The sequence below is a fragment of the Schistocerca americana genome, chromosome 6 (genome assembly GCF_021461395.2).
Source record: "Schistocerca americana isolate TAMUIC-IGC-003095 chromosome 6, iqSchAmer2.1, whole genome shotgun sequence".
Taxonomy (NCBI): domain Eukaryota; kingdom Metazoa; phylum Arthropoda; class Insecta; order Orthoptera; family Acrididae; genus Schistocerca; species Schistocerca americana.
Window position 1 is genome coordinate 539,050,029 of NC_060124.1, and position 288,358 is coordinate 539,338,386.

The 288,358-nt window shown below is 41.6% G+C and overlaps 1 protein-coding gene and 1 pseudogene across 1 annotated transcript; both read left to right on the top strand.

Annotated features, from left to right (window-relative positions):
* Positions 1–9,817: 9,817 nt before the first annotated feature.
* Positions 9,818–237,753, top strand: LOC124619433 (medium-chain acyl-CoA ligase ACSF2, mitochondrial-like). The gene is made up of 14 exons (XM_047145809.1): positions 9,818–9,899; positions 86,865–87,039; positions 153,180–153,362; positions 158,138–158,289; positions 166,821–166,938; positions 190,207–190,302; positions 190,443–190,591; positions 199,036–199,207; positions 201,342–201,449; positions 209,239–209,387; positions 221,875–222,016; positions 222,095–222,205; positions 222,308–222,443; positions 237,141–237,753. Exons 1-13 carry the CDS (start codon positions 9,844–9,846, stop codon positions 222,428–222,430), a joined length of 1,734 nt encoding a protein of 577 aa, XP_047001765.1. The 5' UTR covers positions 9,818–9,843; the 3' UTR covers positions 222,431–222,443; positions 237,141–237,753.
* On the top strand, positions 78,413–78,530 carry LOC124621198 (annotated as a pseudogene).
* Positions 237,754–288,358: the final 50,605 nt, after the last annotated feature.

Below are 288,358 nucleotides of genomic sequence, written 5' to 3' on the forward strand. Positions count from 1 at the left end.
GCCAGTCTCTCAGCGACCGCCGACACGCACCCACTGGTGCGGACCGCGGAGAAAACATCTCACGAGGGGAGAGGATTTAAGATGGCCGCCCACCCTCAGGAGCTCAGTTCGTCAGCGCACCTGACGATGGCGACATGTCTGATTGCTGAAATATTGCGCCCGTTGGACACTATGGACCGGCAGTACACCCGTGGACTGTTAAAGCAATAAATACGCCGGGAGAAGCTGAAGAATCACAACACCACAGAATACTATTAACTTGCAGAGAAATATGACAATGCTAACTTTCACTGACGTGCCAAAGAAACTTGTATAGGCATGTGTATTCAAATACAGAGATATTTAAACAAGCAGAATATGGCACTGTGGTTGGCAATGCTTATATAAGACAACAAATGTCGGGTGCAGTTGTTAGATTGATTACTGTGGCTACAATGGCAGGTTATCAAGATTTAAGTGAGTTTGAACGTAGTGTTATAGTCAGCACGTGCATGATGGGACACAGCATCTCCAAGGTAGTGATCAAGTGAGGACTTTCTCATACGACCATTTCACGAGTGTACTATGTATATCAGGAATCTAGTAAAACACCAAACCTCAGACATCTATGTGGATGGAAAAAGATCCTGAAGAATGGGAGCAATGACAACTGAAGAGAATTGTTCATCATGACAGAAGTGCAATCCTTCCACAAACTGCTGCATATTTCAGTGCCGGGTCATCAAACATGTCAGTGTGTGAACCATTCAATGAAACAACATTGATATGGGTTTTCAGGGCCGAAGGCCCACTTATGTACCCTTGATGACCACACAACATAAAGCTTTATGCCTCACTTCGGCCAGTCAACACTGACATTGGACTGTTGATGACTGGAAACATGTTGCCTGGTCAGACAAGTCCTCATTTCAAATTGTATCAAGTGGATGGATGTATATGGGTATGGAGACAACCTCATGAATCCACGAACCCTGCACGTCAGCAGGGGACTGTTAAAGCTGGCCGATGCTCTGTAATGGTGTGGGGTGTGTGCAGTTGGAGTGATATGGATCCCCTGATACATCTAGATATGATGCTGACAGGTGACACGTACGTAAGCATCCTGTTTGATCACCTGCATCCATTCATGTCCCTTTTGTACATTTCGATGTACTTGAGCAATTCCAGTAGGACAGTGAAACACCCTACACATCCAGAATTGCTACAGAGTGGCTGCAGCAACACTCTTCTGAGTTTAAACACTTCTGCTGGCCATGAAATTCACCAGATGTGAACATTATTGAGCACATCTGGGGTGCCTTGCAACGTGCTGTTCAGAAGATATATCCACCCCCTCATACTCTCACAGATTTATGGTCAGTCCTGCAGGATTCATGATGTCAATTCCATCTGAAGTAGTTCAGACATTAGTTGAGTCCATCGCACATCATGTTGCAGCACTTCTGCATGCTCGCAGGAGCCCTACACAATATTAGGCAGGTGTACCAGTTTCTTCGGTTCTGCAGTGTAATTCGGAAATTGTGTAAAATTTATACCTCTCTGTCTTAATGTAAATGACAGTAATTCTTACTCTAATCCACAAACAGAAGAGATACTTATACGCCTGAAAAGCTAATGAGTAGAGATTTACATCCATGTGCAACATTGTGGGTTTTTAAGAACTTTTTCATAAGGTTTTTGAATTTGACTTTCAACTTTGAATATCTCAAAATGCCCCACCTAAAGTTTTTTGAAAAAAAAATGTTGTATTACTCCAGCTGTTTGTAAACTCATGGTAACTATCAAGATGGCACACCTAAGGCATCATGCCCAAAATTTATTTTGTCTTCATCAGTGTTCTATAAAAATGCAGTATACCAGAAGTATCTGCCAAGAAAGAATGCTTGGTCATAACCACAATTGTAACCAACAACATAACACTTAAAGTAAGTCTTGCAAAAGGTGCTACAGTAACTTCAAGAGTAAACATACTCAAAAATATGAATAATGACTTCATACGGAGGATCACACATCAGTATTGGAATATAAATGATAGCAGTATGGCATTACGAAACTTGACTAACATCACTTGCCATCAGGTGGTACGAATGTATAGGGACAATGGTGCTGTACCATGCCCAAAGAAATAGTTGGATATCCTGACATTAAAAATATAAATAATAACTGAAAAAATATACATATAAACCTAGAAATATTATATACAACACTGCATACAGAATACAAGATTCAATAAACAGCTTTAAAACCTGGGAAACTTGGGGTTTATAAAATTTGATATTGCTCTTACACTGACTTTTATGTAGCACAGAAGCATGGGGATTTTGCCACTAGGTATGGAGAGCAAACATACGGAAATAATGGCATGCTTTGATACCATTTGAGAGACAAAAGCCATGGCATGCTTCCCATGGATAATGATTTGAGCGTCTTGCATGTTGAGCCTAAGCAATGTGATCTTGATGTTCTTGAGTAGTTGGAAATTCATGGGCAATGCTCAACCAGTCCCTCCACTGTTATTAATGAACAAATAGGTTCTAGCTGGCAATTATTCTTTACCATCTTCAATGATTTGTTGACAGCATAATTTTGCCATCTCCTGATTTCTTTGCTTACACATTGTACATCTTACATGTTCCTACTAGTTCTCATAACAAAGGCACTGCATAGCCCCACTGATTGAGGTGCCCAACTTTTCACATTCTGTATGTTTCATTATGCCTTACATGAGTTCAATTCCAAGCATGTGTTTAATAATGATCCTCTTATGCCATATGTGACAGTTACATGATCTTTCAACCAATACAATGAATATTCTGACTCTTTAGCATTTATGCCTTTATTAGTATGTCATGTTCTTCAGCTTGCTTTTGATTTAAGCACTTTCTATTTCATATATGGTTTGCTCAACTAATGTTTACAGAAGAAAAATTCAGGTTGCGTCCTTTCCATTATAGTCTTTTTCTTCTCAGAAAGATGTGTCTATTTCTCGAAGAAGGTAGTAACTTTAAAAAATTATCTTCATAAAAAATTCTTCATTTTTTTGTTCAATTATGCTAGCCTTACTTTTGCCACTGTGCTATTATTTGATTGTTAACTAAGCCTGCAGATTCTAATATCCCTAAGTGGGACAAGAAACTAATTTCATGCACTTTTTCCTATTCTTTGGTTAATTTTTATTCACAATAAAGGATGGCAGCCAAAAACAGTTGCAGGATAGAATTTTTTTTAATTAAAATTCTTGACCAAGGTTTCGGTACATATAAATGTACCTTCATCAGAAGTAAAACTTCCTGAATAGAAAGACACATTCATTAGAAAAGCCATATCAACGAAAGTGAGAAACAGAAGCTTAAATAACGGTGAAATTGCTAAAGTAATACAGGCACACAATCTTTAGTACTTACTAAAATTACATCATGCACTGGAGAATAATAAAACAATTTTGCCAAAAGGCGTCGTCAGTAATTAAAATATCATCTCCATTTGTACAACATGTGTAATGGGCACGGGATCAAAGCGAACAGTTTAACAATGTTACTTCGCCTATGAACTGTTGAGACACGAGTGTGAAGGCACTAAGGTAGATTGTTTCGCCGAGAGAGGGCACTTGCATGTGCCAGACTCGCGCATATTACAATCCATAAATACATACATACATAATCAGAATAGTGGGTAATTCACAGTTTAATCAGGTGAGGAAAATGAGTATTCCCCTCCCCCAAGAAAATTTCAGGTTCTTAAACTGGAAAAATGAAGAAGGAATATCTGAAACACCTGCATTTCACTTACAATGATGTAGTATGTGCATCTGGCACAAATAAACAACAGTTAATGCATGAACTTAATACAGCCAGTTTGAAAGTAATTCTATAAATTATTATAATAACACATAATCAACACTGTGAAAAGAAATTTCTGTAAGTTAACATTGAAGCTGTATGACATAGAGTATCTGCAATGGACTGGACAGACAGCAAAATAGATATGTGGAAGAGTAAAAGTGGCCTGTAATACTTACAGTAAATAAAAGAGTTTTTGAAATGAAGCTTTCAGTGTTTCTGAAACGGAAAACTCAGTCATTGTATATTAGTCATCTTTTGAATTAATGGCAGTGATACTTGAATTATAAGTGCAGCAACCATTCAAAAGCAAGAGTTGTCCTGTGAACAGTGCAGAAAGACATGCTGGGGATTGATGCAGGAAGAAAAGAACAGCATTATATAAAAGAAACAGAAAAGAGGCAGGAGGAAGATGGAAGCACATTGCAGGTGCCCCCCCCCCCTCCAAAGTGGATTTTCCTCTCCTTGCATACATGTATAAAGTAATATAAAATTAATTCCCATAATACCAGTGTCAGCAGATTAGCACCACCCAATTTTTTTCTCCAAGATAATCACTAAGAATGCTTAAAGCATATAAATGTGTGCTTGCTGTTACTGTTTGCTTGCATGATTTTTTTCTTATCTGGAGGTACAACAGGAGTTCACATGGAAATTTAAGAAGCCAGAACCAACAAGAGCTAACATCTTGTTGCTTCTCTGTAAGTTCCAAAGAACTGGAAACATTGCCAATGAATCATGTGCACAAATTTTTGTCATACTCAGATGTGTTCCCTGTTTGTTTACACTGAAGAACAACTTGCAGCATCCTGTTTTGTAGACCTAAAAGTAATACTAATAGTAATAATAAGAAAAATCCATGGGAGAAATTTCACAGCCTTTCACAATGGAGACTTTGGTAAGACAAGGAGAACACTCTCAAACTGAGTGCTTGAGGAAGCAATAAAAGAGTAGTAGAAGAAGTAAGTTATCCATAAAGTTAACCATACAGTCACATTAGACAGAGGATCATTAGAGATAAATTGCCTTGATTTGCAGGTGATCTTGCAGCAGTGATGAGTACAACACTTCAAATACCTTAGTTAAGTTGTGCTGGCGTAAGCTGGCACCAGCACACCGTGACGCGTAGACATCATAAGAAGATTGATCGACACCAACAACAGACTTGCTGGAAATGTGCCACCAGTGGCTTCTCAGCTGCCAGTATATAGAATTGCTGCCACAGACCAAAGGGCCAGTTAGTGTAGTTAGTTTGAGTCTGTATGCCATGTAAGTTCCAGTGTGTCACTGAAATAGAGATGCTGTGACAGCCTCTAGCTTAGAATCAGACAGCACACAGCAAACATAGTAGTGTTCATAGTGGACTTTGTACTTCACCAGCAGTGAGGCTAAAGTGTACTATATAGGAGAGCTTGTGCCACAGCATGTGGAAGCTTAAGTAGCTCTTTGTTTATGTTAATAAAGAACCCAGTTAATAATTGCATGCAGTTTGTATTATAGAATGAGAATACCAGCCACCAACCAACATCCTCTCCTTGCTTCCCATGGTACAGTTTTACAGATGCAACGAAGATGTTTGGTTTGTTGGGTACTCAACTGTGCGATCATCAGCGCCTGTACAAAGTCCCAATTTTTACACAGTCTAATGTTTTTACCCAGTCCAATCTAGCCACTGTCACAAATGATGATAATGAGGAGGAGGAGGAGGAAATGATGAGGACAACACAAATACCTAGTCCCTGGGCAGAGAAACTCCTCAATCCAGCCAGGAATCGAACACAGGACCCTGCGATCCAGAGGCAGCAGCGCTCACCACTAGACCATGAGCTGCGCATCAGAGACAACGTGACGACATAAAAGCTGCTAACAAGGATTCAACAGAAATAATAGCAAAAAACTGAAGCTAATTATGCTAAATTCAAAAAAACAGAAGCGGCACATTGTAAACTGATGTCCAGGGGGACAGAACGCAGATAGCATGTGTTGTGAAGAGGCACTGACATCATGACTCATGTTGTATGGCATGCTCTACAACAGGAAATTGTATGTAGTCAATATAGACCTTCTGTCTATGCCTGTTCATAATAACTGATAACTTGGTGATACTCACACCAATTTGGAAGGCCAAATAGAATAGTGTTTAAACAACAGCTGATACATGACATGTGTCACTTCACAGGTGGCTCTCCTTTCAATAGCACACATTTTGCCAGTTACAGGGCTGGTACAAGTGGTGGTAGGAGGGTGCATAGTGCAAGTCTTACAGTGGGGATGGTCAAAGGGGTAGGAACCATAGGGTAGACAATCGATTGCAAAAGGAGCATAACATGTGACCAGAATATTGTGGAGATTGGGTACACAATGAAAAATTATTCTAGCTGTGGCGGGCAAAATGTCAGACAGAATAGACCTCATTTCAGGGAATGATTTTAGGAAATCATAGCCTTGTCGAAGAAGCTGATTAATACATCAGGAGGTGTACTCTTAAGTTGTTTTTTGGAGGGATCAGTAGTACCAGGATTGGATGTGATGATCCAGAAAATCTGCTTTTGAACTAGGCTTGTGGGGTAATTATGTCCAGTGAAGGCTCAGGTGAGAATGGTTGTGTGTTGGTGTAAAGAGCCTGCATCCAAACAAATATGTTTGCCTCAGTTGCCAAGGCTGTGTGGGAGGGAATGTTTGACATGGAAAAGATGACATCTGTCAAAATGTAAGTACTGTTGTTTGTTAGGAGGTTTAATGTGAAAAGAATTGTGTAGTTAACTCTCAGTGAGAATGAGGTAATTGTCAAGGAAAGGGGCATGAGATTTGGAATAGGAACTTGTGAAGGTTTCAAAAATGTTAACACATCATCCTCACCATGATTCCATATGGCAAAGATATCACCAATGTATTTAAGCCAAACCAGATGCTGAAGGCTTATGGATCTCAGGAAAGCCTCCTCGAAGTGACTCCCAAAAATGTTGGCACAAGGAGGACCTATCCTGGTTCCCATGACTGTGTCCCTCATCTTTGTGTATGTCTGTTTCTCAAAGGTAAAGTAGTTGTTTGTAAGAATAAAGTTGATTAAAGTCTGCAGGAAGGACCATATATTTGGAATAAGGTGGGTGTTGGTTGAGGTAAGGTTCACCAGTAGACAGACCATGTACGTGGGGAATATTGGTGTAGAGGAAGGTGGCATCAATGGTAAAAAGCAAGGCATGTGTTGGGAGTGGGGCCAGGCTCAGATTTCACACAGTCAAGAAAATCCTTGGTGTCTTTGACGTAGGAGGGTTCCTTGTGCTATAGGTTACAGGCACTGATCAACTAAAGCAGATTTATGTTAAGTGGGCACTTTGAAACCAGTGACTATGGGACAGCCTGGGTGATTGCATTTGTGGATATTAGGAAGAGGGTAAGATGGGGAGTGCATGATTTGAATGAGCTAAGAAGTTCTATGGATTGATGCCTTAGTCCTTGTGAGGGCCCTTAGGTTTTAAGGAGGGACTGTAGTTCAGTTTGTATCACAAGGATGGGATCTTGATGGCAGATGCTATATGTAGAAATGTCATACAAGGAAACAAAATGTGTAGAATATTTTGACAGTTTATGTTCAAGTTCAGAAGAGTATGGTCTAGTTAAAATGAAAGACAGAGGCTGTTTATTCGCCACTTCAAAGGAAGTTTTAACAGTATGCAAAGTAGCAAAGCATGTTTTCACAAGTAATTCAAGTTTGTTACATAAGAGAAACAAAAATATAATGTTTAGGTCGCAAATAGAAATGTTCTCAACCAGATACAGATGTCAATGCAGAATTGTGTTATGTGTCATTGGTATTTTCACCCGTAAGATTTTTTACTTCAGTAAAAAGAAATCTGCAGACAGAACAAACTTTTGCAAAGCTTGTTCTGTTTAGGAGGTAATAACTGTTTAAATATTAATCAGTGACAACTAGAATAAGGATAGAAGATTGGTGTATACCTTGATATATTTATGTACTTCTTTACTTCTATAATAAAGTTCATTCATTCAGATTTACCTTGCCACATGATATTCCCTGATTTTTGAGACCATGAAGAAACTTGACAAAAGCTAGCAGAAAAATGTAGAACATTTACAAAACTTCTGAAGCATTGTAAGTTTCTGTTGTGATTGAAAACTTCATTGCTGGATGGAAGGCATGGAGAATAACTTTTGGTGTATTTGCATTCTAAAGTAATTAATTAACTTTTAGACAGTTGCAGTACTGGTAGGTATCGTGTTTTCCGATTCCATTAAAATTACAGGATTACCTTTAATAATTTGATGTTTTAGAAAAACTGTTTGACACTGTATATCTAATGACGTAATTATTGCAGTAGCTATTATATAAAAAGATAATGAGAATGCACTTGTTAGTTTTGGGATTAGTGTTCGTATACTGCAGATAAATTATTCCACTTTTGAGGAGAGTTCTTATTTTGAAGTAGATGCTTGTCTTTAATTCCTGCATATAATCGAGGCATTAATATTTTAACAATAGTAGAGGTGTGGTTCCTCCAGCAATATTCCTCAGTGTCAGTTGTTAGTTCACGTTTCAGTTGTTTCTAATTTTCAAGAAATATTTCAGTTTGTCCATTTTTCACTCTCCCCTACAAGATTCACATTTACAGCAATTTGTCCTGGATTCCTATATCCTTCGTCATTGCCCCACTACCCTCTACCAAATAAACGCATATGAAATGTCAGTGGCTCATTTACGATTTGTGAATCTCTCATGAACTGTACACCAGTAATTGTTTTTACTGCATTATGCTAATTGTTTAATTGAAATACGTATTCACAGTGCGTTTGAAATTATAATTTCGGATCAGAAGTACCAACGCAGATTACCAGGCGAAAGTGTAAATTATCGTGCTCTGCGATACTGAATCCTAAAATCCACATGGTGGTGGAAACTCATTTTGCGTCCATGTAATGCGTAACAATAAAATGATTCACTGGAAAGCCGTTTTATCAAGATGCACAATGGAGAGCATCAGGTATCAATTTCACAACGTGCAATCAATCGAACGCTACTATGCATTGGCAGTGCTGTTTAGGTACTAATTAACTAATGTAACTGATTGTGAGTCAAAGACTCCGTTTTTTACCTATGTAACACAAAATTTTTTCTACTTGAGATGAATGTATACTGCACGGTATGAACAATTTAAATTAACGCAATTTTTTTTTTTTTTTTTTTTTTTGTATAAAGTTTTTCTCGGAATTCTGTGTCGTTCTCCGACAGTTATAGATTAATGTATTGGATATGCGGTATCTTTGGTGCAGAAAACTGTGTATTAAAACAAACTGAAAATGATCCTAAACTGAATTTTGCAGGCTGTGTATTCTACCGTCCATTTTTGAGCTGTCACACAAATGTCCCTTTGGGGTTAACAGTGTTTATATAAACGCCACTCAAACTATTGAGAAACGATTTATATTAAACTTTTGTGCCCTGTATTCAAAGGTAATTTCGTTTCTAGCTGTAACTGCAAAACACACATTGTCCATCACTGCCCCTTTGTGTTATTCGGTTTGATTCACTGCTCACGGTTTTGCCTCTCTATGGCATTCTTTGCCCACAAGTGCTAACAACCTCATTATGACGAACTTAGCGGTCCCGTGGCGTGGCTTTCGAAAAAAGTGACCTTGATGTGTAACACAGTTACTGTCATTTAAGATAAGATATTGCTCGCGCAAGTAAGGCCTTTAAAGCTAGATATCAAGAGCATTATTTCGCTTCAATACAATCTTGCGCCTCCCTGACAGTTTAGCGTTAAATACTGCAGATAAATATTTCAAGGACAGCCCGCACTCAGAATGCACATGTCATCCTTACACACACGCGCTCTCACTTAGCTTAGCTGCTCAGCTGCTGCGCTGCGCATATGTTTTGAAGACGTCATAGCGTTCGGCAATCTTCGGTGGATCTCGGCTGTGACGAAAGCGCCGATTCAGTTCAGTGTTTGGCCTAACGCCGAGACCACAGCTAGCAGACGCGATGCGAGTGATTCTGCGGCACAGTTTCGGCACTGCTGTGCTGCTCTGCATAAGGAGGTATGTGTCACTCTTTCAGACGTGCCGTGCGCTACGCGTAGCTACTCAGGTCCATTTCTTACTGTGGAAGAGCAGGCGGAGAGCGGGTAAAATAGCGTCAGAGACCAAGCGCGTGCGGCATGCTTCCAGAAAACAGAACATCACCAGAATTCAGCGAAGCAAAGAGAGCGCTTCGACCTGACATATAAGAATGCGATCTAGAGACATTATGGTTTGCAGCTAGAAACTGATTATAGTGGGCAATACTCAGGGACAGTGAAAGTAGCAATGTAACCCTTTCAGCAACTGTACCACTCCTCCAGTGATCTGATAACATGTTTCGTATACACAGTAAAGCTAGGGTCCTTCTACCACAAATAACTTGCTATTCTGTAAAACTTGATGTTATGCTGATGTTCACTCGCTGTGCCTCATAAATCTCAGAATAAAGCTGTTACGACCAATTGCCGGCCGCGGTGGTCTCGCGGTTCTAGGCGCGCAGTCCGGAACCGCGCGACTGCTACGGTCGCAGGTTCGAATCCTGCCTCGGGCATGGATGTGTGTGATGTCCTTAGGTTAGTTAGGTTTAACTAGTTCTAAGTTCTAGGGGACTGATGACCTAAGATGTTAAGTCCCATAGTGCTCAGAGCCATTTGTTACGACCGTTTGTTACAAAATTCGGCCACTATTGTCCCCCATTATTTATGTTTAGTTGGTTTGTATAGATGTACAGCCATAGTATCCATAGTTTATGAATGAATGTTTTGTGAGAACAGGGATTGTCTAATCGTGAAACGAATCATAAAGAGCACTGGAAATGAACAGGGGCGGATGAAATAAAACACAGTAGTGGTATCTGTATATCAATATTTGCAACACACACAAACCAATCAAAAATATATGGACACGTATTAGTCACATTACTGTGGGCTTAGTCCACTCTTCGTCTTTATGACGGCTTGAGCTCTGCTGGGAACACATTCAATGAGGTGTATGTATATCCGTGGAGGAATGCCAGCCCATTCTTCCTTAGGAGTCGAAACCAAAAAAAAAAAAAAAAATACTGACAGTGGATGCTGGGATGTTCTGACTCATCCAGAAGGTGCTCCATTGGATCCAGGTCGGAACTATGGCCAGTTGACTCCATTTCAGGAATGTTGTTGCCCTCAATCCATGGCCTTAGAAATGTTCCTTTATGATAGAGTGCAGTGACATGCTGATACAATCAGCCATCTTCTGACTGTTGCTCTACTGTCTGCAGAACGCAATGCTACAAAATGCGTTTATATTCTTCCGCATTAAGCGTTTTCTTAACCGCAAAAAGGGAACAACATCCTGACTAAGAAAAACAACCCATATCGTAACACCAGCTCCTGCATACTTCATTGTTGACTCAACGCATGATGGCTGGTAATGTTCTAGAGGTATGCGCCAGTTTCAGTCCCTCCCATCGGATTGCCACAGGGTGATTCATCACTCCAAATCACTTGTATCCAGTCACACACTGTCAACTGTCTTCGCTCTTTACACCACCTGAAGCATCATGCAGCTTTGCTACAGGAATGTCCGCCTGCTTAGCTGGGTGGTTACGTGCTTGCCTCTTCTGCGGCGGGCCTGGGTTCGATTCCCGACCGGGTTAGGGATTTTCTCCGTTCGTGGACTGGGTGTTGTGTTGCCCTCATCATTCATCGTCATCACCTGCATAGAAGTCACTCAATGTGGCATCAACTGAAATGAGACTTCCACTCGGCGGCCGAACTTCCCCAGCCTGGGGCCTCCCGACCAACAAAGCCATATGTTCATTTCCATTTTTGCTACAGGAATGTCTGGCTTATGAATAGGTGCTCGACCACTATACTCCACTCGTTTTAACCCTGTACGCACTTTGTGCTAGCTGGACTTCTGGTGGAACTTTGAAACTCACAAATGATTCCTTCTGCTGATTTCACGCGATTTTTTTTTTTTTAACCACCATCCGTGATGCTCGACCATCCTTGACCGTAAGTGCATTAGGTCGCCTGGCCTTTATTTAGCTGAGGCCTTTTTTTCTCTCTTCTACTTCACATTCACATCACCAACAGTCCACTTGGGCAGCTTTAGAGGATTGAAATGTCACCGATTGTTTTATTACTCAGGTGACATCCAATGACTAGTGCAGATTTTAAGTCACTGATCTTTCCTGACCGGCACACTCTGCTATTACTGCTTCTCTACTGATAACACAATACTCCCCGCCTCCCTTAGTACTGGCATGGCCACACTCGTGACATGTGGTGGTGAACACCACATTATCTAGGAGTGTCCAGATTAGGGCTGTTGATAAAATATCGGTATATTTTCCAAAAAATGTCGATATCCATAAGCATTGTTTTACCACTGATATATCGATATAAAAATGTCAATATCGAGTGCTGATATTTTTATTTTCTAATAATTTTTTTCACAGTTTTTGGTCAATATTCGAAGTTGTTCTTTTGAAGTTGTAGTAGAACATGAACCATGGACCTTGCCGTGCCTCAGCGGTATAGGCAGCCGTACCTTAGGTGCAACCGCAATGGAGGGGTATCTGTTGAGAGGCCAGACAAACGTGTGGTTCCTGAAGAGGGGCAGCAGCCTCTTCAGTAGTTGCAGGGGCAACAGTCTGGATGATTGACTGATCTGGCCTTGTAACATCAACCAAAACGGCCTTACTGTGCTGGTACTGCGAATGGCTGAAAGCAAGGGGAAACTACAGCCGTAATTTTTACCGTGTTGTTAAATGAGGATGGCATCCTCTTGGGTAAAATGTTCCAGAGGTAAAATAACCCCCCATTCGGATCTCTGGGCGGGGACTACTCAGGAGGCTGTCGTTGTCAGGAGAAAGAAAACTGGTGTTCTACAGATTGGAGCGTGGAATGTCAGATCCCGTAATCGGGCAGGTAGGTTAGAAAATTTAAAAAGGGAAATGGATAGGGTAAAGCTAGGGCTAGTGGGAATTAGTGAAGTTAGGTGGCAGGAGGAATACGACTTCTGGTTAGGTGAATACAGGGTTATAAATACAAAATCAAATCTGGGTAACGCAGGAGTAGGTTTAATGCTGAATAGAAAAAATATGGGTGTGGGTAAGCTTCGACGAACAACACAGTGAACGCATTATTGTAGTCAAGATAGACACGAAGCTCACACCTACCACTGTAGTACAAGTTTTTTTAAAAAAAAATTCAGATAGTGAAGGGAAATGAAAATTTAATAGTCATGGGGGCTGGAATTCGATAGTAGGAAAAGGAAGAGGAGAAAAAGTAGCAGATGAATGTGGAATGGCGGTAAGGAATGAAAGAGGAAGAAGCCTGGTAGAATTTTGCACAGAGCATAACTCAATCATAGCTAATTCTTAGTTTAATAATCATGAAAGAAATTGTATACATGGAAGAAGCCTGGAGACGCTGGAAGGTTTCAGATAGATTATATAATGGTAAGACAGAGATTTAGGAACCAGGTGGCAGATGTGGACTTTGACCACAATCTATTATGAACTGTAGATTAAACCTGAAGAAACTGCAAAAAGGTGGAAATTTAAGGAGATGGGACCTGGATATACTGAAAGAATCATAGATTGTAGAGAGTTTCAGAGAGAGCATTAGGAAACGTTTAACAACAATGAGGGAAAGAAATACAGTACAAGAAGTATGGGTAGCTTTGAGAGACGAACTAGTGAAGGCAGCAGAGGATCAAGTAGGTAAAAAGACGAGGGCTAGTAGAAATCCGAGTATAACAGAATAGATATCGAATTTAATTGATGAAAGGAGAAAATATAAAAATGCAGTAAATGAAGCAGGCAAAAAAGAATGCAAACGTCTCAAAAATGAGATTACTTAAAGTAGTAAATTAGTTTTGCTATTTGGGAAGCAAAATAACTGATGATAGTCGAAGTACGAAGGATATAAAATGTAGACTGGCTATGAAAAGGAAGGCGTTACTGAAGAAGAGAAATTGGCTAACATCGAGTATAGATTTAAGTGTCAGGAAGTCTTTTCTGAAAGCATTTGTATGGAGTATAGTATGTATGGAAGTGAAACATGGACGATAAATAGTTTAGACAAGAAGAGAATAGAAGCTTTCGAAATGCAGTGTCACAGAAGAATGCTGAAGATTAGGTGGGTCAGTCAGGAGGTACTGAATAGAATTGGGGAGAAGAGGAATTTCTGGCATAACTTGACCAGAAGAAGGGATCGATTGGTAGGACACATTTTGAGGCATCAAAGGATTACCAGTTTAGTATTTGAGGGAAAATTGACGGGTAAAAATCGCAGAGAAAGACCAAGAGATGAATACACTAAGGATATTCAGAAGAATGTAGGTTGCTGTTGTTCGGAGATGAAGAGGCTTGCACAGGATACAGTAGCATGGACAGGGGCATCAAACCAGTCTCTGGACTGAATACCACAACAATAACAATTGGTGACCTTCATAAAACAATACCTATAGATCGTTGGATCAGTTGTTTGAGGAAACAGAATGTTCATACACTGAACAGACTTTTATCTGTGGGGAAGATTAAAACAAGATGTGTACAGGGAAACATCGACGACTGCCGTAGGCATGAAATGTCGACTGTCACGGACCTAATGAAATTCAACATGCAGTGTTTCCTATCCGGAATCGATTTTTAGCGTGTACCAGTGTTCAGGGTCAACAAGTAGGGCACCTGATATGACAATCATAATAATAAGCATATAAATGTTACTTGAGTTACGTGTTTGCTTGCGTTGACACAGTACGGCAGTGTTTCCTGACGGCGGAACGGTGATTTGCTGGTCTATAAATTTGTTACTGTTTGATCGGGTTCCACACATGTTACGTCGTTGGAGTCCTCTTCGATAGCTCATTTCAGTACCACAAAAACTATACAGTTCCATAAAAAAAGACGGAGTCATAGTTTTGCAGACGTAAAATAAAAATTACCTCGCCTCACGGTCCGCTAAAGCTTCGAAAACCGCGTGTTGTATTTCTTCGTTCTGGGTATGGAAGGAGAACTTGAAATCCATCGAAAAACTTTCGGAGGTTGTTCAGGAATATTCTCTTAGTATTTTGTTACGAGGAACCTATGATCTGTGATGACTTGGTACACAGTAACAGCATTCCGATTTCCCATTTATATTCGTGGTTGTATTGTTCTGACCCAGCGAGGTGGCGCAATGGTTAGCACACTGGACTTGGATTCGTGAGGACGGTGGTCCAAACCAGCGTCCGGTCATCCCGATTTAGGTTTCCCGTGATTATCCTAAATCGCTTCAGGCAAATTTCGGGGTGGTTTCTTTGAAAGGGCCGGTTTCCTTCCCCATCCTTCCATAATCCGAGCTTGTACTCCGTCTCTAATGATCTTGTTGTCGACGGGACATTAATCTGCTGCTCCTCCTCTTCTACATCTACATCTATACTCCGCAAGCCACCCAACGGTGTGTGGCTGAGGGCACTTTACGTGCCACTGTCATTACTTCCCTTTCCTGTTCCACTCGCGTATGTTGTTCGCGCGAAGAACGACCGCCGGAAAGCCTCCGTGCGCGCTCGAATCTCTCTAATTTTACATTCGTGATCTCCTCGCGAGGTATAAGTAGGAGGAAGCAATATATTCAATGCCTCATCCAGAAACGCACCCTCTCGAAACCTGGACAGCAAGCTACACCGCGATGCAGAGCGCCTGCCTCTCTTGCAGAGTCTGCCACTTGAGTTTGCTAAACATCTCCGTAACGCTATCACGCTTACCAAATAACCCTGTGACGAAACGCGTCGCTCTTCTTTGGATCTTCCTCCTCCTCATCCTCTATTGCCCTGAAAATACCTCCATAACAGTGCAAATGTCAACGGTGTGCGCTGTGTGTCTTCTTTGCAAATAATATTGTTCCATTCACTGACGGTACCTTTTGTTGACGACAGTAATGCCCACTTCACTCTTCGCCCTCAAACTTGCAATGAGTAAGGCTCCATTCTGTCTCAAGTTTTGCTTTTCCCACTGTGCTAGTTGCACATTGAGGTGACAAAAGTCATGGGATAGCGATATGCCCATACACAAATGGCCGTAGTATCGCGTACACAGGCTATAAAAGAGCAGAGGATTGGAGGAGCTGTCATTTGAATCAGGTGATTCATGTGACAATGTTTCCGATGTGATTATGGCTCACCAAGTAAATTAACAAGCGTTGCACGCGGAATTGTAGTCGGAGCTACACGCATGGGACATTCAATTTCGAAAATCGTTAGAGAATTCAATATTCCGAGATCCACAGTGTCAAGAGTGCGCCGAGAATACCACATTTCAGGCATTAACTCTCACCGCGAACAACGTAGTGGCCGTCGCCCTTCACGTAGGGACCGGGAGCAGCGGCGTTGGCGTAGAGTTATCACTGCTAACACTGCGTGAAATGACCGCAGAAATTAATCTGGGACGTATCGCCGGCCGGGGTAGCCTAAGAGAGCCTGTATACAGAGAGAGTGGCCATAGGTGAAGTTGCCCGTGATTGGTTGATTAGCTTTGGCGCCATTTTTCTGCCAAACGTCTCTCGCGCTTCCTATGTACCCCGTGCTTTTGAGTTGAATCGAAGTTCAGAGGACTTTTGGAAACGATTAAAAGGTATTTGAATTCTTGAGAGACTTGTTATGCGTTGTGCATGCATGATCGATTAAGTTGTATATCGTTTTTAGCACGTAATTAGCGTTTGCGATCTTAAATTCGAGTTGACATAATAAAGCGTTTTGTGATGAAGTCGGTAGGCCTACATGTTTGAAGCAAACACGTTAGTAATTGTACAGTATTGTTTTTGACATCTGTAATTGATTCTGCAGACGTTCGTAAACGATGCCAGGTTGTGCTGCATTTGGTTGTTCCAATACAGGCGAAGGTGGATTTCGCATGTTAGCATTTCCACGCAATGAAGAAAATATATATGAAAGAAAGTTGTAACAGTTGTTTACTTGTGACACGCAAAAAGATTGAAGACGTGACAAGAAGTACTAATACGTCTCACACTTTTTGCATGTCACAAGTAAACAACTGCTTACGACTTTCATTCGTGTGACATAATACAGGTACGTTAAATCTTTAGCGTTATGCACTTTCGATACAAAACAAACGCTATACACTATATTTTTTTATTTACGTTACTTTCATTGCAATATGTCTAGTAAACGAACTTTAAAGGAGATATATGCAAGTAACGAATACTTTTTACAGCGACTGTATCAAATTTTCCTGTACTGTACGTAGTAGGCTACTATGAGTATATTATAGCTGTAAAGAAAGGCATTTAACGAATAATTTCGCCATATTGTCTTGTGCTTTTGATTCGGTGAGTGTGTACTCCACTACTGGCCATTCAAAAGTCCCGCCCGCAGTTTGGCAGAAAAATGGCCGCCGTATCGTCCGGTTGGCCACTCTCTCCCTATACAGGCTCTTTTGGGTAGCCGGGCGGTTGTAGGCGCTTCAGTCTGGAAACGCGCGACCGCTACGGTCGCAGGTTCGAATCCTGCCTCGGGCATGGATGTGTGTGATATCCTTAGGTTAGTTAGGGTTAAGTAGTTCTACGTTCTAGGGGACTGATGATCTCAGCAGTTAAGTCCCATAGTGCTCAGAGCCATTTGAACCGTTTTTGGGACGTGTCCGTTAGGATAGTGCGGCGAAATTTGGCGTTAATTGGCTGTGGCAGCAGACGACCGACGCGAGTGCCTTTGCTAAGAGCACCACATCGCCTGCAGCATTTCTCCTGGGTTCGTGAACGTTTCGCATGGATCCTAGACGGCTGGAAAACCGTGGCCTTCTCAGATGAGTCCAGATTTCAGTTGGTGGCGCCATAGTGGTGTGGACTATGTTTACGTGGATTGGGGTGGGTCTTCTGGACCAACTGAACCGGTCTTTGACTGAAAATGGTTATGTTCGGCTACCTGCAGACCATTCGTAGCCATTCGTGGACTTCAGGGCAGTGTGCCATGTCACCGCGCTACAATTGTTCGCGGTTAGCTTGAAGAACATTCTGGACGGCTACAGACGCAGCATGGCTCAATATTTTTGCAGCAAACTTCCTGTAACTTGTTGCGTCGATGTCACGTCAAGTTGCTGTACTACACTTGGCAAAAGGAGGTCCAACACGATACTGGGAGGCATCCCGTGTCTGTTTTCACGACGGTGTGTCAACTTTGAAATGCCTTGTTGTTGTTGTTGTTGTCGTCTTCAGTCCTGAGACTGGTTTGATGCAGCTCTCCATGCTACTCTATCCTGTGCAAGCTTCTTCATCTCCCAGTACTTACTGCAACCTACATCCTTCTGAATCTGCGTAGTGTATTCATCTCTTGGTCTCCCTCTACGATGTTTACCCTCCACGCAGCCCTCCAACACTAAAGTTGTGATCCCTTGATGCCTCAGAACATGTCCTACCAACCGGTCCCTTCTTCTTGTCAAGTTGTGACACAAATTCCTCTTCTCCCCAATTCTATTCAATACCTCCTCATTAGTTATGTGATCTACCCACCTAATCTTCAGCATTCTTCTATAGCACCACATTTCGAAAGCTTCTATTCTCTTCTTGTCCAAACTATTTATCGTCAATGTTTCACTTCCATACATGGCTACACTCCATACAAATACTTTCAGAAACGACTTCCTGACACTTAAATCTATACTCGATGTTAACAAATTTCTCTTCTTCAGAAACGCTTTCCTTGCCATTGCCAGTCTACATTTTATATCCTCTCTACTTCGACCATCATCAGTTATTTTGCTCCCCAAATAGCAAAAATCGTTTCCTACTTTGAGTGTCTCATTTCCTAATCTAATTCCCTCAGCATCACCCTACTTAATTCGACTACATTGCATTATCCTCGTTTTGCTTTTATTGATGTTCATCTTATATCCTCCTTTCAAGAAACTGTCCATTCCGTTCAATTGCTCTTCCAAGTCCTTTGCTGTCTCTGACAGAATTACAATGTCATCGGCGAACCTCAACGTTTTTATTTCTTCTCCATGGAATTTAATACCTACTCCGAATTTTTCTTTTGTTTCCTTTACTGCTTGCTCAATATACAGATTGAACAACACCGGGGAGAGGCTACAACCCTGTCTCACTCCCTTCCCAACCACTGCTCCCCTTTCATACCCCTCGACTCTTATAACTGCCATCTGGTTTCTGTACAAATTGTAAATAGCCTTTCGCTCCCTGTATTTTACCCCTGCCACCTTTAGAATTTGAAAGAGAGTATTCCAGTCAACATTGTCAAAAGCTTTCTCTAAGTCTACAAACGTAGGTTTGCCTTTCCTTAATCTAATTTCTAAGATAAGTCGTAGTGTCAGTATCGCCTCAAGTGTTCCAACATTTCTGCGGAATCCAAACTGATCTTCGCCGAGGTCGGTTTCTACCAGTTTTTCCATTCGTCTGTTAAAAATTCGCTTAGTATTTTGCAGCTGTGACTTATTAAACTGATAGTTTGGTAATTTTCACATCTGTCAGTACCTGCTTTCTTTGGTATTGGAATTATTATACTCTTCTTGAAGTCTGAGGGTATTTCACCTGTCTCATATATCTTGCTCACCAGATGGTAGAGTTTTGTCAGGTCTGGCTCTCCCAAGGCCGTCAGTAGTTCCAATGGAACGCTGTCTACTCCTGGGCCCTTGTTTCGACTTAGGTCTTTCAGTGCTCTGTCAAACTCTTCACGCAGTATCGTATCTTCCATTTCATCTTCATCTACATCCTCTTCCATTTTCTGAAAGGGCACGGCCGACTTCCTTCCCCATCCTTCCCTAATCTGATGAGACCGATGACCACGCTGTCTGGTCTCCTTCCCCAAACCAACCAACCAAGCTCTTCCATTTCCATAATATTGTCCTGAAGTACATCGCCCTTGTATAGAACCTCTGTATACTCCTTCCACCTTTCTGCTTTCCCTTCTTTGCTTCGAACTGGGTTTCCATCTGAGCTCTTGATATTCATACAAGTGGCTCTCTTTTTTCCAAAGGTCTCTTTAATTTTCCTGTAGGCAGGTGAGATAAGCCTCTACATCCTTACATTTGTCCTCTGCTTAGCCATTTTGCACTTCCTGTCGATATCATTTTTGAGACGTTTTTATTCCTTTTTGCCTGCTTCATTTACTGCGTTTTTATATTTTCTCCTTTCATCAATTAAATTCAATATTTCTTCTGTTACCCAAGGATTTGTACTAGCCCTCGTCTTTTTACCTACTTGATCCTCTGCTGCCTTCACTACTTCATCCCTCAGAGCTACCCATTCTTCTTCTACTGTATTTCTTTCCCCCATTCCTCCCAATTGTTCCCTTGTGCTCTCTCTGAAACTCTGTACAACCTCTGGTTTAGTCAGTTTATCCAGGTCCCATCTCCTTAAATTCCCACCTTTTTGCAGTTTCTCCAGTTTTAATCTACAGTTCATAACCAATAGATTGTGATCAGAGTCCACATCTGCCCCTGGAAATGTCTTACAATTTAAAACCTGGTTCCTAAATCTCTGTCTTGCCATTATATAATCTGTCTGACACCTTCTAGTATCTCCAGGATTCTTCCATGTATACAACATTCTTTTATGAATCTTGAACCAAGTGTTAGCTATAATTAAGTTATGCTCTGTGCAAAATTCTACCAGACGGCTTCCTCTTTCATTTCTCTCCCTTAATCCATATTCGTGCACTACGTTTCCTTCTCTCCCTTTTCCTACTCTTGAATTCCCGTCACCCATGACTATTAAATTTTCGTCTCCCTTCCCTACCTGTATAATTTCTTTTATCTCATGCCTTAGGGAGCTGTTTCTTTTATCTCTTCCATTTAGGCCATCTTGGGACCAGGTGGCAGATTCGATTTCCTCTCACTCGCTCTTTCTTTTTCCCCAATACTCTATGATCTTTTCATCGTGTCCCTTTTTCCGTTCAACTGTTCTTTGTTATCATTCTAACTGTAACAATTTACTTCGGAAAATATAACTTTCTACTGCTCCTTCTGCTCTCATATTGTGTGTTTCTGAATGTTTTTGCTGAAAGTGACAGTTTGTAAGAAGTGCCTAGTAAAGTCGACAGCTCGTCCATGGCGTACCTCCTTCCGGGCACCAGACGGGTTGACGTCCTTCTCACTCGTCTTCGCATGGGTCTCAGCCCTTTGACTCACTGCTCCTTCCTCCGGCCAGGTGACCCCCAGATTGTGGTGACTGTGCGGTGCAGATCACTGTGCGCCACATTGTAGCAGACGGTGTTTTATACTCGGACAAGGGGGCAGCAGCTACTTTACCGACCGATTTGCCCATCAGTTTAACCAACAATGACGCTAATACCGTACGACTTTCAACTTTCTGTGCATTGCCTGGCTTATTCCTTAAAATTTTAGGGAGAATCTTGTCATGGTGGCTGACTCGTCCATGTTTTTATCTAAGTGATCAGCCAGCCACATATTCCTGTGTAATTATTTTAGCGTTTCTTTTGTATTACGTGTGTTTTAACGGACAATTTTAGAGCAGCTGTCCGTATTTGCGCTATCTTAAAGGATGTGAGATAGTGGGGAGATAGTGTGATTGTGCTGCTGGCCCTGATTGAGGTTGGGGGAAGAGGGAGTGTAATTATGTAAGATTTACTCTTTTAACGAGATATATTTCTACCGCTTTTCGTAAGGGCGCTGAAAATATCGCCGTTGAGTGTCCATAATCCACAAGCTCGCTTTCGGGAGGACGACGGTTCAAATCCCGCGTCCGGCCATCCTGATTTAGGTTTCCCACGCAAATGCTGGGATGGTTCCTTTCAATGGGCACGGCCGACTTCCTTCCCCATCCTTCCCTAATCCGATGAGACCGATGACCTCGCTGTTTGGTCTCTTCCCCCAAAACAACCCAACCCAACCCAATCCACAAGCAGACATACAATAAATATTATTTAACTCATTTATTACAACGTGGTAGTTTTTTTGCAGAGATCCTTCAATATCTGTTTTGTCAGTCTATTGCCATCCATCCTGTATTTTTTTAATTTTATTTTTGATCTCGAAGGTCCCTCGAAGTACCTGACAGCTGTGTCTTGATTCCTATCTCATACCCGTCAACCTAATCAATTTTTTATTCACCTTTTGATGAAGCTATTATTTCGATGTGTCCAGTCCAAAAGATCTCAACAGCACTTCTGTCTGCTCATATATCAGAAACAGAGGCGAAATATTGAGGCGAAAGCCGGCCGAAGTGGCCGCGCGGTTCTGGCGCTGCAGTCTGGAACCGCGAGACCGCTACGGTCGCAGGTTCGAATCCTGCCTCGGGCATGGATGTGTGTGATGTCCTTAGGTTAGTTAGGTTTAACTAGTTCTAAGTTCTAGGGGACTAATGACCTCAGCAGTTGAGTCCCATAGTGCTCAGAGCCATTTGAACCATTTTTTTATTGAGGCGAAAGAATGCATTTTAAATTTTTTCCCATCGAAGTCGAACGAGTACGAGCGAGTTGGCTAAAGTAATGAAAAGGCACCCCATTCTTCGTCCGACGTTCAAACTTAGGTTTTCCTTAATTTCTCTAAGTTTAAGGCAAATATCGAGACGGTTCCTCCGAATGTGCTCCGTCTCTAATGATATCGTCGCCTATGGGAAATTAAACCTTTATCTTCCTCCTTTCTTTTGTCCATCCGAATAATAATAGCCATTTTAATACCATGTTACATAAACGTTTACAGTACGTCGCGTCTTGGAGCTCTCAAACTATGAAGAAAATACATTTTTAAACGTTTAACACCAAAGCTGCTAATTATTTACTGGCTGACTAGTTTCGAGCTTTGCCCGTTTTTACAAGTCACCAGTTATACAGAACAAAACTTATTACGAGTGGATGTGTAGAATGTAGATAATGAAGATATCAGTGACAAAATGCTTTGTTTAGTAATTACTTATATACCCGTATTTAGGATAAGTTTGGTGTGGACGGTTCTGTTTATGTCATCACACTTAAATGTATTTCTCATCTGCGCTAAAAGACGTCGCAGTTGACGTTACACCTTACTGTATTATGTTCACAATATATATTTCTCTGAGTTGTGCTACCTTCATTATCCAGCATGGTGTGATCCACACGACAACAATATTTTATATGTGAGTACAATGGATCTGTTCTTCTTGGATTACACCGTGTATCACACTGACTTAGATATCGTAGATGTTATCGTGAATTTTGACTGATGTTTATGCAAGTAATTTTATTAGAAGGTCTTATATATTCTCTGATATATTCAGTTTACTCCGCGTTTGTATTAATATCGCTAACTATGTTCAGTTTGAGACGCAGTGTTCCGTCACATCATTGTTGTACAATAAATTTTCATTTCCTTTTCAGCAATATTTAAGACTAAACATATTGTGGCATCCGTATTTCAATGGAATCCACATACGATAATATTGTTATGCTGTTACAGTTTTCAGTGTATAGGTTGTAGTCTCGAATTTGGTGGGCGATTAAGATAGGGTGGAGTGCAATTCATATCCTGATTAAGGTACTATTGGAGATTTCTGTGAATCGTTCGCGGTCGTCTATTTGGTGATTAATGAAGGGTGGAACACCTTTCATATGCTGATTACAGCGCTATGGTTATGCGATTTATTGCTAATGTGAAGTATGCCTTTTTGTGGTTCCACGGATAACAAGAGCTATTATGACTGACCATATACGTAGTCGTGAATTTACTTAAGATATTGAACGTACTTACTGTATTAGCAAATGTTGATCTGTGTAAGAGATGGCTTGTGAGAATGGGAAAAGCCCGAAACTAGTGAGCCAATAAATAAATAGCAGCTTTGGTATTAAACATTTAAAAGGTCTTTTCTCCAGCATTTCAGTATTATGAATAATTTTATTCGTTTTATATGAAAGAACTACCAGTGGAAATCGTGACATTCTTTTGTTTGCATTTGGTGCAGTAGATCCTTGTGTTTCTAGTGTTTTTAGAAGTGCCACCCGAACGCTTTCGGAAAACAGAACCTATAACCTAAATTAAGTTAATCTTAGAGAAGTAATGTAGCTTAGAGTTATTACGAATTCAGATTTATCATGATTTATAATGACGAAATGAAATCAATATTAATTGTTAATGAACTAAAATGCCAATTTTCTTAATCTATACGATTTCTTCCCCATCGAATGAATAAACTATCTATAATATTGAAACGATGGTTGTTTAGAGAAACAAGGACACTAGATAATACGAGGGCGGTTCAGAAAGTAACCTCCGATTGGTCACAGTGCGGGTTGTGGGGGAAGTAACGACGCCATCTGTGCGTTCACGCACTCAACAGGTCAGTCGGCATCAAGCCGTGGTCGAGTGAACGTCGTACCTGCGCTAGTTTAGTTTTTGTGGCAGTTTGAAATGTGTGCTGCAATAGAAAACCCCGCCAAATGTGAAGTGCGTGCTGTCATAAGGTTTTTTACAGCCAAAGGATATTCTGCAGCAGCTATTCATCGTGAGCTTTGTGCCGTGTACGGACCAAGAGTTATGAGTGAAGGAGTTGTCCGTGAATGGGTACGTTTATTTAAAAGTGGACGAGAAAACGTTCATGATGAAGAGAGGAGTGGTAGACCATCATTGATGACTGACGAACTCGTTCAGACAGTTGATGCAAAAGTTCGTGAAAATCGACGTTTCTCAATGTCGGAGTTGTCTACTGGTTTTCCACAGATTTCTAAGACTCTCTTGTACGAGATAGTGACAGCAAGATTGGGTTACCGTAAGTTCTGTGCACGATGGGTGCCCAAAATTCTTACCGACCACCACAAAGCTCAAAGAATGGCCTCTGCATTAGACTTTCTGTCACGTTATGAGGACGAAGGAGAACCATTGTTAAACAGAATCGTGACCGGTGACGAAACCTGGATTAAGTACGTGAACCCTGAGACAAAAGAACAATCAAAGATGTGGGCACATTCAAATTCTCCTACCAAACCAAGAAAAGCCTCGCAAGATTTTTCTGCCAGAAAACTGATGGCAACGGTGTTTTGGGATGCCAAAGGGGTGTTGTTGGTTGAATTCATGGAACGTGGTACGACCATTAATCAAGACGTGTACTGTGAAACAATAAAAAAGTTACGACGGGCTATACAGAACAAAGGCCGTGGTATGCTGACTTCCGGTATCGTTTTTTTGCACGATAACGCCCATCCTCACTCTGCTCGCAGAACAACGGCATTTCTTGAGTCCTTCAAGTGGGACGTTATCAACCATCCACCTTACAGCCCAGACCTGGCGCCAAGTGATTATCACCTCTTCATGCATTTGAAGAAATGGCTCGGGTCACAGCGGTTTGATGACGACGAAGAGCTCAAAGATGCGGTCACAGGCTGGCTCCAGGCACAAGCGGGTGATTTTTATGCAGAAGGAATTTCAAAGCTTGTGAAGAGATACGATAAGTGCCTCAATCGCTATGGAGACTATGTAGAAAAATAGTGCAAAGATGTAGTTGTAAGATGTATATATTAAAATATTTTTATTTAACTTGGTGTATTTTTTTAAATCAACCGGAGGTTACTTTCTGAACGACCCTCGTATAATCACCCCTAGAAGACATCGCGCTGAGACACGCTGACTGCATTTTGGCGAGGAAAAGAGTCAACAAGGGTTCCGTCAGGTACGACTTACGCAGCTGGAGCTGCTTGTTGATGATCGCATCCCGCAGAGCTACCAAACACCAGAGATGTTGCTACCGTTTCACCCGTTGGTGCAAATAGTCCAAGAGATATGCTATGATCATGGCTGACCCACCCGGATGGCTTAGGGCGTTAACGTGCCGCTTTCGTGACACAGGGAGACGAGACTAGCATGTTTCGAATCCACTGCACGGATCAACAACAAGGGCTGGTGTGCAAGTCGGCCTAGATGTGGTTTACAGGGGGTTTGCGATAACCAACTAAGTAAATAGCACGCTGGTACCCATGTCCGTTTCAGATGCATGCTACACAAACATTTAGAAAGCGTTCACACACTTTAACATGACGTTCACTTTAGACGGGGGGAGGGGGGGGGGGGAGGAGCTGTTGTTATTGTGGAAGATGGGACAGTCCTAAGCATAGACGTCATGAAGACGTAAAAGAAAACGCAACACTTCGTCACCGAGAATGTTGATGCAAGCATTCTGGTTTATGGTCAGAGTAACTGGAATGAGTGGGCACTCGTCGTGATACGAAAAAGAGCACCAAAACACCACAGAACCAACTACGGCCTAAAGTACCCCCTAAACACGCCTTATTGAGGTGTCAGTGCACTCGACGCCTTGCGTAATATTAAAAGGGGTGAAATCCCGTTTTCGTCGGACCACACTACTTGGATCCAGTTAGTTGCTGTCCAATTTCTTTGTTGTTTGGCCTACTGAACACGTGCAGTCTTGTGTGCCACTGTGAACAATGGTCTTATTCCGAATGTCCATTCCATGCAGTCCTCTTCGCAAACTTGCCTCGGAAATCGGTTGAGACTGACCTGCATTCACTAACAGCAGCCGTTCCAGTCGGGTTTGAAACCGACCGTCGTCGAATATGCGTGACAATCGTCTGCAGTGCTTGTCCGTTAGAATCCTTTTCCGACGACCGTTATTACGCCGTGCTACATCACTGCTACAGTTGGAGTCAGGAAAGATGGCGGTCGAGTTTAGGTAGGCTCTGTGCACCTACGCCACACTTACAGCCAATGATCGTTCAGTAGTGTTCTGAGCCCTCTGCTCTGAATGAAGTAGCTAAAGCGAGCACTAAACGTGATCGTAGCGAGTTCTTTAGTGAATTTGTATTTCATTTGTTGCAAGCTGTTATCGCTGATGGTGACGGTAAGTGAAAAAATTCTATACAATCAAGCGAGAGACGTAATTTGCAGGATATACGCTCCATTCAAACGGAAAGCACGTGCATGCGCATATCGCAACTGTTGCCTGGAATCGTTAACAATGCCATCCCCGTCCACGCTTCGACATGCGCGAACCGCCATCGTTCGTGGATCGGACTATAGTGGTACAATGTTCTTTGTGACCACGTTGGGCAGTTCAGCTTGGCACACAAACAAATCAGGTAACTTCTTTTGCGGTGTGGTCATGAGCACATCCATACTCCTTTCTGCCATTTTGTCCCATCTTCGTGTCGACCCATTTTATTGTGCTGATTCCACCAACCGCTTTTATTTTATTTTATTTTATTTTTTGTCATTGAGTAACATCTATTTGAAATTACACACAAATCCATATCAACAATGTCCACCCCCTCGCTTGTAATTCCGTGAATTAAAGACTATAGATCCGTGGTTTAGGAACGTCTTTTTCTTCCCTGACGTTAATCTAAACCTTTCGCACACGATACCCGACTTAAAAGTAACTTAAGTTTCGAAAAAATGAATGAAAGTAATTATCTCTTTATTAACTGTAGACATAGCACATTTCAATAAACTCTTAATGTTAGTACATTGTACTCTTAGAACGGAATCAGTGGGAAGGGACGGCTTGCTTTTTCATCATCAGTTCTTCAAATCTTGGCACAAGACTGGAAATTGCGACTAGCAATCTCATTCTCCACATTCACCAGCGATCTACGTCGGTCATTCGATAAGTAATGCCCCACATAAAAAAAGATTAATATACATAGACAAACGTCCTTGTTGCTACTTCACATTTGATGTTTGGTCTGTGCGCCAGTGAAGTTTCGAACGGTCCTGGTAGATGACAGAGCCATAGTACAGCGTCAAAATGGCGTCTACATACGACTCACGTTACAAGTAGCGTGCTGCTATTGAATTCTTGTGTGCAGAAAAAGAAACCGTGATGTATATCCAGCCGGCCTCGGTGGCCGTGCGGTTCTAGGCACTTCAGTCCGGAACCGCGTGACTGCTACGGTAGCAGGTTCGAATCCTGCCTTGGACATGGATGTGTGTGATGTCCTTAGGTTAGTTAGGTTTAAGTAGTTCTCAGTTCTAGGGGACTGATGACCTCAGATGTTGAGTCCCATTGTGCTCAGAGCCATTTGAACCATTTTTGATGTATATCCATAAAGGTTTGTGTACAGTGTATGGCGATGCTGCTGCTGACAGGAGTACAGATGGGCGATGGGTAAAGAAAGTTACAGGCTCAGGAAATGCAGAAACAGAGCTCAATGATCAGCCACGTTCGGGACGTCGTATCACAGCCACTGCTCCAGACATGCTGAATCGTGCGGATGCCATTATTCGTGCCGACTGGCGCATCAAAACTCGACAGTTGGCTCTAAAGTTGTCGGTCAGCACTGGAAGTGCGTCTGCAATGATCGAGACTCTCGGATATTCAATGAGGTGCTCACGGTGGTTTCCATGAATGCTCACAGCGGACCACAAGATTCAAAGAAAGGCCATTTCATCAGAATTGTTGGAGTGTTTTGAGACTGACGGAGAGGCCTTTCTGTCACGGATCGTTACGGGGGACGAGAGTCGGGTCACCACTTTGCACTGGAAACAAAAAGGCAGTCCATGGAGTGGAATCATCTCCATTCACCACAAAAGAAGAAACTGAAGACGACCCCTTCTGCCGGAAAAGTCATGGTGAACGTCTTCTGGGATTGTGATGGCGTCGTTATCGTGGTTGTGATGCTAAGAGGGTCAACCACCAATTCAGAGTCATACGTGAAGACTCTGAATAAACTCAAGATGTGTTCGATCGGACAACAATCCAGCAGAAATCTTGCTCCAACACGATAATGCACGCCCACACACAAGTCTGAGAAACTGGGAACACATCGCCAAATTGGGTTGGACACCGCTACCTCATCCACCCTACAGTCCAGACCTGGCACCCTCAGACTTCCATCTCTTTGGCCTGCTTAAAGATTCTCTACGGGTAACACACTTTGAAGATGACGAGAGTGTCAATCACGCTACGCCTAAAGGAAAAGAGCTTTTACCAGCAAGGAATACGTACTCTTCCACAACGGTGGCGTACGGCCATAGAACGTGATGGAGACTATGTAGAAAAATAGGACATGGACAAGACATGTTGATGTATATTGCCACCAAATTCTGACTCTTAACAATAAATATGTCCTGAGAAAAAAATGTGGGGCATTACTCATTGAACGGGCCTCGTATATTTCGTGTTGATGACTGCTACTGCTGAAAAACCCTACCTCACGTAAGGAGGACGTTGCAAAAGATATCAAAACTCGTGAGGCCTTGTTACCCCCTCGCAGATACTGCTGCTTCACCGAGCTTCAAAATCGAGGCAGCGATGAGGAAACGGAAATCGATGTCATTGTGGAGTCTGAAGAAAAATGAAAAAAGTGTTGCTGAAAGCTCTGTACCGAAGGATCTTTGGTCCACTTACGGTGATCAACTTCACCTGGAAAGTGCTTCAGAAAGTAATCACTGAGTTCAGTGAAGTGATCCACAAACACAGACTTCAATTCTCCATTCAGCTGAAGAACAAGAAACAATTAAAAACGATGTGCATTCTACAAAACTAACCTTCCAATTCACTGTTACTGAAAAAAATTGTGGCACGTAGTACGATTTGATCGCCATCTACCTCGCTGCCATAGTAACAACACTGAACACTAACTTCTGGACTTTCTGATATCACTCGCTGTTTCTTCCGCGACACCCCTAGCGTTAAGGTCGCGACGCTCATGGGAGCCGCAACCCACAGTTTGAAAACCGCAGCTACAGCAACACTATTGGGGACGGGGGTGTGGGGGTGGAGGTTAATCTTTGACAATACCAGCCGCTTATGCTGGCGAAACGTCAGGAAAATCTTTAAACAAACGTTAGCCGAAGATCCCGACACAAAAGCCAACAGCCAATACGTAACTTAGTGGACTGTTTGCAAGGCTTGGAATTAATCGATGCTACATGACCAGTAGCTGTTACAGTTTTTCTTCTTTAATTGATTACCCTGGAGCGATAGTTTATGATAGTTTTTCTGGGATTTGGAATCTACACAGGTGTCTATTTGATTGCGATAACAAATATTTGAAGAAGATAATGATACAGGTCTGCCTGCATCTGCTGATATCGACATTCGCGATAACACCGGCAACCGATGGTTCTATTGTGTTACATTAGGATTTGCGATAGAGGCAGAGGCAAACTAAAGGAAGTGTCTGTAAAAATGACGAAAAGACAACGAGAACCACTTGTTCGTTTCAAAGTTCTCGTGAGGCTCAGAGGCTGATCCAAGCCTCTTTTAAATGATGTTTATTGGACAACTTGTATGTCAGATATCGTTTGGTGTCCTGCCTTGTGCAGGTGTGTAATGTAGTGTCAAATGGTTCAAATAGCTCTGAGCACTATGAGACTTAACGTCTGAGGTCATCAGTCCCCTAGAACTTAGAATTACTTAAACCTAACTAACCTAAGAACATCACACACATCAATGCCCGATGCAGTATTCGAACCTGCGACCGTAGCGGGCGCGCGGTTCCAGACTGAAGCACCTAGAACCGCTCGGCCACAATGGCCGGCAATGTAGTGTCATGTTGGTTGTTGGTGTTGATGGCGGTGATGGGAGAAGGGACAGTTTGAAACCCTATGCCGACACACAGCGTACTCTTCCCGAAAAACATCAAGAGGAGAACTGAAATAACGGCTCCACTGGACAGACGAATGATCATCAACAGCGTCTCCCAAGAAACAATGCGGAGTGGTTTGGAAGTTAATCGATGTCACAGACGCGGCGAAGTGTGGTGATGGAAAACGTTACTCCCGTCACCTCTACTCACCTCTCGAGCCAAAAACTAAAGGCGAAGTTTTATCAGCCACGAAAAATCGAACCTATCATCTTCGGGTCAAGCACCGATGGTGCTGGCGTAATGGTTAGCTCACTGGACGCGCATTCGGGAGGACGGCGGTTCAAATCCTTGCCCCGCCATCCAGATTTGGATTTTCTGTTATTTCCCTAAATCGCTCCAGGAAAATGCCGGGATATTCTGATAAAAAGAACAGGACTGAGTTCCTTCCCCATCCTTTTGTAACCTGAACTTGTGCTCCGTTTCTAATGTCCGCGCTTTCGATAGGACGTTAAGCTCAGGTCTTCCTTCCTTTCTTTTCCGAGTCGAGGACTAACGTAAAGGTGTGCGTTGTCCACAGTAGGACCAACTTCTATTATTGTTAAAATGTTTAACATGCTTATTCCAATCTTTTCTATTGCGTTTGTGCACAGCCTTCCCCCTTGGTACTACAACAAAACTGGATGGGCGAAGACTGTATATATGAGACCGTATTTCAACTTAAACTGGGGTTGCATGTAACGTTCTTTTTTTATAAGTTTGTTAATTACAAAATGATTTAAATTGGTCTTTTAACATAACCAATGAAGAGAATTTACTGTTCGATTTGCATACTGATTACCTATTCTTTCCCAAAACATATCATTATATGTATGAAAATAGAAAGCTCAAAATTGAGAAAATTACATTAAATTTAGTCACCGATCATTTTTCAGCTTCATTTCTGACAGACAAAATAATTTCAGACACTCCAAATTTAAATGACATTTGACCCCCCATATATATATATATATATATATATATATATATATATATATATATATATATATATATATATCGACACAAATGTTCATTACATATTTTTCATTTATCTTACCTCGATTATGCACAATTTCAGTATAATAACAGATACAGTACAAATACACTGAAGCGCCGAAGCAACATGTATAGGCATGCGTGTTCAAATACAGAGATATGTAAACAGGCAGAATACGGCGCTGCGGTCGGCAACACCTATGTAAGACAAGTGTCTGGCACAGTTGTTAGATCCGTTACTGCTGTTATAATGGCAGGCTATCAAGATTTAAGTGAATCTGAACGTGGTGTTAAAAGTCGGCACACGAGCGATGGGAAACAGCATCTCCGAGGTAGCGATGAAGTGGGGATTTTCCCGTACGACCAGTTCACGATTCTACCGTGAATATCAGGAATCCCGTAAAACATCAAATCTCCGACATCGCTGCGGCCGGAGAAAGATCCTGCAAGAACGGGACCAACGACGACTGAAGAGAATCGTTCAACGTAACACAAGTGCAAACCTTCCGCAAACTGCTGCAGATTTCAGTGCTGGGCCATCAACAAGTGTCAGCGTGCAAACCATGCAACGAAACATCGTCACTATGAGCTTTCGGAGGCGAAGGCCCACTCGTGTACCCTTGATAACAAAGCTTTACGCCTCGCCTGGGCCCGTCTACATCGACATTGGACTGTTGATAACCGGAAACATGTTCCCTGGTCGGATGACTCTCGTTTCAAATTGTATCGAGCGGACGGACGTGTACGGGTAGGGATATTTCGGGCATTTAAATAAGATGTGATTTGTGTCTCCATGTGTCATACCATCATAGACGCAGGAAGGGGACTGAATTACATGTAATCGAAATAGATGTTCCGGAAATGCCTCATGGTTTCATCTCGTTCTGCATAATGCAGAGGTAGCTTGTCGCGGTCGTTATTGATCTCAAACCGAGGTCTGCTCGGAATTTGTGGTTGAGTTTGAGCACTATCACGTCCTTTGATCCGTGATCTCTGAGACTTTACGACTTTCCAGGTATCGAGCACTCTGTTGCGAATGGTATGTCGACATTCCGTAAAAGGAATGCCTAGTGAGATTCCATCGTGTACAGCTTGCTTAGACAAGTCGTTTGCTTTCTCATTTCCTTTAATTCCACAATGGGCTTTAATCTACACAAGTGAAATTTGCTTTTGTCTTCTTAGATATTCATAGTACATAGATCGAATTTGGAGAAGATGTTCTCTAGTGATTTTCGATAGGTCTGTCCTAAGCAGCCCTTGTAACACACTCTCGAAAACTGACAGAATTACAAAGGATGAGTACCTCAGTGTCATGCAACACTGTGTCACCCTCGAGACTGCGCTAGTCTCGACCAGGTAGAGAGAGGTGTTTGCTGGTGACTGAAATTTTAGTAACATGCGAAACTCAGGAGAGAAAATAGCGCATCCTGAGTTGTTTTCTTTTGCAGTCTTTAAGCCGTCTATGTATGGTGCCCATGTTCCTCCGCTTTCGTCTGCAATGCTTTGTTTATCTTGAAAAAGGCACCCTTTCCATGTATCACGTGTAACGAATCCCTGAGAATGAAGCAATCGTATGAAAATACAGACCACTGTGTGTTCGAGGCAAAACGCTGCACATATCTGTTCATTCATTGATCCCGAAATGAGATCATAGGAGTCTTGCTCCGGTTTTCTAGGGGCCTACGGCAAGACCGCAGCATTTGATGTACTGGACGGTATGGATAGGATAGTTACTGTACTAGGGATTCCTCCACGAGCATTTTCCTCCTTACACGAAGAGGCATCTCAACAGCTTCAACCAGTAGTGCCTTGAGTGCTGTAGATTTCATCGCTCCTAAGCATCTGCGTATCCAACGGCATTGGAATCTGTCTAGTTTCTCTAATAGTCGCTGCTTGAGTATTTGTAGAGTCTTCTTCCATATTCCAGTCTGGATCGAATGGGAGAATGGTACAGAACCAGCATCACGGAGGGATGGGGCCCCCCATGTAGTAACGAGACATCTAGTAATATTAATCTTCCGCTCGCTTGCTTCAGATACGGTGCCGATATGTGCCGTTTACTGTCCAGTATCATTACTGGGAACCAATACGCATCTTCAGCTGTAGAACTTTATCTCCTACATTTATTAGACAATGCTTTGATATGCCATCGTTCTTAGTAAATAGAGCTACTAAAGTTTTCTCAGGTGCCATTGTCGAGTTTATAGCAAACAGAACACAGCATTTCATCCTCAACGCAGAGAAATCTTCAGATGTAAAAGTAATTTCGGGTGTATCCCAAGGGAATGTTATTGGACATAAATTCAGGTTTTGCTTCTAATATTTCGACTCTCTATCGTTCTATCTAGTGCACGCAACAGTTATTGTAAATACTAACAGTTACAGTGCTCACATGAATAACGTAGTGTCAGGAAGGCAATTTCGAACGTTTTTATGTTCTCGAGTGCGTATTTGCTCTGGTAATACGACTCATTTGGTCTCGCTAGTGTAACTTGTTTTTTGTTGATATCTTTCGAATAACAAAGACGAGAAGGATGTGACGTGAAAAGAATACCTTAGTAATGCATTTAATTCCACTTTTACTGTATTTGTATTGATACTAAATGAAGATGGAACTTCGAAACCATTAAACCAAAAGCCAAAAAACTTAGGCCTACCTACCTGTTCTTCGTTAGCCTATAAATGTGTGTAAAGAGGAAAGAAGGAAGGAGTGCTGTCATATCTCGTGCATGTCAACAAAGTGACAAATTATTAAAATGTCAAACAAACATAAATGTATAGAGATATAACTCCATGCACAACAGAGTTCTTGTTTTACTAGATTGGCAGTGAATTAGTCTCACTGTACTTTATGCATCTTCTCACTTTGGAATCTTTCCTATGGTGCGTCATTCAGTGTGTGGGCAACAACAGCAGTTTACAGGGTGAAAAAACGATATAATTTTCTTAAACAACTTCCAATATTGTATAATGCTATAATTGTGATTAAGGGAATGGTCTCAAACGCTTAGACCCCGTAAAATTGATATTTTGCTTCAACATTATCTAAGTCCTTTTTTAAAGTAGTGATACCCTAACCTGAGTAACATGTAGGCCGACCTTTACAACAGTAGCTAATTTGCTTCTTTTCCCGGAATATTTCTCGCCAGTCATTCCTTCAGTTTCTGAGGAATAACGAAACGCATTACAGCTGGGATGTACGGGTACTTTGGTCATCTGCTTGATTTTACTTTTGAATTTCATTTCGAGGTTTTCAAAGTATATAATAGAGATGGGTCGTTCGTGAACTAACGGGTCCAAAGGAACGGTTCACCGAGATGAACAGAAGGAACGAGGAACGAATTGTAAGGAACGGTCTTTCATAGTTCACTTCGGTCGCGGCTTTCTACTTATAGTTGAAAGGAAACGGCCGGGCTCGTTCACGTAACGGCACTCGCCCGGTCTCGGTCTCCCTCGGCTGGACTCGTCCTTCTTCGCGTGGCCACCCATAGCAGCTCCACGGCCGACTGCCCCTAGTTCAGTACCGAGTTGTTTTTTGTTTCATTCGCTGCGCTTGTCCATTGTAGACCTATTTCAAACCTTTTTTGAACTCTGGGCTTCTGGTTCTGTTCGTATTCTTTTCAGCGTCCAAGACCGGCAATTAAAATGTATTTTATAATTACGTAAATTACATAAAAATACTGGTATGTAATACATGCATATTTTCAGGTAACAAAAGGGCATGTAAGCTTACTTCACTATTTCGATAAACAGCAGAAGACATACTTATAAAAAGGCAAGTTTCTTTGTTACTACACATGCAAAGGAAGTCGGCACAGCACACACGAGTGGCCATTTTCAGTCTTTTTTTGATCCAAGGTAAAACAGCATGTTCATTGTATGGAAGGCAGACCGACTTACAACCGAATGAAGCCCGCACTCCGTAATCGAGTGTCTAGTGTCACATTTTGTAAAGAGAACATGATGACTTCTACAATATTATTTCAGTGCTACAGGGTGGCGCACGAAAAATCGGCTCCGAGTACTACACTGCTCATTGTCGCCCACCAATCGTCGTCTATTGTTTCGAAGTTTTTGTTTGCATTAGCTTATTTGTTATTTCTTTACTGCCTAATTATTACATGTTTATCTATTCTGCTCGTAGCGGTCAACAAATCGTGCGTAATTGACGAGCAGTCTGTACTCGGGACCGGTTTTTCGACCGCCACCTTATATTATTTCACTGCGATCAGCCACATAGCGCTACAGTTGGCTAAACGAGAGGTTTCGCAGGATCACGAAAAGTACTTCTTCAAGTGTGTGAGAATTCTGTAATGAATAAAAACTCTGTACTCCAGGGGCTAGGCAATTTCAGTTTTGCATGAGAACGATGTGCCATTCACAAATGAGCGGTGAACGAGTAACAATGAACGGTTCCCAAAAAACAATGATCACCAGTGAACTAGTTCCCAAGGACGAACGAGTTTGCCCGTCTCTAGTATATAAGCCCATAGCATGCTTTGTGATATACAGTCAGTCAGTTAGTTTCATGTTCCACGTATCTTTTGCACGATAAATCGTAATCGTTTTATATTAAAATCATTTTTTTTTGTAAATATGCCTTCACGCTGATCATGTATTATTTTTTGGTTTTTTAATTAAAGACAGTTATATGTTAATCAAAAATTCCTACCCATCACCATTTACACATTACAAAAATGGTCTTCTGCAGAATAGGAGTTGTGAATGAGAACGTTTTCAGTTTACATTCAGATTTTAACTTTGCTGTCTGTTAGGCATTTTATATTACTGGGTAAGTGATCAAAACTTTTGGTTGCAGCATTGTGAACCCCTGCTAGAGCCACAGACACCATAATGTGACATAATGAATGTCACTTTTTTGTTCTGGTACTGTAAATATATCGATCATTTTTTCTGTTGAAGTGCAATGGGTCGTTTACAAGAAACTTCATGAAGGAATAACTATACTGTGAAGCGGACAGATTGCTACTCTTGCTCCGAGCATCATGCATGCACGACGGAAAGAGTGTTAGCCCAAGTTTCCGGCTAGAGCCTTCTTCAGGAAGGAACACACACAAGTGACCACTGTCTCCGGCTGTTGTAGCTAGAATCTTTTTTAAAGAGGGAGGCAATGTTAACATTAAATAACTATCGGCGGGAGAAATTTAGGGGATGAGATGTTGCGCGAACAATCGGCGCTATCACGTAGCCGTGTGTCGTGCGGGCACGAGACCGTTGATACAGTGACGTCACGGAGAAGTATCACCGCGGTGAACAATGGAGATATACATACGGTGAACATAATGTTTTGGGCTATGTAAGATGGTGGACGTTGGCTTCAAGTTAGTTCCTTTTCTGTCTTCATAGGAGTACAATGTGCATGAATTATATCTGTGGCTGCACAGTCGATCCACGCTGGGATGTCATGTATCACTGTGAGCTGCACTGTCGCGACGGCTTTGCAAGTTTATTACAGGAAGCGCTGGATTCCATGACTAACCAGTCTGAAGCCGCTCTCTCTATTATTTAAATTCTTCGACAAGCGAATTTCAATTGCCTCTTTCACCGTCATGTCCCAGAAAGATGATGTAGAAGCTAAAATATCGACGTTTTCGTACGACATTCTATCATTATTTGGTTTTAAGAGGCAGGTGTACATGCGGTGTTATCTTTCTCGACCGTGCAAATCGTCTGTCGGATGCATGAGAGGCCACATACGCAGGGTATCTTGTAAACCAAAGCCTTCCTGAGCTTCAAATCATCTTTAACTGTACCCAAGAGTGCTGCTGCCTTCGGTTTATGACTAAAAATCACTTTAACTTTGTGCTTGGTGAGGGTCTGTCCTGTTTTTGACATAGGCTTCCCACCTTGTTCCATTCGTAGCGCTTTATGTATGTGTTGTGTAGAATAACTGGTTGTCCTGTAGCCTGCCCTCGTCATCAATAATGCGTGCTCTGTGAATTAAAGACCTGAGAACACTCAGCGTCTGCAGAGAATTGTGACAGCTATTTGTTCGTAAATATAAATCTGTGTCGGTTTCCGATATACTGCATTTCCCCAGGTGTCGTCATATTTGGGCCCAACCGAACATAAAAAATGGAAGGCAGCTTTCATGTGGTGTCTTTATTCACAAAGCTTCTGCTTTCAGATCACTTACTGGTAGAAGTTTTGCTAAAGACATGTTAGTGTCGTTCAAACATGTAATACTTTCGACACGCTTTAAGTTTAATAACAAATTTTTTGAGTAGACTGACGCTGTCACCATGTGTAGTTCCTTGTCATCCTTGGCGGTCAAGTCATTTATGCAGGATTTCGACGACAAGGCGGTGGAATCTGTTGCCTTAAATCCCAAAGTATTTTGGAGGTATCTTCACGACACATTAGTAGTGTGGCCCCATGCTTAAGGTAAATTAAAAAAAAAAATTTAAATCAGCTGAATTCCGCCCACGCACAAGTCCAGTTTACAATGAAAATTTGAAAAGAAGGTATGCCTTCCATTTTTTTAAAGTTTGGTTGGGCGCAAATACGATGATACCTTGGGACATACAGTGTATTGGAAACCGATGCATACAGATTTATATTTATGTGCAAGTGGCTGACTGCCACCATCCTTTGCAGGCGGTGAGTTTCCTTAGGACTTTGGTTTACAGAGAAAGCATCATTGCTGACGAGGGCAGTCTGCAGGAAGAGTTCCTACACTTTAAGTGAGTTTTAGAACTCAACAGGTATTCTTTACAGTCGATATGTAAGCCGCTACGAATGAAACAAAGGTGGCCGCAAGCAGTGCAGAAGAAGACACAGGAAGATTTAAATCCATTGCCTTGCTGCCATATGTCCAAAGCCTATCGTCAGAAATTGGACGGATCCTAAGCAAGCACAAAGTAAAAGCATTTTTCTTCCTCCACCGAAGACAACAGCAGTGTTAGGTTCCGTGAAAGATGATTTGATGCTGAGGAAGGCAGTGGTTTCTAAGATCACATGTGAACGTGACCTCTCATACACTGGACACTGATTCGTGCAATCCATGAAAGATGTACGAAATACTGTATGGATAATGTCACTCTGTGTTGTACGACGAAGTGTCGGAAGTTTAGCGTCTACATCATCTTTCTCGGACTATGTGATGAAAGAGCCTATTGAATTTCGCTTGGCTACGAATGTAATTAATAGAGTTAATGGCTTGAGCTTGGATAAGTAATGGATCAGACGCTTTCTGTAATAAATTTACAAAGACGTGACAATGCAGCTCGTACTGACACAACAACATCCCAGCGTGAATCGACTGCACAGCAACAAATACAATTCATGCGCATTGTAATACTATGCCACCGATCCATGTCTGGCGCCTGTGAATGAATCTGGAGCCGCATGCGCAGTGGTGCAGTCCGCGAATTTTGAAGGACGGTGCGACTTCTGGTGCGCCAGTGTTTCGGCTCGGTCTGCTGAACGATATACAGCCGCCATACTAGAAGAAAGAGCTGAATTTATGCGGCTGCACACCCGAAATTTAATGGAGCAGAAAGACCGTTTATTCTATAATCATACGATTGCGGAACAATCTGTGAGTAGGCGCACGGAGCAGTTTGAAGTAGAACGACCTCATAAAATTCATTCCAGGTAAGACAAACGCCTGTGTGAGATTCATTGGCAGAGTCATCAGGAAATGTAGTCCTACTACAAAGGGTGTATCTTGCAAAACCCTGTCTCGACCAGTACTTGAATATTGCTCGCCAGTTGGGGGGTCCGTACCAGATCGGATTCATTGAGGAAATACAGGAGATCCAAAGAAGATCGGCACAGTCCTCTTCAGCTTCATTTTGCAAGCGCGAGATGCTGAGCCAACTTCAGTGGCAGACTGTGCAAGAGATGTTCTGCAGTTCTGCATATTGGTGTGCTTTATTGTTAAAAGTTCCGAGAGCGTGCCTTTCGGGTAGAGTCAAGCCTTATACTCCTTCTCGCACATACATATCGCGAAAAGACCATGAAGGTAATATTAAAGACAGACAATTAATAGAAATGGTTCTTCCCACGAACCTTACGCTAATGGAGCAGGTAAGTGGGCAGTTGTCTGCGGTACACAAAGTACCCTCCGCCACACACCGCAAGATGGCTTGTGGAGTACAGATATAAAAGCGTACGGGCGCGTATCCAAGGGCTGGGGGTTCGTTCTCGACAGAGAGAAATCTTCAGTTCTAAAAGAAAGCATTTTAGTAAAGTGTTTGGTTTTCTTTGTATCTGTTTCAAAATTTCTCAACAGTATTTCGGAGAATAAAGTAACACGAGAATAAGTGTCTCGAAAGTGGTGAGGAAATACAGAACATTGCAAGCTATCCATCATTTTGATTTGCAGCTCCTTGTATTGGCCGTGTTTGCAGTTAAAATTGTTGGATGTGAGGTCCGCCCGTTACGCAAAACACAGTTTTTATCATTACTCAAACATGTTCCGGCACCACTCTGCCATCATCAGTGGTTTTTCGTTTTATTTATTCTGCAATGTGAACATTTTTGTTAAATGGTTATAAAATTATGTGCATTTTTAGTTCAAACAACAGATCGTTTCTTTTCGTAAATACCTTTACATTTGGTGTGCATGCATTTTCTGGATCACTTGTTATGTTAATTGCTACAGGTAGCTTGTCATCTGCAACCAAACGATGTTGATGAGAATTTTTATTTTTATTTATTTATTTTTTTTTCCTGGGAGTTAACCTATCTTCTAGAACGTAATTCTGTTTTTCGCGCCTAAATTCGTTTTTACTTACGAAAACGAACAAAAACGAATATAGGCGCGAAAACATCGCGAAAAACTGAATTACATTCTAGAAGATAAGTTAAATCCCAGCAAAAAAAAAAAAAAAAAAAAAAAAAAGAAAAAATTCTCATCAACTGAGAAAAACGGTGTTTTGCATAACTGGCGGACCTTACATCCAAAAATTGCAAGGTATGTTTAACGCAGGATATTTTCCAGTTTCTAGCGCATGTGTAAAGGCTTGCATCCTGATCCTGGCATCTAGTAAACACACGGCAGCAAGGAAAAGGCGCCCTCTTACAGCTTGACTGTATCAGCTGTCGACAGCTAACCCAACATGATTTGGAAGTCCACAGGTAGGAGAGTAAAATGCAGGAAATAGAGTACGTTCAGACATAAAGAAGAAAAGACCACCGCTCTCTCCATCAAAATAAAAATAAAAAATTGCAGAATGACCGACTACCCGAAAGTAGGCAGAAATAACTGAAAGACACAGCATACACTCATTTACGCGCATTATTAGCTATAGAGTACAAACCTGTGTTTACAGCAGTGAAATACTTAAACTGGTCAACCGACACTTCTGTTTGATGATAAGTAAATGTTGATGTCACACCTGTGGTCTAGGCAACGGGCACGGTACCTCAGCGTGTTCGTTCAGAGGGTTAGCTGCCCCCTGAAAAAAAAAAAAAAAAAAAAAAAAAAAAAAAAAAAAAAAAAAATGTGTGAATGGATCCACAATGAACTTGAACAAGCGTCATGGGACGTCCGCCCCGAACAAATATAAAAAAATTTAAAACCAATGAGGAACAAAATAAGATTTACAAAAAAAAGGCGTAGCGTAGCGTCCTTGATCAGTAATCAAAACGTCCTCGGTGCCGGGTTCGTAACCCGCCACCCCTAAAATTTTGATTAATAACCAGCATTAATAACCAGCATTCCGGCATAAGAACACTCTCTTTCTGCCTCTTGTCAAAGAGACCGGAGGAGCGAACAGAGGTTCAGGACACTCTCTTGTCCTCGAGGTGTGAAACTACCCATAAAGGCGGAAGAATCAGCAGTGATCAACGGCGTGAGGATGCAGAAGGAAATGGAAACCACTGTATTAACGACACATAACGGCTATCCACAGGACATGTGGCCTGTAATTGAAAAAATTGCCAAAAGATTCCCATCCCGATCTCGGGGAGGGGACTGCCAAGGGGGAGGTGGAGGCGACCATGAGAAAAAGATTGAATAATCAACGAAAGGGTAACGTTCTACGAGTCGCGACGTGGAATGTCAGAAGCTAGAATGTGGTAGGGAAGCTAGAAAATATGAAAAGGGAAACAAAGGCTCAATCTGGATATTGTAGGGGTCAGTGAAGTGTAATGGAAAGAAGACAAGGATTTCTGGTCAGATGCGGATAGGTTAATATCAACAGCGGCAGAAAATGGTATAACGGGAGTGGGATTCGTTGTGAATAGGAAGGTAGGGCAGAGAGTGTTGTACTATGAACAGTTTAGTGATAGGGTTGATCTTATCAGAATCGACAACGATAGTTTAGGTATACATGCAGACGTCGCACGCTGAAGATGAAGAGATAGAGAAAGAATATGAGAATATTAAAAGGGTAATACAGTACGTAAAGGGAGACGAAAATCCAATAGTCGTTGGGAACTGGGATGCAGTTTTAGGGGAAGGAATAGAAGAAAAGGTTACAGGACAATATGGGATTGGGACAAGGAATGAGAGAGGAGAAAGACTAATTGAGTTCTGTAATAAATTTCAGTTGATAATAGCTAGTGCTCTGTTCAAGAATCACAAGAGGAAACGAGCAGGTGATACTAGAAGATTTTAGTTAGATTACATCATGGTCAGACAGAGATTCCGAAATCAGATACTGGATTGTAAGGCGTACCCAGGAGCAGATATAGACTCTGATCACAATGTAATAGCGATGAAGAGTAGGCTGAAGTTCAAGACATTAGTAAGGAAGAATCAATCCGCAAAGAAGTGGGATACGGAAGTACTAAGGAATGACGAGATACGTTTGAAGTCCTCTAAGGCTATAGATACAGCAATAAGGAATATCGCAGTAGGCAGTACAGTTGAAGAGGAATGGACATCTCTAAAAAGGGCAATCACAAAAGCCGGAAAGAAAAACATAGGTAGAGAAAGGGTAACTGCGAAGAAACCATGGGTAACACAAGAAATACTTCAGATGATCAATGAAAGAAGGAAATACAAAAATGTTTAGGGAAATTCAGGAATACAGAAATACAAGTCGCTGAGGAATGAAATTAGCAGGAAGTGCAGGGAAGCTAAGACGAAACGGCTGCATGAAAAATGTGAAAATCGAAGAAGAAATAACTGTCGGAAAGACTGACTCAGCATACAGGAAAGTCAAAAAAAATCTTCACTGACATTAAAAGCAAGGGTGGTAACAGTAATAGTGCAATGGTAATTTCACTGTTAAATGCAGAGAAGAGAGCGGGTGGATGGAAAGAGTACATTGAAGGCCTTTGTGAGGGGGAAGAGTTGTCTGATGTGATAGAAGAAGAAGCAGGAGTCGATTTTGAAGAGATAGGGGATCCAGTATTAGAATTTAAGAGAGCTTTGGAGGACCTAAGATCAAAAAAGGCAGAAGGTATAGATAACATTCCATCAGAATTTCTTAAATCATCGGGAAAAGTGGCAACAAAACGACTATTCACGTTAGTGTATAGAGTGTATGAGTCTAGCGACATACCATCTGACTTTCGGAAAATTACCATCCACGCAATTCCGAAGACTGCAAGAGCTTGCAAGTGCGAGAATTATCGCACAGTCAGCTTAACAGATCATGCATTCAAGTTGCTAACAAGGATAATATACAGAAGAATGGAAAAGAAAATTGATGATATACTAAATGACCATCAGTATGGCTTTAGAAATGTAATGGAACCAGAGTGGCAGTTCTGATGTTGCCATTGATATTGCAAGCAAGACTAAAGACAAATCAAGATACGTTCATAGGATTTGTTGACCTAGAAAAAACAATCGAGAATGTAAATGATGCAAAATGTTCCAAATTCTGAGAAAAATAGGGGTAAGCTATAGGGAGAGACTGGTGATATACAATATGTACTAGAGTCAAGAGGGAATAATAAGAGTGGACGACCAAGAACGAAGTGCTTAGATTAGAAAGGGTGTAAGACATGGATGTAGTCTTTCGCCCCTATTGTTCAATCTGTTCAAATAGTTCAAATGGCTGTGAGCACTACGGGACTTAACATCTGAGGTCATCAGTCCCCTAGAACTTAGAACTACTTAAACCTAACTAACCTAAGGACATCACACACATCCACGCCCGAGGCAGGATTCGAACCTGCGACCGTAGCGGTCGCGTGGTTCCAGACTGTAGCGCCTAGAATCGCTCGGCCACTCAGGCCGGCCGTTCAATCTGTATATTGAAGAAACAATGATGGAAATAAAAGAAAGGTTCAGGTGTGGAATTAAAATTCAAGGTGCAAGGATATCAATGATAGGATTCGCTGATGACATTACTATCCTGGGTGAAAGTGAAGAAGAACTACATAACTTGCTGAATGGAATGAACTATCTAATGCGTACAAAATATGGTCTGAGAGTAAATCGAAGAAAGACGAAAGTAATGAGAAGTAGCAGAAATGAGAATTGGGAGAAAGTAAACATTACGACGGATGGTCACAAAGTAGATGAAGTTAAGGAATTCTGCTACCTAGGCAGCAAAATAACCAACGACGGACGGAGCAAGGAGGACAACAAAAGCAAGTTAGCAGTCGTAAAAAGGGCATTCCTGGCCAAGAGAGGTCTGCTAGTATCAAACATAGGCTTTAATTTGAGGAAGAAATTTCTGAGAATATACGTTTGGAGCACAGCATTGTATGGTAGCGAAACATGGACTGTGGGAAGACCGGAACGGAAAAGAATTGAATCATTTGAGATGTGGTGCTAGAGGCGAATGTTGAAAATTAGGTGGACTGATAAGGTAGGGAACGAGGAGGTTCTGTGCAGAATCGGAGAGGAAAGGAATATGTGGAAAACACTGACAAGGAGAAGGGACAGTATGATAGGACATCTGTTAAGACATCAGGGAATGACTTCCATTGTAGTAGAGGAACTGAAGAGAAAGACAAAGATTGGAATCAACTTTAGTACACACAACGCTGGGAAAACTTCAAAGCCGATTATCTCCATAAATTTACGAAAAACATTAAGAACAGCCAATTTCTCGGCACTTTTTAACCGTATTCCACTCGCATGTTTCACTACGGAACAGAAAATAGCCTCAGTCATTATCATACTGTGCATTAGCAGCATGGCAATCAGAGTACAACGCTGCAGAGGCTGTGACTGTAGACGATTTTTGAAATAAAAGCTACGTAGCTAAAGCGTGATTAAGAAAAACGTTGATGGCTGTTAATACATTTGAATATCTTAAAGTTTCATCTGACGTAACTTAGTAATAAGATATCTAATACATAAGTAGTACCTACTTCCAAGAGCATGACAACACCAATGTAGGTGTGCTAAGGCTTCTGACCAATCATCGCGTTTGTGCTTGTGTACATCAGGTTTATTCTTATGATGAACGGATTGTAGATTTACTTGTAGACATCAGCAGCTGTGGACCTGAACATGCTCAAGATCTCACAACCAGACGGAATGCCTGAACCTGTGAGCTGCAGAACTACAACTGACCCATCCGGATGGATCCAGTTGCTCAATCGGTAAGAAGTAATATACTGGCGGCGGTACAGCGTGAAGTTACTCATAGAGTCTATCTGCTGACATGTCCGAAGACTGTTTTGCAACGTCGGTCGTAATTCAACTGTTAGTTTACCGTATTTTTCTGAGGCAGAGATTAGGGACCAGCCCAGCATTTACGTTAACGAGCGTGGAAAACCGCCTGAAAACCACACTCAGACTCGCTGTGGTACCAATGGGGGCTAACGGTACTGCTGCACAAAGTGCCCTACGCCACATAACGTACTCTGTCTAGTAGCTTATAAACATAGGAGTAAGGCTAGTCGTGTGGGTCGCCTCGGTTCGTATGTATTCAACCACTGAGCTTCCGCAAACAGTGGTAAGGAAATGTGGAAACTCATAGGAACGGCCCAGTAGGGAATAAGGGACTATCTAACTTCCAGAGCTCATTTAAAGCTTATGATACTGTCTCAGTTTTTAATTTTGTCTGAGTAATATTACGTATTGTATTGTACTTCCAACAATTTATTTCTTCTAGATATATTTAGCTCTTTGACTGTATGTTCGCTTTATTACAGTAACAGCAATCATGACTGTATATTGCGATTATTCGTCTGAATGAGCCAATTGTCACGAGCAGTCTCACATTCTCGAGTACGATACACCTCTTTGTGTCTTACTGGCTTCAGGACACGCAATGGCTTCCCGCCTGATTACAAAAGAGTGTGCCTTGAGCTCCCGACACACTTGAGTGATAAGAGTTCACATAACTCCTGCGAGATAACGAATCAGCTGTGGTCACGTAACGTGGGAAAGTTAATACCGTATCCCATGCTCTGATACGAAACAAGTGCTTACATGTAATCTCAATAGCTAGTAGTATTAAGGCACGGGGAAAATCCTGACATCGGTACGTTCAAAGATATACGCAGAGCATTTGTATTGCAAAACTCATTGTGCCTGTCGTTCGTGTGCTATTCGTGGGTTAAAATACACGAGTGAAAGAACCTTCAACTTTTTCTTACTTCCATCTGCTCAGGACAAACTAGGACGTACTGAGGATGCTCTCAGAATTGTCGCCATTGCTGACGTACTTGGAATTACGTCGAATGCTTCGAAACAGACAACATTACTCTACGATGGCTACTGTTAAACAGAAAAATACAACAGTGAAGAATAACAAGTGCACAGTGGTCTATTGATTAAAGCGCCTAAGTAAATTGCAAATACTGTAGTTCTTTCTTAGCAGTAAGTGAGAAGCAATGTCTCTAAATCTGCAGCTACATCTATATCTATACCACGTGTGAAGAGCGATCGTTAGCAATCCTCTGTGTCAGCTCACATCCCTCTAACTGCACCTTGGTGATCTCTTCGCGAAATGTTCATGGCAGGAAGCAAAATGTTGGCTGACTATTCCTGGAATGTATGCTCTCGGAATTCGAACAGTAAACCACACTGCACAATACCTCTCTTGTATCGTCTGCCAATGGAGTTGGACGATCATCTATATGACACTTTTGCACCTAATAAGCGAGCCTGTGACGAAACGTGTGGCTCTTCTTTGGATCTTCTATACGAGGTGCATTCAAGTTCTAAGGCTTCCGATTTTTTTTCTCCAGACTGGAAAGAGATAGAAACACGCGCATTGTTTTAAAATGAGGCCGCGTTCATTGTCAATACGTCCCAGAGATGGCAGCACCATACGGCAGAGGGAATTTTACCGCCAGCGGCGAGAATGAGAACTGTTTTAAATACTTAAAATGGCGACGTTTTCCGTACTTGAACAGCGTACAATCATTCGTTTTCTAAATTTGCATGGTGTGAAACCAATTGAAATTCATTGACAGTTGAAGAATACATGTGGTGATGGAGTTATGGATGTGTCGAAAGTGCGTTCGTGGGTGCGACAGTTTAATGAAGGCAGAACATCGTGTGACAACAAACCGAAACAACCTCAGGCTCGCACAAGCCGGGGTCTGACGACATGATCGAGAAAGTGGAGAGAATTGTTTTGGGGGATCGCCGAATGACTGTTGAACAGATCGCCTCCAGAGTTGGCATTTCTGTGGATTCTGTGCACACAATCCTGCATGACGACCTGAAAATGCGAAAAGTGTCATCCAGGTGGGTGCCACGAATGCTGACGGATGACCACATGGCTGACCGTGTGGCATGTTGCCAAGCAATGTTGACGCGCAACGACAGCATGAATGGGACTTTCTTTTCGTCGGTTATGACAATGGATGAGACGTGGATGCCATTTTTCAATCCAGAAACAAAGCGCCAGTCAGCTCAATGGAAGCACACAGATTCACCGCCACCAAAAAATTTCGGGTAACCGCCAGTGCTGAAAAAATGATGGTGTCCATGTTCTGGGACAGCGAGGGCGTAATCCTTACCCATTGCGTTCCAAAGGGCACTACGGTAACAGGTGTATCCTACGAAAATGTTTTGAAGAACAAATTCCTTCTTGCACTGCAACAGAAACGTCTGAGAAGCGCTGCGCGTGTGCTGTTTCACCAAGACAACGCACCCGCACATCAAGCTAACGTTACGCAACAGTTTCTTCGTGATAACAACTTTGAAGTGATTCCTCATGCTCCCTACTCACCTGACCTGGCTCCTAGTGACTTTTGGCTTTTTCCAACAATGAAAGACACTCTCTGTGGCCGCACATTCACCAGCCGTGCTGCTATTGCCTCAGCGATTTTCCAGTGGTCAAAACAGACTCCTAAAGAATCCTTCGGCGCTGCCATGGAATCATGGCGTCAGCGTTGTGAAAAATGTGTACGTCTGCAGGGCGATTACGTCGAGAAGTAACGCCAGTTTCATCGATTTCGGGTGAGTAGTTAGTCAGAAAAAAAATCGGAGGCCTTAGAACTTGAATGCACCTCGTATTTCCTCAGTCACTGTTCCCTGGTAAAGAGCGCATACCATCAAGCAATACTCAAGTCTTGATCGATCGAAGCTTTTGTAGGCTACCTTTTTCGTGGGTGGACTAAAATTCCTGAAGGACCTTCCAATGAATCTCAGCCTGGCACCTGCCTTTGAAAATATAAGTTTCACTTGGTCTTTCTGCGTTAAATCACTCCATACATATACTTTCAGATATGAAATGGATGTGACTACTTCCAGTGATTCTTTAGCAACTACATAATCAAACAATAACGGATCTTTTCCGTCCGTGTTTATTCAGAAAGTTACATTTATTTATGTTGAGGGTCTACTAACAATCCCTGCAGCAAGCATCGATCCTTTTCCGGTTCTCACGCTCTTCGCTACAGTTTTCCAACGTTACGACTTGTCCGTATAGAGCAGCATCCTCCGTGAGCAGACTCACAGATCCTTCATTGTTATCCAATAGCTCATATATATGTGTATTGTCAATCACTGGTCCTATAACACTATCTTGTCTTACGCTCGAAGTTACTTCTACGTCTGCCGGCCGGGATGCCCGTGCGGTTCTAGGCCCTACAGTCTGGAGCCGGCGACCGCTACGGTCGCAGGTTCGAATCCTGCCTCGGGCATGGATGTGTGTGATGTCCTTAGGTTAGTTAGGTTCAATTAGTTCTAAGTTCTAGGCGACTGATGACCTCAGAAGTTAAGTCGCATAGTGCTCAGAGCCATTTGAACCATTTGAACTTCTACGTGTAAGGAAATCCCTTTGTTGACAATAACGTAATGTGTTCTATTTCCTAGGCATTCTCCTGACATGTGCCGTACGTCATTAATGCTTTCCAAAACCACGTTATGAAAGTGGAGTGTTTGCATATTCCCAGGAACGTACACTGTGCAAAAAAATTAGTGCGCCTGGAAAGAAGATGTCGATTTTGATACGATGACGGCATATTCCACCTGGGGGATCGTAGAGTTACTGATTTTGGGTTTTAACATCTTCCATCGACAGATAGCATACTGACATAGCTACTAGAGCGCCGCCTGTGTCTACCCTTTAATACGTCTGCTCACGGCCAGAAGAATTAGTGTGATGCAAATGTGTGAAGCAAGCAGGCAACCAAGTTATGGAGACACACTCGTGTGTCCTTCAGCCAGCTGAGCGCGTTTGAAAGGTGTCAAATTGTGGCCTTTCGAGTGGCGGGATGGTCCTGTCTAGGAATTGCCACAAACGTTGAACGTGCTGCGGCGGTTGTGCAACGAAGCTGGTATCAGTGGTCAGATAAACGTTCTAAACCCACAGGCGAGGTCCTGGGCGTCCAGTCGGTACAGACACCCGTCAGTAATATCGTACTGTAACGCCAGCAGTGGCAGATCGTCCAGCTATCACAGCGCAGATAAGAGGTCTCGTGAGCCCAGATGTGTCAACACAAACTGTTGCGAACCGGTTATTACCAGTCAGGGTTTGAGCCCACGGATTTCTAGCTCGTCTTCCACTCACGCAACAGCATCGATGTGCACCGCTCAACTGGTGACGTCAGATGATCAACTGGAAGATGGATTAGCGCGCCGTGATCTTCAGCAATGAAAGTAGATTCTGCTGCACGCTGGTGATGGTCGTACACGAGTACGGCGTAAACCTGATGATCGCTGTCTCGTAGAGTACATTCCAAGACACACTGGTATCACCCCAGGCCTTATAGTCCGGGATGCGATTAGCTACAACTCTCGTTCACCAAATGGTGGCTTATCTAGTATTAATATAGGTGTAGCTGCATATTTAAAGACAATGCTTCTAACGTGCTTGTAAGAGAAAACAACCTGCACTTACAATTTACTTAGGTGCTTTAATGAATAAACTAGTCTGCACTTGTTATTCCTTAGAGTTAGAGGGGACGCTAATCAGCGCTCGCTACATGCAGAATGTTGTTTGCCCAGTTCTTTTGCCATTCTCAAAACGGGAAAGTAATGTGTTGTCCCAGGAGGATAATGCTCGCCCATAAAATGCTTGTGAAACCAACGTTCACTGAAAGACACGCATCAACTTCCCAGACCATCACGATCTTCAGGCTCATCTCTAGACGACAACGTACAGGATGTGATGGGACGAGAAGAGACTTGGGCGACTCGTCAACCAACAGCTCTTAAAGAACTACACTCCTGGAAATTGAAATAAGAACACCGTGAATTCATTGTCCCAGGAAGGGGAAACTTTATTGACACATTCCTGGGGTCAGATACATCACATGATCACACTGACAGAACCACAGGCACATAGACACAGGCAACAGAGCATGCACAATGTCGGCACTAGTACAGTGTATATCCACCTTTCGCAGCAATGCAGGCTGCTATTCTCCCATGGAGACGATCGTAGAGATGCTGGATGTAGTCCTGTGGGACGGCTTGCCATGCCATTTCCACCTGGCGCCTCAGTTGGACCAGCGTTCGTGCTGGACGTGCAGACTGCGTGAGACGACGCTTCATCCAGTCCCAAACATGCTCAATGGGGGACAGATCCGGAGATCTTGCTGGCCAGGGTAGTTGACTTACACCTTCTAGAGCACGTTGGGTGGCACGGGATACATGCGGACGTGAATTGTCCTGTTGGAACAGCAAGTTCTCTTGTCGGTCTAGGAATGGTAGAACGATGGGTTCGATGACGGTTTGGATGTACCGTGCACTATTCAGTGTCCCCTCGACGATCGCCAGTGGTGTACGGCCAGTGTAGGAGATCGCTCCCCACACCATGATGCCGGGTGTTGGCCCTGTGTGCCTCGGTCGTATGCAGTCCTGATTGTGGCGCTCACCTGCACGGCGCCAAACACGCATACGACCATCATTGGCACCAAGGCAGAAGCGACTCTCATCGCTGAAGACGACACGTCTCCATTCGTCCCTCCATTCACGCCACTGAAGGCGGGCTGCACGATGTTGGGGCGTGAGCGGAAGACGGCCTAACGGTGTGCGGGACCGTAGCCCAGCATCATGGAGACGGTTGCGAATGGTCCTCGCCGATACCCCAGGAGCAACAGTGTCCCTAATTTGCTGGGAAGTGGCGGTGCGGTCCCCTACGGCACTGCGTAGGATCCTACGGTCTCGGCGTGCATCCGTGCGTCGCTGCGGTCCGGTCCCAGGTCGACGGGCACGTGCACCTTCCGCCGACCACTGGCGACAACATCGATGTACTGTGGAGACCTCACGCCCCACGTGTTGAGCAATTCGGCGGTACGTCCACCCGGCCTCCCGCATGCCCACTATACGCCCTCGCTCAAAGTCCGTCAACTGCACATACGGTTCACGTCCACGCTGTCGCGGCATGCTACCAGTGTTAAAGACTGTGATGGAGCTCCGTATGCCACGGCAAACTGGCTGACACTGACGGCGGCGGTGCACAAATGCTGCGCAGCTAGCGCCATTCGACGGCCAACACCGCGGTTCCTGGTGTGTCCGCTGTGCCGTGCGTGTGATCATTGCTTGTACAGCCCTCTCACAGTGTCCGGAGCAAGTATGGTGGGTTTGACACACCGGTGTCAATGTGTTCTTTTTTCCATTTCCAGGAGTGTATGTGAACAGGTCGAGCAGGCTTAGTATAATGTATCCCAGGACAGTATTCGCCATGTGTACAACCGCCTGGACACTGGAGTCAGCGCCTGCTATGTCGCCCATGGAGGCTATCCCAAGGATGTTTCAGCATGTTTCGATACCTGGTACTTAAGAATTGCTTGTGCTATTGATGTGTAAATGTAATTATTTCGTTTACTCCGTTAACATTGTTGCAACAATGTGAATGGGAAATCCCTGAAAGAGTGTAATAATTGTTTTCCAGCAGTGTCTTTACTGCTGGGGGTACAGCGTGAAGTTAGACATAGAGCCTGTCCACTGAGATGTCCGAAGATTCTTTTGTGACATGGGTCATTGCTGCCAACCACATCCTTGCCTGTAATAAATGAGGTACAGTGCTGTTTGTCGTTTCTACACGACGCTTTTCGTGGGTGAAATAATACTGGAGAAATACGATATCTCACTCTCTCTTTATCCCACTGTTTGTTATGATTTGTAAATTCGTTTTGTTTCAAGTTTCGGTCCACTTCACTTCAATTCCGTGTAGTGCACAGTCAACCGAAGAGATCCAAGTGGTGTGTGAGTTTGTCCGCAGCTTGTGGTCGTGCGGTAGCGTTCTCGCTTCCCGCGCCCGGATTCCCGGGTTCGATTCCCGGCGGGGTCAGGGATTTTCTCTGCCTCGTGATGACTGGGTGTTATGTGCTGTCCTTAGGTTAGTTAGGTTTAAGCAGTTCTAAGTTCTAGGGGACTGATGACCATAGATGTTAAGTCCCATAGTGCTCAGAGCCATTTGAACCATTTGGTGTGTGAGTTTTTCCCTGAATCGTGTGAACTTTTCATCTGTGAGTTATCGTAATTCAGCTGTTAGTGTCCCATGTTTGTCTGAGACAGTGATTAGGGATCAGCCCACCATTTGCTTTATCGAGGTGGAAAACCGCCTGAAATCCACACTCAGATTCGCCGTTGTACCAGTGGGGGCTACCGGTACCGATGCATTAAGTGTCCTCCGCCACATACTGTACGCTCTCTGCCGAGCGGTTCTAGGCGCCTCAGTCGGGAACCGCGCGACCGCTACGGTCGCAGGTTCGAATCCTACCTCAGGCATGGATGTGTGTGATGTCCTTAGGTTAGTTAGGTTTAAGTAGTTCTAAGTTCTAGGGGACTGATGACCTCAGATGTTTAGTCCCATAGTGCTCAGAGCCATTTGACCGATTTGTACGCTCTCTTGTAGCTTATAAAAATAGGTGTAGGGCTAGTCGTGTGCGCGCTAGCGCGGTCCGCAACTGCTCAACCAGTGACCTTACGGAATCAGTGGTATGGAAATGTGGAACCTCATTGGAATGATCCAGTAGGGAATAACAGAGTCTAGCTTCCAGAGGAATGTTTAAAGCTTATGATACGGTCTCAGTTATTACTTTTGCCTGAGTAATATTCCGTATTGTATTGCACCTGCAACAGTTTACTTCTTCTAGAAATATTTAGCTGTTTAACTGCAGGTTCCTGTCATTACATTAACAGCAATCGTGAATGAGAAAATTGTCACGAGCACACTTTCATTCTCAACTACGATATACCTGTTTCTATGCTACAGGCTTCACGACATACAGTGGCTTTTCGCCTTATTACGAAAGATTGTGTCTTGGGCACCCAACTCAATTGAGTCACAAGAGTTCTTGGGTCGTAACGTGGGAAAAGTTAATATCAATCCCATGTTCTGATAGGAAACAAGTGCTTACATGTAATCTCAAAAGTAGTTTAAGGCGCGTGGAAGATCGTGACATCGGTAGGTTCAAAGTTATACACAATGCACAAGTCAGCGCTGGTATTGCAAAACCTATTGTGCCTATTGCTCATGGGGTATTCGTGGGCTAAAATACTCAAGTTAAAAAAGCGACATTGCTGACGTACTTGGCATTATGTCGAATGCATCAAAACACATAACAGTGTAGGATGGCTAGTGTTAAAAGGAAAAGTGCATCGGTAAAGAAGAACCATTGCAGAATAGGTTAGTAATTAAAGATCCTAAGTAAACTGCAAATGCTGGTTGTTGTCTCTTGACAGTACGTGAGAAGCACGGTCGTTAAATCTGCAGCTACATCTACATCCACACTACAAAAGCCACCATTTGGTGTATACCAGCGTCACTTGCCCCCCCCCCCCTTTCCCTTTTCAGTTCCAGTCGTGGATGTAGTACGAGAAGAGCGATTGTTGGTAATCCTTCGTGTCAACTCAAATCTCTCTAATTGCACCATCACAGTCTTTTCGCGAGATGTTGGTAGGGGCAACCAAGGTATTGGTTGGCTCTTCCAGGAACTTACAACCTGGGAATTCGAATATTAAAGTACTGTTGGACGAGCATCTATGTGACACATTCGCACCTAATAAACGAACCTGCGACGAAACGTGCGGTTCTTCTTTGGATCTTCTCTATTTCCTCAGTCACTGTTATCTGGTAACGAACCCATACTGTCAAGCAGTACTCAAGTATTGATCGATCGAGGGTTTTGTCAGCTACCTTTTTCGTGGGTGGATTACAATTCCTGAATGATCTTCCAATGAATGTCAGTCTCGCACCTGCTTTTGAAAAGATAAGTTTTACTTGGCGTTTCTACATTAAGTCACTCCATACATACAAACACTCCATACATACAAAAGACTCATTCGACCTATACTTGAATATTACTTATTAGTGTGGGATCCGTATCAGGTCGGGTTGACAGAGGAGATAGAGAAGATCCAAAGAAGAGCGGCACGTTTCGTCACAGGGTTATTTGGGAAGCATGATAGCGTTACGGATATGTTTAGCAAACTAAAGTGGCAGACTCTGAAAGAGAGGCGCTCTGCATCGCGGTGTAGCTTGCTGTCCAGGTTTCGAGAGGGTGCGTTTCTGGATGAGGTATCGAATATATTGCTTCCCCCTACTTATACCTCTCAAGATCACGAATGTAAAATTAGAGAGATTCGAGCGCGCACGGAGGCTTTCCGGCAGTCGTTCTTCCCGCGAACCATACGCGACTGGAACAGGAAAGGGAGGTAATGACAGTAGCACGTAAAGTGCCCTGCACCACACACCATTGGGTGGCTTGTGGAGTATAAATGCAGATGTAGGTATACTCCCAGATGTGTAATGGATGTGACTACTTCCAGTGATTGTTTGGTAATTGCATAACCAAACAGTAACGGGTCTTTTCCGCCTCTGTACTCAGGAAATGTTACATTTACTTACGTTGAGGGTCCGCTAAGAATGCCTGCAACAAGCGTCGATCCTTTTCACGTCTTCACGCACTTCGCTACAATCTTCCAACGTTGCAACTTCTCCATATACAGCACCATCATCCGCGAATAAACTCGTTATCCACTAGCTCACCTACATGTGTGCTGTCAACAATACTGGTCCTGTAACACTCCCTTGTGTAACGCTGAAGTTACTTCTACGTCTAAATAATCCCCTTTGATAAGAATGAGTGCTGTGTTCTATTTGCTAGAAATTTTCTTGGCATGTGCCGTAGGTCATTATTGCTTTCTGAAACCTCGTTATGAAAGTGTTGTATTAGTACACCAGGAAAGACGACGTCGATTTTGATTCGATGACGGCATACTCCACCTGTGGGAGAGTAGATGTACTGATAGTGGTTTGAACGTCGTCCGCCAACAAACAGCGTATGGGCATAGCTACCAGAGCGTCATCTGCATCTATTCTTTAATACGTTTGCGTACAGCAGAAGGCTCAGTGTGTTGCAAACGTGTGAAGGGAACAGGCAATGATGCCATGGAGACGCACTCGTGCTTCCTACAGCCAACTGAGAGAGTCTGGAAGGGTTCTAATTGTGACCTTCTGTGTGGCGCGATTATCCTTCAGGAGAATTGCCTCATAAGTTGGACTTGCTGCGTCGCTTGTGCATCGATGCTGGTATCAGTGATCACGTGGACATTTTAAACCCGTTGACGAGGCTCTGCACGTCCATGCAGTACAGACGCTCGCCAGAATCGTCGTATCGTAAGGCCAGCAGTGGCGCATTCTACAGCTATCACACCACAGATATGAGGGCTTGTGAGCTCAGACGTGTAAACACAAACTGTTGTGAACCGCTTGTTACCCGTGAGGGTCTGAGCTGACGAGTTTCTAGCCACTCTCTCACGCACGCCACAGCATTCTCAAGTACCAGGTATCGAACCGTGCTGAAACACCCATGGGATAGCCTGCATGGACGACAATGCAGGCGCTGACTCCGGCGTCCAGGCGGTCGTACAGATGGCGAATACCGTCCTGGTATACATTATGCCGCGCCTGATCGACCTGTTCACGTAGTTCTTTAAGAGCTGTTGGTTGACGAGTCGCACGAGGTTCTTCTCGTCCCATCACATCCCACACGTTGTCGACTAGAGGTGAGCCTGGAGATCGTACTGGTCTGGGAAGTAGCTGCGTTTCTTGCAGCGCACGTTGGTTTCACAAGCATTGTATGGGTGAGCATTATCCTACTGGGACAACACATTACTTTCCTGTTTTGAGAATGGGAAAAGAACTGCGCAAACAACATTCTGCATGTAGCGCGCTCTGATTAGCGTCCCCTCTCTAAGCAATAACAAGTGCAGAATAGGTTATTCATTAAAGCACCTAAGTAAATTGCAATTGCAGGTAGTTTTCTCTTTCCAGCACGTTAGAATCATTGTCTTTAAATATGCAGCTACATCGATATTAATACTACATAAACCCACCATTTGGTGAACGTCCGCCCCCAGTAGCTGAGTGGTCAGCGCGACAGAGTGTCAATCCTAAGGGCCTGGGTTCGATTCTTGACTGGGCCGGAGACTTTCTCCGCTCACGGACTGGGTGTTGTGTTGTCCTAATCATCATCATTTCATCCCCATCGACGCGCAAGTCGCCGAAGTAGCATCAAATCAAAGACTTGCACCAGGCGAACGGTCTACCCGACGGGAGGCCCTTGTCACACGAGGAAAAAAAGAAAAAAAAGAAAGAAAGAAATTTGTTGAACGGGAGTTGTACCTTATCGCATCCCAGACTATAAGGCCTGTGGTGGGGCCATTGTGTCTTGGAATGTACTCTACGAGACAGCGATCATCAGGTTTACGCCGTACTCGTGAACGACCATCACCTGCGTGCAGCAGAATCTACTTTCATTGCTGAAGATCACGGCGCGCTAATCGATCTTTCAGTTGATCATCTGACGTTACCATTCGAGCCGTGCACATCGATGCTGTTGCGTGAGTGGAAGACGAGCTAGAAATCCGTGGGCTCAAACCCTGACTGGTAATAACCGGTTCGCAACAGCTTGTGTTGACACATCTGGGCTCACGAGACCTCTTATCTGTGCTGTGATAGCTGGACGATCTGCCACTGCTGGCGTTACAGTACGATATTACTGGCGGGCGTCTGTACGGGTTGGACGTCCAGGACCTCGCCTGTGGGTTTAGAACGTTTATCTGACCACTGATACCAGCTTCGTTGCACAACCACCGCAGCAAGTTCAACGTGTGTGGCAATTCTTCGACAGGACCATCCCGCCACTCGAAAGGCCACAACTTGACACCTTCCAAACGCGCTCAGCTGGCTGAAGGACACACGAGTGTGTCTCCATAACTTGGTTGCCTGCTTGCTTCACACATTTGCATCACACTAATTCTTCTGGCTGTGAGCAGACGTATTAAAGAATAGACACAGGTGACGCTCTAGTAGCTATGCCAGTACGCTATCTGTTGATGGAAGATGTTAAAACCCAAAATCAGTACATCTACGATCCCCCAGGTGGCATATGCCGTCATCGAATCAAAATCGACATCTTCTTTCCAGGTGCACTAATTTTTTTGCACAGTGTACGTTCCTGGGAATATGCAAACACTCCACTTTCATAACGTGGTTTTGGAAAGCATTAATAACGTACGGCACATGTCAGGAGAATGCCTAGGAAATAGAACACATTACGTTATTCTCAACAAAGAGATTTCCTTAGACGTAGAAGTTCAAATGGCTCTGAGCACTATGCGACTTAACTTCTGAGGTCATCAGTCGCCTAGAACTTAGAACTAATTAAACCTAACTAACCTAAGGACATCACACACATCCATGCCCGAGGCAGGATTCGAACCTGCGACCGTAGCGGTTGCCGGCTCCAGACTGTAGCGCCTAGAATCGCACGGCCACTCCGGCCGGCAGACGTAGAAGTAACTTCGAGCGTAAGACAAGGTAGTGTTATAGGTCCAGTGGTTGACAATACACATATATATGAGCTATTGGATAACAATGAAGGATCTGTGAGTCTGCTCACGGATGATGCTGTTCTATACGGACAAGTCGTAACGTTGGAAAACTGTAGCGAAGAGCGTGAAGACCGGAAAAGGATCGATGCTTGCTGCAGGGATTGTTAGCAGACCCTCAACATAAATAAATGTAACTTTCTGAATAAACACGGACGAAAAAGATCCGTTATTGTTTGATTATGTAGTTGCTAAAGAATCACTGGAAGTAGTTACATCCGTTACATATCTGGGAGTATATGTACGGAGTGATTTAACGTAGAAAGACCAACTGAAACTTATCTTTTCAAAATCAGGTGCCAGGCTGAGATTCATCGGTAGGTCCTTCAGAAATTGTAATCCACCCACGAAAGAGGTAACTGACAAAAGTTTCAATCGATCAGTACTTGAGTATTGCTCGACGGTAGGGGCTCTTTACCAGATAACAGTGACTGAGGAAATAGAGAAGATCCAAAGAAGAGCCGCACGTTTCGTCACAGGCTCGTTTATTAGGTGCGAAAGTGTCACATAGATGCTCGTTTAACTTCAGTGGCAGATGATACAAGAGAGGTATTGTGCAGTGTGGTTTACTGTTCGAATTCCGAGACCATACGTTTCAGGAATAGTCAGCCAATATTTTGCTTCCTCCCACGAATATTTCGCGAAGAGATCACGAAGGTGCAGTTAGAGGGGTGTGCGTTGACACGGAGGATAACTAACATTCGCTCTTCCCACGTAGTATAGATATAGATGTAGCTGCAGTTTTAAAGACATTGCTTCTCACTTACTGCTAAGAAAGAACTACAGCATTTGCAATTTACTTAGGCGCTTTAATCAATAGCCCACTCTGCACTTATTATTCTTCACTGTTGTATTTTTCTGCTTAACATTAGCCATCGTAGAGTAATGTTGTCTGTTTCGAAGCATTCAACGTAATTCCTAGTACGTCAGCAATGGCGACAATTCGGAGAGCATCCTCAGTACGTCCTAGTATGTCCTGAGCAGATGGAAGTAAGAAAAAGTTGAAGGTTCTTTCACGCGTGTATTTTAACCCACGAATACCACACAAAACAATAGGGACAATGAGTATTGCAATACAAATGCTCTGCATACATCTTTGAACGTACCGATGTCAGGATTTTCCCCATGCCTTAGAACTACTATTGAGATTACATGTAAGCACTTGTTCGTATCAGAACATGGGACTCGGTATTAACTTTGCCCACGTTACGTGACCACAGCTGATTCGTTATCTCGCAGGAGTTACGTGAACTCTTATCACTCAAGTGCGGCGGGTGCTCAAGGCACACTCTTTCGTAATCTGGCGGGATGCCAGTGCGTGTCCTGAAGCCAGTAACACACAAAGAGGTGTATCGTACTCGAGAATGTGAGCCTGCTCGTGACAATTGGCTCATTCAGACGAATGACCGCGATTTACAGTCATGATTGCTGTTATTGTAATAACGCGAACATGCAGTCAAAGAGCTAAATATTTCTAGAAGAAATAAATTGTTGGAGGTACAATACAATACGTAATATTCCTCAGGCAAAATTAAAAACTGAGACACTATCATAAGCTTTAAATGAGCTCTGGAAGTTAGATACATCACTCCCTTATTCCCTACTGGACCGTTCCTATGAGTTTCCACATTTCCTTACCACTGTTTGCAAAAGGTCACTGGCTGAACAGATATGAAGTGAGCCGGCCCACATGACTAGCCTTACTCCTATCTTTATAAGCTACAAGACAGCGTTCGTTGTGTGGCATAGGGCATTTTGTGCAGCAGTACCGTTACCCCCCATTGGTACCACAGTTATTCTGAGTGTGGTTTTCTGGCGGTTTTCCACGCTCGTTAACATAAATGCCGGGCTGGTCCCTATTCCCTGCCTCAGAAAAATACGGTAAACTAACAGTTGAATTACGACCCACGTTGCAAAACAATCTTCCGACATCTTAGCGGATATGCCCTACGTGTAACTTCACGCTGTACAGCCGCCAGTATAAAACTTCTTACCGATTGAGCCACCGGAGTGATCCAGATGGATTGGAATCAGTTATAGTTCTGCAGCTCACAGGTTCAGGTATTCCATCTGGTTGTGAGATCTTGAGCATGATCAGGTCCACAGTTGCTGATGTCTACATCTATAATCTGTTCATCATAAGAAGAAAGCTACATTGGTGTTGTTACGCTCTTGGAATTAGGTCCTACAATACAAGCTGAGACATCAAGAAAGCGAGCATTAACTATTTCTGGGACACTATACAATTTCCAAGAGGTTGACTCAGTTCTTATTTTACATAGCCATCTGACATCACTGTAAGAATGAGAACCTTGTTAGATGCGCTTGCGATGGTTTGTAGCTACACGCAGTGACGCATCAGTTTGCGTGTCACACATGTTGCAAACAGTGGAACAGTTTTTCTAGAGCACTATCTGTGACATCAGTATGCGCATCAGACACGTCATGAGCGGTGGGGCAGTTTTCTATAGCGTTTGCGCGGGTGAGTTGCTCTGCTAATAGGTCTTTGCTGGACCACAGATAGAGAGAGGGATGGTGTCAGAAGTGGTGAACATACATGTGCACTGTCCAGAGGATGACTTGGCACTTATTTAGATAGACATGTGACATCAGTATAACAGTCGAAGAACTTTCATATGCCATCGGCAGCGGAGTGAGAGTTATGGGTCACGATGGCATGCGACCGGTGTAGACACGCTCTTCAAATAGGTCTTCACTCCCATCTGGTCGTGTCAGGAACATTGCCTGAGTAAACACGAATTTCGAGAGGTACTTTTCAGGTACTAAGTATGAAATGGATATCGCCACTTCATGCTTGTGGGATCTGAATGGGTACCTCTGCATCAATTTCTGGGAGGGTGCCAGTGGATCCCGACTTCTGGGAGTGTGTGCAAAAGCCAGTGGGCCGCTGGTGGTGTCTACATATGTTGTTTGTGTTTCTGTTGCATTATTTTGCGAGCGGGTCTGTAGGTGGGGCTATGCGTTTTTGGGAAGGTTTACGAGTTGATTTTGTGCCTGTACATCAGTGTACTGCATTATTTAAGAGGACTTTGCATGTCTGTACTGAAATTATTTTGATAATTTAGGAGTTGTTTGCGTGTCTGCAGAGCATTGTTTAGAAGTAGTTCACAGGTCTGTGGGCTGTGTGACCCCAAGCATGTCAGAGCATGTGTTTTGTATCATGTGATAAATATACTATTTCAAATCTATCCCTAAATAAACTGTTCCAAAATAAATAAAGTACACTCCTGCCTCTCTCCAGCAGCCCAGCACAGGCTGAGTCATTTTCCCCTCCAGACAGTCGTCTTGGGTTATGTCACGGACTGGATGACAGCGCCCTCTGCTGACAGTAGTGTGTACAAGGTCCATACCTTATGGCGACACACTGCTTCCCGCCATTTCCCCCACCATCTTGGGTTACGTCACTGAATGGATGAGAGCACTCTCCAGTGGCAGTACTGTGTACTAGGTCCAGACCTCGTGCTGAACACACTTTTTCCCTCCATCTTGGATAACAGTACTTTCGTCATCAGCTGACATCATGGCCGCCATCTTGGATTACATCACAGAATGGACGACAGCATGCTCTGGTGGTGGTACTGTGTACTAGGTCAGTTGGAGTCCAGACCTCGTGGTGAACACACTGGATGGCTGTACTGCATCAAATTGTTTAAATAAATAGTGCATGCAAAATAATAAAGACTTATGTCCAGCACAGATTGAATCCTGTCCCAGCCATTTCCTACGATGAGGTGGCAGTCAGGTGACTTAGGTTAGTGGATGTAGCCCAAGTGCCCTTTCTTTTCTGCCATTTTCTTAGTTTGGTAGAGATAGCAAAAGGGATCTATCTCCCTCCAAAATTCAAACTTCCCATCAAAATCAGCCATATTGAAGACGTCATAGCCGCCATATTGGATGATGTCATGCACTGTTGCCAATCTACATGCAGCCATCTTGGATGACATCATCTCCCCCATCTTGGATACATCTGGCAGTAATGCAGAGTGGCCTAGAACCCGCCTTGCCACAAAACTAGCGTACTGTAGTCAGTGCTAATAGACAAGCGAAATAATCGCAGAAATCAATGTGTGATCTGTGAAGAGCATATCTTTTGACAGTGCAGTGAAATTTCGCATTAATGGGCTGTGGCAGCAGATGACAAACACGAGTGCCTTTGCTAACAGTACAGCATTGCCTCCAATGCCTTTCCTGGACTCATGACTATATCGGTTGGACCCTAGATGACTGGAAAACTGTGGCCTGGTCATATGAGTCCTGGTGTCAGTTGGTAAGAGCTGATGGTGGGATTCGAGTGTGGCGCTACACACGAAGCCATGGACCCAAGTTGTCAACAAAGCACTGTGAAAGTTGGTTGTGGCTCCATAACGGTGTGTGCTGTGTTTAGATCGAGTGGACTGGGGCCTCTGATCCAACTGAACCGATCATTGACTGGGAATAGTTACATTTGGCTTTTTGGAGATCATCTCAGTCCTTTCATGGACTTCAGGTTCCCAAATAACGATGAAATTTTCTATCATGACAATTTGCTCTCTCATCAGGCGACAATGGCTGGTGATTGGTTTGAAGAACAATCTGGACAATTCGAGCGAATGATCTGGCCGCCTAGATCGCCCGAATGGAATCCCACGAACATTAATGGGACATAATAGAGCGATCAGTTCGTGGACAAAATCCTCCACCGGCAACCCTTTCGCAGTTATGGATGGCTAAAGACGCAGCATGACAGCAACATTAACGGTGGAGGTATGGCTGTGTAGCTGCCACAATCTTATTGTGATGGCACCTATAACACGTAAGAACCAAATCATTAGACAGTAACAGCTGTTATGCACGTCAAAAACAGCTATACATTTGTAATAGCATATAATCACCCTATATTGTCAATAATCCTACGTAAGAACAGAAACAAAGGTTAAAGAATAAATGTATTCTTCGCAGGCAGTTATAAAATGACACTGTAACCGAAATAGGTCTATCGCAAACCAATACAACACTAAATACTTTAAACGTAGCAGCGATTTGGATTCTCTGCTTATAAGTTCTCTGCAGGATCTAGGGAAACTTCGGAAAACGTAAATTTGAGTGGACTGACAGGGATTTTAACCATCATGCTAGAAGGCTTATTAGGTTGGAGCGGTATGTCATTCCAATAATTAAAAAAAGGCAGGAGGATTAGTATATGAATTAAGCATACTATAAAATATAGTTTTGGATGAGACACGAATGAGTGCCTGTCGGTCTTCTTTTACTACCGTTCATCATTTCAGTACCTCCAACTACACTGCCTGAAAAAATAGTACACCCCTTTAGAGGTTTCCAATCCACTCAAGATTTATTCTTGCAACAGTACATAAGGAGTGCACAAAATGATTACATTTACATATCAATAGCACAAGCGATTCTGAGGTACCAGATAGCGACCCATGCTGAAACACCCATAGTAGTTTGTAGTGTAGCCTCCTCGAGCGGCAATCCAGGTGCAAACTTTGGCACTCATTCGTTCGTCCACATGGCGAATACTATCCTGGGATATGTCATGGCACACCTGCCCGACCTGTTTACGTAGTTCTGTAAGAGCTGTTGGCTGACGAGTCGTACAAGTCACTTCTGGTCCCATCATATCCCACATGTGCACGAATACAGACAATTACAGAGATTATGCTGGCCAGGGAAGTTTTCGCACATCTTGCAGAGCACATTGAGTTCCACGGGCAGAGTGTGGGCAAGCATTATGCTGTTGGGACAACACAACGCTTTCCTGTTGCAAGAACAGGTCTAACAACATTCTGCACCTACTGAGCGATGGTTTGACTCTGGCCTTCCAGAAACACCAAAGGTGAATGAGAGTTGTTGCTTACCGCACCCCAGACCCAAGGCCTGGGGTCGAGCCAGTGTGTCTTGGATGAATGCACTATCTGAGACAGCGCTCATCAGGTCTATGTCATACGCGTGTAGAACCATCACTTGGGTGCAGGCAGACTCTGTTTTCAGCACTGAACATCACGGCATGCCATTCCATCTACCAATCGATACTCTGACGGCACCAATAGAGCCGTGCATGTCGATGCAGTGGCGTGAGTGGGAGAGTGGCTAGAAATGAGTCAGCTCAGACCCTCACAGGTAATAACCGGTTTGCAACAGTTTGTGTTTACACGTTGATGCCAGACGCAAGCCACTGCATCACTCTCACTCTGCTGCCAACAGCATGTGAAAGTTCTTCGACTGTTATACTGATGTCACATGTCTATCTAAATATGAAGTCATCCTCTGGACCGCACACATGTGTGTTCTCCGCTGCTGACGCCACCCCTCTCTCTACCTGCGATCCAGCGAAGACCTAATTGCAGAGTGACTCACCCTCGCAAATGCTATAGAAAACTGTTCCACTGCTCGACATGTGTCTGATGTGCATACTGACATCACAGATCATGCAATAGAAAAACTGTTCCACTGCTCGTGACGTGTGTGTGATATGCATACTGATGTTACACATCATGCTCTAGAAAAACTGTTCCACCACTTGCGATATGTGTGCGTGCATACTGATGCATCGCTGCATGTAGCTACTAACCATCGCAAGTGCATCAAAGAAGGTTCTCAATTTTATACTGATGTCACATGGCTATGTAAAATAAGAACTGAGTCGACCTCTCAGAAATTGTATAGTGTCCCAGAAGTAGTTAATGTTCGCTTTCTTGATGTCTCAGCTTGTATGGACGGAAATTCTTGTCCTAACAGAACCTGTTTAAGAAAGTAGCTCAGAATAACCTGGAATGCATACTTCCTTGCAGTCATAATGTGGTACTCCGTTCTTCACAAGTTACCCTTCCTGCATTCAACATATGCAAATGTTCTCACCACTGTGTAGAGACTCCTGTATCCCAGCGCAAAGGAAGTTGTGTGAATGAATTGAGTATCATGATTGGCTCTTATAGAATTTACCCTCCAAATTACTGATGCAGCTGATGTGGAAGCACCGTCCACCTTTTCTTTCTTTTAGCAGATGAGACTTTCAGCGGCAAAAAAACATTATATATTTTACACCAACAATTAAACCCTGAAGTGTGCCCCTACATATCATCAAATACAGAAAGTTGTACTCAATTACACTGCTCCCCAACAGAGGACAGGAGCTTGAATATTGGAGAGTGAAACTGATCTCCAGCCTAGCAATATATCACCGTGTACTGTGTCAATGTAGTAAACACACATTTCCTATCCTGCACCCTACAAAATCATCCCTTTTACATCATTCGTAGATATACTGCAATGACAGACAGCACCGTATATACCCCTCACAGCACTAGATATTTCCATGTGAGGTCGGTGGTCATCCACTCTGATCGGTGACCAGAGCACCCTCAGTGGACCGAAGTTACTCTCAGAACTGTTCTACAAATTTGGGCTCGTTGCCCCTCGGCACAAATGCGTTACTATTTCTGGTCTGGACCTGGTTGCTAGGTCGCTTTTCTAAACCCATCTCCAGCCTCGGGGATTACAAGAACACATGTATTTTCACATGGGTTGCCATAATATTATACAATTTTCACAGTACTTCTCGATATCAAGCACACGGCACAACATAATTCCCAAGATATAGACTGAAAATTATTTCTCTACAAACCCCAAACTTTAGCGAGGTGGAACGTGCTCTAGACCACTGAGTAACTAGAAACTCGTCCAGTCTGCGAAGACCTCTATGTGAGAAGTCGAAACAAATAAAGGAAACTGATATTTCCACTCACGAATACCGACGTCAGTGATGTAACAGATTCCAAATCATCCCTATAATTTACAAAGTCAAGTAAGGTGTTTCTCACGTCTAGAGAACCAGCAAACATGTCTTTCACCTGCTAGATACACACACCAAAATCGATGTTTCGTCAACTAAAGAAAGGCGCGAAATTTTACCCTGCTAGATGCACACGCCACAATCCATGTTCCCTCGAGTAAATAAAGGCGCGAAATGTACGGAAGTAATCAACCAAACAATCTACATGGGAGGGAATAACGGTCCAGCACAATCACACCTCCATATTAAATGTTCTCAAATTTCCACGCGATCGCGAATGCTGCCCAACACATACTGAGTATTAGTTCGCTATTCTGCCACCTAGAGAACGACACAGTTAACTCAGCTACATTCCTGCATTCCAACAGACCTTTGCATTCGGACGGCTCCTACTGTTAACGGGGAACGTGAATCATCCTTGCACAGGTTACCGGCGCTGCACGTCAAGCATGCACAGGTAAAATCATCACCCTAAGAAATCGGCCACATATATATTTTATCCCTGTACCTACAACTAAATGTTACAGTCGCAGTATCAGTTCAACGACATTCAACAGTGAGAGAAGTATCGGAATTACACCCTGCTGATGGATGTGGCTCTGGAAATAGAAATATCAGTAGCATTCTTATGACTTGACATACTCTCCCCTTTGCTATCACAGTACTCGATGTCAAAACCATACCTTCCTTACGAATGGACATAGTCATTTCCTTTGCACATGTCAGGACACAACCACATACTTTATAAGCCCGTTGCTCAAGGTGCACCTATCATGCACCCTCTATTACTAAGTATAATACTTCATCAATAATTGATCGCTGGCGATACGAAATAATACTGACCAAAAATCAACGCTGGGTGGACATGTCTCAAGTTTTTCTTGCGAGTGCTACCATCATGTCTTAGAAAGAGAGGTTTAATCGTCTTACAAACCGCCAGATGTTAAAAACAACCGACCCCGAGCGACTACTGTCTAAGAGAGGTTTAATCGTCTTACAAACCGCCAGATGTTAAAAACAACCGACCCCGAGCGACTACTGTATGTTACTGTCACAAGCAGTCTTGGTTCTACATGTGCACACAAGTATCCATGTTAAAAGCTATATCGGCTTTATAAATCCATGTACAGCATTACGTCTGAATGAATTGGTTTTTCTAGACAAATACCGAGACGGTGGTCGCCGGAGTGTATACTATCACACCAGCAGTGTGGTTACACGTCGCCTACAGTACAGTCTCGTGATAAAATTACGTAATTTTGAAAGTGATTTGGCTAAGGAGCATGATATGAAACCAGTATTTGAAACCCCCTCACACTGCTGTCGCTAGATATTTTTCCAGTATTTGTAACGCATTCTGTCTCAATGCAATGTTGGAGGGTTGGTGATATATCCACTGGGATATAGGCATTGGTTGATTGAGAAGGATCATAAACAGTAGATAGTATGATGATTGAGGTCGTAAGAAATGGACATTAGTTTTTCAGATCTCTAGTGCTACGCTAGCCGCTACAAATGCTGTCTGGGATTTGGAATCAAGTCCCCCCATTCAAGCACATACCTGCGGTGGATCCTATGGAGAATCCTTTTAATGATTACAGCCATTAATGAACCATTTTTCTGGCACTCTCATATCTCGAAACGAGTTACCTTTCTCGAACCTATCTGCTACAGTAAAATTACCGCCCAGTTTTAGGTAGCCCCTCAGACTCTGCGCTACCATCCCTGCAGCTTTGAGCGGGTTATCGTTCCAATTTAAGTCGGAAATGAGTAGTGGTTAGAGGAAACTATATCTATCACCTTCTGAAGCCCATGTAGAAACAGGCGAAGCTGAGTTACTGTGAAAGAACTGTGTTTTGACCATTCAACGGAAACGAAGCCTGCTCCTGCAACACAAGGTAGTGTAAAAGACAGAACGGAAACTGGGGGAAGGACGTGGATTTTGCTACTGCATTGTGGCGCTTTTCCAAACTACAAGTAGGTACTATAGATCCACGTCCCTCAGGGCCCATTCACATCTGTCACCTCAACATTCTATCATTGTTATTCTATTCCATCCACCAGAGAAAAATTACGAACTATAAAAGCTCCACTAACTTCATCCGATAGAGAACTCAATAAGATTTTTACCAAATCTCTCTCCTCACATATATCGAAAACAAATACTGCATGTGTGTTGGCATCGAGCACATGTGACGATCCTATTAAATATACGGGTATTGATCCACTGCACAGACCAATTTAAAGTTTCAGCACCTGTACTGTAGGAGGATGACCGTATCCCACAGACCATACTGTAAGCCGCAAGAGACCATCCCTGCGACCATGTCTCGTTGTTTGAAATACTATTTTTTTCTGCTCTAATACGCTTTGTATACTGCGAAACATTTTGTTTTTCTGCCACAACTTCAAGGTCTTTGTCAGGTTCTAAACTGACACTAAGATGCTCTGAATAACTGCCTCTCGCAGACAACAAGGACATCACCTCAAAGTACCAATATCCAAGACATCGCACTGCGACATGATTGATGTCATTCAAGATAGCTGCTGTGACGTCAGCTGATGAAGCGATTGACGTCATTCATTAAGATGTTCTGATCCGTGGCCTTTCGCAGGCAACAAGGACATCACCCCAACGTACAGTTATCCAAGACGTCGCACTGTGACATGATTCACGTCATTCAAGATGACTGTCGTGATGTCAGCTGATGACAGGAGTACCGCTACCTAAGGTGGCTGGAAAGTGCCACACACCCCCTGCCAAGCACCCCATGGCGAGAAGTTTGAATTTTGGAGGGAAGATAGGTTTGGGCTACATCTAGACGTCGTACTGTGTAAACCATACTATTACTGCTGATACCATAACACACCACACACACTGGATGATTTTAAATAAAGATCATTTACAACTTAAGGAAATTGGAAGAGTTTTACGGTATTGGCGTGGGTTTCCGTACTACATTTAGACCCATTGTGACATTGACCAAATAGCTGATGGCTCTGCATTCCATTTCGACTGATTCCTCATATTGCAGTCATGTACGCGACCACTGTTTTGGTGCTACCCATCCTCAGAAGGTGTCACCAACCCACAAAACTCCTTTTACAGCTCAAACAAGCGCTGTCAGTCAATCATTATGTCGTAACCAACAGCGTACCAGTGGACAGATGGGATGGAAAAGACATCATCGATGTACTCTAATAATAATGTGGTCTTCAGTCCTGAGACTGGTTTGATGCAGCTCTCCATACTACCCTATCCTGTGCAAGTTTCTTCATCTCCCAGTACCTACTGCAACCTACATCCTTCTGAATCTGCTTAGTGTATTCATCTCTTGGTCTCCCTCTACGATTTTTACCCTCCACGCTGCCCTCCAATGCTAAATTTGTGATCCCTTGATGCCTCAGAACATGCCCTACCAACCAGTCCCTTCTTCTCGTCAAGTTGTGCCACAAATTCCTCTTCTCCCCAATCCTATTCAATACTTCCTCATTAGTTATGTGATCTACCCATCTAATCTTCAGCATTCTTCTGTAGCACCACATTTCGAAAGCTTCTATTCTCTTGTTGCCCAAACTATTTATCGTCCATGTTTCACTTTCATACATGGCTACACTCCATACAAATACTTTCAGAAACGACTTCCTGACACTTAAATCTATACTCGATGTTAACAAATTTCTCTTCATCAGAAACGCTTTCCCTGCCATTGCCAGTCTACATTTTATATCTTCTCTACTTCGACCATCATCAGTTATTTTGCTCCCCAAATAGCAAAAATCCTTTACTATTTTAAGTGTCTCGTTTCCTAATCTAATTCCCTCAGCATCACCCGATTTAATTCGACTACATTCCATTATCCTCGTTTTGCTTTTGTTGATGTTCATCTTATATCCTCCTTTCAAGACACTGTCCATTCCATTCAACTGCCCTTCCAAGTCCTTTGCTGTCTCTGACAGAATTACAATGTCATCGGCGAACCTCAAAGTTTTTATTTCTTTTCCATAGATTTTAATACCTACTCCGAATTTTTCTTTTGTTTCCTTTACTGCTTGCTCAGTATACAGATTGAATAACATTGGGGAGAGGCTACAACCCTGTCTCACACCCTTCGCAACCACTGCTTCCCTTTCATGCCCCCCGCCTCTTATAACTGCCATCTGTTTTCTGTAAAATTGTAAATAGCCTTTCGCTCCCTGTATTTTACCCCTGCCACCTTTAGAATTTGGAAGAGAGTATTCCAGTCAACATTGTCAAAAGCTTTCTCTAAGTCTACAAATGCTAGAAACATAGGTTTGCCTTTCCTTAATCTTTTTTCTAAGATAAGTCGTAAGGTCACTATTGCCTCACGTGTTCCAATATTTCTACGGAATCCAAATTGATCTTCCCCGATGTCGGCTTCTAACAGTTTTTCCATTCGTCTGTAAAAAATTCGTGTTAGTATTTTGCAGCTGTGACTTACTAAACTGATAGTTCGGTAATTTTCACATCTGTCAACACCTGCTTTCTTTGGGATTGGAATTATTATATTCTTCTTGAAGTCTGAGGGTACTTCGCCTGTCTCATACATCTTGCTCACCACATGGTAGAGTTTTGTCAGGACTGGCTCTCCCAAGCCCGTCAATAGTTCTAATGGAATGTTGTCTACTCCCGGGGCCTTGTTTCGGCTCAGGTCTTTCAGTGCTCTGTCAAACTCTTCACGCAGTATCGTATCTCCCATTTCATCTTCATCTAAATTCTCTTCCATTTCTATAATATTGTCCTCAAGTACATCGCCCTTGTATAGACCCTCTATATACTCCTTCCACCTTTCTGCTTTCCCTTCTTTGATTAGAACTGGATTTCCATCTGAGCTCTTGATATTCATACAAGTGGTTCTCTTTTCTCCAAAGGTCTCCTAAATTTTCCTGTAGGCAGTATCTATCTTGCCCCTAGTGATATGTCCCTCTACATCCTTACATTTGCCCTCTAGCCATCCCTGCATTGCCATTTTGCACCTCCTGTCTATCTCATTTTTGATACGTTTGTATTCCTTTTTGCCTGGTTCATTTACTGCATTTTTATATTTTCTCCTTTCATCAATTAAATTCAATATATCTTCTGTTACCCAAGTATTTCTACTAGGCCTTGTCTTTTTACCTGCTTGATCCTCTGCTGCCTTCACTACTTCAACCCTCAGAGCTACCCATTCTTCTTCTACTGTACTTCTTTCCCCCACTGCTGTCAATTGTTCCCTAATGCTCTCCCTGAAACTCTGTACAACCTCTGGTTTAGTCAGTTTATCCAGGTCCCATCTCCTTAAATTCCCACCTTTTTGCAGTTTCTTCAATTTTAATCTGCAGTTCATAACCAATAGATTGTGGTCAGAGTCCACATCTGCCCCTGGAAATGTCTTACAATTTAAAACCTGGTTCCTAAATCTCTGTCTTACCATTATATAATCTATCTGATACCTTTTAGTATCTCCGGGATTCTTCCATGTATACAACCTTCTTTTATGATTCTTGAACCAAGTGTTAGCTATGATTAAGTTATGCTTTGTGCAAAATTCTACCAGGCGGCTTCCTCTTTCGTTTCTTACCCCCAATCCATATTCACCTACTACGTTTCCTTCTCTCCCTTTTCCTACTGACGAATTCCAGTCACCCATGACTATTAAATTTTCATCTCCCTTCACTATCTGAATAATTTCTTTTATCTCATCATACTTTTCATCAGTTTCTTCGTCATCTGCAGAGCTAGTTGGCATATAAACTTGTACTACTGTAGTAGGCGTGGGCTTCGTGTCTATCTTGGCCACAATAATGCCTTCACTATGCTGTTTGTAGTAGCTTACCCGCACGCCTATTTTTTTATTCATTATTAAACCTACTCCTGCATTACCTCTATTTGATTTTGTAAGCATCACAGTTGATAATGTGAACAATTTTAGCAATTTTACAGTAATTCCAACACCGAGCAATGCTGCGACAGTATGTTTCCCAATTTCAGTGTCATAGCTAAACCGCCCCCCCCTCTCTCCTTTGCGAGTATCAGTGCGATTGTAGGTAAATGACTGTGCAGTATGACCACTTATTGTTAATTGTTGAGCACATACATGATCAAAGTATACCAGACAGAGCTCTATATATTTCTAACACCTTCAGCATAGTGCTTAATTTACGATCTATCTCTATGCTGATGGGGATCACAGAACATTCTCATATTCCTAGGGTAAAATTAGAGACCGAAAGACCCCTCACGCTGTCACTGACCAACCCGTCCTGCAGCACCTTTATTGATGTATTCCGCAACCGACCAGAAGTAGACCATTACAGTCCACATCTCGTGGATGAATGGAGCTAGCCAAGTCCTCGCCCATACAAGTACTCAAGATTTCTCCAGATGCATCCATATCGAGGAGATTAGCACCCCTTATCGGTATATAGTAACATATTTAAAAGTGTTGTGATGTAATAGCAGACGGTTAAGAAGAACAAGAAACAGGTGATTTTTATGCGTGATGGAGCTCAAGACGGATGTAGTTCGAAGCATTTTACGTAAATCAACTATGCTATTACCTCTAAAGTATTGTTCTAGAGTCTAGGATCAGTACCTGGAAGGTTTTGGTAAGAGAGAACATGAACACACACACTTCTAAGGCTACAACATTCTGCACTAAATCTAGCTATAATGTTAGATCACTTGAGCTTCCGACCTATCAGCCGTGTGGATTGCAGCGCTGTTAATATTCCAATGTAAGAAATATATTTCAAGTGCATGACATAGATCCTTCTTCCTGGTTTCTGTACGATAAACTATGTTATCGAACCGTAAAACGAAACAACTACTTCCGTAAAACATTTGCTCTGCGTGATACAAGCACAATATAGCTTTCCAGAGATGTACAGTGTCCACTGTTCACGTCCAATCATCGTTCAGAAATTATACTATGCCTGCATCAGCCCTATATAAAATAATCATTAGTAACGGGGGATACTTCTTACAAGGACACAGATTAACACATGGCAGCAGTGAAAGACATATGAAAATTACAAGTCATTCCGCCACTAACTCTGTAAACAGCAGTACCTCACAAGCACCTATTGCTAACTTAGTTATGAAGCTGGAGTCTCGATTTTACACCGTAGATGCGACAGGGGGATGTAGTACATCGCATAAATCAAAGTTCGTTTAGAGGAGTGTGTCACTTTTCATCACACATGAGATGGAAGTCCTCTGATGACCGATAGGTTTACCGTTAACGATCGCCAAGTAGACAGTGCTTTAAATCACATACAGAACATGCGGCTGTATATGAGTCGAACACAGGCTATGTCACGTGACTGATGCATCCTGGCAGAACAGTGGAAAAATTGACCTGCAGCAACTTCTCCCTCTCTAGAATGCATCATCAATCTACCATTAAATCGTACCTTGTTACAGCTCCATCTCAATGCATCACCCAGTCCACTCTCTGTTATCCTTTAATGCAGTTGCATGTAAGTTTAGAGGTGGATGGTCCTCTGTCTTTCTGAAAAGCATCAAATACAGTAGTCAACTCGCATGTACCACTGGTACCCCAATAGACATACAGTATAATGTTAACTCGATGGAAAAAAATTGACTACTTCCCTGATTCCCGCCGCTTCCATGTCGACGTTTCCTTGGATTCCTCTTGCTGCCACATTCTTGTCCCCGTGTGCAAATGGCAGCAGTGAACACAAGTGCATGTGGTCCAGAGGATGACTTGGCACTTATGTAGATAGACATGTGACATCAGTATAACAGTCGAAGAACTTTCACATGCCATCGGCAGTGACGTGAGGGTGATGGCTCGCGCTGGCTTGCATCTGGCAGTGGCTCGCGCCCTTGGTGCATCTGCACTCTGCAAATAGGTATTTCCCCCCACCCCAAACTGCTATCTTGGATTATGTCACAGAACAGATGACAGCACCCTCTGGTGGCAGTACTGTGTACTTGGTCAGTGGGACTCCGGACCCCATGGCGACTACACTGGATGGTGGTAGTGCATCTAATTGTTTAACTAAATAGTGCATGCAACATAAAGACTTATGTCCAGCACAGGTCAAGTCCTCTTCCCGCCATTTCCTAGGACGAGGTGGCGGTCAGATGACTTAGGGTAGTGTAGGTAGCCCAATTGCCTATCTTTTCGCCAAAATTCAAACTTACCCCCAAAATCCACCATCTTGAATGACTTCATGGCCGCCATCTTGGATTATGTCATCGTGACAGAACTTTTGGGGCTGCCTGTGGGGCAGAATCCCCCTGTGGTGGGGGTGATGGCATCGCCGCCATCTTGGAAGACGTCATCGTCACGGAACTTTTGGTTCACCCTGTGGGGTAGAACCTCCCTTGACCCAATACTCAGGCAAACGCCGATGCTCTCGGTCGTTAGTGAAGGCTGTCACTCACTGCATTGTCTGTGGTGAGAGGTAACTCCTGAAATGTGATATTCGAGGCAGACTCTTGGCACTGCAGATCTCAGAATATTGGATTCCCTAACGATTTCTGAAATGGAATGTACAGTCCTTCTAGGTCCAACTGTCATTCCGCATTCAAAGTCTGTTAAGTCCTGTCGTGCAGCCATAACCGTGTCGGCAACTTTTTCAGATGAATCATTTGAGTACAATTGACCGTTCCGCCAATTCACTGCGTTTTATATCTTGTGCAAGCGATACTAGCGCTATCTGTGTTTGTGCATCCCATGTGTGTATGTGCTATCCCATAACTTTTTCCACTTCAGTGTATATGACGCTGCAATCCATCAAGAATGTAATCTGTTTCCCTAGATTGCTAAAGCCATATACCGGAACAGTTCTGTTGGAAGAGAATACAGCCGATTTCCTTCTCATCCTACCAAGTCCGAGCTTCTGCTCAGACTCTAACGATTTCGTCGTCGACGGGACTGTAACCAGAACATTTTGTCCTTCGACGTCACCTGTACCGCTAATGACACTGTTTCGATGCAGCCATTATTCATGTACAGCCAGCGGACGAAGCGGACTTGCTCGTCGCGATTCGCAACCGCCTGCCCAACAGAACTGGTGTGCAGTTCCCTGCAGCAGATACGTATGCATTGTGCATTTCAGGACACTTAAAACAAGTTGCCAATATTTGCACCACTATCAGACCTATCAAGACCTGAATATATATCTGTGCAACGTTTTTTCTTTTTTTTTAAGTCAGTACTTCATTATATACTATGTGATCAGAATACCTGGTGAAAATGACTTACAAGTTCGTGGCGCCCTCCATCTGTAATTCTGGAATTCAATACTGTGTTGGCCCACCCTTAGCCTTGATGACAGCTTCCATTCTCGCAGGCATACGTTCAATCAGGTGCTGGAAGGTTTCTTTTGGAATGGCAGCCCATTCTTCACGGAGTGCTGCACTAAGGTGAGGTATCGATGTTGGTCGGTGAGGCCTGGCACGAAGTCGGTGTTCGAAACGTCCCAGAGGTGTTCTATAGGATTTAGGTCAGGACTCTGTGCAGGCCAGTCCATTACAGGGATGTTACTGTCGTGTAACCAATCCGCCACAGGCCGTGCATTATGAACAGGTGCTCGATCGTGTTGAAAGATGCAATCGCCACTCCCCGAATTGCTCTTCAACAGTGGGAAGCAAGAAGGTGCTTAGACAATAGATGTAGACCTGTGCTGTGATAGTGCCACGCAAAACAACAAGGGGTACAAGCCACCTCCAGGAAAAACACGACCACACCATAACACCACCGCCTCCGAATTTTACTGTTGGTACTACACACGCTGGAAGATGACGTTCACCAGGTATTCGCAATACCCACACCCTGCCATCGGATCGCGACATTGTGTACAGCAATTCGTCACTCCACACAACGTTTTTCTGTTGTTCAATCGTCCAATGTTAACGCTCCTTACACCAAGCGAGGCGTCATTTGGCATTTACCGCGTGATGTGTGGCTTATGAGCAGCCGCTCGGCCGTGACATCCAAGTTTTCTCACCTCCCGCCCAACTGTCATAGTACCTGCAGTGTATCCAGATGCAGTCTGGAATTCCTGTGTGATGCTCTGGCTAGATGTCTGCCTATTACTCATTACGACCCTCTTCAACTGTCGGCGGTCTCTGTCAGTCAACAGACGAGGTCGGCCTGTACGCTTTTGTACTGTACGTGTCCCTCCCCGTTTCCACTTCACTATGACATCGGAAACAGTGGATCTAGGGATGTTTAGTAGTGTGGAAATGTAGCGTACAGACGTATGACAGAAGTGACACCCAATCACCTGACCACGTTCGAAGTCCGTGAGTTCCGCGGAGTGCCCCATTCTGCTCTCTCAGGAGGTCTAGTGGCTACTGAGGTCGCTAATGTGGAGTACCTGGCAATAGGTGGTAGCACAATGCACCTAATGTGAAAAACGTATGCTTTTGGGCTGTCCGGATACTTCTGATCACATGGTGTAGGTGACTGCATCATCTCAAAAATTCTGAGCTTACTGTTAATATTGACTGCAAGGTCATTAATTTACAGCATTAACATCACTCTGTGAAAGACTCTCCATCCAAGATAACAGGCTGCGTCCTTTTAAGACAATGACCGTAGTAAGGCTCACAACGTGCCGGGACACGGGTTCGCAGGTAGATGCCGTGTTTCTTGACTTTCTCAAGGCGTTCCATACAGTTCCCCACTGTCGTTTAATTAACAAAGTAAGAGCACATGGACTTTCAGACCAATTGTGTGATTGGATTGAAGAGTTTCTAGATAACATAAAGCAGCATGTCATTCTCAATGGAGAGAAGTCTTCCGAAGTAAGAGTGATTTCAGGTGTGCCGCAGGGGAGTGTCGTAGGACCGTTGCTATTCACAATATACATAAATGACCTTGTGGATGACATCGGAAGTTCACTGAGGTCTTTTGCGTATGATGCTGTGGTATATCGAGAGGTTGTAACAATGGAAAACTGTACTGAAATGCAGGAGGATCTGCAGCGAATTGACGCATGGTGACGGGAATGGCAATTGAATCTCAATGTAGACAAGTGTAATGTGCTGCGAATACATAGAAAGAAAGATACCTTATCATTTAGCTACAATATAGCAGGTCAGCAACTGGAAGCAGTTAATTCCATAAATTATCTGGGAGTACGCATTAGGAGCGATTTAAAATGGAATGATCATATAAAGTTGATCGTCGGTAAAGCAGATGCCAGACTGAGATTCATTGGAAGAATCCTAAGGAAATGCAATCCGAAAACAGAGGAAGTAGGTTACAGTACACTTGTTCGCCCACTGCTTGAATACTCCTCAGCAGTGTGGGATCCGTACCAGATAGGGTTGATAGAAAAGATAGAGAAGATCCAACGGAGAGCAGCGCGCTTCGTTACAGGATCATTTAGTAATCGCGAAAGCGTTACAGGGATTATAGATAAACTCCAGTGGAAGACTCTGCAGGAGTGACGCTCAGTAGCTCGGTACGGGCTTTTGTTGAAGTTTCGAGAACATTCCTTCACCGAAGAGTCAAGCAGTATATTGCTCCCTCCTACGTATATCTCTCGAAGAGACCATGAGGATAAAATCAGAGAGATTAGAGCCCACACAGAAGCATACCGACAATCCTTCTTTCCACGAACAATTCGAGACTGGAATAGAAGGGAGAACCGATATAGGTACTCAAGGTACCCTCCGCCACACACCGTCAGGTGGCTTGCGGAGTATGGATGTAGATGTAGATGTAGACGCATGTGTGCTTGCGAGAGGTCATTAACGACGAAAATCAGTTGCATATTGGGGACTTATTATAGGATTTCAGTTTTATTTCGAGGTCCCGTGAACATTAAATGCAGATTAACCCCTTATTGAATATTCAGAAGAAAAAGGATCGTAACAGACAAATTATTGACATATTGAGGAGCAGTCTTCCTGAATATTATTTCGGATATGATCATTTTGTACAAGTTGACGGCAAACATTACTCTCAGATAAAAGTTGGCTCAGCTCTTCTACCTCGAGGGGACACAGGAATACAAAGACGAACGTGTTACGATGGTTTGAGCCAAGTCAGGTAGTGAAACTACTGTCGACAGAAGGCGTTGTCGATTCTCCAAGTCGCAGCAGTGCTTGGCCACTGTCCCTCCCAGCGCTTGGTAGCGGTCCTATTTTCTGCGGTTTGTAGCTCACCGGAGTGCAGTCATTCCAAGCTTATAAAACCATAGAGTGCGACCACCGCAGCCCTGGTTTGCCAGTGTCTCTTCAGACCAACGGTTGCAGCAAGGTGACTCCAACACGAACGCACTATACTCTTGGCCCTTTCCACCTTGACTCGGCCGTGCGGTTCTAGGGGCTACAGTCTGGAGCCGAGCGACCGCTACGGTCGCAGGTTCGAATCCTGCCTCGGGCATGGATGTGTGTGATGTCCTTAGGTTACTTATGTTTAATTAGTTCTAAGTTCTAGGCGACTAATGACCTCAGAAGTTAAGTCGCATAGTGCTCAGAGCCATTTGAACCGTTTGAACCACCTCGATTCAGATCACAGTTTGCCTGTTCTTTACTCACAGCAGAGGATGGTCATGTCACTGGTGTATAGGTGTCACCCTTTTCGGTACCGCTGTTGCTGTGAGAGCCTCCACCAGGTGGTAAGTAGTTATCGTAACTGTTCCCTATCCACCTTTTGTCAGTTTGATACCTACGTATCTCATGGGTTCAGCTCTCTCTCTGTAACATGTTAAGATTTTCACTTGCATTCAACTCTCTCCAGTACGTTAATAATTAAAGGGTCGTTAAGAATTTTTTGTAGCTGTGCAACAGGTTGATTCCTGCATTCATTGATTTGTATCTCTGAATGGGTCAACGTTCAGAAAGGAGTACGGAAAAGCAGCATTTTGTCACCTTCTTTATCCAATCTGTTTGCAGAATACATTATGAAAAACGCCATGGTAGATGAAGAAGAAACCGGAATTAAAATAGCTGGGATAAATATAAACAACCGTACATACGCAAATGATGGCAGAAATGAAGAGGAATTAAAGATCCTCTTACTGAAGGTGAGAGGCAACGGCATTGTCGCAGTGGATACACCGGTTCCCGTCAGATTACCGAAGTTAAGCGCTGTCGGGCGTGGCCGGCACTTGGATGGGTTACCATCCGGGCCGCCATGAGCTGTTGCCATTTTTCGGGGTGCACTCAGCCTCGTGATGCCAACTGAGGAACTACTCTACCCAATAGTAGCGGCTCCGGTCAAATAAAACCATCACAACGATCGGGAGAGCAGTGTGCTGACCACATGCCCCTCCTGCCCGCATCCTCTTCTGAGGATGACACGGCGGTCGGATGGTCCCGGTGGGCCACTTGTGGCCTGAAGACGGAGTGCTTTTACTGAAGGTGAAAGAAGAAAGTTCAAATGCCGATCTAATGTTGAATGTCGAGAAAATGATAATTATGGCAACTAGCCTATCACTTCATGGCATATGAAACGTGAAACAATGGAGGCAGTTTCTACTTTCAACTACCTTTGCTCCCATATTTCTGCTGATTTTGACTTAAGCCACGAAATCAAAAGAAAGACAATGTCCACTCGTGACATGTTTTAAGGAATAGAGACGTGACTTTAACAAGAAAGATCCATATGGTAATGTTTACGGTCTTTCTAGTTGTGATGTGCGGATGTAAGATATGGACCATAAGAAAAGCTGAACATTGTAAAATAGAACGTTTGAATTGTGTTGTTGGAGGAAACTCATTAGAGTTCCATTAACTGCAAAGAGAATGGATAGGTCAGTATTACAGCAAATAAAACCAGATTGCTCCTTGAACGGTCTGATACAGAAACAAAAACTGACCTCGTTTGGGCACATTATGAGAAGACTGGTTCGCTTTAAACGACGCATAATGCAGGAAAGATCGAATGCATAAGAAGGCAGCAAAGGATGAGGTGGATCGATGGCATCGCAAATGTAATGGATTCCAATCTGGAAAGTCAGCGGGAGATAGTGCAGGGCAGAAGAAACTGGCGTGCTTTACTTCATGGGGTCACGGAGAGTCGAAGCCGATAAAACGCGCGCGCACACACACACACACACACACACACACACACACTCGTTGTTAAACTAAAATCTGCGTTGTTAGTGTTGAATCCCCTGTTCACGTTAGTGAGTCTCCTAATTAATTGACACACCTCTAAGTAGAAACGAAATACATTGCTTTCCACGGCCAAGTCCGAGTTAGGTATGAATTAAATTCCTTGCAGCTTGTAAATTTCCAAACCAAAAAGCAGAGCCAGTTGGTGCGGCCGGACAGTCGTACATTCAGAAACGGTACAGGACAGGAGACTGCAATGCGCGACTTCACACTGGAAGCCGATAAATTCCAGAACGGATGCTAATTCCTATGTAAACAATATGCAAATAGTCCTAATTGTATCCAAATCGAAATTGAAGGTAATCAACACAGTACTACACTGAAGAGCCAAAGAAACTGCTACAGCTGCCTAATACCGTGTAGGGCCCCCGCGAGCACGCAGAAGTGCCGCAACACGACGTGGAATTGACTCGGGTAATGTCTGAAGTAGTGCTGGAGGGAACCGACACCATGAATCCTGCAGGGATGTCCATAAATCCGCAAGAGCACGAGGATCTCTTCTGAACAGCGCGTTGCAAGGCATCCCTGATAATAATGATCATGTCTGGAGAGTGTGGTTGCCAGCGGAAGTGTTTAAACTCAGAAGAGTGTTCCTGAGCGACTCTGTAGCAATTCTGGACGTGCGGGGTATCGCATTGTCCTGCTGGAATTGCTCAAGTCCCTCCGAATGCACAATGGACATGAATGGATGCAGGTGATCAGACAGGATGCTTACGTACGTGTCAATTGTCAGAATCGTATCTAGACGTATCAGGTGTCCCATATCACTCCAACTGCACACGCCCCACGCCATTACAGAGCCTCCACCAGCTTGAACAGCCCCCTGCTGAGATGTAGGGTGCATGGATTCACGAGGTTGTGTCCACACCCGTACATGTCCATCCGCTCGATATAACCTAAAACGAGACTCGTCCGACAAGGCAACATGCTTCCAGTCATCAACAGTCCAATGTCGGTGTTGATGGGCCCAGACGAGGCATAAAGCTTTGTGTCGTGCAGTCACCAAGGCTACACGAGTGGGCCTTCGGCTCCAAAAGCTCATAGTGATGATGTTTCGTTGCATGGTTCGCACGCTGACACTTGTTGATGGGCCAGCAATGAAATCTGCAGTAGTTTGCGGAAGGGTTGCACTTCTGTCATGTTAAACGATTCTCTTCAGTCGTCGTTGGTCCCGTTCCTGCAGGATCTTTTTCTCGGCGATGTCGGAGATTTGATGTTTTACGGATGCCTGACATTCACGGTACACTCGCGAAATGGTCGCACGGGGAAATGCCCACTTCATCGCTACCTCTGAGATTCTGTGTACCATCACTCGTGCGGCGACTGTCGCACTACGTTCAAACTCACTTAAATCTTGATAACCTGCCGTTGTAGCAGCAGTAACCGATCTAACAACTACGCCAAACACTTGTCTTATATAGGCTTACCGACCGCAGAGCCGTATTCTGCCTGTTTACATGTTTCCGTATTCGAGTACGCATGCCTATACCAGTTTCTTTGACGCTTCAGTCCATAATGGTGCGTAATGGAGTGCTTCATGTACAGTATCCGAACTGGTGACAGGGATGCAGTGCGATGTTATTTAAAATGGCTGGGAAACCTAAGGGTCTGCCACCTAGGTCGCCGTAGAGAGCCTGTATAGGGAGAGAGTGGCCAACCGGACGATACGGCGGCCATTTTTCTGCCAAACTGCGGGCGGGACTTTTGAATGGCCAGTAGTCGAGTAGCGGAGTACACACTCATCGAATCAAAAGCACAAGAGAATATGGCGAAATCATTCGTTAAATGCCTTTCTTTACAGCTATAATATACTCATAGTAGCCTACTACGTACAGCACAGGAAAATTTGATACAGTGGCTGTAAAAATTATTCGTTACTTGCATTTATCTCCTTTAAAGTTCGTTTACTAGACATATTGCAATGAAAGAAACGTAAATAAAAAATATAGTGTATAGCATTTGTTTTGTATCGGAAGTGCATAACGCTGAAGATCTAACGTACCTGTATTACGTAAGATAAATGAAAGTCTTAAGCAGTTGTTTACTTGTGCCATGCAAAAGCAAACAACTGCTTAAGACTTTCTCTTCTTTCATATATTAATATACTGAGGTAATGTTAAATGTGGCCGGCCGGGGTGGCCGAGCGGTTCTCTAGGCGGGCGCTACAGTCTGGAACCGCGCGACCGCTGCTGTCGCAGGTTGGAATCCTGCCTCGTGCATGGATGTGTGTGATGTCCTTAGGTTAGTTAGGTATAAGTAGTTCTAAGTTCTAGGGGACTGATGACCTCAGTAGTTAAGTCCCATAGTGCTCAGAGACATTTGAGCAAATGTTAAATGTAGGCTACTGTAATAAACGACGAAATATAACAAGAAAACTACCGTATCCCTTCTACCCCACAGTAAGTAGGCCTATTAAAAACTGTCTTCAAGAGTACCTACAGTTATTTACTACGAATAATGTTTCGGCAACCACAACTGCGGAAAACGTGCTTACAACTTGCCTGCGTCAACAGTCAGGCAATAATACTGAAACCAAAATAATGCCTAGTCATCTGATTCGGAATGAAATAAAGTTTGACACAGCCAGTTTACAGATCTGTTTTCAAATTTAACTATGTATATTGCAAGTTGTTTTATATGTAGTATAAAGCAAAAACGTTTTACTTCGCACAGATAAGAGTACTTGGTTGGTTTCCACAGGGCTCCTGTTTGATTTATGGCAGCCCTGTTGACTGCCACTGCCCACTGCTTTCTTCTTTCTTCATAGCGTGGAAATGCTAACATGCAAAATCCACCTTCGCCTCTATTGGAACAACCAAAAATGCAGCACAACCTGGCATCGTCTACGAACGTCTGCAGAACGAATTACAGATGTCAAAAACAATACTGTACAATTACTAACGTGTTTACTTCAGACATGTAGGCCTACCGACTTCATCACAAAACGCTTCATTACTTCAAGTCTTATTTAAGATCGCAAACGCTAATTACGTACTAAAAACGATCTACAACTAAATCGAACATGCATGCACAATGCATAACAAGTCTCTCAATAATTCAAATACCTTTTAATCGTTTCCAAAAGTCCTCTGAACTTCAACTCAAAAGCACGGCGAACATAGGAAGCGCGAGAGACGTTTGGCGCCATTTTTCTGCCAAAGCTAATCAATCAATCAATCACGGGCTACTTCACCTATGGCCACTCTCTCTGTATACAGGTCTAACATTCTGCGTGGTGTCTGTTTGTTCTAAGTCGTGTCTCGCTACCACTTTCGCGCAACGACGCTCTGAGCGTGTTTTTTAGGGAATTGACTAGTTTGAACCTGGGACCTGTTGCTGGTAAGGAGACGCCAGACCACACATGACATGTAGAGTTCAGAAGAGTTCAGTGAGACTAGCGATGGTATAATCAAACACTTAATGATTTCAGCGTCAGCCCCACTTCACTCACTGTAAAAGAATCTTAATACTAACTAAATTTATTGGAAGGGGTTCAAGGCTTGCCTATTTTTAGTTAGCTGGTAAAATAACGTCGAAAAAGCAGCTAAGTTTACCATTGAAAATTTTATTCTACTCACAAAACATTGTTTATAAATTGCACTATTGATAAAAGGAAATATTTTAATACAGGATGATAAAAACCAACTGCATTCAACAAAAATGAGAACGAATATTACCTGAATGGGTTTCCAAGTTTTCCAAGTTCTATAATGGATTGAAGGATGACCTATGCCATATCACATCTATAATCTAGATTTAAGTTAAGTTTCATAAAAGGGAAAACTATCAAAATGGTCTACAGTGACCCTCAATTATCTTTAATTACTTATCTAACTTGTCGCAAATTACAGTGGCTGATGTGGCTTCTCAATAATTACATAACAGAAAAATCATCGCGTTTCAGATTTTTACTTCAAGTAGCAAATGTGAACACCATGAGATTTAATTGACGATCGACACTAGTATTACGCAAAAAGGGGATGTAACAGATCAGACTTCTGCAGTTCTGAGTGAAGCCTTATGCGCTCAAAAATGCGGCATCGCGTGCGTTCATTACCTTGTCGGTTTCGTCAGGGGGCGGCGGACAGCACAGCTCCCCTCACCTCGCCGTCTCGGAAGCAACTCTCTCCTAACTTCTCCTTACTACAATTTACCTAAGTTGGTTTTAGAAAAGCTATCTGGTTGTGTTTTCAACTGACCAATCAAAGTCTCAATGTTAACCTTAAGCTCTGCCTACAAAACTTCTGTCTATCCAATGAGAAACGTTATACTTTTCGTGGTGGGGCAATGTTTTTAACGTTTGCAACGTAACAGAGATGCAGATAGTCTCACGCTAAAACTTGCAGCTGTTGTGGCCCTTTTAGTGTTATCGTAAGATCTATACTGTTCTTCTGGAGGGCTCTATCTTTTAACCCTAGGACGCCCAAGCCTTTTTTTCTAACTTGGATGCCTAAGAGGGGGGGCGGGGGGGGGGGGGGGTTCGGTGAGCACACAGGTATTAAATAAGTTTACTGACGAAAAACTACAACTTCCAAAATGGTTTATGTATTTTAACTAAGGCATCGGTTTATAAATGTTGTTAATTGTTATAAATATTGGATTGAGTGAATAAAAAATTGACATATTAAAATACAAAATACAGATGTGTTCATATACAATAGACTACTCTGAGTCCTCAACTTCAAGGCAAGAGAGACACATCACAATTTTTTCTGAATGTGTGTTACACACATGTTTATGACACTGTCCACAATATTGTTTTGGTTTGCTTAGATTGTTGTACTTCTGCTTCTTTGTTTTAGCTTCTCTTACACAAATATGGCACCGACCTTTCCCTGCAGGAGGCTGACGTGCTTCTGTTGTCAATTCTTTGATTTTCTTTTGTAGAATAGTCTCCATTGATTGAACAACTTGGTTAGATAACCCTCTTGCATTGGCACTTCTTTCTTCTACCTGCAGTTTCACTAGTTCCATCCCAGCTTGCAGAAGATAAAGTTTTGTGTGTTTCTTTTCATTCCATCTTGGATGTTGCTGGATGAATATGGTGGTTGCATTGATAGCACAAATGTCAATGAGAGAGTAAAATACAGATAGAGGCCATCTCTTTGTTCCCCTCTTGCAGGTGTACATACGCGCCATTTGATCATGGTATCAATTCGTCCTTTAGTGGAATTATAGTATGCATTTATCTCGGTTTTATTCTTCTCTCCTCCAACATTGCCTTTATCATGGTGCATTGTTGACAACATCAGTAAGCTTTTACTTGGTTTCGTTGTTGCTATGTAGGACACCAAAGTTACTGGAGGCCTACGTGTTCAGAACTGCACTAACTCACTGCAAGTTTACAAGATAAATAACAGCTGACTGACATCAAAGATCACTTCCTCTGAAAGTAAACTGATTGTTGTGAATAGCAAGAATATCAACCAACAAGAAACTAACTTGCATTGTTGCAGAGATGAGAAATACGAAATCCTACTACGGGAAATTTTCTATAGCACGGAAGCCTAAGGGGTGGGTTTGTTGGACCCATAATAAGTTTATTTATTTTTTCTTTCAAAACAGGAATTTTCTATAAAATATATTGACACTAACGTTCCATAAATTAGCCAACAACCAATAACTCAAAGGGAATAGGTAGTACGAAAGTTACTTGGGCAAAAGCAGGGGACATAAAAAAATTGTGGGTTCAACAAACCCCTCTCTTAGGCGTCCTAGGGTAAACATGGGGTGGGGGCTGCTCTTGGTGATGTGGGTATCCATCCCTTATCGTAGGGCCTTCTCGCTTACACGTCTCTGCTCCCGGGTTCTGTTCTTGTTTCTACCCTCGGAACTGCGCCTGTTTCACGGTGGGAGGTATGACATGCATTTAGACGTTCTTGTGTTAGTCTGTGGTATTCCATTTGCTCACTCGTTGATCGTATTACTTTGGTTAATTTAATGTCAGGATTTATCCGGAGCTATGTGACATGCTGCCGGATTTGCTATCATTTCAGGGTTTTCATGGAAGGTGTTGGGGTTTGCCTGACACCTTACACAGGCTCTCTTAGATCGCCGCCCCTACTGGTGGCCTCTGCAGCCGCGTGGCTCAACGACTATGCCCCGCCCCCTGTTCAAGGCGACTAAAGTGCGCGTCATTTATGACGGCGGCCGAGTTTAGATTCGTTTTGCGCATCTGACGTCACAAAACACAGTCAGCCAATGAACAGAGAACGACGTTGCCAGAGCTCGACTGCAGTGCAGAGCACGGACGAGTGTCTTCAGTTTTAGAAACATTCAGTCATAAATACAGTAATTGAACAAAAGCAATGTCTTGATAGCAGACTTTCTTTTATAGAAAGCTTGGAAGAAGCATTCTTTATGCTAGCTGCTTCATATTCTATTAATTAATTAAACCAAACAAGCAATAAGCCTTCTAATTCAGGCGATAGCAAGGAAAGGTGTTTGTATCATTCTCACTAACTGCTCTTTCACAATGAAGAACAGCGGTAATTGTCTATTTCCTATTGAAACTTCGATGAAACGTGAGTAATTTATAATGACACCAACAGTGTTTGTCGGGATTTTGCGTGACATATTAAAGTCCTCCAGGAGGTTTATTACATGGTTAGCTGCGTTAGCGTAATGGTTAAGGTGTTTGGCTGGTAAGCGAAAGGTTCTGAGTTAAAACGTCATTCGATGTTTAATATTTTCTTTATTTAAAAACAATATCGAAGTGACTTACTTCATGAATTTTATTCGTTTGAATGTAATTTTTTGAAATTTCTAGTGGCAACTAAAATCGACCATACGGAAAGTATACGCTGTGGACTTTTACCTCTGCAAACTCTGAAAATTTCGTGCAATGGTTTACTACATCTAATGCTGCACAATACCTGCGTTGAACATCGAAACAAAATTAAGTCATTTATGGGGGGAAGGTATCATGAGTCAAGAAGATGTGTAAAAATCAAATTTTTGGGCCAAATAGTTTTTGTGAAATCGAATGATAATGTGTGTCAAAGCAGTCGAAAGACCATGTGTCTGCACAGGCGAGCAGTGCAATGGTGACAAAATCGCGCACATCGCGGAATGCGGGGAGCACGTCTCTGTAGCAGCGAAAGGGTTAATGCGGCCGTGTTGGCTTTACTTCATAAACTGTGCGCTCCCCCCTAAACGTAAGTTTGCGAAGTATACTATGGTGCTGCTTCTCTTGGCGCGCACAACTGTCAACGCAGCAATCTCCCGCGTCTGGGCGGGCATGCGCGAGCCGCCAAGATAAAAGAATTGAACTATAATCGATCCTACTTCCATATCGATGCCCGTCGGTGGAGTATGCTCGTCGCTGCTTGGCAGAGGTGCAGTACCGGTGCGGCTCTGTTGCAGATGCAGCCAGCAGGCGTGGCGGCCCAGCTACTGGCACCAGCCGGGCGCGCAGCCGCTGCTGGCGCTGACCATGGGCCGGCTGGTGGAGCAGGCGGCGCACCGCTACGGCGACCGGGAGGCCGTCGTCTCCCATCAGCAGGGCGCCAGGCTCTCCTTCCGGCAGGTCCACCAGGAGGTGAGCGCCGGCTGTCGGGTTCTGCTATCGTCTCGGTCGGCAGACGATTGTCTCACAGACACAACTACACTAATGGCCATTAAAATTGCTACACCACGAACACGACGTGCTACAGACGCGAAATTTAACCGACAGCAAGAAGATGCTGTGATATGCAAATGATTAGCTTTTCAGAGCATTCACACAAGATTGGTGCCGGTGGCGACACCTACAACGTGCTGACGTGAGAAAAGTTTCCAACCGCTTTCTCATACACAGACAGCAGTTGACCGGCGTTGCCTGGTGAAACGTTGTTGTGATGCCCCGTCTAAGGAGCAGAAATGCGTACCATCACGTTTCCGACTTTGATAAAGGTCTGATTGTAGCCTATCGCGATTGCGGTTTATCGTATCGCGACATTGCTGCTCGCGTTGGTCGAAATCCAATGTCTGTTAGCAGAATATGGAATCGGTGGGTTCAGGAGGGTAATACGGAACGCCGTGCTGGACCCAAACGGCCTCGTATCACTAGCAGTCGAGATGACAGGCATCTTATCCGCATGGCTGTAACGGATCGTGCAGCCACGTCTCGATCCCTGAGTCAACAGATGGGGACGTTTGCAAGACAACAACCATCTGCACGAACAGTTCGACAACGTTTGCAGCACCATGGACTATCAGCTCGGAGACCATGGCTGCGGTCACCCTTGACGCTGCATCACAGACAGGAGCGCCTGCGTTGGTGTACTCAACGACGAACCTGGGTGCACGAATGGCAAAACGTCATTTTTTCGGATGAATTCAGGTTCCGTTTACAGCGTCATGATGGTCGCATCCGTGTTTGGCGACATCGCGGTGAACGCACATTGGAAGCGTGTATTCGTCATCACCATACTGGCGTATCACCCGGCACGATGGTATGAGGTGCCATTGGTTACACGTCTCGGTGACCTTTTGTTCGCATTGACGGCACTTTGAACAGTGGACGTTACATAGATGTGTTACGACCCGTGGCGCTACCCTTTATTCGATCCCTGCGAAACCCTACATTTCAGCAGGATAATGCACGACCGCATGTTGCCGGTCCTGTACGGGCCTTTCTGGATACAGAAAATGTTCGCCTGCTGCCCTGGCCAGAACATTCTCCAGATCTCTCACCAATTGAAAACGTGTGGTCAACGGTGGCCAAACAACTGGCTTGTCACAATACTCCAGTCACTACTCTTGATGAACTGTGGTATCGTGTTGAAGCTGCATGGGCAGATGTATCTGTACATGCCATCCAAGCTCTGTTTGACTCAATGCTCAGGCGTATCAAGGCCGTTATTACGGTCAGAGGTGGTTGTTCTGGGTACTAATTTCTCACGATCCATGTACCCAAATTGCGTGAAAATGTAATCACATGTCAGTTCTAGTATAATATATTTGTCCATTGAATACCCGTTTATCATCTGCATTTCTTCTTGGTGTAGCAATTTTAATGGCCAGTAGTGTAGTACAGAGACCACCAGCGTCAGCTGTTTACCCATGTTTCTTACACACACTGATGAGCCAAAACGTGATCAACACCTGCTGAAGAGCGTGTTGGTACACCTTTGAAACACAGTACAGTAGCTTTTTTATGTGGTAGGGATTAGAAACGACCTTGGTAGATTTCCAGAGATGTGTGGCAACAGATATGTACACAAAAGCGGCGCAGCTCCCGTACATTATGGGCTGGTGTTTGTGGTTGTGGAGTTGGCACCTGATAGTGTCTCAGACGTGTTCCACGATGTTGAGATCAAGGGCATTTTTTGGCTAAGCCCTCAGTGTGAGTTCAATCATCCACTAAGGAATTGGCTTATAAGGCACTTGTTCGCCAGATTCTTGATTGTTGTTCATCTATGTGTAATCCCTATCAGGTAGGACAGATAGATGAGATAGAGAAGATCCAACGAAGAGCGGCGCGTTTCGTCACAGGATCGTTTAGCTGGCGAAAGAGTGCTACAAAGATGCTAAACGAACTCCACTGTCAGACGTTACAAGAGCGGCCCGTTGTGCATCACGGAGAGATTTACTATTGAAATTTCGGGACAGCAGTTTTCCGGAGGAGGCGGACAACATATTACTTCCCACCACATATATCTCCTGTATTGACGGTAACGAAAAAATTCGAGAAAATGTAGCCAATATAGAGGCTTACTGACAATCATTCTTCTCACGCACTATTCGCGAGTGGAGCAGTGTTGGAGGGATCAGATAGAAGTACCGGAAGTACCCTCCGCCACACACCATTAGGTGACTTCCGGAATATGATGTAGATGTAGATGATCTCAAACCACTGTACCACGATTGCAGCCTTGGGTCATAGACAGTTACCCTACTGGAAAATGACACCGCCGTCGGGGAAGACATGAAGTGTAACGGGATGCAAGTGGAACGAAAGCTGTCATGATATACTGAGAACTATCGGTAACGATTGTCTATGTGCCTCTGTATCAGCGCTAATTTCTCATATCTTACCTCTGTGGTCCTTGAGCGAAATGTATGTTGGTGACGGTAGAATCGTTCTGCAGTCAGCTTCAAATGCTGTATCTCTAAATTTTCTCAGTAGTGTTCCTGGAAACGAAACTCGCCTTCCCTCCAAGGATGCACATTTAAGTTCCCGAAGCATGTCTGTAGCACCTGCTGTTGTTTGGACCTACCGGTAACCAAACTTGCATGACTGCTTCTGAATTGCTCCGATGTCTTCTTTTAATCCGGCCTGGTGCAGATCCCAAATACTCGAGCAGTACTCAAGAGTAGGTCACACTAACGCCCCATAAGCGTTCTCCTTCACCATTTTCCAACACGCACATCCCAAATTTCTAGATTTCCTTAGAACATTTGACATGGTGCCCTACTGGAGACTGTTAATGAAGGTAGAAGTGTATGTAATAGGTTCCCAAATATGTGGGTTGCTCGAAGACTTCAAGTAAAAGAATCCACTACGTAGTAGCTGGCCGCTGTGCCCGGGCGGTTCTAGGTGCTTCAGTTCAGACCGCGTGACTGCTACGGTCGCAGGTTCGAATCCGGCCTCGGGCATGGATGTGTGTGCTGTCGTTAGCTTAGTTAGGTTTGTTCTAAGTTCCAGGGGACTGATGACGTCAGATGTTAAGTCCCACAGTGCTCTGAGCACTAGTTGTACTCGACAGCGAGTGTTCATCAGAGACAAGGATATCGTCAGGAGTGCCCCAGGGAAGTTATATACATAAATGTTCTGACGGAGAAGGTGAGCAGCAATCTGCGGCTGTTTGCTGAAGATGCTGTGGTGTACGGAAAAGGGGAGTGACTTTAGGAGGATACAAGATGACTTACAAAAAATTTCTAGTTGCTGTGATGAGTTGCACCGAGCTCCAAATGTAGAAAAATGTAAGTTAATGCGGATGAGTAGGAAAAACCAACCCATAATGTTTGAATACAGCATTAGTAGTGTTCTGCTTGACATCATTTAATTGCCTGCTTGCAGCGTTGAAAAGCGATATGAAATGGAACGAACAAGTGAGGATTGTGGCAGTGAACGCGAATTGTCAGCGCGGTTTATTGGAAGAATTCTGGGAAATGGTGTTTCTATGTGAAGGAGAACGCATATGGAGCAGTGGTGGGATCTATTCTTGAGTACTGCACAAGCATTAAAAGAAGACATCGAATCAGTTCAGAAGCAGGCTGCTAGATTTGTTACCGGTAGGTTCGAACAACACACAGGTGTTACGGACATGCTTCTGGAACACAAATGTGAATCCCTGGAGGGAAGGCAACTTTCGTTTCGAGGAACACTACTGAGAAAATTTAGAGATCCAGCATTTGAAGCCGATTGCAGAACGATTCAAGAGCTGCCAACATACATTTCACTTAAGGACCACGAAGGTAAGATACGAGAAATTAGGGCTGATACGGAGGCACATAGACAATCGTTCCTTCCTCGCTCTATTTACGAGTGGAGTAGGAAAGGAAATGACTAGTAGTGTAACAGGGTACCCTCTGCCACCCGTCGTACGGTGTGTTGTGGAGTACGTGTGTAGATGTCGAGGATTTGAGTTACTACCAAATGTCTCGTGGAAGTGCAGATAAAATCCCACAGAGTACAATAAGCGTGTTTGAGCAGCTGTTTGCCGTCTTGGTGATCCCATGCCTACTGTAGTCCCGACTGCCGATGTCGCTGTGTCAACATGGGAACACGTAGGGCGTCGTCTGTTGTAGAGTCCCGTATTTAACAATGTGCACTGAACGGTGTTCTGCCAAACACTGGCCCGCCACCAGCACTATACTAGATACTCAGATCTGCCTCTCCTGACTTGGCGGGTAAACCTCTGACCTCCATGTCCTGAGATGAGACGTCGATGGTGAACACCGTTTCCCCCACTGGATGTTTCACTGTCCTTCAATCGGTTGTCATAGATGCTGACGACAGTAGCAGTCGAACAGCGAAACAGCTGTCTCCGAGATCATCGTTCACGGGTGCAGGGAGACAGCAGTCCACTCTTTGTCGAATTCGCTTATGTCAGTAGATTTCTCCTTTTGCAGCTCGTATCGCCACTAAAACGTTCTTCATTCCTCTCTGATCCATATATTCTTTCCTTAACCCTTTCTTGGGCAAAATTATTCAGCATTTTTTTCAACGAATGGAGAGCAGATAGTAGTTAACAGATAGGTATATTTATCATACAGAATATGAAATTTGCTCCAACTGTGAAAGTGAGGTCACACAACAAGGTGGGAAGTATTCTTCCCACTGCCCTTCCTTGAAGTTAAATGACAAAAACAACTTTTTCAATATATGTCATATTTATTTGATAAATTTACTTCTCTTGTTACAATGATTGTTCACAATTACATGCCATGAAATTTTCTGAAACATAGGTCTATGCAAAGTGGTATTTGACAATATGTACAAACACAGTGAGTGCTCTTTTCCGCAGCTTTGGTACTACAATGACGGCACGTCCAGTAGGTTTCTCCTAAAATGGACTGATGCTCCCCTACAGCCACATGACGAAAATCTTCAGATACTTTACCCCTTTTTGCCAGAAAGACAGGTTTTTGTCCACGCCTTTTTTGGGATGAGAAGCCAGCGATCAATTGTCTTGTTAGATGGATCCTGCATGTGAGGTGATCATGCTGTCCACTTTTTCTTTTACTTATTTTCCACAGGATAAAACTGTTCACTGCAGCAACGTCCACAAGGAAATAAAATATTCTGTGCCAACATTTTACAGAACGTCTGCCAATAGCGTACCTTTCTCGTAATTGATCAAACTTATCGACACCACACATTATTTTGTTGTATTCTGCCACAACTTCAGGTCAATCCCGCGTCCGGCCATCCTGATTTAGGTTTTCCGTGATTTCCCTAAATCACTCCAGGCAAATGCCGGGATGGTTCCTCTGAAAGGGCACGGCCGACTTCCTTCCCCATCCTTCCCTAATCCGATGAGACCGATGACCACGCTGTCTGGTCTCCTTCCCCAAAAACCAACCAACCACAACTTCAGGACAAGAAATCTCTGTACTGGTACCATCCTTGTTTTTCCTTTTCACTGTGGCTGTATCTCAAGGGTCATGAATTGAGGACAGGAAAGTGACTGGACGGTTATCCACCCATTTTACTGCAGAAATGGCTCCTTTTGTTTCAAACTGGAATTCACCTCGTTCCAATTTTACGTTTTCCTTCATAAATTTGGGTAAATCAAAAGTATTTACCTTATACTATAGCTTTGAGGAAAAAAAAATCACAAAATGTCACGCAAACAGCACTGAAAGGCTCCTCTACAGAGCAACACTCAGCTATACAATGCCTCTGCGCGAAGGTACAGCAAAAACGGCGGGAACTTCCGATTGGAAGTAGTACCCTATACTGTTCACTAGGTGGTAGCACCGTACAGAGGTGGGAACTGTGAATCCCACGGGACTAGGAGCGAGTTCATTGTAGTGGGAAGCATGTTTCCCACGGCTCACGAAAGGATTAACACGACATGTGTCCACAGCACCAGGAGCCACTCTCTCTTGCGGTGGGCAGTGGTCGCCAAGTTCTGGCTCGTCAGCCTTATAACACTTGCTGCGGGCCCAGCGCTGTGATGGGCCAGACAGCCACAATGTTCAGATTTTAGGAGGATTATTTGCTCTTAGCAGTTTTGAACTGAAATTACTGATACTCTATGGGATTAAGCGTGAATGATGAGGCAGAATGTGAAACAGTGTATCAGCAGTATAATGTTACATGTGTTTTTGAATGTTCGAAGAATGCAGTCGTCGTAACTGTGCTTTCTTTATTTTCTTTTATCTTCGTATTGACCGTCTGGGATCACAGTCATAACAAATTCAATTCTTCTTTTTTTTGTTATTTCCTATACTTCCCATGCTCTTTCATCTTCTAACCACTGAAATGGACCCCCTACATGCTGTTAAAATACTGAAAATTTGAATCGATGTTCATCATGCACTTCGTCTGTATAGAAACTAAAATTTCGTGCATTTATTGATACGGTGAAGAGTACCATTCCAATGTATAAAATAAAATACTCGTCTTGTGAGAATCTGTTGTGGCAATCGTTGTCTCCAGGGTGAATCCCGAGATCCTCGAGCGATATTAGTAGCAAATGATAAAACTTGCACATCATCGTTTTCAGAATTTATTCTGAAATAAAGATGAAAGCGTAATCACAACAGTATTACTTCCACCATTTTCCAAAACATCTTTACAAAGACTTCTGCAGAGTTCCAATCACTAAACAATTGTCTGATTAAGTGCGTATAGCACACTTTATAACAACTGAGATCTACATCATAACTCTCCGAGATTACAACTGCCACTCTTTCGGCGCGAAGTGCTAGTATTTATAATAAACTAGTATGTTGTTCTAGAATATTCTGAAATAATACCATCACATTAATTTACGTATTTAATATTAACTACAAACAGTGAAAAGAAGTAAACAAAGCGCACTATTGGTTCTTAAATAAAACTGTAAACCATATTTATGGTAATAAAAAGTTTATATAACTCCAGAATAACAATAAAACTCTTCAAAATATTTGATTCGCACATTCTGTGTACATTCCGACAAATTGCCGTTTTTGTGCACATGACAATATTTTGAGTGAACTTATGTACGTTTTTACAATCAGGTGTTAACCAGTGAATAATAAAATATTGCTGGATACATTATGGAACATATTTTGAAATTCGTAAGTACATGTGTTTTCTTTGAACCTAAACATTATTAACTTGTAAATAAATTTTATGTTTTTGGCATGCTAATGTTCTTTAAAATCATGTTTTCACACTGTTTTAGTGTGTAATTAATACGGTGGTTATTGGCTTGTACCTTGATGTTTGGTTGTCGAACTTTATAAACGAACCTGAAATTAACGTAATTTGACAGTTTAGCTTCATGGATCGAGTTCATTATTTGAAATCTGGTGTAAAACTGGTATCGTACGCTTCATTAAATCGCTTTCCCCTTGTTTCGGTCTGTTACACCACGTTGTCTCTGTTCCTTTCCTCTGTTCATGTTGTTCGCGGCTTCGATATAAGTGAGGACACTATGCTGCCATATTACGTACTATAGCTAAAACTTTAATTTTGCTCTGATGCAACAACCAAACATTTTCAGCTTCGTATTAAATAGTACAGGTGTGCTTCACACTATCACGTCTTATCTTGTCGCTTTAACTACACGTGAATGTGTAATTCTGCCTTGAAAAGCTTACAAATTTACAAGGGGCAGTGAAATGAAAATGAGACAGATAGAAAAATATAAGTAAACTGTTTATTATTTGAAAAGTAATCGCCGTAACCCTTAATATTTTTGTCGCACTGTGAGATACGAATGGTTCAAGAATGGTTCAAATGGCTCTGAGCACTATGTGACTTAACATCTTAGGTCATCAGTCCCCTAGAACTGAGAACTACTTAAAGCAATCTAACCTAAGGACATCACACATATCCATGCCCGAGGCAGGATTCGAACCTGCGACCGTAGCAGTCCCGCGGTTCCGGACTGCAGCGCCTAGAACCGCACGGCCACCGCGGCCGGCGATACGAATGGTCAATGCCTTCATGGATAAGTGTTTGTGTTTGCCTGAGGAAACATGATTGTAGCCCAGTGTGCATCTCTTCGTCCGGAGCAAATGGACGACCACTTATGTCTTTCCCGAGGGCCCCAAAAATATGGAAATCGCGTGGGGAGAGATCGGGACTGTATGGAGGACGTGTAACGGTTTTTCCAGTGAAACGTCTGCAGCGTTGTCGAAAAAATTTTTGTAGCGTGTGGGCGAGCATTATCTTGCAATAGAATGATACCACCGGTCAATACTCCTGTCCGTTGGGACTTGATGGCGCGCTTCGGTTTTGACAAAGTGTCATCTGTTATTTGTGACGCCGTGTTCCAGTCAATGAGCAGCTGGCCTTTGCAGTTAAAGAAAAGGGTCATCATGCTTTTCCCGGAGCTGCTGTGCCTGTTGTTTCGATTAAGCTGCAAAGAGGTTAGCTGGGAAGCCCTTACACATACTCCACACATTTCCGATCTCTCCTCATGCAATGTCCATAGTTCTGAAATACTGAAGAGACACATTCGTGGTCGTCGATTTGCTTCGGACGAAGAGCTACACGCCTAGGTACAGTCTTGGTTCCGAAGAAACCACAAACATTTTTCCATGAAGGTTCAAATGGTTCAAATGGCTCTGAGCACTATGGGACTCAACTGCTGTGGTCATAAGTCCCCTAGAACTTAGAACTACTTAAACCTAACTAACCTAAGGACATCACACACATCCATGCCCGAGGCAGGATTCGAACCTGCGACCGTAGCGGTCGTGCGGTTCCAGACTGTAGCGCCTTTAACCGCTCGGCCACTCCGGCCGGCCTTTCCATGAAGGCACTGACCATCTTATCTCACAGTGGGATAAATGTATTAACGGTTATGGCGATTACTTCTGAAATAATAAACAGTTTACTTAATTTTTTCCGTCTGTCTCTTTTTCATTTGACTGCCCCTTACAGTATTCTGTTCTTAAAAAAGTTTCTCTTGGTGTTTCTGATTCTTTGGTAATTTTTCTTCTAGTTCTTTTCTTATTTCTGCTTTTTTAAATCAAATTTCACACGGTAGCTCTCGGATTTCCAGCCGACTGGCACTGTTGAGATGCCATCGTGTCCAGTGTCAGCCGGCTAGAAATCGGGGAACGACCATGCCTGCGGCATAGCTGTTTACACTTACTTTTCGCTGTTTTATGTAACTTTTTTTTATTCCTCTGATCATGTGTCGTTTGTTTACCGATTAGGAGCTCACTTGAGCATTTTTATCTCTGCCGCCGTCTCACTGTCAGTTGTCTTCAAATAAATGCAAAGAGAAAGAGACTGATGTTTTTTTGTCTTCTCCTGTTAGTTGTGAGGCTGAGAGGACGTAAAGAGGGAGAAGCGAGTTCGCGTTTTTGTAACAGATTCGCTAATATAAACGGCGAGTGCCAAAATAAGTTGGTGTGGATTACATTATTCTTTAACCTATTTAATCCTGCAGCGGTCGCGCTCTAAAATGAAAATTTAGTACGTATGCTGTCTTCTCAGCAACAAACAAGTTGAATTTTGAAGAAAGAATTAAATATGTTATGTGATGCCAATAGTACTGTTAACGCTTTGCCGTCCGCACGTCTCGTACAGATTTATTCGCTTGGCGCCGGCAGCGCTAATTCGGATTACATGGCTTGTCGCCGGCCGCTTGTCACCTTTCCGTTGATGGCAACCTTCAAACACATTGACTTTTGCGCGCTTTAATTTTCCGGAAATTCTCTAGTTTGCCGTATCGTTCCACAAACTCGAATTTTCTTTTCAAGTAACTTCTCTGCAAGTTTTACACTGTTATAATAATTACCCATGCAGAGGTGATGCCATTTTCCATCAGAAGGTGTCAGTAGCTCCATCACTGTTTTTGCTAAAGGCTGTCCAGCGCCGGAATATATCTTGAATGAGAAAATGTATCCTGTACTCGAATCACACAGCATCCGAATGAATTTGCCGTATTTCGTAATTTTCGACAGATTCTAAACTTTAAAATTTAACCGTCCACGCCACGGTATCATTCCTTCTTCAGTTGAGATGTTTGGACTTAGATTAAACGTTTCTTAAACTTTTTGGAAAAATAATCAATTACGAATTGCAATTTCACAAGCCGGTCGGCATTATCCGGTTTATTGTTGCTGTCGGAAAAATGTAAAAATGATAATATTTGACTGAATCGCTTGTGGGACATCATTTTGCGAAATATCGATGTGTCCGCGAACGGTTTCGTTGACCAATAATCATCGATCCTTGCGTTTTTTACAGTTCTCATAAGGATAGCAAGCCCTAAGGATTTTCTAAGTTCGGGTCCCGTAACGTCGACGAATTTGGCATTTTTTTAAAATCCAGTTTGCTTCTATTTTGACTGTAGTACTTATTGGTTCCGTTGTTAATATATTCAAATAGATCGTTCCCAATATATAATTCTGTGATATCCTCGACGCTCTGTGTATCCTTGGGATACATGTTTGGACCCAGGGATCCTTCCAATTTATTATTGGTTCTCGGTAAATCAATGTCTGACAACTATGCACTGTCTTCTTCGTCTGATTCAGCCGAATCAGTAGGCAACCGTAGCGTTCGCCGAATTCTACTTGGACGTATTTCACTATCTTCCTACGATTCTGCTTCACTTTCATTTCTTTGATATCCAATGTCTTCTTCCCAATCAGCCAAGTCGTCCAGAACGTCAGACAAGACGTCCGCGCGTTCATCGTAAATAATACCCTATTGTCTCTTTCGTCTGCCATGATGAAAGGGCACAAGTACTTACAAAAACAAAAAACTTGTTGGGGTGTGTGACTTATTGTCACCTAAACGAAACACCAACAGAAGGCAAAAGATACTAACGTGCTGTCGCCGGCCACTGCGCAATACTATGCTCACGACGCCACTGTGGTATCGCCGGACGGCATAGTGTTAATTAAAAATTATCAGCAAGAAGTAAACGTTTGTTCTCGTATTTGAAAACACAACAAAGTTTCAATAACGCGTCACAATTTTAACTAAAATGACGCAATTGGCTTTGATCGAGTTTAAAAAAACACACATTCTGAAAAATAATCATTTAATCGTGGTTTACGGAACAGGACATACAATCATGGAACGATTAGAGCAAATGAATTTATTACACGCACTACACATTTTTTGAGTTCTTTTATTTCGTAACCTTCTGCAATCACAGAAGCGATCCACAGAGCTGCTGACTGTCACTCCCTTGGTTGATGGCTGGCTTTCCGCCACGGTAATACCAGGAAAGTCTTTTATTTTGAACGACAGCATATTTGTCCTAAACACTGCTGAGCCAGAGGTTTCATTCAAGCCAGAAACAGATCAATAATAAAATCTCGACATTTGAACTGCAATGTTGTTTTGGTTCGCAAATAGCATTGCGGGCGCTAAGATTCAGCAGATCGTTAAGTACAGGAAGAGTCAGTATTCTTGAATATGTGGTCATATCATACAGCAAGCACATCTTATCAACCAGAGCTACACCGTTCTTAATTCAGTTGTTGTTGTTGTTGTTATTGTGGTCTTCAGTCCTGAGACTGGTTTGATGCACCTCTCCATGCTACTCTATCCTGTGCAAGCTTCTTCATCTCCCTGCACCTACTGCAGCCTACATCCTTCTGAATCTGCTTAGTGTACTATTCTCTTGGTCTCCCACTACGATTTTTACCCTCCACACTGCCCTCCAATACTAAATTGGTGATCCCTTGATGCCTCAGAATATGCCCTAACAACCGATCCCTTCTTCTAGTCAAGTTGTGCCACAAACTCCTCTTCTCCCCAATTCTATTCAATAACTCCTCATTAGTTATGTCATATACCCATCTAATCTTCAGCAATGCAGTTATAGTATGTTATTATTTATGGTTTCTGTTGAGCTCATCCATTAACATTAATTTTTGCGTCATTATGCATTGCTGACAACAAAACCACCACTTCATTAGGCTTCAGCACGTAAGCAACCAACGTGCAAGGGAAATTCGAAAGTTACTGGGTTTCCTCTTGCCACACACAATTTTCTGGGCACTCCTCTTTTGACCTTTCAGATTGTGATAGCGATGGTAGTTCCATTTTGAAAGAGCTGCTTGGTAACATGAAGTAGAGAGAATCACTTGTCCAAGGTTCTATTAATGTTTCTGCCAACCACAAGACCTCCTACTTCCGTTACCACATCACTTATTTCATTTCTCAAGCGATGAGGTCCTTCTGGTTGTTGGCCAATGTTTAGTTCCAAGTTGCCATATGTGCATGTTGAGCATCTACGACCGCAAATATCTTCACTCCGTATTTTGCGGGTTTGTTTGGTATGTAGTTCCCAAATGGGAAGCGTTCTCTGAATGCCAAAAGTTGCTCGTTCAACGTTATCTCAATACTTGGAACAAAATACTGTTGAAAGTTTGTAAGGAACAAATCAAATATTCCACGTATTATGGCCATTTGTCAGTTTTTGTGTGAAGTTGGCAGTCACGAATATCATCAAATAAAGCTCTGATAAGAAATTTAAATCATTGCTTGGACACAGTGAAACAAAACGCATCAATTCCAGTATATTTTATATGGTCAAATATTTGCCTGGTGCTCGATCGGGTTATTTTCCGCACTCCAGTCATCAACAGAGTCTCAATAAATCCCTTGTTTCAGTTGCACTTGTATGTTTGTCACCTCTCTCTGTAGAATATTCTTTTGTGTTGGCAGAGCCGGCCGCGGTGGCCGTGCGGTTCTGGCGCTGCAGTCCGGAACCGCGGGACTGCTACGGTCGCAGGTTCGAATCCTGCCTCGGGCATGGATGTGTGTGATGTCCTTAGGTTAGTTAGGTTTAACTAGTTCTAAGTTCTAGGGGACTTATGACCTAAGATGTTGAGTCCCATAGTGCTCAGAGCCATTTGAACCATTTTTTTGTGTTGGCAGAAGAGCCAACACCGTGTTACTAGAGGAGGCCGAAATGTACGCGTCTTAGCTCACGCAGGCTGGCGTGAAGAGGGAAGAACTATACTGACGTGAGGTCTGGAACATGACAAGGAATTAGAATCCAGAAAGCGGATGTAATTAGTTTGATACTTAACTTTAATTCATTAATGATGAACGTCGCTCTTGACGGTACATGATTCACAATATTGTCTGTTCAGGAGACATAGTAACTGAATGTGGCGCCTTGCTAGGTCGTAGCAAATGACGTAACTGAAGGCTATGCTAAAATGTCGTCTCTGCAAATGAGAGCGTATGTAGTCAGTGAACCATCGCTAGCAAAGTCGGCTGTACAACTGGTGCGAGTGCTAGGGAGTCTCCCTAGACTAGACCTGCCGTGTGGCGGCGCTCGGTCTGCAATCACCGATAGTGGCGACACGCGGGTCTGACATACGGTTGGTTCAAATGGCTCTGAGCACTATGCGACTTAACTTCTTAGGTCATTAGTCGCCTAGAACTTAGAACTAATTAAACCTAACTAACCTAATGACATCACACACATCCATGCCCGAGGCAGGATTCGAACCTGCGACCGCAGCGGTCGCTCGGTTCCAGACTGTAGCGCCTAGAACCGCACGGCCACTGCGGCCGGCGGTCCGACGTATACTAACGGACCGCGGCCGATTTAAAGGCTACCACCTAGCAAGTGTGGTGTCTGGCGGTGACACCACATATTCTTTCTTGACTTCGTCTATTTTTTGTTAGTGTATTTGCTGACGAGGTGAATGACACTGTATTCCAAAAAACAGACATGTGGTATCTTCAATTGTAGTTTTCCGTCATGCAGTTTCTTTAGTATCAGGAGGCACACATAAAAAGTCATGCCTAGAAGTTCTTCCTATGGCCAGAGGAGGAGTCTTTGACCACATAGTGTCAGCTACAACAATATAAAAATCAAGTCGCCTGCTTTTCTGGAATGGTTCATCACACGAAAATTCAGTACTATCTCCAGCTGGCTTACCTGGGACTTTTGCTCAGACGCAGACGAATGGACCTGCTCTTCCAGAATGTCTTCATCGCTAGAACTCGAGCCAGGTATGTCTACCTCGTTCTCAGTCACCTTCAGCCAAGCTGGCATTCCACCTTCTTTCTTCCAATCCGTGAAGATTCTAAAAATTTAACGCAATTAACGATTATTTCGTACGTTTGTACATTGTAAAACAGTAATTAATCAATATAATAAAAGTATACTAACACAAGGTGGAAAAAAGCGCTATGAAAAAAAAAATGTGTTTCAAAAATACTTCCGTGATCACCGACTTCCATGAACTCCTCTGACACAACGACATCCGACCGTCGCTTTTACAAAACTGAGAGGTTGCACCAACAATCCATACTGAAGTACACAGTGCCTCGAAACATTGTCGATATTCGACTTTCAGTTTTTTCCGAATTTCCACAAGAGGGTTACATATATGTATTCCACGCGACCATTGCAGGGTTAATCATTTTATATTTATATTCTAGAAGGACAAGGAAACAGATCATATCGAACAAAAGTAGAGAAAATATTACTTCCACCAGTGTCAGTCGCAGCAGAAAAAGTTATGTGTATACTCTGCGTAGACCACGAAGTGAAACGGACAACCAGAAATAGTTTGAATAAGGTTAGTGATAATGTAGCTGTGCTGTTTTGTGTTCCTGTGTTACGTTCCTTCCATTAACTTTAAATTCAGTCCACATGTCTCTTCAGCAGATTTGTATAAGATGTTTCAAGGCATTTCTTTAAGGCTGAGAAGCTAACTCGCTTTTTTGTAACAGATTCACTAAAATAAACGGTGAGTCTCAAAGAAAGTTGGCATGGACTGTATTATTCTTAAACCTATTTAATCCTAAAGCGGTTGCACTCGAAAAAGGAAATTTAGCAGGTATGCTATATTCTCAAAAACAACAAAATTGATTTTGAAAAAAAATTGAATATTTTATGTGTTGCCCATAGTAACGTTAATTAAAAATTATCAACAAGAAGTAAACTTGTTTCCTCGCATTTGAAAACACTACAAAATTTTAGAAACATGTCACAATTTTAACTAATATAACACAATTGGCTTTGATCGAGTTTAAAAAACACATATTCTGAAAAAGAATAATTTAATCATAGTTTACGGAACAGTTTTAATGTTTAACCCACCTAAATACAGCAGTGTGCTCATTCTCTCCCTCCGAACGTCGCTGTGTTATGTTACCATCTTCCACTTATACGTAAAACGTAGATGGGATTTTCCACAACGGTGTGCTGAGACGTTTTACTGCGTGGTATAGTCGTAATGAGTGTGTGACGATAGCTCTTTATATGTCTATAATACAACACAGTTTCATTTTTGACGTTAGTATTTTATAAACATTTTCGAGACACTTTGCGTAAGTGAGTGCCTGAACAGACGGAAACTGTCAGCTCTACTAGTCGGTAATATGGGTGATCGTCAAAACCTGCGTCAGTGCTCATGTTGCTCTTCCCGCTTAGTGGAAACAAGAGAGAGAACACTCTAGTCACTTATTTAGTACCAGATACAGTAGGCAGGGTAGTGGCCTAATAATTTTATTTCAGTTATACGATACAGAGACGTATCGCTCGTGAAGCTAGTGCGTACATCAGTGAAATAATATCTTATTAAACAAAATTTTTATGTTTTATACGGAAGTAAAATAATACGTTCTTATAAAAAATTAGTGCACATTGCTGATTAGAAGTCTCGCAGTTTGTTAGTGCTAGGGGCCATGAGGGACCATGGACCATAAATAGGGCCAGTAGACCACAAGAGAGAACTCCACAGAGATCGGTGCCAGGAGATAGTTCATTGGTACTGTAGAAACACGTCTACAGCAACGCTCATTCTGTTGCGCAGAGTCTCGAATACAGTGGACCATGTGAACCATCTTCTTTTTTTTTTTTTTTTTTTTAGCACGTTTCATTCCTTCTCCTGAGGGGAGAAGGCGGGCTGTATTAAGGCTTATCTCAGTGCCCTTCATCAGTCAGACGTTTACATCTTTATTTTATTTATTTTACATAACTTATATTTTTGAATACATGCTATCATAATATTGTTTTTTTAGGTTCATTAACAAATAAATAAGTGATTGGTAACATTATAAATTTAAATAATTGAAATATAAATAAAAATAAATGAGTGATTTATCATTAAGTAATGGTTTACATTGTTTAGGGTGCTTATGTTAGGGGTAGGGTGTCGCGTTTGTTGTGGTGTTCGTACTTTTGTGTTTTTACTTACTTCTAGGTTACAGGTTCTCCTTTCCTGTTACTACAGTACTCGGAGTCGGGTACTACAATATTTTCCTTAGTCTATGATTCTATGAGTGTTCTTGTTCTCTTTTGTTGTGTTTTATGTGTGTTGATGTTGTGTTTTTCTGTATGATACTTGTGTGTGTTGTGTGGTGTGGAGCCGTTGCGGTGTTTTGGATGTGGATTTTGGTGCGTTATACTTCATGTCATGGGCTTTTGCTATGGTCTTTCGTCTAGGTGAGGTGGGGATGTTTCAAGATGAGTCAGTTGTGTCATTGTTGGTGCTAGGTCGGGGAATATTCTGGAGGTGTTTTGAGCTACTGTGCGTGTTGGATATATGTATTTAAATTTTGGTGGTCGTGTTGTTGGTGGTTTGTTTGTCAGTATGTCTTCCATATCTGGTCTTTTGTGGAGGATATGGGATCCACATCTTGCTCTGAGTTTGGCGAGTCTTGTCTGGAGCGGTGTCATGTCTGTGATCTCGTATACTTCGTTGCTTGGGGTACGAGGTGGTAGTTTTGCAATGCTGCGCAGTAGTCGTCGCTCTGTTGCGTATAGTTTTTTCGCTACCGTCTTGGGTATACCGCCTAGTGGCACTGAGGCGTATTAGTAAATAGATCTGATGTATGTTTTGTATGTGTGTATGGCTGTCCTGGTGGAGCATCCATACAGTCGGCCTTGGACTTGTCTGATGAGATTTTGTCTTCGTCTTGTTTTGTTTATTAGGTGCTGAAGATGAGTCTTATAGTTTAGGTGTTTGTTAAGGAACACCCCGAGGTATCTTGTGGAGTCTGTGAGTTGTAGGGGTTGGTTCCAGAGTCTGAGGGTGATGTCGGTACGTTTTTGTTGTCGTTTTCGAGTCAGGTTTCGGTGCTGGAATAGCACTTTGTGTTTTTGTGGGGTTTGGTCTTATCCTCCATTTTGTCATCCGGTCTTCGAGTTTAGTCATGTATCTCGTGGCTTTTCGTTGTATGATGTCTGTCCGGAGGCCTGTGCACCAGTAGGCGGTATAGTCCGCATATAGCGCCAACTTTTCGATGGCGTCTCTTGGGGTCGGTACGTCATGTGTGTACAGCACGTACAGTAGCGGAGATAGTATAGCTCCTTGTGGGACGCCTGCCTCTGGAGCGAATGGTTCTGATGCTGCATCGTTTACATGGACTCTGGAAATCCTTGCGGTGATCTGGATGCGTATGAGGCGCACTAGTTTGGGTGGGATGCCTAGTTTAATTAGCTTGTAAAGCAGTCCGTTGTGCCATAATCGGTCGAAGGTGCGTTCGGTGTCTAAAAATATGGCTAGTGTGCAATGGGATCTGTTGAATCCTTTGGTGATGTCACTAGTAAGTTTGAGGAGAGGGTCGGAAAGTTCCATTGGCACAGCAGTGCATATAGCGCTGGCGTTGCCACGGCTACAGTCGAGAGGGCGTAAAATCCCTGACAGCTCACAAAACTGTAGCCAATTTTCAACTCCGAAGCGCTTAAGGCTGCAGGTGAAAATAGTTGCTGTCTACAGATCTGTGTCAACAATGAGGCGTAGCCGTAGAGACGTTTACAAATTCGCGTTATGTTAGTTGTTGAGGTAGTCCCACGAAGTTGCCGCGCCCATCCCACTGCAACTGTCAGGGACAGACAAAAAGGAAGCGGGCTACCTGCGCAGTGGGGCTCAGCGCGAAGCTGCTTTACCCAGCGCGGGAAATATCCCCTTGTTAACCAGTGAGGCAGCAAACAATGGCAGCTGGGCGGCGGATCCAACAGGCGCAGACCCGCGCCTGTCGGCGAGCCGGGATGAACGTGATATTCCTTGCCCGCTTTCGGCGCGCCTTTTGTCGACGGGCTGCGCTGGCAGAATCGAGGCGCACGCCCTGCAATTTTTCTCAAACGGTTTTACAGAAACTAATCAGTATATAAAATTTATTTTCACGTTACATATAGTTTTATATGTCAGTTTCATGATGAAGTGCCCAAAATGTCGATAATCGTAATACTTAACGTGATATTCGTATCTAACTACGATGCTGTGAGGAATTCGAAAACGTTTGCAATGAAAAATATAGGTCGCTACGATTTTACGTTTGGTGCATATGACACCATATGTTGCTGGGAATGAAATTTAGCTAAGATACTGAATTTTTCTTTCGATATGGAAGGAGGCCTCTGCCTGTCTCCAATCTCGGGAAAAAGAAATTTATGCAGCACGGCCACTTCCGACCGCACGCGCACGGGAATGAAATATTCATAACATACCTCGTACCTCCTAAACCTTTCGAGATATCTATACAAGATTTTGGCAGGTGATAGGGTGCAAAGAGCAGAGTATTTTGCTATATGGTTAACATAGGGAACTTTTTCATCTATGGCGATATAGCGGAAACTATGGTTTTTATTTTATTTTTTCAATCCAATACTGTAATTTTTTGAGAGCCTTAGAGAACAATTGTAAAGAGGATTTGCTAGTATGAAACTAAATGTGAAATATTTAAATCCTCTATTTATGATGCAGATCCTCCTATAGAAAGAAAAGAGATCAGATATCGTTCAAATCACTTTCTGTTAATATTAAAGTTCGAAAATGTTCATTTGTGAAAAACAACAACATGCCGTCACGAACATCGGTAATACACAGATGCTATTTGACTACGTATCTGTGAATTATTTCTGTATTTCTTGAAGCTCCGATCTGATAGATCTATTGGATCACTCTATACAAAATACGAGGGTTGGAACATTAATAGTGGTAATTATTTATTTACAGCTCGTACAAAATATATACGTGTTTCAAAGTTTTACTGACCATCAGAGTAGTCACCAGCATTGTGTATAACCCGTTGCCAGCGATGTGGAATTCGTAGCATACTCTCAGCAGTGCCAGTGGTGTTGACAAGAGTGGCGCGGTCTATCGCCCAACGAATTTGTAGCAGTTCTGAAGCGAATGCCTTGAAATGTTTCCTGCAGTTTATAAATCGAGTTTAACTCACGAGGGCTTAAGTCAGGGGAGTGCAGTAGGTGGTATTGCACTTAGCAGCCCTGTCAGTCAAACAAATCAGTAACAGTTTGCACTGTACTTGCTTGTGCATTGTCCTGGAAAATGATTGTCAGGTCCAGCAGAAAGTGTAATCACTTTTGTCTCAAAGCTGGTCTTAGGTTGTGTTCCACAAATGAACAGCATAGACACAGAAGTGACGACACTTTCTGCAGGACCTGACAATCATTTTGCAGGACAAAGCTCAAGCACATACAGTGCAAGCTGTTACTGATTTGTTTGACTGATGGGGCTGCTAAGTCCTATACCACCTTCTGCACTCCCTGACGTAAGCCCTCGTAAGATCAACTCGATTTCTAAACTGAAGGAAACACTTCACGGTATTCGCTTCAGAACTGCTACAAATTCGTCAGGCAATAGACCGCGCCGCTCAATCTGTCAACACAACTGTCACTACTAAGAGTCACCTACGACTTCCCAGTGCCGGCAGCGGGTTATACACAATGCTGGTGACTACTTTGAAGGTCAGTAAAACTTTGAAACACGTATTTATTTTGTACAAGCTGTAAATAAATAGTTGTCACTATTAAAGTTCCAACCCTCGTAATTACAATCACTCTTTATGATTCCCCTTTTTCGAACTCCCTTCAGAGATATTTCTACTCTACACCGCTATTCTAAATATTGACGTAAAGGTTTTGTGAATTACTTTTTCAGATCAAATACGTTTAACAGTTGTATTATGATTCAAACTAGTGTCGTCGCTGTAGTTAGTAACTTTTAAATAAACTGCTAGCAAGCTGGTCCACTTTTAATAAAATTTACGTTAACTGTATGACAGTAGTAGTGAACTGCATCGCGGAGGTACTGCACTATTCAAGAGACGTACGCAACACAAATTATCGTAGACCCACCCTTTTACGAGTATTATGCACACCGTTACGGGTGTTACATGTACAAGACATTACAAGAACTGATACAATGTTCAGTACTTTCCATTCAAGTTTCGTAAACGACAAAGTACGAAGTCCCTCTTGACAATGCAATCCAACAATTCTTCCCAGCGCTAACCTCCGGCTTTACTCTTTTAGTGAGCCGTGAACTGTCGCTCGCCTCGTCAGTAGTTCGTCATAATTGGACCATGGTTTCAGGAACTCGCCCGTCCAACATGAAACAGACAAAAGAAAAGAAAATTTTTTAATACAATTATTCAGGACTCAACAAGGTATCCAACAATTAAAATTTCTGGCTTATCTGACGGCGCTCAAGCGGGAAAATAAGTCGGTGCTTCGTATCAAAATATGAAGAACTACAAACTGTGAAGCTCCCATGGACGTGTCTATCACTATCGACCTTCACAAATGTAGCGACGTCAATCCGTCCGCCACTTTACTCTTCATGGTATACTGTTGAGTCTGATTATTATGAACACCTACTGGATTGTACCGTAAGTGGCATGATGTGCACTCACAAAGTATGGTACGTAATGAGACTAAAAAGTTGTCGGTATGGTTGCCCTACATATCCCTAAAGCCGGCCGTTGTGGCCGAGCGGTTCTAGGCGCTTCAGTCTGGAACCACGCGACAGCTACAGTCGCAGGTTCGAATCCTGCCTCGGGCATGAATGTGTGTGATGTCCTTAGGTTAGTTAGGTTAAAGTAGTTCTAAATTCTATGGGACTGATGACCTCGGATATTAAGTTGCATAGCACTCACAAGGGAACCTCCCCATCGCACCCCCCTCAGGTTTAGTTATAAGTTGGCACAGTGGATAGGCCTTGAAACACTGAACACAGATCAATCGAGAAAACAGAAAGAAGTTGTGTGGAACTATGAAAAAAATTAGTAAAATATACAAACTGAGTAGTCCATACGCAACATAGGCAACATCAAGGAGAATGTTGTCTACTCCCGGAGCCTTGTTTCGACTCAGGTCTTTCAGTGCTCTGTCAAACTCTTCACGCAGTATCGTATCTCCCATTTCATCTTCATCTACATCCTCTCCCATTTCTATAATATTGTCCATAGTACATCGCCCTTGTATAGACCCTTCTTTGCTTAAAACTGGGTTTCCATCTGACCTCTTGATATTCATACAAGTGGCTCTCTTTTCTCCAAAGGTCTCTTTAATTTTCCTGTAGGCAGTATCTATCTTACCCCTAGTGAGATAAGCCTCTACATCCTTACATTTGTCCTCTAGCCATCCCTGCTTAGCCATTTTGCACTTCCTGTCGATCTCATTTTTGAGACGTTTGTATTCCTTTTTGCCTGCGTCATTTACTGCATTTTTCTATTTTCTCCTTTCATCAATTAAATTCAATATTTCTTCTGTGACCCAAGGATTTCTACTAGCCCTCGTCGTTTTACCTACTTGATCCTCTGCTGGCTTCACTACTTCATCCCTCAGAGCTACCCATTCTTCTTCTACTGTATTTCTTTCCCCCATTCCTGTCAATTGTTCCCTTATGCTCTCCCAGAAACTCTGTACAACCTCTGGTTTAGTCAGTTTCTATTTCTATATTCACTTCTATATAGTTAACAATTGCTGCTGCCTCCAGCATGTCCTACATATGTAGGTGGTTTCCTTCCTTGTTGATAGCGTACAGGTTGTTCGCCCATAGGATGTCGTTGACGATATAACCTCAGTCATAAGTCCAATCACAATGCCACAAGGTGGGACTGGCATTGATGTCAGCTGCAATTATTACCTTCTTTCCTCTTGAGTAAAGTTCTATCTGTTGAATCATGTCTGTGTGTGGCTGAACTGTAAGGGAGTACTGGGCATACAACAACGCCAGCATCCAAGTGTCAGTACTCTTGATGATCTGTACTGTTGCAACATATCTGTTGCCCAACTATTTGATTTTTGGACTGGTACTTGGTGTCCATTATCACTACAGCAGCCATAGTATCCCTGTCACATGTTATCCTAGTTGTTCAGGGAAGGGTGAAGGGGGCAGCGAACGTATTAATTTCCCATTTCTACAGTATGGTTTTTGAATGCACATGAGATCCATGTTGAACTCTTGGGCCAGTCTGGGGAATTCTACACTTACAATTCTACTCCTCATAGCGTTGAGCTGCAAGATCTTCACGGTTGCCTTGTATACACGTAGCACTTCACACACGTTTGCTCTGCCTCACAGTATACTCTCCCGTGAGCCCTGACAAGGTCTTCGTACATTTTCTTAATGCTGAGATCTTACGAATGCCGTACACAGACCTGCATTAGGAGATCAGCAAGCTCATTCCCATCAATTGACAGTTTTTATGTCTGAAGGGTTATCGTACCCGTCTGCTCGGCTGTAGGGAAGCAAATGGAATAACCCTTTCATATGTTATAGTACAATCTTTGTGCAGTTTGCAGAATAGCCCTTTGCTCGAGCCTAGTGAGCTGTAAGTTAACTTCCGACGCAATGTGTTTTGCTGGTTCTTGCTTTGAATTATGTACTTGTTCATCCTGTGTGTTTTTCAGTTCAGACTTTACGTAATAGTTACTTCCTGGTTACTACATAGTTGTTCGTACTTTATTTTGTTCACCGCTTGTTTATGCACCTCCACCTGTGTATCTTTTTTACACTCATTATTATGAGAGTTAACTTTGCTCCTCCACTTTGTTTTTATGGCTTTATATTTTGTCATAAACTTGTGTGCCTTTCTGATCTCTTCATTGGGGACAGCGGCTTTGCCCTTTTTCTCCTGATCTGTTTCCATTATTAGCGGTTGATGTGGCTGTTACTGCTTCCTCACGCCCCATATCAGTGGGGTTTATTGGGGTTGTTCTTAGTTCATCATGCGGCACATCTTTTGGAATTGGTGTGGGGTGCCTACTTCATCACACGCCACATCTTCGGGGATTGGTGGTGGTACCCCTACTTCATTACTCGCCACATTTTTGGAGATTGTTGGAGGTTTCCGTCCTTCTTCAAACGCCACATTATTTTGTATTAAAGGTGGTACCCCTGCAGAATCGCTCGCTGCATCATTTTTATTTTCTTTACACGATACACAGTTGGTATCGCTCTGTTTCGTGGACATTACTATGTGCGGATGTGATGGCGTCTCATTGGTGGCAGAACGGCATTCCCCTGGACTGTAACAACCTCCTGAGATAAGCTTAACAGGTTTTATTTATTGTCTACGTTTTGTTGTATCTGTCTGGATTTACGGGATTTACCTGACAAGCGGACGCCGCGACGTTGGGATCACAGATTTACTTCAATCTTAGTACACCTTTAGTAGGCCATTAAAACAACGTACCAGTACTTTGCAAGTAGCAAGGTGCACTACTCTGGCAATTCCGAGAAAATCGCAAGAGACGTTTTACGCATCTGTTGTGTAACTGATGTATCTGTGAGTAGGTGCCGAACCTTAGAGTTCACGGTGATCAAGTGGTTAGCTTTCGAGCTTAATTAGACAAACGTGTATGAGGCGACGTTTCGATTCCCGTTCAAATCTGGTTAGTAATCGATTATTTTCATCACTGGTCATGTTATTTAATTTATATGACATTTTAGAGGTAACATAAAGGGAAAAAATGTATGTATTTCCATAAAGTATTTGCATAAAGTTTCAATTTATGTTTTCCATGTCTGTACGACATATACCATACTGCAACGTGTGATGTCGAGAACGTATACGGCAAGTAATTGTACATTACTCTTGTGGTCTGGCACATTGTGAATTACTATATTACTGATTGTTAATAACGTCATTCGCATTAGTATTTACCGAGGTTTGACTTGGGCTTTCCAAGCCTGTCCCTAGTCCTCGAAAATCTAATTCTAAATACTAAATAGTCAAATAACATATGAAATTCACCACAACTTCATGCAAATGAGCGTGGTTTTTTTCATTATATTACACCTCAAATGTCAAACAAATTATATAATGTGACCAGTGACGGAAAAAATTCAGTGTTTGTGGGATTCGAACCGTCGCTTCGTCTACATCTACATCTACATCCATACTCCGCAAGCCACCTGACTGTGTGTGGCGGAGGGTACCTTGAGTACCTCTATCGGTTCTCCCTTCTGTTCCAGTCTCGTATTGTTCGTGGAAAGAAGGATTGTCGGTATGCCTCTGTGTGGGCTCTAATCTCTCTGATTTTATCCTCATGGACAATCCGCGAGATATACGTAGGAGGGAGCAATATACTGCTTGACTCTTCGGTGAAGGTATGTTCTCGAAACTTTGACAAAAGCCCGTACCGAGCTACTGAGCGTCTCTCTTGCAGAGTCTTCCACTGGAGTTTATCTATCATCTCCGTAACGCTTTCGCGATTACTAAATGATCCTGTAACGAAGCGCGCTGCTCTCCGTTGGATCTTCTCCATCTCTTCTATCAACCCTATCTGGTACGGATCCCACACTGCTGAGCAGTAGTCAAGCAGTGGGCGAACAAGCGTACTGTAACCTACTTCATTTGTTTTCGGATTGCATTTCCTTAGGATTCTTCCAATAAATCTCAGTCTGGCATCTGCTTTACCGACGATCAACATTATATGATCATTCCATTTTAAATCACTCCTAATGTGTACTCCCAGATAATTTATGGTATTAACTGCTTCCAGTTGCTGACCTGCTATTTTGTAGCTAAATGATAAAGGATCTATCTTTCCGTGTATTCGCAGCACATTACACTTGTCTACATTGAGATTCAATTGCCATTCCCTGCACCATGCGTCAATTCACTGCAGATCCTCCTGCATTTCAGTACAATTTTCCATTGTTACAACCTCTCGATACACCACAGCATCATCTGCAAAAAGCCTCAGTGAACTTCCGATGTCATCCACAAGGTCATTTATGTATATTGTGAATAGCAACGGTCCTACAACACTCCCCTGCGGCACACCTGAAATCACGCTTACTTCGGAAGACTTCTCTCCATTGAGAATGACATGCTGCGTCCTGTTCTCTAGGAACTCCTCAATCCAATCACACAATTGGTCTGATAGTCCATATGCTCTTACTTTGTTCATTAAACGACTGTGGGGAACTGTATGGAACGCCTTGCGGAAGTCAAGAAACACGGCATCTACCTGTGAACCCGTGTCTATGGCCCTCTGTGTCTCGTGGACGAATAGCGCGAGCTGGGTTTCACATGACCGTCTTTTTCGAAACCCATGCTGATTCCTACAGAGTAGATTTCTAGTCTCCAGAAAAGTCATTATACTCGAACACAACACGTGTTCCAAAATTCTACAACTGATCGACGTTAGAGATATAGGTCTATAGTTCTGCACATCTGTTCGACGTCCCTTCTTGAAAACGGGGATGACCTGTGCCCTTTTCCAATCCTTTGGAACGCTACGCTCTTCTAGAGACCTACGGTACACCGCTGGAAGAAGGGGGGGCTAGTTCCTGGTATCCCATCAGGTCCAGAGGCCTTTCCTCTTTTGAGCGATTTTAATTGTTTCTCTATCCCTCTGTCGTCTATTTCGATATCTACCATTTTGTTATCTGTGCGACAATCTAGAGAAGGAACTACAGTGCAGTCTTCCTCTGTGAAACATCTTTGGAAAAAGACATTTAGTATTTCGGCCTTTAGTCTGTCATCCTCTGTTTCAGTACCATTTTGGTCACAGAGTGTCTGGACATTTTGTTTTGATCCACCTACCGCTTTGACATAAGACCAAAATTTCTTAGGATTTTCTGCCAAGTCAGTACATAGAGCTTTGCTTTCGAATTCATTGAACGCCTCTAGCATAGCCCTCCTCACACTACAGTTAGCTTCGCGTAATTTTTGTTTGTCTGCAAGGCTTTGGCTATGTTTATGTTTGCTGTAAAGTTCTCTTTGCTTCCGCAGCAGTTGTTGTACCACGGTGTTTTTTTCTTTTTTTTTTTTTTTTTTTAATGGACTTGTAGTCCGGGGTGATATGTTACAATACAGCATCACCGGTCTATTGCGGTCTAACTGTGTTGGTGAGGCAGTAAAGTTCCACAGGGCAGTGACTGCGTCACTGCAATTCACTTTGGAGGTGTGGCGGTGGGACTTGTAGTCCCGTACCACCCTCTGACGGTGATAGTACTACATGAGTCAGGCAGAAAAATATTGCCCAACATAGGCAGGTGAAGGTGTGGCGGTGGGACCACCGAGGAGTGTGTTGTACCACGGTGGCTCTTTTCCATGTTTTAGGATCTCCACGACCGTCTTTCGACTGCGCGAACGCTAACCGCTTTTTTTTTATCGCATTTTGCTCGTTGCATATGTTCATGGCGGACGTCCCATGATTCATCGTTAATCCGTTTACTCAGCTTTTTTATTACACAGCACAGTTAACACTCTGACAGAACACGCTGAGCTACCGTGACGACGTTTTTACTTTTCTTCATTTTGTTCATTGCCTTTGGTCTGGACGGACGTCACCACGGTCATCTTCGCACATCAGTAATAACAGGCGCGTAAAACTTCTCTTACGATTTTCTCGGAATTGCGAGAGTAGTGCAGCTTGCTACTTGCACATTATGTTGTTTGAATAGCTTTGTAAAGCTGTAAAAAGTTCGAAGTAAATCCGTGATCCCAGCGTCGTCGCCTCGCCTTGTCGGATATAATTAGTTGTTTAATTGGTTGTTTCATGTTTTGTTGCGTTTTGTAATTTTTTCTGAGAGATGCATTTTGACACTCTGTGAGTGTCATGTCTGATGTTTTGAGTCTCTCTCTCTGTTAGTTAATGTTCCAATTCTCCCATTCTTAAAGTTAACGCAGTCTGAAACGTAATCCATAGCAAGAGTTGGCGTTTTGGCGTACATGCAACTATTGTATATACGAGGTGCGACAGTAAAGTAATGAGACTGGTGTGAAAAAAAATGTTGCTTACCGTTTTAGTCAAGTTTAGTGTTGTCTCCTTCAAAGTAGTTCCCTTCTGATTGCACACACTTTTTCCAGCGCTTCTTCCATTGATGGTAACATTTCTGGAACTCATCTTCTGTAATATCCTCCAAGATCTCGTCACAGCTTTTGGGAAATCTTGTGTTGTTTGAAAATGGTGTCCCTTGACCGGCGTTTTGACTCTCGGAAATAGAAAAAAGTCGCATGGAGCGATGTCTGGTGAATAAGGTAGCTATGGTAGTACTGAAATTTGTTTTGAGGTTAAAAATTGCTGTACTGACAGAGCAGTATGGGATGGCGGAATATCGTGATGCAGAATCCAATTATCAGCAATTTTGGCACGGACACGAAGAACTCTTTTACGAAGTCTTTCTAAAATTTCTTTGTAGTAATATTGGTTAACTGTTGGTCCAGGAGGCACCCACTCTTCATGAACAATTCCCTTGGAATCAAAGAAGCAGACAAGCATGCATTTCACTTTTGATATGCGAGGTTTTTTTGGTCTGGATGATCCCTTTGAACACCATTGCGAACTCTGGCGTTTTGTCTCTGGATCGTACTGAAAAAACCAACTTTCATCACCAGTGATAACACGGCTCAACAATTCTGAATTGATTTCCGTTTGCTCCAACAGATCGGCTGCCACATTTTTCCATGTTTCTCGCTGTTGCGGAGTGAGATTTTTGGGGACCATTTTTGCACAAATCTTTCTCATACCAAGATCTTCAGTTATTATTAGACGGACTGCTTCTCGATTGATGTTCAGCTCTTCTGCGATCATTTTCACGGATAATCTTCGATGAGATCGTACAAGTTCACGCACCCTGGCCAAGTTGACATCCGTCCGTGAGGTTTATGGTCGTCCACTGCAGTTTTCATCTTCAACATTCGTTCTGCCTTCACTAAACATTTTATGCCAACGAAAAACTTGAGCTGTTGACATAACATCCTCTCCAAAAGCCTTCTGAAGCTTACCATAAGCTGTCGTCACGTTTTCACCCAGTTTAACGCAAAAAGAAATGGTATACCGTTGCGCATTATTATGCGCACAAACACGTGTTAACTTATTACAGCACAACTCACGACTGACAAGTTGCAACGCTAGCCTGCATGGTTGCCATATGTCGCAAAGAAAATCAGTCTCATTACTTTATTGTCGCATCTCGTACATTACACATTTGGTCCAGATCATCTGTATTGTCAAGATATGTGTCGTGGATGGCTTGAGTGCATATAAATGATGTCATTTCATTTTTACTGTTCAATGTGCCCTGCTGCAATAAATCATGCTGCCGTCGCCATTCCAAGGCTTCTACTTCTTGTCGATGCAAATCGTTTTTTCATCCTGGGTGTACAAATGTTCGATTCTAGATTTAGAACATACTGCACATGGCGGCTGGAATTCGTATTAGAGTTAAGAGGCCATAGTCAGCCTTCTCAATTTTTCTGTTGTACAGGTGTTGTAAATTAAACTCTCAGTAGCTCCACCTCTGGTGTAGGTGCAGCTCTTGCCTCGTTTCTTACAGGTGTTGAATCCTATTTTATGCTCCGGTCGTGGGCATTCCGCTTTTTTATGTCCTTCTTCACCACATCTTCCACAAACAATTTGAGGGGGCTCTGCAACCCTGCACAGTATGTCCCAGGCCGCAACACTTAAAACATTTTTCGACTATGTTGTAAACTTTGACTCCTAGAGACTGGAAACCTACAAATGCTCTGTTTTGGCTAAATAATTGGTTTTTTACTCTGGGACGTACCTCTAAAATGTTATTTTCAAAACCTTTAGCTCGAGGCCCAGTTTTATATCTCAGTTCCACTTCGTTTGTAAGTTCCTCTCTGGATATGTGTTCTAATAAATGTAGCTCATATAGTTCGTCCAAGAACTCATCATCTTTATAAGTTGTTGTACCTGATAGATTGCCACTAGTGGTCTTGTCTTTTTTATGGTCTCACACTTAATTTCAGAAATGTTTCGACTTTTCTCGAAGAATCTTTTACAATCTTCTTGCGTCTGGGTTTCCACTATGAAAACGGGTTGTATTTTCCTAACTGATCTTATCCTCAGCTTTTCTTTTTTTGGATCTATGCATGTCGTCAGTTTGCTTAACACTTCATTTGTGTCTTTGTTCTCTGACGGTTTAATGAAGAGAGTTGTATTCCCTTTTGCGTTGATCTCTTATACTTTAGTGTTAAAACTCACCTTCTCTGTTGGAACGGCCACAGCTGCAGTGAAAGTCAATGGTAGCTTTTCATTATCTTTCTGAGATGTTCCTTTTCTAATCTCAACCTAATGTTTTCTTCTTTCAGCTTTGTATCTTTTCCCTCTGTTTTTGACCTCTAGAACTGTGCTCCTGTTGGGCTCTGGTCCCAATCTGCACCTCTAAACTTGCACACAGTCTAGCATTCTCATTATTTAGTGCCTGTAATTTCCATCCCAGTTGTGATTGGGCGAGAGTGAATATGATTAATTTGCGATTACGTTTTTACACACATGTCAGTGGCAATTTCCTAGCCCCAATTTCCTGGGCAAGTTCATCGACTATGTCATCCATGGCAGATAGTTTCACCTCAGGGGTAACAAACGCAGTGCTCATAACCTGCTCCTCCTCCATTTACTGAGCACACCTTCCCCCGATGCAGAGCGTGCACACCTTGCTACTGTCTCAGGTGGTAGTGTTGATAATATTTCCGCCACCGACAAGGTGCTGCGTGATCTGCCCGTGAACGGAGCAGAAGCGGCCGCCGCCGGCTGGGGCTGGGTTTGTTGCTCCAGGTCTCACACGTAGGCGCGAGACTGGAGCAGTACGCAGCCAAAGGTCATGCACTGGCGTCCCAGTTACTTCGTTAATGGAAGCAAAAGGAGCTCATGGAGACTTAAAGGCCTAATGGCTGCTACGCTACTCCACATCAAGTTGTTTGTTGCTTGAAACTGCAATGTTATGGTACGATCTTAGTCTGTTCTATGTACCACGATCAAAATTCGAAGTTGAAACCACGAACAATTTTCGACCTGAGCACCACTTAAGATTCACTCTCGCTCAGTCACAACTGGGATGGAAATTCTAGGCACTAAATAATGACTTTAAAGTCAGTACCGCCATTAGACTGTTTTTTATTTGCAGTGTTACATTTACACGATCATGATTTCGGCTTTACAATGCCATTAACAAGTGTTTTAATGTTGTACAGTGCCTAAGATGGTATACTGTCGTATTTAAAATACACATTGTCTAATAGTGTATTTTAAATACGACAGTATGCCATCTTAGGCACTGTATAACATTAAAACACTTGATAATGGTATTGTAAAGCCGAAATCATGATCGTGTAAATGTAACACTGCAAATAAAAAACAGTCTAATGGCGGTACTGACTTTAAAGAAATATATTATGACTGTGGCCCCACATTATGAAAAAATTACGAAATAATGAGAGCGCTACACCGTGTGCAAGTTTAGAGCTACAGATTGAGGCCAGAGCCCAACAGGAGGTTGAGTCCTTGGACGCACTAAGACGAGCACATCTAGAGGGACAGACCGACATCCTAAAAAGACAAAACAACAAACTCAAGGATCACAGCGCAGCAAGCCGTGAGCGTCTCTTTCTTAAATTGTCGTAGCAGCACAGTGCGTGGTGCAACGACAGGATTCACAGGCGCAGTCTGGTGTCACGGTTGCTGGCGTTCGTCTCCACGAAATGTGTCCCGAGCATGCCGTTCTACAAAGTGGAAACGCTAAATTTTTGCCGTCAGATCACAGTTCCAGAGGTTAATAAAATCCCCAACATGGGGGAAAAGATAGAGAAGCTGAAAGAAGAGAACATTGGGTTGAGATTAGAAAATGAACATCTCGAAAGATAGAGAATAAACAATTACCATTGACTTACGATGCAGTTGCGGCCGTTCAAAGAGGGAAGGCAAGTTTTAACACTAAAGTACAAGAGGCCAAAGCAATACAGAACACAGTTCCATCCATTAAATTGTCAGAGAACAAAGATACAAATGAAGTGTTATACGAACTGACGACATGCATAGATAAAAAAAAAACTGAGGCTAATGTCAATTAGGAAAATAAAAAAAATGGAAATGTGTGGCTAGGGCCTCACGTCGGGTAGACCGTTCGCCTGGTGCAGGTCTTTCGATTTGACGCCACTTCGGCGACCTGCGCGTCGATGGGGATGAAATGATGATGATTAGGACAACACAACACCCAGTCCCTGAGCGGAGAAAATTTCCGACCCAGCCGGGAATCGAACCCGGGCCCTTAGGATTGACAGTCTGTCACGCTGACCACTCAGCTACCGGGGCGGACTTTTAGGAAAATACAGTCTGTTGTCATAAAAGATTGTAAAAGATTCTTGGAGAAAAGGAGAAACATTTCAGAAATTGAGTGTGAGACCATAAAAAAGAGAAGACCACTAGTGCAATCTATCAGGCATCAACAAATTATAAAGACGAAGAGTTCTTGCACGAACTATACGAGTTACATTTTTAAAAACACATATCCAGAGAGGAATTTACAAATGAAGTGAAACTGAAATTTAAAACTGGGCCACGAGATAAAGGTTTTGCAAATAACATTGTAGAGGTACGTCTCAGAGTACGAAATCAATTATTGAGCCAGAACAGAGTATTTGTAGGTTTCCAGTCTGTAGGAGTCAGAGATTACAATGTAGTCGCAAAATGTTTTAAGTGTTGCGATCTGAGACATACTATGAACTGTTACAGAGCCCCTCAAATTGTTTGTGAACATGTGTTGGAGAAGGGCATAAAAAAGCGGAATTCCCACGGCCGGAAAATAAAATAGGATGTATCACCTGTAAGAAACTGAACCACAGTCAAAGTACGTACTCTGTACCACGAGCAAAATAGGTTCTCTGTACCACAATGGAAATTCGTTCTATGAACCAACTTTTGGCGCGAACACAAGATGGTTCAAATGGCTCTGAGCACTATGGGACTTAACATCTGAGGTCATCAGTCCCCTAGAACTTAGAACTACTTAAACCTAACTAACCTAAGGACATCACACACATCCATGCCCGAGGCAGGATTCGAACCTGCGACCGTAGAGGTCGCGCGCGAACACAGTCACGGCCAGTACCAGCCTTCAGTTACCGCACAGAAAATCTCAGAGAACTCGCCACAACTATGAATTACACCTGCCTGTTGTCGCTCACCTCTGGAAACACTTTTATGTAGGAAAGTCATCCAGCACAGAAGAAGAAGAGGAGTTTGCCGGTTATGATAACCACTACACTCGCGAAATCGAAAGTACGCGAAGTGTAATGGACACGCAGTGTGTTTTCTAAGACTTTCGCGTAAACTATTACAAAATACGCTAGTTCAAAACATTGTTCAATGTTTCACTGTCAAAATTTCACACAACACTCGACTAAAGACGGAGCTGACACAAACGACCAGTGGAGCAATCTTCACCACTCTACGCATACAGCCATTTACAGTCATCTACACTCAACAGATACACCTAAGGCCGGTGTTACACCATCGTATTTGTTTTACATAGAAATCTGATCAAATATTCGTCAAATTTCTTTGACAAAGGTCTTTGACGTGACGCTAAAACTGGGTATTACACTGTCGTCATATTTTTCGTCGAATTTCGAGATTGCGGATAACAACTTGTTATTATGCGCTGCAGTTGCTAGTACCACTGCTGCATTGTGTGTGCATTTGCGAGAAAAGCGGCGGAAAAAAAGGAAACATACTTTGATGAAGCCATAGGTATTACGTCGAGATAATAAAAGCATTCAGCAAAATTTGTTACGATAGCTGCAAGTGGAGGACGCCAAGTCTTTAACATGTAAATTACTTACAAATGGATGAGAGTGTATTTCAGTATTTTCTCAGTAAAATAGCTTCTCATATTACAAAACAGAATACTTTCTTGGGAAATACTATACCTGCAGCAGCCAGGCAAACTGTGACACCGGGAATTTCTTGATACAGGAGAGGGCTACTCTAGTTTACAACACAACAGTCGAATATCACATTGCACATTAATCAAAATAATTCCAAATACGTGTGAAGCGATTTAAACTACGAAGAGGGAATACGTAAAGGTAAATAAATGTTCAATACACTATACGGGTAACAAGAACTATTTTTATTTTTGAATAATTTAATTAATGGAATTAGTGTTCCAACAACTACAAAGTTAATAAAAAGTACGATAAGGATGAAGCGTCGAGAGTTCAAAAATAGGCAAAGCTAAGAAAGTTTTTTTTTTTTTTACTTTTGAGTGTGACCACATCTTTTATTCTGGCTTGCTGAAAAGCTGCCTAGATATTTTCAGATGGAGAGGTGGATGGCTGTAGCTGTGATCGTGGACATATGTCGCCTGCAGCATATTCCACCTGCCTATCAACGCACAATTAATAGCATGAACTGTGGCCCTTGCTCACCCACCGCCCCCCCCCCCCTCCAGCCCAACACCACCATAGCCGAAGCAAGTTTATTAAAAGAAAAAGGAGTCGATGGAACACACCGGCTTCGAAGCCATGTTTACAAACACGAGCCGTTAAATAGCTGTAGCGACTCCAGCTCTCCAAGCGGTTACATTTCACACTGTAGTGAACAGAAGACGAACGACTTTTATGATCAAATCTACGGCGAGCCTAGATTTGATCATGTTTACATGACGACAGTCGAGATTAGACAAAGTTCCCTATTACACGACCAAAATTCTTTGACGTAAATATTTGACATATCAACTTTGACAAAGAAATATGATAGTGTAATACCGACCTAAGCGTGTGGTGGCGCTTTGCCACACATCGGTATTAGCAGTTCGGTAAGTTCCCACCTTGCTGCGGCTGTCTGCTAATCGGCGTGTTTACCTCCGCCCCAGGCTTCGATGCTGTCGTCCGAGTGGACTCCGGCCTGTTACGATCGCTGGCTACAGCTCACTTCCTGGCGAATCTTCCACCGACCTAGCCCCGCTCTTGGTCTTTTCCTCGCAGCGTCTACATCGACTTCGGCTCCGTGACCGCGCCGCTGTGGCCACGCCACTTGGCGACACACTTCGTAACAAGATGCTTGTCGTAAAATGTAAGACTCATCCGCGCCGCACCGTATGCACACCTACTGTGCAACCCGGTGTGTAAATCAGTGTTTCGCGCCGCAAGACATTAGACTCGGCGGACGATACTGCCCTCATGTGTACCGTCCGACATCCGAGCTCCGTCCGTCACTTGCGGTACCCCCGTGTGATAACCCCTGTGCCTTTCGTTCCGACCGCGCCCTGGGGCCCTATTCTGTGTCGTTCATACCAATCGGTGTAGTAGGTTAGGCTCGGTAGTGACGTCATTTTCCGTTCTTTATCGAAATATCATATTCAGTAAGCTTCTGGGACTTAGCGAACGGTCGTCCCACCGATTTTACGACAATTGTACCAAGAGGTTTTGGATTTCGGTTTGGCCCTGTCGATAGGTTGGTTCAAATGGTTCAAATGGCTCTGAGCACTATGCGACTTAACTTCTGAGGTCATCAGTCGCCTAGAACTTAGAACTAATTAAACCTAAGGACATCACACACATCCACGCCCGAGGCAGGATTCGAACCTGCGACCGTAGCGGTCACGCGGTTCCAGACTGAAGCGCCTTTAACCGCACGGCCACACCGGCCGGCTGTCGATAGGTGAGCTGTGGTTTATGTACACCTATAATTTGTTATTTTAAACATATTCAGCGGTTTTAGCTTTGGATTTAGTGATTGCGTTGCTAAAGAACCACCAGAGGAGGCATCCAGTTGGAAAGTGAGTTCATAATAGACTATTTTCCTTTGTTAGATATATGGTTAGGTTAGGTTGTTCAAATGGCTCTGAGCACTATGGTTAGGTTGTTACTGTGAATGGTTATGTCCAAACAGGAAACGTTTTTCGGTCAATATTCTCTCAAAATACGTGTTATTTTAATGCAAATAAGAGTTTAAAGATCATTAAATAGCAAGACATCGGCTCTGTTTACGTGTATTACATGAGTGTGAACTGACGTTCCTAGTGACTTTGTGTACTTTTTCCCACATCAAGTAACAATGGAAAGCAATTATGTGAAGCCTGATACTAGAAACCTTCCAAACTATTACGCAGCATCGTTTGGCAACGAGGCCAGCCAACGTTCCTACGCAATAGTACAAGAATTCAGCCACGTGTAGCTGTTGTTTAGCGTAGCCAAGTGGTTAGCGCGCGGCATTACTTCATGTAAGGATATAGGTTCGCGCGCAGACGGGTGCAAAAAAAAAAATTATTTTCCTCTTCATATATGCAACACGGTCTAAAACATTTTTACTCGTGTAAGTTAAGATTTTTCTGCAATATTACTTACATGTAAGAGCGCACTTCCTCAGTAATGATTTCGTGATTTCTGTGTGTTTAAAGTACGAAATATGAAATTGTTGGAGATGAAATTGCTGTGAGTGAAACAACCGACAGTGACCTTTATATTTTTTCATGTCAGAAATATTTCACCATTTTTTCCGAATATGTAGCGATTTCCGAGTATGCGGTTAGACAGGAATCTAAGAGCACAACTTAAATTACTGGGAATGTAACTAGCAGCAGTCATCTCCATAATCGTGCTTGTCACAAGTCTTTATCTGCGATCGAATCCTCAACAGCAGTAGATGGAGATGAAAGACCTCCGCCGTAATATTTTTAGACTGTAGCACCATATACGAAACATTTTCATTCATGAGATGCATGTTATAAACTTCGACGAACTGCAGGAGCTCTCGAAAACGCGTTTTTTCAATTTTATTTTTAAGACGGAAATTGTTGACGTATCATATAGGGAAATGGGCTACTTAATCATTTGGATCTCTAAGAGCGAGTTATATCACATTCTGTTTATCTTCTTATTCTTTTAGCACAGGCTACAAATACTGGCAAAACTGTTCAATAATAAATGCCTCTCCATATTAAGGGTTGCTGTTTTTGTTTCAAATAAAATACCCATAAACGACAATCACAATAGCAATCCTAAACACTCTTTCAGTGTCACTGAACTGTGAACCTACTAACCTCATTTCCGTCCGACATTTCCGCTGGTATTTTAGCATCACTTCGTACTGCGAAAACGCAAGTTCGGTACTGCGAGGAATAGCGTGCCTCTGTCGTCTGCTTGCCGCTTTGTGTTCGTGGCGCTGTGCGCGCTGCAGTGCCCATGCGCGGATGTGTGGCCGCTTGCTTTTGATTGGCTTGCGCGACGCGAACCGACAACAGCGCTTCGGTTCACTAGACCCGAACGGTATCGGTACCGAAATTCATACTGAATAAAGATGGGACTCTAATTCGAGTACTAGACCGTTCGGTGCCCTTGAGTACCGAAACGATCGGCACAATGGCGGAAAGATACAGAATAGGGCCCCTGGCCATTTCTCCCGCGAGTGACGATTAATTCCGCGCCTCGCGTCGACAAAATTGGTGTTGTGCTTGTGAATACCCTGGGACGGGTTAGTGCCTTTGTTCGGTATCCGCTATTCTTACCACGCTGCTGTTTCATCTACACTGTGATCAGAAGTATCCGGACAGCTGGCTGAAAATGACTTACAAGTTCCTGGCGCCCTCCATCGGTAATGCTGGAAATCAATATGGAGTTGGCCCACCCTTAGCCTTGATGACAGCTTCCACTCTCGCAGGCATACATTCAGTCAGGTGATGGAAGTTTTCTTCGGGAATGGCAGCCCATTCTTCACGGAGTGCTGCACTGAGGAGAGATATCGCTGTTGGTCGGTGAGGCCTGGCACGAAGTCGGCGTTCCAAAACATCCCAAAGGTGTTCTATAGGATTCAGGTCAGGACTCTGTACAGGGCAGTCCATAACAGGGATGTTATTGTCGTGTAACCACTCCGCCACAGGCCGTGCATTATGAACAGACGCTCGATCATGTTGAAAGATGCGGTCGCCAACCCCGAATTGCTATTCAACAGCGGGAAGCAAGATGATGCTTAAAACAGCAGTGTTGGCCTGTACTGTGATAGTGCCACGCAAAACAACAAGGTGTGCTAGCCCTCGCCATGGAAAACACGTCCACAGCATAAAAGCATTGCTTGCGAATTTTACTGTTGGCACTACACATGCTAGCGGATGACGTCCACCAGGCATTCGCCATACCCACACGCAGCCATTGGATCGCCACATTGTGTACTGTGATTCGTCACTCCACGCAACGTTTCTCCACTATTCAGTCGTCCAATGCTTAGGCTTCGTACACCAAGTGAGGCGTCGTTTGGCATTTACCAGCGTGATGTGTGGCTTACGAGCACCTACTCGACCATGAAACCCAAGTTTTCTCACCTCCCGCCTAACTGTCATAGTACTTGCAGTAGATCCCGATGCAGTTTGGAATTCCTGTGTGATGACATGGATAGATGTTTCCCTATTACACATTACGACGCTCTTCAACTGTCGGCGATCTCTGTCAGTTAACGGGCGAGCTCGGCCTGTACGCTTTTGTGCTGTACGTGTCCCTTCACGTTTCCGCTTCGCTATCACATCGGAAACAGTGGACCTAGGGATGTTGAGGAGTGTGGGAAGCTCGCGTACAGACGTATGACACAAGCAACATCCAATCACGTGACCTCCTTTGAAGTCCGTGAGTTTCGCGGGGGGCCCCATTCCGCTCTCTCACAATGTCTAATGACTACTGAGGTCGCTGATATGGAGTAGCTGGCAGTATGTGGCAGCAGAATGCATCTAATAGGAGAAATGTATGTTTTTGAGGGTGTCCAGGTACTTTTGATCACATAGTGTAGTAACATCACATCTCCAACAGATGTTTTCCCTGTTAATTTTGAGACCATTTCATGTTTTGGCAATAGCAGTTCAGTCGCTTTAATAAATGCGTTCTGTTCTTAACCGCGTGTGGACATTGACCTTTGCGCAGTACCTATCACGCCATAATTCGCAATTTTCTCATTATTTTAGTGTTTTAGGTAGGGAAAAATTCCTACAGAGCCGTTGTATGTAGGGGAAGAAAATAGTTTCTAATAAGGCAACTGAACCTACCCCTCGGGGTCTTCCAGTCAGCAGTGCCATAACTCTCTGTTTACTGGAATAAATAATGAAAATCAGAGTTGGTAGACAATTCGTCTGTAGGGATTATTTTTCTTGACAAGTACTTCAGAGTTTAAGATAGCGTAACATATTGCACTGAAAACAAGCTGATTATCTAATCGAGTGTTACCTATGTGAAGAATTATCTTAGACTCTTGACAAGTCAATAAGTGATAAATATGATTCCTGTGACAACACCTCTTACACAACCATCGCTTATAGCTGACACATAGTTTCTTCGATTTTAAAGCCTGTCTTTAGCGGTATTACTAAATGGCCAGTTTTAGAACATACATATCCGACATGGAAGTTGTAAAAATGGGACTGGAGCGAAATGGGCACAGAGTTCATATGCTCATATTGTTCCGGTTTGTATCTTGAGTTTTCACTGTAACAGCTGTTTTATTGTCTCCGCGCTCCTTTGGGATGTCAGAATGTAAGTTTCACTCTGCTCTGGGCCGAGGATTATTGGCAGATAAAATTTTTTTTGTCGGACTAGAGCATGAATCCAAAATGTGGGAAAGTAGAAGAGAGATACCCAGTTATTAGACTGATGTTCTGAGTGGAAGTAGAAGGTGTGCAGTCGTGGATAACCAAGTAATGTGTTGCCCCAGTTTGCTGTTGCTTATAAAAGTTATTCAAAAATTCAAATAGCCATTCTAAGGTTACTTGTCCACTTCGTTGACGTCTTATAGCCTTGCATTCCATCTCATTCATTGTTTTCGTAATGATGTAGGAATTCCAATAGTTCTTTTCTGTTAAATTACCGAGCGAGGTAGCGCAGTGGGTAGCACACTGGACTCACATTCAAGAGGGACGACGGTTCAACCCCGCGTCTGGCCATCCAGATATAGGTTTTCCGTGATTTCTCTGAATCGCTTCAGGCAAATGCTGGGATGGTTCCTTTGAAAGGGCACGGCCGACGTGCTTCTCCGTCCTTTCCTAATCCGAGCTTATGTTCTTCCTCTTCAAATGGTTCAAATGGCTCTGAGCACTATGGGACTTAACATCTGAGGTCATCAGTCCCCTAGAACTTAGAACTACTTAAACCTAACCAACCTAAGGACATCACAAACATCCATGCCCGAGGCAGGAGTCGAACCTGCGACCGTAGCGGTCGCGCGGTTCCAGACTGAAGCGCCTAGAACCGCTTGGCCACTCCGGCCGGCATCCTCTGCCTCTAATGACCACGTTGTCGACGGGACGTTCAACACTAATCTCCTCATCCTCCTCCTGTTAAATTAATTTTGAATGTCGTTGATTTTATATTTCTACTATCATTCATATTTTTCCTATGCTTGTTGGTTGCTAGTGTTAGTTTCACAGTAGCTTGTAAGAAATTCATGTGCATATATGTCCTGTCACTACGACTGAGAATATGTTTATATCACTTTGTCATCCGGCTTCCTTTCAAATTTATTTCCAGCAGAGATCTCTTAATTTCTGCCACAACATTAATAAAGTACTCGATGGTACTCCAATTCTACGAACTTAATTGAATCTCTATAGTATATTTGTATATGCGCCTGCTGTTCCATAACATTTTTCAAACAGCGAGCATGCAATTTCTACTGCGTCCCAACGTAAAGGTGTTTGGTGGGCTATTTCTGTCTTTTACCGTAATTGCATTAAACTATTAGACGATTTGTCTTAAAAGTCCTCCTTCTAGACCAGACAGAGTAACCTAGATAAAAATGGAGAGAAAAATTCAAGAGGTAGTGGGAAAGAAACCATTTTGCTTTCAGGAAGGGTGAAAGCGCCAGAGAGGAAAATCTGACATTGAACGTAGCCGTGGAAGGTAGATTGAGGGTACGTTTCTAGCATTTGCGGACCTATGCTCTGCTACTCACAATAAAGTGCCTGACAGAGGGTTCAATGAACCACCTTCACGCTGTGTCTCTGCCGTTCCACTCTCGAACGGCGCACAGGAAAAACGAGCACTTAAATTTTTCTGTGCGAGTCGATTTCTCTTATTTTATCGTGATGATCATTTCTCCCTATGTAGATGTATGTTTTCGCGATCGGAGGAGAAAACTGGTGATTGAAATTTCATGAGAAGATCCCGTTGCAACGAAAAACGCCTTTGTTTTAATGATTGCCAATCCAATTCACGTATCATGTCTGTGGCACTATCCCCCCTATTTCGCGGTAATACAAAACGAACTGCAATTCTTTGAACTTTTTCGATGTCATCCGTCAGTCCCACCTGATGCGGATCCCAAACCGCACAGCAATACTCCAGCATAGGGCGGACAAGCGTGGTGTAAGCAGTTTCTTTAGTAGACCTGTTGCACCTTCTAAGTGTTCTGCCAATGAATCGCAGTCTTTGGTTTGCTCTACCTACAACGTTATCTATGTCATCATTCCAATTTAGGTTATTTGTAATTGTAATCCCTAAGTATTTAGTTGAATTTTGAGCCTTCACATCTGTGTGACTTATCGCGTAATCGAAATTTAGCTGATTTATGTTAGTACTAATGTGAATAACTTCACACTTAGTCAGGCTCAATTGCCACTTTTCGCACCATACAGATATCTTATCTAAATCACTTTGCAATTCATTCTGGTCATCTAATGAAAACGACAGCATCATCTGCAAACAATGTAAGACGTCTACTGAGATTGTCTCCTATGTCGTTTATCTAGATCAGGAACAATAGAGGGCCTAGAACACTTCCTTGGGGAACGTCGGATATTACTTCTGTTTTACTCGATGACTTTCAGTCTATTACTACGAACTGTGACCTTTCTGACAGGAAATCACGAATACAATCGCACAACTGAGGTGATATTCCATAGGCCGCAGTTTGGTTAGAAGACGCTTGTGAGGAATGGTGTCGAAAGCCTTCTCGAAATCAAAAAATATGGAATCAATTTGACATGCCCTGTCGATAGCACTCATTACTTCGTTAGTATAAAGAACTAGTTGTGTTTCACAAGAACGATATTTTCCGAATCTGTGCTGACTGTGTGTCGATAAATCGTTTTCTTCGAGGTACTTCATAATTTCCGAATACAGTATATGTTGCAAAACCCTACTGCAAATCGACGTTAGTGATATGGGGCTATAATTCAGCGGATTACTCCTACTTCCCTTTTTGGGTATTGGTGTTACTAGGGCAGTTTTCCAGTCTTTAGGTATGGATCTTTGTGAGCGAATGGTTGTATATAATTGCTAAATATGGAGCTATTGTATCATCACACTCTGAAAGGAACCTGACTGGTACGCAATCTGGACCGGAAGCCTTGCCTTTATTAAGTGATTTAAGCTGCTTTGCTACACCGAGGATATCTACTTCTATGTTTCTCGTCTTGGCGGTTGTTCTTGATTGGAATTCTGGAATATTGACTTCGTCTTCTTTGGTGAAGTAGTTTCGGAAAACCGTGTTTAATAACTCTGGTTTAGTGTCACTGACATCAGTGACTTCACAGTTGTTATCGCGCAGTGAAGGTAATGATTGCGTCTTGCCACTGGTGTACTTTATGCATGACCAGAATCTCTTTGGGTCTTCTTCTAGAATAAGATGTTCAGAATGCTAAAATGTGTAGAGCCAAGCCATTGAGACAGACGAATAACCTGCAATATGTAGAAAACCTAAGTGGAAATTCAAGAACAAGCTGGCTTCAAGAGAGGTGTGAGACAGGGTTTCAGCTTTTCAGCACCGGTATACGTTGAAGCAGACGCGAAGAAAGTGAAAGAAAGAAAATTTTGGAACAGGAATAAAACGAAACGGTGTTTCTCCAGTATCTGAACTCTCTGCATCCCAGCACCAAATTCACTATGGAGATGGAAAGAATGGTCAACACCCCCGTTTGGACGCCCCAGTTAAGCACATAGCAGATGAACTATGGGATGCAGTGTATATGGAAAAGACACCCACTCTGATTTGCCTCTCCATCCTTCGCGCCGAGAGGCTGTTCTGAATTCACTGGACCACAGCGCCCCTGTAATATAGAAAACAGAAGGCCTTCCAAGGGACCTCAGCCACCTCTAGGACGCGTTCAAGAAGAACTGATACGGCAGCAGACAAATACAGTGGGTACTGGCCCATCAAATACAGCAGAACACGACGATGAGGATAAGACAATGATGTATCAGCCGTATGCCGGCGAAGTATCGAACAAAATCAGCAGGCTCTTGGCTCGACGTAGAATTAAATGTATTCTCCGTCCACCTTCGAAAACACATGCGGTATTAGGTACGGTGAACGATGAAGTGGAGCTGCGTAAACCGGGTGTCTACCGCCTTCCGTACAAATGCGGTAAGGTTTATATCAGGCAGACTGTGCGGATAGTCGAAGACAGGTGCCAGCTGCACAGGAGACACATCAAACTCAAGCAACCGACCAAATCTGCGGTTGCGGAACACCACGTAGCTACAGAGGACTCAACGAAATATGAACAAACGAAAGTGTTAAGACATGTCGTCGTTTCGTGACTGTGATGTAAAGGAGGTTTTTGAAATACGAGCGGCCGACGGCCCGTTCAACAGAGACAGTCGCTTCACTCCTCGTAAAGCGTGGGACCCAGCGTTCAGCAAACGATAAAGTCCGTTTCGCACGGGACGTGTACGCTTGCGAGATTGCCCAAGATGCACCATTACCGCCGGCGACTACCGTGTACACGGGGACACTTGCACGAGATTCACGTGTACGATCACTAGAAGGCAGAATATGATGGATCCTTTCCTCACGCATATGTACACACATCAAAAAAAGTTTTGAATCACGTCGGTTCCGAGAGTTCTGGAACCTATACGGAAAATTGGAATAGAGATCAACATAAACATTATTTCCGGCGTTTTTAATGCTCATGAAGACCACATATTGCATGTTGTATCACCATACAGCGAGACCTTCAGAGGTGGTGGTCCATATTGCTGTACACACCAGTACCTCTAATACCCAGTAGCTAGTCTTCTTGCATCGATGCATCCCTGTGTTCGTCGTGGCATACTACCCACAAGTTCCTCAGGGCACTGTTGGTTCAGATTGTCCCACTCCTCAACGGCGATTCGGCGTAGATCCCTCAGAGTGGTTGGTGGGTCACGTCGTCCATAAACAGCTCTTTTCAGCTCAAAGCAGCAGGGAACCTCCACCTTGCTGCACTCGCAGGACAGAGTGTCTAAGGCGTTCAGCCTGACCGGGTTGCCTCCAAACACGCCTCCGACGAGTGTCTTGTTGAAGGCATATGCGACACTCATCGATGAAGAAACGTGATGCCAATCCTGAGCGGTCCATTCGGCCTGTTGTTGGACCCATCTGTATCGCGCTCCATGGTGTCGTGGTTGCAAAGATGGACCTCGCCGTGGACCTCGGGGATGAAGTTGCGCATCATACAGCCTATTGTCCACAGTTTGAGTCGTAACACGACGTCCTGTGGCTGCACGAAAAGCATTATTCAACATGGTAGCTTTGCTGTCAGGGTTCCTCCGAACCATAATCCGTAGGTAGCGGTCTTGCACTGCAGTAGTAGTAGAAGTATCTCCTCTATGTTCGAACAACATCGCTTTGGTTCACTCCGAAACGTCTGGACACTTCCCTTGTTGAGAGCCCTTCCTGGCACAAAGTAACAATGCAGACGCGATCGAACTGCGGTACTGGCCGTCTAGGCATGGATGAACTACAGACAACACGAGCTGTGTACCTCCTTCCTGGCGTAATGACTGGAACTGTTCGCCAGTCGGATCCCCTCCGTGTAATAGGCGATGCTCATGAATGGTTGATTACATCTTTGGGCAGGTTTAGTGACATATCTGGAGAGTCAAAGCGACTGTGTCTGTGAAACAAAATCCACAGTCAACGTCTATCCTCAGGAGTTCTGGGAATCGGGATGCTGCAAAACTTTTTTTGGTGTGTGTAGGTGCTTCGCGCATGCGCAGACGACCAAGTGGGGAACAGCTAACATACGGTGCGTGGTTCTATGTGAGTTGTGTACCTCGCTCCTACTCAGCGATACGTAGTACAGTAGGTTGTTCACCCTACAAAAGTTAACGTTTTAAACAACGGTAAGTATTATCTGAAGCCTTATATCGGTTACACAATTTATCAAAGGCTGCTGCTATTCAAAGCCATTCCGCTTCAGTTGTTGGAGCCTGTAATAAAGCAGAAGTGAAGTTCTCACATTTTTGATTTTGATTCAGTAATACAGGAAAAAAGTACTTTCAAATACTTATCCCTCAAAGAGTTACGGATTTCACAGCACACATCTGTTATCAGTTTAGACAAACTCGAAGCTGAAATACGATGCGCAAACGACAAGCTCTTGTTAAGATTCACCAGTCGCAAGAAATCGCAGGGTAAATGATAACCTGAAAGGATTAAAATACGACAATTTTCAGCTAATATCAATGAACAAACAATCATATTGTCACGTAGAAGAAGGTGTCATTAAATGAATGACGAACGCTAACTTCACTTAACGAAGTTTATTCAGCACTTGCACATACAAGAGCGCAGAGCGAACTGCCTCCGGCCAAAACACATACAGTGTATATACAGCTACAGAACATTCCAGTACAATGATACTTGACATTTGTGGATACTTCTATAATGTACTAGAACCGAATATAGAAATTACAACTGTACAGTCAGGTGAGTTTTGAACTCACGATCCTCCATGCAACAGTTTAGTATCATAACCACTAAACCACGGTGCTACGCAGCTTCTTCTGCGACATTGCTCCCTCCTTAAGAGAACAGCGTCTCGGTGTTATGTCATCCTAGTCCGGAAACGAGTCATCGATCCTGCATACTCAGACTCCTGAAGATCAATTCTCGCCTTGGCGCTTATCTTCTTAGAACTTCTTTTGCCGCTGCGCTCTTCGTCACCTTTCCGCTTGTTGCCTGTCGCTGGAGCTTCGAATTTACCCTAGGTTGCAGGATCCTTATAGAGCTTCATTCGAAGGACGTGGACCGTATCTCTGATCTTTCGTCCTCTTGTGTCGGGGTCGAAATCTTCAACTTCATGAGTAACATCAGACAACTGTCTTCAACTTTATTAGGTCCAAAGTAGCGCCTGAGGAGCTACTCAGAGAGACCAACCTTCCGAACAGGAGTGAAGATCCAGACGAGGTCACCAGGCCGGTAGACAACAGGGAGGTGGCTCGCGTCATGCCTTCGGCGATCGTTTTCTTGAGCCTGCAGCGTGCTGAGTCGAGCTAACTGCCGAGCTTCCTCAGCTCTGGTTAACACCTGGGCGATGTGGTCGTCGTCCACGTCATCAGGATGTAACGGAAACACAGTGTCCATCGTCGTAGTCGCCTCACGTCCATGCACCAGGAAAACTGGCGTAAATCCTGTGATATCTTGTTTGGCGGTGTTGTAGGCGAACGTTACGAAAGGTAGCACCCAGTTGCTCTGCTCAATATTGACGAACATTGATAGCATGTCGGCCAAGGTCTTATTAAGGCGTTCAGTAAGCCCATCAGTTTGCAGATGGTAGGCAGTCGTCATGTGATGATGAGTAGTTGCACCGACAGTTTATCTCTGTCACAAGATTCGATTGAGAAACTTTCCCTCCATCCGTAATGAACGACCTTGGGGCACTATGTTTTAGTAGAATGTCTTCCACGATGAATTTGGCTACCTCGGATGCTTCGGCTGTTTTCACGGCTTTTGTACTGGCATAGCGTGTCAGATAATCAGAGCAAACAATAAGCCATCTATTGCCACTAGCAGACGTTGAAAATCGACCGAGGAGGTCAGTCCCAACACGCTGGAAAGGCGTTTCGGCTGGTGGAACTGGTATGAGTCGGCCAAGTGGTTTCTGAGGAACTGCCTTTCTCCTCTGGCACTCTCGACAGTGCGACACATAGTGACGGACACTCCTCAATAAACCTGGCCAGAAAAATCTCTTGCGGATTCTATCGTATGTCTTAATAAATCCTAGATGTCCGGCCTCAGGTGTGTCACGGAATTTCTGTAGAACATCTAAGCGCATGTGTTTAGGAAGTAAATCTGTGAGAATGCGTCCTGAGTAGCTCAGTAGGTAGAGCAAGTGCCTGTGAAAGGCAAAGGTCCCGAGTTCAAGTCTCAGTGCAGCACGCAGTTTTAATCTACCAGGAAGTTTCATCATACTATATTGTGTCAAAATGTATTAAAATTGGGCTTTACAGGCTCAATTTGTGCAGGACAAATATGTCTGTCATATGTTATCTATACCTACACTACCTAATAACCTGAAAATAGAGAGCTTTTATGTTCTAAAACATCATTTACTATGACGACGTCTCTGCAGCAGAGTAACGCACAAAGTCGCAATTGCAATGACTTATCCTAATTGCTGAAAAGTTCTTACCGAAGGTAAATGGAAGCACTGCTAAATATATAGAGCAGTTCCTGAGAACATTGCAATATGAATCAATGAAACATGTTTCGTATGAAGCAAATATGAAATATTCATACATATGTGGAAGGTACACATGATGGAATTTGTGAAAAAATGAAAAGGTGCAAGAAAATGAATTCACGAAGCCCAAATATATGATATATGCAACATAATCCACGTATAAATCAGGTATACAATGTCAATCGGTATACATAAAGACCAACTTCGAATCAGAACGATTAACACCTGCTGCGAAAATTACTGCACAAAAGTAGGTAAAAATAAATCTTCGTTCTTCTGAAAAATAACCTTGCGAGTGAGTGAATCTGTTTATAAATCACCAGAATTTACAGATGGTTAACTCAGACAGATACCAATCACCATGTGTTCTGATGACATCAAAAGCGAGAACAAAGGTGTAACTTTTCCACAGCAAATCCGGCTACAAAATTCAGTGCAAGAAAGGACGCAATTTTATGTAACCCCGATACTCTAGTGATTTTCTATCATGTTACTGCAGTTCGAAAACTCGCAACATGCTGCAGTCTCACCACTACGCCGCGAGTCAGTGGTCGAATGCACCCACATCAAACACGTACGACAAGAGTCTGAATCACCACTCGATGTGCCGCACAGGACGTGGGATGATGGTGCTTTGTGCTTAAATCTGCATGAGGCGTCCACCCAAAAAATACGTGCCCAATGCAATGATAGGCCGGCACGGGCCAAAGCTCTGGCATTGCCCCAAGAGAGACCTGCCCTTTCCTGTTTGCAAAGATGTACCGTTCCACTGGAGAGAGTCGGCTAGTCACTGACTGCCTGTAAGATGACAAGTGACTTACATCATAAGGACGAGAGGCAATATTAAATTTTAATGTCGAGGGGCCGGTCGCGGTGGTCTCGCGGTTCTAGGCGCTGAGTCCGGAGCCGCGTGACTGCTACGGTCGCAGGTTCGAATCCTGCCTCGGGCATGGATGTGTGTGATGTCCTTAGGTTAGTTAGGTTTAAGTAGTTCTAAGTTCTAGGGAACTGATGACCACAGATGTTAAGTCCCATAGTGCTCAGAGCCATTTGCACCATTTGAATGTCGAGGGGTATTCCAGTAACTATTTCGATGGAGGTTTTTTTCTCTGTACGATTTGTTTTCGTACACTGGACACATTAACTTGCACACTTGCTCGCTTTCAGTGTATACAGGCCACATACCTGATCTTTTCCGTTCTCAAGCTTTCACTTTCGCACTTTCTTCCATCTCTCAAACATTTCGCCAACCCTCACTCAGCTCACCAACTCTCATACTCTCAACAATCTTCCACGCACTCCATAAAATCGAATGCAGTCCATTGATCATCCTTTCACTTTCCACTACTGCTCACACATTCCAACAACATGCGCATGCCCCACAAATGCTAACAAACTCCATCGATCACCTCACATTCTCCAGCCCTCACACACACACACACACACACACACACACACACACACACACACACGCCACTAAACTTTACGCTATCTGCTGAGCCTTGCACCTTCACCAAACTGCCTTCTTACTTCCAAACATCTTTCTCGCCTCCTGTTGCCCAACTGCTTCCCATTTCTCCTTAGTTTTCTTCCTTCTACCAGCCTTTCGTCATATACCAAATTCCCATTTAGCCACCCTACACATTCTGTGTCTCCCTCTTCCCCCCTCCCCACTCTCTCTCACTGTTGTCCTCCCATCTTTATTCTCATCCCAGCACTCCTTCACTTCCCCTTTCTTTCCAGTCTATTCCATTCACCATTCACCATACACAGTGCTTCTACATTCATTTCTTATCTCTCAATTCTCTTTTTCCCCTCCACACCTGCTCCGCTCTCTAGTCATATCCCTCCTTTCCTTTGCGTGGCATTAGTTTGTCTGAACTCTGGAAGCATTTTCCCCTATCCCTCGATTCTATTGATATATTTGTGCACGCGCTTTAACATAATATTTCTTGGTGGGAGGGGATGGGGTTATTTTAAACTGTAGTTGCGTAAGATACCACTAGAGGGGGGCATGTACTCCGTCGTTTACAACTCTGTCAAACGTCAGCAAGTAAATTGCCATAGGCGTTACCTAATTTCTGGTTTATTCCACTTTGCTTTGTGTTGAACATTGCTCACTGCTTTCTTTTCTTATTTCGAAATGAGGGAAAAGGCTATTTCGGGTCTATTCCTGTGACTCCAAAAAGGATCAGCGGCTACCCTCACCATTTGTCAGTTCTGCTTTTGCAGAATCGTAAAACATGGGTGTAGGCTTCTACCCCTGAGAGGGGAAAGCGGAAATTATAACCTCTCCTTCTCCCCCCCCCCTTTTCCTCAGCTGACAAACTGTCGTTTTTTAAGCTTGTGTAATGCTGCCACATTTAAGTCACAACACCTTCTAGGCATATAAGGGGACGCCGGTGCTACAGTGTGAACTACCAGTATTAACTCACTACGCTAATAACGACACGTCTGATGTTTGCCTCAAGGACTTCACTATGTCCAGTGTGCATACACCCGTGGTATATGTGCATATCCCTTGCCCGGGGCACATGAAAAATACGAGTCTCGCAAGAAACTTGTGACGTCACATTAGTCGGCATGTCTGCCACACTTTGCGAACGCTCGGTTCCGTGTACGGCCCCCGGGAAATCAGTGCGTAATGGAAATGGTGCCCACTAAAGTTCTTAACTTTGTCGGGTGCTATCAAGAGCTTGCACGCATTTTAACGCGCAGTCAAGAATTATTAAACTCGTCTAAAGTAGTTATCCTACTAGTTTCCTGGAGGACTGGCACTCTTAAGACATGCAGTGTCACGTGTTGTGACGTAAACGTCGTGGCCTGTCTTTATCGTAGGCCTCGTCTCTCACCTCTCCGCTAAGCGAAACAGTGACTTTCCCAAATCAGTGCTTTGCGTGAATGTTATTTTTTGGTAAGAGCGATTTTTAGTTGCAATTTGCCACAGTTTAGAATCACATTTTAATGAATACGTAACCCGTATCCCTCCACACTCCACCAACGTTAAAATACGATTTCTGTACCGTAATAATTTATCACCGAAGATGTTGTACACTTAGAATACTCAGAAGTAACAACCAACAGCCACTCGCTAATATATCTGCTAACTGGTATATCTGGCCAATTGAACTGTGCGAATGTAACAGAACTTCTCGTCTGAAGTCACTCGATTTGGAAGGAATGATAATTAAATGTGAAATACACTGTAAATGAATATTAAAAATTCCGTTCTTCCTATATTACACTCTTCTATATCCCAAATTTTCTGTCATGTAGATGTTGATGAAGACTTGATAATGTATTTTATGGTCGATGATATGCAAATGAAAAGGGAGGAGGGGGAGTGTACAGATTTCCCAGTTAAAAGTTGACACTGGGAATAGTTTAAGTGCAGTACATGAAGACAGAAACAGAAGTTTCTATGTGTATTGTAGTGCTGAAAAAAATATCCATCTTGTGAATACGCTAATGTTAAACATTTAATAAAAGGTACGCAATGGATCCTCTCTTGCATTTTTGGCTGTTTATGTGTGATGCATGTATGTAATACTCATTAAAACACTCGTTGGAGCGTTGTCCAATAATACGTCTTCTGAATTTATCTTGTAGTTTCATTTTTTATGATGAAAAGTCCATTAAAGGGAGACAGAAGGCAAACAGGCTCAAAAATCGATGTTAGATTTTTTCAATATTTGAAAATCCCGCTATTTTAACTACTACTCATTTTTTGTGCCATCCAGAGAAAACTGCACCGGTTTTGATATTCGTTGTAGGCTATTTGCTGCTTGTATTGTATCATATCAAGGTCTCCTTCCCTGTATCTACTATTGATACCCTTCGTTCCGATCGTATTTGTTATTGTTTTCGAGCGCTATTGTTTTACACTGGCCAGTGTAAAACCAAGTATAGCTACATACTGTGTTTATTTGTGTACATAGTTTAATAATGCGTGTTGTAAAAAGCAAGGCAGTGCACTCAGCACCAGCACTGCATCTAGCTACACTTGGTCCACAAAATAATGGTTCTGTAGCACCTCCATCTGAAGATGAGCCTGCAGTGGTTCGAAAACATGTTCATAGTTGAATAAATTGTAAAAAGCGACTAGTTGCATATTTATTACCAGATAAACGCCAATTTAAATCACAGTCGCAGTTCGTCATCCACAATGGATAAACTGCTATTGTTTGTACTTAGAACGGTCTAAGGCGCTGCAGTCATGGTCTGTCCAGCTGGTTCCGGCGGAGGTTTGAGTCCTCCCTCGGGCATGGGCGTGTGTGTTTGTCCTTAGGATAATTTAGGTTAAGTAGTGTGTAAGCTTAGGGACTGATGGCCTTAGCAGTTAAGTCTCATAAGATTTCACACACATTTGAACTTTTTTTTGTACTTAGTGATCATTGTTGTAAGATAAGTGCTGATTTCTATTTTCTCTGGTTTCGTACGTTTTTATAAAAATGGTGCGAATAAAGAAATTTTCTCCTAAACTAAAATTGAGAGGAAGTAAATGTGTGAAGATAAATGAGGTGAGTGGGTAAAAGGAACCCAGTGACTCAATATTAAACTGGAGAGGCTACTCAAAGGCGACTTTGCCTAGAAAACCGTGAAGGGAGGGTAGTACTTCGTGTCGCTTTTCTGCTTGTGACTTTAAGGTGATTCTGTTTCTTTTTTTAATAAACATGATCAAGAGTTGTGTTGCATATGGATGCAGTAATCGTTGCAACAGGAAGTGGTATTCAATTCCACCTGTAAGTTACATGTGCTTTAATATGTGGCAAAGGAAATAATGTTTGAGAAGTTGGATCGACTGAAGAATGGGATACAAGCCATTAGCTTTGACAAATGACGCCATACCTAGTTTACTCATCGATATCAAAGTCTTTGTTTTCGAGCCATAGATAATAAATCGGTTATCATTGTGGCTAAGCGTCATCACTGTAAATTGAAATAAATGAATGTGTTTTTAAAGGACAGAGCTAGACATTGTGTAAGATTTTTGTTACTTGTATTAATTTCAAAAGTTTGTTCGTTCCAGTTCATTTGCAACTTATTTCCATTCTAAATGAGTTTGAGGTTTTTCATTCTGGATAAATTTTACTTTTTGATTTTCGTTTGTAGGTATTGATTTATCTATTCCCATGAATGTGGAAGTCTTAAAGCAGGCATTTGGCGTAGGTATGATGTCAACCATTCGGTTTTTGCAATTATGTGGGCTTACTGTTGATTATGTTCGATGGTGTGAGTGCGGCAAACATATTCGCCTGATAAGTGTGTCAGCTCGTCGTGCTAGTGGTTTATTCATCTAAAGTGTTCCAAAGATCGAGTATGGCGTTCAATTCGACGAGGAACATGGTTTGAGAAATCGAAGCTGGTCTGGAGAGATATAATAAAAATTACATACTGTTGGTGTTCAAAGTATCCTGTGTGGTTGTGTGTGCATTTATGTCCTATGAGTGAGAGTACCGTACTACACTGGTGCTCTTTTTGTAGGGGAGTATCAGGGGAATGTACAGGGTGTTTCTGAAGGGAAGGTAAATATGCAAGGATATGACAGGAATAATCATTCGAAAGAAAAAAGTCAAGTAAACATGAGTTCTAAAACGCATACCGGTACCTTAAGAGCTATGAGCAATTCTTGATCTTCGATACTGTGAAGCAAATCTCTTCTGTTGGAAGCTCTTTGCTTTCCATGTTTTGGGAAGTGGCAGTATGGACTAAAACAAGAAAAAAAGTCTAGTAAACATGTGCCCTAAAACGCATAACTTGAGAGCTTTGAGCACTTGTTCATCTTCGCTACTTCGAAACACAACTCTTTTAATGAACAAGTGCTCATAACTTTCAAGATATCCATTTTGGAGCACATGTTTACTGGACATTTTTTCTTGTTTTGGTCCACACTACCACTTCCCAAAATATGGAAAGCAAAGAGCTTCCAGTAGAAAAGATTTTTTTCACAGTATCGGAGATCAAGAAGCTCTTTAGGTATGCGTTTTAGACCCCATGTTTACTTGACTTTTTTGTTTCGAATGATCATTCCTGTTCTAGTCCTGAATATTGACCACCACTCCTGAAACATTCTGTATAAAGTATACAGGGCCTTTGAGGGAGGGGGGGTGGGGCGGTGTTATCGTTGAAATCGATGAGCCTGCTTTTTGCAAAACAAAGTACAAAGGAGTGGAACCTGGGAGGGGGGGGGGACTATGGGTTGGGGGAGGGGCAATAATTTCAGGCCCAGAGTGTGATGATGTAGTTTTTAAAGTAGTCCCAAATCGAAAGTGTTGGTGAAATTAACTGAAGCTCATTTGGCTGAGGGTTCTGTAGTTATTTCAGATGGGTTTTCCTCATGTAGGCATTCTAGGGGTTTTCAGCATCTTGCAACTACTGAGCATTGTATCATAGTATAGAGGGTTATTGGTCGCCCATAAAATCTGTTGTAGGGAGAGGAAAATGACAATTTCGACACTAACAGAGCAATTTATATGAATATTTTTGGAAGCGTAGTGTACCCAATACATATTTTCCGTTTAAGTGCTTCCTTAAACGTGTTGGGCACATTGTGCTGCTACCGCTCAGGTCCGTACACCGTCTTAAGCATACTTAGGGTGTACTCAATGAATGTCACGAAAAGAGTGTAAGATCTTACCGCCTAACTGTACTGATATTTACGCCCGGCAAGACCGTGAATATAGCACATTAGGTGGAGCGGACACAAGAAAGAATCATGAAAATATGTGGGACCTGAATCTATACTTCCGTAAAAAAAAAAAAAATCTCTGATCATTCAACAGCGCGCGACTCGCCGACTTAATATAGCATTGCGTGAGGCGCTTTAAGCATTTGTTAAAACTGGTGTCTACGTGGAGCGGTCATACTGACAAAAGAATAAAAAAAACGATCTCAGGGATTGTATGTCGTGTTATCACATTAAAATATTGCTGCAGGAAATATTTACTGTAGTGAAATTTAATTTAAAGAAACCTTGTACTGGAATAATCATCGTCTTGCCGAGAAGCGAACTTAATGGAATGTTCTTACTTTTTACTTTCATACAACATAAAATAGTTATTCACTTTCTTTTCCTTAATAATTATGATGCAAGTCTTTTAATGCGTCCGTTGATGACGGAACGCAATGAAATTTACAATAAAATTTTTCCTACGCAAGATGTCTGCCAAGAATGGTCGATTGTTTGTTTATCCAGCGTGCTGAAAACCTTACTAATAATATTCTTATTTCTGCATGAAGGTCACTAGGCATACAAAGAAAAAGAATACACAATTAGCATAAATTATCATATATTATTTAAAATTTACAACTTACAATGCGTAATGGCCGCTGTAGCTTGTGTTAGCTTCAATACTAGGACCAAGAGAGTGAGTTATAACGCTGGTCTCTTAGTTTCTTTCGTCAGCGAGTAAAAGAATAATCTATTAGCATAGAGATACTATACAGTTATCTTATAGAGTCTGTTTGTACCATTATTATTTCAGTTTATTATAAATTACCATTGTGAGAGCTAATTCCATTCGCATTTTCAGAGTTCTTTACTATTTTCATTATACATTGTTTTGCGTCCGATTTTTCGTCGCACGTTTTAATATTTTGTGCAGTATATCGGTACAACGTGTACCCTCCAAAATTTGTTCGCGGAATTTCATGTTTGGGTGGGGGTAAATGATAATTAAGGACTAGGGTGAGTTTGGTCGGGATAGTTAAGATATTGGAGTTTTTGGGGGTTGTACTTTCCTATGTAGCACGCGCGTCCGCGATATCGTATTTTATACGTTTCGGTCTGCACATAGGTAGTTAAGACGTACCCACGAGAAAAGTCGCGGCCATTCTAGTGATTTCGATACGCTACTCTGTTTGGGATTTGTTCGAGAAAAGTCGCGAGTATTCTACTGTTTTCTTGTACAGAGAACCTTCCATACGTAACGTTATGAACACAGACTATTCCCCGAATAAGCCGGCCATTGTGGCAGAGCGGTCCTAGGCGCTTCAGTCCGGAACCGCGCGACAGCCACGGTTCCAGGCGCTAATCCTGCTTCGGGCATGGATGTGTGTGATGTCCTTAGGTTAGTTGGGTTTAAGTAGTTCTAAGTTCTAGGGAACTGATGACCTCAGATGTTAAGTCCCATAGTGCTCAGAGCCATTTGAACCTTTCCCCGAATAGGAAGCTAGTTTTCATTCAGACGCAAAGATATTAAGACTGAAGAATGAATAAGTAAAAAGTCTTAGTTGTAGCAAGTGCAAGTGTGAAGATTAGTCAGAGTGAGAGTGATCAGTTGATTGTGAAGTATTAATTTTTTATTACAGTAAAAGTGTAGGTAGCTCAAGATATCTTTAGCGCCCCGTCCTTGATGTTTTTCTGTATCCGCCACCGCTCAAGCATTGGTTTTTTCTGGAGGAGTTTGTGTATCGTAAGTTTAGTGTCTTATTTTTATGTTGTATTGGATTTGTCGTTTCTAATGTATTTCTTTGTCGTATTGCACTGTTCTGTGTTGTGTGTCGGTTTGTCAACTGCAGTACGGAATACAAATTTTACAGAAGTTGCTTTTTTTCACCTTCGCTAGCACTAATATTATGATATTTTCCAGTCCATACCAGGGTGCGATTTGTGCTTTTACAAGTGGGGGGGGGGGGGGGGGATGTCTTAGGGGGTTAGTAGAATTATATATGTTACTAGCTTGGACCGTGGCGTTACGCATGGTTAAACAGCTATTTATAAATAGATGTTAATGCCGAAACTCACTATTGACGCGTATGCGCTATCAGATAAACCATCCCTTGTTATATCTTCAAAAGTACATTATAGGTAAAGCTTATTTACAAAATCATCTGCATACGGGTACAGATATACGAGGGGAATTCAAAAAGTAGAGGCACATTTGTGAAAAGTTGTACTTATTCTGATGATAGAAAACTGAAACATATTAATAGTATTAATACGAAGACTTATTAAAAACTTTCAGTGTTCGGCTCCACAAATTTAAATCATATGTAAAGTCTTACTCTAGTGCGTGGGAAATAAACATCCCAGGTTGGGATGCATAAAATAAAACCAGAGGAGGGGATGGTCTGATGCAGAGGGGGGGAAATCCTCCCCCCATCCCCCCCTGCAAAACGCACACTGGTCCATACTAGTACTATAATAGGCGAAAAGACAGACATATGAGAAATCAGTATACCGTATTTCAGTTGGCCCACACTGAAGAGCCAAAGAAAGTGTTACACCTGCCTAATATTGTGTAGGACCGCCCTTGAGCACGCAGAAGTGCCACAACAGAACGTGGCATGCACTTGACTAATGTCTGAAGTAGTGCTGGAGGGAATTGACACCATGAATCCCGCAGAGCTGTCCATAAATCAGGAAGAGTACGAGAGGGTCGTGATCTCGTCTGAACAACACATTGCAAGGCATCCCAGATACGCTCAGTAATGTTCATGCCTGGGGAGTATGGTGGCAAGCGAAAGTGTTTAAACTCAGAAAAGTGATCCTGGTGCCACTCTCTGGCAATTCTGGACTTGTGGGGTGTCGCATTGTCCTGCTGGAATTGTCCAGGTTTGTCGGAATGCACAATGGACATGAATGGATGTATGTGATCAGACAGGATGCTTCTGTATGTGTCACTTGTCAGAGTCGTATCTAGACGTTTCAGGGGTTCCATATTACTCCAACTACACAGGTCTCACACCATTACAGATCCTCCATCAGGTTGAACAGTCTCCTGCTGACATGCAGGGTCCATGGACTCATGAGGTTTTCTCCAATAACCATACACATCCATCTGCTCGATACAACTTGAAACAAGATTCGTCCGATTGGGGAACATGTTTCCAGTCATCAACAGGCCAAAGTCAGTGTTGACGGGCTGAAGTGAGTCATGAAGCTTTGTGTCGTGCAGTCATCAAGGGTACACAAGTGGGCCTTTGGCTCGATGATGTTTCGTTAAATGGTTTGCACACCAACACTTGTTGATGGTTCAGCATTGAAATCTGCAGCAATTTGCGGAAGGGTTGCACTTGTGTCACGCTGAACGATTCTCTTCAGTTGTAGTTGGTCCTGTTCTTGCAGGATCTTTTTCTGGCTGCTGCAATGTCGGAGATTTGATGTTTTACCGGATTCCTGATATTCAAGGTACACTCGTGAAATGATGGTATGGGAAAATCCCTACTTTGTTGCTACCTTGGAGATGTTGTGTCCCATTACTCGTGTGCCTACTATGACACCACGTTCATACTCATTTAAATCTTGATAACCTGCCATTGTAGCAGCAGTAAATGATCTTACAACTGCACCAGATACTTGTTGCCTTGTATAGGCGTTGCAGACCCCAGTGCCACATTTTGCCTGTTTACGCGTTTCTGTATTTGATATGCATGCCTATACCAGTTTCTTTGGCGCTTCAGTGTATATAGGCCTAACTAGATACTAGTGCTAGCAAAGACGAAAAAAGTGACATATGTATCATTGACATCCTTTACCTCAGTTGAACTGCGAATGTTATATAGATGTGAATATATGATTATGTGAATGTTATGCAGGTGAACGGAAGAACAGGATACAAATGTTACATATATCCCAATTTTTTGCCTTCGCTAGTACCAGTATCCTATTCTTCATTTGGCTTGTATAGCTCAACTGAAGACTGGGACAGAAATTTTATTGTTGTCGGTTTCTTTGCTGTCGCTAGTAATACTTTGATAATTTTCAGTCGATACTATTAGTACCGAAGGCGAAAAAATACATTTGTATCCCATACTTCAGTTGACCAATATAGGTCAGCTGAAGTATGGGATATAAATGTTGGACTGTATAGGTCAGCTGAAGTATGGTACACAAATTTATGTATGCCACCTTTTTTCGCCTTCACGTAATTCAGCTGAGGTACGGGATCCCAGTGTAATGTACATCAACGTCTTTGTTTTCATTGGCATTAAAATTTAACGCATGTTGACATCTTCACCTTTGCTAGCACTGATACCCTATTCGTAAGTTGAAGTATGTAGATGAGCTGAAGTATGGGATACAAATTTAATGTATGTCGACTTTTTCGCCTTCGCTAGCACTATATCTGTTCTTCAGTTGGTGTATGTAGGTCAGCTGAAGTATGGGATACCAATTTAATGTGTGTTTCTTTTCTCATCTCCATTACTAGTAGCATCCTATTCTTCAGCTGATACTAGTATTAGTGAAGGTGAAAAGACCGACATACGTAAAATTTTATCCCATAGTTCAGTTGACCTACATGGGTCAACTGAACCTCTAAAATATTTTTTAACATACAAAGTCTCAGAAGATCATCTATAAACTCTTTTTTTTCTATGCATCAGATCTAGGTTAAGTTGAAACAATAATCCCATCACATTACAGTTCCAGTGTGCTTTGAGAACAATGTTGCTCAAGAACAATGTTACTGCAAGTGACAAGAATAATGTAGATGACACTGAGAAAGTGAGCTCTTTCAGTGTTCGCGAATTCATGAGCCAAAAGAAGCAAAATGATAAGTTCACTGATGATATTGAAGATACTAGTTAGTTTGAGGCTCTTGATTCAGCACTACTCAGTGAATACTAGGAGAATATTATTTATTTAGATTAGATTAGATTAGATTTACTTTCATTCCAATTGATCCGTAGTGAGGAGGTCCTCCAGGATGTGGAACATGTCAGAAAAACAACAATACATGACAAATATTTAAACTAAAACAAATAAGCTAATGTACCATTCCACAGGTCCCAAGTGGAATGATCGTCATTTTTTAATGAACACTAAGAGTCATTTTACAAATACTATTGCACTGAATTTAAAATAAAAAAGTTTTTTATTTATTTATAAGGTAAGAAACATGTAATACAACTGCTGTAATACTTATTTACAATGAACACATTACTGCACTGAAATGGTGCAGAAGTTAGATTATACTTACACACACACACACACACACACACACACACACAAATTTTCAGTGAACACATTACTGCACTGAAATTGTGCAGAAGTTATGTTGTACTTATATACAAATCAGTTGGTTTTCCTCAGAAATTCATCAATGGAGTAGAAGGAGTTGGCCACCAATAAATCCTTTAGGCTTCTCTTAAACTGAATTTCATTGGTTGTTAAGCTTTTTATGGCTGCTGGCAAGTTATTGAAAATGTGTGTTCCCGAATAATGCACACCTTTTTGTACAAGACTAAGTGACTTTAAATCCTTGTGAAGATTATTCTTATTTCTAGTATTGATTCCATGAATTGAGCTATTGGTTTGAAAAAGTGATATATTTTTAATGACAAATTTCATTAAGGAATAAATATATTGGGACGCTGTAGTTAGTATCCCTAGTTCCCTAAACAGGCTTCTGCAGGATGTTCTTGAGTTCACACCACATATAATTCTTACTGCACGTTTTTGTGCCCGGAAAACTTTAGCTTGGCTTGATGAATTACCCCAGAAAATAATCCCATATGACATTATGGAATGAAAGTAAGCATAGTATGCCAGTTTTTTCATTTTTATATCCCATATGTCTGACAAAATTCGCATTGCAAACAGAGATTTGTTAAGACGCTTCAGCAGTTCTGTGGTGTGCTCCTCCCAGTTGAATTTATTATCAAGCTGTAATCCCAAGAATTTAACACCGTCCACTTCTTCTATCTTCTTGTCATCATATGTTAGACATATACTCTTGGGACACCCCTTACAAGTTCTGAACTGCATGTAGTGTGTTTTTTCAAAGTTTAGTGACAAAGAATTGGCTAGGAACCAGTGATTAATGTCTACAAATATTTTATTGGCTGATCTTTCTAAGACTACACTTGATTTGCTATTTATTGCAATGTTTGTATCATCAGCAAACAAAACAAACTTGGCATCTGGTAATGTTACTGATGAAAGGTCATTGATATACACAAGAAAAAGTAAGGGCCCCAAAATGGAACCTTGTGGGACCCCACATGTAATTAGTTCCCAGTTGGATGATGCCTGATAGCTTGATACATGTCTCTTTCCTAATAACACCCTTTGTTTCCTGCCAGAGATATAAGATTTGAACCATTTTGCAGCATTTCCTGTTACACTATAATATTCTAGTTTACTTAAAAGGATATTGTGATTTACACAGTCAAATGCCTTTGACAGATCACAAAATATACCAGTTGCCTGCAATTTTTTGTCTAATGAATTAAGTACATTTTCACTGTAAGTGTAGATAGCCTTCTCAATATCAGAACCTTTTAGAAATCCAAACTGTGACTTTGACAGTATGTTATTTGAGATAAGATGGTTATAAAGACGACTGTACATTACTTTTTCGAAAATTTTTGAGAATGCTGGCAACAGTGAAATTGGACGGAAATTTGATGCTATTTCTTTATCTCCCTTCTTAAACAGTGGCTTAACTTCAGCATATTTCAGCCATTCGGGAAATATTCCACTGATAAACGACTGGTTACACAGATAGCTTAATATGTTACTTAGCTCAGAATCACATTCTTTAATTAACTTTGTTGATATTTCATCATACCCACTAGATGTTTTTGATTTTAAAGATTTTATGATGGACATTATATCTGTTGGGGTAGTGAGGGTCAAATTCATATTATGGAAGTTACTTGAAATGTCTGGTCTAAGGTAATCCATAGCAGCATCTACCGAACCTGACAACCCCATCTTTTCAGTAACAGTTATAAAATGTTTGTTAAAAAGTTCTGCAACACTATACACATCTGTCACCAATGCATCATTTACTCTTAATGCTATTTGTTCCTCTTCATGTCTGGTTCTACCGGTCTCCTCCTTCACTATATCCCATATTGTCTTTATTTTGTTATCTGATATGACTATCTTTTCCTTGTAATATATTTGCTTTGACATCCGTATTACAGTCTTTAATATTTTGCAGTATTTCTTATAATGTGCTATAGCATCAACATTGGAAATGTTTCGGATTGACAGATACAGTTTTCTTTTTGTTGTACAAGATACCCCTATTCCTCGAGTAATCCATGGCTTCTTTGTAGACTTTGCTCTAACCTTGGTAAGTTTTGGGGGAAAGCAGTGTTCAAATAAGGTAAGCACTTTATTAGCAAATATGTTATATTTTTCATTCATGCCATGAGCACTGTAAACATCAGTCCAGTGAATGTCTCTGAGGAGTGTCCTAAAATAATCAATTTTTGGCTTACTGATTACCCTCTTGAGCTCAGATTTAACAGATTTTATATCTTGTTCAGTATTAACATTTAACAGAAGGAACTGCATGTCATGGTCTGAGAGGCCATTGACTATTGGTTTTGTAATATAATTTTGTTCATTTGACTTTTCTATAAAGATATTATCAATGGCTGTTTGTGAGCAAGTGGTTATCCTAGTGGGGAACTTTACTGTGGGAATTAAGTTGAATGATAGTGTTACTAACTCAGATAGGTTCTTATTGGGAGAGTCTTTAAGGAAATCTACATTGAAATCACCAGCAACCACTATTTCTTTGTTTTTGGTTGTTAAATGGGCCAGTACAGCTTCAAGGTGGTTTACAAACAGATTAAAGTTACCTGCAGGTGCTCGATATACACTTAATATTATGAAAGATTTTTTGTGAAAATCTAATTCTGTTGCACATGCTTCCATATGCTGTTCTAGGCAAAATTTATGAATGTCTATGTTCTTAAATTTATGACAGTTCCTGATGAATGTGGCAACTCCTCCTTTCTCCATTTCTGATCTACAATAGTGAGATGCTAACCTAAACCCTGTAACACTTAAAAGTTCTATACCAGTGGTCACATGATGTTCAGAGAGGCAGATTATGTCAGCTGGGTTTGAAGACTCTAATTCATCTATGCAGATAGTTAATTCATTAATTTTATTTCTCAGTCCTCGAATATTTTGATGCAATAAAGATAGCTGACATTTCACATTGACTGACTTAAAATTGGATGGAGTTAAAATATCTGCTGACAGTTGAAAATTCTTAACCAATGGCTGTTTATGTTGATGTAATAAGCTGGAATTATGTTTTTTGATTTCTTTCTCAAACTGAAGGTTTGTCTCAGTTCTAACCTCTCTTAAAATTTGTTTTCTTTCTGTCCTCCCTACCCTAAAAAAGGGTCTTTTCTGAATCCTATAACCACTGGTATTTTACCACTCATGACAGTGCCTCCCCCCTTTAACTTTCCTGCTATTTCCCCAGCCAATTTACCCTTCCCCTTCCTGTTGAGGTGAAGGCCATGCCTAGTATAATCCCACCTACTGACAGAATCAACATGAACCACACCAATGTGTGACGTGCTGTGAAAAAAGATTATACAAATATTAACATGTGCTAAGAGTGAAGAACTTATTACTTTACCCTACATGTGCCCAAATGATCACACTTACTGCAAGACTCCTGTGGCAAGTCGAGCTGCCTTTACTATGATTAACAGGGGTGGTTTGCTTCGCCTATCTGCAGCAGTGTTTAAAATAGGGATGCACACAGAAAAATGCTTTTGTTCTGCTCTAATGACATTTACCTTGAAATCAAACCATTTTTATGACAAGCTTATTAATTCTGTTTGTCATTTCTTTTGTGAACAAATCAATCTATTTGGCAAAGTGCGTAATCTTGTCTCTGCCATTGACTGTGAAGACATTCATGAATCACAGTTAATACGACATATTGCTGCTGTGTACCTTCAGATTAGATTAAAGGTGCACACAAAAAAAACAACAGTTGCTGCACAGGGTATCTATTGTGGCATGAGGCAGTGGTTGGGGAAGCTAATTACGTTTGCCAATGTATAACATGTGAATACATATTGAGTGAAGCAAAATAATAAATAAAAATAAAAATTTGATGTTCACATGTTACTAATTTGAGCACCTCTTTCCTTTCCCAAAATTCTTACCTCTAAATTGGCAACATGACATCATGTTAAGTGATACATATTAACATTAAAGATTTTTCCCCTGTTTGTAGCTGAAATTAGCAACAAAACAATGGTTTAGCAGTTTTGTAGCCTACTGATGTGTACAGAACTTTTCTTGTTACATGTAGAGAGAAATGCACTTTGTATCACATGTGTTATTGTGTGAAATATCTAATGAAGTAACTATAATAAGAAAATTTTAATGTCAGTGTTTTGATCACTTTGTATCACTCTATAGTTTGGTCATTCAGAAAATAAAATGTGAAAAGTGAAAGCAAAAAAATATTTTGCGCAGAGGTAAGGTTTTTGAGAAGCGTAATTTTGTCAGCAGATTTAGTTCTTGGAGGGAAGGGGTAGAAGGTACAACACAATAGCTAACAGTGAACTATAATTGAACACATACAGCATCATATAGTGTACATAAATGGTAATTGTATTTTTTCTATGTAGCAGAATAATTTGACACCTTGCCCTGGTTTAACTTGGTGACTGTGACTTCATATGTCATGGCTTTGTTTCAAGTAGTACTCTCTCAACGTCAGTATTGAGCTCAGTGAAGGAAACCTAGAATGTCAACTGTAAAGAAACTCAGTACAACAAGAAAGAAACAGTATCCTAAAGGTGTTCTTCCGCCGTCAGCTTGTGGAGATGAACACTCTTTTGCAAATATTATTGTGAACTCCAGCATGTTCTGTGATTTTATTTCCAAAAATACTGTGTGCAGAATATGTGGTGGAGACATATCTTTGGGAGAGAATCAGTGACTTCACCAAGGCATTGTGTCAAAGCTGACAATGAATTTGGCAAACTGTTTTGCAGTTGCTGCAACAATTTCATCATAAATGGCAAGTAATAATCTGTATGGAAAAAGTTGAGACTAGTTTATAGGATCAGATCATTGGTAAATGGATGGAGGCAGGCAAACTCTTTCATGCAATGCTTGACATTCCAAATTGACCAGCAAAATTTATGACATATAATGAAATTATTGGAACTGCTGTTACTGAAGTCTGTAGCATCTCAATGAAGAAAGCAGCTGAAGAAGCACTCAAGGAATATCATGAAAGTGAAAGTATTAATATTTGTGCATGTTTTGACAGCAGCTGGCAGAAATATGGCTACGCTTTATCCCAGTCTCTACTAATCCTAGCTAGTGTTGTCATGGCTGCATCATTTGATACTGACAAGGTGACTGTTGTAGATTCTAAGCAAGGACTTTATGACTTGTGGCAGTAAAACTGAGAAAGAGGATGAACACAACTGTTGGAAGAATTATGCTGGTCCAGGTAGTGGAATGAAAGTAGCAGGACTTCTCAGAATTTTTAATCATTTTGTGGCAAATAGAGGTGTTGCATGCACACACTAGTTAGGGGATGACAACAGCAAGGCTTATGACTGGATATGTACAGAAGGACCCTACGGTCCTAGTGTCAAAGTTGCAATGCGTTTGGCATGTGCAGAAGAGAATGAGGTCAAGGTTGAGAAGATTATTAAAAGAAAAGTCAAAATTGGTACTCAAAGATAAGGTCGCCTGACAAATGTTGAAATAGATAGATTAAAGAATTGTTATGGCTTAACCATAAGAAGGAATATTGGGAATTTAAAAAATGTGAAGAAAGCTGTACAGGCAATCTTTATCTGTAAGCTTTCCACAAATGGACATCCTCAACATTTTCTTTGCCCAAATGATCCTGACACTTGGTGCAAGTACAGGAGATGTGCGACATATGACCACAAACATTCTTTACCTGTTGCAGTAATGAATGAAATTAAACCTATATTCAGAGTTCTTTGTAAAGATATTTTGTTGAAGAAATGTCTTCATAGGAAAAAATAAAATTTAAATGAACGTTTAAGTTCTGTCATTTGGGCACAGTCATCAAAAACAGTACTTTTTCAGATTACAACCCTTAAATTTGGTGTTTATGGTGCAATTTTATGCTTGAATGCTAGTTTAACAAGGAAACTGGATTTTTTGGAAGCATTGAGTGTTAAATCTAGTGGAAATAGGTACCGAAAAATCCTAGGTACAAATAGGGAGAGAGAGAATCCACAAAGCAGTAATTGCTAATTTAAAATTTTTTTGGGATAAAATTTGGTCATCAGTTGCAAATAAATTTTATTATGCTTAACTGGTCTCAACAAATCAATTTGTCATCTTTGGAAGCCTACAGAATCTGGGATATTATAAATCTTTAGACCTGGGCTGTACATTTATGTGAAGTATAAAAAGTATATTACAGAAACTTACTTAGTATTGGTTTAGCAGATATAAATATCTTCTTCATAGAAGCATGATGCCATGGTATGTGTGGAAATGTACATAATGTATTTGCTTATTTTAAAAACTGATTGACAAATTGCAGTAACTGAATTACTTCTGTGTATCTGTTGTGCCAGCAGCAAGGAACATTTATATAAAAAATATAACCAAGGTATGTAAAAAGTTAGAGTGTGCATAATACATTTGTAAAAACCATGACACATAGTTCTATTATGTGATAGGAATGGGCTAATATGCACATTTTATAAGAGATGATATGCACAATAGAGGCAATACAGAAAAAAGAGGGGCCAAGAGAAGAAAAAAGATCAGTATGATTCAGATGATGCTCAGTACGGTGCAAGAAAATATTAATTGTAATTTCCATAATTCATTATACTAAAATTGCAGTATCAAACTTCTCAAAAGTACATTAAATGGTTTTCAGGTACCATTAGTCACTGAGCTAAAAGCTTAGAAATATAAAATTTGGTAAATTTGTACTCAGGATTGTTATAAGTTATTACAATTAAATTAACTATTAATCCCACCAAAATTGTTTTATGATCACAAAAATGTATAACAGAAGTGTAATTTTATTAGTGAAAGATTTTTAAAAAAAATTCCTTGAAATCCTTAAGAGGTATTTTGTTCATTTTACTTGTAAATGCTGGCTCATGTGTTACATACATTCAGTAAAAACTTAACTGTTCTAACAATGATGGTTCTTTTGAAAGGTGTACATATTCAAAGAAAGAAATAGCACTGGCAGAATAGATAAAAAAAAATTGCCTTCCATCTCCCCTTAAGTGTCTTTAAGTATGGTGTGAACATAATTCCATCTCCCCTTAAGTGGTTTTAAATATGGTGTGAACATAAACCATTAGGCTACACCTTAGGTCAGTCTGTTACTGTAATCTTTATTGGGCATTGACATTCATTGGTTTCACCAACTCTCAACTGAATAATACTTCAATGCTTCTGCAAGGTGTAGCACCAAGCATAAAATTTTCCCAGAGCAAATTAATTTCTTGATTCATTTCTTCTATCATTGGTATGTTGTTATACACCCATAGCATGAGACACAAAATTCTTAGAATGAAGTACGAACATCAGTCAACAGATGGAATTTAATGTTATACTGCTTAAATGCTACTTTTAATTACCATTTGCTACTTCTATTTGTGACCAAAATTGCAGCCAGATTTGATTGAGTGACAGAAGGTTCTTAAAAATAAATATGAACTTTTACCAACAGTTGGTACATGGTGTTGACTCTTAAATGCCATATTTAGTTGCTACTTGATATTTGTGACTTCTAATTGTGAGTGAATTCATAGCCAGATACTGTAAAGGTGTTATTGTGAAAATGGCTACATCTCAGTCACTGTTATTTGTAACAGATACATGATAGCTTGCCCTCTCATAAGCCTCCTTTGTTGTTCTCCAGACAAGGGTACAGCAGGTGTGTGTTGTTGCAGGTGGACCGACTGGCAGCGGGTCTGATGTCGGTGGGGCTGTCCCGCGGCGACCGGCTGGGCTTGTGGGGTGGCAACTGTCTCGAATGGTACGTCACGGCACTGGCAGCTGCACGTGCTGGGCTTGCACTTGTCTGCCTCAACCCGGGCTATGAGGCTGCCGAACTAGGGCACTGCCTCTCCAAGGTATGTACCAAGCCCTTCATCGGTCTGCCACTTCACACCCCTTTCCCAACCTTGTCTTCCAGACCACCACATTGGAGCACCACGTCGCCAAGTTACCAGCCCTCTGTCTGTCGACCACCTCCTTCCTCAAGTCCAGCTACCGGGCCGCCAAATTGAGGCACTGCCTGGACAAGGTATTGGTGTGTGGGTAACTGAACATCTGATACTCTTCCAGCCATGTCTGTATCTTCCACCAAGTGAGCTGACACACACCGTAACACAGTGGAAGTTACATTCAGGTACTTGGCAGTTCAAATTCGCATCTAGTCATACAGCTTAAAGTTTTCATACTTCCCTAAGTAGGTGCAAGGTATGGTTCCTTTGAATAGGTCATGCCTGATTTCTATATTCATCCATCTCCAATCCAGTGTCTGTTCATAATGACATATGTGGGAATTTTTGTGGGACAGTACACACAGATAACTTAGAAAAATGCACCTGCCTCTGTGTCTGAATGTATCAGCTACTCTAACATGTCCTGAAATTGATCTAACTGTAATCAGTGCATTTCTGCACTAAGTCAATTACACACAGTGATGTTCATGCGTTATTCAAACAGTAACTCACAAATAAGCTGGTACAAGAGGACTTCATAAAGTAAGTTATGCATCATTCATTCATTAAAACTTCCGGGCTGAATTGCCGTGGTACATATATAAAACTTCTTCTCTTTCCTGATGTCATGCATCATTGTCACAGGTCATGTAACTTTTATTGAAAGCTGTGCTACACTTTAGAATAACACAGATACATGGTAGTAATTTTCAGCATAGTCTCCAACTTAATGGTTGGAATGCCCTGTTAGTGGTTCAATTCCTTGGTGATAGAGTCCATTTTGTAGCCATTCGAGAACCACTGTGTGAACTTCCTCATCACTGGAAAATATTTCTCCTGGATGTTTTTTCAGCTTGCCAAAAAGATGGACGTAAATGATACGTTATCTGGACTTCTCAACGAACATGACCTATGTCTGTGTGGCCTCGGTCAAATTATTGGCACCTTTTCACTGCTGCTGATGCAGCTTTGCATTTATTCCCTATATAGCAGAGTTTCATGGTGAATTTGTGCAAACTGTGATGCTCCTCCCTCTATGTCCCAGTAGAACAGTGCCTGCAGGAAACATTGAAACATGTACACTCTTCTGACAATGTGCCACTTTTGTTGCACAGTGGTCTTAGCATGGGACGACATGTGTAACTTACATTCTGAAGCACCTTCATATAAAGTGTGTCCCATGTATGGTGCATGCTTCTGTTGCCATATACACTGCAGTCTGTTCTTAGGACTCTGGCAGGAAGTGTATCAGTTTTCATTTTCATCCAAACTCGAAGACTTAGGAGAGGTCTTAGAATGAAATGTGAGAAATCTGTTGGACCAGTTAGCACTCTAGGCTAGTGAGTCAGACAGAAGGTGAAGGTCACATTTAAAGCAGGCTCAGACATGGTAATTGGATGTCTCTATAGGCCCCCTGGCTCACCAGCTGTTGTGGCTGAGCACCTGATGGATGATTTGGAAAATATTTAGAGTAGATTTCCCCACCATGTTATAGTTCTGGGTGGAGATTTTAATTTGCTGGGTATAGACTGGGAGACCAAACGTTCATAAGGGGTGGCAGGGACAAAGAATCCAGTGAAATTTTTTAAGTGCTTTATCTGAAAACTACCTTGAGCAGCTAAACAGAGAACTGACTCGTGGTGATAACATATTAGACTTTCTGGTGACAAACAGACCCGAACTATTTGAAACAGTTAACGCAGAACAGGGAATCAGCGATCATAAAGTGGTTACTGCATCAATGATTTCAGCCGTAAATAGAAATATTAAAAAAGGTAGGAAGATTTTTCTGTTTAGCAAAAGTGACAAAAAGCAGATTACAGAGTACCTGATGGCTCAATACAAAAGTTTTGTCTCAAGTACAGATAGTGTTGAGGATCAGTGGACAAAGTTCAAAACCATCGTACAATATGCGTTAGATGGGTATGTGCCAAGCAAGATCGTAAGAGATGGAAAAGAGCCACCGTGGTACAACAACCGAGTTAGAAAACTGCTGCAGAAGCAAAGCGAACTTCACAGCAAACATAAACATAGCCAAAGCCTTGCAGACACACAAAAATTATGCGAAGCGAATTGTAGTGTGAGGAGGGCTATGCGAGAGGCGTTCAATGAATTTGAAAGTAAAGTTCTATGTACTGACTTGGCAGAAAATCCTAAGAAATTTTGGTCTTATGTCAAAGCGGTAGGTGGATCAAAACAAAATGTCTAGACACTCTGTGATCAAAATGGTACTGAAACAGAGGATGACAGACTAAAGGCCGAAATACTAAATGTCTTTTTCCAAAGCTGTTTCACAGAGGAAGACTGCACTGTGGTTCCTTCTCTAGATAGTCGCACAGATGACAAAATGGTAGATATCGAAATAGATGACAGAGGGATAGAGAAACAATTAAAATCGCTTAAAAGAGGAAAGGCCGCTGGACCTGATGGGATACCAGTTCGATTTTACACAGAGTACCCGAAGGAACTTGCCCCCCTTCTTGCAGTGGTATACCGTAGGTCTCTAGAAGAGCGTAGTGTTCTAAAGGATTGGAAAAGGGCACAGGTCATCCCCATTTTTAAGAAGGGACGTCGAACAGATGTGCAGAACTATAGACCTATATCTCTAACGTCGATCAGTTGTAGAATTTTGGAACACGTATTATGTTTGAGTACAATGACTTTTCTGGAGACTAGACATCTACTCTGTAGGAATCAGCATGGGTTTCGAAAAAGACGGTCGTGTGAAACCCAGCTCGCGCTATTCATCCACGAGACTCAAGAGGGCTATAGACATGGGTTCACAGGTAGATGCCGTGTTTCTTGACTTCCGCAAGGCGTTTGATTCAGTTCCCCACAATCGTTTAACGAACAAAGTAAGAGCATATGGACTACCAGATCAATTGTGTGATTGGATTGAAGAGTTCCTAGATAACAGAACGCAGCATGTCATTCTCAATGGAGAGAAATCTTCCAAAGTAAGAGTGATTTCAGATGTGCCGCAGGGTAGTGTCATAGGACCGTTGCTATTCACAATATACATAAATGACCTTGTGGATGACATCAGAAGTTCACTGAGGCTTTTTGCAGATGATGCTGTGGTGTATCGAGAGGTTGTAACAATGGAAAATTGTACTGAAATGCAGGAGGATCTGCAGCGAATTGACGCATGGTGCAGGGAATGGCAATTGAATCTCAATGTAGACAAGTGTAAAGTGCTTCGAATACATAGAAAGATAGATCCCTTATCATTTAGCTACAACGTAGCAGGTCAGCAACTGGAAGCAGTTAATTCCATAAATTATCTGGGAGTACGCATTAGGAGTGATTTAAAATGGAATGATCATATAAAATTGATCATCGGTAAAGCAGATGCCAGACTGAGATTCATTGGAAGAATCCTAAGGAAATTCAATCCGAAAACAAAGGAAGTAGGCTTGTTTGCCCACTGCTTGAATACTGCTCTGCAGTGTGGGATCCATACCAGATAGGGTTGATAGAAGAGATAGAGAAGATCCAACGGAGAGCAGTGCGCTTCGTTACAGGATCATTTAGTAATCACGAAAGCGTTACGGAGATGATAGATAAACTCCAGTGGAAGACTCTGCAGGAGAGAGGCTCAGTAGCTCGGTACAGGCTTTTGTTAAAGTTTCAAGAACATACCTTCACCGAAGAGTCAAGCAGTATATTGCTCCCTCCTACGTATATCTCGCAAAGAGACCATGAGGATAAAATCAGAGAGATTAGAGCCCACACAGAGGCATACCGACAATCCTTCTGTTCATGAACAATACGAGACTGGAACAGAAGGGAGAACCGATAGAGGTACTCAGGGTACCCTCCGCCACACACCGTCAGATGGCTTGCGAAGTATGGATGTAGATGTAGATATAGAAACAGAAAGATGGGAAACCACTGGCAGTGCAGGACTAATCAATTCAAATTCCATTGTGCAACATCAATAATGAGAGTGTAGATTACAGTCTGTGCATGATGAAGAGGTTTCTTCTGAAATGCTCTCTCCTTCTGGTGAGTCATGGCTGCTTTTATTGTGGTCCAGGAACTTGCAGAACATTGGATCTTGTAGATCTAGAATTACATGAGGATCCTCTGAAGTATGTCAAAATAAGAGTGTAGTTTGCAATTAGTCAGTTGGTTGGTTTGTTTGGGGAGAGGGGAGCAAGCAGTGAGGTCATTGTTCCCATTGGATTAGGGAAGGATGGGGCAGGAAATTGGCCATGCCATTTCAAAGGAACCATCCCAGCAGTTGTCTTAAGCAATTTAGGGAAATCACAGAAAACCTAAATCAGGATGGCTGGATGTGAGTTCAAACCATTGTTGTCCGGAATGCGAGTCCACTGTGCTAACCAATGCACCACCTCACTCGTTTTGCAATTAGTACTACATGAATTACTGGGCCAATCCATAATTTGTGACTGGTATATGAACAATAAAGTGCAATCTGTTTTCAGAGAACTAATAACTGTCTAAAAGACCTCCAGTTATTTCATGCAAAACAATTCAAGAGCATTCACTGCCAACGTGTCTGTAACAGTATTAAGGTGCTTCTCAATATGCTTGATGAAACAGCATTCAACTAACATATTGTATTATTTAATTGTTGCTTCTGACATCATTGCAGAAGTGCACTGTTTACTGCTAAATCAATTCGGAATATGTCTGAGGAGCTAATTTGGTTGCAGGTGGAGGTTCGTGGTCTGGTGGCCACAGCCAGTGGTTATGACAGGCTGCAGAAACTTTTGCCAGAACTGGGAAGCAGCAAACCGGGGAAGCTGCGGAACAAGGAGATACCCAGCCTCAGCACCGTCATCCTCACAGGCACCGAAGCTGCTGCGTGAGTATGAAGGGAGAGTGGGAGGAGGAGAGGCACAGACATACGGAGGAGGGATAAGCAAAAAGGGAAGGAGAAAGAGAGGGGGAAATGAGATTGAGAGAGAAGGGGTAAGAGATGGAGGGAGGGGGTGGAGGAAGAAGAGAGGAAAAGGAGGGGGAGAGTCTGGGAGGGGTGGGGGTGGGAGAGGAAAGAGAGAGAGAGAGAGAGAGAGAGAGAGAGAGAGAGAGAGAGAGAGAGAGAGACCATAGGTAGAAAGAACTGCTACAGTATAACCAGATGGTAACTGAAAGAAATATGCAAGAAGATGTAAAGAAATGACACTTTTATTCAAAGACAATACTGTAATTGCAATGAAGTCACGATGAGTCATGATGGTCCTCTGCAGTACAAATGGCAGGACATGATTATTAATAGGGTGTGTGATCACCACAGACAGCACTACTTGCTGTGCAATGTGCAGCCATGCTGACCACATGGTTGTTATGGAGTTCTAACAGTAGGTCATTCCATTCCTTCACCAGTGCTATTGTCAACTACTAGATGGCCGCTGATGCAGGTGTACATGCTGCAGTATCTCTCTGCTACGCATCACATATGTGCCTGGTATGATATGAGTCAGAGGATGGGAAGGACAGTCCATTCACCAAATATCATCTCATTCCAAGTGCTCCTCCACCTATGCAGTTTGATTCGGTTGTGCGATGTCATCCATAAAAACCAGACAAGTGTGAGTAGGACTCGCATTCAGAGGGTTCTGCACAAACTTAATTATGTATATAGACAGTTTGTCTATAGGCACAGGTGCTGACTCCATAAATTTGTTTGGGTGGTGCGGAGCCCCCCAATAATTTAAGAAAATTATTAGTTATATTATGCTTTGTAAAATCACAAAATTATGTTGGAATTTTTTAGTTTCCTTGTTTGATGATAGTTAACTTTTAAAATACATTCAGTAATGAGTTAAAACAAATAATTATTATGGTAGTAAGCAGGTTAACTGAAAATGAGTGGTGTGAACCATGCTAGTGTTATGGTGCTGTAGGCACACTTAGAATTTGTCCCAGTGCACGAACCTTTGGGTAAAGTCTGGCGCTGGCAGGCCAGCGCTGCATCTGCCGTGACATCAAAAGGACCGGAGCAGAAGCGTCAGGAGCTCTTTGCCTTGTGTCACCTTGACGCTTCGATACATTACGATGCCATGGCTGTATAAAGGCCACCCTGCTGTCGCAGTCATTCAGTGGATAGTTTCGTTCAGTGCATGCTGCAGGGCTGTTTAGTGCTCTGACTTTAAGTGTCTAGTGGATTATTTTATATGACTATATTTTATTTGTTTAATGTAGTCTCTTAGTGTATTGTGAAATAAGTTTGCAATGGATAAATTTGTTACCAAAAAGGTGCACTTGGATGTTGATGATACTGCAAATCAGCCTCCAACAATTATTGTGTCATCAATTGCTTCATCATCTTCAGATGAGAACCGTTCACAGCCAAAACCTGGACAATCCGGTAAGGGAAGATCATTTCAGAAGTCTTGTCTGATCAAATATACGTGGCTAAAATATGAAGCATCTTTCGATAAAGTTTTTTGCAAAGCCTGCAAAGAGGCAGATGCTAAAAATCTATTACAAATTTCTTAAAAAAAAAGAAGATGTATTTACTTCTGTAGGGTTTCCAAACTCAAAAAAGTCTTTGGAAAAATCCCGTCTTCATGAAAATACATTTACGCATAAAGAAGGTGTTCTGAAACTAAATTCTGTCACTAACCGAAGTGTGGCCTCCCAATTGAAAGAACAGTTAGATAGTGATATGAAGAAAGGCCATTTAGCTCTTGAGAGAATTTTTACTACCTTGCAATTTCTATGCCAACAAGGACTAGCAATTAGAGGGCACGAAGATGTAAACTCAAATTTTTTTCAGCTGTTGGAACTCCGAATGAATGACATACCTGAGTTTAAAGACTGATTGGTGCATTCAGGTTATAAGTGGACATTGTTGTTGTGGTCTTCAGTCCTGAGACTGGTTTGATGCAGCTCTCCATGCTACTCTATCCTGTGCAAGCTTCTTCATCTCCCAGTACCTACTGCAACCTACATCCTTCTGAATCTGCTTAGTGTATTCATCTCTTGGTCTCCCTCTATGATTTTTACCCTCCACGCTGCCCTCCAATGCTAAATTTGTGATCCCTTGATGCCTCAAAACATGTCCTACCAACCGATCCCTTCTTCTAGTCAAGTTGTGCCACAAACTTCTCTTCTGCCCAATCCTATTTAATACCTCCTCATTGGTTACGTAATCTACTCACCTTATCTTCAGCATTCTTCTGTAGCACCACATTTCAAAAGCTTCTATTCTCTTCTTGTCCAAACTGGTTATCGTCCATGTTTCACTTCCATACATGGCTACACTCCATACAAATACTTTCAAAACGGATTTCCTGACACTTAAATCTATACTCGATGTTAACAAATTCCTCTTCTTCAGAAACGCTTTCCTTGCCATTGCCAGTCTACATTTTATATCCTCTCTACTTCGACCATCATCAGTTATTTTACTCCCTAAATAGCAAAACTCCTTTACTACTTTAAGTGTCTCATTTCCTAATCTAATCCCCTCAGCATCACCCGATTTAATTTGACTACATTCCATTATCCTCGTTTTGCTTTTGTTGATGTTCATCTTATATCTTCCTTTCAAGACACTGTCCATTCCGTTCAACAGCTCTTCCAAGTCCTTTGCTGTCTCTGACAGAATTACAATGTCATCGGCGAACCTCAAAGTTTTTACTTCTTCTCCATGAATTTTAATACCTACTCCGAATTTTTCTTTTGTTTACTTTACTGCTTGCTCAATATACAGATTGAATAACATCGGGGAGAGGCTACAACCCTGTCTCACTCCTTTCCCAACCACTGCTTCCCTTTCATGCCCCTCGACTCTTATAACTGCCATCTGGTTTCTGTACAAATTGTAAATAGCCTTTTGCTCCCTGTATTTTACCCCTGCCACCTTCAGAATTTGAAAGAGAGTATTCCAGTTAACGTTGTCAAAAGCTTTCTCTAAGTCTACAAATGCTAGAAACGTAGGTTTGCCTTTTCTTAATCTTTCTTCTGAGGTAAGTCGTAAGGTTAGTATTGCCTCACGTGTTTCAACATTTCTACGGAATCCAAACTGATCTTCGCCGAGGTCGGCTTCTACCAGTTTTTCCATTCGTCTGTAAAGAATTCGCATTAGTATTTTGCAGCTGTGACTTATTAAACTGATAGTTCGGTAATTTTCACATCTGTCAACACCTGCTTTCTTTGGGATTGGAATTATTATATTCTTCTTGAAGTCTGTGGGTATTTCGCCTGTCTCATACATCGTGCTCACCAGATGGTAGAGTTTTGTCATGACTGGCTCTCCCAAGGCCATCAGTAGTTCTAATGGAATGTTGTCTACTCCCGGAGCCTTGTTTCGACTCAGGTCTTTCAGTGCTCTGTCAAACTCTTCACGCAGTATCTTATCTCCCATTTCATCTTCATCTACATCCTCTTCCATTTCCATAATATTGTCCTCAAGTACATCGCCCTTGTATAAACCCTCTATATACTCCTTCCACCTTTCTGCCTTCCCTTATTTGCGTAGAACTGGGTTGCCATCTGAGCTCTTGATATTCATACAAGTGCTTCTCTTCTCTCCAAAGGTCTCTTTAATTTTCCTGTAGGCAGTATCTATCTTACCCCTAGTGAGACATGCCTCTACATCCTTACATTTGTCCTCTAGCCATCCCTGCTTAGCCATTTTGCACTTCCTGTCGATCTCATTTTTGAGACGTTTGTATTCCTTTTTGCCTGCTTCATTTACTGCATTTTTATATTTTCTCCTTTCATCAATTAAATTCAATATTTCTTCTGTTACCCAAGGATTTCTATTAGCCCTCGTCTTTTTACCTACTTGATCCTCTGCTGCCTTCACTACTTCATCCCTCAGAGCTACCCTTTCTTCTTCTACTGTATTTCTTTCCCCCATTCCTGTCAATTGTTCCCTTATGCTCTCCCTGAAACTCTGTACAACCTCTGGTTCTTTCAGTTCATCCAGGTCCCATCTCCTTAAATTCCCGCCTTTTTGCAGTTTCTTCAGTTTCAATCTGCAGTTTATAACCAATAGATTGTGGTCAGAATCCACATCTGCCCCAGGAAATGTCTTACAATTTAAAACCTGGTTCCTAAATCTCTGTCTTACCATTATGTAATCTATCTGATACCTTTTAGTATCTCCAGGATTCTTCCAGGTATACAACCTTCTTTCATGATTCTTGAACCAAGTGTTAGCTATGATTAAGTTATGCTCTGTGCAAAATTCTACAAGGCGGCTTCCTCTTTCATTTCTTCCCCCCAATCCATATTCACCTACTATGTTTCCTTCTCTCCCTTTTCCTACTGACGAATTCCAGTCACCCATGACTATTAAATTTTCGTCTCCCTTCACTACCTGAATAATTTCTTTTATCTCGTCATACATTTCATCAATTTCTTCATCATCTGCAGAGCTAGTTGGCATATAGACTTGTACTACTGTAGTAGGCATGGGCTTTGTGTCTATCTTGGCCACAATAATCCGTTCACTATGCTGTTTGTAGTAGCTAACCCACACTCCTATTTTTTTATTCATTATTAAACCTACTCTTGCATACCCCTATTTGATTTTGTATTTATAACCCTGTAATCACCTGACCAAAAGTTTTGTTCCTCCTGCCACCGAACTTCACTAATTCCCACTATATCTAACTTTAACCTATCCATTTCCCTTTTTAAATTTTCTAACCTACCTGCCCGATTAAGGGATCTGACATTCCATGCTCCGATCCGTAGAATGCCAGTTTTCTTTCTCCTGATAACGACATCCTCTTGAGTAGTCCCCACCTGGAGATCCGAATGGGGGACTATTTTACCTCCGGAATATTTTACCCAAGAGGACGCCATCATCATTTAATCATACAGTAAAGCTGCATGTCCTCGGGAGAAATTACGGCTGTAGTTTCCCCTTGCTTTCAGCCGTTCGCAGTACCAGCACAGCAAGGCCGTTTTGGTTAATGTTACAAGGCCAGATCAGTCAATCATCCAGACTGTTGCCCCTGCAACTACTGAAAAGGCTCTGCCCCTCTTCAGGAACCACATGTTTGTCTGGCCTCTCAACAGATACCCCTCCGTTGTGGTTGCATCTACGGTGCGGCCATCTGTATCGCTGAGGCACGCAAGCCTCCCCACAACGGCAAGGTCCATGGTTCATGGGGGGGGGGAGGGGGTATAAGTGGACATCCCACAATATTCAAAACAAGATCATTGATCTACTAGGAAAGTCTGTGTTGAGAAAGGTATTGCCTTCAATCAAGAAGACTGAACATTTTTCTATTATGGTTGACAAAACAAAAGATTCTTCAATTCACGAACAAGTGTCATTTTGTATTGGTACTGTCAATGATTCCTTAAAAGACCTTTTTCTCATCTTGATTTGTCAGTGGATGACTTAAGAGGATAGTGCTCTGATGGTGCCCCGAATATGAGAGGTAAGTTCAAACGACTAAAACAGTTAGTTTTGGATATGCAACCAAAAGCACATTATGTGTACTGCACTGGTCACAGTTTAAACTTGGCAGCTGTAGACAGTCTCTGCCATCTTACGTCTATGAGGGACTTAATAAGCACTGTAAGGGAATCCAACAAAAGGATGGGATTTTTCAGAAGCATACGCTGTGAGAGTGCCAACGACCCAGCTGGTCTACTACCCCTTTGCCTGACTCAGTGGACTATGCAAGCTTCTAGTATCTTGAGAATACTGAAAAACTTTGAAGAACTTCTAGACATTTTGAAACATTTTGTGCAGAGAACATAACAGAGGCAGGTTACAAATGTGCAGGCTACCTTGATTCAATGTTACAATTCAAGACTTATTTGTTTTTATGTCTTTATTGCCTTGCAGTGAACCCAGTAGAGGATGTAAATGAAAAAATTCAATGCCCTCATCTAAGTGTTGCTGATCTGGAAAAATATATGAGGGCTTGATTTGCATGTTGAATGGAAGGTGTGATAGTTTTGAACACTTTTGGGAATTGTGTTCAAAAGAAAAACCTTCACAAGTTGATGATCCTTCACTTCCTCAGAGTTGAAGTATATCAAAGAAGTATGAAAACAATGAAGCCAGCTCACTGCACACTTTCAAAACCCCATAGGAATACTACAAAGCTATTTACATTGAAGTTTGTGAAATGGTGCAATCTTGCATAACTGAGCAGTTTGCTTCAACCAGACTCACACAGGTCATTGCAAGACTGCTTGCTTTTAGCAAACAGAGGAGAAACAAATTTGAAAAAATCAGCTGAGTTTTTCAAAAATGACCTAGATATTGAGAGACTGCACTTACACTTGAATATGTTAGCCGATATTGCTAATAAAAACCAACTGGTCTTAAAAAACATGCGTTATGTAAGAAAGTACATTACACAAGAGCCTGCAGTTGGAGAAATGTTATGTGAAGTAGTGAAGTGCATTAAGCTTCTCCAAGTAGTTCCAATCATGACAGCAACAGCAGAATGGTCATTTAGTGCTCTTAGACGTCTGAAGTCATTCTCCGATCAACAATGGGACAGAAGCGATTGAACAACTTGGCTGTTCTTCATGACTACTGAGACGTTTTGGATGAATTGGATATTTGGCCATTCATCAATGACTTCATATTCAGTAATCCGGTCAGACAGTCGACATTTGCACCTTTCCACAGACACTCTAGCCCTAATAATGGCATTTAGAGAAATATTAAAATTTTTTATAAAACAGAGAATTAAACACATAAATAATGTTAAATTTTCAGTTTTGAAATATTAGTACTAGTTTAGTACTGTATTACTGTATTATTATAGTACTGTATTAGTTATTTTCAAATACTTAAATATTTTTAGGGTGTAAGACCCAATTAAAACCCGCTATTTACATACTTTTTGATTGAAAGTATTAGGCATACTGTGTTAACTTTATTAGCTGTATTAAAGCATTAACTTTGAGATATTGTTTTTATTTAATGAACCCTGAGCATTATTCAAAGTAAGCTTAAATTAGCCATTTCACTTATTAATCAAAGTGCTAACACTGTGTGACAGCAATACTTTATGTTTTATTCTTTTAACGCTAGGTTAGGATTTATTGATTTATTTAAATATAATTTCAGTCTTTTCAGAGCTATATATTCAGTGCTCTGTAATAGTCTATAAGCATGATTATTACTGTACATTAAATTAGCTTATGGAACACTAAAAATGAGGTCAGGACCAAATGCACCCCTAAAAAGACGCACATGGGGTAGGAGTACAGTGTCACAATAATGTTGACCATTGAGTGAACTGTGTTAAAAGATTTGGAGGTCAGTACATCTCTGCAACATTATGGCTCTCCACAACATTGCACATGGACCACCAAGATGATCATGTTTGAAAGTACTGTACTTGTCCTCATATTATATGAGGTGGAACACGTAATGCACCCAGGAACAATGTCAAACATTATTGTTTTGTTGATACAGATGTTATGTTGTGAGGAGGAATAAAGTCACATAGGTTATTATTTAATTGGCATGTTTCAAATAAACAACATTACGCAAAATGCACATCAGTTTTCTGCATGTACATGTTTAACACACTCTTGTTTGTGGAACATATAGATAGGAAAGACAGACAGTACAATGTCAACAATGTGTACCCAATTTGGCTCGTTTTCCTCAACTTCTTGTCCAGTTTAACATGTGCAATGCAGAGCCTGTTGCTTTCACATAGTGTGTTATATTGTGGAAAAGAGAGTGAAGGTTAACAGTTTTGCACGTTGACAACACGGAAGATATTCTTAAATTGTGATAGGAGAAGATTTACTGCAGTCATTCAGGTTATTTTTCAAAGCTCTTTATAGTTTGTAGTTGAGTGGAAAAGAGAGCGAAGGTTAACAGTTTTACATGTTGACAACACGGAAGATATCCTTAAATTGTGATGGAGAAGATTTTCTGCAGTCATTCAGGTTATTTTTCAAAGCTCTTTATAGTTTTTAGTTGAGTCTAGGACAAGTAAATTATCCATAAAACCTTGGGAACACAAAATTCTGTAATTTGCTTGAAATTGGTAATGGAGAGTCTCTCTTGTTATTTTTGTAGAGGATTTGATATTTACCACAAAATTGTGTCATATCACAACCTTGAATTTTAAGATTTTAAATTCACATTGATCTTTTTATGCATTTTATAAATGGCCTGTAATCAAGGAAATGAACCTCTTCGCTCATATTATCACCTATGTTCAAAAACTTCAAAATCATGAGTATCTCCAGGAAAAATTAGCTTATTAAGCAATGTTCTGAATGCTTTCAAACAAGGTCTTAAAAGTTACGTAAGATATATGGTGTATAGTTTTATTGCCCAGATTTCTCAGTAAAAGTAACTTGATTCTCTTTTTTGTACCCTATTGTTCTATTACTCCTTGTAGATAAAGCAGTGCTGATACCTCATTTTTTCACCAGGGGAACATATGGTTACAATCAAGTAATGGATCTTGCGACAAATGAAAACTTGGAACGAGTCTTAAATCTCCAGAAGGACATTCAGCCTGATGAATGCTGTCAGATCCAGTTTACATCAGTAAGTAATAAATAATTAAAATTATAAATTCACACTTTGTGAGGGTATTAACATACAACAGTAGTTTGTCCTGGCTTCGCCCAGGTAGCACTCAGTCTCTATGGTTGGATGAGTTGTCTGGTATAGCTGTAATAGAGTATGGGGACATTGAGACAAAGTGAATCGCTGACCAGTGCTACAGAGTGGGGAAGTGGAGCCTCTATGCCCCGGCCACTAGTTCTCACCAAGAGACATTATATGGCGGACGTCTCTTGTATTATCCAAAGTTCAGTAAATGTTTATTTAGACTGATCAGTGTTTGTGTGTTACTTACTTGTCACCTAGTACCATACAGAGGTACACTGCCACACTGGTGAACCCGACAATAGTGGATGTCAAGCTTTTTGTGAAATACAGCCATGTGCTACGGTAATTCATGTCAACAATAGAAGTGAAGCTTACTTCGTTCATTGTTCCCCACAGCTCTGTGGCTACAAATTCCTACACACCTGGTGCACCCATTGCCTTCGTTAACAAACTGTGTGGAATATGGAGCAACAAGTGTGCACAAACGTTGTCTCACAAAATAGAATCACTGATTCAATAATGACCGCCATCAGAGCCTTTATTAGTAAACTTGCATGCTGATCCGATGCCAGCATGCTTCCAGGACAGTTCGTGTTCAGTTTTCATTCGATTGGACATGCTGCCGATAGTGTCCCCTGCGTTTCCTGCACCGCGATTGCTAATGCTTGATGCAGCTCCAACTGCTCTATGATTGATGGATCCAACACCAATCATGCCTTTCTCTTCAGCTCAGATAGTACAACCATTATTGTGATTCACAGCACAACAACCAAAATTCCCACCATTCCAACTTGATCAAATGTCGTAGTTCTCAGTGGCTGAGTGCACATTCACTTCACTAGGTGTTATCAATGACAGTTCAGAATTTGTTATGTTAATCTGTCATGTCATGGCATACGCAGAACTGATAAGTGACATTATCCTTTCCTCTCCACCACTCAATAAGTAGAATACAGAGAAACCAGTATTTCTACAATGAATTGTTGGCACTCCTGAACAACAGGTATGGCAAGTTGGTGAGAATGAGCAGTTCACCTGGGGAACCCTTTCGCAACTGTGGGGCTTCGTCTTTATTTGGTTGTTGACCCCACACTGTCGGACCAAACCCTTTGGATATCATGGGTCATGAAACTTCTGTCTGAACTACAGCTTGCAATGATTTTGTACGAGGTGGAAATGCTAGACAGGAAGTTGACCCTAGCAGATAGATTGTATTCAGTGATGGAACTCAGACAGAACATCAAATTGGGCACCCTTGCCTCCTACACCTGATGAGCTGGCACACACGCTAAACAGTCATGATGCTGCCCAACCTCATGTGAAGCAGTTGTCACAAGCTCTGCTCCAAGCACTGAACTGCTGCCTGCTCATGGTAACACGACAACTACCACAAATGCTGCTCCAGCTGACCGTGCCCCATCTCACCCAAAACATGTATATATATACAGTTCGACGCATCCGCAAGCAATTGTCACCAGTCCTGCTTGCTCCCAAACAACAGCCACACAACTATACCAAGTCACTTCTCTTCTTCACAGCAACTTCACATCAGAGATGCCTGTATATTTGAGACTACGACTAAAATCTCTACTTCCTCATCGTCACCAGGTTAGATGTGTGCATGGTGCCTCGCCTCCTGTTGTGACAACATGCTGCAAACCTTGGACTGCAACTACATGTGGCTAATGACACAGGCATCCATGTACATGGCATGCAGGATCTGGCAGTGCATCTTTCTGACAAACTACATTGCATGTGGACCTTGTACATTGCTGAATCAATGATAGTATGGGGATCGAGATGTTACGTACGGTAATATCGAACCCAACATTAAGTATTCTCTCGTTTATAATGAATTAACTTAATTTTTATCATGTTGATACAAACACATCCGTTCGAATACAGAGTTCGAAACACACAGAGATCAACATTTTTCAAAGAAGTTCGTTTTCAAAGATGAGGCAGTCGACTCTTGCAGTCGATAACCGCCACAGAGCCCCCGCCGTTAGTGCGGAGCACAATAAGGATGATGAGAGGTGTGTGTGCACCCGGCCTGCTGATGGCGCAGGTGCGCGTGACCGATGGTGTCGTGGCAGATGCTACTGCGAGGCGCGATCGGACCGTTTCTCGATGTCTTGGTAGGCATGACCAGCAGAGGGAAGGAGGCGCGGAAGGCGTCCACAGGTTGACCGTGCCATGCTGCTGATAGCACGGTGGAAGCAGAAGGCGGTGGCGTATTGGTGGGGAGAACATTGTCGTGCCAAGGCCATGCGGCGCACCGGGGTTTTGATCCGATCAAAGGCGCAGAATGCGTCGAAGATGCGATGCGATGTATTGCCAAAGTATTTGCCAGTGAGTGCCGCAGTAAGTACAACGTGTCAAGTAACAGTTTGTTATTGGCCGTATGATGTAAAGGAGCAAGCATGCTGTGTCTTAACAGGTTGCATAAGAGATGCCGGATGAGCAACACTTGCGGTAATGATGGAAATATAGAGGCGCTTGATGTCGCAGCAGGGGAGAAAACAGCAAGCTGCACATGACTGACCTTGGCGGTGGATGACTTCATGTAGACAGAAGCGTCACCTCAGAGTCCGTGGACAGTGAGTGTGTTACAGTGGTAGATGGCAGGATGTTCCAAGTGGAGTTGACAGTGTCGGTGTTTTGATGTGCCAAACAGACGTGATCGAAGGTTGAGGGCATGGCCGTGAGCCCTGTGCATGAGGCATGGCGACGGTGAGAGGTGGTGGAAGGCAGATGTGGTCTGCGAAACCATGGTCGGAGCAGGAAGGCAATGAGACGTAATGTGAGCATGAAGAAGTCGAATTGGCAGATGAACTACTGGTCCGTGGCAGAGAGGCGACACAGTTCGATGGAACTGGAGATGCGTGTGCGCTGTCGCTGCGTTTGAGCCATAAAGCTCCAAGCTGCTCGCGCGAAACTGCTGCACGGTCATGTGTCGGAACGGAAAGATGCTCACTCATCGAAGCAGAAATGGCAGATGTGTTGGTCGTACATTGCGGAGGTAGTGAAGAGGGCGGCAAAGCAAGTGGCACTGGAATGCGGCTGGTTATGCTGTGGTACAGAAATGAAGTGTCTGTAACTACCAAGGAAAGGTGGCAGCAGCGTAAATAAGTTGCTTGTATCACATCAGTAACATAGAATTTCCACTTGAGGCAGCGCGATGACGACATTTGTGACATCTGGGACATAGATCCATGTAGTGTGATCGTCATCTCGTTGCATGTCGTGCTCGGTCGTTGTCGGCTGCAGCATGTGTAACTGATCTTGTACCAACAAGTTGTATGTCGCAATTTGCTCACGTAGCTATCGCAGTTGTTTAGGCAAAAATTTATGTCGTGAAGCAGTCTGCTGCGTATCACTGAGTAAGATGGGATTGAAATCAGAATCTGTCTCTATCAAAGGGTAACCTGGCGTACAAGACAAGGTCGGCGGCACAGTATTGACGTAACAGTTAGAGTAGAAGTGATCGTGTGTGCGATCATGAATGTGAAACTCAGTACTCAGCGGTGGCGGAGTGAGAACACATTCACCGCTGTATGAAGCATTGATACGGCTGAAATCATCTTCTGGGGTGGGTGAACAAGTTGCGGGCGTGACCGAGTAGTGAACGGCCGGGTGGTAAGCATGCGTAGTGTCGGCGAGTTGTTGACAAGATGTGGGTGCGGTAGCCGTGGCGGGATTGTATGTCGCGGAGCTGTTTGTTTTGACTCGGTTGAATTCAGTAAGCCAGCAGGCGGTGGCCATGACATCGCTGTTGGTAGCGGTCGAGCAGAGTCGGTGTGGCTCAGGTGCTGCATAGAGGGAGGCGTGGCACGTCCAGTGTTGCACTGAGAAACAGCCGCGATTATCGTCGGCGTAATTGGTGCATTGTCGTTGATCGGTAGGATGTCTTTGATGAAATTGTTCCTGTTATGTTGGTGACAGGTGCTAGATTAAAGCGGCTTTCGCTCTGGTGTATTTGTCACTCAAATTGTCACAGATAATGTCTGTTATTATATAATGATAGTCCTTTAGGTGCCTGAAGAATACGAGGTATTTTTCACTTTTGTCGGTGATGCCATAAGAGGAGAATACATACTCTGCGGCCATGAACCACTTTGGAAGTTGGTCCAAGAGAAATAATGGTAGTTGAATGCTGCAAATGAGGGACAAGCGTGGAGAAGCGGCAGAAAAGTTGGCGCGAACATTCGAACTCTGGAAGACAGGCTGTGCGGAAACCGGGTCGAATGAATTTGCACACGGTGCAGAAGACGCGGTAGCCGTGATGGGCATTTGTGAATTCGACCAGGCATGCAATTTAACCGTAGTTTGGAGTTTGTGCGAACTGGGATTTGCGACATAGTCCCCGTTTGTTGCAGTCCATTGTTTGGCGTGATTATCCGGTGTCCAAGCACTGCTCTGACGAATGTCACTGTAATAATTATCACACAAAAGCAAGTCAAAATTGTCCAAATTAATCATCAAAGGAGCACAGCACTGTCCGGAAGTGAAATTACCGAGGCATTGAGCGGGTTTTGACAAACGACGTGTGCACCTCGGTTGCATTGTCGATGTGTGGGAAGGTAACGAAAGTTAGCAAAAAGCACGATTCACACACAGGGTGTATACGACCTGGGACAACCAGGAAATCTGGAAAAAACCCGGAAATTTTTTCATCCGGGAGAAAACCGGGAAAAACCCGGGAATTTTTCGGAATTCCGGGAATTTTTCATTGTTTTAACTTTCAGTTAAACTTTATGTAATTTTGACTGCAGAATTAATTCTCTAGTAAAGAATGTTATTGTATCCTGCTACTGGAGAACGATACTGCAGCAATAAAATATAAATGAGAGGGAAAAAAATAAAACTTTAGTGGCAAAGGAAATGTGCAAATTACAACAACAAAACACCATGCACGCACAAGCATCTGCAAAAAGCAAAAATATGTCAAAGGCCGTAGGGCTCAGACTGTAATTCTTCGTAACAGTAAACTGCTTGCTATGAGCATGACGTCACAACTGTTCACATTAGGTTCGTTTGACCAATTGCTAGCAGTCTGTTGCACTTGCGCATTTGACTCGCGTATAAGCAGTACCTTCTCCCACTACTTGAAGTTTGCTTGTTAGCTGTATCGGTAGTAGCAGCCAGATGCAAACGAGAAAAATTTTTCTCACGCGCCCTAGCTGCCAGATTCAGACTTGCACAGAGTTGTATGAGTTGTAGTGGGGAGGGGGTTAACCTCCACATGACCCGTGTTTACGTTAAGTGATTTCACTGCTTCTCTTCGTGTACAGCTCCCACGTCAAATGAAAACACAACGGATTTCTGTGGCCGGGAGCTACCAAGTGAATTAAAACACATTCACATAATTACGGAGGGCAAAAATATATTATTAATTTCAGTTTTCTGATTTTATTTTATTTGCAAGTTAGTAGCAGTCAAGCATTAATCGCCTTGCAGAACAGTGAAGTTATTTTTGCAAGTTTGCCGAAGAAATTTGGCTTTATTAATCTTTCCGCTGAGGCAATCATTTTATTTGAAACGAAGTGTTTCATTCTACAGTATTGGCTAATTCCAACTGTTCACTGAATTTCAAGTGCAATTTCAAGTGCACGTTATCATCTTCTGCCATATATGGCATTATGCCATAATAAAGAACCAAAATGGAGATCGTAGAGTACTGGTACTCCAAGAAGATTTACATCCCAAAAACCACACTGTAAAGCTTAATATCAGATGGGACTTACTTCATTGTGAATCTGGAAAAAGCCAATTTGCACTTCAATCCGAATTATGCATTTTAGTATGGTTTACGAAATTCGAGTCTGATGCCCTGTTTCTTTTATGGTGTAATGTAAGCTCTCTTAGTGCTTTATACACATGAACATGCGGGCTTCCTACACCACTGCAGTTGCGCATGCACAATAATGCCTGTTTTCTGGCGCTCTCTGGCAACTGGTAAATTGAACCTATTTCTAACAGTCTCCGGATAGTATTGTGAACGGTGGTTAGAAAAGCGTTACTTTCAAAGTAAATTTCTTTTTATGCAAGATGAATTATGTTACATGTGACAAAGTGAGATGGATATCAAAATCACAGAGCGTTTGAAACTGAACAATTTGAGGACGAGCCACTTACAAGAATTTCAAGCCGAGACATTTATGTCAGAATTTTAAATTTACTGGCACATTTGTGTGATGTATCTTAAAGTATAACAAACAAAAAAAAAAAAAAAAAAAAAAAAAAAAAAAATCAATATTACATGTGAAAGCTTAGCTTCTGTTGTAGCATGTTAATCTTAGAGACCAATATTATATGTGAAAGCTTAGCTTTTCTTGTTTATATACGATACTGTGTACATTAATGTAAACCGTTAACTGTTCCTCTTGCGTGTTCGCGCTATGTAACCAGTTATCTTGCTATTGGCTGACTATAACACATGTCCTAGCTCTGAATAGCTGCTGTCATCAGCTGGCGAAATCTCATGGCTTGAGATATGACTCACTTACAAAAGGACATTGCAACCTCGGTTTCAACGCTCCAGAAACTAACGCGCTGTGTTTGGTGCAATTCAAATTTATACTTTTGTAATACGAAAATATGCAGCGTATATGTTGCTGCAAATCAAAGGTCTTTCCAAAACTTCTCTCCTTTTTTTATTAAAAGTCTCTCCAAAACTTCTCTGCCCAGTCTTTTCTTATTTTCTGGGAAGTTCTACGCGATTGTATAAAACGTTAACCATTCAAAGGATTGATAAGTTTTACAGTTCCGAGGGAAAATCTACGGAAAACCTACTGTTACTTAGCACAGAAAAAGCATATTTTTTAAACAGGATATCCGAGAATAATCCGAGAATTTTTTTTCCTTGTCCCCGTATACACCCTGCACACAAGAGTCGGGAATTTACACACTAATTACACTTCCTGTACACTGCATTCAGATGCAGTGCGATGTGAAGTCGATGGACGTAGACATCCGACAAAGGGCTGCTTTATTGTTTGTCCATGGCGATGTTCCAGTACACATTTCTGGCATTGCAAGCGGCGTTCATGAGCGTCAGGGTCACCAGTATGGGGATTGAGATGTTATGTATGGTAAAATCAAACCCAACATTAAGTATTTGCTCGTTTATAATAAATTAACTTTATTTTGATCACGTTGGCACAAACACATCCACTCGAATACAGAGTTCGGAACACACTGAGATCAACAGTTTTCAAAGAAGTTCGTTCTCAAAGATGAGGCGGTTGACTCTTGCAGTCAATAACTGCCACATTAGGAATAAACTTCCTCCACAATTTCAAACCTCTCACCTAATCCCTACCATGCTGCCTTATACTGCCACATCTTTTGGCAGCTCACCCCAGGAATTTTTGTCCCAACTTCATCATGGGATGTGAATCACAGTTTGCTCCAACTGACAGCGTACAATACAAGCAATCAACACAGTTCAAAATCAGTTGTTGGTGACTCAGGTCAACTTGCAACAATTACACTTTGCCAATGATGATCTCTGCCAGTGCTTGCATTCCCTTGCACTCACAAGTGCATGGAACCAAATCCAATGTCTCTCACGCAACAAAGCGGCAATGGTACATACTGCTATCCCCACACTGGATGACCACGCCTCACTGCTACAACCCACAGACTCCAAGTTTTAGACTCTAACCAGTGTGCAATTAGAAATGGTACTATGCACTGTATCACCACAACCACTGGTGCATCTGTTCACCAAAGAACGTGGCACTTTGCACCAGCTCTTCTTCAGGAAGTCAAAACAGTGATAAATGAAGTGTTGCAAGCGGGTATTGTCCACCCTTCAGGCAGTGCCTGAGTGTCACCCATCGAACTGGTACTTGAAAAAGGTGATTCTTTGAGACTGTATGGGGACTATTGGATCCTCAATTCTCATACAATTCATGATAGCAACCCCATGCTGAGCATTCAAGATTTCACAAATCTGCTTACAGGAGCTGTGATCTTTAGTGTAATTGACTGCTGAAAAGTTATTATTGGATTTCCATGCGACCCAGATGATATCAGTAAAACAGCCATCATCATACCATTCAGAATATCTGACTTATTGATGATGCCTTATGGACTGAAAAATGTGGCACAGACATGGAAATGTTTCATTGCTGGAGTGTTACTCGAGATTGGTTGCTGCTATGCGTCTGTGGACAGTATTTTAATTTTTTCAGCCAATGCTGATGACCATAAACAGTACCTCAAACATGTTCTCTCTGCCCCCATGACACACTGTCACCATCAGTGATAAAAAAATTGCAGTTCTAAAACACACATTTATTTTCCTTGGCCCTAACACTCAACACAGATGGGATCAAACCAACTCCAGACCAAGCTGAATCATCTGCTTGCTGCTTCCCCTGCAAAGAGCATTTGCTGGTTTCATGGTATTCTGAATGTATATTGATGCCTTTTATCGCATGCAGCAGATGCGCAGGCACCTCTGGCTAATGCCACAGAGGGCTCTCACATGCAAGAGGAATCGAAAAGTAGTGTGGACCGCAGAAATGCAAAACGTGTTTGGCTGCTGTGAAGAAGCTCTGGCAAAAATGGTGCCTGTAGCACACGCATACCAGGCATGCAGATTAAACTTACAACTGCTGCCAGTGATTCAGCTATTTGTGCTGTACTCCAGCAAGAGACGGTGGGTACTGCACATCCTCTCATGTTGTTCTCTAAGAAATGAAGAAAGTCTCAAACAAAATGGTCAACATTTGACCAGAAGTTACTAGCACAATTACAAAGACATGGTGGGGTGCTGTCAGCCTCAGACAGTACCACCATCTGCATTTAATTGTAAATTACTCAACTGATTTCCGGCACTTGCACAAGGCTGACAACATGATGGTTGACTGCTCTCTTGGGTCACACAATCTTCCTCTACTCGGTGTATACTAGGTCGGCAGAAGAACAAGAAAAAGAACCATTGTGTCAGGCCTTGCTCATGGCCACTTCATCCAGTCTCATAATTCAATAGTGACTGGTCCCTACGTCAGAGGTCAATATCCTCTGTTATGCATAACAACACAGAATCTGCCTGATCCTGCCCAGGTCCATGCAGCAAAAAATCTTTGATCTGCTACACAACCTTGTACACGCAGGTGTCCAAATCACAACATGGCTGGTCACTTATTGTTTTGATTGGTCCATTGTTAGACACTGCTGCCACAATGGCACGAGGACATATCTTGACTGTTAATGAAGCAAGGTAGGCCGACATGCACAGGCACCACTCAGCAGTTTCGAAATATGACGTCGGCACTTCTGCCGTATATACCAAGACCTTGTGGGTCTACCAGAATCAGAGGGCTACATGTAAGTCCTATCCTTGATCAACAGAGATTCGAGCTAGATAGAAGCTACCCCGATAACAGACATCACAACAGAACTCCTGCTAAAGCTTTTAACACACCTTGGATATTGCATTTTGGTTGTCTGCATACTATCACCACAGATGAGAAACCGCAATTCAAATCGGCACTCTTCACAGCCCCTTCTAACTTTGTGGCATCACGTGCCATTGCAGCACAGCACTATGGCCTACTAGAGAGATTGCACCGCACGATGAAGACAGCTTTGATGTGCCACGTGAAATGTGGACTGAAGCTCTCCCGGGGGTCCTCCTTGGTACCTGCATGGTGTGTTAAGATGAGCTCCAAGCCTCACTCGCAGAGATACGTTAATACTGCCAGCTGACTTTGTGTGGCTTACACCCACTCGCAACCCATCAGACCTTCCCTTGATGATGTATCATGTCAAGTACTATATTCACAATTTACTGGTACCTCCTCCGCCCATACACACTGTCCCCAAAATTGTTCTTACATAAGAAACCCATGAATTACATACACATCATGCTCTGTGATGATACCAGGTGTACCGGTATGAAATGAGCGCTTTTTTGTGAAAATGAAACACGAATTTTGAATTGAAAAGTAAAAAAAAAAAAATTATTCTAAGCACTGACCATTGTTTTCTATACATTTTGACCACCTTTCTGGCAATAGAAATGTTCGTCTTTCGAAGCAAACCAATCGGACACCCAATTTTCGACTTCTTCATAGGAATGGAAGTGTTCCTCAGCCAATGCATGTCCCATTGATGAAAACAAATGATAGTCAGAAGGGGCCAAGTCTGGTGAATACGGCAGGTGGGGTAGCAGCTCCCAGCCAAGTATTTTGATTGTATCCTGAACCAGTTTTGCTTTGTGTGCAGGTGCATTGTCGTGTAAAAAAATTACTTTGCCGTGTCTTCTGGCCCATTCTGGTCCTTTTTCGATCAATGCATAGTTCAAATTGATCATTTGTTGTCTGTAGTGATTAATATTCACAGTTTCACCGGGTTTTAGAAGCTCATGATACAACACACCTTTCTGATCCCACCAAACACAGAGCATTGTCTTCTTGCTGAATCGATCTGGTTTTGTAGTCGATGTTGATGGTTGTCCCGGATTAACCCATGATTTTTCCCGTTTAGGATTCTTAAAATAAATCCATTTTTCATCGCCAGTAACAATTCAATGCAAAATTGAAGCAAAATCTAAGCAAAATTTGACAAATGGTTTTTTGGTTTTCCATCTGTCTTTCATTCAATTCATGTGGCACCCATTTTCCACACTTTAGGATCGTTCCCATAGCTTTCAAATGGTCAGAAATTGTTTGTTGTGCAACATTTAGCATTGCTCCCATTTGCTTCTGACTCAAAGTATCATCTTCATTCAATATTGCTTGCAATTTGGCATCTTTGAACTTTTTTGGTGTTCTTCCACGTTCTTCATTTCTTACATCAAAATCATTATTTTTGAAACGTTGAAACCATCTTTTGCATGTTACTTCTGATAGAGCATGATCACCATATGCCTCGACAAGTATTCGATGCGACTCTGCAGCACTTTCTTTCAAATGAAAACAAAAAATTAATACTTTCTGCTGTGCCAGTGAATAGCACCTCACATGCCTCACAGATGAAGGTTTTTCACCACCCCTCCAGTGCTGCACAATTCCAAGAAGGGGGAGGGGGAGGGTTATTTGGGATTATCGAGATATTGAGACAAAGAGAATTGCTGAGCGGTGCAGTGGAGTGGAGCATCTGCACCTGGGACACCAGTTCGCACCGAGTGACGTTATACGGTGGATGCCTCCTGTGTGCTGTCTGAAGTTTAATAAAGGTTTATTTAGACCAATTGGTATTTGTGTTTTACCTACATGTCATCTATTACCATACAGAAGTATACTTCCACAAGATTAGATTCCTCACGAACTGGTCCATATATTAGTAAAGATTGACAGAAATTCTCAGCAAGGGACTATAAATCATCATAGTTCAGCCATTTTGCATGAAATATTTATAAATTACTAGCAACCTGCCCCAGTTTAATGTGGACAACACTAAGCACCTATGGCCAGACTACAATATGTAGTACTGTACAAAAACCTTCCTAGTGAATCAGTCTGTCTATTAGTGACAACCGTATCAAAATCTGTACAGTACTCCCTGGGATTAGCCTTCACATATAGACAGAAAAGTGTGGCAGGGAACTTTAATTTACAATAGGTATAAATTCTGGTCAAGTTTTGCTGCTCTCTGGAGTTGCATGGCTGTTACCTTAATGCTTTTTCTGCCTGCTCTCTATGTGACCATCACTGCCATGAGATGTCACTCAAAATAGCAATTAAATTTGAGACAGATAACAAAACATATATTAAATGGTCATCATTAATGTAAGTAATGAATTATGTACACAAACCTTCTGTGTGAATCAGTCTGTCTATTAGTAAAAACTGTGTCAAAATCCCAAAGGTAATTCCTGAAATTAGCCTTCAAATAAAAACATAAAAATGCAGTTGGGTGCTTTAATTTAGTAATATGCATAGATAATTGTTCATCTGCAATTGAATTACAGCCAACTGGTGTGTTGGGAAGAGACTGCTCTTATTGCTGTGGCAAATGGAGGAGTAGTTCAGTATGTCACATGAACAGGTGAGTTTTTGTCACACCTGCTACCAGCCATCGGCATGGACACTGAACTGGGTGAGCAGGGTAGTAGTATTGGCTATGTGGGTCATCATGCAGTAAATCACTTGTCCATTCAACACTGGACAGGAACAAAAACCAATGGGCAGTCAAATGATGTATAACCTCCACATCACTCTGGGATACAGAAACCTGTTCCCCATTAGAGGTTCTGCTCACCACACTAAACAGGGCACATAAATGTGCTGAAAAACTGCCATTGGAGCAAGACTGGTCATGTAAATAAATCCTTAGTTAACAGCTGTTTGCAGTTTTCTTCAAGTTCAGTTTACCTTATTCGTGTGTTGTCCAAACAGGATCAAAAATGGTTATATCTACAGATGGGTGTGCTAATGTTGAAACATACTGCCTTTCCCATCAGTCTTCTAACTGGTTTGTTGTGGCCCACTATGAATTCCTCTCCTGTGCCATCTTCTGCATCTCTTAGTAGCACTTACATCAGTTATCTTTACTTGTCTGTTGTGTATATTCCAACTTGTATGAACTACTATCTCATCATTGTTTCGTATATGTTCCTCTCCTCATCAATTCTGTGGAGAACCTCCTCATCCCTCTCTTTATCAGTCCACCTAATTTTCAGTATCCTGTAGCACTGTGGGAAAACATTCCTCACCATCTTGCCACATGTAAGCTCAACACACTCTGTGTGCTAGCGCACGCAGTACTGGGTCTGCAGAATGAAAAAATGGAACACAGAAATGTTCTCTCGGTTCCTTTATTGGAATGAGAGACAACTACATATAACATATAGTAGGCTAATGTACTAACTTAAGCTACCCCAGAAAAAAACACTAATTCTCTCATCTATTATTTATGTGCATCTGGACCTGGTGTGCATACCAAAGTGAAACTAAATAATGAACGGAAGGTGTCCATATCATTTAACATAATATTCTTCAGCTTACACATGATTACAGGGGAGGATGTCTGTACTTGGCTTAGAGAGGGCTGATGCCAAACTGCAAATAAGTTGCAAGGAGTGACACACAGCGAGTTTGCGATGTAGACACCTTTTATCACATGTGACCCTATCAACAAGGCACTAAGCAATCTATAACTTGTGAAGATGCTTGTGGCGGTCTACATAACACAGAAAAATATGTCAGCATATAGTTATAACCAGACAGGACACACACAATATTAACATGGAAACAAAACACTATCATACCCTAGCAATACAGGAGGAGGTGAACGAAGTGACCATAGATGAATTTACAATTAAATAATCTTGCTACAGTGGCAAGGGAAATGTTGCACTATCCACAAATTTAGTCTATCATAAATACAATGTGAGCAAGGCAATATGATAAAATCCTCTAGCTACCAAAGAGACAGAACTGAGTGGTTGTTGCTGAACAGACAGTCCCTTTCTGGTGCACATGTGCACTCCTCTGATAATATGTGTGGCAAGAGTGATACAGTCCATCAGACCTTTGTATTAATAAAAGGTATTCTATGAGGTGGTGGTAGTAAGCTGGAAAAATAAAGCTGCTTTTTGGTGCTTAAGGTTCAGTTTAAAACTTGATCTACATCATGAGTAAATGAAGCCCTTGGCCACTAGCCCTAGATAATGCTTGCAAATGCCAACAGTAAAAATTCAGCCAAAACATGTAGTACTTACTCCAATGGTTTTGTCTTTGCTTCTCTTGTATGTATCTGGAGTATTGTTATGACAAGCTGTGAAATCTTAATTCTTCTAATCCTAAACAATCCAGAATTAACACTCGGACAAACATTACCTCTTTTAAATGAAGATTTGAAATGCTCAGCATTGATACATGAAGTGCTGTTCAGGGTGTTCTTTCTGTCATGTGCCCTTCTGGTAAAAACCCTGAGCTGCAGCAAGGCAGTATATGGCAGAAAGGGACTCCAACACTTGGGCCCATTTTTGCTCATGACCCGATCTGGCACTATGTGATGTGTTGCTGTTGCTGACATCTGTTGAAGCAGACAGGTGGCCTTCCATTCATATTTTTCCCTTTTGCTTCTCATACACATTTATGAGGTGTGATCAGAAAGTAACTGGAATTTTTTAATTTCACAGGCTTTATACAACCAATTTTCAATTTTTTTTATTTTATTTATTTTTTTATTTTGTTAGTACATACATCCCTGAAGTATGTTTGCATTTTCAGAAGTTTTGAAGATTTATTTTATTGTTGAATGTCAGAAGGTTATATGTGTTTCAAGTGCTTGTCGAATTTTTACTTTCAAAGAAATGATCAAAGACTTTGCATAAAGTTTTGCTTGAAAAACAGAACCAAGTTCAGAACTGCATTTGAAATGTGACTGTGGCTTTTGGTGAATCTACTACAAGTAAGACAAGAGTTTACAAGTGGTATAAACATTTCAAAGAGGATCGAGAAAATTTTGACGATGACGACTGTCCTGGATGCTATAGCACATCAATTTCTGAGGACAATGTGGAAGAAGTAAAGAGAAGGGTTCTGGAAAATTGCTGAATCACCATCAGAGAGGTTTCTCATGATGCTGGAATATCCTGTGGCTCATACCAAGGAATTTTTTTAGAAGTTTTGGGCAGGAAATGCGTAGCAGCACAGTTTGCTCTGAAATTGTTGAATTTTGTCCAAAAACAAAATCTTGTAGGCATTGCTCAAGAATTGCTGAATGAAGTCAGCAGCTATCCAGAATTTCTAAAGCAGGTTATAAAAGGCGACAAAACATGGGTATATCAATATGATGTTGAAACCAAGGCCCAATTGGAAACTGGAAACTGCCTGAAGAGCCAAGACCGAAAAAAATTTGACAAGTTTGATCATGCGAAGTTTCTCCTCACTGTTTTTTTTTTTTTTTTTATTACAATGGGATAGTGCATCTTATAGTAATATGGTCAATAAGGAGTACTACCTGGAAGTTAGGCAAAAAAAAAGAGCACTCATGGAAATTTCATTATGTCACTGCTTGGTAATGATTTTTGAAAAAAAAAAAAGGACAGTATTTGCCAGCAGTGGCCCCCTGTGAATACTTTCTATTCCCGAGGCTGAAGAGAACCATGAAAGAATGTTGTTTTGCCACCATTGATGAGATAAAAACAGAATTTCTGAAGGAGCTGAACACCATAACAGAAAGTGAGTTCCAGAAGTAATTCAAAAATTGGAAAAAGCACTGCCACAAGTGTATTTTCTCTGAGGGGAATTAATAAATGAAAAGCACTAGTTTGCTTTTGTTCTATGGTATTAATTTATTGTGTTAACCAGTTTTCAGCTTACAAGGCCATCATCAGACTTTTGATGATGGCCTTGTAAGCTGAAAACTGGTTAACACAATAAATTAATACTGAAGACCGAAAGCAAACTAGCACTTTCCATTTATTAGAATGTTGTTCCACTAAAAACCGATGGAAGATTCAGTTAACATGAAGGGGCAAAGTTGATGTTGATGAATAAATAAAGATTATTTAAGAAAAACAAAAATTCCCATTACTTTTTGGTCACATCTCCTGCACTACCCATTTCCACTATAGCTTACAATTATTTTTCCACAAATTTTGAAGCACTGTTGTACATTGTTGAATGTTTTTCATATGTCAACAGCCCTTTGAATGTTTGTTGGCTTCTTTTGTGCTTTCCAACTTATTTGACTGCAGTTCTTTCAAAGCTTTGTTAAACTTTGATCTAATACTGGATCCCCTTATGTCTTCCATATCTTTCCCTATTTATTCTTCTATCATGTCATCAGACAGTTGCCACTACCTGTAGTGCACTTCAGTGTACTCTTTCCATCTGTCTCCTCTCTCTCCCCTGTGGTAAATGGTGGAATTTCTCTTGCATTCTTAATGTTGACACCTTTACTTTTAATTTCAGCAATATTTTGTTTTCAACTTTCTGTATGTATTGTATTGTATTGTATTTATTGGTCCAGCAAATCTTACATGTGTACAGTACAGCACATCAGATATTGGACAGGTCAAAGTATATCTTACAATTAAAACACTTTAGAAACTAGAAAATTATGTTCACAAAATTTTACAGCACTTTACATACTGGGCAAGTCAATGTGTAAGTTATAATTAAACCACATTAGAAACTTGAAGTTTACAACTGAATACATGTATAAGCCAATATTAACGATTACAGTATTTGCATGATCCTCACTTAAGCTCTAAGGATTTTTGGGGAACTCTTCTACACTATGAATTTACATGTACAGTAGAGAATTACATTCACAGAATTTTACTTCATATACTGGGCAAGTCGGTATACAACTTATACTTGAACCCCATTAGAAACTTGAGAATTACATCTGAATGTATTTATAGGCCAGTATTAATGGTTACAGTATTTGCATAATCATCACTTAGACTCTCGAGGATTTTGGAGGAACTCTTCCATGCTATAAAAGCAATGTGTCAACAGATATTCTTTTAATGCTGCTTTAAAAATTTTTACATCAGTCTTTACTTTAATTTCTCTTGGAAATTTATTGTAGATAATTTTTCCATGGTGTAATGTTCCTTTTTGGCACAAACTGGTTTTTGTATGGAGTGCATGAAAGTCAGTTTTCTGTCTTGTATTATGATGATGAACATTTTCATTTTTGTGGAGGATACTAGGGTTTGTTATTGTCTATTTCTTTATAAACATTGCACTTTCAAATAGGAAAATACATGGAAGGGGAAGAATCCCCATCCTTTTAAATAATGGTCTACATGGTTTGTTCCTTTTTATTCCAGCCATGATTCTCACTATTCTTTTTTGCATTCTGAAGAGTTTTAGGCAGGATGGCGAGTTACCCCAGAAAGTGATCCTATATTTTAGGACAGAATGTATATTAGAATAGTAAACTGTCATTAGACAGTCCTTAGTACAGCAGTTTTCTAGCACTCTCATTAAATAACACATGGTACTTAGCTTCTTTAATATGTTGTCAATGTGAGTTTCCCATCTAAGATTATCCTGTAGCCAGACCCCCAGAAATTTTGTATTAGGCACACTTGCAATATCTGTGTCTGACATCTGAATTCTTATATCCTCTTCAGTGTTTCTCTTGACATTATGAAAATTTAATGCTACTGTTTTACTTTTATTTATTATTAGTTTGTTTTGGTTGAACCAGTTTACAACATTTGTTATTGACTCAGACAGTTTTGTCTGTAGTATCTCTGCAGTCTTCCCACTGATTAATATGCTTGTGTCATCTGCAAACTGGATAGTGCTATGGTACTGGTTGGTTGATGTTAGGTTATTTATATATATCAAAAATAGAATGGGGCCCAGTACCGAGCTCGGTGGTACTCCATATTTTTTACTGCTTTATAATCAGAATAGTGTCTTGTTGATTTATTTTCTTTGTGAAAATGTATTTCTACTACTTGCTTGTGGTCAGTAAGATATGATCTAAGCCAGTTGTTAGGCATACCTCTGATACCAATTCTCTCAAGCTTCTGCAGCAATAGGGTGTGGTCTATGATGTCAAAAGCCTTAGACAGATCAAGGCATAAGCCAGTTACTTTTTGTCCACTATCAATTTTATCGAGTGCTTCACCCTGAAATTCATATATTGCTGTTTCTGTTGATCGGCCTTTCCAGAAGCCATGTTGGGTTGTGGATAATATTTTGCACTTTTCTAGAAAATCTAGCAACCTCTTATGAAAAATTTTTTCTAGTATTTTCGAAAATGTAGATAGCAAGGCAATAGGTCTATAATTGGCTATGTCTTATTTCGTACCCTTTTTGAACAGTGGTTTCAGTTTCACTGTCTTTAAGCAGGAAGGAAAGACTCCATTTGTTAATGAACTGTTGAAAATGTGGGCTAATGGTATTGCAATGAGGTCACTCACATTTTTAATGACATAATCTGGAATCTCATCCACACCTATTGAAAATTTTGTTTTTAACTCTCTAATTGATAGTATAATTTCCTTAGGGTTGGTTGGAGTAAGAAATAGGGAGTTGCAGTTTCTATTTTGATTTGATGGTGTTGTAGCAGGATTTTTTATTTGAAGATTTTATGTCAGAGAGTAATTTTTCACTAATATTTGCAAAGTATGTATTAAAAGCATTGGCTACTTCTTCTGGATTTGTAATTTTTTTGCTATCTTGGATTACCTGGAGATTTACATTTTGGGAGGTCTCATTTCCTACTTGTTCTCTGACTATCTTCCACATGGCTTTCATTTTGTTCCTGGCCATTTTTATATGGTGATCATTTGTTGTTTTTTTTAGCTTCTTTTATGACTTTGTGAAGCACACTCTTATAATTCTTGAAATACACCAGAAATTCTTCTGTAACATTTTTTGTTTTTGAGATTTCATAAAGTCTCCTCTTTTCATCACATGATATTTTAATGCCTTTCGTCAGCCATGTAACATTTCTTTTTCTAGTTTTTAATGTTTGGTTTTTAACTGGAAAAGAAATATTGAAATAATGGGAGAATATTTCCGTGAACATGTCAAACTTTTTACATGTGTCCTCATAGTTGTCTATATCATTCCATGTTTCTTTTTTTAGTAAGTGCCTGAAGTGTTCTAGGTTGTGCTTGCTAAAATCTCTACCTTTTCTTGTCATTTGTTGTTCAGTATTTCGTGCAGTCTCTACTGGGAATTCAATAAACTGTGCATAATGATCACTGAAACCTGTATTCATATTTCCAGATTTGTATAAATATTTATCTGTATTTGTTAGTATCTGATCTATAGCAGTGCTTGATGATTTGGTGACTCTGGTTGGGGATTTGATAGTTGTATGTATATTGTAGGTTTTTAATAAGGCCTCAAGGTTTAATCTGTCTTTTGAGTTCTTGTTGAAATCTATATTAAAGTCACCACATATGATGGTTGTTTTACTAACTATTTTTATACTGTTAAGTGCCTTCTCAAGATTTTCAATGAAAGTAGTTACATTTCCATCTGGGCTTCCATATATGCAAATAACAATTATATTTAAATTTGTCAGTTGCGTGGCAGAAATTTCGAAGTTTTGCTCTTCCCCTAGCTGGTTAGTGGACTTTAAATTATCATGTTTGACGTCCTCTCTAACACATATGCAAATTCCTCCATGCACAGTGGTTTTCCTAAAAAAAAAAGATGAAAGGGTAAAGCCCTGAATCAGTCCTCTTGATGACTTTTCTATCATGATTCTTTGCATTAGTTTTGCAGCCATTGCATCTTGGTATCCCTGCACTTCCTATCCATTTCATTCTTAAAGGACATATATTGCTGTATTCCTGTTGTTGTTTTTTCTGAATATTTTAGTACTTCCTCCTTTCATTGACCAGCTGAAGCATTTCTTCTGGTGCCAAAGATTTCTTCACAGTTAGCTTCCTTGTTCCTGCATTTGTCTGTCCAGCTTCCACGAGTGCTCGTTTCATACATGTCCATTCCTCCTCAACTGAACTATGTATTGTGGTTTTCATTATTGCAGTATCTACAGCCTTAGAGAACTACAAATGAACTCATCATTCCTCAATACTTCAGCATCCCACTTTTTTGCACATCAGTCCTTCTGGACAATTCTCTTCAATTTCAGTCTACTATTCATCATTACTGATGAATTTATATCTGCTCCTGGGTACATCTTACAATCCAGTATCTGATTTGTGAAACTCTGTCTGGCCATGATGTAATCCAGTTGGAATCTTCCTGGGTCTCCAGATCTTCCCAGGTCTCCAGGCCTTTTCAAGTATATCTACTCCTTTTGTGGGTTTTTAACAGTGTGTTCAATAATAGCTGAAATTTCTTACAGAAATCAATTAGTTTGCCTCCTCTCTCATTCCTGCTGAGTACATGTTCTCCTTTAACTGTGTCATTCATTCCTTCCCTTACTATTGCTTCCAAAGCCCCATGATTATCACATTATCATCTCCCTTTACATACTAAATTAATTACTCAATATCCTTATATACTTTATCTACCTCTTCATCTATTGCTTGTGATGTCAACATGTATACTTCAACTATTGTTTTTGGTGCTGGTTTGCTCTCAGTTATGATCAGGATAATCCTATCACTGAAATGCTGAAAATAACACACTCTCTGTGCTACCTTCCAAGTCATGAGCAATCCTACACCCATTACACCATTTTGTGCTGCTGTAGATATTACTCTGTATTTATCTGTCCAGAAATCCCTGTCTTCTTTCCATTTCACTTTTCTGAGCCACACACACTGTATGTTGAATCAGACTTCACATTTCACTTTCCAGATTTTCTATCTTCCCTACCACATTAAGACTACTGACATTCCATGATCTGATTCATAGAACGTTATCCTTTCAGTGACTATTAAATCATCTTGTCATGGTAATCTCTCCCTGTGCAGTCCACTTTTATAGATCTGAATGGAGAACTAATCTGGCATTTTTTGATGCAGGAGACGTAATCATGAACTTACCAATTACAGACCACATGTGCTGTGGATACACAAGACTTGTCTTTAATCCATTGATTTCCACTGTCTACTGCATCCTCATGCCATTAATCATTGCTGATTCTTCCGCCTTGCTGGGACAGTTTCCCACCTGAATGGCAGGAGAGTGCCCCGAAACTCTGTCCACTTCTCTGCCACATTTGATTAGGCTGTTGGCAGAATGAGAGTGACCCCATGTAGCAAAAGTCTCTGGCTGCCATTGCTGATGATTTTTATTAAAGATTTAAGCAATTGCTGGGTCCAAACCCGTGGGCCCCATAGTGTTTCGTTTACTTGTCAAAGGTTCTATCTCTGACCATAATGACTTGAAATCTATATGCAAGGAATGTTAGTGATCTAACATGGATATGTCATTTTCCTTAAATATTATTCCCGTTTGTGTAAAGCTTGAGATGGAAACACGTATGTGGGCCAGTAGTATCTGGATGTGTGCAGGTAACCACCTGAGAACCACCTATCAGAACCACCTCTAACTGATGTGGGGTTTTATCAAGTCCGTACTTGTCTTAGCACATTGTTGCTCAGTCCTGCCATCAGGTCAATAATTTTCTTGTCAGAAATGGTCACAAGACTTGTAACTATTTACTTGTCTAAATGGTGTTTTTTTTTTCTCTGTACAGTAAAGGAACTAATAAAAGTGAACTGTGATGAGTAATTTAGTATCTTCACTAATGTTCATTATATTTGTTAGATAATGGTTCAAAAATCAAAATTCTTGACTTGTAGTTGTGATTATATTAGTTAAATAAAATATTGTTGGATCTTAGCTGGGCGTGTGTAAGGAAATATCGAATACATGTTGCTGAATAGGGGCCCCCACAGTTGACCAGTGCTCCAGGCCATTGGTGATCTCAAACCAGCCTTGCTGATGAGTGCTGGCACACATTGGTATATGTCAACAACAGCCTAGAGATACATGTGAGGCTACTCAAGAAGTGGTGCAGGTATCGTATGAGGCATGTTTAGATGGTGTGAAGGTGTGAAATGGGACCTCTGGTATGTCTTGTCAGTGTCTCTGATAGTGCGAGTAATTCAGGAGCGCACTGTAGAATCATTTGCACTACTCGTAAGTTAATGATTTTTGTCTTGTCAAATGGTTCAAATGGCTCTGAGCACTATGCGACTTAACTTCTGAGGTCATCAGTCGCCTAGAACTTAGAACTAATTAAACCTAACTAACCTAAGGACGTCACACACATCCATACCCGAGGCAGGATTCGAACCTGCGACCGTAGCGGTCACTTGGCTTCAGACTGCAGCGCCTAGAACCACACGGCCACTACGGCCGGCCTGTCTTGTCACCATAGTACATTGGTTAGGAAATATTTGGTGTTAGTGAAGTATTTGACTTACCCTGTGATACTTGTAGCCATAACCCCACAACTTGGAGACTACAAAAGTTGGTCTGTTGCAATACCTGTACCTGTTCCCTGCAAATATATTTTCTAAACAATATCATGCATCAGGAAATACATTGATCAGTATGCCACAAACAGTTGTATACACAAACAGAACAGCCTGCACCTAGAAAGAAAACGCAAGGTTAGAACACAAAACGGTATCGTATAATAATATATAATAAATTACATAAAGACACTAAAGAAGCATCAGAAATGGACACCTCTAAAAATATCTTTTAAACCATTTCCCCACCAAAAAATTTACTATTCAATTAAAGATTACTTAAATGAAATGTAAAATAAGTAGCATTTACCACTAATGTGCAAAATGTATGTAGGTCTACTGAGAATTACTTTTAGTTTAATGGGAAGCTGTATATTAGTGTAAATAGAATATTGTGTCACAGCTTTACATCTGCGAGTACCTTATCTCCTACCTTCCAAACTTCATAGAAGTTCTCTCACATAATTGTGGATCTGGCACTCATGGAGGAAAGGATATTGCAGAGACATGGCTTAGCCACAACCTAGGGGACTGTTTCTTCCAGGAGTGCTAATCCTGCAAGTTATGCAAGCTGTGTAAAGTTTGGAAGGTTGAAGATGAGGTACTGGCAGAAGTAAATCTGTGAGGATGGCTCATGAGTTGTGCTTGGGTAGCTCAGATGGCACAGAACTTGCCCACAAAAGGCAAAGGTACTGGGTTTGAGTTCCAGTTTGGCACACAGGTTTAATTTACCAGGATGTTTCACATCAGCACACCCTCTGCTGCAGAGTTAAAACTTTTTTCTGGGGACAGGTTCCTGTACATGAGAATTTGAGAGAAACCAAGCATTTGTCTGCTAAAATGTTTAGATTTACTGACTTTTACAAATTTTTGGGACTTAGAAATCAGGAAGTTTGTAGCTACATTTTCCCACCTTTTTACATTTGCTCATGACTTAGGAGATTAAATTTATGAGTACTCATTTAAAGAAAGAAACAATTACCATTATGACTATGTAACAGTCTTCCACATATACTTGTTAGCATTCATTTGAGCAAATGGAAACATTACAGTAAATTTATTCACTGATGAAATTTGTTGTCAAAAATCCGTTTGAGTTTCAAAGTAGTAGTTATTCATAAACACAGTACCAGGCAGAGGAATGTCTGACAAACATCAAAACAGGTAGTGTTTTTATCTCCAGCTAAAACTGTCTAACATTGACAACTCTTGCCCCACAGAGTGATTCTTGAATAGAAATAGAATTCATTAAAGAGTGCTGAATTAAAATACTGCAGTAATAAAGACAAATAAATCTGATACTTTTCTAGTTTTGCTACTTTCAGTTTCAATGATAATGTTTTTCTCAACAGGGCACAACTGGAAAGCCAAAGGCTGCTGTCCTGACCCACCACAACATTGTGAACAACTCTTTCTGTGTCGGGAAACGTCTACAGTTCAATGAGAAGGTACTGGTCCTTTACACAGGGAAATGCTGTTGCACTTTCATCAGTTACATAACATTTCCCCATCTTACACACTAATTAACTGGGTTCTCAAACTTTTGTTGCTTCTGGCAGTCTGTACACACAGAGCTTTGCCTTTTCAGCAACATCGCATCTGCCTACAAGTGCCTCTCTTCCACTGCTATGGATTCTGCAATGGGCTCCTTGCTGCGCTGCATTATGGGTCAACACTTGTTCTGCCTTCAGTGTCCTATAGTGCAAGGGCATCTTTGGAAGCCATTGAAAAGGAGCGGTAGGTATCAATAGGTGTCAACATCAGTGTCTTTTTATATTGCCATGTCTCTTTCTCAGAGGCCTTCACATGGTCAGATTGTTAAGAAGCTGCTGCAAAAATTACATCCACAAGCAGTTCTTCCCAAGACAGGAATCCTAAGAATGCCATGCACTCAAAGACACTATCATTATTCAGTTTTCTCCTAGATAAACTGCAACTTAGTCTTGTTAAATGGCATGTCCTGTCTCATCAAAAGAGCATTACTTTGTCTTCCCATTTTTTAAAAATAGGAATAATATAATAATAGCTGTTTGCCTATAATATCTCACTGAAAGAGAGAAATTGAGTGGCATATTACACCTTGAAACCTGGTAAACAGGTTTTGGGAAATTAGAGATCTTATTCATAACATTTGTCTGTTTTTAATATCAGATTGAGTGCTCGCTCATGCAGAAGTTTGTGATATCTGGTGGAAATGATGCAAACGACTGAGGGGCCCCTCCAGCTAAAAGTGGCTTATAATGGGTTTGATGTGGTAGAGAAATAGGTGATGAACAGAACAAACACTAGGAGATAGGTGGGTGAGTGTCGTCCTACCCACATAAGAGTAGCAAGCTGTTCACATATCTCTACTGCTGAATTACGTAAAAACCAGTTGCTTAGTTTTCAGTGATAGCCACATTAGAAATCGCACTACACTGCCTCTAATGTCCAGCTACTCAAGCCGTAGCTGGTTGTTACATACCCAATAATGTATATTTCATAAATCCATATGGTCGTTACAGGTAAATGTTATTTCATTGATAAAGGATATTCTGTGAAGAGGAAATCCATTATCCCAATGTCGCATCATAGTTGTGAGTCAAGATTCTGTGTTTTTTTCCATATTCCATTTGGTCAAGAAGCTCAAAAATTACTCATGATATGGCAAGATGGTGGGTGATTCCTCTGGAAAACCTGGAACTTTCAGGAATTACATTTTACCTGGAAAAATTGGGGAAATTTCAGGAATTTCCTAAAATCTCAGGGAATCCCATGGTTTTAACTTAGCACTGAAATTCAATTTTAATTGATTTTTATAACTCAGAAATGTAAAAATACTTAATATTTCAAAGTGAGTTAATTATGTGAATATTATTCCATACGAATTATTGACATTTAAAAACTGTGGTTAAACTACTGATTATAGCTACTACATCTCAGCTGAAAGTAAAGTAAAGCAAAGTCATTATTGTGGCTCATTAGTCTAACTGAACCACCCCAGATCTCAACTTTATTTCTTGTATGAAGTCACTCTTCCCATTGTTTTTTGATGTTGGTATGTAGTCTGATTTGTCTGTCTTTAATTTTCTTGTTTGCCTTATTTATTTTTGAATCTTCTTTTATAATATGTGGTCCCTTCAAATCTTGCTTTATTTCCATAATACTTGCAATGTTACTATTTTGTTCTATATTTTGACTAGTATTTTCATGATGATTCTGTTTTCTGAAATCATTATGAGATGTCCAAAGTACAAAATTTGATCATTCCTGTTACTGATTGAATTTCCTTATTGACTGTTTCATTATAAGCTAGTCTCAGGCATTTTTCTTGGTAGTTTTTATGTATGCACATTTTACCTAGTGTTATATTTCTCATGTGTTAGCTTTTTGCAGTTGGTTTCACATGCACATGTTTCTGGTTGTGTAGTCAGTGTGCAGTTTCACTTTGCAGTGGAGTGTGCACTGATTTGAAAATTCATGGCAGAGTATTGTAACATTTTATTATTGTGTCTCTTGAAGGCTTATTCTGTTGTATATATTTATGCACTGTATGGTGAGAGAAGGGCTCTGACAACTGGCAGTGCAGTAGCCATTATTTGATATGGAAGTGCAGTGGCCCAGTGACTAGTGGGGCGAGAAGAGGGGTGACAGACCTTCCCTTCCTACCCTTCGCCCTGCAGCAGCCAGGGCTACAGAGCCTAACAGAGCCACACAATTTATTGCAGCATTCTTGTTGGTAGTATTCTACTGAGCGGTGTGTTCCTTGATCAGATGTTTTCTCTTATGTGCTAGCAGTGTTTGCTTCCTTACACAAACACACACAAATAGATTTTTGACATTAACAGGGTTCAGCAAAATGCATATATGTTATGTGTAAAATACCAAATGAAGACATTATCTTTATTTTTCAAGCAGGATAATGGAAGCTACATGATCATTTTCATCTGACTGAGCATCTCTCGTAGCGATGACACAGGCTTTGGTACCTTTACTGCTGCCTTCCTTATCATCTGATAAAGAAATTACAATATTTTGTATGGACTATACCCTTACACTTCCTTCTGTATTTGACCTTGTACTCTCTTTCCACATGTGGTTTGGCATGTTCTTCCAAATTTGTGATGTTATTTGTGTGACAGCATCATTTACCAGCCCCCCCCCCCCCCCCTCCACCTCTCTCTTTCAACATAAATGTTTTATTTCGCACTGTGACATCTGCTTTTAGTTACGCCCGGACAAGTTTGATGGCAGTTGTATGGTGCAAGACGTGTAACTTTATGGCCACGGTTTTCTGTTAATGTATCAAGTACATACTGCATCTTCTGAGGCTTGTACCATTTCACTAATTCCAGGTGTTCCAATTTTTGCACATTTTGTTCAAAGTCTGTTTTATTATCTCCCAACCAGCTGACTATTTTGTCTCTCCTAGCAGCAGCTGTTGGTGTGTTATTTAACTGTACAGAATGGTACAGTTCGTTATCCATTACAAAAACACTACCAAAACTGACATTTGCTAGCAGATGAGTAATGAACCAGTCTTTAAACGTATCTGCATTTATTTTCCTGTGGTAATCAAAATTTTTTTTGACTGAAACATTATCATAGCACCAGGCACAAACCTGTTCATAGAGCCAGCATGAACAATAATTAGTCGCCCTCCCTTGCCTATTGGTCCATTCTTAGTTCCGTTGCACATGTCATTCTTCCATGTGATGTATCGTGTACAATGCACGTTGACCTATCTTTTGTCAATCCATATTACATTCTGCAGATTTATTGCTAGCAGCAGGAAATGACATTTCCATGGCACAATGTCTCTGCATTCCTCTAGCATCTTTCTTCCTGAGAATTTTTCAACTGGAAGTCAATTTTCTTTAAAACAATGGAGAGACTCGTTCTGCCTGTGAACAAACCACTGTCTGACATTGCAGCCATCAACTTTATAAATGTTGCCTACTCCTTCCTGCTGTAGTATGAATGTATGTGTTGCGTGATAGCACTTTCGTCAAAGTTGTCTGTTTCAGTCACACGATAAAAAAGTCTTCTTGACTTTCTGAGCAATTCAGTAACAAGACTCTCAGCTGAATTGGCAGCCTCTTTATTATATATGACTGTCTTCACCCATGTCAATCATTTAACTCACTGGTGTCAGAGGTCCACTATTTTCCCTTTCCTTTTCAAAGTAAACATGCAGTCTTCATATAAATAAGCATCCTTGAGATGTAAGCGTATCTCCATTTCCAAAAGTCCTCTTCTCTGCACTGCAGAAAGCCATTTTCCAGTCAAATGGTGAGAAACCACAGAATTAGTGGAATGCACTTGTATACACACAAACCTGAATGAAGCACGTGGTTCCAATGACTAAGAGTGTGTTGCCCACCACTGTAGCTACAATGGGGCATTGCCATGGTAACATAAACAAAATCTCATTATCCAACTGGCCGTCAAGGACAAGTGAAGTGCATGAACCAAGGAAATTTAAACTGTTGGAGCTCTTCTCTTGCAGTACAGAGTATAGGTGATTCATTGTGCTTTAATCAGGTTTTTTTTTTTTCTTATGGCACACAATTTTTGATGCTGTGTGTTAAGAATCTCTAAAAGTTTGCTTTCTGTGGTGATATTGTTTGAGTAGTGTTTGCTTTCTGTGGTGATATCATTTTGAGTAGTGGGTCAGTTAAGATAATTACGTTAAGATTCCTGAAACATACGATGAACTGAGCTATATTTTTCTTTGAGATCATTCATTAGTGCTGTAGCACACATGCATAGGTTGTTTACTCTTAGTGGCATTTTCTAAGGTATTTGTAGCTTTTATCAAATAGAACTGTGTTTGTTATTTACATTATGTTCTGATAAATGGTGCAGATACATGGGGCATTCAGTAAGTAATGAAACACATTTCTTTCTTGGCCAGTTTCAGTTGAAAAAATGCAGAATCTGTTGTGGGACATTGTGGAATATTCCTTCTTCAGCCCCTGTAGTTTCATGAAGTTCCAATAGCTGGCGGCACTATAAGTAGCTTTCAAAATATCTGTAACGGAGGTGCATTTCAAACAGAGAGCTGTCATTGAGTTTCTTTTAACAGAAAACCAGAGCATCACAGATATTTATAGGTGCTTGCAGAATGTCTATGGAGACCCAGCAGTGAAAAAAAGCATGGTGTCATTGGGTGAGGCGCCTGTCATCATTGCAACAAGCTTGCACAGACCTCTCTGATCTCTCACATGGCGGCCAGTGGCACACAGCTGTGACTCCTGCTCATTTGAGGTGATCAATATATCAAAAATAATCACCTCGCTGCACAAATGGATGCCCCTGTTAGTAGTGCTGGCACACTTGTCCACCAGTTGGGGTTCTCGCTGGGTTCCTCAGCACCTAACAGAAGAGCATAATGAGCTATGACCATCGGTGTGGAGTTGCTTGCACATTACAAGGCTGATCATGACAATTTTTTGTCAAACATCATCAAAGGTGATAAAATATGCTACACCACCTCCTCTCTGAAAAAAAAAAAAAAGATTCAAAACTACACACTTAGCCAGTGAAGTCATTGTGATGGTGTTCCGCCATTTTGAAAGGGTTATTCTGTTTGATGTCCACCCTCATGGAGCAATGATCAACTCATTGTGCTACACTGAGGAAATTGAAGAAATGACTTCAACATGTTCATCACCTCAAAAATGCAAACAAACTTCTCCTCCATGACAATGCAAGACCTCACACAAGTCTGTGCACCATAGAGGAGCTCACAAAATTTTATTGCACTTTTCTTTCTCATCCACCCTACAGCCCGGAACTCTCATTTTCCAACTTCTATCTGTGTGGCCCAATGAAGGATGCACCTCACGGGATGCAGTATGTGGATGATTGGGCAGATTATTGATGCAGCAAGATGTCGCTTCTGACCTCAGCCAGTAGAATGCACCAAGCAGGCATGCAGGCCCTCCCAGTGAGGTGGCATAAGACTGTTGCATTGAACAGGGATTATGCTGAATAATCAGGTTTTGTAGCTAAAAGAGTGGGAATAATGTGGTGTTTTTGAATCCTGTGTAAAATCAACCTACTTTCAGAAAAAAAAGTGTTGCATTACTTATTGAATGCCTATCATATGTTAGAGTAGCTACCATTAGCAACAGTCAAAGTGTGCTATTATTGAAAGAGAGGACAGAATTTTTTAATTAATATCTAGCCAGTGTGCTGATTCTTCTGGAATACCTGGAAAACATGGAATTCTCGTGAATTACATTTTACCTGGAAAAATAAGGGGAATCTTAGATAAAATATTTAATATTTCAAAGTATGTTAATTATATGAATATTACTCCACATGAATTGTTGATGTTTAAAAACTGCTGTTAGACTACTGCTTATGGCCAGCCAAGAGGAAATGAAAGCCATTAGTGTGAGATGTCTGCAATCTCCCCCCCCCCCCCCCCCCCCACCTCTCCTCCTTCCCCCCCCCTCCCCCCTCTTCTTATGACACCATCTTGCTCCTGATATCTGAAATTCTCAGGGAAATTTTTCAAGTTTGAGTCTGCAATCCCCCCCCCCCTCTCCTCCTTCCCCCCCCCCCTCCCCCCTCTTCTTATGACACCATCTTGCTCCTGATATCTGAAATTCTCAGGGAAATTTTTCAAGTTTGAGTAGCCTTCGTTTATGGACTACATCAGTATGTCTGCAAACTGTTAATAGTGTTGGACTGACTTAGTCCGTAGGCTTTCTTTGGTGTGAATGTATGTGTTCTGACATATAGGCCTAGTGGCCAGAACATCTATTTCTTTTGTTCTGTGTAGTACAGACTTGTTCCTGAAATACATGATGTCAGGAATTGAGGACTTACAGATGATGGAATCTGTCTGGAATATGTCTAAAATCTGGAATGTGTTGAAGGTTGGGGTATATTCTTCTTTGTTAAAATGGAATTAAGGAAAAGTTAAAGGAGTGAGTAGGAATACAATCTGGGAAAGTGATGAGAGGAGTTTATTGGAGTGGAACCCATTGCTCAGTGATGTCAGGTTTATGTTGTTTTTTATTTTATTTTATTTTTTGTTGATGAGTGAGGTGTTGGTCTTAATCTTTTGTGGGATTTTTTAAAAAATAATTTTTATGAAGATAAAAGTCAAACAGCGAGATGTGACTTGCAGGCAACATATCTTACCCACATTGTGGCCAGTCAAAGTAGATGATAAAATAGGTAGAGTTGAGGCTGGTGAGGATGTCACTGGTGGATTTATATCTGGTGCTCCTATTGAAAGATGCGGCTCAAATTCTGTTTGTGCTGGTATGATATTGTGGCATATGTTGATGGTGCAGTGGCAAAAGGTGGGTGAGTTTTGTGGTTGTGAAAATGTTGGGTTGAGGAGTGCAGCAGCCGTATTAGTGACAGGATGGTTGCGAAGTAACAGGAGGGGGTAATGAATATGGGGTGATGTTAATCTGAATATAAGAAAGCAATAGAGATGCAGCTGTTGCAATGGTAACTTGGGGATGGATATTATTGACAAAAGTGTCAAGCAACATGGTGGGGAGGAGGTTTGGGTACAGCAACAGCAGATGACGCAGCCAGATTTCGTATGTGGTGAAGATGGCTCACTGAAGACATAGGGTGATTAGGAAAGATGACATGAGCAAAGAATGTTGGCAAAATGTAGATCAACAGGGGGAGTAGAAATCATGAAGAATGATCTTATGAGTAGCCTGTTGTATTCACTTAATGATGAATTAACCACTGAAAGTCTCAGATAAGCTGCATTTTGTCTTTGTTCCTTTGATACTGGTATTGCACAGGCTTAGTTTAACAAATGTGGATGAATAAATGTGACACAATGTACTGTTGGGAGTGATATCATGAATTACAAATTGAAACAACTCTCAGCCTGATGTTCAAAACAGGGAAATGTTCTACATATTGCATTTTATGATACTGTGATGGGTAATGTATTTCTTTCTGATCATTGAGACTAGCAATATCAGTTACTGTAATTGATTTTTACATCTACATAGTTAATATTACTATCACATCATTTACTGTAGTGAACTTTGCCTCAGTTCATTTGGATGGATACAGTAATGATGATGTATTCAACAGTTTTGGAAACATTCAACGTTAATGGTTTAGATCACTCACCCTGCATATATATTTACAGATGACCATGTGTCCTGCCATAGTGGAAGCAAATTTATGCCTGAAATACTTCTAAAATGATTCAAACAATGGAAAATCCAGGATGGAATGTAAGAATATTGTGAAAAGGAAAGCTGATACTCACCATATAGCAGTTGCCTGAGACTGCAGTCATGTGTGTGTGTGTGTGAGTTGCATTTGTGTGAGTGTGTATGGGTCAAAAGCTATATTTGTGACAGTCATTTTGTTGTGCCTATCTAAAATGATAGACAGTTTCTTGCCTAGACTGTACAAATTTTGAGGAATGGTAGTCTTCTTATTTGGACTGCCTTTCCTCATATGCAATACATGTCTTTTCAGCTTTATGCAAATATCTTTTAATAAATTCAACAATATTATGAAAAGGATGGATTGCTACTCACAGTATAGAGTTCACGTTGACTCACAGACAGGCACAATGAAAAGACTGCTGTACATTCGAGCTTTGTGCTGAAAGACTTTCTTCTGAAATAGAAGACTTACATACATTTACACAAGCACAACTCACACACACAAATACGTGATCAATGTCTCCAACTGCTCTGGCCCGACTGGAGAGGGAGGGATAGGAGGGTAAGGGTGGGGGAGGTGTAATGCTGGTTGTGGGATTGTGAAGGGACATTGTGGGGACAATACAGAACCACTAGGTCAGTTGGGATCTCAGGGAGGGTGGGGGCAGCAAAAGGGGGAGCACAGAAGGAGGAAAGTGGAGGAGGGGGAAAAAGACTAGTGCATGTGTGGGCAGAGCAGAAGACTGTGTAGTGCTGGAGTGAGGCCAGGGAAGGGGATAGGTAAGGAGGAGAGGGACTAGCAAGGATTGAGGCCATGGTGAGTTCCCATAAGTGCAGTTAAGACAAGGTGGTGTTGGTAGAAAGGATCCAGATGGCGCACACAGTGAAGCAATCATTGATAACTTGTTATCTTTGGCAACTGAAAGTTATTGTTTTTATTTTCCAGAATGTGTATATCTGATGATATGAAGCTTTTCCAGAGTGTTTCTGTTAATTAATGGCATGTTCTCCTTTATGTGTTTTCAGATGTACAGCAGTGTATGGCACGCCCACTATGTATGTGGACCTAGTGTCACTGATTGAGTCTGGCGACGTGAGTCGTTACAGCTCACTGCAGTTTGCACTCAACAGCGGTGCCCTCATCACAGAGCAGTTGTTCCGGCAGGTGCAGGAGAAGCTCAGCCTCAATAAAGTCTGTGTGAGTACTCCCCCTCCCCATCACCCCCCCCCCCTCCCCTTTGCACCCAGAAAGGGTAATATTCCCTCATGAAAATACCAACTTTGAATGTTCTACATTATTTGTTTATCTTGTTGTTGTTGTGGTCTTCAGTCCTGAGACTGGTTTGATGCAGCTCTCCATGCTACTCTATCCTGTGCAAGCTTCTTCATCTCCCAGTACCTACTGCAACCTACATCCTTCTGAATCTGCTTAGTGTATTGATCTCTTGGTCTCCCTACGATTTTTACCCTCCACGCTGCCCTCCAATGCTAAATTTGTGATCCCTTGATGCCTCAAAACATGTCCTACCAACCGATCCCTTCTTCTAGTCAAGTTGTGCCACAAACTTCTCTTCTCACCAATCCTATTCAATACCTCCTGATTAGTTACGTGATCTACCCACCTTATCTTCAGCATTCTTCTGTAGCACCACATTTCAAAAGCTTCTATTCTCTTCTTGTCCATACTGGTTATCGTCCATGTTTCACTTCCATACATGGCTACACTCCATACAAATACTTTCAGAAACGACTTCCTGACACTTAAATCTATACTCGATGTTAACAAATTTCTCTTCTTCAGAAACGATTTCCTTGCCATTGCCAGTCTACATTTTATATCCTCTCTACTTCGACCATCATCAGTTATTTTACTCCCTAAATAGCACAACTCCTTTACTACTTTAAGTGTCTCATTTCCTAATCTAATCCCCTCAGCATCACCCGATTTAATCTGACTACATTCCATTATCCTCGTTTTGCTTTTCTTGATGTTCATCTTATATCCTCCTTGCAAGACACTGTCCATTCCGTTCAACAGCTCTTCCAAGTCCTTTGCTGTCTCTGACAGAATTACAATGTCATCGGCGAACCTCAAAGTTTTTATTTCTTCTCCATGGATTTTAATACCTACTCCGAATTTTTCTTTTGTTTCCTTTACTGCTTGCTCAATATACAGATTGAATAACATTGGGGAGAGGCTACAACCCTGTCTCACTCCTTTCCCAACCACTGCTTCTCTTTCATGCCCGTCGACTCTTATAAGTGCCATCTGGTTTCTGTACAAATTGTAAATAGCCTTTCGCTCCCTGTATTTTACCCCTGCCACCTTCAGAATTTGAAAGAGAGTATTCCAGTTAACATTGTCGAAAGCTTTCTCTAAGTCTACAAATGCTAGAAACGTAGGTTTGCCTTTTCTTAATCTTTCTTCTAAGATAAGTCGTAAGGTTAGTATTGCCTCACGTGTTCCAACATTTCTACGGAATCCAAACTGATCTTCCCCGAGGTCCTCTTCTACCAGTTTTTCCATTCGTCTGTAAAGAATTCGCATTAGTATTTTGCAGCTGTGACTTATTAAACTGATAGTTCGGTAATTTTCACATCTGTCATCACCTGCTTTCTTTGGGATTGGAATTATTATATTCTTCTTGAAGTCTGTGGGTATTTCGCCTGTCTCATACATCTTGCTCACCAGATGGTAGAGTTTTGTCATGACTGGCTCTCCCAAGGCCATCAGTAGTTCTAATGGAATGTTGTCTACTCCCGGGGCCTTGTTTCGACTCAGGTCTTTCAGTGCTCTGTCAAACCCTTCACACAGTATCTTATCTCCCATTTCATCTTCATCTACATCCTCTTCCATTTCCATAATATTGTCCTCAAGTACATCGCCCTTGTGTAAACCCTCTATATACTCCTTCCACCTTTCTGCCTTCCCTTCTTTACTTAGAACTGGGTTGCCATCTGAGCTCTTGATATTCATACAAGTGGTTCTCTTCTCTCCAAAGGTCTCTTTAATTTTCCTGTAGGCAGTATCTATCTTACCCCTAGTGAGACAAGCCTCTACATCCTTACATTGTTTATCTTATGTACCAGTATTCAGTTGAAAAGACCATTACCAGACAGTAACTATCAAAGATATAAGAGAACATAAATGTATTTCTTTCAGTGCTACTTGAGTACAGCTAATTGTTCTACAAACAGGGAGTTCTGCTATCCTCTGGTTCTCTCTACTTGTTTCACCACATTTTAAAGTCATAATTCATATTGTACTGATTTTGTTGCTATCGATCCTGCTTGTCTGACTCTAAGTGTGACTGTCTATTTTCTCTTTGTAGTCTGTGTATGGACTTACAGAGACTAGTCCAGTGGTGTTCCAGTCATTGCAGTCTGAGTCACGAGATCACATGCTCACCACTGTGGGACATGTCTCTGAACACGTTGAGGTAAGCTGGTGTTTCATGTTGTAATTAATTTTTATTCCGAGTTTATCTGCAATGTTAGTTGGAACTTGTCATCAGCTACAATATCTTTCCCAAATTAAGTAATTTTTTTGTACACAGTGCTGATCAGCTTTTGGGTATTTGAGAAGTATTTAAGTATGCACTTTTTGTTGCAATGTTTTCTTGGTATAAGTAATCTGAGTATAGTATTAAAATTGTGCAAAATGCGTTGCTAAAATAAAGAATGAGTACAGCTGTGTAACCAAATGATGAATTTTAATCAATTTTCTGGTTTAGTACACATAATAGGTAGTGAGTACAGTTCCTTGTTGTCAGAGGGTACCTGCATAAAAAGATCTTGTGACTTTTTTGAGTGAGCTGTACGATTTCTTTTTAAGACAAAGCTGACTCCTTAAGAAGAAATTTATTGATATTTCAGAATGGTATACCTTAAACAGAGATGATGAAAGTCATTTGATAGCAGTATGCACACATACAAATGGCAGTTGTATCATGTACACAAGGTATAAAAGGACAGTGCATTGATGGAACAATCGTTTGAACTCAGGTGATTCATGTGAAAAGGTTTCTGATGTGATTATGACCACATGATGGGAATTAACAGACTCTGAACAAGGAATGGTAGTTAGAGCTAGATGCATGGGACATTCCATTTCAAAAATTGTCAGGGAATTCAGTATTCCATGACCGACAGTGTCAAGAATGTGCTGAGAATACCATGTCCAGCCATTACCTCTCACTACAGACAATGCTTAACTTAATAACCGAGAGCAGCAATGCTAACTGACAAATAACACTGCATGCAATAACCACCAAAATCAGTGTGGGGCATACAATGAATGTATCCATTAGGGTAGTGTGGTGATATTTGGCATTAGTGGGCTGTGGCAGCAGATGACCGATGCAAGTGCCTTTGCTAACAGCATGAGATCACCTGCAGTGCCTCTCCTGGGCTTGTGACCATGTTAGTTGGATCCTAAATGACTGGGGAACCATGTCAAGACCTGGACCCAAGTTGTCAACAAAGCACTGTGCAAGCTGGTTGTGGCTCCATAATAGTATGGGCTGTGTTTACATGCAATGGACTGGGTCATCTAGTCCAACTGACCCAATTATTGACTGGAAACGGTTATTTCTGGCTACTTGGAGACCATTTTCAGCCACTCACAGATTTTATGTTCCCAAACAACACTGGAATTTATTGGATGACAGTGTGCCATGTCACCAGGGCACAATTGTTTGCGATAGGTTTGAAGAACCTTCTGGATAATTTGAGTGAATGATTTGGCGAACCAGATTGCCCAACACGGAACATTATAAAGAGGTCTGTTCATGCCCAAATGCTGCACCAACAACACTTTTCACAATTATGCATGGCTATAGAAGCAGCAGGGCTCAGTGTTTCCGCAGGGGACTTCCAGTGACCGGTGACTTGTGAAGTACATGCTTCATCGGGTTGCTGCACTACACCAGTCAAAAGGAGGTCCAACATGATGTTAGGAGGTATCCCATGACTTTTGTCACCTCGGTATATTTAACTGATTAATGTAATAAATTTAATGAAATGAATCTAAAGCTGCTAGAAGATGGTTTGAATTTGATCAAAGCAAAGGCAGCCATTTCTGCATCCATCTCAAAAGTACCTTTGTAAAAACAAAGTTTAGATCAGAGACAGTTCTCCCTGTTCCAAATCTTTCCCTTGTGGAAACAAATGATAATAACATTCTTGTACATTACCAGCATTTTTTAGCACTTTACTAAAAGATTTCAGAATTTCCTTAACATCATCATTCCAGATTGGATGCTAGAACCTTCCTCAAGCCCAGAAGAACTATGAATTATCGCTACAGCAGGAGTAAATCTAAGGAGGCTAATGATTCTGAGACCCTTCCCGCTGCACCACGGTTCCTTGTGGTCTCATGTACTGAAGACGGTCAGTCCTTTGCCACGGTCAATCTGCTTATTATTCAGAAAGGTGTTGTTGCAATTGCCGGCCCTGTGAAATCCTGCTCTCGTTTACAGAACGGCACTTTGCTTTTGGAGACTGCTTCTGATTCTCAAGCACAACAACTGCTTGCTGCCTCGCTTCTCCATGGCTACCCTGTTCGTGTCAAGGCCCGTAGAACTTTGAATTCTTCCCAAGGTGTAATTTACACCAGGTTGCTCAACAGTCTAATTGAGGCCAAAATCCAGTCGTACCTCTCTGAACAAGGTGTCATTGCCGTCCATTGTGTCATGAAAAAGGTAGATTCCTCCTTTGTGCCCACCCGCACTCTTTTCCTCACCTTTGATAGAGTGGTGCTGCCATCCAAGATCAAAGCAGGCTATGAAATTACCCGGTCCACTCTTACATTCTGAACCCAATGCACTGCTACCAGTGTTATCATTTCAACCACACTAGAATGTCTTGTTGCCGCCTGACCTAATGTGTAACCTGTGGTAGGGATGCAAACGAGGGCGATTGTCTGCCTCCCTCTCCCCGCTGTATCAACTGCAATGGCGGCCATGCAGCATCCTCTCGGGATTGTCACATGTATCTTGATGAGTGGGCTGTCCAAGAGATTCAGATACTGGCTAGTTGCAAACCCTGAGTTCTCCTGTCTGGCACCTATAGTTCTGTTCCTGTAACCCCTCGCTCCATGTTGGATGTAGCCACTCAGACATGTGACCTCAAATTCAGCTCTGAGGTTGTGAAATCACCTAGTGCCAAGGTATCATCATCATCCCACCATCCAGCTGTGCAACAAACTGCCAAACTCTCGCCTCAAGGGGCGAAGTCACCAGCTACACAACCTGTGAAAGGACAGAAGGAGTACTCCTGTGTAGACTTCCTCTGTCTGTCCATCCAAACAACACCCGAGTCTTCCTCTAACTGGAAAGGCTCAAAGAAGTCCACCAAAGGCAAACGGTCTTTTCCTTTGTGAACTCGAAGATAATCTTCAACAGAGTCGCCCCCTGGTACCTTCGCCCGGCTGGCCTCCATATCACCGGTGCACACCTCCATCTGTTTTCCAGCGTTGGACTCCACAGACCGACCGTACAAGCAAGCTGATGCATCTGTGGATCCCATGGAGCGGGATCCTCCTGCTTCTGTGCCCTGTAGCAGTGACTTTACACTGGCTGTCACTCGGCCACCACCAAGTTGACACCCCTACATCTGTTCCTCATCATGACTGTCCTCCAGTGGAACATTCACAGCCTTCGGTCCCACAGAGAGGATTTATGGCTGCTGTTAGCATCACAGCATCCGCCTGTACTTTGCCTTCAGGAAACGAAATTGCACCCTCATGACCACTTTGAGCTTTCTCATTACTCACCAATTCATCTTGATCTTCCCGCTGAGGTCGGCATTCCATCTCATGGGGGCGTCATGCTGCTCATATGGGATGACATTCATAGTCAACCCTGACTACCCATTTTCAAGCTGTTGCAGTTTGACTTTTCCTTCACCACCTGACTTTTTCCCTCTGTAAAATTTATGTCCCTACATCATTCGATGTCACCAGGGCAGACTTTCTTCAACTTATTTGGCAGATACCTCCCCCACTTATGCTACTCGGTGACTTTAATGTGCATCATCCCCTTTTGGGTTCTCCCAGGACTTGTCAGAGAGGTGCCCTCTTGGTTGACATTAATCAACTGAACCTCTTCTGCCTTAACACTGCAGCACCCACTTCCCTTTCCAACTCCTCGCACACCTATTCCAATTTGGATGTATCCTGCACTGCCCAGCTTGCCCATCATCTTCAGTGGTCTGTTCTTTCTGACATCTAATCGAACGACCATTTCCCGTGTGCTATCAGTTTGCTGATTCCTACCCCATCCACGTGCATGCCCCAATGGCATCTTACTAAGGCTGACTGGCAGCTTTACTCTTCCCTGGTGACCTTCGAAGAACAAGATTTCCTCAGTTGTGATGCCCAGGTGGACTATCTCACAAACGTCACCCTTACTGCTTCAGAACGTTCCGTTCCTCACACTTCCTCTTTACCACATTTTGTCCCAGTCCTTTGGTGGACTGTGGCACACGTTGATGCAGTTTGCACACAGAGAAGTGCTCTCCACATTTTTAACTGTCATCCTACAATGGCAAACTGCATTCATTATAAACAGATGTGTGCAAAGTGTTGTCGTGTTCTTCGTGATAGCAAAAGAGCTTGCTTGATTTCATTCAGTAGTTGTTTTAACAGTTCCACTCCTTTCTCTGTTGTGTGGGCAAACCTCCATCATCTCTCTGAGATCAAGATCCATTCCCTAATTTCCAGCCTGACAGTAGCAGATGTTATTTTGAACCTTATCGCTATCTCCAACACCTTTAGGAAGAAGCTTTACTTCCTGCCATTGGAGGCAGAGCACAGTCCCAGATTGGGGAGGGACCATCCTGGCATTGCTATGAGTAATTTGGGGAAACCCTGGCAAACAAAAGTCTGGATGGGTAGATGAGTATGTATACTGCAGTCCTCCCAAGTGTAAGTCTTGTGTCTTACCACCCTACCATTGCGTTCAGGGCATAAGTAATGTAAATTACAAAAAAATCTTTTACGAAAGTCAAGTATGAAGAGGAATTCACACTGACAGATATAACTGAGGAACTGAATAGGATGCATAAAAAATTTATGTGCTAATAAGGACAAAAGAAAAAAGTGAATAAAGAAAAGGACACAATGGGTGATCAGTATTTACCTCTAGCAGGCAACATTCATTCTACTGCTGACAAAAATATTGAAACCAGAAAATACTACCATAGCTTTTAGAATTGGCATCTCCTTTCTTCAAGGAACAAAAAGGGGGATGGTTGGAAAGGAGGATAATCATTCAGATTCAGGTTCAGAGAAACCCACCTGATGTAGCCACAAGGGAATATGAAGAAGGAGAAGATGTCAGAGATTGTTGGAGGCCAGAGATAGTATATTGGCAACCACTGTGTTAGCTTCAGTTCAGAGATGATAGAAGAGCCAGAGTGAGAGTAGGCTGAGAAGTGGGAAGTGAAATGAATAATTTAATTAAGAAACAGGCAGAAAGGTAAAAGTGAGAGGAGAGGAAAAATCACACACAGATACGTAGATAAACAGACAGACAGACAGACAGACAGACAGAGAGAGATAATTATAAACAAGTAATTAAGTAAAGCCCGCCTGGCTAGTCATGCGGTCTAATGCACTGCTTCCTGAGCAGGAAGGCGTGCCACCGCCCGGTGGATTAGTGTCAAGCTCTGGTGTGCCAGCCAGCCTGTGGATGGTTTTTAAGGCAGTTTTCCATCTGCGTCGAGGATGACCAGTAGGTTTTCTTTTTACTGCTGAACCTGTCCTTCTAAAGTTTGACACCCACAGTTGAATGATTTTTCTATTCAGGACACGATCATCTCATCCAAGTTCGAATCGTCTCCGAAACTCTCACTGAGTACTAATCTCAGAATCACTGTTATGAATAAATTCCTCCACAACAAACGCACAATGCTCACCAAGCCACATCATGGTGCACACTGAAAATGGCATGTACATCACTTTCAAACAAAACACACTCAACATCAGTATCCTCACTACAACTGACATGCCGGCTACATCAAATGTGGGAGGTTTTATTGCCGGACCCTGTATATTTTTTGTATGTTATGGTAATTTGTTATATAATTTGAAGGCGTTGTACAATAAACACATTTCAATTTTATTTTTTCTGCCTAGATGCAGATTATAGTCATTGCTAGGTTCATAATCATGTACTAAACATGAAACATCCAGAATGACCTTTTCACTGTGCAGTGGAGTGTGCATTAATATGAAACTTCCTGGCAGATTAAAACTGTATGACAGACTGAGACTTAATTTCAGGACTCCTGCCTTTCTTGGGCCTGAGCTGCTCAAGCACAACTCATGACACATTCTTATAGCTTTACTTGTGCCAGTACCTACTAAGCAATTTTTAACATAGTAATCAGTATTTTTTTACATACGTAACACTCTGAAAATATATCCGTAAGGGACGATTAAGATTTTCAGCAATTTAAAAAGTCAACGAGCTGTGCTGCCACTTGTCATATTATATGTATTGACCTTTCTTGCAGTCTGAATATAACTCGGATATGTTTCCTATTCACTCCCCAAAAAATTTTTGCCAAAGCTAATGACAGAATGAATATAAGCAAAATATACTGATTTGATACATTAAATATCTCATAGTAATGTAAGAATTCAGAGAACAGAGCGTGCCGTAGAGCTTCTGTTACTTGTTATTTTTACATGCTCTTCCCAGTTTGACAGTCAAAGTACATTCCAAGAAAGCGTTGTGCTTTCCACACATTGAATGGATTCATTATTTATTTTGAGGTTATTATAATCTTTTTTTAATGTAGAAGTTCATGGCTATACTACACGTGACTTTATTGCATGTTGCCCACTTATATACACTGCTAATTGTTGTATCAGCTTTTTTTCTAAGTACTTCTGGTGTCTTGTGAGTGATCAGTATTTTAGAGTCATCTGCAAACAATCTTATTAACAGAATTTTCCATCGGTTCTTGGTAGAACAACATTAAAATAAATGAAAAGCACCAGTTTGCTTTTGTTATACAATATTATTGTATTGTAGAACAAAAGCAAACTGGTGCTTTTCATTTACTGCTAACAATCTTTTGGTCCATGCTCTCTAGTTCATGGGAAATCATTAATGTAAACTAGGAATAGTACTGGACCTGCCACACCTCCATTTATATATTTAGGTTCAGAACTATGTTATTTTTAAAAAAGAGCTACTTAAAGTACATGATTAATTAGAATTAACATATTTGTTTTTTCTTTATTCTAATTTTAGATCTGAAGAAAGTTTAATACAGCTAAAACTAGTTATCACAGTTAAATAAAAGAGTCACATGCTGTGTGGTGTTCATGAAATTATAAAATGGCATAATTGTATCTCATGTGCCACAATGCTGTCTTTCTGTAAACAATGTTAATGTTAAAAAATAAGTGTTGTGTTGGCAAGCACATTTAAAGTAATGTATGTGCAAAATCTGTCTATCATTTGTAATTGAAAGAGAGTCCCAGTAGGAATACAGTAGCTTCTTTAGTGTCCTTATGAAGAAAAACTGTTTGTCAGAATTTATAATTACAATTTAACTCCACCTTTTCTGCACTTCCAATCAAAATACAATTCTGTGGATTCGGCTCCAACTAACTCGCTGGAGCCGGAACTAAACACTTAAATGACCAACACCTGAAGGGCAGTTTTCCAACGCCAAAGCCTACTTCTCAACATTACAGTGTCTTCACCAGTGGCACAGTGACGACAGTCCTTTCAAACCTTTTCTAAATTTTTTTCTCACTTATATGTTTAGTATCAAATATTTAACACATTAACTCACTTGTAAAGTAATCAGACATTAGAAGCTGTTTTGTACATGGGAGTTTGATTCTTTAAAGAATCCAAAATTTGCTGCTTATGTAGAAACAACCCATTCCATTTCTGAGAGATACCATAATATGAGATACATTTCATAGCAGAGGTTGAACTGATCAAATGATTTTGAGCTTTATTCTGCCCAGTGAATTAGAATATTAGTTCACACAGCTCATTTTTAAATTTTTTCCCATGATCCAGAAATTCATCAGTTATCTTATATATTTCATATCATCCACAAGTAAAACACACAGTTTTTAACAAAGTAGCTAACCCACTAAAGGAGCAACTGTTTTCAGTAGAATTACAAATTAGAAAGTACAGTACTTCTGCTATTAATAAGTATGACTATACTGAGAACAGTCATTTGTTGTTTCAGGTGAAAGTCATTGACAAGGAAGGAAAGATGGTGCCAATAGGTGAACCAGGAGAATTATGCATTCGTGGTTATGTCACCATTAGTGGCTATTGGGCTGATGAGGCCAAGACTCGAGAACTGATTGATGAGAATGGCTGGCTGAAGACAGGGTAGGTACAATTTGAGCTTGATACAATTTGAGCTTGTACGCATTTGATCAAAATATTTTTTTTACTGTTGTCTTTATGTAAATACATATTGTATCCATTAGTGTAATGAGGTGGATGAACATTCTAGAACACATCAAACATTATAGAATGGTTCAAACAATGGCAAATCCAGGATGGATATTGTTGCTATAGAATGGTTAAAACATATTCATATTCATTATAAAGGATACATAACTATGTGTCCTGTAATCTCTCTGCAATCTTTCTTTCAGTTTCACTAGTACTTGTTATCAGTATTCACTAGCAGTTAAAGTAGTATTAGCATAATGCTAAGTTCATAAAGGTCTCACTGCACTGTCACCTGTCATTTGGTGGCATTGGAAAGTAATCTTATGTATAGCACCACATGGCAGCATCTGGAAAGCCCTCTCTGGCAATAGCTAGCATTGGCCAGTTCAAATATTTCTTCTGTAGATATGGGAGTAGTGCATCCTTCCATTGAAGGAAGGAAAACTGGGTTTCACTTTCTGTTGACATCGCAGTCATTAGAGACAGAGCACAAACTCATATTGTGTCAGGGAGGGGAGATAATTGACCATGCCCTTTCAAAGGAACCATTCCGGCATTTGCCTGTAGCAATTTAGGGAAATTGCAGAGAACCTAAATCTGTATGGCTGGACATGGGTTTGAACTGTAATCCTCCTGAATGCGAGTCCAGTGTGCTAACCACTATGCCATCTCACTCGGTGTCACCATCAATACCGCTTTCCTCTCCCCTACAACTGCATACCGTCATCGCACAGTGTGTGTGCGGGCGATGATGTGGGAGGTCTGTGCCATTGTGCTGCTGGTGGAATTGGTTGTGACATGATGGCAGATGGTAGGAACGCCTGCAAAAAACCGGAGGTAGGACATCCATACAACGACACAAGTGGGTATGGCATCAGCATTGCTGTGGATGCCAGAAGTTGAATGGCCGATGCACACTTGTTGTTTGCTAATGTCATCACTATGAATGGTAATTGAGGCTGTGGAAGCAGCAGTGCCTGTGAAGGGAGCAGTTGCCATGTATGTAGGCAAGGCTTGATTTCCAAAGCAGAATCATCTGGTGAACTGTGAACCTGAACTTCAGCCACCAGCAAAAGGGCTGCTCAGGGGCAGCAGTCTGGAATGCAGGCAGCTTTTCTGAAACATGAAAATCTATGGCAGGATCACAGTAGTCATAAAAAAAGTTGTTGAACTTGTTGCTGTCGATGAAGGCTTTGGTGCTGCAAATGATATAATGAGCCTGGGCAGTCATCTGAGTTGAATTTGGCGCTGTCAGTGATTGATTTGGTGCCACAAATGGTATAATCAGCTTAGCCAGTCATATGAGTCAGCTGTAAAAGACTCAGTAAAAAACTTTGTCCTTTGTGCAGGGATAAGTTTTGAAGATAGGTCTGAAGCAGGCTGTTCAGGATGAAATAGATGGATCAGAGTGCGGTAACAAAGGCGCTGTGATATTTCTGTTGGTGAAGCATCATGCAAACACAGAGTGTAGTAGGAACTGAGCAACAACAACAGAGCATTTTCCCCTTGATTGTGAAGCGTGGCGTTTGGTCATTGAGTTGTGAAAATGCAAACAAAATGTTCAATTTCACTGTTCAGTTGAGGAGAGAATGGTGCCATTTGGATATGATGAATCCCTATTTGTTGGCAGAATTGTTGAGATTCTAATGAAGAAAACTGTGGACCATTGTCTGAAATGATAGTTTGTGACAAGCCATCCAAAGAAAAGACAGGAGCAAGTCCTTTAATAGTGCTAGCGCTAATTCTCAAATTTGTTGGAATTCCAAGTGGAAATCTGGATACACCAGTGATGATGATCAGTGTGGATGCATTGCTAAAGGCTGTCAGGTGAAGAAAGGCAGCTGCATTGTGCATTGTGTTTTGCGTATTGCTGTGTCTGATTGCAAGACCAACTCGTATGAAGATGACTGAGCAATTGTAGTGATTGATCCTGTTCAGTAGCTTGTGCAATCCTCTGACAATCAGATGCAAATCAGATTCATCAGTTTGAAGACAAGGAAGCTTCCGGTGCACTGAATTCCAGATCATTTCCCAAAGGTAAGCAAAACAGGCTGTCCCTGTTTACACACTCTGCCATGGGGTGATAGAGAATTTTGTACTGGTAATTTGAAAGGTGTAGTGACTGACATTGCATCTTTTATGGTGTATGATCAGTCACACCTTTCATCAGATGAAAATGAGCAGTCAGTATCTTATGATGCAGATACTGATGGAATTTTGTGACACTATAGATGAGGGCTAAGGCCTTTTTTCCTTTTTTTTCCTGCTGGCTGTTATTGAGTTGGGCCTTGTTCAACATCTTAGGCATGCAAGCTATAGGATGGTCATTGATTACTTCGTGAGATAAAATCATACCTACTCCATGGGATTGTGCATTAACTGCTAATCCTACTGCCTTTTGCAGATCAGAATAATGAACACATGGGCAACTAAGAAATACATGTTGTAACTTTTGAAATGTTTGTTCATATTCTCCAGGCCATTGGAAAGGGACATTTTTACACTGGAGGTGATGTAAGGGAGCAGAAATTCAAGCTGTGTTCAGAATACATTTGATATAGCTAATCAGTTTGCGTAAAACTGCCTGTAGCTCATATGTTTTTGGGAGAAGATAACCTCCAGATGACGTATAAATGCTTAGTCAAGAGATGAGTGTCATGAACGTCAGTGAGATGCCTTAAATATTAAATTTCACCATTGAAAAATTAAAACTTCGGTAATTTACACTTAATCTTTGCATCAGTTAAAACTTGAAAAAGAGATTCCAAATTTTCCAGATGTTGTACTGCTGTTTGTTCAGACTCAATGATATCATCCAAATAATTTGAACCTGATGGAACTTACAATGTCACTTTTCCCAAGAAAGCATAGAAATAATGCAAGAGCAGATGTGCTTCCAAAAGAAAGCTGACTTGTGTACTAACCACCATAAATTCTTTCATTTCCTCATCCTGAGGGAGTTGAAGGTGACCCCTAACCTCCACAATATGTGGAAACAGGAAAGAATCAATAAGCATTTGAGCATCAACTGCTGCTTGAAAGTTGGCACAAAGCCCAATTTTCCTGTTTGATTTTCTTGCGATAACCAGAGGAGATGATCATTAACTAAAATAAATAGGTTTCAAACCACCAGTGTGCTCTGATCTGTTGAGTTTGTGATGTTTGCCTGCTTTATTTCTTTGTTGAGGGTCCTTGTCGACGTACTGCTTTGTGATACCGGCTGAAAAAGTAGGGGGTGGAAGTGTAGTACTGACTACTGAAAATGATGTAACCGAGAGGTACACAGTTGTGTTTCACAGTTCTTTACTTTCACTGTTCACAACCCCTCAATATTACACAGTTATATGGCAAGTGCACTGTTGTTTAACTGTCGATAAGTCACATTAATAGTTTGCAGGCAAACATCCACATACCACTACAATAGTTTACTGTTTAACATCTACAAGCAGTAAAAGCCTAACCACACATTTCACACTTCTTGAAGAATAAAAAGGTATGTTTGGAACAGAACTGTCATTGTTTTAACACATGGCCTAATTGTGTTACACTTATTTCACAGTTAATTTGATGCATTGTTGTTGATCTAACCATTATGGGTTTCTCATCTGAAATTTGGCTGTGGACTGACTGTCTGGGACCAAAAATTGTGCCCTTACATATCCTCACAATAATAGGCACTGAAACTACACATTGTTTGATGTTTAATTTACAGAAATTACAATGAAAACTTAACTCATTAAATTAACTGAATACATTGTAAAATTGCATCTTTTTAACAGTTTCTTCTACTACAAGAGTTAGGCCAAATTATTTGTTTAAATGATGAAATTAAAAGATATATTTATGCAAGAAATACTTTTGACAAAACTGTTAATTGCTTTGAAACTTTGCTAACATGTTTTTGAATAGGGCCAATAGATCCTTCAAGAATACTATTAGTTGTTCTTGTAAATGTTTATAATTATGATAGAATTTATATTTGCTTATAAGTCAACAATATGATTCAAGTTATGAAACAATTACTGATTCTACCATATAGCAAAAGATACTAGCTAGGAGTAGTCAAAATAAATTAGATAATAAATTACATACATAAAACTGAGCGCAAAATTAGATCTGGTGTTGTATTCTTTAAAACTGAGGGTCAACATTTCTCTTTTATGAAAATGCAGATTATACTCATGTACATTAATGTCAATTAGTCAGAAATGAAAAAAACTGAATTTTAAGGAGGCAGATGGCAAAACAAGAGGGGAAGTAAAAAATATTCCAGCTTGCTTCTTCACAAGTTCAGAAGGAACTTCATTGTGAATGGGGCACTAGACATACAAGTAAAACGGTGGTTGAAGATTGTCTTTGAGATAATGTGTGTTTGAAAACTCATTGCATGTTCTAGTTTTCAATCAAACAAATGTCCATAATTTTCACACAATTGATGAATACTAGCATGGTATACTTATGTACCAATAGCATACACATTTTCCTGAAAATCTAATTCAAACAAATCAAAAGCAGCCGTGCCAAAAATATTGAGACACGAACATGACCGAACTACTGTGAATGACACTCATACAGTCGTATTTTAATATTTTGCCTACCAAGTGCATGTACCAGGAATAGAGATACCTCTGCCGTTGTAGGCTATGAGGCACAGACATGATTTTTGGAGCTGAGGGTGTCCCAGTCGCTCATAAGTAGTTTAATTAGTGTGACTAAGGAAGCACCAGTATCTAGTTGAAATGGCACAGATCGATTCCAAATCTGTAAAGCTATGAATAGTTTGCAGTTTGTTCTCTGAATATGACTGTCAGTTATAACTTTTGAAATATTGTTTTTATCTGTTTTATGAGAGACAGACCCATTTGTTGTTTGGCCATGTGAAGATAGCTGATCTATCTTATCCGAGTTTTGCACTGTGATTTGGTTCCTGTGAGTATTGCCAGGAGGAACAAGTAAAGATTCAGAATGTGAGATCATATTAATATTCATTTGCTCAAATCTAGATTGAAATGCAGCAGAGTTTGCTTTGCACTTCTTTTGCAGGCACACTTGCTGTGTGTGTCCTAACTTGTGACAGTATCAGCAGTCTACTTGGTGAAAAAAACAATGTTTGTGACCATGTATGACAATACACTTGCCACAAGATTTCAGAGCATGTGAATTTTCAGTGTAAGTGGCTGGATGCTTCATGACATGCTTCTGCTGTGGCTTGCAGCTGTTGTCAACAAGAGCTTCACAAGCCGGAGTCTGCTTAGGACTAGACTCAGTGAGTGTCGCAACAACAGGCACAATAAAGTCAATTTCTCAGTTGTCTATAAGGTTGTGAATAATGGCATCATGAAATATTTATTCTTGAAAAGAAGCTCCACAAGTGTAGTTAAATTTGCAGTTCCTAGTAATGCCATTGAGTTCAGCAATCCAATCCCTTTAAGACTGTTTACTGTAATAATGTGTATGAAAAAGTTTGAAATGAACAGCTGCTACATGAATCTGTGCTTCAATTTTTTTTTTTTTTTTTTTTTTTTTTTTTTTTTTTTTTTTTGGCTAGTGGCTTCCTCATTTGGTGATGTTTGGGGCTCTACTTCAGGGAATAGTTTCCTGCACAATCTGAATATTAACACATCTATGCAAGAAGAAAAGAAAGAATGTTGTGAGTCATCTGTGGTTCTGTAGACTGCAAAATGTTGTTCAAGTTGGATGCGGTACTCCATCTGTTCCTCTTCTTTCATCAAAAGAGTAGAAGAGAGGAGGGCACCAGTATTCTGTGCTTTACTCATAGTTGACTGCTGAGCTTCCACTAGATTACTTATGCTATTTATCACAGATGGAATTTGTTGGCTGTGGAACCGAATAAGTGCAGTGAGGCATTGCTCTCCAGAAGTTGTTGCTGCATACAGACTTTAAATTACTTCAAGAAAAGATATAAAATATTTAGGATCTCTGTAACAATTATAATGGAAAAATGAGAAAATCTAGACACTTTCATTCTTGGCTGTTAGTAGAATAGAAAAATTTTAATTAGTTCCTCAGGCACTGAAAGAAATATTGATTAGTTAAGTTTCCAGAGAAGCCAAATCGCTTTCTGTAGATTGAAGTAGTCACAAATCCTAACCCTGTTGCTAGTGATATCTGTTGTGTCCAATGGCATAACTAGTTGGATGAAGACTCCAGAACACATCAAACACTATAGGATGGTTGAAACATTTATTTACAATACATGCAATATAGAGCATACATAACTTTGTATCCTGTAGTCTGTCTGCAATCACTGTCTCTGTTTCACTAGCAGTGGTTTATAAATATTCACTAGCAGTTGAAGTAGTGGTAGCACCTTTCATAAAGTTCTCACTTCAGTGTCATGCTAGGTTTGTAAGATCTAACTGCACTGTCATCCATCCACTCAGTATAATTGATGATAATCTGAAGATAATAACGTGAAGTGGCGCTCTGAGTGTGGCAGGTTAATAAGTTGCGGGAACCAATCACAGATGTAGGCAGTGAGGTGTAAATTTGGCGTACATTGGCAGTGTCTTGTGGGCCGTCTTTAGCAGGGGCTCTGGGAGGGGGGGTATTGAAATGTTTCTTCTGTGGTGATGTGAGCAGTGTGTGATGTACCGAGTGTGATCAAGAAAGACAACTTTGGTACTGTAACACATATTCTGCAAACATATTTGAATTCATGGTAGGGGAATTTGCAACAGACAACATCTAACATTTGGAAAGGGCATAAGTAGGAAAAGCTGTTCGCAACATGAAGGTTGGTTTGAATGCCACAATGTGTTACTGGGTATAGTCTTGTTGGAGATGGTACAGTAGGGCTACCTATATTTTTATGTTACTCTGAATCAACTTGGCATTTTTCACATTAGGAAACCACTGGCAGATGTGTAAGAAGCAAAACGTGCAGAAAAAAATTCTTGGACCAACTAAAGATTGAATCCTATACCTTTTTGATTTGTAAGCCACATGGAACACTAAGACCATTCATTGTTTATATGTATAAGGTGCCCCAGATGTGAGTAATTTTTATTATTTGAATTTTACAGAGTTCACCTATTTCATCTACTGCCTTTCAGCTGATGCCTATTCTGAGCCACCACCTAGAGCAGACACTTAATGGATTAGTTCCTTCATCTTTGAATGTTCCATTCTCCTTTGAGATGAATCTGGGGCTACTAGGATTACCTTTTCTCATCCTCTTGACAATCCTCACCATGTGATCCCCTCATGAGCAAATAAGCCGATACCATTTCTTGTACTAAATGTAAACACCATGTATAATTACAGGCCCACACCACTTTCCAATCCTGACTACACCTCCAAGGGAATGTACATACATACATACATACATACATATGAGGTCCTACATGTGAAACAATGGAGTATCTCATTTGTATGAGTTCCTGAGTTAACTGTGACATGTACATAGATATTTGGGAATAACCCAGGGATGCACTGGTAACCCATGTTTTGTAATGACTACCAAACTGATGCATTCATAATAAGTTAATGAGATAGACATGATAATCACAGTTATTGACACACTGAGTGCTTTGTAAACTTGTAGAAGTAGAAAATATAGACTGGTAGTGACAGAGAGAAAAAGTCAACAACAAACAGTGTGATAATTGATAAGCTAAAGGTAGATGAACCAAATACTTTCTGTGTCACTGGTTTGGACTACAATAATTTATTCTTCCTACAATAATTTATTCTCCCCCCCCCCCCCTCCCCTCCCTCCCCATGGTAAGACAGAGATTTAGGAACCGGGTTTTAAATTGTAAGACATTTTCAGGGGCAGATGAGGACTCTGACCACAATCTATTGGTTATGGACTGTAGATTAAAACTGAAGAAACTGCAAAAAAGTGGGAATTTAAGAAGATGGGATCTGGATAAACTGATTAAACCAGAGATTGTACAGAGTTTCAGGGAGAGCATAAGGGAACAACTGACAGGAATGGGGGAAAGAAATACAGTAGAAGAAGAATGGGTAACTTTGAGGGATGAAATAGTGAAGGCAGCAGAGGATCAAATAGGTAAAAAGACGAGGGCTAGTAGAAACCCTTGGGTAACAGAAGAAATATTGAATTTAATTTATGAAAGGAGAAAATATAAAAATGCAGTAAATGAAGCAGGCAAAAATGAATACAAACGTCTCAAAAATGAGATCGATAGGAAGTACAAAATGGCTAAGCGGGGATGGCTAGAGGACAAATGTAAGGATGTAGAGGCTTATCTCACTAGGGGTAAGATAGATACTGCCTTTGGAGAAAAGAGAACCACTTGTATGAATATCAAGAGCTCAGATGGAAACCCAGTTCTAAGCAAAGAAGGGAAAGCAGAAAGGTGGAAGGAGTATATAGAGGGTCTATACAAGGGCGATGTACTTGAGGACAATATTATGGAAATGGGAGAGGATGTAGATGAAGATGAAATAGAAGATATGATACTGCGTGAAGAGTTTGACAGAGTACTGAAAGACCTGAGTTGAAACAAGGCCCCTGGAGTAGACAACATTCCATTAGAACTACTGACAGCCTTGGGAGAGCCAGTCTTGACAAAACTCTACCATCTGGTGAGCAAGATGTATGAGACAGGCGAAATACCCTCAGACTTCAAGAAGAATATAATAATTCCAATCCCAAAGAAAGCAGGTGTTGACAGATGTGAAAATTACCAAACTATCAGTTTAATAAGTCACAGCTGCAAAATACTAATGCGAAATCTTTACAGACGACTGGAAAAACTGATAGAATCTGACCTCGGGGAAGATCAGTTTGGATTCCATAGAAATGTTGGAACACGTGAGGCAATACTGACCTTAAGACTTATCTTAGAAGAAAGATTTAGGGAAGGCAAACCTATGTTTCTAGCATTTGTAGACTTAGAGAAAGCTTTTGACAATGTTGACTGGAATACTCTCTTTCAAATTCTGAAGGTGGCAGGGGTAAAATACAGGGAGCGAAAGGCTATTTACAATTTGTACAGAAACGAGATGACAGTTATAAGAGTCGAGGGGTATGAAAGGGAAGCAGTGGTTGGGAAGGGAGTGGGAGAGGGTTGTAGCCTATCCCCGATGTTATTCAATCTGTATATTGAGCAAGCAATAAAGGAAACAAAAGAAAAGTTTGGAGTAGGAGTTAAAATCCATGGAGAAGAAATAAAAACTTTGAGGTTCGCCGATGACATTGTAATTCTGTCAGAGGCAGCAAAGGACTTGGAAGAGCAGTTGAACGGAATGGACAGTGTCTTGAAAGGAGGGTGTAAGATGAACATCAACAAAAGCAAAACGAGGATAATGGAATGTAGTCGAATTAAGTCGGGGGATGCTGAGGGAATTAGATTAGGAAATGAGACACTTAAAGTAGTAAAGGGGTTTTGCTTTTTGGGGAGCAAAATAAATGATGATGGTCGAAGTAGAGAGGATATAAAATGTAGACTGGCAATGGCAAGGAAAGTGTTTCTGAAGAAGAAAAATTTGTTAACATCGAGTGTAGATTTAAGTGTCAGGAAGTCGTTTCTGAAAGTATTTGTATGGAGTGTAGCTATGTATGGAAGTGAAACGTGGATGATAACTAATTTAGACAAGAAGAGAATAGAAGCTTTTGAAGTGTGGTGCTACAGAAGAATGCTGAAGATTGGATGGGTAGATCACATAACTAATGAGGAGGTATTGAATAGAATTGGGGAGAAGAGGAGCTTGTGGCACATCTTGACTAGGAGAAGGGACCGGTTGGTAGGACATGTTCTGAGACATCAAGGGATCACCAATTTAGTATTGGAGGGCAGCGTGGAGGGTAAAATCGTAGAGGGAGACCAAGAGATGAATACACTAAGCAGATTCAGAAGGATGTAGGCTGCAGTAGGCACTGGGAGATGAAGAAGCTTGCACCGGATAGAGTAGCATGGAGAGCTGCATCAAACCAGTCCCAGGACTGAAGACCACAACAACAACAATAATTTATTCTTTCATCCACTCATCATGCTAAGTGAATACCATCATGAAGAGAATGTGTAGAAAGATGGAATGAGACAAAGTATACATAAAGTGCCATAAGAAGAGATCTATTTTTGGCAGACATTGAAACCTGTCTGGTAGCTAAAAGGGTTCTTCAGTCCTCAAAAGCTTTATAGATAATTTGTAGGAGTAGGTTTAATAAGGTATGCTTTTAATTTTGCTTTGAGTTTATAGGAATTCTCAGTTTCTCACTTTGTCAGATTGGTAAGGAGGCAAAATGTATTCTATCTTGTATTGTGCTTGTGCATATCATGATTCAATTGAAACCAATATTTATTATTAGCAAGAAATACTATTTAGAAATAATTATATTGGAAAGTGGACTTAAGGATTCTAAGATTTTTAAGGTGATCTCTGCAGATATGCAGCTATATACATTGTACAGACCTTGTGGTGTTCCAACCAGAAAATGGTCCAAATTCATTTGTTTTCTGACTATTGTACCAGTCAAAATGAAAATACAGTATTGGTGAGCACACTAATGGCCTTCATGGAACAAAGCAGAAAATTTGAGATGTTGGTATAATGTCCAAATGTACACTTTCTGGCTAATTAAATCTTCTCAGGCTGCCACCTGGCTGACTGCGTTCAAATTCCAAGATGTTTCGATGAGTGTCATTGTCATCATCTGCTGGGCATGGTCTTGGCATATAGCTGCTGGTGCAGGGTTCCGTGCTACCTGTTAAGTTTGGCATGGAACCCTGCACTAGGAGCTATACATTGAGACTGTGCCCAGCAGTTGACACTTCATGAGCCAGGCACCCCTCTACCACAGGGAGGAGATGACCACTGCTCAGCTGTATAGATGGGGCCCCCATGCATCATCAATACTTTGCCAGAAGACAATGGAAATGACATTCATCAAAACATCACAGAATTTGAACGCAGCCGCCCAGATGGTAGTCTGAGAAGATTTCATAAGCTGGTGTAATATCTCCCTGTTCATGGCCACAGCTATGTGCATCCTGACAGAGTGTTTGGTAGAGTGGAAAAAGGCTATTGAATAGAGGAAAATTTTATTTCATCAACTGATCAACTGAATACTATAAAGTGCCGGAACAACATGGCAGCATCAAGATACTAAATGAAGATTGGGAAGCAAAGAATCTCAAGTCAATGCTCTAAGGGCCCTACAATCTAATATGACCACCCTTTTCACCCCATCGGAAAAACAGGTCCTGTCAGAAACTGCAAAATACTCATTGACTGCAGTTATCATTTCCTCTCATTGACTGCAACTATTATTTCCTATCTGATTAGAAAATTTCTTCCCAGCAAACTAGAGTTCCACAAGCCAGAGTTTCAAGTTAGTGAACAGGAGGAAGTCACTTGGAGCTAAGTGTGAAGGGTGGATGGAAAACCAAACCAAAGCCCAATTGATGCAATTTTGCCATTGATATTGCTGATTTGTGGGGTGCTGCATTATTTTTTGTGAAAGAGCACTTAATGCCACCAATATTGGTATTTTTTCAACCAATATGAGTTTCAAATGATCCAACAATGGCACGTAACAGGTTCTCTGTCATTTTCCTTGGAAATCCCAAAATCCAATGGTCATTCTCTTACCTACCAGCAAAATGCAGTGCACTTTCACCAGCCTTCATCCATTGTATTGACTACCGTTTTGTCTCTGGGGTGTAGTGATGGATCCATGTTTCATCAGCAGTCACAAATTTACATAAAAAGTCTTACAGATTGTGATTAGACATTGCCAGACACTATTTTAAAATGTTGTGCCAGATGCTCTTTGGTCAACTGTGAGCAATAACTGCATCCACCTCACATGCAGCTTCTTCATAGCCAATTGTGCATACAGGATATTATGCACTCACTCGGTTCAGATGCTTACAGTCTCAGCAGTCTCATGCATTCTTACTTTCCTATATCATGGATTCTGTCAATGATTTACTTTGTGGTGACCCCAGTTGGATGCCTGGAGTGTGGTTCATCTTCAGTGCTTGTCTGGCCATGTTTAAATTCATTAACCCAAAAGTAAGTGGTCTTCAATGATGGTGCAGAGTCCATGTGAATTTCATCTAATTCAGCTTCGATTTAGGCAGCAGTCCAAACCTTTAAATGAAAATGTTTAATAACAGCATAGAACTTGGTTTTCTCAATTTTAAATCGCAGCCAACACACTTACTAATTCAGATTGCTGTCAAGAATGAAGTGTATGCCATTTGAAATTCTTTACATAACCCTTGGAATAATCAAGGTTACCAGCCATGAAGGTACAACAGAAAAGTTCATTTCTTTCAGGAAAATTTACTTACCAAACCACTTTCATATATATAGCCTAATTCAAGGAAGATTATTCTGTATGTGATAAATTTATACTTATATGTAAAATGTGATTTTGAAGGACTAGAAACTTAATAGGAAATATTTTATTCTTAAGGGATTTATTTATTCTGAAAGAGGATGGCTACGGAATGGTAGTTGGACGCTTAAAAGACATGATAATCAGGGGTGGTGAGAATATTTCCCCTAAAGAAGTTCAGGAGCTGCTGGAGACTCATCCAGATATACTGGAGGCACAAGTAAGAAGTCATTACATGTATTATAGTTGGTGCTACATACATTCCTCATAAAAAATTAATTTATTGTGCTTGATCCAGGTATTTGGGATTCCACATGCAAGATTAGGTGAACAGGTATGCTCATGCATCCGAATAAAAGAAGGATCTGGGCTCACACCTGAGAAAGTCCAAGAATTTGCAAAGGGAAAGGTAAATGATCCTATATTTTTAGTGCATTTTGTGTTTGAGTAATTTTTATCTGAATCTTGTTCCATTTATTTCACAGTGTCTAATAGATCACTAATGTTTTAGATTGCAGGTTTTAAAATTCCAAAAATAATTGAAATTGTTGCTGAATTTCCAAGAACAACATCTGGAAAAATCCAGACTTTCAAGCTAAGAGACGCTTTCATGACGAAGTATCCTGCTCAGTAACAAGCCATATTGAGTAAGTAATGGTTATCCTTATTAATTTTTTTTCTCAGTTTTAAATTTGCACTGCTACAGTTAAATATCTCTATTTTAAAAATGGCCTCTCCATTCAATACGCATTCGGAAGGACGACAGTTCAATCCCGCGTCCGGCCATCCTGATTTAGGTTTTCCGTGATTTCCCTAAATCAGTCCAGGCAAATGCCGGGATGGTTCCTCTGAAAGGGCACGGCCGACTTCCTTCCCCATCCTTCCCTAATCCGATGCGACCGATGACCACGCTGTCTGGTCTCCTTCCCCAAACCAACCAACCAACCAATCCATTCAATATCGTAGCAGATATTCTAGCCATTTACAGAATTTCTAGCCACAGAGGATTAATAATTTTTAAGTATATTATAATCAAGGTGTTTCAAAGTCTTTGAATCAAACATAGAGAGGTGATAGATCACATGATGGGGAACAACATGTTGTTAAAGACAAAATATTCACTGATGCCTCCCAGGGACATTAGGTGTCCTTTGGTATTTGCTGACTGTGGGACCACAAGATTTCAGTGAACTAGCAGGGTCTGCTAATTAGGTGTGCTGCATACCTACTTACCCCAGTAAACTGATAGTTGTTCACAATAAGAAAACCTGAAGAAAGAGTCTTTTAGCAGAGAAGAATATTGCAGATGCCAGTTGGTAGATTTAATTTTGCTGCGTACCCCCTTTCACCTGGAGCTAAAGACTGTATTATAGGCAACATATGAGGCAAACACATGCTACGGAGTGATTACACATTGCCACCTCTCTGGGGCATAACTGATATTTTGGGAAGCTTTAGCAAACATTTTGTCTCTAAAGAAAGTTGTTCCCCATGACATGAGGTATTACATCTAACTGTTTGAAGCAAAGGCTTTGAAATATCCTGTACACAATCCGTGAAACTACTGCTCTCTATTAAATGTGCCTTGGCTTGCAATTCATTCTTGAAGACTAAGCTTCATAAATGTGATCAACAAAATACATTGTATGGATGAAAGAACTGAACTGAAAGGCCAATGATTTACATAACATGTTCACTGATGTGCCTTTATTTGTAAAGCATGAGTATTAGTATCATAACCGTGCTTACCAATACAAAATGAGAGTTCATTAGTACTGTGTATATTTTTATAACTGTTACAGATGCAGCTGTTGTAAATCCTTTATTAAAGGCACAGTTTTGTAATTTTAGGGACTGCTACGGTCGCAGGTTCAAATCCTGCCTCGGGCATGGGTGTGTGTGATGTCCTTAGGTTAGTTAGGTTTAAGTAGTTCTAAGTTCTAGGGGACTTATGACCTAAGGTGTTGAGTCCCATAGTGCTCAGAGCCATTTTTTGTAATTTTAAATTACATTATCAAGTGCAAATATGAATGAAAAGTAGAAAGAGACCATAAACAACTTTATAAAAAAATCACCATATAGCGGAGATGCTGAGTCACAGATAGACACAACAAAAAGATTTTCACACTTAAAGCTTTTGGCCAATGGCCTTTGTCAACAATAGACACACACACGCACACACACACACTCGCACAAACACAACTAACACCCACAATTACACTCTCAGGCAACTGAAACCACGCTGTGAGTAGCAGCACCAGCTCATGGTGGGGGAAAGGAGGAAGCTGGAGCTGGGAGGGGGAGGGATAGTATGGTGGGGATGGCGGACAGTGAAGTGCTGCAGATTGAGCGGCGGGCAGGGCAGCGGTGAGGGGGGGGGGGGCAAGAGAAAAATAAATAAAAAATAATATAAAAAAATAAAATAAAATAAGTAAAAATGAACTGGATGTGGTGGTGGAATGGCAGCTGTTGTAGTGCTGGAATGGGAGCAGGGAAGGAGCTGGATGGGTGAGGGCAGCGACTAACGTAGGTTGAGGCCAGGAGGGTTACAGGAACGTAGGATGTATTGCAGGGAAAGTGCAATTGAGAAAAGCTGGTGTTGGTGGGAAGGATCCATATGGCACAGGCTGTGAAGCAGTCATTCAAATGAAGGATATCATGTCTGGTAGCGTGTTCAGCAACAGGGTGGTCCACTTGTTTCCTGGTCACAGTTTGTTGGTGGCCATTCATGCGGACAGACAGCTTGTTTGTTGTCATGCCTACATAGAATGCAGCACAGTGGTTGCAGCTTAGCTTGTAGATCACATGACTGGTTTCACAGGTAGCCCTGCCTTTGATAGGATAGGTGATGTTTGTGACCAGACTGGAGTAGGTGGTGGTGGGAGGATGTATAGGATAGCTCTGGCATCTAGGTCTATTACGGGGGAACGAGCCATGAGATCAGGGGTTGGGAGCAGGGGTTGTGTAGGGATGGACAAGTATATTGCGCAGCTTCAGTGGATGGCAGAGCACCACTGTGGCAGGGGTGGGACGGATAGTGTGCAGGATGTTTCTCATTTCAGTGAGCAACGAGAGGTAGTCGAAACCCTGGCTGAGAATGTAATTCAGTTGCTCCAGTCCTGGGTGGTACTGAGTTATGAGTGGAATGCCCCTCTGTGGCTGGATGGTGGGACTTTGTGAGGTGGTGGTAAACTGGAAATATTGTTTTTGTACAAGACTGGGAGGATAATTACAGTTTGTGAAGGCTTCAGTGAGACCCTGGGTATATTTTGAGAGGGACCGCTCCTCACTGCAGATGCAATGACCACAGGTGGCTAGGCTCTATGGAAAGGACTTCTTGGTATGGAACAGGTGGCAGCTGTCAAAGTGGGGGTATTCCTGGTGGTTAGTAGGTTTGATTTGGGCGGAGGTACTGATGTAGCCATCTTTGAGGTGGAGGTCAACATCTAGGAAGGTGGCTTGTTGGGTTGAGTAGGACCAGGTGAATCAAATGGGGCAGAAGTTGTTGAGGTTCTGGAGGAATGTGGATAGGGTGTCCTCACCTTCGATCCAGATAGCAAAGATGTCATCAATGAATCTGAACCAGGTGAGCAGTTTAGGATTCTGGGTGTTTAGGAAGGATTCCTCTAGATGGCCCATGAATAGGTTGGCATAAGATGGTGCCATGTGGGTGCCCATAGCCATACCCTGGATTTGTTTGTAGGTAATGCCTTCAGAGGAGAAGTAATTGTGGGTGAGTATGTGCTCATGGTGACTAGGAAGGAGGTGGTTGGTTTGGAACAGGTCAGGCGTTGGGAAAGGTAGTGTTCAATAGCAGTAAGGCCATGGGCATTAGGAATGCTAGTGTACAGAGAGGTGGCATCAATAATGACGAGCAGGGCATCTTGTGGTAAAGGTACAGGAACTGTGGAGATTCGGTGGAGGTAATGATTTGTATCTTTTCTGTAGGAAGGTAGGTACTGGGTAAGAGGTTGAAGATGTTGGTCTATGAGAGCAGGGACTCTCTCTGTGGGGGCACATAACTGGCCATAATGGGGCATCCTGGATGGTTAGGTTTATGGACATGTAGAAGGTAAGAGTGGGGGAGTGATAGGGGTGAGTAGAGAGATGGACTCCAGGGAGAGGTTCTGGGATGGGCCTGAGGATTTGAGTAGTGACTGGAGATCCTGCTGGATTGCTGGAATGGGGTCACCGTGGCAAGGTTTGTAGGTGGAAGTATCTGACAGCTGGTGGAGTCCTTCCGCCAGGTAACCCTTGCAGTTCAAAACTATAGTGGTGGAGCCTTTGTCCACAGGTAGGATTATCATATCAGGATCAGTTTTTAGATGATTGACTGCCGTTCTTTCTGTGGATATAAGGTTAGTCTGCATGTTGAGGTATTTGGGGAATGATGGTGAGGCAAGGTTTGAGGTTAAGAAACTCTGGAAAGTTAACAGGGGGTGGTTTGGAGGCAGGGGGAGTGGATCATGGTTGGATGGAGGAGTGAACTGAGTAAGGCAAGGTTCACTATTGGTCTTTGGTTGAGTCTGATTGGTAGGGTTGGTGGCAAAAAAGTGGTTCCACTGAAAGAATCGGGAGAAGGAGAGAAAGTCTTTAACAAATCCTGCATGCTTGAATTTGGGAGTGGGGCAAGGGCTAAGGCTTCTGGAGGAAAGGCTCATGACTGTGTCACGGATCTGTGTAGGTTCTGCCCCTGTGTGGTGGTGGGAGGGAGTTTTGGAGGGTGGGCTAAGTGTAGTAGGTCTGCGAGACAGGGTTTGTCAGCTGTGAGGGGGCGTAGGGGAGGTTTGATGGTTGTTGTAGAGGTGGTGGACAGTGGCACTCCAAGGCGGGAGTAGGAAGTGAGCAGGATGGAGAGCTTTTTGAGGTGGAGTCATGCATGTTGCTCAAGTTCCTGCTGGGGAAGAGTTTCAATCCAGGAATATGGGGTTGCATAGCAGGAGAATCTTGTGGATGGAGAGAAGGTACTGCAAGGAGATTTGAGCTTGGTTAATATGGTTCTGCAGGACTAAGTTGGTGAGGGCTATGGATTGGCAGAATTTGAACAGGTGGAGGTCATTTTGGAAGGAGGGGTGGCAGCCAGAGATGGGTAATTTGATAGTAAGGCCATTAGGGGGGATTCCATGAGCCAAGCAACAATGCAGGAACAGTATGTGGGACTGGGATCTGGTTAGGGATAAGGAGACTTTTCTGTATTGATGCAGATGGAAGGAGCAAGGATCCATGGTGGTGGAAAAATGCAAAAAATTATGTAAATAATGTAGAACTACCTCCGAAAAATTTCGCAAAAATACACCCAAATACGTGTGAAAATATATGAAAAGGATGAAATGGATGCAAAAGGGGAAACAAGATGAAATCTGAGGAAGTCGACAATAGCGAAATGCAAAAACTTGCTAAAATTGGCAAGAAGTCACAAGGGCCACAATAAAGAATAACTGATAAAAAATATATCTATTACTGTGGTTAGCAGGTCTGAGGGTGGATAAGTGTGAAGAAGGGGGATGGCAGATATGACGGGATGTTGGAACTTGTGGGTGCGAACTGGGATAGAATGGAGGAAGTGTAGGGGGTGCGGAGGGGTTCATAGGATGAGATACAATATTGTGTGTCACTGGAAATGTGCAGGAGTAAACATGCAAAATTATGTGAAATGACGCAGGGAGAGTGATTAATTTGAAAGTATGGTATTAATTATATCAGCAGGAGTAATGTGGAACATAAGATGCTGCACCTATAATTGGGGTGGTTTTGTAGCCGTCTGTTGTGCATGGCCGAGATGGTTTATACAGTGTGGCTCGTAAGTAGAGTGTGCAATTCGGTTTGTAAGGCAACTAGAGAAACACAGTAAAGGAGAGAAAGAGGATGAACATTGAGTATAGTGACGCAAAAGAAAATAGTAACTAAAGAGAACAGCATTGAGTTAGGATCGAAGAAAAGCCATCGGGCAAAAATAAAACAGTGGAAAATTCAGGATGGAATGCAACAATACTATGAGAAGGAAAGTTTCTACTCACCATGTAGTGGAGATGCTGAGTTGGAGATAGGCACAACAAAAAGATTTTAACACTTAAAGCTTTTGGAAAATGGCCATTGTCAAAAATAGACACACATACGTGCACACACACACACACACACACACACACACACACACTCAGACAGTTCTGCGACCAGGTAGGCTGCAGATTCCTCGACTTGCGCCAAAGGGTGGTTGGGTATTGGATTCCGCTGAATAGGTCAGGTGTCCACTATACGCAGGAGGTGGCTACATGGTTAGCAGAGGCTGTGTGTTGGTTTTTTTAGGTTAGAGGGTCTCGGGAGAACACAAGAAGGGCTTGAGTCACAAAGGGTACAGGCCAAACACAGGAAGAACTTAGATACTGGAACCATTGGTATAACAGTTGTAAATTGTCGTAGCTGTGTTGGGAAAGTACCAGAGCTCCAAGCGCTAATAGAAACTACTGATACTCAAATCGTCATAGGCACTGAAAGCTGGCTAAAGCCAGATATAAGCTCGGTGAAATTGAAGCAGATACTTCCTCTGGGTTAGTATGGGCAGAGGTCATTGTTGGCAGCCAGAATAAAATAATAATAGGATCCTTTTACTGACCTCCCAATTCAGATGATGCAGTTGCTGAAAGGTTCAAAGGAAACTTGAGTTTGATTTCAAACACATACCCGACTCTTACGATAATAGTTGGTGGTAACTTTAATTTACCCTCGATATGGTGACAAAAATACATGTTTAATTCCAGAGGCATGCATAAAATATCATCTGAAATTGTGTTAAATTCATTCTCTGAAAATTATTTCTACCAGTTAGTTCACGAGCCCATGCGAATAGTAAATGGTTGTGAAAACACACTTGACCTCTTAACAACAAATAATCCTGAGTTAATAATGAGCATGAAAACCGATACAGGGATTAGTGAACACAGGGTTGTTGTAGTGAGATTGAATATCGTAATTCCCAAGTCCTCCAAAAATAAGTGAGAAATATACTTATTCAAAAAAGCAGATAAAAATTCACTTGATGCCTTCCTGAGAGACAATCCCCATTCATTCCAAATTAATAATATAAGTGTAGACCAGATGTGGCTTGAATTCAAAGAAATAGTATTGGCAGCAATTGAGAAATTTATACCAAAAAAATTAACAAACGATGGAGCTGACCCTCCTTGGTACACAAGACAGGTTAGAACACTGTTGCAGAAACAATGAAACAAACATGCCAAATTTAAACAGACGCAAAATCCCCAAGATTGGCAATCTTTTGCAGAAGCTCAAAATTCATAAGCTTGAAATTTAGCACAGACTTCAATGCGAGATGCTTATAACAGTTTCCACAACGAAACTTTGTCTTGAAACCTGGCAGAAAATGCAAAGAGATTCTGGTCATATGTGAAGTATGTTAGCAGCAAGAAACAATCAATGCCTTCTCTGCAAAATGCCTTCACAAAAGAAGATGAAATAAATATTCCAGAATTCGAATCAAGAACAGCTGCCACCATGAGTAACGTAGAAGTAAATATCCTCGGAGTAGTGAAGCAACCTAAATCACTTAATAAAAGCAAGTCTTCTGGTTCGAGACTGTTTAGAGGAAGTGGTGGTAATATGAACCCCTAGTTTGTTTTTCAGTAAAATATTGTACACTAATACAATAATAGTACCTTAATTGATATAGTTATACTCTACTGACAGTTAACTAAGACATTATATTGATTAAATTCCTTAAAATGTCTGAATGTGTTTATTATTGTTTCCCAAAGATGATATATTTGACCGCAAACAAGATGTGCAGTTAATATGGCCCCCACGGTGTTTTTAATATGGACCCCCAGTATATTTTAAGGATTTTGTGCTGCAAGAGAAACGAAGAATTGCTTTTTAATTCAAATACGTATTTATTATGAAATATAAAATCATAAAAGTACAAAGTAGCACAGTACTAGTGACAGAAGTCACAAACATAGTCCTCTTTCTCCACCCCCGCACATTCGTTGTGAGCCCATAAAGAACACATTAGGCATTGCACCCAGAATTCGCCACAAACATCATTTGAAAACTTCCTGTCACAGAATAGGCAGAGAGCATCGTCTTTATCTGGCTGGAGTTCACCAACTGAAAGGTCACATGGATAATCACCAGAACCAGTTGAGAGCCCCATGACGTCATCATCAACACAATCTGAGCCATGATTGTCCATTTCTTCTTGCTTAATCAAAGTTTTCTTTAACTGTCGACTATTCCTGCTAACGTCTCTTCCATGACCAGATGCACCACGCCCTCGACTATGAGTTTGGGTCTGGGTTCCAGAACAAGATGGCTGTGATATATCATAAGTCACGTTCTTTGTCCATGTCCACGACCACAAAGATTACCTACAGCTTTTTTCACTTCTATGTAAGCTTCTAATTTGTTTTTATATGGAGATCCTGTCACAAGACTAGCAACACACGGTTGTCGCCCACAAGACGATGTTTTCATCTTCTCAGGTATGGAATGGATATCTCTTGGAGACACACCAAATGCAATTTTAATAGGCTCATGGACATCAGTTTCAATAGCATCAAGGTCCTGTCCAGTCTGAACTCTCTTCGGGTTCCTGTTGTTTTGGTTGGTCGGCAGGCGCAGGAATCAGGACTTCTTTCCCAGGAATGAATTCATTATCTTGAAATATATTTCTTTCTAAGGGATAAATTCCTGTTACCCTAAACCCATCTACTGCAATAATGCCGATTTTACACCAGATGTGGGCCTTGCCAAAGAGAGACGCTATATCATGGGGTCTAACAGGTTTGCTTTCATGGAGCATCCACTGACAAATATTCTCACTGTGGTGAGTCTTAAGTGCACCCATAAAAGGACGATCCGGGGGTTGCTGTTTGTATGTTGTGTGTGAAGGCAGTCACAAAATGGAGGTGAAGTTTTTTCTTGCCACATCATTCACATCAATATTCCTTACATGGGAGAAGTGACCATCAAGGGTGAGTAGAATAGGCAAAGTCCCTGTTGGCTTTGTTTTTACAACAAAATGTTTCAACCAGTCCATGAATAGGTTTGCTTGAACCCAACCAGATGGGTGGGGTCTCCCAATTGACCCAGGAGGAGCACCTTTCATAAAAACATCTGCCATATTCGTTCTTGGGAATATGAACATCAGGGGAACGTAAGAACCTCATGAGCAGATACTAGAGACCCACGCTCTGCAGCAGTCAGAGAACAAATTTGGCGTTTACCTCTGCTTGCAATTACTTGCTGTATCTTAGTCTGAACTACACTAAGGCCTGTTTTGCCAATGTTCCATACACGATCTTCTGGATATTTATGTTTCTGGTATTCAGCTTATAGCAAGTCATAGAATGAGTTAACTCTCTCATGGGAAAAGCCTTTTGCTCGAGCATACTACGTTCCCGTTGGCTTTCTAATTGAAAGCTTATCTTGATGACGTCATAGAAAATGGTCAAGCCAAGCCCTTCCAGCAATTTCATTTCTGAAGTTTGTTGCAATTCCATTCCTAACTGCAAGTTGATAGGCCATTTTTCGAACATCCATATGAGTAAAACCATAGAATTTGGCCTCCATATACTGTAAGTATATATAAACACAAAATCGAATAGGGGTAATGCAGGAGTAGGTTTAATAATGAATAGGAAAATAGGAGGCGGGTAAGCTACTACAAACAGCATAGTGAACGCATTATTGTGGCCAAGATAGATACAAAGCCCACGCCTACTACAGTAGTACAAGTTTATATGCCAACTAGCTCTGCAGATGACGAAGAAATTGAAGAAATGTATGATGAAATAAAAGAAATTATTCAGATTGTGAAGGGAGACGAAAATTTAATAGTGATGGGTGACTGGAATTCGAGTGTAGGAAAAGGGAGAGAAGGAAACATAGTAGGTGAAAATGGATTGGGGGACAGAAATGAAAGAGGAAGCCGCCTGGTCGAATTTTGCACAGAGCACAACATAATCATAGCTAACACTTGGTTTAAGAATCATGAAAGAAGGTTGTATACATGGAAGAACCCTGGAGATACTAAAAGGTATCAGATAGATTATATAATGGTAAGACAGAGATTTAGGAACCAGGTTTTAAATTGTAAGACATTTCCAGGGGCAGATGTGGACTCTGACCACAATCTATTGGTTATGACCTGTAGATTAAAACTGAAGAAACTGCAAACAGGTGGGAATTTAAGGAGATGGGACCTGCATAAACTAAAAGAACCAGAGGTTGTACAGAGGTTCAGGGAGAGCATAAGGGAGCAATTGACAGGAATGGGGGAAATAAATACAGTAGAAGAAGAATGGGTAGCTTTGAGGGATGAAGTAGTGAAGGCAGCAGAGGATCAAGTAGGTAAAAAGACGAGGGCTAGTAGAAATCTTTGGGTAACAGAAGAAATATTGAATTTAATTGATGAAAGGAGAAAATATAAAAATGCAGTAAGTGAAACAGGCAAAAAGGAATACAAACGTCTCAAAAACGAGATCGACAGGAAGTGCAAAATGGCTAAGCAGGGATGGCTAGAGGACAAATGTAAGGATGTAGAGGCCTATCTCACTAGGGGTAAGATAGATACCGCCTACAGGAAAATTAAAGAGACCTTTGGAGATAAGAGAACGACTTGTATGAATATCAAGAGCTCAGATGGAAAACCAGTTCTAAGCAAAGAAGGGAAAGCAGAAAGGTGGAAGGAGTATATAGAGGGTCTATACAAGGGCGATGTACTTGAGGACAATATTATGGAAATGGAAGAGGATGTAGATGAAGATGAAATGGGAGATACGATACTGCGTGAAGAGTTTGACAGAGCACTGAAAGACCTGAGTCGAAACAAGGCCCCCGGAGTAGACAATATTCCATTGGAACTACTGACGGCCGTGGGAGAGCCAGTCCTGACAAAACTCTACCATCTGGTGAGCAAGATGTATGAAACAGGCGAAATACCCTCAGACTTCAAGAAGAATATAATCATTCCAATCCCAAAGAAAGCAGGTGTTGACAGATGTGAAAATTACCGAACTATCAGCTTAATAAGTCACAGCTGCAAAATACTAACACGAATTCTTTACAGACGAATGGAAAAACTAGTAGAAGGCAACCTCGGGGAAGATCAGTTTGGATTCCGTAGAAACACTGGAACACGTGAGGCAATACTGACCTTACGACTTATCTTAGAAGAAAGATTAAGGAAAGGCAAACCTACGTTTCTAGCATTTGTAGACTTAGAGAAAGCTTTTGACAATGTTGACTGGAATACTCTCTTTCAAATTCTAAAGGTGGCAGGGGTTAAATACAGGGAGCGAAAGGCTATTTACAATTTGTATAGAAACCAGATGGCAGTTATAAGAGTCGAGGGACATGAAAGGGAAGCAGTGGTTGGGAAGGGAGTAAGACAGGGTTGTAGCCTCTCCCCGATGTTGTTCAATCTGTATATTGAGCAAGCAGTAAAGGAAACAAAAGAAAAATTTGGAGTAGGTATTAAAATTCATGGAGAAGAAATAAAAACGCTGAGGTTTGCCGATGACATTGTAATTCTGTCAGAGACAGCAAAGGACTTGGAAGAGCAGTTGAATGGAATGGACAGTGTCTTGAAAGGACGATATAAGATGAACATCAACAAAAGCAAAACAAGGATAATGGAATGTAGTCTAATTAAGTCGGGTGATGCTGAGGGAATTAGATTAGGAAATGAGGCACTTAAAGTAGTAAAGGAGTTTTGCTATTTGGGGAGCAAAATAACTGATGATGGTCGAAGTAGAGAGGATATAAAATGTAGGCTGGCAATGGCAAGGAAAGCGTTTCTGAAGAAGAGAAATTTGTTAACATCCAGTATTGATTTAAGTGTCAGGAAGTCATTTCTGAAAGTATTCGTATGGAGTGTAGCCATGTATGGAAGTGAAACATGGACGATAAATAGTTGGGACAAGAAGAGAATAGAAGCTTTCGAAATGTGGTGTTACAGAAGAATGCTGAAGATTAGATGGGTAGATCACATAACTAATGAGGAAGTATTGAATAGGATTGGGGAGAAGAGAAGTTTGTGGCACAACTTGACCAGAAGAAGGGATCGGTTGGTAGGACATGTTCTGAGGCATCAAGGGATCACCAATTTAGTATTGGAGGGCAGCGTGGAGGGTAAAAATCGTAGAGGGAGACCAAGAGATGAATACACTAAGCAGATTCAGAAGGATGTAGGTTGCAGTAGGTACTGGGAGATGAAAAAGCTTGCACAGGATAGAGTAGCATGGAGAGCTGCATCAAACCAGTCTCAGGACTGAAGACCACAACAACAACAAATACTGTAAGTAATCCACTAGTTCACTTTCTAGGGCTGCTGGTAGAGCTGGTTTTCTTCCAAACTTTTTAGTTTCGACATCTGCCATCTGTGAGGTATTAGCCTTACACACATGCCGGCGCAGAGTTGTTTTTGGGGCAGCAAAATATTTCACTGCTTTTATAACTCCCATTGTTTTGCCTACAACAGCAGACACTGTCTCTCGCATTTTGTTTTTATCCCATACCTGCCTTTTGGGGATTGATTTAGGTGCCTGATTAGTCCTAGGCATCTGAAACAAAAATAAAAACATTTTACGGATTGCTTATAATGTGGACCTTGGCCCCCACATTACAAGCACCAATGGGGGCAATATTGCAGTCACCTACACCTTGTAAACTCGTGTAAACAACTTAATAACGAAATAATACCACACCTTTTAATCTATTTGAAACTGTTGCCAATACTTTCTAGGTTGTATTCATGGTGCTTACATCTCAGTATTAACCAATAAAGGTTTGTTAATAAAGTTAAATTCACATACCTCTCAAAGTTTTGGACAGGAGCTTGAAAAATATAACCTCACTGTCACTCAACCACTGTACTGACCTGCTTCCAGTGCTCCTACAGGCCAGTGAGGATACTAGCAGACTAGTTCCAGCTATCACTACTAGAGTTCAGCTAAATGTTATTAAGATATTAAGGGGGGCCGTATTTGTTGCAAGGGCCATGTTACCACCACTTCCTCTACCAGTTAGGTTCTTTCTGGAGTATGCTGATGCATTAGTTCCATACTTAACAATCATATACAACCGTTCGCTCGATGAAAGATCCGTACCCAAAGACTGGAAAGTTGCACGGGTCACACCAAGAAAGGTCATAGGAGTAATGTCATTAATGTCGATATGCAGCAGGATTTTGGAACATATATTGTGTTCAAACATTATGGTTTGCCTTGAAGAAAACTGACTATTGCCACACAGTCAACATTGGTTTAGAAAACATCATTCCTGTGAAACACAACTAGCTCTTTATTTACATGAAGTGTTGAGTGCTATTGACAAGGTATTTCAGATTGATTCTGTTTTTATGGATTTCTGGAAGGCTTTTGACACTGTACCTCACAAGCAGCTTCTAATGAAATTGCGTGCTTATGGAATATCGTCTCAGTAATGTGACTGGATTTGTGATTTTCCTGTCAGAGAGGTTACAGTTCGTAGTAACTGATGGAAAGTCATCGAGTAAAACAGAAGTGATTTCTGGTGTTCCCCAAGGTAGTGTTATAGGCTCTATGCTGTTCCTTATCTATATAAACAATTTGAGAGAGAATCTGAGCAGCCGTCTTCGGTTGTTTGCAAATGACACTGTTGTTTATTGACTAATAAAGTCATCAGAAGATCAAAACAAATTGCAAAACGATTTAGAAAAGATATCTGAATGGTGTGAAAATTGGGAGTTGACCCTAAATAACGAAAAGTGTGAGGCCATCCACATGAGTGCTAGAAGGATTTCGTTAAACTTTGGTTATACAATAAATCAGTCTAATCTAAAAGCTGTAAATTCAACTAAATACCTAGGTATTACAATTATGAACAACTTAAATTGGAAGAAACACAGAAAATGTTGTGAGGAAGACCAACCAAAGACTGCGCTTTATTAGCAAGACACTTAGAAAATGTAAGAGATCTACTGAGGAGACTGCCTACACTATGCTTGGCCGTCCTCTTTTAGAATACTGCTGCACAGTGTGGGTTCCTTACTAGATAGGACTGACAGAGTACATCGAAAAAGTTCAAAGAAGAGCAGCACATTTTGTATTATCGTGAAATATGGGAGAAAGTGTCACAGAAATGATACAGGATTTGGGCTGGACATCATTAAAAGATAGGCATTTTTTCGTTGCGACAGAATTTTCTCACATAATTCCAATCACCAACTTTTTCCTCTGAATGTGAAAATATTTTGTTGACACTGACCTACATAGGGAGAAATGATCACCACGATGAAATAAGGGAAATCAGAGCTCGTACGGAAAGATACAGGTGTTCATTCTTTCCGCATGCTATACGAGATTGGAATAATAGAGAATTGTGAAGGTAGTTCGATGAACCCTCTGCCAGGCACTTAAATGTGATTTGCAGAGTAATCCATGTAGTTGTAGATGTAGATTCTTTTGAATGAAATATGCTGGGATGATATCTTTCACAGCCAACTGTATACGCGCTCTATATCAAAACCCTTCCATAGTACAAAATCCTGTGATAAGAAACATTCCTAGGGCCCTTCTCTTGCATGGGGAATAATGTAGGTGAAATGTCCTGTTGACTATGGTCAGAGCAATCATATGGCTCTTTTCCTTTTTCTTCTTTAAAATGCTCTTGTTAATACTCAGGCCAAAATCTGCATGGTACCCATTAGAACATGCTATAAACTGGATGACCCTGCATTTGTGATTAAAAAAATTCACTTGACAGTTGCTACTTTTATTAGTACATTTATTCTTTTACACTTGATTCCCAACCGTTTCCTTAAAGTTTATTGGAGGTTATTCACATTTCCTCACTTGCTCTGCTTCCCTTAAGATCTACATTTTGATATCCAGTCAGTTCATGTATGGCAGTTGCAGCATTCTGTCCTGGCGTAGCTTCAGCTGAGATACTGTTTTGTTTACTTTATACTTTGTTTCCTCTCCCCTCCCTTCCCCTTATCTCCCCCTCCCAGCCTCTTCTCAGTGCATTTATAATCTTTTTTGCTGTCCCATTTGTACACAGCTTCCAGTTTCCAATTTTTGAAGAAGGTTGGAATCAGGCTGTAAAAGTGTTCTGACCACACAGTGTAAGCATTCGGTCTTCCAGACACTTTTTCTCACTTTCACATGGTCTTGTGTAAAAAATTGTATAGTCTGTTTCTTCTCTTTATTTATATTTGCACTTGATGATGTAATTTAAAATCATGAAACAGGTCATTTACAACAGGGTTTACAACAGCTGCAGTGGGTTTTATTTAACATGCAAAAGTATGGCTTTAGATAACCATCCAGTAAACTGTTATGTTACAGATGCAGTACAGTGTTGTGGCAATGAGAATTTCAGAGTATGAACAGTTGTAGCAACTCAACCAGTGCCATCCTGATGAAGAACTCAGTTTACCAAAGATGAAGAAGTATTATTGAATGAGGGTGTATAGTTCCTAGTGAACTGAACTTGTAGAGCAAGAGTTTCCTCCAACTAGGAAGTTCATACCATAGCAGGATTAAACAACATTTCCAGACAGTTCACAAGCAGAGCAGAGTGGGAAGCTGTTTGTGAAACAGTCGAAGCCAATGAGTTAACAGCAGAATGAATCTGATTGCACATGTTTCTGTCAACAGTATTAAGTGATATTGTGCAATATTACAAAATGATGCAGCTTGTAAAAGAGTACTAGTTTGTTCATAAGAAGTTAAGAACTGCAACTTTATAGAAATTTGTTCAAGTAACAAGACATTTCAATTTCTGAATTCCTGAACAAATATTTTTTATACAATTTTGATGTAAAATATTTTTAACGTGATATTTGTACTCAGCTTTCAGCAAAATGCATGAAAATAGACTTCAGTTAGCAGGCTAACTAAGCATGTATTATATCTATTCATGCAATCCGAAATAAATTTCTGGAATTTATGCAACATTGATTCAGAAACAATTACTGAAATTAGATCGTATTGGAACTACTGATTTGTTCAACCGTAGTAAATATGGGTAATGTAAGAAAAAATTTGTTTTTATTGAATATTTCATTTCTGTATGTTTCATTGGGCTTGCTTTTATGGATGTCAGCTGCCAGACAATACACCAAGCAATGATTTTGTACAATCTTTTCTATAATCTGCAACTTGTTCCTCAGGATTATCAATGAGAAATATTAAGACCACCTGAAATTGGCTACTAAATCATTTAATACATAATACGAGGGTTGTACCAAAAGTAAGGTTCCCAATGAGCTACAGCCTTGACAGAAGGAGCTAGGCTAAACCTGACTACAGTGCCATGTGCAGTGGTTCCCCCACTCTCGATCCCACCTGTCCGTGATTCACTACATCACTCAGTGTTGGCTTGGCAGTCATCAGCGATGGAAGTGTTTATCACCTCTTCTGCTAAGTGCAAGGTTCGAGCAGTAATCCGGTTTCTCCATGCACGGAAGTACTGCCCATGGAGATTCGTAAGCAAGTGACTGAGGTATATGGTGAAGAATGCATGTCCAGTCAGCACGTCCGCAAATGGTGCAGGGCTTTTGCTGAGGGTTGCATGGAAGCTCATGATGAAGAATGGAGTGGAAGACTGCCGGTTTTGGATGTGATTGTCCCGAAGATCAACAGTGAGCTGCTCAAAGATTGGAGGGCCACGAGATGTTTCCAGAGTGCAGATATCCACTGCAGAGTGAAAATTTCACTGTGTGAAATTGTCTGCATGTGGTTTCATACCAACAGTTTGTACCAGAAAAAAGTTATGTCTTCAGCGTGCCAAAAATAATAATTAGTACTGAAAACTTTTTTGTTTGTAATTTATGTTGTTGAGAAATGTGAAGTATAAAACCAAGTCGTATGCAGTATATTTTCTTTTTTTATGTAGGTAGAGATTATTTTAGTGAATATCTTGAACATCATGGAGAGAACTAATGTCCTACAGCTTTTTCATGTCTTGTCTCTTTCTTTCACTTGCGACGTAGGCTAATCAAAGAACTATTATAGTTTGGGGAATCGTCTTCTTTCACTAATGTTCTGTCACAGTCTTGCAAAATTTCTTTTGTCTTCTATTTCTTTCATGTGTAATCATTTCATTGAAACATCATCTCTTTGTACATTTCCATTCATGACTGTAGCACTGACTCACAGGTCTGTATCTAGGGGGTGTGGTGGAAGAGCAAACTGGGGTACCAGCTCCAGGCGGCAATATCAGGGGGCACCAAAATTTATATTGTTGAAGAAACAACCTTGCTTAACAAAGTGCCTAGCACTCAGAGCACATTGGTCTATTGATTGTTCATATGATTTTGAACTCATCCCAGTTGGTTTTTGAACACATTCCAAGTTGATTTCTGAATGAATCGTAAGTTGATTTTGAAAGCATGTGTATGTATGTGATAACTCTGCCAGGAATCCCTGTTGCATCTAGAAATAAAAAACTTTCCTGCAGACAAAAGGGGATGGAACTAGATGAGCTGAGCCAAATGAACCCGAACGGGTGAACGCCAACCGCTGTTTGTTTATGGGGTTGGTTGGGTGTGCTAGTGATAAGCATCATTGTAATTATTAGCAAAATCTGTAGATTCAAACTACCAAAGTGGAAATAAATGAATAATAGTTAAGAAAGATTACATATTATCTTCTCGGTGTATCCAGGAAAATGCAATTTTGACAGAAAATTTTTACGGTCCCGTCCCCGGCTTGTAGCCACTTAAGTTCTATTCATGGAACAGCGTGTGGAAGATGTGTTGTACAAACACGTAATCATGCCTAACTAGAAAATAAATGTGGGATAACTGCACCAGTGATTCTGGCAGGGTTAGTGAAGTTAACTGCAGAATAAGATTTGACAATGGGAGGAATAGTTACAGAATTAGTGATCACAATATAGTTTGTTGGAGCAAGGAAGGAGAAGGAATGGGGACATTACACAAATTATATGGAAGAATATGATGATTCCAAATTTATATAAAATTTTTGTACTACTACTACTACTTTTCAGTCTCATGTTTGAGAAACTGGAGCATATGAATGAAATGTGAAAATATTACCTAACATAAAACTGTTTGCTTTTAGTAGGCCTAATATTGGTACTTTGTCGATTACATTATACCATGTTTTTTTTGCAAATGAGGTAGATATAAATGACCATTTGTGCCAAAACAGTCTCGCTTATTTGGCGTGTGTTACAAGTGCTGCAATATTAGAAAGGCCTATTTCATTTGACCTAGCAGACAGTGACAAAATGGGCATAATCAAATCAAGAAACCATGCCAGTCTTGTGTACTATTCATATTAACAGCTTTTTCAGTTTTAGACAATGACATTTTGATTTTTCATGTAGCAAAGCGTTTGACAAACTTTGATGAAGTAACAGATTCTTTCGCAGAAAGAAAAGCATGCCTTCTAAAGCTATAGCAAGAATAGACAGAAAAAAATGCTGGGACCTGAGGATTGAAGAAATGTGTACTGTTGTGCTTGTCTCTTGTATTTACTGCTGTTATGTTTTCTTACTTAGTTTTATGTCACAAAGAAGAGAAAGTTATTAGCTAATACGCAATGAAGAGTGCAAATTTTCTGAAGAGTTCTTATTCTCCTGGTCACAAATAATCCCACCCAGTATTAATTTTGAGGTTTTTTTTTATGGGTGTAGGATGTAAAACTGACTGACTAGACACAGGAGAGGCACCAAAGGACATTTTAATTTCCACTGTACTGAATATAGGTTTGACGGATTCCATTCCAAAATAAACACATTTGAATTCCACAGAGTAAAATAGAGTGACATGCCATAGAAGAATGCTGTGTGAAGAGGTGAGGCACTGCACTTTGGCACACTTAAGGCCAAATAACTTGTCTTACATTTCCTTAAACATATATCTTTTATATATAAACTCTTGAGAAAGATGTGCGCTAAAAAATGAACATATTTTCGAAAAATACTTTTTTTTTTTTTTTTTTTTTTTTTTTTTTTTAATTTTGACATCCTGTCGCAAATGCTCGGGGTGTGGCAGGGGGGGGGGGGGGCTATCAGGTTTTTGCCCCAGTTGGGAAATATTCTGGATCCAGGGCTGTTCACTTTCATTATTAATTATCTGTATTTCTGATTTATTTCTTGAATTACATAAGCAGTTAAGTGAATTTTCAAATTCCTGTATAAGTCTCTTTCTGTTATTATTTATTGTTCCATCAGCCATCTTAACTGTTGGACTGTGATGTCTAACCAACATAATTTTCTATTCTACCTTCTTTGTACTTTTATTATTTCGAACTTTTACTCATATTAGATTTTCTTTGTATCTCCTCATACGAATTCTAACAGCCAAACAAAGAGTGGGAAATGAGCAAATGGGATATGAAAGTGATCAATGTGATGCCTAGTTCAGCAGAAAAGGATCTACTTGCTTTTAAGTAATCAGTCTGATTAAGAAAAATTTAATTATTGATTTGAGGAAAAATTTCTCTCAGGATTTTCACTTGCAGACAATGATTAGGAAATGGACAAATGGCTTATCATTTGTTTAACACCTTGAACAAAATCAGGGTAAAATTAAGGAAAACTTATTTAATGATTTCAAGGAAAATTTAAATATTCACAAATCACTGCTGCTATATGAATGAAGTTCATCCCTTTAATGTGTAACCATTTTGCCAGAAATAGTTGTGCTAGTGTGATAGTTAACTGTCAAAATGGCTTTCTCTCAATGAAGTAATAAATTTAGGACATCTTGAGAACAGAAAATGGTCAGAAGGCAAGTGAGGTGTCAAAAAGTTCATCTCTTCCAGGCTTAGCGATTTCCCACATAAAAAGATGCATTGGTGTCATGTTCAACTGTTAAAAACGCTTCCTTCAAATAAATTGCTAAATTCAGGATATTTCAAGACCAGAAGATGTGAGGAAAGTGATGGTAATGGCTCAGTGTTGCTGCAGCTTTGTAGATGACTATTGTTTATTCTGCACTAACGGCTTTACAGTTGAAAGATGGCAACAGTGCTGCTAGCTGCAGGTATCTTCTTATGACAACAACTCAGCTGTAGAGTGTCTTAATCATCATCTGAGATGCAGAAGTGTGGCCAGCTGCCAAAGACAGCTGGTAAAGTTGGAAGGTCTTCCAGTGACACTGAAGGTAGAGAAGCATGTGAGAAGTACTGAAAATGGAAAAGTCCATCCAGGAGCCCAGAATTATCTGAAATAGTGGTGAGAAAATTCTTTGAAGGCACTACTGCTTTCTCACCAAGTCTTGCCACATTTCAAATTGCTAAATGTTTCCTCGTCTTTTTGTGTGATGATTGATATTTAAATATATTGTATTTCATGCTTTCTAAACAAAACTTGAATTTTATGAATCATTTATCTAAAATTAAGAAATAAAATAGATTAGAGAAACATTTGAAGTGCCCTTGTATTATGCTTGAAATCATGTACAGCAATTAAGAATTTAAAGTTCGTTGTTTATCTTATAACATTAGAATTTTAAAGAGTTGTGTGGTCCTGTCATGTTTCTGTCTTGTATGCCTGAAGGTATAAAATCCATCCATTTATCAGTATTTAAAATATTTCAATAGAGAATCCTTCAAATACCAGAAAATGGACTGCATGTCACACAAGGTGTAATCTCTCTCTTACAAGTGCTGTCATCATTGTTGTTCTTGCCCACTCACTTTTCCCAATAAAGTCCATGATTTCTAGGATCCCCCAAAGGCATGTAAAATGTTTCTCTGATCTGTTTTATTTCTTGGATTTAGCAAATTATTTCAAAAAAACATTTGACAATTTTTTCCCAAAATTGTTTTTATATTGGGTCTATGGAACAATATGAATTAATGATTGAAAACTCCATTTTGTCTTTCTTTTCCCCTGGAATGTGTTAAGAACATATATGTCCTTTTTTTCTGGCAAATGATACTAATGATTGACGTCTGTCATTTCAAGTATCTTGTGCAAAACATTTCACTGAGTAACCATTCTGTAGTTTTTGTTGTACATCCACACTGAAATTCCTGAGTGAAATAGAATAATGTAAGAGGATGGAGGGAGGATGGAGGTTCAAATCCCTGTCTGCCCATCCCGGTTTAGGTTTTCCATTAATGTGAATGCTGGGATTGTTGTTTTTTGAAAGGCCATGCCTGATTTCCTTCCCCATTCTTCTCCAGTTCTAGCTTTTACACTGTCTCTGGTTATGTGGTCTTCAATGAGATATTAAATCACGATCTTCCTACCTTCCCCACTGAAATTTCTTATTATCACATTGTAATTAAATGTGCTCTAATTTATATGTTCACGAATCTCAGGTATTCCAGTTGCTCATCAGGATCTGAACAAGATGGTACATATACTTAACTGACTTCCATGTAACATCTTTTGTTGCTGATGATTTTTTTAATTTTTAAAAATTTTCTTATTTTAAGTAATATTGCTGACAGATATTGTATTGCAGAAATCACCATTATTGAAACATATATTTTGTAAAATTTGTCTTTGATTCTCAGCCCTCTTAACTCTGTTTTTGTTTTTTATATCAACTTGTTTGTTTGTTTGTTTGTGTGTGTGTGTGTGTGTGTGTGTGAGAGAGAGAGAGAGAGAGAGAGAGAGAGAGAGAGAGAGAGAGAGAGAGAGAGAGAGAGAGAGAGAGGGAGAGAGAGAGAGAGAGAGAGAGAGAATAATTAAGTAAGTAAGTAAACTGTGAACTAGAAGACTAGAAGTGGGTCCTATGTCTCTGATACCAAAGGTTCGTATGATGTCATGTCTTTCAATCTCTCTGGCAGTTGACAGGTTCAAACAGTGCTTTACACCAAGAGAATATGGATAGCTCCGAGTAATTTAAAACTATAAGAAGCACCATGCAGTGTCGGACTATGGGAAAAGGGGGGGGGGCACACCGTATCAACACCCCCCCCCCCCCCCCTCAAACCTCGAGAGCCTCAAGATTTGGAGCTCCTCTCCTACAGCACCAAACTATTTTTAATCAAATCCCAAACAAGGACAAAAAATGTTCAGTAAATAAGAGGCAGTTTGGAGTTAGAGGTGAATAACTAAAATTGGAATGATCACATAGCTAATGTTGTGCAGAAAGCAAACAAAAGACTGTGATTTATTGGCCGAACATATAGAAAGTGCAACAGATGTACTAAAGAGACTGCTTACGCCATGCTTGTCCACCCTCTTCTGGAGTACTGCTGTGTGGTGTGGGACCTCTTCGAATGGGACTGACAAAGGACTTTAAGAAAGTTCAGTGGAGGGGAGCTCATTTTGCATTATTGAAAACCAGGGGAGAGAGTGCTGTGGACATGATTCATGAATTGGGGTGGTAGTCATTAAAATAAAAGCATTTTTTGGTGCAGTGGGATCTTCTCGTGCTATTTCAATCACCAACTTTCTCCACTAATTGTGAAAATATCCTTTTGGTGACCATCTACATAGGGAGAAATGATCATCATGATAAAATAAGAGAATCAGAGCTCACGCAGAATGATTTAACAAAGTTTGAAGGTGGTTTGATGAACCCTCTGGAGGCACTTAATTGTGAATTGCAGAGTAATTCGTGTAGATGCAGATGTAGATGTATAGGCCCTATTATCAGGCCTTGGCAATTGTCAGTGGGTGTGTTCATAATTTATAGAACTTTTGTAAAACACTGCATGAAACTTAAAAACTGTAGAATGATAAGCATTTGAAGCTGACTGGGGAACAATTCTACTGCTGCCAACATACATTTTGCACCAAGATAAGAAAGAGAAGTTAGAGTTCATACGAAAGCATATAGACTTTTGTTTTTCCCTAGTACTATTTATGAGTGGAACAGCACATGGTGCCTCCTGCCATTTGCCATACAGTTGGTTGCAGAGTATGTAGGCATATATGTATGTAACCAATTGTCAGCTAGATGCAGTTATTTAAATGACAGGTTTTCTATCAGTGAAACACACATAACACTGGTGGAATATTCTACAATATTTATTATTTGATACATGAACTGGTTTTTGGCTGTTACGCCATCATCAGGTACAAAGTTAAGTATGTGGTACAGTGAAATTTTGTCGCATTAAAGACTTGAAACTAGTGCCGAAAAAAGGTTTATGTAACAAGTAATAAATGTTGTAGAATATTACACCACTGTTGACTGTTTCATTCATAATGTATAAAATATTCTACAAAGAATACATCAATATGGTACATAAATATGGAAGACAACACTGTGGAAGCTCAAGAATTCTTCTTAGGCTTTTTGTGAAAGATGTAGAGGATATGTGAAAAGGTATTCAACATCAGCTGGAAAAATGTGGGCTGGATATTATGTTGTTTAGGGGTCAAGGTTATGACAATGCCATGTAATGCCAGCTATACATGGACAACAACAAATTCAAATATTCAATCCAAAGACTTTTTTCAGTGCATATGCTAATTATTTGTTGAATCTTTGTGTAGTTCATATGTTCCCTCTACTGTCACCTTTGAAAGATATGCAAGATCCATCCATTCAAACCTCAATACTAGATCTGCAGCATGCTTACTCCATCCAGCTATAATGTGATTTTACCTTTTTGATGTACATCAACTTTATTTTATATAAGAATTGTCACAACGATACATGGCCATGAAGGAAATCACCAAAGTTTTCCAAATTGTTGAAACACAATTTATGCTTGAAGCCTCTGATGGCACACTGGCTGTAGCATGGGAAAAGTTGGTAGAATTTACAATGATTTCGATAAGGAGCAGATGCCGCAAGAATAGAAAGGTATCATAGGCACCTACATGTGGTCAATGCAAATATGGATGTTGCTGTTGGATGGACAGCCCAAGAAATCACGTAATTTATTATTAACCATGAATCAGTACACTGTACATCAATTATAATACAAACTTCTTGACCATTTGTGTCTCAATTGCTTCATGCAAGAGAAGTTTTTCTAAACTGAAACTAATAAGATCAGTATTATGAAAAGGAAAGTTGCTGCTCACCATGTAGTGCAGATACTGAGTTGCAGACAATAAAAAGACTGTCACAGTATAAGCTTTCAGCCAACAAGGCCTTTGTCAAAAATAGATGAGAGACACACACAAACAAGTAAACGCAACGCAACTGGCTTCAGCTGCCAGAGGCTGCAGTCATGTATGTGTGTGTGTGTGTGTGTGTGTGTGTGTGTGTATATGTGTGTGTGTGTGTTTGGTCTATTTTTGACAGAGGCCTTGTTGGCTGAAAGCTTATACTGTGACAGTCTTTTTATTGTCTTTTTGTTGTGCCTATCTGCAACTCAACATAGCTCTATGGTGAGCAGCAACTTTCCTTTTCATAGTATCGTTACATTCCTTGCTGGATTTTCCATTGTTTGAAAGTAATAAAAAATTATCTTTGCACTATGACGAATCAAGAATGACTAGCCAATCTTTCCATTTTGTTAACTGAAAGGAAAATTTTGTATGAAATAGATTTTAATGACATTGTTGAGAATTTCAGTAAAAGAAAATCACGAAAACATTTACCATAAGAATATTAACAATAACTAGTACCTCATACTAAGGTTACAAAAGTAACTGATATTATAACTGTACAAGCTTCTGTTTTCAAACATGTAAAATGAAAGATAGTTATCTTATTGTATTCTTTATTATTTCTTTGCACTCTATCTGATGATTGCTGTGTGAAATGCTGATTTGCATTCTATGTTTCTCACCTATATCTTTAAGTATGTGTATTACAGTTATCAGAGCATAGAATACACATATTATAAATACTTGACTTTTTTTGTCAGCCATTAAATCTATTTTCTTGGTTTTTTACAAGAGGTACAGAACAAATACTTAAATTTCTAACCAGACCAGGGGCATCATTTAGTTTTGCTGCCCCAGGCCTCCAACAGGCTTAGTCCACCACTGCCACCATGGCAAAGTTGATACTCAACATCTCATCTCTTCTATGGGAGAATGATACTATTTGTGATCCTTCATTTAATAATCATTTCTAGTCACTAGTTGGAAAGTTAAATCAAAATTTTATTGATATGGGCAAGTAAGCAGAACTTTTAAATCTGTTGGTCTGAGACAATTATGCTACATGCATCTAAGTGAGACAATAAGGAGGACACTAAATTCATTATTTAATAGCTGAAAAGTAAATGTCCACATTGGTATGATGAAATATGTAAACTTTGGGGTGGCATTATGTGGGGCCAATGTACGCCACTGGTGATCATGGAAGGTGCCGTAATGGCTATATGATATATTAATGCCATCTCTGATCGATAGTGCAACCATATCGACAGCATATTGGCAAGGCATTCGCCTTCATGGATGACAATTTGCACCCCCAGCATGCACATCTTGTGAATAATTTCATTCAGGATAATGACATCACTCGGCTAGAGTGACCAGGATGTTCTCCAGACATGAACTCTATCTAAAATGCCTGGGATAGATTGAAAACGTCTGTTTATGGATGACTTGACCTACCAACCGCTCTGAGGATCAACACCGAATTGACGTTGAGGAGTGGGACAATCTGGACCAACAATGCCTTGATGAACTTGTGGATAGTATGCCACAATGAATACAGGCATTCATCAATGCAAGAGGATGCGCTACTGGGTATTAGAGGTACTGGTGTGTACACCAATCTGGACCACCACCTCTGAAGGTCTCACTGCATGGTGGTACAGCATGCAATGTGTGGTTTTCATGACCAATAAAAAGGGTGGAAATGGTGTTTATGTTGATCTCTATTCCAATTTTCTGTACAAGTTCCAGAACACTCGGAACCGAGGTGATGCAAAACTTTTTATGATATGTGTAAAATCAAGGCCCCATACTCATGTAGGTTCAAGTGCACATTGACATGCACTTTAATCCTATTTATGGCCCAGACCTTGCCGTTGGTGGGGAGGCTTGCATGCCCCAGCGATACAGATAGCCGTACCGTATGTGCAACCACAACGGAGGGCTATCTGTTGAGAGGCCAGACAAACGTGTGGTTCCTAAAGAGGGGCAGCAGCCTTTTCAGTAGTTGCAAGGGCAACAGTCTGGATGATTGACTGATCTGGCCTTGTAACACTAACCAAAACGGCCTTGCTGTGCTGGTACTGCGAACGGCTGAAAGCAAGGGGATACTACGGCCGTAATTTTTCCCGAGGGCATGCAGCTTTACTGTATGATTAAATGATGATGGCGTCCTCTTGGGTAAAATATTCCGGAGGTAAAATAGTCCCCCATTCGGATCTCCGGGCGGGGACTACTCGAGGATGTAGTTATCAGGAGAAAGAAAACTGGCGTTCTACGGATCGGAGCGTGGAATGTCAGATCCCTTAATCGGGCAGGTTGGTTAGAAACTTTAAAAAGGGAAATGGATAGGTTAAAGTTAGATATAGTGGGAATTAGTGAAGTTCGGTGGCAGGAGGAACAAGACTTCTGGTCAGGTGACTACAGGGCTATAAACACAAAATCAAATAGGGGTAATGCAGGAGTAGGTTAAATAATGAATAGGAAAATAGGAATGTGGGTAAGCTACTACAAACAGCATAGTGAACGCATTATTGTGGCAAAGATAGATATGAAGCCCACGCCTACTACAGTAGTACAAGTTTATATGCCAACTAGCTCTGCAGATGATGAAGAAATTGAAGAAATGTGTGATGAAATAAAAGAAATTATTCAGATAGTGAAGGGTGACGAAAATTTAATAGTCATGGGTGACTGGAATTCGGTAGTAGGAAAAGGGAGAGAAGGAAATGTAGTAGGTGAATATGGATTGGGGCTAAGAAATGAAAGAGGAAGCCGCCTTGTAGAAATTTGCACAGAGCATAAGTTAATCATAGCTAACACTTGGTTCAAGAATCATAAAAGAAGGTTGTATACATGGAAGAATCATGGAGATACTAAAAGGTATCAGATAGATTATATAATGGTAAGACAGAGATTTAGAAACCAGGTTTTAAATTGTAAGACATTTTCAGGAGCAGATGTGGACTCTGACCACAATCTATTGGTTATGATCTGTAGATTAAAACTGAAAAAACTGCAAAAAGGTGGGAATTTAAGGAGATGGGACCTCGATAAACTGACTAAACCAGAGGTTGTACAGAGATTCAGGGAGAGCATAAGGGAACAGTTGACAGGAATGGGGGAAAGACATACAGTAGAAGAAGAATGAGTAGCTCTGAGGGATGAAGTAGTGAAGGCAGCAGAGGATCAAGTAGGTAAAAAGACGAGGGCTAGTAGAAATCCTTGGGTAACAGAAGAAATATTGAATTTAATTGATGAAAGGAGAAAATATAAAAATGCAGTAAATGAAGCAGGCAAAAAGGAATACAAATGTCTCAAAAATGAGATCGACAGGAAGTGCAAAATGGCTAAGCAGGGATGGCTAGAGGACAAATGTAAGGATGTAGAAGTGAGTATCACCAGGGGTAAGATAGATACTGCCTACAGGAAAATTAAAGAGACCTTTGGAGATAAGAGAACCACATGCATGAACATCAAGAGCTTAGATGGAAACCCAGTTCTAAGCAAAGAAGGGAAAGCAGAAAGGTGGAAGGAGTATATAGAGGGTCTATACAAGGGTGATGTACTTGAGGACAATATTATGGAAATGGAAGAGGATGTAGATGAAGATGAAATGGGAGATACGATACTGCGTGAAGAGTTTGACAGAGCACTGAAAGACCTGAGTCGAAACAAGGCCCCCAGAGTAGACAACATTCCATTAGAACTACTGACGGCCTTGGGAGAGCCAGTCCTGACAACTCTACCATCTGGTGGGCAAGATGTATGAAACAGGTGAAACACCCTCAGACTTCAAGAAGAATATAATAATTCCAATCCCAAAGAAAGCAGGTGTTGACAGATGTGAAAATTACCGAACTATTAGTTTAATAAGCCACAGCTGCAAAATACTAACGCGAATTCTTTACAGACGAATGGAAAAACTGGTAGAAGCCAACCTCGGGGAAGATCAGTTTGGATTCCGTAGAAATGTTGGAACACGTGAGGCAATACTGACCCTACGACTTATCTTAGAAGCTAGATTAAGGAAGGGCAAACCAATGTTTCTAGCATTTGTAGACTTAGAGAAAGCTTTTGACATTGTTGAGTGGAATACTCTCTTTCAAATTCTGAAGGTGGCAGGGGTAAAATACAGGGAGCGAAAGGCTATTTACAATTTGTACAGAAACCAGTTATAAGAGTCGAGGGACATGAAAGGGAACCAGTGGTTGGGAAGGGAGTGAGACAGGGTTGTTGTCTCTCCCCGATGTTATTCAATCTGTATATTGAGCAGGCAGTGAAGGTAACAAAAGAAAAATTTGGAGTAGATATTAAAATCCATGGAGAAGAAATAAAAACTTTGAGGTTCGCCGATGACATTGTAATTCTGTCAGAGACAGCAAAGGACTTGGAAGAGCAGTTGAACGGAATGGATAGTGTCTTGAAAGAAGGATATAAGATGAACATCAAGAAAAGCAAAACGAGGATAATGGAATGTAGTCGAATTAAATCGGGTGATGCTGAGGGAATTAGATTAGGAAATGAGTCACTTAAAGTAGTAAAGGAGTTTTGCTATGTGGGGAGCAAAATAACTGATGATGGTCAAATTAGGGAGGATATAAAATGTAGACTGGCAATGGCAAGGAAAGCTTTTCTGAAGAAGAGGAATTTGTTAATATCGAGTATAGATTTAAGTGTCAGGAAATCCTTTTTGAAAGTATTTGTATGGGGTGTACCCATGTATGGAAGTGAAACATGGATGATAAATAGTTTGGACAAGAAGAGAATAGAAGCTTTTGAAATGTGGTGCTACAGAAGAATGCTGAAGATTAGATGGGTAGATCGCATAACTAATGAGGAAGTATTGAATAGGATTGGGGAGAAGAGAAGTTTGTGGCACAACTTGACTAGAAGAAGGGATCGGTTGGTAGGACATGTTCTGAGGCATCAAGGGATCACCAATTTAGTATTGGAGGGCAGCGTGGAGGGTAAAAATTGTAGAGGGAGACCAAGAGATGAATACACTAAGCAGATTCTGAAGGATGTAGGTTGGGGTAGGTACTGGGAGATGAAAAAGCTTGCACGGGATAGAGTAGCATGGAGAGCTGCATCAAACCAGTCTCAGGACTGAAGACCACAACAACAACAACAACAACAACAACATGGCGCAGATAGTGAAATGTATCAACATATAATTAATTAATGTACTTAAATATAGGTCCAGGCCAGAATAAGATGGAAAAACAATTTGCAAATCCATGATACTTCTTTAACCATTCTACAGAAAGTTGTACAGTATTCTGCAGGTAGAGGAATCATTTTCATTATATTCTACACAGAACTGACTACAGCATCAATGGGTCACAATTGGAATCAGTCATCTAATACAAATATCTTGGTATAACAGTTTGCAGTGATTTGAAATGTATTGATTACATAGGCTGAGGAATGGGTATAGTAGATGGCAGATGGCATCATTGTTATGATACTCGGAAAGTGCAGCCTTTCTTCAAAAGAGATTTCTCACAAAAAAATTTTGTGGACCATTGCGGAATACGGGTCAAGTGTGTGGGACTCGTGTCAAATAGGACTCACTGGCGACGTTGAACAGGTATAAAGAAATGTAGCAAGAGTGATCACAGGTTTGTTTTACTCATGGACAGTCACAGAAATGCTGAGAAACTTGACCTCACATGCTTGAAGGTGAAAGTGAAGTATCCTGGTAAACCCAACTAACAAAGTTTCAGAGACCAGTATTACTTATGTAACCTAGGAATATGCTACAGCTTCCCATTTACCACTCCTGTATGAGCTACAAAGACCAATTTAAAATGATTACAATGTTCAATGAGTTATTTAAATGGTCATTCTTCCCATGCTCCATGCGATAAAGGACAGGGAAGAAACCCTCGTGTTGTATATTGGGAGTACCCTTTGCCATACAATTAACTGTGATTTGCAAAGTCTGGATGTGGATGAAGATCTAAGACTAAAAATTTAAGTAATGAGTATCAGATTTTCTAATATAGTTGAAAGAGTTAATTTTGTCACTCATTTTATTCTCTATAGAAAATCCTCACAGAAATTTAGAGATTTACACTGTTGTTTTTGTATGTGCAACAGCAAATTATTTTTATGCATTTTAAAATGTTTAGTATCATTTTTAGTTTTTAAATTTTCTTATCAGCTTTCTCTGAATCATGTTGTGATTTATTTCATTAGCAAGTGGTGTTAGCTCTCGTGGTCCTGATGAAGTTAGTTATTTTGGTAAACAGGCTCCAGTTATTTTTTCCTGAAATATTCCTCTGCCAATATTGATGTTAGCACATGCATCTCTGTGAGATGACAATAAGTAATGCTACAACAGATATCTACTCTGTGTTTTTGATGTAGCTCTCATACATGCTTATTGTAGGCCTAAGTGTCAACTTTTACCCACTAGTTTAGTATGAGAGTTCAGTGAAATAGCCTCACTGGCAAAAGGATTGTTCTTGATAGGTGATGATCTGACACATGATGACTTACAATCACTTATAATTGAGGTGTTAAATTCGAGTATCATCCAGGAAAGATGTGGCACACAAACCATTGGTTTGATGGATTATTGAGTATTGGTCATCACTCTGGAAATACCAGGGACCATTAATTCCTCCAACATGTGTTTCACAAATTAACCACAAGAAAAAAATCAGAGTAATTATAACTAATAGGCAGATTTACCAACAATCATTCCTCATACATTCACCCCTTTTGAAAACAGAACAGTAATGGGAAAGAGATGGTGGTACCAGAAGTATCTTCTTTACAGGTAGATATAGGTGGGGATGTATATGTCGGCAGGCAAACAACAGCAACTCTTACATGCTCTCCACACAAAAGGGAAGGAAATGGTTTCTGTGCAATGTGCACCTAATGACAATTTTTACTGTTTCTAATATCCTTAATGTAGAGCTAAGAGACCATGACCTTTTCTTCATTCCTCTATAATGGTTTGCAACAAGTTCTTTTCATCATTCACACTGTACAATGGTAACTAAATTCTAGAGGTGCCACAATTTTGTCTGACTCTTCAGGTACTAGTCTATGGACTAACATGATTTTGCTCATAAGGAAAGAACTTGTGATTTTTTTTCTTCAACAATGGTCCTGCGGCTTTTGTCCTTTTGTCTGCATGAACACTGATGATCAGTATTTCTGCATATTTCATATTTATGAAACTTGCTATAGGAGTAAGAATATGAAACTTTTACTAGCAGGTGTTGCCCATGATAGGTCTGGTACAGCAAACAGTGCAATACCGGTGTGAACAGCACATCCACCATCCATATTTGCTATGGTGGTTGACTGATCTTGCCGTACTTTACTGGCCATTAAAATTGCCACACCAAGAAGAAAAGCAGATGATAAACTGGTATTCACTGGACAAATATATTATACTAGAACTGACATGTGATTACATTTTCATGCAATTTGGGTGCATAGATCCTGAGAAATCAGTACCCAGAACATCCACCTCTGGCCGTAATAACGGCCTTGATATGCCTGGGCATTGAGTCAAACAGAGCTTGGATGGTGTGTACAGGTACATCTGCCCATGGAGCTTCAACACGATACCACAGTTCATCATGAGTAATGACTGGCGTATTGTGACGAGCCAGTTGCTCGGCCACCATTGACATTTTCAATTGGTGAGAGATCTGGAGAATGTGCTGGCCAGGGCAGCAGTTGAACATTTTCTGTATCCAGAAAGGCCCGTACAGGACCTGCAGCACGTGGTTGTGCATTATCCTGCTGAAATGTAGGGTTTCGCAGGGACTGAATGAAGGGTAGAGCCACGGGTCGCAACACATCTGAAATGTAATGTCCACTGTTCAGAGTGCCGTCAATGCGAATAAGAGGTGACAGACATGTAACGAATTGCACACCACGCCATCATGCCAGGTGATATGCCAGCATGGCAATGATGAATACACACTTCCAATGTGTGTTCACCGCGATGTCGCCAAACACGGATGCGACCATCATGATAATGTAAACAGAACCTGGATTCATCCGAAAAAATTATGTTTTGCCATTCGTGCACTCAGGTTTGTCATTGAGTACACCATCACAGGCGCTCCTGTCTGTGATGCAGCGTCAAGGGTAACTGCAGCCATGATCTCCGAGCTGATAGTCCATGCTGCTGCAAATATTGTCAGACTGTTCGTGCAGACTGTTGTTGTCTTGCAAACGTCCCCATCTGTTGATTCAGGGATCGAGACGTGTTTGCACAATCTGTTACAGCCATGCGGGTAAGATGCCTGTCATCTCGACTGCTAGTGATACGAGGCCGTTGGGATGCAGCACGGCGTTCCGTATTACGCTCCTGAACCCACCGTTTCCATATTCTGCTAACAGTCATTGGATCTGGACCAACGTGAGCAGCAATTTCACGATACAATAAACTGCAATCGCAGTAGGCTACAATCTGACCTTTATCAAAGTTGAAAACGTGATGGTACGCATTTCTCCTCCTTACACGAGGCATCACAACAACGTTTCACCAGGCAACGCCGGTCAACTGCTGTTTTTGTATGAAAAATCAGTTGGAAACTTTCCTCATGTCAGCACGTTGTAGGTGTCGCCACCGGTGCCAACCTCTTGTGAATGCTCTGAAAAGCTAATCATTTGCATATCACGGCATCTTCTTCCTGTCGGCTAAATTTGGTGTCTGTAGCACGTCACCTTTGTGGTGTAGCAATTTGAATGGCCAGTAGTGTGTTTAAAATTTTGTATTGTGAAAGACTCCAGACTCTGTCACTGTCAGAAGTTCCTTGACATTTTTTTGTACTATACAATGAACTCACTTATTTGTACATACCTCATAAATGCTTACTGAAATTGGGGCACTGGTGTGTTTTGTGTGGATTTTATGGGGGTATTTGTCATATAGGTCTTGCAGTTCTTCAATGTCTCAATGAATGGTAATTCTTGTGCTCCTACCTGACGTATCAGGGGATCAGTCAAAGTAATTATGTACATGCTTGTTGAGATCACTAGGTGTGATGCAGAAGGCTACAGTGCCATGTCATGTGGCAAACTCCCTGTGGCAGATTTATGGGCTGCCATAGACCACCATGGCCTCGTTTGTCACAACCTACTGATGTGCCCAACAAGCTTTACACTATACTTATTGACGATGACTCTGCCAGCCATTGTGGCCGAGCAGTTCTGGGCGCCTCACTCCAGAACCGCGTGACTGCTATGGTCGCAGGTTCGAATCCTGCCTCAGGCATGGATGTGTGTGATGTCCTTAGGTTTGTTTGGTTTAAGTAGTTCTAAGTTCTAGGGGACGGATGACCTCAGATGTTAAGTCCCATAGTGCCCAGAGCCATTTGAACCATTTTGACGATGACTCTGCACTATGTATTATTTTTTTTAACTGTGATTTGGCACGTTTTGCTCCTAGCATCAGCATTTTGCTAGCTCACAGACTCGCCTGTTTGCCTAATGTGTACTGTCTCTGCTAACCATCCAGTCAACAGTTGTGTTTTCAGTAAATGGAACAATGGCATAAAAGTGCACCAAGTGTGCAGTTAATAATCGAATGCTTCCCAGTTGAACCAACAGTTTTCTCTTGTGTTACCATGTGACTTATTCACCAGAATTACAGGGTACTGTATCAGCTGAAGGTATCCACCTCTAAAATATTTTTGCTGTTTGTGTTTCCAGAGGTGTCAGGAATTATTATTTCATGTGATAGACTAGTGAATAATTTGTACTTAATAAAGTGTGTGTTGAAGACGAAGTAGACTTATAATAGTAATTGTTTTGTTTATTTTCTAATTGGTAATTCCACGAAGAAAAAAGTAGTAACACCTGCAGGGCTATTGTTCTAGGCAACAGTTGGCCAATGGAATAACAATTTTCATTCAAGAATTTTCCTAAAGCATTCATAGAAGATTGCGTAGAAGACTAGTGAATCCTAAAATCTCTGATAAAAGTACAAAGTTTGCATTAAACAATGAGATATAGCTTTGCTTCGTTTACACAAACTGTACTCTTTATTGAGGCAGCAGTTTTCACAAAATCTCTCAATACTCCGTTGTCAGCTTTTCTACCACTTGCAGCATTCTGTAATAATGGGTGACTGGTTATTTTAATTGAGTTATTTTGTTATTTTAGTTAATACAGCAGTAAGTTATCACAAAAACAGGAAAACTGATCAGTCAGTGAGATAGGCACCAGAGGCAACTATGGCAATTAATAATGTTGTAAAAGAATAATCTTGCAAGATAATTATATGCTCCAATAAGAATTACAGGTTCATCAGTTTTTCAGATCTGCAGTAAGACATTGCCAGGGTAAAGCCAGATTCAAAATGCAATGAGAAATAGTTCTTTCCAAACACTTTGTCATGGGGTGCAACCATATTGCCACAGTGAACATGGAGGATACTGACCGAGACAGATGATTTCTCTGAAAGTCATGCTGGTAATGTTTCTGTGTAAGGGATCTCTTCAGACACACACTACATCCCTCCATGCTTTTGGGAAATACAGGATAGGAAACTGTCTATATCTGTTACTTCTTAATGGAAGCTTTGAGTTAATATGTAAAATATAAAATGTTTTGTGTTGCAGGAGAGGGGGGAAAGGGGTACTCAAGTTAATGTGGGATTTTCATGGTTTGGTTCCCATCACTGGTTGTCAGCACACTTTGAATCACATTGTGTAGCTATTAGGTCAGCCAGGCAAAAACACACACACACATAATCACAAGTAGAGTGCATCTGTGCAGAGAATTATCACTGTTGCTGTTCTTTTGTTTCATAACTTCTTGCAGAAAGAGATATTTTTGTTCATTATTCTATTAGGCATTGTGTCATAGAGGAAAGACTTATTTGTTAAACTTGCTGAAAATTGTCATTTTGTGTTCTGAACATTGTAATACATTGTCAAGATAATATTTAAGTCAAAATATATCTTTTGGTGAGAACAAAGGAATACACTCCTGGAAATTGAAATAAGAACACCGTGAATTCATTGTCCCAGGAAGGGGAAACTTTATTGACACATTCCTGGGGTCAGATACATCACATGATCACACTGACAGAACCACAGGCACATAGATACAGGCAACAGAGCATGCACAATGTCGGCACTAGTACAGTGTATATCCACCTTTCGCAGCAATGCAGGCTGCTATTCTCCCATGGAGACGATCGTAGAGATGCTGGATGTAGTCCTGTGGAACGGCTTGCCATGCCATTTCCACCTGGCGCCTCAGTTGGACCAGCGTTCGTGCTGGACGTGCAGACCGCGTGAGACGACGCTTCATCCAGTCCCAAACATGCTCAATGGGGGACAGATCCGGAGATCTTGCTGGCCAGGGTAGTTGACTTACACCTTCTAGAGCACGTTGGGTTGCACGGGATACATGCGGACGTGCATTGTCCTGTTGGAACAGCAAGTTCCCTTGCCGGTCTAGGAATGGTAGAACGATGGGTTCGATGACGGTTTGGATGTACCGTGCACTATTCAGTGTCCCCTCGACGATCACCAGTGGTGTACGGCCAGTGTAGGAGATCGCTCCCCACACCATGATGCCGGGTGTTGGCCCTGTGTGCCTCGGTCGTATGCAGTCCTGATTGTGGCGCTCACCTGCGCGGCACCAAACACGCATACGACCATCATTGGCACCAAGGCAGAAGCGACTCTCATCGCTGAAGACGACATGTCTCCATTCGTCCCTCCATTCACGCCTGTCGCGACACCACTGGAGGCGGGCTGCACGATGTTGGGGCGTGAGTGGAAGACGGCCTAACGGTGTGCGGGACCGTAGCCCAGCTTCATGGAGACGGTTGCGAATGGTCCTCGCCGATACCCCAGGAGCAACAGTGTCCCTAATTTGCTGGGAAGTGGCGGTGCGGTCCCCTACGGCACTGCGTAGGATCCTACGGTCTCGGCGTGCATCCGTGCGTCGCTGCGGTCCGGTCCCAGGTCGACGGGCACGTGCACCTTCCGCCGACCACTGGCGACAACATCGATGTACTGTGGAGACCTCATGCCCCATGTGTTGAGCAATTCGGCGGTACGTCCACCCGGCCTCCCGCATGCCCACTATACGCCCTCGCTCAAAGTCCGTCAACTGCACATACGGTTCACGTCCACGCTGTCGCGGCATGCTACCAGTGTCAAAGACTGCAATGGAGCTCCGTATGCCATGGCAAAATGGCTGACACTGACGGCGGCGGTGCACAAATGCTGCGCAGCTAGCGCCATTCGACGGCCAACACCGCGGTTCCTGGTGTGTCCGCTGTGCCGTGCGTGTGATCATTGCTTGTACAGCCCTCTCGCAGTGTCCGGAGCAAGTATGGTGGGTCTGACACACCGGTGTCAATGTGTTCTTTTTTCCATTTCCAGGAGTGTATCATACATACTTATTTGTAGATAATATTGTCCCAAATTAATCATTTTTATGTTTCAAGTACAGTGTACTGAAAGTGATATGGTGTTGTTGTTGGCTCATTGTCAAATGTTACAGGGCTTGCAACTTAGCAGTGGATGATCTTTTCCACTACTGTTTTAAAAATTTGAATTAAATAAACTGAAAAAAGCTTGAGACTGACCATTAGCTGTAAATAGGTGTTTCACAATGCACTCTGTGCAGTATTACACCAACCACAAAAATAAATGAAGACCTTTAGACAATCAGTAAAAAATCAATAATAATGAGAAAAATTTAGATTTGTCTCTACTTGAGAAAGACACTGTAGTGACCTGCGTAGAGCCACATCCAAGATCCTGGCACGCAGTTGTAAGGCATGTCACAGAAGTTGGCACACGGATGCGTCTGCAGCCTCTTACAATTGCACTATACCAGCCAGCTGCAACTTTTACAGGTGGGCTAAGCCAGCTGTAACTCAGTCACATGTTTAGCTCTTTGCTGGACATTGTGAGCCACTCTGTGACTAATGTACCCATTATAATACATAAGTTGTTTTCTAGACTTTAAAAAGTTTGATGTGTCAGTCATCAAGTGGTGTTCTCCAGTGGGATTAGTTGACAATGAGGAGGCTCATATCTTCATGTGTTTTTCATTGTGCCATTGATTTTCACTTTTTGTAAAAGCATGGAGTGTCTGATTCAAACCTTGGTGCAGCAAAGGAAGGACCTCATCAGAGTCATGCAACAGACTTTGCTCTCCGAATATTCATCTCTGGCTCTGTTCTCTCCACAGTTCCCACCATTCAACAAGGTGGTGGAAGACTGGGAGATGTATGGACACCACCTGTGGCATCATTTTCATGCATTCCATGGTACAGATGCAGAGTTGTGTCCCACACGGTTCTTGGCATAGATTTCTCCCACCATGTATCAGATATTGCAGCAGTTGGCCTGTTGCACGAACCTACCTTGTTGTCATTTGAAACGTTATGTTCATTGTTGTCTTCCTATTATCACTGCCACAAGCACATTGTGACTTCTAGGGTTGAATTTTATCAATGCATGAAGGATCTCCATCAATCTTATTGTTTCTGGGCCACGACCACCCATGGACATTTTGTCACGGACAAACCTAAAGAGACTTATATGGACATCATGGTTCGTCATGTAATCATCCATAAGGAAGTCCAGCAAGAGGCCCTCCAGTTAAGAGAACCATCTCCTAGAAGGGATTTTGTCAATTTTTCAGTCATATGAAGTCCCACAAGCCACTGGTCAGCAACTGGAGCCTGGTGCGATGTCGTAGCAGTACATGATGGCCCAATTGGGTCCACTGCATCTGGCGAGGATGACATCACGGCAGTGCAACTTGGCTGATCCAGCGGCTCCTGCACAGCTTGTATGCAGTGTTCCAATCACCACTCCCTGTTGCTGTCATGTGTATCATGTTATCTCAAATATGAAAGATCAGAGTGTCCCCAGCACTGGGCCAGCTGTTGTATGTATTGGAAAAAAGGCCACATTGTGGTAGTCTGCCACTCAGCTCCACGGAACGCAGCATCAGAGACAATGGATATAGATATGCAGGAAGTATTGTCATCAGGACTAGTTCTCAAATATGATTCCAACACACATTTTATCACGGTTACGGTACTCTTGTGACAGCTACACCTACAGGTACACACAGGTGCAGCAGTGTCCCTGCTTAATACCCAAACATATTCAGACCTTGGCTCTCCACTGTTGTCACCAGTGAACAGGAGCTTCAGAGGATACAGTAGAACACAAAAAAACAAATCCCCTTGCTTGGCCAATTCACGGCAGAAGTCACCCATAAATCAGTGACTTTACTAATTATCTTTATTGTTGTCCAAGGCACTATTTCAGCAAACCGTTTTGGGTTTAATGGCTTTCAGGCCTTTAGCTATCAATCACAGACTCCACACAGTTGGTCTCTTTCAATGTCATCTATCAGTCCTTGGAATCGCTGAGCTCAGAATTTCAGAATATCTTTGCAGAAGGCTTAGGGTGTGCCACACTTACAAGCCCACATAACCTTGAAGCAGCCAGCTCGTTCTAGATTTTTTGTGCTAGGAATTTCCCCTGGCCCTCTGCTTCCAGGTCAAGGTGCAACTGGACCAGTTCGCCTCTATTGGAGTTATGGTTCCCATTTCCTCTAGTGAGTGGGCCACACCCCTTGTCATTATTAAGAAACATTTTGGTAAATTGTGTCTTTGCAGCAATTTTAATGCCATTGTGAATTCACAGTCTGTGGTCGACAAGTATCCATTGTGACATCCTGATGAACTGTTCACATGCTTAGCAGGGGTCAGTTTTTCTCCAGACTTGATCTTTCTGAAGCACATCACCAGTTACCCCTGAATGATGAGACAAAGCATATCATGGTCATCAACATACCATTTGGTCTTTATCAATTCCAGTGGTTGATGTTTGGGGTTGCAAATTCTTCTGCAGTTTTTCAGCACTATTTCGAACAGGTCATGTCCAACATCCTGCACTGCTTCAACTTCCTGGATGACATCTTCATTACAGGATGCATTATGAGTGACCACCTTCACTACCTCTGTGCCTTCTTTCGAAATCACACACACACACACACACACACACACACACACACACACACTTCTCTCCCAATACTAAAGTAGTGATCACTTGATGTCTCTGAGTCTCAGGATGTCACCTACCAATTTATGCCACAAATTTCTTTTCTTCCCATTTTTATTCAGTACTGGTTACATATCTGTCCATCTAATCATAAGTATTCTCCTGTAACACAACATTTCTAAAGCTTCTATTCTCCTTCTGTCTGAATTGTATTTTTTTTTAACTCTATATTCGATGTTAACAAGTTTCGCTTCTTTAGAAATGCTTTACTTGCCATTGCCAGTCTATGTTTTATATCCTCTCTACTTTGGCTCCCATTATTTATTTTAGCGCCCAAATGGCCAAACTCATCTACTATTCTTACTGTTTCATTTTGTAATTTAATCCCTGTAGCATCACCTGATTTAATTCTACTGTGTTCTGTTACCCTTGTTTTGCTTTTATTGAGTTTCATCTTATATCATCCTTTCAAGGCACTGTCCATTTATCCAACTGCTCTTCCAAGTCCTTTACAATGCCAATGGCATGCCAATGGCATTGTACTTACACTGATTAACTCACCACTATAACACTGTTCTACATGTTTTGGTGCCATTATAGTTATAATTAAAATGTTTAATCAGTGTAAGTACAATGCCATTGGCATGCCATTGGCAAATCCCAAAGTTTTTATGTCTTCTCCCTGGTCTTTAATTACTTCTCAAATTTTTCTTTGGCTTCCTTTACTGCTTGATCAATGTGCAGACTGAATAACACTGGAGATTGTTTACAGCTCTGTGTCACTCCATACTCAACCTCTGCTTCCCTTTCATGCCCCTCGACTCTTTAACTGCTGTCTGGTTTCTATACAAGCGGTATATAGTCTTTCGCTCCCTGTATTTTACCCCTGCTACCTTCAGAATTTCAAAGAGTGTATTCCAGTCAATGTTGTCAAAAACATTTCCAAATCTACAAAGGCTATAAACGTAGGTTTGCCTTTCGTTAATCTGCCTTCTAAGATAAGTCAGAAGTCACAGGGTCAATTTACCTCACATGTTCCTACATTTCTCCGGAATCCAAACTGATGTTTGCTGTGGTATAAATGTAGGTTTGCCTTTCCTTAATCTGCCTTCTAAGAGAAGTCAGAAGTCATAGGGTAAATTTACCTCACATGTTCCTACATTTCTCCAGAATCCAAACTGATGTGTCCTGTGGTAGATTTCTAACATTTTTTCATTATTCTGTGAATAATTCTTGTCAGTATTCTGCAACTATGACTTATTAAACTGATAGATTGATAATGTTCATACCTGTCAGCACCTGTTTTCTTTGGAATGGGATACTTAAATTATTCTTGAAGTCTGAGGTTGTTTCACCTGACGCATACATCTTGCGTACCAAGTAGAATAATTCTGTTATGGCTGGCTCGCCAAAGGATCTAGAAGTTCTGAGGTAATGTCATCTATGCTGGGAACCTTGTTTTAACTTATATCTATTAGTACTATGTCAAATTCCTGTCATTTTATCAAGTATGCCGTCTCATTTTCAGATACGTCCTCTTCTCTTCCTTACCTTCAAGTACATTTCCCTTGTATGGCCCTTCTATAGACATCAAAGGCACTCATGTGATAGTTTGTAGAGTGGGAGGAGGGGTTGCTAGACCTGGGAGTATGGAGTATTTTCAATATTTTGGAAGATGAAAGACAACTTGTGTGTATCCATAAAAATGTTTCATTTCCAACTGTGTTAAAAACCTGCTTCGTATCTATTTTTAAATTATTCTATCAAAAGAAAAATACCTGACTACGCTATATTTTTTTGGTTCCCTGAGTGCTGTGGCAAGGAGGGTGGGGGTGTTTATGTGGTATGGGCACCCTTGATACACTCCTTCCACCTTTCAGTTTTCCTTTCTGTGCTCAGTACTGATCTTTGCAACTAAACTCGGGCTCGTTCACTACCTATTTTTTCACGTGGCTCATCTGCAAAGGGGGTTGGTAGTGAACGGTTGAATTTGTGCCCCTACTATTGAGTCATATATTGGCTAGCTTTTGAACAGCAGTGAAACGAACTATACACGTTCAGATTGAAACTTATTTATTCAAAGAAACACTTTAACTTTGTGGCCTTGTATTTTTACATTCACAAATAAATTCGATCTGTATAAATAATAATCGGTGCGATTCGTAGACTGTTTGTCTCACACCCACTCACTTTCACGTTGTTGCTTCGCATACACTGGCGTCCATGCTTGCACTCGTGGCACTTTGCCGCTCCCAACTTGCCACCACCACGGACAACGACAAAAGACCCCATTTTCCCGTTCACATCCACAGTCCTGAGTTGGCTCACATGACACCACAGTAGTCAAAATAATCGCTAAACATGGCCATAGTCCGTCTACAATAATTTATAATATTTAAATACTGAAATGTAAATACATTATATAATTTTACACATTTATCACCACACTTTTATAATTTGTTTCAATTAATAGAAAACCAAAACATTATGCAAAGGAAATACAATGCCCATCAAAACACAAAACAAGTATTTTACAGTCTATTTTGCCCAGCATGTTATCTCTACCGCTGTGCTTTAAATTATGAACTACTTGAAAGAGCTCCATATTATCCCCTGTTACCTTACATACCCCCACTTCATGGAGACATTACCTTAATAATGGCAACATGAAGTAGCACCAAATGGAGTGAACACATATTACTTTATGTATTAAACATTTTAATTATAACTATAATGGCACCAAAACATGTAGAACAGTGTTATAGTGGTGAGTTAATCAGTGTAAGTACTGTCATCAGAAAACATACAAACATTATCCAACAATGTATCCAACTCAAATATACAATTAGGTAGTCTCCTATTGAGTCTGACTGGGCATGCAAAATGCAAAGAAACTTATATTATATAAATGCCCATGTTAGTCTATATGTAGGTTGCACACTCACTGCACATTAACATTTCAACTTTTTACACAGTTGTTTCTGTAAGTTGCACGAAGTTGCTGTAACCAGATCCTTGTGTTCACAGGTTTATGCATTGGAATGCAGTCTTTCCAAACTTGTCAGCCAGCAGCACTGTGCTTCCTCTCATTAGCCAAGCCATCCTATCAAAATTTAATCAAATCCTCATAAATTTGCCTAGACATGCAGACACACATTTCCCAGGAGTCAGGCTATCCAAACCCTGCCTGGAACATCCTGTGTTCACTGATCAGCTCTTATTGAGGTTTATACAAATGACAAACATGCACACAAATCAAACACAAACATGGCATAGTTAAATATATTCTATTTCACCCTTCAAATGTTCCCAAATCAGAAGCTCCAACATTTCTACCCCCCGCACCAAGAGAGTTTATTCCCAGATACAGATTCTTATATTTTTTAAGCACCCATACAGCTACATCACTGTACATGAATAAGCTCAATTTTTTAAATTCCTATATCAATTTTCACATAATATTTGGCAATATCTTGAAACCCATTCTCTTATTCCATTTCCATGGCTAACTAGAATCAATCATAAATGGCAAACAAACTCACTAAGGTCATAAAATTTTTTACAAGCATCCACTTAGCCATTAGAGTTCTTTCCCTTACTTCCCTCATGAACACCTTATAATAAGCAAGTTAATTATTTCCGTTTGCCTCTACAATTTGAATATTTAGTGAGTGCCCTACATGACTGTCCCAGCAACAATCCTATCCCCACACACTAGCATCAACTCAAGATGCCACAGATACATTAGAAATTTTAATAAAATCTCAACTATTTTTAGACAATCTATTTGCAGATTTCCTCCCTCCTATATTCTCCACACATTTATACAGAAATAGAGACTATATATACAGTAGGTTTCAGTTCCCATATGACTTTTACAACAAGGCTGCTATCACACCCACACCAGTTGTGCAAATCCATTGGACAACAGATTCCCTTATTGCAAATATATACAGTATAATGAAGTTTGTTGACCACCAACAATGGCATTGCAACATACACAGTAACACAAATAATACTCCAATTATAAATACACGTATACATAGCCCCCAATAATTTTTTTTTATAGCTGCATATAATAGTCACACCACACTTTTTTTTAACTAGACAATAGTATACATGAGAATCTCACTTCCTTACCCTTTATTCTTTCACCACATATTTTTTCAACTTCGTTACATTTCTCAGACCAAATAGCTTTTTGGACACTGGATATACCAACATATATGCATTAAGGTGTGGACAACCTGTTATCTCAAAGGGTCCATGGTATAATTCAAATAACTTTTTGATTTCGCCATGTCACTGGATTTTTTTCTTGTTCCTCACCAGCACCTTATCTCCCTCCTTGAACTTTGTTGTCTTATACCTTTCTCCATGCCTCCTCTGTCTCTCATGCCCTTTCTTTAACATTTGCTGTTTGGCCATCTGCATCTTCTCTTGACTTGTCAAGCCTTGAGATGGAGGAAAATCTATGTGTTCTGCTGTTAGATTGTCTGGCTTGATATCTTTCATGAGCTCATAGGGTGAGAATCCTGTCGCACAACTCTTCACTGTGTTCATAAGATCCTCAAACACAGTTATGTATTCTGCCCAAGTACTATGCTTTTTACTGCAATATGTCCTACATAGCCTACCCAGCTCCCTCATATACCTCCCAGCCGGGTTTCCCGCAGGGTGATACACTGAAATCCTTATATGCTTTATCCCAGATCTTTGCATAAACTTCCCCCACACACTAGATACAAATTGTGCTCCATTATCAGACAGAACATTCTCTGGTTTTATAACATTCACAAAGTAATCTTTCTCTAGCTTGTTATTTATATTCTGGGTAGTGGCCTTTTTCAGTGGATACAGCCTTACAAACTTTGAGAATACATCAACAGCTAAAAGAACATACTTTACACCGCCTCGACCTGTTGGCAGCACATGGATACATCAGTTTCGGCTGCTTTACCCGTAGCAACACATGGACATGGCACGGACGACAGTTTTTTCCCTGCGGCAACATGTGGACACGGCACGGACGACTGTTTTACCCACGGCAATACATGGACACGGCACGAACGGCGGTTTTACCCACGGCAACACGTAGTCGACTTATCAGACTGTGTAAATGACTGCCTCACAATCCTGGTGGCCTTATATTGGCATAAACAAGGGGCAGCACGTATCTTGTCCAGCACAAACACTCCGGTACTGCTAATGCACCGATTTAGCTCAGAGCCCCCACACTGACTGTTCAAAAACCTAACATCAGACGGACATCCGATTCCAAAATACTATGGAATAGGGAAGAAAGTCGTATCCCGGACGAGCCCCCAATTGCAACTAAACTCGGGCTTGTTCACTACCTATTTTTTCCCGTGGCTCATCTGCAAAGGGGGTTGGTAGTGAACGGTTGCATTTGCATCCCTACTGTTGAGTCATATATTGGCTAGCTTTTGAACAGCAGTGAGACGAACTATACATGTTCAGATTGAAACTTATTTATTCAAAGAAACACTTTAACTTTGTGGCCTTGTATTTTTACGTTCACAAATAAATTCGATCTGTACAAATAATAATCAGTGCGATTCGTAGACTGTTTGTCTCACACCCACACACTTTCACGTTGTTGCTTCACATACACTGGCGTCCATGCTTGCACTCGTGGCACTTTGCCGCTCCCAACTTGCCACCACCACGGACAACGACAAAAGACCCCATTTTCTCGTTCACATCCACAGTCCTGAGTTGGGTCACATGACACCACAGTAGTCAAAATAATCACTAAACATGGCCATAGTCCGTCTACAATAATTTATAATATTTAAATACTTAAATGTAAATACATTATATAATTTTACACATTTATCACCACACTTTAATAATTCGTTTCAATTAATAGAAAACCATAACACTATGCAAAGGAAATACAACACCCATCAAAACACAAAACAAGTATTTTCCGGTCTATTTTGCCCAGCATATTATCTTTGCTGCTGTGCTTTAAATTATGAACTACTTGAAAGAGCTCCATATTATCCCCTGTTACCTTCCATCTTCCATCTGAGCCCTTGATATTCATACGACTGCTTTTCTTTTCTCCAACGTGTCTTACTTTCCTTTAGGTTGTATCTATCTTTCCCCTAGTTATAGATGTTTCTATATCTTAAATTTGTCCTTTAGTCATTCCTTCTGAGCCATTTTGCACTTCTTGTCAGTCTCATTTTTAGATGTTTTTTATTCTCTTGTGCCTGCTTCATTTTCTGTGTTTTTATATTTTTTTCTTTCATCAGTTAAATTCAGTATCTCCTTTGATTTCCAAAGACTTCTACTAGGCCTTGTATTTTTACCTATTTGATCCTCTGCTGCCTTCACTGTTTCATCTCCCAAAGCTACACATTTTTCTTCATCTGCATTCGTTTCTTTTAGCAGTTTTTTCAGTTTTAATCTACAGTTCATAACCTATAAACTGTGGTCAGAGCCCACATTTGCCCCTAATGTCTCACAGTTTGAGATCTAGTTCTGAAACCTCTGTCTTACCTTTACATAATCAATCTGAAACATTCCATATCTTCAGGTCTCTTCACAAATAAAGCTTTTTTTCATGATTCTTAAGCCAAGCGTTATCTATTATCAAATTCTGCTCTATGCCAAATTCTACTAGGCAGCTTCCTCTTTCATTCCTTTCCCCTAGCCCATATTCACCTACTAGTTTTCCTTCTCTCCCTATTTCTACTGTCGAATTCCAGTAACCCATCACAATTAAGTTTTCTTGTCCCTTAACTATCTCAATAATTTCTTTTATCTTCCCTATCTCTTCCCCATCCACAGGGCTATTTGGTGTACAAATTCTACTATTGTGGTGGGTGTTGGCTTTGTGTCTATCCTGGCTACAATGATGCATTCACTGTACTATTCATAGTAGCTTACCTGCATTCCTATTTTCTTGTTCATTATTAGAGATCTACTGCATTACCCCATCTAATTTTATATTTATAACCCTTTACTCACTTGGCCAGAAGTCCCATTTATCCTGCCACCGAACTTCACTAATCCGCACTCCTCACTGTATCTAATTTCAACACATTCATTTCCCTCTTATCAAACTGGCTCTGGGTGCACAGGCAGCTAGCAGCCAGGTACTCACTATAGTTCGGGTGGCTGAGGCATCACGAGCTCGCACAGTACTCGCTACTAACACGAAAACCGAACACCAACAAAAGAATGAGGATGAAACATTAAATAATGAAACAACCATTGTACATACATTGAGTTGGCAGCTGCGGAAAAAAGAGTTTGTGACACAAGGTTGTGCTGTGTCAAAACGCACGGGGTACGTTCGCCCTTACTGGTGCTGAGCATCCTGCGTGATAAATCAATGATAACACCTGGTGGTCACGATAATATACGTGTATGACATGGTAAAACCAAAATCAAGTTGTGTTCTAGATTATATGAGAGCGTCTACGGAATAGCAGGTGGCGAGCATGTGCGACTGCAGCGATATACCATATCGCCCTCGCTGCGTCCAGAGATGCCGCCTGAGCGACGCGCAGCAGCCGGCCGCTATGGCGAAGAATCGACAGCAATGATGATTATTACATTAATTGTTAAAAGTTGGAGTGGCGTTGTGTGTTCGTTCGTTTTAAATGGTTCCTATTGTACAACGAAAAGGGTTAGTTAGTTCCCGGATAGACCTCTCACCGACCAGGTGGTGGTAGTGGTGCATATCAGGTCTGATCTTATGGCGTTTCACTGCGTGGTGTAGTGAGGCTACTCAGTTGACACCTAAGTCTTGGGAGAGTGCACGGAATTTTGTTGATTATAGTTGTGGGAACAGTTTCGTTCGTAAAATTTGCTAGAGTGGGTCCCGCGTGAGCCTGATGTTCAAATGTGTGTGAAATCTTATGGGACTTAACTGCTAAGGTCATCAGTCCCTAAGCTTACACACTACTTAACCTAAATTATCCTAGGGACAAACACACACACCCATGCCCGAGGGAGGACTCGAACCTCCGCCGGGACCAGCCGCACAGTCCATGACTGCAGCGCCTTAGACCGCTCGGCTAATCCCACGCGGCAAGCCTGATTTAATTGAGAGATTGATTTGTTAGGTGCAGAGTTTTGTGGAATCGGTGTGACCGATATCCCGTCTGCACTGTATGTTGAGTGGTCGCGACGCGCCCAGGGGTAATTGGGTTGCTTGTCGTTTTTATTGAGGTGGTTGGGGTATTGTGCGTGTGTGTATCGAGAAGGGAAAGCCTCGAACACGTGTTGGTAGTTGTATTTTCAAGACTACTAGCTTGCAGCAGACAGCGAATTGGCTCCTAGAACGACGAACTGTTTCACTATACGGTGATGGTGTGCACGTATCACTGAGTAGACAAGCGATAGTAAATTGAAGGGACCATTTAACGAGCTACACGTAGCTAAACCAAAACTTGATTCATCAAGGTGACGAGTGGCCGATTCAAATGTTAGGGAACTTAGCGGGTCGCGTGTGGTCAACGCCTGAAGAGGTCAAGATTTGCTTTTAAATTGAAACTTAAGGTTAGTCGAAAAGTGGCGTTGACATTTAGGATTTTTGTATGATTTTTTTATTACTTGTTTCCGTATTGTGGGGAATGATAATATATTTGTTGGCACTCGTTCACAGGTGATAACCAACGTGTATTGAGATACCTAGAAGGAAAATAAATCCAATTTTATTGGGGTTAAAGGAAACCTTGCAGTCTATTTAATTGGTATCTAGTGTAAATATATCTATAGAATTTTCGGAAGTATAAACGAGTGTAATTCAGAGATATTGATAAAGTGGAGTCGATATCACGTATAATGTGGTGTTTTTTAAATGTGCTTGGTAAAAGGTTCTTGAAAGAATGAAATTATAAATAATCTACTGAAAGCAGATCTTCTCAATATTAAGGAAAAAATTTCAATTAAGGGAAAAAGCTTCCTAAATGATGAATAAGTTTAATTGAAGTAATTGAATTATTTACGAAAAGGCCAAAGTTTTGCTACTAACAAAGATTCGTTATTCTGTGACGCATGCGAAGTCTCATCACTTACATATTTTCGCTGCGTCGAGTTGGAAAAATATTTACGGGAGAATTAAAAATGTTTTAATTCCTAACAGTAGTCATGGAAGTGTCCATAAACAGAATAATCATTTCAAGACGGTAGACAGGTTGGTATTTTAGTACAAGTAATAAAATAGTTCCGAGTGTATGTGAGAGAGCACGTACTCCGTTGTGGGCTCGTTGCGAAAGATAACAATTGCTAGTTGGATGTCGCATTTAGTAATCGCAAGATAATCAGGTACTGAAATTAAAGTAATTTGTTGCTCTGACGAGATCATTATCGTAGACAACGAGAGTGGTTCATTAAATAGGCACATTTATTCACTACTGCTTAACTTCAGTAATCATTGGTGTGTGAATATTGTTAAGTGATTATTCGTAGTTCTATCGTGGCTTGGTACGATTTCGGCGTCGTGTCTAAGCAGGGTGTTGTTCCCTTTATGTGGCAGACAGGCTGTTTGCATGGTCAGCGGTTGAGGTGGCTGCAATATTAATTGTACTAAGGCTGATTTCGTGTCCGATTAGTTCATTGCCAGTGTGATTGTGGCGCGGGCTAGATTCTTGTCGTCATCAGAGGCTCCTCTCCAACTGGAATCTTCTGCAATTAGATAGCGTTCTGCAGTCTTAACGCCTACTTAAAAATAAGAAACTGTACCTAATTAAAGGTGTGGTGTTCGACTGGTGGCCTAAGTACTTTGCGCAACAGGATACTGTTCAGTAACGGCACAGAGACGTTGGTACAGTACGATTGTCGTTGTCAACCGATCTTGGATACTGCCAGTCACGGACCAGTACATGGTCTCCACACTTAGAGCTGGCCAATGAATGTACTTCAAACCAATGGTACATTACAAGATTCCTTATTTTTCCTTTATTTGAGAGCCACCCTTCCTGCATACCCAGCGGGTTTTTGAGCAGGTAGAAAGTGTTGCGATCAAGCGCTGTCCCTCGCAATCTATATTGAGAAAGTCTTCCAAAACGATGAAAACTGGCGTGTTTCTCATAAATCTAACATTAGCTTACGATACAGTATGGATTGAGGGTCTACTGCTGAAGCTAATTAGAATCCTAAAACGCAAACACATTTGTACTCTACTTTTATTTTTATGTTTTTATTTTCTTTTATTAGTACTTGTTCCATAGATCATGAATACGACACTTCATAATGATGTGGAACGTGTCAGGTTAATAAAAGGTGACTATACAAGATATTACATTACACTAAATATTACATGACACTTAATATTAAAAAATACTCAAAATACTAAAAAATACACCAGCAGACGGGAAGGTTTCTCTTCATGGCATGAAAAACAAGAGCGTAGTTCTTAATAATCGACGGGTTTCGGCACTGGCACCAGTTCTTTTCAGTCTATGTACTGGCGACACGACCAGACATAAAATCAAGTAAATTTGCTTAATCCGACGACCTGGCCATCGCATATCAAAGTAAAAATTTTAACGACCTCGACAAAATATTGAATGCAGACCTGTGAGTGCTGAGCACCTACTGCTCCAAGTGGCACCTACACCCAAACCCTTACAAAACGACCAGCACCATACTGCATCTTAACATCAGAGAATCAAATAGAAAACTAAAAATCCCTATGAATGACCAAAGCATCAGGCTTGAGGATAAGCCTGATTACTGGGGAGCGAAATCAGACTGCACTTTAATGCATAACTCGCACGTACAAGATACAAAACAGCAACTAAATCCCCATAATGCTACCCTGTCAAAACCATCTGGAACGATATGGGATTGTATTGCAAGCACACTGAGGACTTCAGCACTAGCCCTTGCTGAATACTGCTCGCCAGTCTGCATGAGAAGTGCACAGGTTGCTAAAGTGGACGCCCAACTGAAGGAGGCAATATGGATAATCTCTGGAACACTCAGGGTCACCCCATGTGCCTGGCTTCCCATCCTAGCAAACATAGAGCCCCCAAAATAGACGATCATAATTAGCCACAAGATCATACAGAAAAATCCTAGAGAACCCAGAACTCTGTACACCTGGATCTGGCACATCTAAACAGACTCAAATCCAGGTTACCTTTATGGGAGATCAGCGAGGAACTGCAAGGTTTTGACGCGATGACAGCTTGGAAAGAACTCTGCGCTGTAATGACATACCAATCGAAACTTGGTGGACGGCCCCAACGAGACGATCGATGGATTTATCACGAGGAAACTGTAGACAACTTTGAACTGTCTCGGGACCAATGTTGGTAGGTGTAAGCAACCAATGTAAAATAGGGCGTATGGGACAGCCCTGAATGTGAGTGTGGGGATATGCGGTCAATGGACATTGCCGACCTTGCGCTGCTGCGGGATATAGGCACGAAGAAAAGAAGAAGGACCGTCTACTTCTGTTTGATGTGAATGGCTATGAGGGTGATCTGCAGGGCATATACAGACTCTCCCACTCAGCCATAGAGTGAATATTTGTAATATTGCATAGTATCATAAGAGCCGAAGTAAAGAATACTGTAACTCAGTATAGAGCTGTAGGAATATTTCAGTTAATACAAATATGTGATGAATGTCTTTGTAAATGCCGAACAAGTAAATACTAAATAAATAATTTTCAAACGCCAATGTATATTGTCATTAGAAGGTTTAAATTTGTACAGCATTCAACAATACAATTATCATATATGACATTTTCCTTGCATACATTATCCTTGAATTTTTTACACATATTCTATTCTCTTGGATGTTACGTTTATATTACTCCATATTACATCCAACGTAGGCTTTGTTTGTTCATCGTCTGACAGGCGCGTATAGAACAACACCGAATGAAGCGCTGTTGCTGATATTAGGCTTGCTACCTCTAGATGTAAGAGCTGCACACCTTTGGCTCAAAAAGTGAGAGAATAAAAAGGTAAAGCAAATACTGGGCACAACAGACGTATCGAATAAGGAAATAAAGGGATGTGTTGATAGATAATGGCAACAACTCGGTGACCGGGTGGAAACAGGGAGGAGACCCTACCAGTTCCTTCCTAACATAAAAGGAATATGAAGAATCACATGCTTCCTGCCAATGAAGCTATACACAACCTGTAGGGACATAATCTGTACCCCAGTTACACTATGTGATCAAAAGTATCCGGACACCCCAAAAACATGCGTTTTTCATATTAGGTGCATTGTGCTGCCACCTACTCCCGGATACTCCATATAAGAGAGCTCAGTAGTCAGGCATCGTGAGAAAGCAGAATGAGGCGCCCCACGGAACTCAGGGACTTTCAACGTGGGCAAGTGGTTGGGTGTCACTTGTGCCATACGTCTGTACGTGAAATTTCCACACTCCTAAACATCCCTAGGTCCACTGTTTTCGATGTGATAGTGAAGTGGAAACGTGAAGGGACATGTACAGTACAAAAGCGTACAGGCCGACCTCATCTGTTGACTGCAAAGACCGCTGACAGTTGAAGAGGGTCGTAATGTAAACAGGTAGACATCTATCCAGACCATCGCACAGGAATTGCAAACTGCATCAGGACCCACCGCAAGTACTATGACAGGCAGAAAGTGAGAAAACTTGGATTTCATGATCGAGCGGCTGCTCATAAGCCACAATCACGCCGGTAAATGCCAAACGACGCCTCTCTTGGTGTAAGAAGCGTAAACATTAAATAGTGGAAAAACTTTCTGTGGAGTGACGAATCACGGTACACAGTATGGCGACACGGTGGCGAATGCCCGGTGAACGTCATCTGACACTGTTTGTGGTGCCAACAGCAAAATTCGGAGGCGGTGGTGTTATGGTGTGGTCGTGTTTTTCATGGAGGGGGCTTGCACCACTTGTTGTTTTGCGTGGCACTATCACAGCACAGGCCTAAATTGATGTTTTAAGCACATTCTTGCTTCCCACTGTTGAAGAGCAATTTGGGGACGGCAATTGCATCTTTCAACACGATCGAGCACCTGTTCATAATGCACGGCCTGTGGCAGAGTGGTTACACGACAATAACATCCCTACAGTGGACTGGCCTGCACAGAGTCCTGACCTGAATCGTATAGAACACCTTTGGAATGTTTTGGAACGCCGACTTCGTGCCAGGTCTCACCGACTGACATCGGTACCTCTCCTCAGTGCAGCACTCTGTGGATAATGGGCTGCCATTCCCCAATAAACCTTCCAGCACCTGATTGAACGTATGCCTGCGAGAGTAGAAGCTGTCATCAAGGCTAAGGGTGAGCCAACACCACACTGAATTACAGCATCATCGATGGAGGGCGCCACGAACTTGTAAGTCCTTTTCAGCCAGGTGTCTGGATGCTTTTGATCACATAGTTTACTTACTAAAAATACGACAGCACACAACAGACAGTTGTGACTGTGGAGAAATTGGCAGCAGTGGGACAAAAACAGTTCTGGTGCAGTTTTGTTGTCAAATTGATATCAAATTAATTATCCAAATCAATTAATTGATCAAATATCTACTCCCAACCCACTAATAACGTCATGGGTTTTTCCTAGCCAGCGGTGGGTACACCTCAGAAAACTCAGAGCCTGCTCCCCTCACCCTACCCACCCCACCCATGACGTAATCTAAGATGGCGGTCCAGAAAAAATGGCGGGAAATTCGCTCAATCTATGTCGAGTTGCTGGACTGGAAAGACCTTACAGTGGTAGGCTAATATAGTGTGCATATTGCACTGTTTAAACAATTTGTTTAATAATATCGTTTAATTCTGAAATCGCAGCACACTTCGAAGTTGATGACAGTGTTTAAACGATTTAGACGATGTTTAACAATAGTGGTAGTTTTTTTATTTCAATAGAGAAAGAACCACTTAATTAGACTGTCACCGATCTTGCCAAACATATGTGACAAACTTTCTCGCATGTGTTCTGTCCTAAGGAGACATGGCTGCTGGAAGGAGCCATGTGCTGGTCTCTGGCACTGGTCGTGGTCCGAGTCACAGAAGCCGCAGGGCTGCGCTAAGCACTTTCTGTTGCGCTGGAAATACCCCAGCCTCTCTCCTCCCTGGCGCACTTCCTTTCTTTGAGTCACACCAATCACGCCACGTGGAGCTGGCAACACACCAGAAGTCACGCTGCTTTCCTCCCTGGCACACTTTCTTTGTGGCACACTTGTGGGAAATATCCCTGCCTTCCGCTTGTCATTGAGCACAAATTGCTTCAGGAGTTATTAAAGCTGGCATTTAAGCAGTGTGTAGAACATTTTCACATACATACTTGAAGATGTCACAAAACATTGCAAGTGTTGCTTCAGGAAATATTAGGAAATATTAATTAAACAATTCGCTTCACAAATTGAACATATATCACAAAACTACTCGAAATACACTTGCACACAAAATACTGTGAGCCATAGTTGGACTATTTAAACAATTTTTTTAAAGAATTTGGTCATTGTGTGGAATACTTCATATAGTATACAGGGTGGTTCATTGATTGTGACCGGGGCAAATATCTCACGAAATAAGCGGCAAACAAAAAAACTACAAAGAACAAAAATTGTATAGCTTGAAGGGGGAAACCAGATAGCGCTATGGTTGGCCCGCTAGATGGCGCTGCCATAGGTCAAACGGGTATCAACTGCGTTTTTTTTAAAAATAGGAACCCCTATTTTTTATTACATATTCGTGTAGTACGTAAAGAAATATGAATGTTTTAGTTGGACCACTTTTTTCGCTTTGTGATAGATGGTGCTGTCATAGTCACAAACATATGGCTCACAATTTTGGATGAACAGTTGGTATCAGGTAGGTTTTTTAAATTAAAATATAGAACGTAGGTACGTTTGAACATTTTATTTCGTTTGTTCCAATGTGATACATGTACCTTTGTGAACTTATCATATCTGAGAACGCATGCTGTTACAGCGTGATTACCTGTAAATACCACATTAATGCAATAAATGCTCAAAATGATGTCTGTCAACCTCAATGCATCTGGCAAGATGTGTAACGACAGTCCTTTCAACAGCAAGTAGTTCGCCTTCCGTAATGTTCGCACAAGCACTGACAATGCGCTGGCGCATGTTGTCAGCCGTTGTCGGTGGATCACGGTATCAAATATCCTTCAACTTTCCCCACAGAAAGAAATCCGGGGACATCAGATCCGGTGAAGGTGCGGCCATTGTGTGGTGCTTCGACGACCAATCCACCTGTCATGAAATATGCTATTCAATACCGCTTCAACCGCACAAGAGCTATGTGCCGGACATCCATCATGGTGGAAGTACATCGCCATTCTGTCATGCAGTGAAACATCTTGTAGTAACATCGGTAGAACATTACGTAGGAAATCAACATACATTGCACCATTTAGATTGCCACCCATAAAATGGGGGCCAATTATCCTTCCTCCTATAATGCCGCACCATACATTAGCCCGCCAAGGTCGCTGATGTTCCACTTATCGCAGCCGCACTTGAGGAATGTTACGTGATACCACGTACTTATACGTTTGTGACTGTTACAGCGCCATGTATCACAAAGTGAAAAAAGTGGTCCAACTAAAACATTCATGTTTCTTTACGTACTACACGAATATGTAATAAAAATGGGGGTTCCTATTTAAATAAAACGCAATTGATATCAATTTGACCTATGGCAGCGCCATCTAGCGGGCCAACCATAGCGCCATCTGGTTACCCCCTTCAAGCTAGATGAGTTTCGTTCTTTGTAGTTTTTTCGTTTGATGCTTATTTCGTGAGATATTTGGCCCGCTCACTATCAATGGACCACCCTGTATAAATTGAAGATGTCACAGGAACTACATGTAACAGTGCAAAAAGAGAGAGAGATAGAGAGAGAAAGAGAGAGAGAGAGAGAGAGAGAGAGAGAGAGAGCTTTGAGATGACACAAGAATGTTTAAACAATTTGTGATGTAAGTACACTTTTTATTCCGAGGAATACCGCCAAACTTGAGCACATACTTTAAAAAGATTGCGGCAGGTTCTGGAACACTTGTGACGTCCCTGTCTTCATACGGCCTTCCTCCCTGAGGGACTTCGCGCGCTTTTGTGGGAAATTCCTTTGCAGTTCCTCGTCTTTCAGCATGAGCTGTTTCAGGAGTCATTAAATCTAATTGAATATGTCTCTAAATGGGCTTTCAAAAAGATCGCTGCACAGTAATTTGCTCCAAGATGTGTCAAACGTATCATTAAACAATTTACAGGGATGGCTTCACTAATTGAATATACTCTGTCACAGTAAAAAGTATTAATTAAAGCTGCAGTTCGACACCGCTTTGAAATATTTGGCTATGTAAACAAATTAGTTAAAGTGTTTGACACCTCAATCCACTTGCAAATATTGCTTTGAGCAATTTGTTCTCGCACACTAAACACTGAACTGTAATTGAAAGTGTTATGTACCTGTACTGGAAGTCGCAGGACACCAAGCCACGGCTGGGCATCTTGGAATGAGTGGTGGCCCTCTCAAGTGTTTAGTTCTGGTACCCACTTCTTGTCGCTGCTCTCAAGCATAGGAGCCTTCCCAGGTGCACATGGAAAGGAAATACATCGCGTAAAAATAACTGAATGTAAATACACTCGAAAATACATCACACAACAGTATTGTTTATAAACTGAAATTAAAATAAATGAGTGCAAATTCGTCATGTCGAAACTCTAAAGATGATCCTGCATCACGTAAAAATATTATTAAATACACTAACACAACAGTTTGCTACAAGAGGCATGCTCGTAACCCAAGGCCCACGAAGTTACGCATCCGTCAGTGGCCACAGCTCGCCACAGAGTGAACTGGCCGCATTGACGAGCAGGTCCAGCACAAAAAACGGATCAGTGGAACAAGTGGATTTTTCCAGAGAGCGCCAGAATGAACGTACAAAAGCACGCGCAATCCGTGGCCGGCAGACTAGCACCAATTTGTCCTGAGTGCTCAGACCAGCATTAATCAGCAGGTGAAGAGGAATGCTGCACTCCTATTGGCTTCCTGGATAAAATGGTGAGTGAAGGGGGTAGAGATTATATACCCCCTCGTTTTTGTGTAGTCGCCCGTGTGTTAGCTTGTGTGTCTTTCCATCAGTTTTTTTCCTTTTTTTTTCTCTTTGTGAAGAATGAAGTGCTCAGATTCCAACGACAGTATCAGCAGCAGTAGCAGCGGCAAACGCCTTCACCAGGACAGCCTGCCATGTAAGTCAATTGTTCTGTTCATTCAATGTACCTGTGTTCCTCGTAATTTTAGAATCCTTCACATTAACTTTCTATGTCATAGTCGATAGAGGTATACCTCTATACTACTGAGCTTTTGAACAATTTGCTGCTGTAATTTCAGTGCATGGCGAATTTCTATTCTGTAATGGATGTTAAATCCTTTTTTTCTCGTCGTTGCAGCATTCATCCCAGAAATGTTGGTCGATTTAGACAGGCAGCTGGAGGCTGATAGAATATCGCAGCAACAGCCTCGAGCAATAATTGGATCGACGCAGCAGGAACGTAAGAGCATTTATTTATTTTTGTAACATGCAGCTGTTATAATTTTTTTTTCAAGGGATCCAGATGCAGGAGATGAACATTACTAGACTTGCCTACGCAGATGACGTAGCATTAATAAGTAGTTCCAAAACAGAATTAATCAAAATGATGCAAAATTATCACAAAATTGCTGAGAATGCAGGATTGCATATTAATGAAGAAAAGACAAAATCTGGCCATAAATAACAAAAACGAAAGTGGCGTACCTTTGGCTCTAGATGGGTTCACTTTCAAACCAGTTGACCACTTCAAGTACTTAGAGAGTCTGTTCAGTAACAATAATGGAATGGATACAGAAGTCGATGCCCGTCTAGCAACAGCGAACGAAACACTTTAGTTTTGTCAAAGTCTTACAAAAGATCAATTAGTACTAACATCAAAATCTGCTTGTATCAGTCGACCATTATATCAGTAACATTATACGGATATGAAGCATTAATATTTAGAAATAAAGATGAAGAAAAACTATTCATATCTGAAAGAAAAATACTAAGAAATATTTTTGGTCCAGTATATAATGAAGATAACATGGAATGGAGCATTAAAAAAATGAAGAATTAAGAGATCTGTACAGAAAACGTAACAGCGTGCATGTGCTAAAGAAGAGAAGGTTGATCTGGGCAGGCCAAATAGTAAGAATGACAGGAAACAGACTACCTAAAATAGCGTTCAGAAGGAAAATAGATGGAACAAGAGGAAGGGAAGACTCAAAAGAGGTGGAGAGATAACATCCGGGAGGACACAACTAGGGTGAACATGAACATTGAATGGACAAACAGTGCTCTCAACGGACGGAAATGGAAGAGGCTTGTAGAGCAGGCGTATGGTCGATAAGGCCCTTGCCACTTGCAAATAAATAAATGTACTATGGTTCTAATGATGAGGACATTTGGAAATTTGTGGTAAGTTCCTATGGGATCAAACTACTAAGGTCATTGTTCCCTAGAGTTACACACTACTTAATCTAACTTAAACTAGCTTACGCTAAGAACAACACACACACCCATGCCCGAGGGAAGTTCGAAATGTGTGTGAAATCTTATGGGACTTAACTGCTAAGGTCATCAGTCCCTAAGCTTACACACTACTTATCCCAAATTATCCTAAGGACAAACACACACACCCATGCCTGTGGGAGGACTCGAACCTCCGCCCGAGGAAAGACTCGAACCCCCGACGGGGAGAGCCGCACGAATCGTGGCAAGGCATATCAGACAACGTGGCTACCCCGCGCGCCAATGATGAGGGCTGGGGAATGTATACACACTATGTGATCAAAAGTATCCAGACACCCCCAAAACATACGTTTTTTATATTAAGTGCATTGTGCTGCCACCTTCTACCAGGTACTATGGAGGACTCAGGAGGCGAACTCAGTAGTTATCAGACATCGGAGAGAGCAGAATGGGGCGCTCCGCAGAACTCACGGACTTCCAGCGTGGTCAGGTGACTGGGTGTCGCTTGTGTCATGTCTGTACGCGAGATTACCACACTACTAAACATCCGTAGGTCCACTGTTTCCGATGTGATAGTGAAGGGGAAACGTGAAGGGACACGTACAGCACAAAAGCGTACAGGCCGACCTCGTCTGTTGACTGACAGAGACCGCTGACCGTTGAAGAAGGTCGTAAAGTGTAATAGGCAGACATCTATCCAGACCATCCCACAGGAATTCCAAACTCCACCAGGACCCACTGCAAGTACTATGACAGGCAGCAGGTGAGAAAACTTGGATTTCATAGTCGAGCGGCTGTTCATAAGCTACAATCACGCCAGCAAATGCCAGACGACGCCTCGCTTGGTGTAAGGAGCATAAACATTGGACGATTGAACAGTGGAAACAGGTTGTGTGGAGTGACGAACACGGTAAACAATGTGGCGATCCGATGGCAGGGTGTGGGTATGGGAAATTCCTGGTGAACGTCATCTGCCAGCGTGTATAGTACCAACAATAAGATTCAGAGGCGGTAGTGTTATAGTATGGTGGTTTTTTTCATGGAGGGGGTTGCAAACCTTGTTGTTTTGCATGGCACTATTACAGCACAGGCCAACATTAATGTTTTAAGCACCTTCTTGCTTCCCGCTGTTTAAGAGCAATTTTGGGACGGCGATTGCATCTTTCAACACGATCGAGCACCTGTTCATAATGCACGGCCTGTGGCAGAGTGGTTACACGACAATAACATCCCTACAGTGGACTGGCCTGCGCAGAGTCCTGACCTGAATCGTATAGAACACCTGTGGAATGTTTTGGAACGCCGACTTCGTGCCAGGTCTCACCGACCGACATCGATACCTCTCCTCAGTGCAGCACTCCGTGAAGAATGGGCTGCCATTCCCCAAGACACCTTCCAGCATCTGATTGAATGTATGCCTGCGAGAGTGGAAGCTGTCATCAAGGCCAACACCATACTGAATTCCAGCATTACCGATGAAGGGCTCCACGAACTCTAAGTCATTTTCAGCCAGGTGTCCGGATACTTTTGATCACATAGTGTGCATTTATTTTTAGTAACTTGTTGCATTCAGCTGTCTGAGACAAATTCTTGTTTTTTTTTTTATTTTAGGTTTTCTATGAATGAGGAAGGGGACATAGTGGTATATGTCGACGCCGAAAGTCAGGAGCCATTAATTCAGTAATGGAAGTAGCAGAATACGATTTCCAAATTCAGTATGTGTGTGTGTGTGTGTGTGTGTGTGTGTGTGTGTGTGCGTGTGTGTGTGTGTGTGTGTGTGGGTGTGCGTGTCTGTTCGATATATAAGTCATTTGAGTGAAGTAGAGAATACGATTTTCTGTTTGTATTTCAGTGAGCTAAAGAATACGATTTTCTTTGACAAACTGCCTATTGGCTTCTGTCTCGGGTTCTTCGGCCGACGTTCATCTAATGATTTTTCTGACGTTTCACCAGCACGAGTGGCTGGCATTGTCAAAGCTTCACCCTCCATTGCCGGTGGTGAACTGGAGCCGAGCTCGCGGGCGCAGACTATATGTACCTGGCGCGCCAACGTCCGAGGGCTTCTCCGCGGTCATTTCCGGTGCGGTTCTCCTCTTGCTACCTGCGACGGTCGTTCGCTGCAGTACGGGAAGCCAGGATCCGTTGACCTTGAGGCTTTCCTCTTTCTTGTTCAAACTGTTCGCGTGTTTTTGTATTTCTACAGCTTCTCTGAACAAGCGCGTGTGATAATGCTTCTCTACAGCCAGAACTTCCGTGTCGGCGAATTTTATTACGTGGTCGGTCTCATTCAGTGCGTGCTCTGCCACGGCCGATTTCTCCACCTGCCCCAACCTGCATAAGCGACATTTCTCCACCTGCCCCAACCTGCACGCGCTTGTTCAGAGAAGCTGTAGAAATACAAAAACACGCGAACAGTTTGAACAAGAAAGAGGAAAGCCTCAAGGTCAACGGATCCTGGCTTCCCGTACTGCAGCGAACGACCGTCGCAGGTAGCAAGAGGAGAACCGCACCGGAAATGACCGCGGAGAAGCCCTCGGACGTTGGCGCGCCAGGTACATATAGTCTGCGCCCGCGAGCTCGGCTCCAGTTCACCACCGGCAATGGAGGGTGAAGCTTTGACAATGCCAGCCACTCGTGCTGGTGAAACGTCAGAAAAATCATTAGATGAACGTCGGCCGAAGAACCCGAGACTGAAGCCAATAGGCAGTTTGTCAACAAGTGGCCACGAAAGCCTTAACAATTTTGTACGATTTTCTTTGTTTATGTCTCTAACATTTTCAAGAAATAATTAGGTTCAGTATCTTATTGATGTTCTTGTAGGTAGTGTGAGTGAGCTGGATAGATGGCTTCATGGCGAGGGTGAAATCCTGGAGTTGGTACATGAGGTGGCAGCTGCTGAGGGAACTGAAAGGCAGCGCCATCTTGCCCCTTTGGAGGCGACTGAACTGCTCAGTCTTTGAACCCAAAGTGGAAAAGGTGATTATAATACAACTGTCATCGTTACAGCATATAATTATTATTTTGTAATCTTATTATTTGTTTCCGGAATTTTTTTGAATTTTGAGCATTGTACTTAACTTGTTTCGTTAGTCGTATGTTACAGAGGCACCACAGCCACCACCAGCATGGAAAAAGCTAGCTGTGGCACAGGTGTCTAGCACGTGGTTGTGGGGGCAGGAGTGAAACATGCACCGGGACAGCATGCACTGCCATGCAAAGCACCACTCGTGGCTGCATGAGAGGCATCAGATTCATCTGCAGACATTGCAGTGACGGTCCTGCACTGTTGCATACTCTCTGGTGCCTGTGGGTGGTTCAGTCAGAGGAAGAAGAACAGCAACGGTATGTTACCTCCCAGGCTGACAGTGGTGAAGGCTCCAGAATGCAGCTTGCAGCAGCAGCAGCAGCAGCAGCATTGCCGGACACCATTAATGCGCTCTGGGTGCTCCCACTGGACCTCACTGCCGCCACTTCCTCCGACTCTCGCTCCAACTGACTGCCCTCATTGGCAATGAAAGATATGTGAGCCTCGGCACAATCCCTCACCCCGGCAGGCGCCTCCTCCCCAACATCGTCATCCACTGGGTGGACACAGTCATCTCCTAGTTGTACTGTTAATGATAGTGAATCTGTGGCTATTGGTAGTGGTAGTGCTCTCTCCTGTCCTGATAGTAAAGGACGATTAATGGCGCCATGGCCCCTCTAGAATAGTCGATGGTTGCTAGGGCCTTTGAGGGGTGTATCTCTTTCACTGGAATTGAGAATCCGACTGAGGAGCATCACAGCCCAGTTTGGTTTATAGAAGTGTGCCTCCTAGTGGTGTAGACAGAGCTCCTCAAAGCCCTAAATGATCTGAGATACAATGTCATTAAATGAAACACAGTAGTCTGTGCGAGTTGACTCACCCTTCAAAACAGGAGGGTGCTGCTGAAGAGAAAAAGTCTGCACTGCATCTGGGGTGATACTGGATTGTATCTCAGAGCACACCAATTGCTGAGTGGTATTGTGAATCCACCTTGGGTGCTATACTGGTCTGTTTTTTTTTTTTAGACAGAAGTTAGAGCATCAGCTAAAGCACTTAACCAAAGACCATACGTCGACATCCATCTTCATGTCTATGACCCATTAAATGGAGAGTCCAATTATATCACTCTTCCTAAGGATATAGCTGATAAGAAGGCATGTATTAATGTCCTAAATGAAAACGATCAGGCTTGTTTTGCATGAATTGTGAAAGAAAAATGAAACAGAAACAACAGTGCACATATCGATACAGAATAGTCTTAACATTCATGAATGTTATAACCTTGACAGCATCTAGTTCACCGTAAAGATTCATGACATGCCAGAGTTTGAGACACAAAATCCTGGAATACTGATTCATATTTATAGCCTGAAGAAGCAGAAAAGCAAGCCAGATGAAGCAGGTGATGATGGTGACAGTCAGTAACAGAAGCAGGACAAGCATACTGTAGTTGGACCACTCCATTTTTCGAAATGCAAGGAGAGCCTGATCTTCATGTAAACGTGCTGCTCATCTCTGAAGGTGATAATTAGCATTACATATGGATCATAGACATGTCCCGCCTCCTTTAATTTCAACTGAGTAACCACAATGATAAACGTTATGTTTGCTTTGGGTGTATAAATACCTTTTCAGAAGAGAATATTGAAAAAGACATCTGAAGAACTGTGAATCTAGGGAACCAGTACTTGTTGCTATGCCTTCAGAAGAAAACAGTTCAATAATTTCAAGAATGCTCTCCACCAGGAGCAATGTCTGTTTGTTGTAAATGCTGACTTCGAATGTCTCCTTGCCCCTATCACCTGCTGTCAAGGGAACCCTTTAGCCTTACGTACCACATTCACGCAAAAGCACATACCGTACATGCCAGCATATCAAATTGCATGCTCATATGATTTAAGTGTTAGCCACTATGAATCTCATGTCAGGTATAATCTTGCGGTTTGATTGCTCACTGAGCCTGAAAAACTCTCACAGGATGTTGATAGGCTTTACAGCACCAACATCCCCATGACCGAATTGGAGAAGGATAAAAAGTTATACAATGATGCAATTAACTCTCATATTTGTGGGGTGCTGTTAGATAGAAAAGCAGAAACTCTCCACAGAGATCATTGTCATCTTACAGGGAAGTTTCGTGGTGCAGCTCACAATGCTTGCAACCTGAAATTGCCACAACACATACCTGTCTTCTTCCATAATTTCAGTGGGTATGACATTCACTTTCTAGTTAAGCAGTTGGCTGATTTCGGCATCAAGAAAGATCAGGTCAGTGTACTGCCTGGGAGTGTAAAGAAGTACATTTCTTTTTAGAAATGAATGACGCCATAAATTATGCTCCACTTCCTTGACTCTATGTTTCATGCAGACTTCATTCCAGAAACTTGTTAACACTATCTCACGAGGATATTCACATCACCTGATCTGCATACCCTGATGAGAAAAGTTTCAAGTTGCGATTAGGAAATGAGTTTTCCCTTATGAGTATCTAGATACTACAGCGAAACTCGACGAAACCAGGCTACCCGATATATCTGTATTTACCAGTACTCTTACAGGAGTTGCTACAACTGCTGCAAATTGTGACTATGCTGTGAATGTCTGATGGGAATTCAGTACTCCCATTTTGGGTGAATACGCAAAACTATACATGGTTATCAATGTGCACTTGCTTGTGGATGTTTTTGAAAAGTTCCAAAGTGTATGCATGGCCATATTTTCTCTGGACACCGCATCCTACAACATGGCACCTAGCTTGTCCTGGGATGGACCACTCAAGAAATCAAGGCCCAGCATTGGACTTTTGGCTGGTACTGATATGCTTCTTTTCTTTGAGCGTGGGATTCATGAGGGACTTCGCCAGTGTGCCCATAGACACGCCAAGGCAAATATCCCATGTTTGCATGTGGGGTTCAAAGCATCCCTCGATTCAAGTTATACTTTATATTTGGATGTGAATAACTTACATGGGCACACCATGATGCAGCCACTGCCAGGTCATGGGTTTCAGTAGGTGTCCAAAAACGAATTAGAGGGATTAGGTGGAAAAATAATGGGTCTGGCAGCTGATTCTGATGTACAGTGTGTGGTGGAGTCAGATCTCATATATTCTGTTAGTACACATGAAATGACAAGTGACTTGCCATTATCTTCAGAACAACAAGTCCCGCAAGGAAGCACTGTTCCTAAACTGATGACCACTTTCAGACACAAGCTGTGGTATATAATTCATTATCATAATCTCCCGGAGTGTCTCAGCTTAGGGATGGAGCTAGATAGAACCATCCAGGCTATCTCCTTCAAGCAGTCCCCCTGGTTGAAGGGGTATACTGAATTCAGTTTTCGGCCAAACCATGCAGAATGTAAGAAACGAACACGATATTTTGATTAGGACCAAATGGGAGGGGCGTTATTGCATAAGAACCTGCAACAGACCAAATTTTAAGTGGGTCACTATTTTCAGTAAGAACTTTGTTGCTGTGGAGATGTCGAAGGTTGCAGTAGAGTTTCCGAATATTGTCTATTTGAAGATGTGTATACTGGGATTCCAAATTCCACATGTACCATTTCCACTATGAGTTGGCTAAAACTCATTTCGTGGAACCAAAGTTACTTTGTATGGATACAGATAGCTTCATGTATTGGGTGAAGAGCTGCAATCCATATGAAGTAATGAGGTGTCAAGATTATGAATTCGACACATTTAGATTAGCAGCTAATAATGCTTATGGTATTGTTCCTCAGAACAAGAGGGTTATCGGCTTAATGAGAGATGAGGTGAATGGATTACCGACTGTAGAGTTTGTGGCCCCATGACCCAAACTGTATGCATATCGTACAATAGATGGGGCCACACAGGGGCAGGCTAAGGGAGTGCGATGTGTGGCATCATGTGTCCTCACAATCAAAGAATACTTGCAGTGCTTATAAGGTGGTGTTCGCGGTGCTCCACTGCAACCTCCACATATGGTACAGCAATCCAGTAGTTGATCACGAGGTCCCAAGGAGTACACTGCGCTGAAATATAAAGGTGGACTGTCAGCTAACGATGATAAAACAGCCATTTGTGATGATGTGATCAAAACCCTCCCATACTCACACTGTATACTTGAAGTCCGAGAGGTGGTAGGGGGACTCCCATACTGTGAATGAGAGAGACAGGGAGTGAGTGACCATCTGAGTGAGAGCTTGTGCCGAGTAGTATGCTTCTTTTATCACAGTCAAATATTGTATGCATGTGGTGTATGATTGCATGCATGTACAATTGCTTATGTGCATGTGTGTATGCATGTGAGCGTGTTTGAGTGAGGATACCTGTGTAATCTTTTTGATAAGAAGTATATATATATATATAACCACCATGTGCTGGAAAATGTTTTTAAGGAAACTAAAAATTATAAGGAAGTTAAAAAATTGTGCAAAATATACACAAAAGAGTTTAAAAATTGTATAAAAATTATCAAAAAAGTTAAAGAATTGCAAATGGAGAAAATAGTTTTACAGTATTTCTCTATTTTGCACTTTGTGTGTGTGTGTGTGTGTGTGTGTGTGTGTGTGTGTGTGTGCATGTGAAAATAGAATAGTTTTTAAGTTTCACCTACTGCTAGCTTTCCAAGTTTTAAGTGTGAGTTCCATCCTGATCATTTTAGTGCAGCTGTTTGGGATGGACATTTAAGAGCCACCCACTTCATTGTATTATCAAATTATTTCAGCTGGTGAGGTGAGTATTGACCTCCACGTTGCTCTTTAGAACCACCAGTAGCTTATGAGGCGTGAGGAATGCGCTGGGCATACTCATGACCCAAATCGATGAGTGGGACAGAGATAACAGCTCCCTGTTCTGCTCAAGCGAACGAAACGAAAAAGTCTGTACTAAACTAACTGTGAGCAGTCGGCAGTGGAGCTGCGATGAGTGGCCATCCGAAGAATGACGAGCCCAGCTGAGCGAGACCGAGACAGATGGGAATGGGACCAAGGCCGGAACGAGACCAGCCGACGTGTTGTTGCGGGAACGAGACCGACCGTTTCCTGTTACTGCAAACTATAAGTAGAAAGCTGCGACCAAAGTGAACTATGAAAGACCGTTCCTTAGAATTCGTTCATCGCTTGTTCCGTTCATCTTGATGAACAGTCCCTTTGGACCCATTAGTTCGCGAATGACCCATCTCTATTGCTGACAGCTAAAATATCAGTTTATGAACTGCAAGCCTACGTGCCTGAGAGACAACCAAGAAGAGACTGTACTTCATGATGACGAGACGTGACATTTTCTGAGATCCTGAGAGCCATGCCACCTCAGGTGGCACAGCAGCGCAGCCCCTGTGAATACTGACTTGCATCTCAGTGCGGCACGGCCTAACTATTCAGACAAACGAAAAGTTCAGCTTGGTCCTTGTGCAGTCCTAAAGCATCAATGGCAGCCCGTGAAATGCCATCAAGATGGAGCTGATCCACACGCCAATGGAAAGAGCAGACAGCGCCACACCTCCAGGAAGGCAGAGTTCAGCGTACCCTGGCGGAGCTGATTTCACCAGCAGCCCACTGCTGGTTGCCTCGAGTTCAGTCGCAGACTTGGAGAGCATCGGCACTGAGTAATAAGAAGATGTTGCTTAGTATGCATTTTGTAGGTGATGATGTCTTCCTCGCCGTGTCCGGCGACAGCGACTCCGTCAGTTTTTAGTCCGTATTGTGACGGGCTCGGATGAGGCTTGCAAAGCCGAGCTTTGCTTTGAAGATCCGGTCGCTCGAAGTGCAATACAGCTGCCCAGTGGAGTTATACGTGTAGATATAATTAAGCTTGGGCTTAGATTTGCGGAGCTTTCGTTTATCGTCCTTGTTCTTTAGGCGGATATGCTCGAATTGTTCCCACACTCTTGTGTACAGTTGAGCGCCACTCTGATCGGTGCAATGCAAGCTCCTCCCAACATTTGCTTGGAATGCCACAGGCTGTGAGGTGGCGTATGACGGTGTCTTTATATC

Bases quoted from the DNA above. Each gene is read 5' to 3' on its own strand.
- LOC124619433 (XM_047145809.1), top strand. From the start codon at position 9,844: ATGCGAGTGATTCTGCGGCACAGTTTCGGCACTGCTGTGCTGCTCTGC. The intron at 87,040-153,179 runs GTGAGCGCCGGC...GTGTTGTTGCAG, and splicing joins TCCGGCAGGTCCACCAGGAG to GTGGACCGACTGGCAGCGGG. The intron at 209,388-221,874 runs GTAGGTACAATT...TTTATTCTTAAG, and splicing joins AATGGCTGGCTGAAGACAGG to GGATTTATTTATTCTGAAAG.